The 279061-nt window shown below is 34.8% G+C and overlaps 35 protein-coding genes, 4 long non-coding RNA genes and 13 pseudogenes across 47 annotated transcripts; 30 read left to right on the top strand and 22 right to left on the bottom strand.

Annotated features, from left to right (window-relative positions):
• Window positions 1-10244: 10244 nt before the first annotated feature.
• On the top strand, window positions 10245-11215 carry LOC120131964 (auxin-responsive protein IAA2-like). The gene is made up of 4 exons (XM_039148822.1): window positions 10245-10520; window positions 10643-10793; window positions 10925-10989; window positions 11106-11215. The coding sequence occupies exons 1-3, from the start codon at window positions 10418-10420 to the stop codon at window positions 10986-10988; spliced, it is 318 nt and encodes a 105-aa protein (XP_039004753.1). The 5' UTR covers window positions 10245-10417; the 3' UTR covers window position 10989; window positions 11106-11215.
• A 1379-nt stretch (window positions 11216-12594) lies between these two features.
• On the top strand, window positions 12595-14046 carry LOC120131963 (mitochondrial import inner membrane translocase subunit TIM17-2-like). The gene is made up of 2 exons (XM_039148821.1): window positions 12595-12714; window positions 13151-14046. The coding sequence occupies exon 2, from the start codon at window positions 13205-13207 to the stop codon at window positions 13904-13906; it is 702 nt and encodes a 233-aa protein (XP_039004752.1). The 5' UTR covers window positions 12595-12714; window positions 13151-13204; the 3' UTR covers window positions 13907-14046.
• A 2401-nt stretch (window positions 14047-16447) lies between these two features.
• LOC120131940 (serine/threonine-protein kinase Aurora-2-like) lies at window positions 16448-18697 on the bottom strand. The gene is made up of 10 exons (XM_039148798.1): window positions 18590-18697; window positions 18098-18214; window positions 17764-17910; window positions 17569-17664; window positions 17361-17456; window positions 17185-17281; window positions 16963-17080; window positions 16801-16873; window positions 16595-16723; window positions 16448-16563 (listed from the first exon to the last, which is right to left on the bottom strand). Exons 1-9 carry the CDS (start codon window positions 18626-18628, stop codon window positions 16622-16624), a joined length of 885 nt encoding a protein of 294 aa, XP_039004729.1. The 5' UTR covers window positions 18629-18697; the 3' UTR covers window positions 16448-16563; window positions 16595-16621.
• Window positions 18698-22166: 3469 nt separating this feature from the next.
• Window positions 22167-22692, top strand: LOC120132205 (oleosin G-like). Its single transcript, XM_039149016.1, has one exon. The coding sequence runs from the start codon at window positions 22167-22169 to the stop codon at window positions 22614-22616; it is 450 nt and encodes a 149-aa protein (XP_039004947.1). The 3' UTR covers window positions 22617-22692.
• A 2772-nt stretch (window positions 22693-25464) lies between these two features.
• LOC120132203 (zinc finger CCCH domain-containing protein 23-like) lies at window positions 25465-26883 on the top strand. The gene has a single exon (XM_039149014.1). It carries the CDS (start codon window positions 25499-25501, stop codon window positions 26546-26548), a length of 1050 nt encoding a protein of 349 aa, XP_039004945.1. The 5' UTR covers window positions 25465-25498; the 3' UTR covers window positions 26549-26883.
• A 6846-nt stretch (window positions 26884-33729) lies between these two features.
• Window positions 33730-37328, top strand: LOC120132107 (clathrin interactor EPSIN 1-like). Its single transcript, XM_039148935.1, has 10 exons — window positions 33730-33782; window positions 33905-33983; window positions 34095-34178; window positions 34287-34432; window positions 34515-34739; window positions 35183-35214; window positions 35265-35393; window positions 36150-36181; window positions 36558-36945; window positions 37039-37328. The coding sequence occupies exons 1-10, from the start codon at window positions 33730-33732 to the stop codon at window positions 37170-37172; spliced, it is 1302 nt and encodes a 433-aa protein (XP_039004866.1). The 3' UTR covers window positions 37173-37328.
• Window positions 37329-37806: 478 nt separating this feature from the next.
• Window positions 37807-41789, bottom strand: LOC120132204 (egalitarian protein homolog). Its single transcript, XM_039149015.1, has 10 exons — window positions 41658-41789; window positions 41148-41317; window positions 40848-40979; window positions 40709-40759; window positions 40292-40388; window positions 39229-39275; window positions 38722-38938; window positions 38263-38392; window positions 38084-38126; window positions 37807-38009 (listed from the first exon to the last, which is right to left on the bottom strand). Exons 1-10 carry the CDS (start codon window positions 41713-41715, stop codon window positions 37938-37940), a joined length of 1017 nt encoding a protein of 338 aa, XP_039004946.1. The 5' UTR covers window positions 41716-41789; the 3' UTR covers window positions 37807-37937.
• Window positions 41790-45614: 3825 nt separating this feature from the next.
• Window positions 45615-50566, top strand: LOC120132201 (protein EARLY FLOWERING 3-like). The gene is made up of 6 exons (XM_039149013.1): window positions 45615-45687; window positions 45931-46029; window positions 47096-47318; window positions 47562-48433; window positions 49201-49252; window positions 49358-50566. The coding sequence occupies exons 3-6, from the start codon at window positions 47106-47108 to the stop codon at window positions 50360-50362; spliced, it is 2142 nt and encodes a 713-aa protein (XP_039004944.1). The 5' UTR covers window positions 45615-45687; window positions 45931-46029; window positions 47096-47105; the 3' UTR covers window positions 50363-50566.
• Window positions 50567-50669: 103 nt separating this feature from the next.
• Window positions 50670-52906, top strand: LOC120132202 (annotated as a pseudogene).
• Window positions 52907-59133: 6227 nt separating this feature from the next.
• Window positions 59134-61339, top strand: LOC120132006. Its single transcript, XM_039148858.1, has 4 exons — window positions 59134-59507; window positions 59610-59715; window positions 60527-60670; window positions 61084-61339. Exons 1-4 carry the CDS (start codon window positions 59257-59259, stop codon window positions 61324-61326), a joined length of 744 nt encoding a protein of 247 aa, XP_039004789.1. The 5' UTR covers window positions 59134-59256; the 3' UTR covers window positions 61327-61339.
• Window positions 61340-62066: 727 nt separating this feature from the next.
• Window positions 62067-63667, bottom strand: LOC120132000 (annotated as a pseudogene).
• Window positions 63668-66315: 2648 nt separating this feature from the next.
• Window positions 66316-67989, bottom strand: LOC120131967. The gene is made up of 3 exons (XM_039148825.1): window positions 67643-67989; window positions 67346-67507; window positions 66316-66828 (listed from the first exon to the last, which is right to left on the bottom strand). The coding sequence occupies exons 1-3, from the start codon at window positions 67943-67945 to the stop codon at window positions 66475-66477; spliced, it is 819 nt and encodes a 272-aa protein (XP_039004756.1). The 5' UTR covers window positions 67946-67989; the 3' UTR covers window positions 66316-66474.
• A 714-nt stretch (window positions 67990-68703) lies between these two features.
• On the top strand, window positions 68704-70358 carry LOC120131981 (annotated as a pseudogene).
• A 149-nt stretch (window positions 70359-70507) lies between these two features.
• LOC120132112 lies at window positions 70508-71885 on the bottom strand. The gene is made up of 3 exons (XM_039148937.1): window positions 71772-71885; window positions 71118-71308; window positions 70508-70744 (listed from the first exon to the last, which is right to left on the bottom strand). Exons 2-3 carry the CDS (start codon window positions 71303-71305, stop codon window positions 70558-70560), a joined length of 375 nt encoding a protein of 124 aa, XP_039004868.1. The 5' UTR covers window positions 71306-71308; window positions 71772-71885; the 3' UTR covers window positions 70508-70557.
• Window positions 71886-72038: 153 nt separating this feature from the next.
• Window positions 72039-76560, bottom strand: LOC120132106 (glutenin, high molecular weight subunit DX5-like). Its single transcript, XM_039148934.1, has 6 exons — window positions 76449-76560; window positions 76245-76339; window positions 76047-76136; window positions 75909-75980; window positions 75576-75692; window positions 72039-73172 (listed from the first exon to the last, which is right to left on the bottom strand). The coding sequence occupies exons 1-6, from the start codon at window positions 76558-76560 to the stop codon at window positions 72039-72041; spliced, it is 1620 nt and encodes a 539-aa protein (XP_039004865.1).
• Window positions 76561-77729: 1169 nt separating this feature from the next.
• Window positions 77730-81673, top strand: LOC120131936. Of its 3 annotated transcripts, XM_039148795.1 has the most exons (6): window positions 77731-78694; window positions 79415-79467; window positions 80185-80351; window positions 80443-80594; window positions 80871-81359; window positions 81492-81673. In XM_039148795.1, the coding sequence occupies exons 1-5, from the start codon at window positions 77734-77736 to the stop codon at window positions 81326-81328; spliced, it is 1791 nt and encodes a 596-aa protein (XP_039004726.1). In that variant the 5' UTR covers window positions 77731-77733; the 3' UTR covers window positions 81329-81359; window positions 81492-81673. The 3 variants fall into 3 exon arrangements, 2 of the variants coding, with proteins under 2 accessions (XP_039004726.1, XP_039004725.1); XR_005516965.1 differs by lacking the exon at window positions 81492-81673 and having other exon boundaries at window positions 77730-78694; window positions 80443-80796; window positions 80871-80998; XM_039148794.1 differs by lacking the exon at window positions 81492-81673 and having other exon boundaries at window positions 80871-81464.
• Window positions 81674-84827: 3154 nt separating this feature from the next.
• LOC120131935 (abscisic acid receptor PYL2-like) lies at window positions 84828-85451 on the bottom strand. The gene has a single exon (XM_039148793.1). It carries the CDS (start codon window positions 85421-85423, stop codon window positions 84857-84859), a length of 567 nt encoding a protein of 188 aa, XP_039004724.1. The 5' UTR covers window positions 85424-85451; the 3' UTR covers window positions 84828-84856.
• Window positions 85452-92086: 6635 nt separating this feature from the next.
• On the top strand, window positions 92087-94275 carry LOC120131931. Its single transcript, XM_039148791.1, has 7 exons — window positions 92087-92289; window positions 92711-92778; window positions 92864-92928; window positions 93008-93517; window positions 93590-93680; window positions 93962-94071; window positions 94108-94275. Exons 1-6 carry the CDS (start codon window positions 92148-92150, stop codon window positions 94046-94048), a joined length of 963 nt encoding a protein of 320 aa, XP_039004722.1. The 5' UTR covers window positions 92087-92147; the 3' UTR covers window positions 94049-94071; window positions 94108-94275.
• Window positions 94276-94848: 573 nt separating this feature from the next.
• Window positions 94849-95674, bottom strand: LOC120131951 (glycine dehydrogenase (decarboxylating), mitochondrial-like). The gene is made up of 4 exons (XM_039148810.1): window positions 95528-95674; window positions 95338-95436; window positions 95118-95235; window positions 94849-94963 (listed from the first exon to the last, which is right to left on the bottom strand). Exons 1-3 carry the CDS (start codon window positions 95609-95611, stop codon window positions 95128-95130), a joined length of 291 nt encoding a protein of 96 aa, XP_039004741.1. The 5' UTR covers window positions 95612-95674; the 3' UTR covers window positions 94849-94963; window positions 95118-95127.
• An 8756-nt stretch (window positions 95675-104430) lies between these two features.
• Window positions 104431-106204, bottom strand: LOC120132029 (acyl-lipid (9-3)-desaturase-like). The gene has a single exon (XM_039148881.1). It carries the CDS (start codon window positions 106036-106038, stop codon window positions 104695-104697), a length of 1344 nt encoding a protein of 447 aa, XP_039004812.1. The 5' UTR covers window positions 106039-106204; the 3' UTR covers window positions 104431-104694.
• Window positions 106205-107762: 1558 nt separating this feature from the next.
• On the top strand, window positions 107763-109474 carry LOC120131983 (annotated as a pseudogene).
• Window positions 109475-109501: 27 nt separating this feature from the next.
• Window positions 109502-110457, bottom strand: LOC120131985. Of its 2 annotated transcripts, none has more exons than XM_039148839.1 (3): window positions 110185-110457; window positions 109966-110054; window positions 109502-109755 (listed from the first exon to the last, which is right to left on the bottom strand). In XM_039148839.1, the coding sequence occupies exons 1-3, from the start codon at window positions 110377-110379 to the stop codon at window positions 109524-109526; spliced, it is 516 nt and encodes a 171-aa protein (XP_039004770.1). In that variant the 5' UTR covers window positions 110380-110457; the 3' UTR covers window positions 109502-109523. The 2 variants fall into 2 exon arrangements, 1 of the variants encoding a protein (XP_039004770.1); XR_005516968.1 differs by having other exon boundaries at window positions 109629-109755; window positions 109966-110059; window positions 110194-110437.
• Window positions 110458-111936: 1479 nt separating this feature from the next.
• Window positions 111937-114095, bottom strand: LOC120131977 (zinc finger protein GAI-ASSOCIATED FACTOR 1-like). The gene is made up of 3 exons (XM_039148835.1): window positions 113514-114095; window positions 113017-113416; window positions 111937-112922 (listed from the first exon to the last, which is right to left on the bottom strand). Exons 1-3 carry the CDS (start codon window positions 113593-113595, stop codon window positions 111992-111994), a joined length of 1413 nt encoding a protein of 470 aa, XP_039004766.1. The 5' UTR covers window positions 113596-114095; the 3' UTR covers window positions 111937-111991.
• An 8022-nt stretch (window positions 114096-122117) lies between these two features.
• LOC120132189 lies at window positions 122118-125489 on the top strand (annotated as a pseudogene).
• Window positions 125490-126874: 1385 nt separating this feature from the next.
• On the bottom strand, window positions 126875-127714 carry LOC120132190. The gene has a single exon (XM_039149006.1). The coding sequence runs from the start codon at window positions 127590-127592 to the stop codon at window positions 127113-127115; it is 480 nt and encodes a 159-aa protein (XP_039004937.1). The 5' UTR covers window positions 127593-127714; the 3' UTR covers window positions 126875-127112.
• Window positions 127715-133983: 6269 nt separating this feature from the next.
• On the bottom strand, window positions 133984-136251 carry LOC120132105 (annotated as a pseudogene).
• Window positions 136252-142207: 5956 nt separating this feature from the next.
• LOC120132188 (protein ALP1-like) lies at window positions 142208-143879 on the top strand. Its single transcript, XM_039149005.1, has one exon. The coding sequence runs from the start codon at window positions 142307-142309 to the stop codon at window positions 143759-143761; it is 1455 nt and encodes a 484-aa protein (XP_039004936.1). The 5' UTR covers window positions 142208-142306; the 3' UTR covers window positions 143762-143879.
• Window positions 143880-147412: 3533 nt separating this feature from the next.
• Window positions 147413-148066, top strand: LOC120131978. The gene is made up of 2 exons (XR_005516967.1): window positions 147413-147512; window positions 147648-148066. It is a non-coding gene; the product is annotated as an uncharacterized LOC120131978 (long non-coding RNA).
• A 1516-nt stretch (window positions 148067-149582) lies between these two features.
• On the top strand, window positions 149583-150864 carry LOC120132131. The gene is made up of 3 exons (XR_005516974.1): window positions 149583-149927; window positions 150029-150105; window positions 150560-150864. It is a non-coding gene; the product is annotated as an uncharacterized LOC120132131 (long non-coding RNA).
• Window positions 150865-150870: 6 nt separating this feature from the next.
• On the top strand, window positions 150871-153949 carry LOC120132130 (protein phosphatase 2C 77-like). The gene is made up of 4 exons (XM_039148954.1): window positions 150871-151845; window positions 151966-152271; window positions 152361-152466; window positions 153205-153949. Exons 1-4 carry the CDS (start codon window positions 150931-150933, stop codon window positions 153537-153539), a joined length of 1662 nt encoding a protein of 553 aa, XP_039004885.1. The 5' UTR covers window positions 150871-150930; the 3' UTR covers window positions 153540-153949.
• A 1132-nt stretch (window positions 153950-155081) lies between these two features.
• On the top strand, window positions 155082-158953 carry LOC120131938 (28S rRNA (cytosine-C(5))-methyltransferase-like). The gene is given in 14 exon segments (XM_039148796.1): window positions 155082-155404; window positions 155530-155588; window positions 155750-155800; window positions 156228-156272; window positions 156274-156364; window positions 156455-156540; window positions 156842-156940; window positions 157046-157099; window positions 157271-157415; window positions 157684-157745; window positions 158026-158113; window positions 158192-158275; window positions 158366-158527; window positions 158607-158953. Coding segments are annotated over 14 exon segments (1536 nt in total). The 5' UTR covers window positions 155082-155163; the 3' UTR covers window positions 158876-158953.
• A 115-nt stretch (window positions 158954-159068) lies between these two features.
• LOC120131939 (17.3 kDa class II heat shock protein-like) lies at window positions 159069-159823 on the bottom strand. Its single transcript, XM_039148797.1, has one exon. It carries the CDS (start codon window positions 159719-159721, stop codon window positions 159251-159253), a length of 471 nt encoding a protein of 156 aa, XP_039004728.1. The 5' UTR covers window positions 159722-159823; the 3' UTR covers window positions 159069-159250.
• Window positions 159824-160789: 966 nt separating this feature from the next.
• On the bottom strand, window positions 160790-161337 carry LOC120132043 (annotated as a pseudogene).
• A 1198-nt stretch (window positions 161338-162535) lies between these two features.
• LOC120131959 (solute carrier family 25 member 44-like) lies at window positions 162536-164244 on the top strand. The gene has a single exon (XM_039148817.1). The coding sequence runs from the start codon at window positions 163249-163251 to the stop codon at window positions 164224-164226; it is 978 nt and encodes a 325-aa protein (XP_039004748.1). The 5' UTR covers window positions 162536-163248; the 3' UTR covers window positions 164227-164244.
• An 892-nt stretch (window positions 164245-165136) lies between these two features.
• Window positions 165137-168161, bottom strand: LOC120132030 (PHD finger protein ALFIN-LIKE 4-like). The gene is made up of 5 exons (XM_039148882.1): window positions 167817-168161; window positions 167674-167706; window positions 166562-166790; window positions 165865-165997; window positions 165137-165641 (listed from the first exon to the last, which is right to left on the bottom strand). The coding sequence occupies exons 1-5, from the start codon at window positions 167911-167913 to the stop codon at window positions 165390-165392; spliced, it is 744 nt and encodes a 247-aa protein (XP_039004813.1). The 5' UTR covers window positions 167914-168161; the 3' UTR covers window positions 165137-165389.
• A 776-nt stretch (window positions 168162-168937) lies between these two features.
• On the top strand, window positions 168938-170973 carry LOC120131933 (annotated as a pseudogene).
• Window positions 170974-172284: 1311 nt separating this feature from the next.
• On the top strand, window positions 172285-172645 carry LOC120131934. The gene is made up of 2 exons (XR_005516964.1): window positions 172285-172373; window positions 172482-172645. It is a non-coding gene; the product is annotated as an uncharacterized LOC120131934 (long non-coding RNA).
• A 6580-nt stretch (window positions 172646-179225) lies between these two features.
• LOC120131998 (protein BIG GRAIN 1-like A) lies at window positions 179226-180688 on the top strand. Its single transcript, XM_039148852.1, has one exon. It carries the CDS (start codon window positions 179324-179326, stop codon window positions 180665-180667), a length of 1344 nt encoding a protein of 447 aa, XP_039004783.1. The 5' UTR covers window positions 179226-179323; the 3' UTR covers window positions 180668-180688.
• Window positions 180689-185910: 5222 nt separating this feature from the next.
• On the top strand, window positions 185911-189797 carry LOC120132171 (mechanosensitive ion channel protein 10-like). 5 transcript variants are annotated; one of them, XM_039148987.1, is made up of 6 exons: window positions 185911-186046; window positions 186556-187957; window positions 188056-188176; window positions 188521-188814; window positions 188895-189097; window positions 189203-189797. In XM_039148987.1, exons 2-6 carry the CDS (start codon window positions 186579-186581, stop codon window positions 189471-189473), a joined length of 2268 nt encoding a protein of 755 aa, XP_039004918.1. In that variant the 5' UTR covers window positions 185911-186046; window positions 186556-186578; the 3' UTR covers window positions 189474-189797. The 5 variants fall into 5 exon arrangements, with proteins under 5 accessions (XP_039004918.1, XP_039004919.1, XP_039004922.1 ...); XM_039148988.1 differs by having other exon boundaries at window positions 185911-186062; XM_039148991.1 differs by having other exon boundaries at window positions 188895-189101; window positions 189203-189296.
• A 51-nt stretch (window positions 189798-189848) lies between these two features.
• LOC120132173 lies at window positions 189849-192301 on the bottom strand (annotated as a pseudogene).
• Window positions 192302-194158: 1857 nt separating this feature from the next.
• Window positions 194159-195287, top strand: LOC120132132 (annotated as a pseudogene).
• Window positions 195288-201639: 6352 nt separating this feature from the next.
• On the top strand, window positions 201640-204141 carry LOC120131990 (cytokinin dehydrogenase 7-like). Its single transcript, XM_039148845.1, has 4 exons — window positions 201640-202395; window positions 202481-202756; window positions 202818-203083; window positions 203721-204141. Exons 1-4 carry the CDS (start codon window positions 201700-201702, stop codon window positions 204046-204048), a joined length of 1566 nt encoding a protein of 521 aa, XP_039004776.1. The 5' UTR covers window positions 201640-201699; the 3' UTR covers window positions 204049-204141.
• A 6005-nt stretch (window positions 204142-210146) lies between these two features.
• LOC120132239 lies at window positions 210147-211656 on the top strand. The gene is made up of 2 exons (XM_039149050.1): window positions 210147-210284; window positions 210813-211656. The coding sequence occupies exons 1-2, from the start codon at window positions 210218-210220 to the stop codon at window positions 211406-211408; spliced, it is 663 nt and encodes a 220-aa protein (XP_039004981.1). The 5' UTR covers window positions 210147-210217; the 3' UTR covers window positions 211409-211656.
• A 342-nt stretch (window positions 211657-211998) lies between these two features.
• LOC120132241 lies at window positions 211999-231858 on the top strand. The gene is made up of 3 exons (XR_005516985.1): window positions 211999-212010; window positions 224127-224132; window positions 231572-231858. It is a non-coding gene; the product is annotated as an uncharacterized LOC120132241 (long non-coding RNA).
• LOC120132240 lies at window positions 213406-217776 on the bottom strand (annotated as a pseudogene).
• Window positions 227080-231579, top strand: LOC120132236 (polyadenylate-binding protein-interacting protein 7-like). Its single transcript, XM_039149048.1, is given in 7 exon segments — window positions 227080-227218; window positions 227943-228734; window positions 228737-228828; window positions 229471-229915; window positions 230021-230091; window positions 230619-230743; window positions 231130-231579. Coding segments are annotated over 6 exon segments (1722 nt in total). The 5' UTR covers window positions 227080-227218; window positions 227943-228037; the 3' UTR covers window positions 231422-231579.
• A 1439-nt stretch (window positions 231859-233297) lies between the features above and the next one.
• On the bottom strand, window positions 233298-239567 carry LOC120132238. The gene is made up of 12 exons (XM_039149049.1): window positions 239562-239567; window positions 237972-237978; window positions 236087-236300; window positions 235835-235926; window positions 235536-235638; window positions 235021-235271; window positions 234707-234838; window positions 234443-234565; window positions 234176-234304; window positions 233873-234087; window positions 233629-233782; window positions 233298-233531 (listed from the first exon to the last, which is right to left on the bottom strand). The coding sequence occupies exons 3-12, from the start codon at window positions 236295-236297 to the stop codon at window positions 233331-233333; spliced, it is 1611 nt and encodes a 536-aa protein (XP_039004980.1). The 5' UTR covers window positions 236298-236300; window positions 237972-237978; window positions 239562-239567; the 3' UTR covers window positions 233298-233330.
• A 1538-nt stretch (window positions 239568-241105) lies between these two features.
• On the bottom strand, window positions 241106-243400 carry LOC120132003 (F-box only protein 13-like). The gene is made up of 2 exons (XM_039148855.1): window positions 243217-243400; window positions 241106-242542 (listed from the first exon to the last, which is right to left on the bottom strand). The coding sequence occupies exon 2, from the start codon at window positions 242516-242518 to the stop codon at window positions 241277-241279; it is 1242 nt and encodes a 413-aa protein (XP_039004786.1). The 5' UTR covers window positions 242519-242542; window positions 243217-243400; the 3' UTR covers window positions 241106-241276.
• Window positions 243401-246741: 3341 nt separating this feature from the next.
• On the bottom strand, window positions 246742-255953 carry LOC120132175 (protein TIFY 3B-like). Of its 2 annotated transcripts, XM_039148994.1 has the most exons (7): window positions 255774-255953; window positions 255170-255281; window positions 254875-255085; window positions 254696-254753; window positions 254288-254461; window positions 247280-247285; window positions 246742-246754 (listed from the first exon to the last, which is right to left on the bottom strand). In XM_039148994.1, exons 1-5 carry the CDS (start codon window positions 255920-255922, stop codon window positions 254299-254301), a joined length of 693 nt encoding a protein of 230 aa, XP_039004925.1. In that variant the 5' UTR covers window positions 255923-255953; the 3' UTR covers window positions 246742-246754; window positions 247280-247285; window positions 254288-254298. The 2 variants fall into 2 exon arrangements, with proteins under 2 accessions (XP_039004925.1, XP_039004924.1); XM_039148993.1 differs by lacking the exons at window positions 246742-246754; window positions 247280-247285 and having other exon boundaries at window positions 254044-254461.
• A 2747-nt stretch (window positions 255954-258700) lies between these two features.
• On the top strand, window positions 258701-260663 carry LOC120132174 (pectinesterase-like). The gene is made up of 2 exons (XM_039148992.1): window positions 258701-259752; window positions 259839-260663. Exons 1-2 carry the CDS (start codon window positions 258729-258731, stop codon window positions 260528-260530), a joined length of 1716 nt encoding a protein of 571 aa, XP_039004923.1. The 5' UTR covers window positions 258701-258728; the 3' UTR covers window positions 260531-260663.
• Window positions 260664-261068: 405 nt separating this feature from the next.
• Window positions 261069-263263, top strand: LOC120132104 (annotated as a pseudogene).
• A 2362-nt stretch (window positions 263264-265625) lies between these two features.
• On the bottom strand, window positions 265626-278498 carry LOC120132159 (annotated as a pseudogene).
• Between the last annotated feature and the right edge of the window lie 563 nt (window positions 278499-279061).

Below are 279061 nucleotides of genomic sequence, written 5' to 3'. Positions count from 1 at the left end.
AAAGGCAAATGTGGTAGCTGATGCCTTGAGTCGAAAGACGTTTGCAGCTTTGCGAGCTCTTGATGCTAGATTATCGTTAAGAGGAGATGGTGCAATTTGTGCAGAACTGACTGTCAAGCCAGTATGGCTAAATCGAATTAAAGAATTGCAAGTTAAAGATGAAAAATGTTTAAAGAGGATACAACAGATAAAGAATAGAGATAGTACGGATTATGAGATTAAGTCTGACGAGAACTTGTATTATCGAGAAAGATTAGTAATTCCAGATGATGATGAATTAAAGAATGATTTGTTAACGGAAGCTCATTGTAGCCCATTGACAATGCATCCAGGAGGGAACAAAATGTATATGGATCTCAAGAGTCGATATTGGTGGCCGGGAATGAAGAAAGACATTACGGAATTTGTATCAAAGTGTTTGACTTGTCAACAAGTCAAAGCTGAGCATCAAGTTCCGTCAGGATTATTACAACCAATTTCAATTCCTCAATGGAAATGGGAAAACATAACGATGGATTTTGTGACGGGTTTGCCTTTAACTCAGAACAAAAAGGATTCCATCTGGGTAATCGTGGATAGATTGACTAAGTCAGCCCATTTTATTCCAGTACGAACTGATTTCTCCATGGATAGGTATGCTGAATTGTATATAAGAGAGATTATACGTTTGCATGGTATACCTATTTCCATAGTTTCTGATCGGGATCCTAGATTCACATCACGGTTTTGGAAGTCATTACATAGAGCATTGAGAACTCGGTTAAACTTCAGTACATCGTTTCATCCTCAAACTGATGGTCAATCCGAGCGAACTATCCAAATTCTGGAGGATATGCTTAGAGCGAGTGTCATTGAATTCAAAGGATCATGGGAAAAATATTTACCACTTGCTGAATTTGCATACAACAATAGTTATCAGTCAAGCATCAAAATGGCTCCCTATGAAGCTCTTTACGGAAGAAAATGTCGTACGCCCTTGAACTGGTATGAACTTAAGGATCGAGAAGTTATTGGTCCTGAGTTGATTCAGAATACGGAAGAGAAAGTTCAAGTAATTCAGAATAATCTAAAAGCTGCAGCTGATAGACAGAAATCGTATGCCGATTTAAAAAGGAAAGAAATTGAATTTCAAGTCAGAGATAAAGTGTTCTTGAAAGTGTCTCCGTGGAAGAAAATATTGAGGTTTGGACGTAAAGGAAAGTTGAGTCCTCGGTTCATTGGACCTTATGAGATTACTAGGAGGGTAGGATCAGTAGCATATCAGCTGGTTTTGCCACCTGAAATGGAAAAAATACACAATGTTTTTCATGTCTCAATGCTTAGGAAATATAGATCTGATCCATCTCACGTTGTGACTACTGAAGAAATTGAGATTCGACCAGATTTAACTTATGAGGAAGAACCTGTTCAAATATTAGCTCATGAAGTCAAGCAATTAAGGAACAAGACTATTCCATTGGTTAAAGTCTTGTGGAGAAATCACAAAATAGAGGAAGCAACATGGGAACGTGAAGAGGACATGAGGATTAAGTATCCCTACCTCTTTACATAATGAAAATTCGAGGACGAATTTTCTTAAGGGGGAGAGAATTGTAACATCCTCAATACCGGGTTAGTGACTAAATTGAAAAGTTTCAAATTTTGGTGATTAAAATAGAATGAATGAATAGTAGAAAGATATATATGTAAATGATTGTGTAGGATTGAATTGAAAGGAAGTAGGAATGGAAGGGCAAAAGAGTTATTGCAAGGATCAATTAATTAAACAAGGGATAAGGATATATATGAATACAAGTGGGTTGAAAAGGAGAGAACTAAAGGCTTCCAGACTTATCTTCTTCTTCTTTCTTCCTTGTACGCGCGAACCAAAGCAAAGGTAAGATTTCTGATTATTGATTTTCTTGTTAAATTTAATATTGGGTTTTGATTCTTAGATGATAACTAAACTTAAGGAAAGCTTAAGTTATCTTAACATCAAAGGATGATTGAGTTAGAAGAGATTTAAGATTTGAAGTCCTTAAATGAAATCTTGGGATATAGTTCATAACTAGAATTGAAAGTTATATTTGACTTGTCATCAATCTAGTTAAGATATACGAAGTGTTAAAAACAGAATTCAAACATGTTGAATTATTAATGTAATTCTTGAATTACATATGAATGATAGGATTTGAAGGTTTAAGATGAAATAAATGAGTATAAATAGGTTTAAGGATGTGTACTAGAGTTAAGAATGAAAAAGGGGATTAAACATGAAGGATTTAATCCAAATGAATGAATTTTCGGGTTCAAAAAGAGGATTCTGGGCAGAGTGCACCGATGCACATTCATGGTGCATCGATGCATCAAGGTTAAAACCCAGAAATTATATGAATGTGCATCGATGCATTGGTAGTGCATCGATGCACTATTTTAAAATAAAGACATCGAATGCAATTCGTGCATCGATGCATAAGTAGTGCATCGATGCATCCCATTAATAGTGAAACATCGAATGCAATCGGTGCATCGATGCATAAGGAGTGCATCGATGCATCCCAACAATAATACTACATCGAATACCTTTGATGCATTGATGCATCAGTAGTGCATCGATACATACTTTCATTAAAAGATGAAGTTGACTTTTCTCTTAGTCTAAAGAGTGAACCATTAGAGTATATTAGTTATAATACTGATATACATCCATGTGTGATTATGTAGATACTAAAAGTAAGCTTATTCCGGAACGATCAAAGGATTAGAATCGAAACAAAGCAAAGCTAAGGTAAGTGCATACTATATGTATATTATAATGGAATAAGACTTGTGATAAGTCTAATCCCGATGTTGATTTTTATAATACAGTAGTTATGAACATGCATACATGATAATTATTGTGATACATGCATAAGATATATATATGTTCATGTGATATGTTATGTGATATGATATGTGATATGACCTGTGATATGAGAACATGATATGAAGTGACATGAGCTACATGATCACAAGAGAAATGACATGAGCTACATGATCACAAGAGAAATGACATGAGTACATGAACATATGAAATATAAGAATAATGCCCATAGTATACGATATGAGAATTATAGGTGTAATTGGCATGCCAAGAGTCGAGGGTATAATAGTCCTTCGGGACGTAGTCCTTCGGGATGTAGTCCTTCGGGACGTAGTCCTTCGGGATGTAGGAGTCCTACGGGACGAATACTGAACTAAGGTTCGGTGCCCCATGAGGGAATAGATATGAGCTGTGGTGACAGCATTAGTGCACAACCTCAATGCACTCACATACCTCTAATCTCAATAAGATACATGGGTTATGCAATTGAAATACCGATTTACAGTGAAAGTGATATAAGAAGGTAAGTTTCGTATGTGCATTATATGGTTATATATGTTATCATGTGATAAATAAATGCACATTGAAATGTCATGATCCAATTGTAAGTATGAACATTCATAAGTTTATCATTGCATATTCATTTATTGCCTCACTAAGTCTATGACTTAGCGTGTAAGTGATTTATACGTAGGTACCAAGAATAAGGAAGAGTGGAAATAGAAGTAGCACAGGCAGCAATACTACTAAGAGATCAGATCAGAAGTAAATTGACAAAGTATGTACTTGATTATGTATAGAGTGTTGGTATGTAATAAGGGTAAATTACGAATACTCTGATCGATTTTGTATTTTATGGTCTTATGTAAATTAATGTATTTCGTTTTAATGAAAGTTTTAAAAATTCCCGGGATTTTCTGTAAGAGTCAAAGATTTGAAAAGTCAATGTGACACGTCGGACTCGTATCCGGGTCGGGTACGGGTTGGGGGTGTTACATATATTCCCTGCGAATCTTTTGGAGTTACCGTTTGATGAGTTTGAGATTATATTGGGCATGGATTGGTTATCTCAGCATTATGGTTGGGTAGATTGTCGCATGAAGCGATTATTTATAAAGGATGCAGAGGGTACCGAGATAATAGTAATTGGAGAAAAAGTGGGGTCTTTACCTAATGTAATATCAACCTTTACGGCAATGAAAATGATGGAAAAAGGTTGCACAACTTTCTTAGCAAATGTGCTCGATACCCGGACATCTGAAATTCGATTAGAGAATATTCCGACAGTTCGAGAATTTTCAGATGTATTTCCTGATAATTTACCCGGATTACCTCCTGATCGAGAAGTGGAGTTAAAAATTGAAGTTTTCCCGGGTACATCTCCTATTTCAATGGCTCCATATAGGATGGCTCCAACGGAACTCAGAGAACTAAAGGCGCAATTACAGGAGCTATTAGATCGAGGTTTTATTAGACCGAGTGTATCTCCTTGGGGTGCACCAGTACTTTTTGTTAAAAAGAAAGATGGCTCAATGCGATTATGTATAGATTATCGTAAACTGAATAAGGTGACGGTGAAGAATAAATACCCTCTTCCGAGGATCGATGATCTGTTTGATCAGCTCAAGGGTGCTTCAGTATTTTCGAAAATTGATCTTCGATTAGGGTATCATCAGCTAAAGATAAAAGAGGAAGATATTCCAAAGACGGCTTTCAGAACTCGATATGGTTATTATGAGTTTGTTGTGATGCCGTTTGGACTAACCAATGCTCCAGCAGTATTTATGGATTTGATGAATCGAGTCTTTCAGTTGTATTTGGATCAATTTGTGGTTGTGTTTATTGATGATATTTTGGTGTATTCTAAAACTATGGAAGAGCACGACACACATCTCCGTATCGTACTACATACGTTGCGAGATAAAAAGTTATTTGCTAAATTATCAAAATGTGAATTTTGGCTGTCAGAGGTTGCCTTTCTGGGTCATGTGATTTCAGCAGAAGGAATTAGAGTAGATCCCAAGAAGGTACAAGCTATAGTGGAGTGGAAACCTCCGAAAAATGTTTCGGAAGTCTGAAGTTTCTTGGGGTTAGCTGGATATTATCGGAGATTTGTGAAGAATTTTTCAATAATTGCATCTCCCCTTACCAAACTACTTCGAAAGGATGTACCATTCGTCTGGAATGAAAAGTGTCAAGAAAGTTTTGAGAAGCTTAAAGAGATTCTGACTAAGGCACCGGTACTAGTACAGCCAGAGTCAGGAAAAAATTATATAATATACAGTGATGCGTCCCATAATGGTTTGGGATGTGTTTTAATGCAAGAAGGTAAAGTCGTAGCCTATGCTTCAAGGCAGTTAAAGACGCACGAACGAAATTATCCGACATATGATTTGGAACTAGCAGCTGTAGTGTTTGCTCTGAAGATATGGCGCCACTATTTATATGGTGAGCGATGCTATATTTATACAGATCATAAGAGTTTAAAATATTTACTCACTCAGAAAGAGTTAAATCTAAGACAAAGGAGATGGGTTGAGCTTCTCAAAGACTATGATGTGATTATTGATTATCATCCTGGGAAGGCTAATGTGGTAGCTGACGCACTTAGCCGAAAAACCTTTGCTGCTATGAGAGCGTTAGATGCACGACTATCAATGGAAGATGATGGTGCATTAATTGCAGAATTGAGATTGAGACCTGCCCTATTGGATCGTATCAAGGATCTTCAGAATAAAGATAAGAAGTGTTTAGATAGAATGGAGGAAGCAAAGAAAGGGGAACTGATAGATTTTGAAATTAAGCCTGATGGATGTTTGTATTATCAGAATCGAATTTGCATACCTGATGACGAAGAACTGAAGAAAGATCTTCTTTCTGAAGCTCATTATAGTCCTTTGACTATGCATCCAGGAGGAAACAAAATGTATCAAGATTTAAAGAGTCGGTATTGGTGGGCAGGTATGAAAAGAGCTATCACTGAGTTTGTTTCTAAATGTCTAACCTATCAACAGGTAAAAGTAGAACACCAAGTACCTTCGGGGTTGTTACAACCTATCTCAATTCCTCAATGGAAATGGGAACAAGTTACCATGGATTTTGTGACAGGTTTACCTTTGACACCTAGTAAGAAAGATTCGATCTGGGTGATAGTGGATAGATTGACAAAGACATCACACTTTATCCCGGTTCGAGAATATTATTCTATGAACAAGTATGCTGAGTTATATATCAGAGAAATAGTACGACTTCATGGAGTACCCATTTCGATAGTTTCCGATAGAGATCCGAGATTCACTTCGAGATTTTGGAAGTCCTTGCATGAGACATTGGGAACCAGACTAAATTTCAGCACATCTTATCATCCGCAGACATATGGTCAATCTGAAAGAACTATTCAGATACTTGAAGATATGCTAAGGGCGTGTGTTATTGATTTTAAAGGATCGTGGGAAAAGTATTTACCTTTAGCAGAGTTTGCTTATAATAACAGTTATCAATCAAGTATCAAAATGGCTCCTTTTGAAGCGTTGTATGGAAGAAAATGTCGAACACCACTGAATTGGTACGAATTAAAAGATCGAGATGTAATTGGTCCATATCTAATTAAGGAGGTGGAAGACAAAGTGAAAGTAATCCAAGATAATCTCAAAATAGCAGCAGATAGACAGAAATCTTATGCTGATTTAAAAAGAAAAGAGATTAAATATCAAGTGGGTGATAAGGTATTTCTTAAGGTGTCACCTTGGAAAAAGATTCTAAGATTTGGACGAAAAGGGAAATTGAGTCCAAGATTTATCGGACCATACGAGATTGTAAAGAGAGTTGGACCAGTAGCTTATCAGTTGGCGTTACCTCCAGAGATGGACAAGATTCATAATGTATTTCATGTATCAATGCTTCGAAGATATCGATCAGATCCTTCACATGTAGTTACACGGGAAGAAATTGAGATTCAGCCAGATTTATCATACGAAGAGGAGCCAGTAAAGATTTTAGCACATGAAGTCAAAGAACTAAGAAATAAGACGATTCCATTAGTAAAAGTACTTTGGCGAAACCATAAAGTTGAGGAATCAACTTGGGAACGAGAAGAAGACATGAAGAAAACGTTTCCTCATCTATTTAATTCAGGTATGTAAATACATATGGAAAATTCGAGGACGAATTTTATTTAAGGGAGGAGGAATTGTAATACCCCAAAATTTGACCAGTGACTAAAATGTAAGTTTTGAAAGTTTAGTGGCTAAAGTATAAACTTTGAAAAGTGTAGGGACTGAAGGTTGTAATTTAAAAGTTATATATTTTATGCATGTAAATGAAAAGTTTGGATTAAAACAGAGATTTTAGTGGGGATCATATTTTTGGTACGAGAATTTTGATAAAAGATATAAAGCAGTAAATTTCAGTATTGAAATCAGATATTCGGATCGAGCTGAAATTTTACAAAAATTTGAAGGATGTTAGAAAATGGTTGGAAATATTATTTTCATATTTTCGATCAGAGAAATTTGGCTCAGAACAGTGCAAATTTTCAGATTTGACCAAACAAATGGAATTTTAGTGACTAAAATGCAATTTTTAAAAATTGCATGGTCAATTTCGAAAGTCAAAGTCAAGTTGTATCATCTTTGACCAAGGAATATTTTAATAGAAGATAATACAATGGCATTTGGTAATTTTCAAGATTTATTAAGGGTAATTTTGGTATTTGGTCCAAAAAGGAATAAAAAATTCATTTAATTAGTTTTAAAGGTTAATAATTAGAGATATTTTTGGAGAACCATCGTGAAACTCTTCTCTCTTCTCCAGCTAGCTGCTGAAACCCATAGACAAGGTGAGTCAATTTGTTTTCTTCTATTTTTGATCAAATTTGGTGAGTTTTGGGATTAAATTGTGAAATAGGAAATTGTTCTATCCTATTTTCTCTACAAGATGGTATAATTATTTCTTGGTTTCATGCTTAAATGTGAAAATGGGTATTTATGGTGGATGAAGAGGAAGTGTGATTTTTATGATTAAAGATCAATTCTTGATATTAGAAGTGTTGTAAGAATTGAAGAAGAACCAAGGATGCAAATTAATGAAAACAGTTTAGATTTTGGAATCTGGCAGTAAGTTTGAAAATTCACCAGAAATTCTATAAAAATTATTTGGAGATTATTTTTATATATTATGTTCATATATCAATCTAGTTTTGTTTAAAACAAACGGGGATCAATTTCAATGTGTATACAGAAAGATATGAACTTTTAACTGAGGAAAGGTCAGAAAAACGGACAGTATATTCTGCACAAAACAGATTCTGTTGATCAACTTTGAAAATTCACTATAAATTGTACATAATGAATTAGAAGGAGTTCTTTATATGGATAGATTCGTATTCGAGTCTAGTTTTCAATGGAAGAAACGGAATTAAATTCCAGTGTGTATATCAACACAGAATACTGATTCTTTAAAGATAGTGCAAGTTGTCTGAATATGGAAATTTTAGAATTTAAGTTGAAATGGATTAGAAGATGAAGAGTAATTTTTAAATGTAAAAGTATCATTTGGGTGAGTTAGAATAATTCTGGAAATTCTGGAAAGTGTGCTGATTTTGGAGTTTAAGTATTAAGTTGGGATTGAATTTCAAGTTTATCAAGTTGTAAGGTTGAAATTGAAAAGCCTAAGAAAGTTTAGGATGAAATTGTAAGCATTTGAGTGTTGAATTATTGATTTGAACTTTTATTTTAGTTGCTGGAAATTTTATATATTTGATGGGAAATAATCATAATAGTGAAGAGCTATTATGAAATTAAAGGAAAAGTTAAGTTGAATTCTAGAAAGAATTTAAAATATGTGGTTAGATTTTATAATTCGTAAAAGTTGAAGAATCATGCTGAAAATAATTATTTATGGAATTGAATAAGTGTTTCGATAAGTTTGAAGTTATAATGGAGTTATGAGTATGGTTGTTATCGATTTAGTTATCGATTTTACTATATAGATTTTCAAATGTTAAAACGAGCTTATATTAGTACGATACTAATATGTAGTTCGAACAATTTTTGTTTTATAATTTGGTATTGTCAGACTACGTTAAATCTAGCAATCCGAACGATTCGAAAGGAAAGGACAAAGCTCGTGACTAGGATTATTATATACAAGTTCTGTAGTGAGGCAAAGGTGAGTGCAGTTATTTATTTAATTATTTTGATCGAGGACGACTTGCGATAAGTCAACCTCATTCCAATTTATAGTATGATTTATAAAGATTATTTTCATAATATTTTATATCAGTTTTATGAATGATTTAGGGTATGAACTGCCCAAGCATGATATTTTGATTATGGATTTAATTATGACACATGAGCCCATTGTATGTATAATGAGAATTATGGGTACACTTGGCATGCCATTAGTTGAGTATTATCAGCTTTGGTACATTCGTGTATCAATGTTATCATATCAGCTTTGGTACATTCGTGTATCAATGTTATCCTATCAGCTTTGGTACATTCGTGTATCAATGTCCAGCACCGTTGGTGCTTATTCAGGTTATGATGGCACTGAAGTGCATCATATCTCAATATCAGTTACGATTTGCACCGTGTTGTGCATAGTGCGCACCTTACTCACGTATCTTATGTTCTTATAAATATGCATTGGGCTATGAAAATGAATATGCAAGTTGTGAATGATTTTCAGTTAACAGAAAGCATGATGTGCTTATTTTATTAGATATGATTTATCAGAATTTTCATGAGTTCATGATTTAAAAAGAAATTTCAGGTCTTAGTGAAGAAATCGACTTGGATAAGTTGGTTTGCCAGTTTAATGTTTTAAGTTGAATTATTTTATTTACGTCTATGATAAATTTCAGATTTTACTCACCCTAGATTATTATTGCCTCACTAAGTTATACTTAGCGCGTGATGATTTTCATGCGTAAGTTCTAATAAGGATAAGTACGATCTGTAAGGAGCTATCGGAGCATCTTTCTGGAAAGACATACATATCATCAGTATCAGTAAGATGTCTATGACGTTTCTTTTGACTTATAGTGGCATGTATAATTATGTCAGTAATTTCTAATTATCGTATTTATTTTAAATAATTTGTAATAATAAACTAGAATTATTTTAGTTTATTTTACTTAATTTAGTTTTATCGGTATCTATGTATGACAAGAATTTACTACATTATTATGTTTTTAAAAGATTTTACGAAAAGATATGGTTTAGTAAAATTACTGAATAAATAATGAATTTATTTTCCTGTAATAAAGAAATAAATTATAAGCTAAAATATACTTTAAAATATATTTTTAAAGTTAGAACCAGAGTGTTTTCAAAAGAAACAAATTTTTACGAAAATTTTAGTTCAGAAAATGTTTTCAAGTTGATGTGACATCTTTGACTAGTATATTGAGACATATACGGGTTAAGGGTATTACATCGATCGTCCCGGAAAAATCTTGCTAGCAACAGCTTGTCCAACAGCTTGTCCAAACCAGCTTCTGAATCATCAAACAAGGAGGACACTGGAGTAAAACCAGAAAAACCTAAAACTCAGTTATTTGTAAAGATCAACATGGAAGGAATCCCTATTGGAAGGAAAGTAAATCTCAGCGCCTATAATAGCTATGAGGAACTCTCACTTGCTATAGATGAACTGTTCAGTGGTTTGCTTGCAGGTTGGTCCATAAACCAGATAATACTAAATATCCATTCCACCATTGTTATTTGCTCACTTTTTCTCAACACCTTGCTTTATGTCAGATTAAGTTGACTGGTTTGTTTTACAATTATATCTTAGCTCAAAAAGATCCATCTTCCACCCAAAACGAAAGCTCGATCGAGGAAGCAGCCAAAGCAGATGCGGGTTCCTTAGCTGCAAGTGGGGAATATACTCTAATTTATGAAGATGATGAAGGAGACAGGGTCCTTGTTGGAGATGTACCATGGCAGTAAACATTTTTCAGTTATATTATGCCTTAGATAAACTTAAAAAACATGAAAAGCCTTGCATAAACTTGAACCAAACTATATATATACACACATAATTACCATTTGATCCTGGAATTCATATTCTTGACAGCATGTTTTTTTCTACTGCAAAGAGGTTACATGTACTAAAGAGTTCTGAAATTTCAACTCCATAAAGTAAGTTGTATGCATCCTTTTATTTTAATTTCATTAAAAAAAAACTATAGATTTGAGAGGTGTCAATTCCTGTTGATCAACTCTCTAACAAGTCTAGGAAATTTGGCTGCTTTCAGTTTGCAGCAATGAGAAAGAAAAGACCCCATTTGATCCTGCAGTTCATATTTCAAGGTAACTTTGTAGAAGATGGTGAATTTTCCTGTATCTTTTCCAAGTGGAGGAGTTCAAATCTATCATCTGCAATCATTTTTCATTGAAGTTGGCATATGAGTTATTATGATATGCTCATAGAATAAGTTTGAGAATAAATTTTGATGGATTGCCTGAGATGTATTTCAATTTTGATGTTGCTCTTCCCTTTTTTGTACTTTTACAGGTCAACTAGGTGTTTGGAAATGGAAAGTTTGATGGACTTGATTGTCTCTAGCTTGTAATTTGACTTTAGATTTTGTTCTAAATGATGTTAGAAACTTAGGATGATTTAGAAAAAGGTCAATTACGCATTTAGTATTTAAATTATCAATTTTTGTCTGTTTTAGTATTTAAACTTTTAATTTTTTTAAAATTATATCTAACTTTTTAGTTTTCATTTCATTTTAGTACTCCGCTATTAAAAAATTAACGTTAGATTTGAACGGATACTAAAATGAAATAAAAACTAAATTTTAGGCATGATCTTAAAAAATCGAAAGTTTAGGTACTAAAACAGACCAAAATTAATCGTTTAAGTACTAAACGTGTAGTTTATCTTTTAGAAAAATATTAAATTTCACTAGTAAAAAACGTTGTTTTTTTATTAATTTAAAGTAAATACAAGACATTATTATTCAAAGATAGTTCTAAATAATTTGACATTGAACCGCGCACCCTTAATATTTCTGGTTCTAAAACCCAAAATATCAAGAAATAAAAACAATTTATTTATCACCGAGGTCACTTGTTTCGTGCACTCATAAACGATATTAAATATTTAAATATATTAGTTTCAAAAAATATATATTATTCGATTTCATATGTTTTTGTGTAATGTATCAACAATAATATTAATCGAGTTAAATCCAATCGATCTATTTTAAGGTATTTAAATTTATAATTTTTTTTAAATATTACAGACAAATGCACATTGAATTAAGATTATAGAAATTTTTTATAAATATCTTTTAAAAATAAAAATAATTTACTAAAAAATCAGGAAGGATAATTTTGTTCCATAAAATTTATAATAAAAAATCTGGAATCAGACCGAGGTTTTTTTCCATTAAAGATTTCGGGTTTTTTATTTAGCTAATTAGGACACTATTTTTATTTTGGATAATACGGTAAATGTAAAAGTGAAGTTAGAACTCGTCACATCAAAGTGATGAATTATAATAAAATATATATTTTTTATTAAAATTTATCACATCAAGATTAAAATTTGAATAAAACATATTTTTTATTCGAACTCATCATCTCCAAATGACGAGTTTCATGCACTATAGAAAATGTCGTAGATGCCAAAATAAAAGTGTATGTAATCTATTTTGCAATTTTTTTCTGGGCTGTTATATTGGGCCAGAAAACCAGCAGACCGACCAGAAAGAAAGTTCAAAGTTCCTTTGCCCGCCTGGTTTGGCCTTTTAGGGTTTATGGTGTACTCGGTGTTTTCATTTCCTCTTTGCTTCATAAATTAAAATCCAAATCTTTTTTGGCGTTTGAAATCCTTGCTTTTCACTGAAGATCGAGGTAAAGAAAAAATCTGTAGTTTCATTCATGCAGTATAATAGAGTTATTTGCTTTTATTTTTCCAAATAGTTTCTGGGTTACGTTGAGGCTGATTCTTCATTATTTGAAAAGTAATGTTTTTATAGGGTTTTACTCTGTTCTTGTTTTGATCCTTGGGTTTTTTACCTGGATTGCGTTTATGATCTTTTTCGTTGAGAAGATTTCATCTTTTATGTTACTTGATATTATTCCTGGGAATTTTTGCTGTTTTATGTGTTCTATCATGCCTTTGTTTATTTTGTTTGGTTTTATAGGTCATTGAAATTGATAATCACCATTAGTTCGTTGAAATCAATTGCTGAATCGTTCTAAACATATTGAAGCTTGTAATTTGTTTTTGCTATATTTCTTGGTTGTCTGGAAATTTGAGCTATATTTTTACAGTTGAATTTTGTAGGGAAGTTTGGAAATTAGGGTTTGTTAATAGAAAAGAAACCGTCTTTTGCAAACCATGGGGACCCCAGAAACATCTAGAGAGCCATGCCCTGATCGAATTCTCGATGATATTGGTGGCGCTTTTGGTATGGGTGCGGTTGGGGGTGCAGCCTTCCACTTCATAAAAGGCACATATAACTCCCCAAGCGGTGCTCGGTTGATCGGAGGAACTCAAGCGGTGCGCATGAATGCCCCTCGTGTAGGTGGTAGCTTTGCTGTTTGGGGTGGCCTTTTCTCCACCTTTGATTGCACCATGGTTTACCTTCGACAAAAAGAAGATCCATGGAACTCGATTATAGCCGGTGCTGCCACTGGAGGGTTCCTTTCGATGCGTCAAGGACTTGGTGCTGCTTCGAGATCAGCAGTGTTTGGTGGGGTTTTGCTTGCTTTGATTGAAGGAGCTGGGATCATGTTGAATAAGTTCCTCAGTCAGCCACAGATGCCTATTATGTTCGAAGAGCCAGCACCCAATGTAGCCGGCATGCCTGGATATCCAATGGGACAATTGACAAATCAAACCTCTGCCCCTGCATCAGTTGACAGCTCGAGACAGGGTTCATCTTCGTCTTCATCCCGGTCATCAAATTCTTCGTCTTCATGGTTTGGAGGTCTTTTTGGTGGTGGAAAGCAGCAGGAATCAGCAACAGGTAGTGGAAGTAAAACTGAGGTTTTGGAGAGCTTTGATGCTCCTCCGGTGCCATCGTTTGAGTACAAATGAAATGGTGGCTAGCCATTTTGGTCGCTCTTAGCTTCTGAGCCTAACCCTAAGTACTTGTAAGCATGCCCTGTTTTACATGGCTTAGAAGTGTTTGAACTTAATTTCAGTATATTGAACCAGTAGTTGAAGTAAATATTCCTCGCTCTCTGGAGTTTTTGCTATCGATGTCAATCAACTTCTATCAAGTGGTTGGAGGCGCGACTTCTACTGTGGTTGCATCCTCGTCTCAAGGTCACGTCGATTCGTCGAACAGCTAACAAGGCAGCGCATACACTGGCAACCTGGGCTCTCACCTCTCGTTCTCATTTGTATTTTGATTCTGAGTGCCCAGCTTTTCTTTGGCAAACTGTTATTGATGATTCTATCTATGGTTAATGCTAAAAGTAATCTTTCTTTCAAAAAAATGTATCAAAAGCTTCTACCCAGCTTAAGCTTAAGCCAATCCAGAGCTCTTCAAGTTCATCACCAAAAGGACGTAAGTGATGACGAAGGATGTTACATGCATCACGGACAGATGCATTAAGTTCTTCGTATTTCGTAAACAAGTGTATCTTCATTATTTTAAAAAAATTATAAAATTTAATTTAATATACTAAGAAGTGAAGAAATAAATTTTATATATTAATATTTTAAAAATATATATATTAAAATTTTAGATTTTAATTTTGAATTTCTAGATTCACCACTAATATCATCATAAATTTAATTAAATCGATCCAAAATAGAATTTGATTATAATTTTTCATAACTTTAAGTATGTTCTTACTCGTATTGAACAGCTCTGCTCTAGATTCTTTTGGAAGAATGGTGATGTTGAAGCGAGAGGGGCTCGGGTGGGTTGGAGGACTATTTATAGTCCCAAGTCGGAGGGGGTGTTGGGGATTAGGTATATGAAGAGCTGGAATAATGCGTGTTTGGTGTTTCTCATTAAGGCTATCATACAGAGGGAGGGGTCGATTTGGGTGGCCTGGATTCATGAGTATATTCTACGGGGAGATGATTTTTGGCAGGTGCAGGCTAGATTCAATCATAGGTATCTTTGGAGGAAGCTATTCAAGCTTAGATAGGAAGTCTCGATGGGCCTTGTGATAGATTATGGGGTTACTCTGATGAAGGTCTGGGGGACTGTTAGGCCCAGAAGGGAGAATGTGCATTGGCATCGTTTGGTGTGACATGTTTTTCACATTCCTGGGTACTCTATAGTTGCATGGATGGTTGTCCTCTATAGATTACCTACTAGGGACAGATTGCGGGCTTTTGGAATGAAGGTGGAGGCATCTTGTGGCCTATGTGGTAGGGAGCTTGAGTCTAGAGACCATGTTTTCTTTGGCTGTCCCTTTTCCAATGAGGTTTGGCTCGTCATGTTGAGATTTGTAGAATCTGAAATCAGAACAGTCAGAGGATAAGAAATGAACAAAACACATTATCAAAATCTACACGAAAATGAAACTCCATTTGTACTCTCTGGGCAACCATACACAAGATAACCAAAGAAAAACGCAATTTACCAGACATTAAAATGAATTAAATAATAAAAAATTGCGTGGATTAACAGCGATAAATTCTTAGAAATCATGCAGGAAATAACAACGATGTTGATGATGAAGGTTCGAATATTGTGAAATTGTAACATAAAATATATAGCAACAAAATGAAAGGGACAACAAGGGAGGAAAGACTCAGAACCTTACTCTCCTGTAGACGACATTTTATCAAATCATAGCTTTGATTCAATGATCCTCTCTAAAATTATCTCATTTGAGCACTTCTTAATCATGAAAGATTAAGAAACGTGAGAGTCGGGGATACAGTGACATTGACATCGCTAACTTCCATCACGGACAAATCATGTAGGCGTTGTCTATTCGTGGGGACACGCCATCTGTCATCTTTCCGTGTTTCTATTGGTCCGTCATTGAAATAAAGTTATGGATATTTGTCCTGGTTGAAACGAGAAGTACTTGCCATTTTGCTTGAGGAAAAGATTCAGTGTCGTCTTCTCAAATGGGTTCATAGACGTGGCGTGTGGGTGATAAAAGGTGACAACGCATGAATCCAATGAGAAGGCGCCAAATCATACTCTAGATTCTCCCAATGCCAACGTGTCATGGAAAATTTATATATGAATTTATTTAAATTTTTTACAAAATACAAATATTGTTATAATATTATTAAAAAAAATCAAACTTTTCATAACTTGCGAAGAAATTGGAAAGAAGATAGCCCAAGACGATATCTTTAAATATATAGGTTAGTGTTTCACTTACTTTTTGTTTACATTTTTTTTATTAATATGAGATAAGTACAAAATCATATTTATTCAAAGATAACACTTAATTATTTGACATTAAACGCTCGTACTTCTAGAATTTATGGTGCTCGAACCTGAGACTTCAAGAAATAACAATAATTTCTTTACCACTGAAGTCTTTCGGTCCGTGCTTGTTAAAAGACAAAAGCTGAATAAAAGAGAAAAAAGGAAGAGATATTGCTGAAGCTAAGAAAGAGGTGTTGGATGGAGAAAATTGTATAGTAAAAAGGGAAAATAGAAAAGGTGTTGAATATCTCATAGTAATTTTAGCATACAAATGAATTGTATTGTTATTCGTACAAAGCTTGGATGCAGATGCATGGTCGCAAAAACCAGAAGCATATTTGAAACCATCATTGCACAGTAATCCTCGCAAAAGAAGAATTTAGAGGAATGTATGTGCACTAAGCTCTATAGATGCCGGATGGATCAGCATTCTCAACAATCCAAGGGTGCTCGAGAAGCTTATGTAGTGGTAGGCGTTGTGAAGAATCCTTGACAAGCATCTGTAAGTAGAGCTAAAAGCTTAGGGTATGTATTAAAAATGTTGTTTACTGCAAGGTACAACGGCAACAAACGATACCCGACTAATGAGGTCCTTAGCTGTAGATGAAACTATTGGTTTAGGAGGGAATTTCAGATCCACTTGCACAATCCTGTGGACAAGGTAAAGTAAGGCACACCATTCATATGCATATAACCAAGAGAAGTCATTATTTTCTCTTTGTTTTGTGCTGGAATATACCTTCGGTAAGTGTCGGAGTGTTCCTTGGCCTCAAAAGGAGGAACCCCGTAAAGGAATTCATAGCACAATACACCAAGGCTCCAGATATCTACGCTGGCATCGTGCTCTACACTTTCAACTGTTGAGAACATAAAAGATATGGTGAAAATTAGTTTTTGCCTTGCTCTAATTGTTTACATTTTTTACACAAAATGGGTTTCTAATGGTTTACTACATGCATACCCATTTCAGGAGGGAGATAATCAAGCGTGCCACACATGGTCTGCCTACGGTTAAATGTGTGTACTGACCATCCAAAATCAGCAATCTTAAGTTCACCCTGGCAAGGAATCCCAATTGACAAGATGAGCACTAAAGACTTAAAAAAACATAAGTACAACACAGAGAGTAGGAATCACCTTTGCACCAATCAGCAAGTTCTCAGGTTTGATGTCTCGGTGTATTACATGCTTTCCATGACAATAAATGAGTGCCCGAGCTAAAGATGCAACATACTAGAACAAACAACATAAGCATACAAACCAAATATCAAATGAGTCTTCTTTTTAACAAATCGTTAAGCATTACAAATTATCCGGTAAAACCGAAAAACCAAAGAAAACTCACAGTAGCCGTGCGTCTTTCACTCAAGTATTTACATTTTTGCAGTTCCTTGTAAAGTTCACCCTTGGCTGCATACTCCAGTATCAGGTAAACCCGTTTCTGTAAAAATTGGTATTCAGGAAAAACAAATGTTAATGCATTTTAATAAACTTATTTATACACAAGGAATCGTCAATATAATTATATAGGCCACTATACCTGATCATAGAAATAACCATAAAGCCTCAATATATTCGGATGACGCAAGTGGCTTTGTATTTCCACTTCGCGACGTAGCTGATGTTCAACTTGAGACTGTTGCAGTTGGCTTTTAAATAGGACCTTGAGTGCCACAATATGATTGCTCTGTACCAGAAGTACATATGGGTCAGCCTAATACAAGATTTACAAATAATAATATTATAAATGTCCATGTTATAACTTTGGAATTTCCTAATTATGACCAGATAACAATAACAAACAAGAACCTTCAATTTTCCTCGCATTTCTTAGCAGATAAAAGGATCCATGAGGAAAAGTGAAAGAAACAAACCCTCTTTTCTCTAGCTAAATAAACGTGACCAAACTTTCCTCGTCCAAGGGGCTTTCCAATGTCAAAATCGCTAAGCGTCCATCTTTTCTTTTCGCCAACGGGAGCCTCTGAAGAAACCTGTCAAGATTTTAATATGAACAAATAAAAATAAAAATATCAAATTCCCAACATTGTCTCAAAACAAGATAAAAAAATCAATAATGTTCCGTTCACAAATTTTCAAAACCCGCTAATCCTAGATACCAAAGGGAACGGAATCCAGACATGAGACTTAATAAAATTCCCAAATCTTCCATTAGAACCCTAGAAATCAACCCTATTTGGGAATTGAAAAAAAATACGGCGAAACCCTTCTCAAAACTTTCTTCTAGAAAAGAAAAAGACTAAACAAATCGACCTTTGTTTGGTTCTTTAAGGACGAAAATAGAAAAAAGAAACAATTTCTCAAGAAAAAGAAACAATAAAAACAAAGATGGGAAAGAAAATCTTAACCTTCTCTTGCTGTTGAGAGTTTGTCTCATCGATCGCCATTTCTATAGAAAGAGAGAGAAAGAGAGCAAAACAAAATTTTGAAGGGAAGGAAAGGGAAAGGGCGGTGAGAAAAAGACCGATGGGAAATTTATTATTTGATGGAGAAAACAAAAGAGAAAAATGACAAAAATAAAAGACCTGTTACGAATATGAACCACGGGTTTTGATTTGAAGTGGGATCGGACAAGACCCCATCCCCAACGGTCGAATTACTCAACTGTGCCACGTGGAATGTATATTTAAAAAAAAACCTTCTTGACATCCGAGGATTCGAGGAGCGTATCTTAATTAGCCAAATAATAGCCCAAATGGTAGAAGGATAACTTAAAACATAAGGATTTAGGGTAAAAAAATTTCGATTATAAGATATTATTTTATTAAATCTATTGATTATTAAAAATTATAAAATAGTCCTCCGACTATATAGTGTTGTTGTGTTAAGTCCATCGACTATTAAAAGTTACAAAATAATCATCTGACTATTCATTATGTTTCAAACTCTTCTTTTTCATTAGAAAATGGACGATATTCTGAATTGAATGTTAATATGTTGACTACGATATAAAAATTGATCACATAATCTTAAACAACTATTACATCCTAGTCATCATATTAACGTCTAGCTCAAACAACCGTTAATTTTTAACGGAAAAGTATGACTTTGGAACATAATGAATAGTCAAGTGACCATTTTGTAACTTTTTATATTCAAGGGACTTAACCTCTATTAAATGATCATTTTATAATTTTTAATAGTCAAGGAACTTAATAAAACAATATCCTGTAATCCGAGATTATTTGTGTACTTTACCCATATATTTAATGTGATTTAAATGAAGAATAATAATTAAATCTATAACTTAAACATAATATAAGATTTAATAATAAAATTTTGTTTAATACATTAAACAACTACCACGTAGGTTAGGGTGAAATTAAAAAAAAAGTTGATGGAGAAATTTTTAAAAATTTAAAAATACTAACTAAAAATACTAAATTAAAGTAGAAAGAGATCAAAATTTAATATGAACCATAGTGTGAATCTATATGGCTGAACTAATGCGAAGAACTATTTCAACAGTCAGTGCATCGAAACGCACATCCTCATCAACTAAAATCCATGCAGAGCTGCGCCACAATACTACAGACCAAACCACAACATTACACTACGCGCCTATGATAAAGGTGTATTAAATACTACACTTGGGAAACGGTTAAGTTCTAGACTACAGTGTGGGAAGATGTGTGCAATGGCATTGTTTGAAATGGGCAAACGATTAAGTTCTGGACTGATGCATGGTTGGGTGATGCAGGTCCCCTTGCAAAGTATCTGTCGGTCACTTTACACCTGAAAAAGAATATTAAAGTCTCTGATTTAATTGATTTGCATGGGGAGTGAAAGTGGGATGTTGAAATTAAATCCACTGCTAGCTGGAGTTTAAGGCGTATCCTAAAAATGAGGCCCGAGGCTTATCATGTTCTGTCTTCTGGTGCAAATAAAGTGAGTGATATATGGGATACTATTCGAGTGAAAAGACCTAAGGTATCTTTGGTTCCCATTACATATTCCTAAACACTGTTTGATAGTTTGGATGGTTTTGCTTGACAAACTTCTTACAAAGGAAAGATTACAACGCATGGGGCTTATAAATGAATGTCAATGTGTTTTTTATAATGCAGCACTGGAAACAAGAGACCATATGTTCCTTAAGTGTCCTATGGCTGATTATCTATGGAATGCAGTATTCTCCCTTACTAGTTTGCAGTATAAAGCTTTATCATGGGAAGCTCTATTAGTCTATTTGCTTGGACTAGTTCAACTTGGAAAGGTAAATTCCTGCTCACTACGATCATGAAGATAGCTTTGAATGCACTTATTTACATATTTTGGGAAGAAAGAAACAAAATGTTATTCCAAGGTCGATCAAGAAATATTGAAGAAATGTTCTATGCCATCAAGGATATTGTTAGTTTACAACTAAAGGGTAGAAATATAAATAAAATCGATAGTGTTAATATTATTCTCTATAATTATTGGGGTATAGTTGATCGTTGATTCTTTTTATAAGTAAGATGATATAATGTAATCAGAATTCTGATTGTTTTTGTATCAGTTTCTGCTCTTTGGATAATAAAATTGAATTATAAAAAAAAAGGAAAGAAAGAAAGTGGGATTGGTTGAGAGCAACGCTTCCTCCTTCTTTACTTATTAATGTTGCGGCTATCAAACCGCCGTTGCCGAATGGGGGTGGATATTCCCGGTTGGAAATGGGATAGCAAAAGACGGTTTACAACGAATAGCCCTTATTTAAAGAATTTACCAGTTGGTGTTCACGATGAACGGTCAATATGGAGTCTTATTGCAAAGTACACAGATTTACCTAGAGTTAAATCACTGCTTTGGACCATTTTTAAAAATTGGCTTCTATCGAATGAAGAAAGAGTGCGCAGGTGTATGGCATCGGACCCGAGTTGTGCAATCTGTGGGGCGGCGGTGGAGTCTGCTTCTCATATCATTAGGCAGTGTGTGGTTGCTTGTGGATCGTGGAATTCTGTCATTAAACCGGAGCCAATGGGGGAGTTTCTGTAGCTTAACATGGTTGACTGCGTTGCGGAGAATTTAGGAGGTAATCCTCGTTTTCTATTGGTTGAAGTGGATTGGGAACTTTTATTTGGGAATATTGTTTGGTGCCTTTGGAAGAGAAGGAATGCTTTGATCTTTGATTTAGGTTGTTCTTTTTCTGAAAGTGACCTCCATGAAAGTTGGTGTTTGACTACCGGGGCTTAGCGTTCAAGGGAGAAAAGAAAGAAGGTTACAGCCGTAAGGGGTTTACCCATGGACAGGTCTAGACATTGGGAATGTCCTCCGGATGGGTGGTTTAAACTTAATATGGATGGGTCTCGTAGGTCGGATTCAGGAATGGCTACGTGCGGCGGGTTAATTCGAGACCATTTGGGTAATTGAGTTTCGGGGTTCATGAAGTTGATTGGGTATTGCACAGACTTAGATGGGGAGTTATGGGGTTTATTCGAAGGTTTACAGATAGCATGGGGCTTGAGAGCTTGGAGGATTAAAGTTGAGACAGACTGTAAGGAGGCCGTTGATTTACTGAAGAACGCCTCTAGAGCAAGAGGTGTTTCCTCCTTAGTGCCACATCTATTTAATCTCTGTCAGTGAAATTGGAAAATTGGTGTCGATCATGTGCGTCATGAGTGTAATTCAATTGCGGATCAACTCGCAAAATTGGCGTGGAGTCACCAATTTGGTTTGGTGCTGCTGCAAGTTCCACCAGATGAATGCAATGATATTCTTATCGAATCGACTACTGAAGTTTTTGCTTTGATCAACAGGCTGTGGTTGATTTAGCTTATATTTCTTTCATTGTATTAAGAAAAAAAAATACTACACTTCACCTTCCTCCTTATAACGCCACCCTCACAGCTCTTCTTCACCTCCACATCCCTCTTTCATCTTCTCACACTCCGTTTTGTCCTTCTTTTGTTGATATCTCTCAGTGTACGATTGGGGTTTTCCATAATGTCGAATGATCAAAAGAAATCCATGACTCAGAAGCTGTACGAGTCAGCTCCATCATCTCGGCAGGCGGCCAAGTTTTTAACGGCGACCACGTTCAGTGCAACGTTGCTTTTCTTGTCGGGGTTAACCTTGACCGGGACTGTGGTTGCCCTGGTTTTGGCGACTCCGGTTATGGTCCCGTTCAGTCCGATCCTGGTCCCGTCTGGGATAGCCATCTTCCTGGTGATCGCTGGGTTCTTGTTCTCTGGTGGGTGTGGCGCGGCAGCAGTAACGGCGTTATTGTGGATATACAAGTACGTGCAAGGGAAGCACCCACTGGGAGCGGATAAGCTTGATTATGTAAGGAATATGATGGCAAGTATGGCGAGCGGTGTGACGGGGAATGCCAAGGAGAGTGGACACTATGTGCAGCTTAAGGCTCGGGAGGTTGCTCGAGGCCAAGGATCTTGAACTAATTAAAGTGTTTACTGTCAACTGTTTACTTTAAGGCCTGGTTCATTGTTTTTGCTTGATCAAATTTGCATGCATGCATTTTAACCATTTTGTTTTCCTGGGCTTTGTTGCTGTGTTACGATTGAAGAGTTCCATTGTAGCTCAGAATCTCGTTTCTCTGTTAATAAATTTAAGGGTTATTCTTTGTGCCAAAGGAGTTATTATGATTCAAAAACGGCATTGTTTTATTAGATCGTAAGAAATAAACTTGAATAACGATCGACCAGGCAGCAAGTGATACATGTGGACCTCGCAAAGGCTCAACAAAAGGAAGGTCCTGGGTAAATCTGAAAGCGTCATCAACACATCCTCACGTGCCAAGAGATCAACTTTACAGGCATAATGTCAAATAAGCAACTTAATATTTTGCCATCGGTATCTGCCAAACCATCGACAAAAGTTAGATATTCAACCTGAAAGCCTTAAAGTTTAAACCCATCTTGTTCCATGATACTAATAAACGACTAAGCCCCGCTATTCAGCTAAAGCTTGAACGTAATATATTCAAGGTTCAGCTTCAGCACACTACTTGTGAGTTTATTTGAAGAAATCACAGAACTGGGTTGGGCATGACATGAACGTAATTCATGCGTATTCGGGGAATCGAACTCCGACAAGTACCGTGGGAGGGAACTATGATACCGCTGTACTAAATGCGCTCGACTGGCGATAGCGATTATAGTTTGTAATAATTTATAATAACATTTTTAGTTGCTTTTTAATAGAGAAGGTAACCGTCCTAGTGTACAAAACAGAGGACGTTATGTTCCATAAAGCATAGAAACGTGCAAGACATACAGAACGCCTTGGTCCTCGACTGAATCAAGCATTTATGCCAACAGGAAAAGAGTAAAGTAAGCCAAGAGGCACTATGCACAATACCAGAAAGACGTCCACCAATACATGACCGCCATTGTCCGTAATCATAATACTCACCATCACCGTAATAACATCCGTTACGTTCCCGTTCACAATCAACGCAACATAATCAAAAATATGATTACAACCCTAATTTAAATCCCATATTAGATATGTGTCTTCTCTTCAAGCATTTGTAAGCTGTTAGTATACCTATAAGCTCTCCGTAACTCTTCTCTTTTGCGAAACCGCTTTGGCAATCTAGGGTTAAAAGCGCTTCTCTTAGATAGCCATATTGATTTTGTATGTATGTGGTCGTCAAGCTGAAGCCAGTGGGAAAACAATAACAAGGTTAAATTTCAGATAATTAGGTAGGAATCAAATGATTCATCCATCATATGTGCACTTGCACGCAGACATTTATGTAAGAATTTGAATTTATTTCCACCACATATTACAAACATAAGCTACCAACTTTAGTTCCCTGTGCTTTTGTCCAGGATTCCTTACAGGTCATCCTACCCAGTGCCCAAATATAATTTCAATTTATTCACCTCTCTCTGCTAAAAATATGCCAGACTTTCTTACAAGCAACATGAAATAATTTGCGAACATAATTATATCGTGGAATAACAACGTGTTCCAAAAAAAAAATCCTAGGGTTTTAATTTGCTACTTTACCGCCCATAATTCATAGCCCAAAAACCAATAATTTGCGATAGTTTTGGCCAATATCATAGGCAGGCTAATTTTTGTCCCAATACATCAGATATTTTATTTTGAGAACTACGGAATTTACTATAACGACATGGAACTCGTCAAGTTGATATGACGAACTCTAATAGAATATATATTTTTTATTGTAACATATCACTCCGACGCGACACAGATCTAATAAAAAATTATATTTTATTGAAACTCGTCAATTCGATGTGATGAATTTGAATAAAAAATATTATTTAGGCAACCTCGTCATGTGGACGTGACGAGTTTGCCCCGTAGTATAACATTTATCGTAAATCTCAAACTAATTTTGGAAATAACTTAGTGAGTTAATTTTTTTCACCCGAGTTACCTATTAGATCAATTTTGCCAATAATTTGCTCTGCGCTTTCAATTAGCACCTAATCTTTCCAATGAACCCAAAACAGGAACGAAACAAATTATTTTATAAACTAAATAGTATTCGGTGAAGTGGTAAACAACAATAGAACATACATATCAGTTCTTCCATTGTATATTTGATCAATAGATATTATTTTCTGATAATTTTAAAAATAATTGTCTAAAAAATGTTTGGGGTCATTTTGCGAGACAAAATTGCGGAAAACACGGCCAAAGTAGATAATTAAACTAAAGTTAAGAATTAAAGTTACATTAAATTAAATTAAAAATAGGACCTAATTAAAAATTAAGAATTAAAGTTAATATTGGTGATCAAATCGATTAATTCTAAAATCTAAGGGATTTAATCTATAAATTTAATACATGACTATAATAAAAGATTTTAAAGTTAATGCTCAAATTAATACATTAGACAAATTAAAAACAAAATCAATATCAAATTAGATTAAATAAAAATTCAATGAAACAAATCATATACAAATAGTAACCAAAATAAAAAAACCAAGAAAGTATCAGCACCACAAATACGTAACTTTGTAATGGCTTACGCTATAATTACACTAATTTTTTAACTATCACATGTGATAATTTTAAACTCATTTAAATAATTGAATGATATATTTATTATAATTTTAAAAATAATAATTGTTTGGCGATATGACCTATAGTTATACGATCATTTATTGAGTTTACCCTTTAAAATATTCCCTCGAAAGGAATAATATTTTCATATCTTGGAGTCAGGTGATAATTATTTTAATTCAACCATGATTAACTAGAACAACTACGGGTTGAGGAACCACTTTATAATCAAGTGAGCCGGTGCTCTTCTCAGGAATAGAGAACGATGACAAAAAATGATCGGAGAAACAATCCGACTAAATCCTACTGCCAGAATCCCGTCGGGGGTCGTATTGGGCTATCCGACGGCTAGCTTTCCATCCGGTAATTTCAACTGCAGCAATGGACCCAATAGTCCCTGTCCCGCCGATTATCTCGTGTCTCTCCACCGTTGCCTACCGTCAAATGCTTACGAGTCAGACTCGCTGAGTGAGGATTTGGACTTTTCCGTCGATTCATTTTCAGGCGACCACTTCCGGATGTACGAGTTTAAGGTGAGGAGGTGCGCTCGTGGAAGGTCACATGACTGGACCGAGTGCCCGTACGCCCACCCGGGTGAGAAGGCCCGAAGAAGGGACCCCAGGAAGTTCCATTACTCTGGAACTGCTTGCCTCGACTTTCGCAGTGGAAACTGTAAAAGGGGCGATTCCTGTGAGTTTGCTCACGGCGTTTTCGAGTGTTGGCTCCACCCTGCTCGTTATCGTACTCAGCCTTGCAAGGATGGTACCGGCTGTAAAAGACGGGTTTGCTTTTTCGCTCACACGCGGGAGCAGCTTCGGGTGTTTCCACAGCAGAGTACGACAGAGAATGGATCCGGTTCAGGTGATTTGGATCATTTTGGTTCTCCCATTGGTCTACGTCTGGAGTTTGGTTCTTCACCAACTTCCATTCTGGCTTCGCCTCCTTTATCACCACCTTCTGAATCACCTATTATGTCACCCAGTGGCTCATTTAACTTGGTGAGTGAACTTTCTGCTTCTATGCGAAGTCTGCAACTCGGTAAGGCCAAAATGAGTGGTGCTTGTTCCCGGGGACTGCAAATGGGATCGGGATTTGGTTCTCCTCGTGGCTCCACATGCCGACCTGGTTTTCCCAGCTCTCCTTCAACGCCAACTCGCTCTAGCCTTGGTATGTTCGGTATCTGGGAATGCAACGCCGGCGAAGAGGAGTCTGCAACGGAGAGAGTGGAGTCCGGGAGAAACTTAAGGGCAAGGATGTATGCAAAACTGAGCAAGGAAAATTCTCTAGACCGTCTTGAACCCACTGGATCGGGTCCTGATGTTTGATGGGTATCCGAGTTGGTTAAGTGAAACTGGGCATCTATTTTGATTTATTTTTGGAAATCTAAACCAAAACCGGTTGCCTTTGAATCTTCCGACTTATTTTGTGAATATTTACGACACCCCTGATTTGGATATTTGGCATTTGGCAATGTAAATAGACGACGGGACAAAAGTATTACATGTTTTGTATATACACGGAGGACAGGACTTATTACGGCTGCCCGTTTGTCTTGTATTTTGTGACAATTATGAAACGCCATTTTCTTTTTTTTTCCCCTCTTCCGGATATAATCTCTGTAATTTTTCCTATGCCAATCAATGTAATATATCCCTTATTTTTATTCTCCTGTATTTCCCACAATTAAATTTGGGAGCATAGCGAGTTTTCTGCCCTTCAGATCCAACGACCCTCGAACTGAAATAGGGGAAGGTTGAGTGTTATTAGAGTGCCATTCTGGTTCACAATAATTAGAATATATATTAAAGAAGGTTAATAGTAGTCTTTTCATTTCATTTCAAAGTGGGGCTTTTGGGATAACACTTATCTTCGAGTGTAAGCTATCGTATGTCTTTTCTGTCATGAGCAATCGACCGCAACACAACAACTTGAAGGTTATCGATTCGTTGATGCTTTCAGAGTTTTAGGAAATTTTATTTTATTTAACGATAACAACTGCATTTCAATTATTCTAAAAAGAACCTAAATTTTAAAGATAATAAATTTTAAAATATTCATATAAAAAATATTAAATTTAAATACATGAAAAAAATATTTTATTGAGAACAAAGACTGATATCAAAACCTTATAATCTTCATAAAAAAATTGTCTCTTGCGAATGAGACGTTTTACAAAGTGATAAAGAAATGATATTTAACCAAATAATCTGACAGGTTGTTTTACTACACAATTTTGGTTACATCGACAAATAAACTTTTATCGAAAGAGATGATCTGACTATAAGTGATCACAGAGAAACCAATTATAAAATAAATGTCGAAATGATTTTTATGCGAGTACAAAAAACGACCACAAAAATGTGGAATAATATAACAAAAATCATAAGATCGTGTCAGAATAGTAGAGAAAACACGTGCCACAAAAGTAGAAGAAAACGTGTCATAATTACACATTCTTATTCAAAATTATAAAGATTCAAGAAAAAAAATAAAAGACATAATAAAAAAATAAAAAAAAATTGATAGTCACCGACAGTCGGTAACCAATATTAATATCACCGTCGACTAAATAAAAATTAAAGAGAAAAAAATACAAAAATATTGAAAGAAAATTCTGTTAAAAGAAAAAAAAAGACGACTAGCAAGAAATTTTAATTAGCTATACATTTGTTTTTTTGTTTACCATATTCTTAATTCACGCACTTGTGTGTTTTCCGATGGTTCGAGATGGTTTCATCGATCACGTTCATAGGCCTGGTGTTCTTCATTTAAGTTATATCAATCAGGTCTTCCATTTTTAATACGCTACTGAACCATTCTCATCGTTCAATCTCTTTAAAATTTCAATCTTTTAATGGATGTCCTTGTTCCGTATCTAATGGGGTAGGGGAGGTAAGATAGTAGGCTGTCCCTAACATTAAGTTGATAGCAACTTCCGTAAGAGACCTCCAAATTATGAAATGCCCATCATGAGACTCGATCCTATGACCTCAAGATTAAGAACATTGTGCTCTACCAACTGAGTTGGATGATCATTTCAAAATTTCAATCTTTTAATATATTATTGTCTAAACAATCTTCAATCCTTTAATATTTATTATTTTTAGTTAATTGATATAATTTACTACAAAACTTTTTAAAAAATAAACTAAAATTATATTTTTAATTAAAAATTGTTATTGCGCCTAAAATTTTTTGTCGTGTATTTGAACTAGTAATTAGATTGCCACGTGCACTATTTTGAACTGAAAAAATAAAACAAGTCCTTATCTTCTGATAATATTTTAATTTATCCACTTAAGTTAAGAGCCACTTGTATTAGTGATTAAATTTATTATGATGTGACGTGGAAGTTCTTCGGTCGAAGAGAGAGCGAGCACTATCTGTCTTGGTAGGGTCCCATTTTTTTATTTCCACGACTGTTTATTTATCATTTCGTGTGTTTGGTTGGGAAATATAAGATTACCATGGGAATTAATCTATATTCTTTCATTTGGTTGGTCGGGAATGTCATTCTCAATAATCTTATATTATCAGTAGTAAATTTTTTGGGTATATTATCGGGAATGTCATTACCTCCATTTCCTTAGGTATTGTTGGATTACCAGTGTTTTGGACTAAAATACCCTTAAATTTTTTTCTTTTCAAAAATATTCTTATTCTGTCATTGAATAATAAAAATTTTACGAATGATAAATTACAATTTTATCTTTAAACTATTTTAAATTTACAAAAAAAAATCTATAATTAAAATTTTATATGAAGTTCAGGGGTTAAAATAAAATTTTACCCTTTCATTAAACTTTTTTATATTTTTAATTTTGTAAAAAAAATTATATAAATTTTATGAATTTAAAATTTTTAAAGAAAATATATAAATATTTTCAAATTTGTTAAAAACAAATATATAATAAGGACAATTTGGTCAAATATACATTCCAATAATCTTTTATTCCTTTAACCAAACACGGTAATCTTACATTCCTGTTAAACTAACCAAACACAAAATACAACATTCCCAGTAATCCTATTCTCTGGTAATTTTTTATTCTCACTGGTAATATTACACTCCGTGAACTAAACGCTAAGGTTTCTTGTCTTTTTTCGTAGTTCGTATTAACTATATAATTTGTAATTTTATATAAAATTTTAGGATAAAGTAGATAAATATTCTATTATTATAAAATATTATTTTATTAAATTTATTGATTATTACAAATTATAAAATGATTCCTCTAAGAAGTTGCTTTATTTAATTATTCTATTATTAAAAGTTATAAAATGATCATTAAATTATTTATTATATTTTAAACTAATAAATTTCATTAAAATTTTAACGGTCATATAAATTGTATGTTAACATATTGACTGAGATATGATAGTCGTTGGATATTATGAGATCATGTTTTAATTAATAGGTTAACGTATAACTTAGACTACCGTCAATTTTTTAATAAAAATGATGTGTTTATAATATAATAAATAATCAAATAATAATTTTGTAATTTTTAATAATCAAGACACTCAGTAAAATAATTTCTATACTCAAAAGAATATTTTATAACGTTTAATAATTAAAATTTTTAGTAAAATAATATTCTATAATCAAGTAATATTTATGTATTTTATCCAAAATTTTAATTATGAAATATCTCGTAAAGCTAAAATTATCTGATCTGAATTAGTGGACGCTATGGATATTTAGGAGTAGACTCTGTGCTGGCGTGTTCTCCGAAACTAGCGTGTTACTGTTCTTATGTCCGTACGATAATCAAAACCATCACGTTCATGGCCAGCGAAATCTTCCTGCAACTACAAATTGAAGTTGCAATTCTACTATGTAGATTAGTACCTGGGTACAAGGGATGAATAGAGATAGACACTAAGTAGAGTTGTAAATGAGATGAGTCAGATAATGAATTATTCAATATTGATTTGGTCAATTATTAATAAATACTCAGATCGAGTAGATTTAACTCGAGTTTTTAATGAGCTGAAACGAATTATTTAATACTCAATTCGAAAAGTTTGTTAGCAACTTAAAAATATAATATATTAATATTTTATTTTTTAAAAATATTAATAATATTAACATTTATGTGTTGATTTAAAAAAAATACGCATGTATTTAATGTTCAGATTTAAGTTTGAGTTTGAGGCTTCAATCAAGTTAAGTTTAAGATTTTCTTTTTCATTTCGAGCCTTTTCGAGCTAGTCACGAGTTTCAGTTTAGGATTTTAAGTTCAAGTCGAGTTTGAAAATTTTAAACTCGCGAATTTTCGAGTTGATTTGAGCTTCATTTCAGAGTTTTCGAGTCGAGTCGAGCTCAGCAATACTCGAGCTTGACCCAGTTCGTTTACACCCCTAAGCAAGGCTGTCGTGCACTTAAAAGTTTTAATTTTTTATAGCTTTTAGAGTAAACTAAACTGTCAGTATTGATCTATGTTAGTACTTAAACTTTCAATTCTTTCAAAATCATACTTAACATTTAATTTTTGTTTCATTTTATTACTCCGCCGTTAAAATTTTAACGGATGAAATCACTGGCCAACGCGTCTACAGTCGTTGTCGTCGCATTTGTCGATCGATAAAGCCCAAACTTTTCAGCCAACATCTCTTTGACCCCTAAACGTGATGTTAGCATCCGTTTCATTGAAAAATGTTTTAATTTCCCTAATTTGACAATGGGTCTGAAATTGGAGCATGTTGATCAATTCGTCATTCTCTTATAGTCCATGTTTAAATTGGTTGTCCGTCTCCCGGAGCTATGCGTCGTCAACCCGTCTATTAAGTTTTTAATGGTGTGATACTAAAATGAAACGTTAGATATATTTTTTTAAAAATGAAAAGTTTATAACTTAATTTACCCTATTAATAATTTATTAGGTAACTGGTTCCCAGTGCCCCGTTATAATATCCCCGAACTTTTATCCAAAAGCTCGATCCCCTCTTGTTTGGACAATGGATCTTAGTTATTGTAGCAAAATAAGAGTTTCAACCAACGGTTCAAGCAAGCCTCATGGGGGAACCAAGCAGCCTAATACCATATGTAGGGATGGCAACTCAACCCGAATCCGACGGGTTCCGACCCGACCCGACCCGATCGGGTCAGATTTTTTTAAAAAAATATCGGGTTCAGGTCGGGTCGGGTTTTTTTTAAATGCACTGTTCGGGTCGGGTCGGGTTTAGGGTAAAAAAATCCGACCCGACCCGACCCGAAAAATATATATAATTTTATCTTATATATTTAGGGATAATTACAATAAAATCCCTCCATATATAATTTTTTTCAATTAAGTCACTGTTTTCATTGAATTAATTTTTTTTTATTATTTCGGGTCGGGTCGGGTTTCTAAGTCATATATTTCGTCGGGTCGGGTCGGGTGAAACATTAATTCTGTCGGGTCGGGTCGGGTCACGGGTGGAGAACCCTTTCTTCTCGGGTCGGGTCGGGTGGCCCAAAAACCCGACCCGACCCATTGCCATCCCTAACCATATGTGAGCTAATTATTTAACCCGAAACGACATTATATATTTTTTATTTTAGAAAATACGACATTTACTACAATGACTTAAAATTCATTATGTTTAGGTAATTAATTCTAATAAAATATATTTTCTTATTAGAATTTGCAATCCAACATGAGGAAATCTAATAAAAAATATATTTTATTATAACTCATTACTTCGACGTGATGAGTTTAAAAAAAATATTATTTTGATAAACCCTTCATATCAGAGTAACGAGTTAATCCTGTACTGTAATACTTGTTGTAGATCCTAAAATAATTTTGAAAATAACTTAGTAGACTAATTTTTTCATCCTCAAGACTTAGGGGCTGTTTGTTTGCCTCTTAATGGAATCATTCAGCGCTGAATGCTGAATGGTTCATCATTCAGCGCGTTTGTTTCGCACCTCTGAATGATTTAGTGCTGACTGATTCAGCAAAATATTGCTGAATGATTCAGCACAGAAGTACATTCTAAATGATTCAGAGCCATTATCAAACAACATGCCACATTCAGAGCTAATTCGTACAGAGCCAATTCAGAGCTAATTCATATAGAATCTCTGAATCATTCAACATTTGAATCATTAAGTGCTTAATCATTTTAAGCCTTATTGAGCCAATTTTAGGACTATAAACCCGTCCGTGTCCTGGTTCCCAGCCTCAGTCACATCATACATTATCAATTCTATGTATGTTTGTATAATTTCTATGGTATTATAGATACCATTTTAATTGAATTCAATATCACAAGCGACATTCATCCATACGATGAGGTTGGGTCCATTATCAGTCAGATTTTCATGCTGATTTTAATCATGCTTATCAGTTGATTGTCATAGATTTTAATAATGTATATTAAATAATGATGAACATGAGATTCAAATTTAACGGGTCTAGATTTATTCTAATGTTATAGGATCAATTTTTCTTAAAAATATAAGTTCAGCTTGGTTAAACTAACTTTTTTGAAAATAAGATCAGATTTAATTTGATTTAAAGATTAAAAAATCGATTCAATTTTACCTGAGATAATAGTATAATTATCTTTTATATATTTAGATATATATAAATAGGTCGGGTCAGATTAATAAGTGAATTTTTTAATCTAAAAATTATGTTGGTGAAGTTATCCTAAACCTAAATAAAATCGGATAATAAATAGATATAAAAATAATTGAATCAGATTAAGTCGAGTAAAAATTCAATTCGATATAACTAATTCTACCATTGCAGTTATAAACTTAAAACATCCTTTTTTAAGAAATGACATCCATTTATTTATTTATTAAAAAAAGCTGTGATTTTATTAAGTTCAAGGATAAAGTATATAAGCGATTCTTGAACTTAATATTTCAAGATTTTAATTAAATAATAAAATAAAATAATATTTTAATGATGTCTAATGATATAATCGTTGCTTCCATTTGAAGTGTGTGTAAGGTTCTATATCGAGATTGATATGGTTACATATTTTATATGGAAAATGTATGCAAGTACTGGAAGCTACGGATAATGAACCATGGGGACAAGCCCGACCCAATATATGTGTCAGATGGGCCTTAGCCTAGGGCAACATGTTTGAGGGTGCATCAGTTTTCTAGTGCTTATAGTGTGTATATATACATATTTGACCCAAGAAAATTAGCCCAAAACACCTGATCGGTCGATGGAAGGCTTAGGGTAGGCGACGACGACTCAGGATAGATTGAGTGGATTAGCAATTCTAAGCATCGAAAGTCAATTTTTACAAAGTCTGAGTTATCGTAAAATAATAGAGATTTTTGCTTCAAAAAATACACGAAGGCATCATTTTAGGTGATATTTGTAGCCTTGTAGGTTTTGATTTGTATTAGTATTGATATTGTTTGACTATAATTTCTATTACATTTTTGTTTTAAAAAATTATTTATGTTTTGTCTATTATACGATACAAGTATAGGGGCATAAAATTATTATCTCGCCCAGGGCATTAAAACTCATCGGACCGGCCCTGCATGAGACCTCATGGCACTGTATTGGCTGAAATAGCACAGGCCACAAAGAAATTGTAATCATCAACTTTTGCAAACACTGTCTTTTAACATTCTGTTCTGCGTTTCTTTTGTAGGATTGATGTTTGAAAGACATCTAACACTTTATGCTAATTGGATCTGCTACCATATATTGTAGCTCTGAATTCCAGATGGTTATGAATGTGCTTTGGACAAGATTGGGCGAGACTGGAAAGGACTGGCGCTATATTTACAAGGTATGCATATTCTGGCTAACCATGTGATACAAGTAGTATTGACAAGTACTTTCAAACCTTGTTGGCTTATGCTTGCCATGCCTTGAACATTTGAAACTATTTCTCTACCAGGCATTGACTGTTATTGAGTATTTGATTTCTCATGGATCTGAACGTGCGGTTGATGACATAATAGAGCATACCTTCCAGATCTCTGTAAGGCCTGAACCGCTTTGTTTTTCTGTGAGTTTGTTTTACACTTTATAAAGAGGAAACTTGAATTTATCTGATATTCTACTTCCTCTATTTGTTTTACGTATGCAGTCCCTCACAAGTTTCGAATATGTTGAGGCAAGTGGGAAAGATATGGGAATCAATGTCCGAAAGAAAGCGGAAACTATAGTGGGCCTTTTGAGTAATAAAGAAAAGATACAAGAAGCTAGGAACAAAGCTGCTGAAAACCGTGACAAGTAAGTTTACTTTCAGGAAGTGAAATTCTATGCTTTCTTGTGTCATTTTCATTGACTAAACTGTACCTGTTCCTACTTCTAGGTACATTGGGCTGTTATCTCGTGGCATAACTTATAAGTCCGGTGGATCCTCATACGATAGTGGTGGCCTCCATGGTGATGGGGATAGTTATGGAGGCCTAAGTAGCAGAAGAGAAAGTGACAGCTATACTGGCAGTTATAAAGAAAGCAACCGATATGGAGAAGAAAAGTCTAATACAGATGCCTATGTGAAGTCGCATCGAGGGACTTCAAGTGAGAAACACAGGTATTCCTCTAACGAATCTAGACTTCATTTCATTTTGTAATGAACTCCATAACATACATGCTGCACTGCCATATAATTGGTTATAGGAATCACGACTCCGCTGTTAATCCCTTTATTTTAGGTGATGGTTCCATTTTTCAAATTTTATAGTACTTTGATTATGGAAGCTCATAGCACTACTTTGAAAAATCTTATTTTGTAATGTTTGTATGCAGCAAGGACTCGATGAAAAATAATCTCTTCAAAGTTGGATAAACATAGTCAAAGGACAAGCACCCCTTCAAATAATTATGATGATTTTGATCCCTGGGGAACATCCAATTCTAGTAAGCAAAAATATTCCTTCCTTAACTTGATAATGCTTCTTCATAGGTTTTCTTTTTGTCATTCAAACTTAATTTTACATATTTTAAAATCCTGTCTGCTAGTTCATTTTGTTGAAGGTACGTTCCTTACTCTTCAGCAATGGGTCTATGTAGGATGTGTTTATAAATGCATTGTTGATTATTCTTTTGACACAACCAGCGGTTGGAAGTTCTAATCAAGTGGATCTCTTTGGACGTAGCTTGATTGATGACCTCTTTGACGGACCAGCATCAATCCTAGAAAAGTCTGCTATGAATACTGATTCAATGGATGTTGATCTATTTGCTGATGCAACTTTTGTTTCAGCAACAACCAAGTTAGTTCACGAATCAAGTCCTCAGGTACAGGCCAGACCTTTTTTCTTTTTCCTTTTTTTCAATCTCAATTTTTGGAAATGCAACAATGGATTATTGTATCTATGCCAATTGAATTGAGCTTCAAGAAAGCAGTTGTCTATTTACGTAAATAACTAGTTTATACTTTATAGTTTATCACGTAGCATAAAATTCAGTATAATATATTGTTCTCGTTGCCTTGAAATATTGTATGCCACAATAGGGTTAGATAAATGTTGAAGTGCAATGATCTCTTCTTGTGTGCTCTTCCTCCTCTATCCCTTGCTCTCTTTGACCCAAAAATATCTCCATTGATATTTGACGAAGACCACCATTGCAGTTTGCTTAAGAACCTTTGATATTAGAATGCTTTTATTTGAGCATTTAGGCTTTGCTTGGTTTTAAGGATGGAAAGGAGGGCGGATTTTTTTTAATCAAATGGTTAAGATGCTTCACAACTTTCCTTCTTTGCAGCTTATCCATTAGATCAACAAATCTTCCATTATCACCCATTTCCATTCTTCATACCAAGTAGAGCTTCAGAATATTAACACATATACTAATATTGATTGGATTTTCAGTGGATATCCGAGTTATTGGACTAGTTAATTGAGTCAGGGGCATATATTTTCATCACGAGGAGCTGACATCTGTTTCACTATTCTCATTGTGCAGCAACACATCTGTTTCATTACTCCTGCAGCCTCTCCCAGTGATCCAGTTGTGCAACCAGATACAAAGGTAGCAGAGTATGAACCCATGAGTACTAGCACTGTTAATCCTTTTGTGGCTGCTCCACTGGAAGTAATGGTATATCGTGTCATCTTTTAAACAGATAGAACTGCCCTCAATTAACTTCATGCGTACCTTCCACGTGTCCTCCACTCCTTTCTTTAATGCAAAAATAAAATAAAATCCTTACTGATAAAAACATCGGTTCGCTTCAGAACCTGTAATCTTAGAAAGACTTTTAATTGAACTTGCAGTGTGTATGTGTGTGTGTGTTAATTAATTTGTCGTATATCATACAGAGGTGTTTGACTAGCCAATGAAGGAGTTTGGTCATATCTTTTAATCAGGAGCTGCTGAAATCCACTTATTTTTCTCATTTGTGCATGGACAGGTTGATTTATTTGCTTCCCTGCCTGCGAGTACACCTGCAGCAGCATCTCCAACTGTCTACTTCTTTTCCAACGCTGATCCTGTTGTGCAACTAGCCATGGCAGCAAACATTGAGCCAGTAAATGCTGACATTGTTGATCCATTTGCTGCTGTTCCTCTGAAAATTTTTGATGGATCTGAAATTTTTGGTTCGTTAACGACTCATATTGATTCAGCTTCGAAAGCACTGAAACAAAGCCCCACTAATGATGGAAACCTAAATAACATTAGCAAAAAGTCATCACTGGACTCCAAAGCTCCTCAAAAGGATGGTTTTCAGGTTAAGTCTGGAATTTGGGCTGATTCACTGAGCCGTGGAATAATTGATCTCAGTATATCTGCTCGTAAGTTGTCTCACTCTAGTCTCTTCTCTTGCTTATAAATTTGTGTATTTTGAATCTTTTCGACTGTTGCACCGTCATTTGAAACCTTTGCAGCCAATAAGGTTTCACTGGCAGATGTAGGAACAGTCGGTGGATTGAGTGATGTAGATGAAAGAGAGAGAGGACCTCCCCCTTCATTCTCAAACCTTGGCAGCAGTCAACAGTATCAATTCGGTAGCTATAAGTAGTTTTGTTCATCTCCCCTTGGCATTCTCTATTTGAAACTTTATCCAACATGTCGTGCATCTTGGTGTGTTAGTTTTTTTTCTTTTTATCATTATTCTCCCCATGGAGTCTCTCCTAAATTAAAACGTTTGCACGTGAGACTTATTCAAACCGAAGTTGGCACCAAGTTCTTGTGGAGACATTTAGCGTTGCCTGAAACAAGTATAGTCTGTATCTGGGGATCATCCGAATATTAGAGCCAATCAGCAATTGAACTTGCGATTTATGAGACCGTTTCTCTTCTGTTCGTTATACTGTACTGCACTCGTGTTGATTTAAGTATTTTTTTTACTTCATTTCCCAAACTCCAAATACGTGTAAAACTATCAATCGTTCATGTGCATTTTCTTTTACAACTGAAAATAAACAAAACGCTTTAATTATCAACACGTCAACCTTGAATATTTATTTGTCTTATACCTTGTAGATGAACTATTTTTCCCCTATGGGATATAATGATGGATGTCAGGTGTTTATCATGAACATGGATGAAACATTGTTTCCGTTAAGAGTATTTTTTTCCATGTTATTTAAAAGCAGGCCACCTTTTCATAATTTTTTTCAGCAATCACATCAAAGCAGAGCACACTTATACGGTTAAAAACAGTGATCGCTGTACAAAATATAGGAAGGTCGGTCAAAACACAAGCTGTAGGGGCTTCTAAGATCATTTTCATAACAGTTCTCAGTTTTGGCTTTACGAAAAGAGCGCTAAAAGCAGCTCAAATTTAATCCATCATTCTTCCCCTCAGCATGGCTTCAGCTTTCCTCACCTCCCTCACAGGTCCCATGACGAATACCTGCATGCCAAAAATATAAAAGAAAGAACTCAAAACTATGGCAAGGAGATTCTTTATGGTATCAAAGACTTAACCTTGTCGGGTGGACCCTTGGAACCCCCAAAGTGAATTTCGGCACTGCAATAAAATGAAAACACACGTAAAGAAGGGTAAATTAAATTCATGGCTCTATACCCGAGATAGACATGCATGCAATGCAGTGTTTGGCTGGAGATGAAGAAATAGTCGTGTGGTCATGTATGTGTATACTTACTCGCAACACCTCTTGATTGCCAAAATGGAAACCCCTTTTCTTCCAATAACACGTCCCATCTTCCCTTGAGGAACATCGAGAATAGAAAGTATTTCTTCTTCGGGAGCATTCCCCTCCACTATTAAGCTATCTACAGAAATAAATATCGCCCTAAGTCCTATCTGATACAAGGGCAACATTTTTACTTGCATAGTGAAAACAATTTTCCATAGCACTAACAAATAATGTCAAGTTCAGGACAACTAGGAAAAATTCCACTGTCTTATTAAAGCATTACATTTATTTGATATGCCATATACCCTACTTGAAATTTAGAGAGTAGAATCCGCTTATCAGGAATTTATACAGAGATCTGTGGTATGTACCAAGCTATGCGGAGCTCGATCAGTTCATTCATATTTTTCTCAACGATTAAATAAACAAATAAGTATATAATACAGTGATTATAAATATAAGAACCTGGGATGGGAGGAATAGGTGGCCAATCTGCATAGTCATTGTCATTGATGCATAAACATCGGCAATATAATGCTCCACGAACTGCAAGGTACCATAAGGATCGTTCATTCAGTTTCTCCATCATCTTGTGGTAGATGTATAAAAGAAAGCGGACATCGTCTGCAGCAGCACGAACCATGAGCTCAGATAATGGTCTGTAAATCCAAAACTTGGGATCCTGCAGGTAGGCAAGACAAAAATATTAAGCATGGAGAAAGAATGTTGATACAAATGAAGCATCTCCATCTGAGACGCAGCAACAGACTTGCTATCCTTCCTTGCTTGCAAGATGTGATCAAATCTAGAAAGAGCAGTGAGTAGATTGTAAATAAAGCGGAAGAAGGGTTAAAAATGACGTAAAAAGTCACGCTGAACCCAGAAAAGACAACAGGGTATTATTTTTACTCCAAAAGCTCCAGTAGTCTATTTCAAACAATATTATGTTAGTGATGAGGTGTTTACACTAACCTTCCTAAGGAGGATACGAACTTCTTCCTTCTCCTGATAAGATATGCCTATATTTAAAGTATAAAGGCATAGACAAAAATCAAAACAATGCAATGAATGTCGCATGATGAGGAAGTCAAACTTTGCTCTTATAAAACAACCAGTTTCAAATAGCAGGATTACTATAAATAATATGCCATGCAAAATCGTCAAACCATCATTACTTGTGGCAATACCTAACTGCTTGGTCCAACAGTAATAGTACATGTTGCCTAAGTGTAATTAAAGGAAAGACCACCAAAGACGGGGGGTCCTTCAAGGCAATTAACAATACCTATTCCTAAAAGATGGCTAGAGACATCAAGCTAGCGTACACCAATACTCACAGGAAAATAACAACGGAGACAAAATGGATTTAATGGATAAAACCACCTGAAAGCCATTGGATTCTGAGTACAGATGAAGCCTGCAGGACGTCGAACATGGCTACTGCGGGGGGGACTCATTCGAGATGAGAATGGAAGATGGGTAGGAGGGTTCATGATGCGGATAGGACAAACTAACAGCAATACAGCAGAATTGTGGGGAGTTCGACAGGGCCTAAAGCTAGCTAAGTCCCTAGGGGTAAACAATCTTATCATTGAAACGGATGCCAAATGGATAGTCGACTGCTTAAATGATGGCTATGTTGAGGACCAGCAGAGTGATACTCTCACATGGGACTGCCAGAATCTGCTGGCAGAAGGATGGGTCAGCGAAGTCAGACACACTTTGCGAAAAGGAAATAAATGTGCAGACTGGTTAGCTAACATGGCTTTTGCACAAAAGGAAGAGTTCATCAATCTGCCCAGACCTCCTTGTGAGCTAGAGCACTTACTGAAAGCTGACGCTAATGATGTTAGTGTACTAAGGTATCTAGAGTGTGTGGGAATTATTCTTTTGTTCCAAAAAAAAAAGCACGTTAAGGTAACTAAGACCTCATGAGTGAAAAATATATATGTTCATTTAGTACAGTTAAGTGGCAGACAAAGTTCCATGAACAGAAGTACTTAAAATTCAAACAGATACCAGAGCATATAAATACCACAATAGCGTTGATCTGCAAGGAGGCCAACAAATGATATGTGTTCATCAGGCAATCTCTTCCGCCCTTCTTGTTCCTCTAGAAGATTGTAAGCAATCTGTAAGCCAAAAATGAAAAAGAAACCTCAAGATTCAAACCGCTTGCTCTCAAATGCTTAAATGTGCATGGAAGTAGTGGAATGTGGAATGCCATAAGTACTTCAAATCAAGAATTAAAGAAAAGAGAAGTGAAACGGGAAACATAAGGAAAACCTCGTTTAAAATGATCACTATATAGACTTAAATATGCCCGAGGACTCCGCAATTGAAGTACCAACAAACATTAAAATGAAAGAAACACAAAAAAGCATTACCAGTAATTTTACATGCTTTAACAGTTTGCCATGAATAGGTCCTCAAGCTCATAAAGGACGCTCACCTGAGTGTCCATAACATTGTGTAACTTGATGCCAAATTGGAAGTACAATGCCTGTAAAGTAAGAACAAAATTCTAATTGGCCATAAAGTATACTAAATGCACCAATGATTCAAAATTACAATGAAAAACAATTAGTTACCTCACTATCCCGTTTGCAATCGTGAATAACTTTTGTGATGTGAGCAGACTCAAGGGCAGGTTTACAGGCATTTATTAGCACCCCTCCACCCTCAATGGCGTCAACCAAATATATGGCATCCTGAAATGCAAGCTGCAAGAAAACAGTATTTCTTAAAAATCTTAGAAAATAAATAGCACAAGAAAGATAAAAGATGTCACCTCAAACTAACGAAACAAAAGTTTCACAAATAATATCATTCTTGAGTCGAGTTGAAGATTTAGTGACTAAAAAAAACAGAAGTCATTAACTGGAGGTAACCTGCATAACACAAAGAGTGCCATGGCGACAGAGGTTAACACCCTCACAATCAAAGCCTACGACCAACTGACTCTCCGGAGAAGGGTTCAGAAACTCCGCTGGAAGCTGAGAAGCATCGGTCACTATATGGATAGGAACCGGAGGAGCTTCCTCGTTAAACGGATTGCCACCTGCAACACATTCGTCGATTCATCAAAACTAATCCAAAACAAATTCATTAAATGCCTCAATTCAAGAAAAAAGAAAATTAAATTAAATTAAACAGTTAAAAATCAGTGATCTGGAGATTCTGAACCGACTTTACAGTTATTTTCTTCACCTAAACCCGCCGAACGAAACGAATTAGGGAAATAGAATAAAAATCAAATCTCAGGTAGTACACGAGTATAAAACTCAAGTGTAAGCCAAATAGCGAAAAAGATTGCGAAATCAAGAACATAAGACTTAACACGATAACAAATCTGGAAACAGATAATTAAAAGAAAGAAAAAAGATTGCGAAAGCAAGAACCTGAGTCAGATGGGAGAGGAACGTGAGTGAGATGAGGAGGACGGTTAGAGGAAGCCATCCGATCAGACCATCCAAGCAGAGCAACTTTTTTATTTTCTCCTTTTACTTCAATCCCAAGCTTTAACTCGATTTATACAAGACCTTGTCTTTTTTTCCCCTTCCCGCTAAATGATTTTTTCCGGCTAAAATAAAAGATAAGTTCCAGCCTTAATATACGGTTAATGATATATATTATTAGTTTTATTATTATTATTTTAATAAAATCGATAAAAATTAACTAAAATATTATTATTTAGATCGGTTTTGTTATTATTGGGTGCTTTATCGAGCTTGGTAATATATACAGTAAAATACTACCTAAAATATTATTTTTCTACCGGATATATTATCAAACCTGAAAAAATACACAATAATAATAAAACCGGTATGTTTTCGGTAATTTTTTACCAATTTTGTTAAAAAAATAATAACAAAATCGATAGCGTATTTTCTTAGCCGTATATTAGGTTGTCGCACGTAAAACTTTCCCAGAATAAAACGACCTACTTTGACCTTTCAACTTATAAAAAAAATTAATACGACACTTGATCAATGTTTTTTTATGTTGATCATTACGGTGCTAATATAATTATTTACAATGTCGATATAACGATTTATGATATTGAGGTGATAGTCCATAATAGTTGATAACGTGGTAGATAATATAATAAATGAATTAAATTGATAATCAAATATGACAGATAAAATATCATTAGTACTGTGAATCACCGTGTCAACACTATAAATCGTCACACCAGTATCATGTTAATCAAATAACAAAAAATATTAATCAAATGACCATATTAAATTTGTTTACAAAATTAAAATGTCACGTTAAGAGAAAAATAATATAAATACTATATTTATTTAAAAAAAATACAAGAACTTCTGATATTATTTTGTTTATTTTTTTCACCACGTCATCTAGTTTTCAGATTTTACAATAAGCCAGTTTAAATTGGTTTTAGTTTTGACTTTATTGTCCTTTGAATTATATTGTTTATACTAAGTTACTTCAAGTATTTTTTGAAACAATTTATCTCATTAACTATAAATTGTTATTTAATCTATTTCATTCCGTCAACTTTGTTAAAAATAAATTTGACTGATCAATCAAAATACGTCATGTAATTTATTAAAAATCTGAATAAATAAAAATATGTTAAATAAAATAAATCTTATACTATACCCAGAATGTTCCCACAACACATACCCCAACAAATAGGGATGACAACGGGCTGTTTCGGGTCGGGTATTGACCCTGTCCCTATCCTCGTTTAAAAAATTTGTACTCGTCACCGCTTAAAAAATCGCAGGGATTTAAATGGGGATCCCCATCGAGTAATCAGAGAAAACCGCAGGGAAACGAGTATCCCCGTTTAGCATAAACGATTATTTAAATGGATATCAGACCGGATATATATATTTAAATTAAATATATAAATATTATATATATATTTTAATTTAAATTAAATTTATTAATATTATATATATTTCTTAAAATCAACAAACAATAAAGTAATCAGAAAACTCACCTTTACTCCCTTGGTTTACGGTGGAGAAGAAAAAATAAGAAGAATAAGAGAGTTTTCCATATAACTCTCTCCCTACGTGTTTTTCTCTTATTAAAGGGGAAAAATATCTTTTATAACAAATGATCAATTTTCCATTTACTTCATTTAATAATTACTAACAATAATTAATAAATTATTTACAGATAAGTCATTGAACTATTCAACTATTCCACTTTAATCACTAAATTCTGAAGTTTTATAATTTAGTCACTAACTCATAGTTTGGGATGTTACACAGAGGACTTATCAAAACAATATTCTATAATCGGTAGACCATTTTATAACTTTTAATAATTAATGGACTTAATAAAGCGTTACCCTATAGTCGGGAACCATTTATATATTTTATCCTGGATATAATTATCTAGAAATATACTTCAAGATTAACAAAACAAAAGAATGACAAAAATATGGAAAAGTTTTAAATCATTAAAAAATCTCTTTTACCCGCTATGTATATACCCCTCCACTAAACAAACATTTCTAAACCATCTTTACTTTACTACATATTTTTAAAGTAAACCTAGCAGATCTTGGAAGATAAGCAAAGATATCCCACACACAAAATATTAGTATTAAACGGAAACTGTTTCATGAATATTTTGCGATTAGCGGATTAGTCTTGAATAGTAGGGTAAATTACTTATTCAGTACATAAACTATCAATTTTAGTATCTATAATTAAAAACTTGATACGTTTAATACATAAACTATTAGTTTTGGTCCGTTTTAATACTTAAATTTTAAAAAGAAATCCAAAATTTAACGTTAAATTTTGAACGATTTACTAAAATGAAACAAACACTAAACTTTAGATATGATTTTTTAAAAATTGAAAGTTTATGTATTAAAATAGACCAAATTTTATAATTTAGAATTTAGTTAATAAACGCATAATTTACCCTAAATAATAAACAAAAATTGTTTCATGAATAGTACATCCCGTGATACTTTTTAAATTGAGGTCTTTAAAATGTTTTATAAAAAAAATTAATTTATTAAAATTGAAATTATGAGATATTTGCGAATTTTTAATTAAAATTTATTATAGTAAACGATTAAAGATACTCACAAAATCTTCGTTTGCAATTTTATTTGTCAATTTCCCAATAACCAAACGGAAAGTTTGTTTTCATTTGAACGAAAAATGTCGTTAAAAGATTGTACATATAGGGACGGACTTAGAATTTTATGTTAGAGGATAAACCTCTAAAATTTTAGAAAGGGGTAAATTTATAAAATTTCAGGATGACGAAAACAAATTTTTCAATAAAAAATACACAGAAAGATCTAATATAGTGATTTTAAAATTTTCAATCCTTATATATTTAAATTCCTTTTAGTTTGGTCATAAAAAATATAAAAATACTACATATGGTAAAGATATGCCTTGTTAAACGTTAATTTTAAAAATATGGTTGATAGAATGTATATTTATCTTATGTAAGGTTGTAAATAAGACGAGATAGATTGCGAGTTACTCGATCAAAGTTCAGTCAATTTTTAAATCAAATAGATTTGATTCGAGTTTAAAATTAACTCGAATTCTTAACAAATCGAAACGAGTTACTTTATATCTGACTTAAAATGCTTGCAAGTAACTTAGAAAAAATAATATATTAACTTTTTAGATTTTTAAATTAAATTATTAATAATACTAACATTTGATATGTTGTTGTTTTCTTAAAATAAAATAAAAATAAAGTTTTCATGTATTTAAGATTTCAATTTGAGCTTCAATCACGCTAAGCATGATAATATTTTGAGTTCAAGTTTTTTCGAGCTTGAGTCGAGCTTCAATTTTTTATTTCGATTCAAACTTGAAAATTTTAAGCTCGTGAGCTTTCAAGTCAAGCCGAGATTCAATTTTTTATTTCTTATTTGAATCGAGCCTGACAAATCTAATCTCATGAATTTTTCAATCAATTTGAGATCATATTTTATATTTTTTCGAATAGGATCGAACACAGTAATATTCGAGCTCAACTCAGCTTGTTATGCTACACCCTATGATAGAAAATAGATACTATTTTTGTAATTAATTTAGATTAGATACATTTTCCTTAAATAATTTAAATAATATTATTTTTGTAGATTTGGCCTTATTACCAATGTCGTTATTTTCCCTTTATCCCTATACAATTCCCCGTCTTACTATTGCAAAACAAAAACAATAGTTTGACTTTTAAAAAAAAAACTTGGCTTTTAATAAATGTTTCTTTAAAATGGATAAGAATGGATAGGCGAAGTTTAAAATAATAAAAACCATAATTATATACCTTGTGGGCCCACATCCATACGCTTTTTTCTCTCTCTCTCTCTCTCTCTGTGTTTCTCATTCATCCACTTCTCCTCCACTCCTAGGGATGACAACAAAATCAGAAGCCGACCGATTTCGATTCGACTCAATTCGATAGGTAAGAACAGCTGAAATTTTAAATTTTGATCGGAATCGAGCCCGAAGTGTATTCGGAGAAAATCCGTCGTTCAATAGAATTACGAAAATGCCCTTACCATATACAATATTATCTTGCTTGTTGTTTTACGTTTTAACCTACCTTCCTTCCCGTGTCATTCCACTTCGCTTCCCCCAAATTCCACAAAAGTTTCACCTCTTCTTATGTTCCCTAAAATTTACCTAACACTTTATGCTATTTTAGGTTCAATTAAGTGGATTTCTACAAGCCCTCGCTGCCTCTCTGCTTCAACTTTCACTTTACATCTTCGTTGGTTCCTTCTTTGACGAGCTCCGTTTCTGGGTAGAGAAAATCTTACCACTTTGATTTTCCCCATTTTCAGTTATCTGATTATGATTCTGTCATGTATTATTTCTCTTTGTTTTTTATTTTATTGATTCAGTCTTTTTATACATAACTAATCGATCTTTTGAATTGGGTTATTTGATCTGCTTATGTAGATTAGAATTTTCACTTTTTGTTGTTGAATGATTGTTACGGAAAGATATAGATTATGTTAATAATTAGAACATCTTAGAATTAAAGGGTTGGAGATTATAAAGGTTTAATTAAGAATCTGAAGAATATTGAAACATTTTAAGTTATTAAATTGGAATGGATTTTCTTATATTTGAAGAATTTGAATGGCTTTCTTTTATTTTGTTACAAATATTGGTTCTTAGTAGCTTCATTTTTGCTCCTTCGTTTCCCCCTGCACCATGGACTGATTTGCAGCATTTTTCTCTGATTATGTGAAAAATAGACTTGTGGCAAATCTTGTCGGGTTGGGGTCTGTTTTACCTTTAATTTTTGGAATCATGTTCGAAGCAGGTAAATTAATATTAATTCGGATTCAAATAGTGATAGGGAAAGTTGGGAGTATTGGATCAGGTTGGGAGAACAAAATCCACCCAAACCGGTTGCCATCTGCCCATCTCTATCAACTTTGCTTTTACACGCTTTCTGAGTTTCAGTTTCAAATGATAATTTTCCGAACTTGGTAGTGGCGGAGACAAAATTGATCTGCAAGCCGAAGCTGTTGGAAGGAGTTTAACATTGCCTACTTAAAAATTATTGTTCAAATAGGGCAGGCTGTTGGGAATAGTGAATGTCATGTCCATAATATTGAAGAGAAAATATTTTTTTATAGGGTCATATAATAGAACACTGATTTTGAGTGTGGTTTAAGTGTCAAAGCCCTTATTTTTGTGGAAATTTGCTTTTTTTCCTTCAGTCTAATCCTACAGTTTTGCTTTATGGGTTTGTCGAAACTTGATTTTTTAGAGGCAGGTTTTAGTTTTGTGATATTTGCGTGAATTTTGTGCAAAAGTGAATTTTGTGAATTTTTTGGGTTCAAATTTTGTTTCAGAAAAATAGTAATGAAGAGACATAAAGATGATGACATGATCATGGGGCCTATGTTCCCTAGGCTTCATGTTAATGATACAGAGAAAGGAGGGCCAAGAGCTCCTCCAAGGAATAAGATGGCCCTTTATGAGCAGCTTAGTATTCCTTCTCAGAGGTTTAACCCTGGAGTCTTGCTTCATAACCCTAACAATTCAAGCAGCTGGGTTCCTACTGGTTCAAACCAGGTATTTTACTGCAGTTTTTATGTCTCTGTTGTTCTTATTGGTTAAAGGTGTATTATTTTTCTATTTATGTTGATTTTTACATTATCTGTTGGGATTTCGGTGAGGGTTATCTGTGGCATCTGGTTTTTTTCCTCATAGAATCATCTCTTACAATTTTTTTTATCAGATTGAAGAATTATTGCCGTTTCATAGGCATGGTGGTTTATACTATATCTGATTGCTATATCTGATCAATTTTTATAGGGGGGTGGTCTTGAAAAGAATATGGTTGTCCCATCTCGTGCATCTCCTTTGACATCCACTAATCTGGCTGAGAAATTTAGTAATCGCCAGCTTGGGGGAGTAAGTGTAAATACTCCTTCGACCCACATCGAACAGAGGAAGGAGGTCAGGGATGATGATAATTTCACGGTTCCTGTGTTTGTTGAGTCTAAGACAGATCAACAGTATGATAAAACTAAGAATGGCTTTGATAGGGAAAAAATCACTCCCTTGACTACAACTTCTGGCCATCAAATAAAACCCCGAAATATTGGTGATAAGGATCCAAGTCGGAGCAGCTCTTCTGGTGTCAATTTAAGAAATGATGTTAGAAACCAGAATGAAAAGAGCTTAAAAGTGTGCTCAAAGAGGGAGCCATCGGTAAAACTAAAAACTGCTGCGGCTTTATCAACTAGAGAAAAGATAGATGGAGATGTTGAAGAAGCCAATGTCTCTTTTGATGAAGATTGTGGAGATCGTCCTGCAATTATCAGATTGCATGAAAATGATGCTTGTTCAGTGCAAGAGTTCAGAGCTGGCAGAGAACCAACTGATAACAGATGCATTAATGGTGCTGACCTGATGAGAGGTATTGGTGAGGAAATTCTTCCCTGGCAGAGAAGCATGACTTATTCAGAGGGGAATCAGAGTGTTCCTGACGCAACTGATTATGATAGTCAGTGCCGTGGGGGCCAGGCATTTGGCTCTCTACAGTGCATGAATGGAGATAAAAGTGATGATGCCTCTGAGACCTCCATGGTGGATTCTGTTTCAGGCATGGATATTTCTCCTGATGATGTGGTGGGGATAATAGGTCAAAAGTGTTTTTGGAAAGCGAGAAGAGAGATTTCCAAGTAAGTCTTTCTTGTTAAGTATGATGTCTTAATTTATCTACTTGTATGTGTAATAGCAAAACTGTGCAAGCTTTCTGCATTTGTGAATGGCGAAAGTTATGCATGCACGTATAAGAGAAACTTTCTATGACCCTTAGGAGGAGAGGTGGAACAAGAAATCTAGTCTATATTAGATGATTTAGTGTTATGTATTTGGACACATTGCCTTGTCCCATGGTGAAATTCTTGTCCCGATATTTGACATGCATACCTCAATACAAGAAAATATATGCCTCCCTGCATGCTTAAAGTTGAGAACGTTCTATTTGCAACAAATGCGTCTCTTAAGCTGGGATTTTATTTCACCAAAATGAAATATTCTGCATTGAGCTTGCTTCAATGATGACATTCAAAGAATTTCTTAATTCCCATTATTGCATTGTTATTGTTCTATGTGATGTAATGCTACAATATTATTTTCGTGATATTGCATTTGTCATATGCCATTTTAGAGTTAGGAAGATGTTTCACCCCTCAATGAAACTGACAAAGGTGTATGCCATTGTCACAACAATCCCTCATCAGAGCAGAGAACTACACACTCCACCTGTAAAACCACTTTAGTCATATTTCCCTGAAACGAAGAAATTCTTGTTTCTATGAATTGCTTTAAATGATGCCGTCCAGGTGGATATTCCACATACGCCTGCCAGCAATTATGTTTGTTAAAACTGTAATATTATGACCTATGCAGTTTTTTCTTGATCAATTTCTGTTACTCTCTACAGTCAACAAAGAGTATTTGCCTTGCAAGTGTTTGAGTTGCATAGACTGATTAAGGTAAGGTGGTCCTTGATCTTGTGTAGTAGTTTCTGGCGGTTCACATATGGATACACACACACATGTTATATACAGCCAAAAGTGCTGAATGCTTGGTTGAAACAGGTTCAGAGACTTATTGCTGGTTCACCGCATTTCTTGCTTGAGGATGCAACATATCTGAGTAAAACCTCTTTTGAAGGCTCTCCTGCAAAGAAGCTTCCATCAGAGTTTATTATAAAGCCACTACCACACTCTAAACACAAAGATGACTCTGAGAAGCCAAGCCATAAAATGGAGTGCTCAGCTGAAAATGCGGTTGGTAGGACATCCCTCTCTTCAGTGAAAAATTGTAGGCAGCCTTCTAATTGTGGGCCTTTCATTGGAAATCCACCACCTGCCCTTGTTAATGGTGATAACAAAATCAATCCTTGGTGTTTCCCTCAGTCTGGGCACCAGTGGCTGGTTCCTGTCATGTCCCCTTCTGAAGGACTGATATACAAGCCCTATCCTGGACCTGGATTCATGGGATCTGCTTGTGGAGGATGTGGACCTTTCGGACAAGCTCCAATGGCGGCCAGCTTTATGACCTCACCTTTTGGAGTTCCTGCTCCTCATCAAGGAATTGGGGTTCTACCAGGAGCTCCTCCAGTTGGTCACTCTTATTTTCTTCATAATGGGATGCCAATCATGAACCCATCAGTCTCAGGCTCTGCTGTGGAATTCATGAACCAGTTTCCCGGTCCTGATTCCCATGCTCACAGTGGCCAGGTATCTGGTGGTGGAGCCAACTCTAACCTGCAGCGTCAAAGTTCATGTAATTTGCCTAAGAACAAGGATGGTGCTGTTTCTCGTGTCACAAAGTTCCAGACATCTAAAGACACTGTGCTACAAGGGAGTACAGCAAGCGATCCTGGTGAAAACGCACAAAGAGACGGGACCAATAGAGCCGTCGAAGGACAAAATGAACTTCCATCAAGCATTCCAGAGCGAGCCTCTCAGCTTCGTGAGGCAAACCAGACAACAAGAGCAATAAAAGTTGTGCCTCATAATCCAAGATCAGCCACAGAATCAGCTGCTCGTATTTTCCTATCCATACAGACAGAAAGAAAAAAACATCATGCAGGTTAGCTTGTTCAGGTATTACTGGTAAATGATCGGAGACTTATATAGCTAGGTAATTTTCATGTACTGTTTGGTACAGTAATGTAACCTTGTATTATTAATTTTCTATTTTATGAGCCTGGTGTAGTCTACATGTAAGATTACAAGCCAATGTAGGATTTGTTTTGTACTCATTTAAATTTTGGGCAAATGCGAAGACCCTTTCCTAAAGGGGAATAAGATATATCGTATGATACAATACAATTGTACTTGGGCACCATCTTCTTTTAGTGATTCGAGTGATTCGCTGTCTCATTTTGAAGGATAAACATGCATTGTAAGCTAACTGATAGAAAACAAGCTGGTTGCAATAGAAAGCTCATGGACTTAAAATACAATTTAAGACCCCCCCTCTTTCATACGTTCACATGGTATATTCGCTATCTTTCACTACGGTTTCTGTTTCACTTTCATTAAATTAGTTCCCTGCCTTGATCTTGGCTTAGGTTCTTATAAGAACGCTGTTTAGCCTATACCCTTTTGCTCTAAACTCTTGATTTCCACGCTACGATTGTTTTGAGTATTCATCTTTTTGGTCAGGTAGTACAAGTTTCATCTCTAGATCTGTAATTCTATTAGACACTAAAAACCCTGAAGATTTGAGTTTTTGACTTAATTATTCGTTTTTTTTTGGTTGGGGGGGGGGAGGCCTAAGATGCAAGAGCTTTTATTTTTGCTGCATTTGACCGGGAAACAGAGGAATGGGTTTCTGGGTCTGTCCCCAGTCGCTGAATTCGGGTGTTTCAGAGTTGTTTTGAAAGATGCAAACAAGAACTGGGTCGGTTGGGTCATTAGAGGAAGGCAAGGATCCGGTGCTTACAACCAGGACAAGCCAATATAAGGCTTTGCTATGGAGTGCACTTCAGTTATTTGGGTTCTTTAATTCTCTCTGTATTGCTTTTTCGATCCTCACAATATATACGATCCGGCGCTCCGGGATTTATAACGCGGTAACTACTGTGAAGTCTAATTTTGCATTGTGATGAACAGCCAAATAGTTTAGAAAACTGGAGATAACCCCCTACGAGTTTGCTTCATGCAATGAACGATAGAGTTATTACGGAGGGCATCTTTCGTGCCGCGAATAGAGAAGTGTCCATTTAATAGACTCCCGAAGATTGCTTTTATGTTCTTGACCAAGGGGCCCTTGCCACTTGCTCCTCTTTGGGAGAGGTTTTCAAGGGCCATGAAGGGCTTTATTCTGTCTATATCCATTCACTGACGTCCTTCAAGGCTGAGTTCTCTCCTTCAGTATTCTACCGGAGACAAATCTCAAGTCAAGTATGCCACTTAAACTCCCATTCCTTATTTAATATTTGTTCCTCTGTGGCATGGTTTGTGTATTTTTGCTTGATTATGTAAGTAGTGATGAGTTGGTTTCCTTGATTGGTTCTTATTCTACCTAGAAATTCTTCCTGTTTAGCTCTTTGGAATCTGATCATTTTAAGATGGGATTGTGATGACTCCCAGATAAGACCTATAATTACTATGTAAAATGTTGGCTGTTGTATTAGAGGGTTAAGAATATGGGGAAATTTTCTTCTGCCATAGGAACTGTCATCTTCGTTTTGTCTCTTGTTTTGTTGTATTATGCATCTCTCTTTCAGTTACACCTGAGCAATTCCCATCCGTCATTAAATGATCATTTGGCAGTTGTTCTTCAACAGTTAAAATATAGTTTTTCTTTTACACATTTTGTACCCTTTTTCCCCCTTCTTTTGGGTGTGGAGGAGTTCCTGATTTCTTTATTTTCTTCCTCCGCAGGCCGCTGAATGGGGAAGAATGAGCGTGTGTGATGCCGAAAGGAGGCTCCTTGCCAATGCCCTGCTCGACGTATCCAATGAATGGTTTATCCTACTCTCCGAATCTTGCATACCATTATTCAATTCCAGTGTCATCTACCTGTACATAATGACCCCGGGCTGTTCGGTAGAGGACATTACAATTCTAACATGGCTCCCGAGGTGAAATCAGCAAGTGGCGTATGGGGTCGCAGTGGTTTGAAGTTAACCGAAAGCTTGCAATGAGCATAGTGGAAGATGTTACGTTTTATCCCAAGTTTGAACAGTTCTGCCGACCATCATGTTACGTTGACGAGCATTACTTCCCCACCATGTTAACAATCCAGACGCCAAATCTCTTGGCAAATAGAAGCATCACATGGGTTGATTGGTCAAGGGGTGGGCCTCATCCTGCTACATTTGGTTGATCAGACATTACAGAAGAGTTTCTCAGGAGAATCAACAAAGGTCCCCAATGTAGGTATAAGGATCAGCCGAGTTCGACCTGTTTTCTTTTCGCCAGAAAATTCGCACCGAGCGCCATGGAACCTTTATTACGGATAGCACCAAAGGTTTTGGGCTTCTAATGACTGAAACATAGGACCTGCCACTGCCAGATTGGAGGTCGGATCCATGGGATTATGGGTGGTATATCAGGTCCTTTCTTTGATCTCATTTCATACTAGGATGAAATTTAATCCTCTCCAGTGATGCATGATGTGTTTTTTACACTTTGTACATTGCCCTAATTCTTTGGAAATCTCAATCTATTTGTACAGGTAAGTTATAAAAGAAAAAAAAATCAATGTGACTTGGCTTAAATAAAGATTAAATTTTAGTTTTGCAAATTATGTAATTATTTGTATTTGATGAAAAGAATTAGAAAAGATTCTTATAGCAAGGCCAGGTTAAAAAAAAAAAAGGTATAGTGTATACGCCTTTAAAGGTTGGAATTTTGTTTTAAAAAAGGGTAAATTATATCAATGACCACCCAACTACAGCCCGTTTTCATTTTGACCATTATTTTTTAATTCTTGTCAATAAGATCACCTAACTATTTAAATGCATTTAATCAAGCCACTTGCCGTTAAAATTTAACGGAAGTGTTGATGTGACAGTTAATAAAATTGATATAATTACATATTTGGTTATTGTTATTTATATATTCTCTCAATTTGATTCTAATTTTAATAAATAAAAATAAAATTAATCTTTCAATTGGATGTTTGAGCTTGGTCTAGTGGTTGAGTTTAATCCCAAATCACTTGGGTTCGATTCCAAGCATTCCCCTCTTTGGTTCTTTAATTTTCTTTCCACCATAGGATGACATATGTCACTCTCTGATTGATAAAAAATAAATATATTAAATTAAAATAAATTTAATCATTAAATTCAATGTTGACACATGGAACCATCTAATTAGAAAATTAATTTTATTTTAATTTATCAAAATTATGACCATATTGAGAGAATATATAACTAACAATGATTAAATATGTAATTATATCAATTTTATTAATTTTCACATCAGTAATTCCGTTAAATGTTAACAGCAGGTGACCTGATTGAATGCATTTAAATAGTTGTGTAGCTTGATTGACAAGAATTTAAAAATAGTGGTCAAAATGAAAAGAGACTATAGTTGGTGGTCACTGGTATAGTTTGCCCTAAAAAATGTATGCTGGGCCCTCCACGTGTTCTCCCTTAGTTGGCTCAACCTCCGCTTCAAACATGTGATGCTTTGAGGCCCCGCGATGAAAATTCAGCTTTCCGAAAAATTATAAGAGGAATCCGCTTCGACACGTCATTCCTAGTCTGTATCAAGAAAATCCGTTCATTTCATTTTTTTCAAAGTGAATTTCATATTTTCTTTTTAGGTTTAATAAAAAATAATTACTTGAATTTTATCTCAACAAATATTTTAGTGTTTTAAAAAATTTTCGTAAAAAATGTGTGACTGATTTTTTAAAGTTATACATTTAGGTGCCCATCGTTAAAAATTGATATTAAATAACACATGTCAAATTATAATATTTTTTGAGAATTTAGTTAAAAATAAAAAAAAATATATATTTTTTTCAAAAAAAGCACCCAACAGAACCTTCCCCCAACCTTCACCCCCACTCCGTGACGTCTCCCCTCCTCCATTTCCTCCTTTTATGTCTGTCGGCCAACTAACAGTGATTATTATTGTCACCATCATCGTCATCGATTAAACCCCCGATGACCTTTCATTAATAAATTGTGTTGTTTGTCGTGAATAAACATTTGAAGTTTCATCGAATTTTAAACTACCGTCGCTATTTTTTATTGATCCCTACATCCATATGTCACGCCGTCACCACCATTTGAACCACCGTCTAATTCTGCTCAAAATGCATCCTCGTCGTCATTCCTCCTGTGTTCCACCATGGTAACAAGGATGAAATGAGATGTTTTAGTTTTTTTTTAGATTTTTAATAATTTCATTAAAAGTTTGGTGTCTTTTTTTTAAAAAAATAAATTAAGTTTTTAAAAAATTTTATTTAAAAAATTCAAAAATATAACGATAGAAATTTAAAAGTATATATGAAAAAATATTAGACATTAATTTTTAACGAAAATTTCTTTAGATACTAAATTATTTTTCGAGATAAAATTTAAACACTTAATTTTGTATTAAACATTTTTTAATGTAAAAGAAAGCTGTGAATTTTCATTTCTTTCGTGTATATATAAATAAAGAATAAATAATTATTTGAAATTTTATTAAAATAAATAAATTTTATTGGTTGTGATTATGAATAATGTAATGAACGGTCCATCAAATAATTTCTTCTTCTTTTCAATTGTTTTGCGACTGAGTCCATCAATTGCGGCCGTCAATCACGACTTCGCTACCGTAGGTTGTACCTCCTCCGAAATGTCTAAGAAGTAATCAAGTACTGTTCCTATTGACCCAAAAACGACGACGTTTCAGACGTGAATCGTGCCTTGTCATCACCCCAAAAATTAAAAAAATTAGCGCGACTAATGGAAGATGAGTAAAGGATGCTAGTCCCAGATGGAACAGTGTTACGATATCAATCTCCAGGCAGGAAATCTGGGCAGCTGCCCGCCTTTCCCTCTCTCTCTTTCTCCCTCTATATATATTAGACCCCACCCCTCCTATCGCACTCACATTTTCTCCCATCTTTCAAAAAAAAAAACATCCTTTTCTTCCTTCAGACAACGCTCAAGAATTGCAGCAATGGGTCTCTCCAAGGCTTCTCTGATGCTCGTGCTTGTCGCTGTTTGTGTTGTCATGGGTTCAGCCATCGCAGCTGATTCCCCAGCTCCGAGTCCCACCTCGGGAACCCTCTCCATCTCCCCCTCATTCGTTTCCATTTTCTTTGCCGCCGTCATGGCTCTTCTTTTCGGCTCTACTCTCAGGATCTGAACATGTTTAATCCGGCTATAGATGGTGTAGAGACTGTCCTTGATTTTTCATTTGTATAGATCCCATCTTTTCTGGATTTCGAATTTATGTGGAATTTCAGTTCGTGTGTGTGTGTGTGTGTATATATATAAGAGTCGAGATAGATGGGTTGCGATGTGATTTGCTGCACGGAGTATCATGGTGGACGATGATGATGTTTGGACTTATTTCTTTCAGTATTACCATTACGGATTGATATCAATTACATTATTTCATTTGTTTGGTTGTTCCATGCACTTCTTGTGGGTGCTTGTTTGCGTCGATGATTAATAATTAAATTTCATTGCATTTGTTGCATATGTAAACATTTTTCTTATTCTCCATCGACAACGAAGGGAAACCCATTCTTCATTCTTTTCTTTCAGTCAGTTTCTTAACCCATAGATTATTATTCTTATTTTGATATCTAAGGTGGACCATTTCTTCTATCCACAATTTCATTCAGACGACGACATAAATACGAAGTTAATTTGGAGATAAACTCCCCATGTCAATCTCTAGTTTGATCACCGTAGAATTGTTTTGTCCTGTTTAAATCTGTAAGGTCTAAGCTGTTTGTTTCAACAATATTGTTATTGTACTTGTTGAAGAACATGGATTATATACAAGAATAGCCATGCAATTGAAATTTACGAATTTTGATTTGATCTAGTTTTATAAGGTTCATTTTTTAGGGGAAAAATAGATCAATTTTTTTAAAAGATAAGATTTAATTAGATTAAACTCGAGTTTAATGTGTTTTTTTTATTCCGACTCGATCCGGCCAATCCCTAAATGTATAAGATATATTTATTTTATTTTAGGTGAGCTTCCCTGAAGAAATTGTTCAAAGAATTAGGCAACATGTTGGTACAGAGAAGTTCAATGTGTTAAGAAATTGACCCATAATAATGACAACTGACAAGGATGTTATATTCAGGGGGTCTTTATATGGTCAATTTTCAAAACTGCATATTTTAAAATTTATCTATTAAATATAGGATTGTAAACGAATCGAACGTTCAGTGAACCATTCGACGGGAAGTTCATTTATCTATTAAACGAACAAGAATGAACAAGATTTTACGTTCGTTTAATTAAATGAATGAACACGAACAAATGACTCATTCGTTCATTTACGCTAGTGAGCGTTCGATAATTCGTCCGTTTATGTTTATTTGTCTTTGTTTGTTGTTTATATTCAACCCTATCTCCAGACTTCTTTAAAATATTATGACCTAATAAATTTTGACCTTAAACTCATTAATATTTTAAAACCCAATTAATTTTAAACGTAAATAAATAATACAAAAAATTCAAATAAATAAAAATAAATACTAACGTTATTTGGAAAGAAAATTCTCTTCTCAAATATAAATCCAATTAATTTTATGTTTATTCTTTTACGTTCATTCATTTATCATTTTAAAAAATGAACACGAACAAGCTACGTTTCTTAAAGAACGAACACGAACAAGAAATTCCGTCCTCTTAGTTGTTTGTGTTTGTTTGATTCCTGTGCCATGTTATAATGCCATTAAAAAGTTAACAACAGAGTGAGTAAAATAATTCAATCTGTAAAGTTCAGCGAGCAAATTAGAAAAATTAAAAGTTTAGCGAGCAAAATAGGAGAGAGAGTAAAGTAGAGTGAGGAACCGTGTAATTTACCCTAAATATTATAGTTTTGGAAAGCGTTGATGAAAACTCCGTAAGGCAAAATGAAATGATATTAATGATAGCTTGAAGACTGATATAAATGTCTGGAAAGTTTAAAGATAAACTTAAAATAAATCATAGTTTAAAAATAATATAAAATGTTTTGAATTTAAAAAATTAGTTTAGAATAAGGTCAAAGTCTGAAGACTGACATAAACCATTTTAAAATTTTAAAACCGATTAAAAAGAGAGTAGTAGTTTGGACCTCAAACTACAGATGGCAACGAGTCAGTTTAGGACGGGATTTTCGGTTAACCCGATCTAATTCGAGAATTTTGTAACATCGGTTTGATCAGACTTGAAAATATATATACCCCATCCGTTTTTTATTTGATTTGTCCTGATAAAAAATAAAGATTTAATTAAAATAATAATAATTTTTTTTAAAAAATATATTATTATCCTCAGGTTGGGTCTGGTCGAAGTTTTTCACCCTTCTTCCGAACCCGACCTCCTCATTAAAAAAGTTTGACATAAACTTTATTTTTTTTAAATAATCTGATCCTATCGAGTCGAATCAGATCAAAACCCTTCAAATTCAAGTTAAATTATCCTCACTATCTCAAACTTAAAATATGTGTTTATTAGTATATTGGATAATTTCGAAGATCGAATGTAAACCCATAATCTTTAAGCCCATTAACATGCTAATGCCCAATTCATATTCCATATGCACAGCTGAGGTGTCCGTTTCTTCTTGAGCTCTCTCAAGTCTCACACCCCACCCTAGGGGTGTTCATTTGGTTAAAACGGTGGTCGATCGAACCGAATTAACCATAACCAAATTAATCAAATTTTTTTTCTTTAACCGTTAATCGAACCGAATTTTTTTTCGAACATATTAACCGAACCGAATAAATTTCGGTTAATTCGGTTAATTTTGAATTAACCGATTTTTTAAAAAAATTTCTAATTTATATAAAAATTAAATATTTTTTAATTCAAAAAAAGTTTATAATTAATTTAAATAATATATAATTATATAATAAAAATTTTAGATACATTTTTTAATTAATTAATATTGATTTAAGTTTAAAAGTTATTAGATCTTAAATTATTAATTGGGTTTTAAATGGTTTGGGCTTAGCCCATATGTTATATATAATATATATAATATTTTTTAATTAAAAAATAGTTTACAAATAATTTAAATAATATATAATTATAAAATAAAAAATTTATATAATTTTTTAATTAATTAATATTGATTTAAGTTTAAAAGTTATTGGATCTTAAATTATTAATTGGGTTTTAAATGATTTGGGTTGAGCTCATATGTTATATATAATATATTTAAAATTTAAAATTTAATTTCGGTTAATTCGGTTAATTAATCGAATTCGAACCGAATTAACCGTTAACCAAATTCTAAAATTTTTTTAACCGTTAACCGACCGAACTAATTCGGTAACCGAACCGAACTAACCGAATTAATTCAGTTCGGTCGGTTAACTAAATTAGTTCGGTTATTTGAACACCCCTACCCCACCTCGACATAAACTCCAACTTCATAGTTTTTCACCCTTCTTCCGAACCCAACCTCCTCATTAAAAAAGTTTGACATAAACTTTATTTTTTTAAAAATAATCTGACCCTATTAAGTCGAATCGAATCAAAACCCTTCAAATTCAAGTTAAATTATCCTCACTATCTCAAACTTAAAATATGTGTTTATTAGTATATTGGATAATTTCGAAGATCGAATGTAAACCCATAATCTTTACGCCCATTAACATGCTAATGCCCAATTCATATTCCATATGCACAGCTGAGGTGTCCGTTTCTTCTTGAGCTCTCTCAAGTCTCACACCCCACCCCCACATAAACTCCAACTTCATAGTTTTTATTTTTCATTTTCCGCCGACGAACTTCGTAGTTTTTCTATTCGAAAAAAGGCTTATAAAGCAGTTTTTTGGCTGAGATTTTTCATGGAGGAAGGAAAAAGCATATTGGAATCAATCTTCGAAGAGGTTGATTTGGGAGATGTTGAGATGCTTGATGTAGAAGAAGGAGAGCTCGTGGATAATGAACTGGTAGATGATCGAGAAAAAAGGGGCGTTGATGATTTTAATGGTGAAAATCAAGGTTCCCAGAGTAAAAACAAGAAGCGTAAAGGAAACAAGAAGAAGAACAAGAAAAAAAAGGGTGGTTCAGGACCTAAAGCTTTGGATATAAACAGGTTTTGTGCAATTATTCTTTGCATCAACCGAAGTTTTCTATGGGTGAAATTTGTTTTTTGAAACTTTGTTGAATTCGTTTTTTTTGTTCTTCTTGTTTGCAGGTTTGTGTTAGATACTTGTAGACGGTTAAAAGAGAAGAAGTCTTACTTGGTGTATACTGCTGTGGGATGTTTGGGGATTTCTGCATTGAGTGATCTTGTTAGAGAGGTATTTCTAAATTCATATATTTCGAGATTTATATTATATACTTCTAATTATCTGTGTGCAAGATATGAAATCCAATGTTGAATTTACCGTAAATAAGTTGTTTCACAAAGCTAATTATCCGAAACAATGAATGAGCATGTTTGAGATTTATAAGATATGGTTCTCCTAGATGATAGGATAATGGCAAAAGGTTGAAGCCTCTTTCTGAATCAATTCGATTGAGTTCACTTGTATCGATGCGTGATATACGGAACGATGATTAGTATCCAATTGGAGCTGATAAGTAAGGCAAACTTTGTCATGACATAATGCTTGACTTCTTGGCTTAAACATTTTGCTGTTCATATTATGTAAGAATTGCATAGAATAGGTAAGACTTATACATTGGACTTTTTGTTTGATTTTGAGATGATTTTTTGTTCTTTTTGTTAGTATTTTGGCCAATCGAGTAGTTCATTTTCCATGCCTCGTAAAATGATAACGTGTTGAAGTTTTCATCATGGCTGCTGTTGCTTGAGATGTTTATTGAAATAATTGGTAGAAATTCATTGTTTTTCTTCTTTTGTTGTGTAATATCTGTTGCAACTTTCTAGTTTTATTATATGTTTGTAATTGCTTGAAGTTGTAATTTTTGTAGTTTAATCTTTGATCAAACAATATTCTCATCTGTGGTACTGTACTATATCACTCCCTCAGTCCCTCCCTTTGCTCTCATCCCTTTGATGTTTTTCTGTCCACACCCTAGAGCTTTTGCATTCCTTTTCCCTTCCATTTTTCCTCTTGGATGTACGATGAAATCTAGACTTCTCAGGTGGATGCAATTCAATCTTGTGGAGGACAGATGACTGCAGATGGCAGGCGTTACAGGAATGGTGGTGGCATTTTATGGAATATCATAAAAGCGCGAGAACCAGTTGCCTATCGAGAAATAATGAAAAAAGCCAAGGACTTTGAGGTGTGTACTTATTGGCACTTTAATTGCTATTCTTTTTATTTTTGTGAATTCAATATAGACAGTGTGTGGATCAGAACTTTCAAATTTATCCGTCACTTGTCTGTGCAAGTAACGAGGTTAGGAATCAGTCGTCCGGCTGTTTGTATGATTTGCTTATTTTCTTGGATTAACTTACTACATTCTGTGTCACTATTTATATAGGTTCTGATATTATGACTTTGCAATCTAATTGCAGCTGTGATAGGTTATGTTAAAATATTCAAGATGCTTTTGATTTTCATATGATAGCGGCACGAGATGGAATCACGATGTGATTCATAGGCTTTTTTTTTCATGTACCATGTGGTGGTATATTTTTTGTTCTTAAAATACTAATCTGGATAGACGCCTAATTGGTACGTATAATTTTGCAGAAGCAATTCAAGCAACAAAATATCAGACAAGCACCACCACAGAGCAAACAGAGCTCTTCTCAAGAAACTGCCTCTACGCTCGCGAATGAAACTGCAACGAGTGTTCCAGAAGATTCTGGAACAACTACTCATAACCCGGCGGAAGAGTTCAGTGCCGAAGGAGCACGCAAATCTGTTCATGATAGAATTAGGGTCCCTGTTTCATACGAAGACCTTCCAGGAGAGGATATGAAAGACATTTAACGTGATTGTTTTCGGAACATCGAAACATTGCTTGGCATCGATTTTTCATTTATAGATTTTTAGATGCAATGTTTTTTTATATAATTTGGAAAGCTACAGATGAGATCATTGCCATTAATGAAAGAATTATTAGCTGTTGAAACAAAATATCCGTGACCCTTTTTCCTTGGTCTAAGACTCTTCCCAAGGATAAGAAAACAAAGCACCGGTCCATGTTAATCTATGCTTTTTGGAGAATTTCATGTTTTCTGGTTTCTGCCAACACATTTGTGAAAATGGACCACGATGGTTTTGGAGTTTCTATTTCAGATTTTTCTATTTGTAAGCTATTCAAGATCAATCAATTACATGACTCATCATCGAAGGCTGGAAGCTAGCTGTTCCAAATTTGTTTTTTGGGTAAATTACAAGTTTAGTACTTAAACTATCAATTTTAGTATGTTTTAATATCTAAACTTTCATTTTTTTCAAAACTATATCTAAAATTTAGTTTTTGTTTTATTTTAACATCTCGCCATTAAAAAATATAATCTTTTAAAAATTTAACATTAAGTTTTGAAAGACTTGCTAAAACAGGTCAAAACTGATAATTTAGGTACGAAACATATCAAGTATTTTACGACGGGATACTAAAAATGAAATGAAAATTAAAAGTTAGGTATGATTTTGAAAAAATTCAAAGTTTAAGTATTAAAACGAATCAAAACTGATAGTTTAAATACTAAATGCGTAGTTTACCCTTTTTTGTCTACGTAGTGGATACAACATTGCTACAATCCATTGGACCAAAGAGCAACTCAAGCTTTAGAATAGTTAACGCTCGTTAACACTGTGGGAGCTTTGCTTTTGGTTCTTTTGGAGGAAGAGGCAAACCACGGTGCCGCCTCAACCACCGCCCTTGCCGCCGCCTGCTCGTTTTCCACCTCCATCACTATTGTGGCAACTTGTTGAGAACATCCCATACCTAAAAATAAACAGGCCAATAAAATGAAAATCTAAGATTCATTCTTATATTGGAAAAAGGCATTGTTATTTCATTGAAATGGGGTTGGCCTACCCTACCCCGTCTGTTGCGAGGACAATGAACTGATCATTTGGGGTTAAGTGATGATGGAAGACGTCGGGAACTGCAATTATTCCATGGTTCTTGAGTAGGAAATCTCCGAAAGCTTGGGACATGGCTAAGCCTGGAGAATCTTCATGGGGCAGCCATACACGCTGAATATGTGGCTCTTCCTTTAAAGCAAGGAGCCAAGGACCCTTCCTTTGCAATATCTTATTCTCTCTGCTTCACCTGCATCAATCAACGTTATTTCATCAGCCACTCCATCAGCCAAAAGAAAAGAGGTAAACTACACATTTAGTACCTAAACTATCAATTTTAGTATGTTTTAATATCTAAATATTTAATTTTTTCAAAACCATACCTAATGTTTACCATACCTAATGTTTAGTATCCCGTTGTTAACGCATTTAGTATCTAAACTATTAATTTTGATCTATTTTAATACCTAAACTTTCAAAATTTTCAAAGATTAACATTAAATTTTGAACGATGTATTAAAATGAAACAAAAATTAAACTTTAGGTATGATTTTGAAAAAAATCAAAAATTTAAATACAAAAACGGACTAAAATTGATAATTTAAGTACTAAACACGAATTTACCCAAAGAAAAGAAATCATATACTAGTAAAGAATGCTTTTTTTTACCTGTCTGACAACAACAACTGCAGTGGTACCACTGGTGGAACAATCCAAATTCTCTTGAAGCATGATCTCCTTATCCATCACCTTGAAGGCACTGATGCAAGCCTCTTGCCAATTAACAAAACCCTCGCTTTGTATTGATTTGGTGTCTGTTTTTTAACCCCGAGCTTCACAATTCTTCTCATCTGCATCCGATTTAACCTTAATCTTCTCCAGAGCGTTCTTTTGGCTTAACAACAGTGATGGCAACCTATTTCACACCATATTGCTCACCACATGACCATAAAAACCCCACAAAATGCAACACCTTCCATTCCATAATCCTTGAAGAACCAACAAAAACAAAACAAACAAAGACCCAGACCTTTAATCAACAACAAAAAGAAAACCCAGAATTCGTTTACATATAACTATAAACCAGAGAGTTGCAGTGGCTAACCTGAAAAAGGATGGCGGCATCCTGGTTAAGCCCTTTGCTTCCTTGCTTAGTATAGAGAGAGCCAAGCCTTTGAATTCCAAGAGAAGCGTTTTCAGCCAAGAAAACATGGTTGTTCTGATGACAGTCATCGTCCCCATGAATCTCTGAAGATGCAACGGATATGCAGATTCCCATCTCGCCTCCAACAAATAATTTACTTAAATTTAAAGACTCCATCATGCGCATGTTAGCCGGATATTAAATCAATATTGATAAATTATTAAAATAATACCCCATAAACATGTGGCTCCCAATGAGCTGAAGGCACAGAATCTCCAATTCCATTAATAAATTCACTCTTCTTCGAAAAATTAATAAATAAATTGTTGAGTATTATTATAGGCCACCCCAAGATTCACCTAAAAAGGAATATGTGAGGTGTACTTTTTTTTTTGCAAAGATTAATCATATAACAAAATAAATAAATTCAATCAATTATTAATATTAGTATTTATTAATTAATCTTAAAAGGCATAAAAAATGATACTATTAGCAAAATCAATCATTTAGGATCAAAATATCATCTTATCGGTTTAATTATTATTTTACATATCACCTGATTTATAAATTAGTATTTTACAAGTGTTGGTCAAATATGACCAAGAGAAAACAAATAATTATTATAGCTATTAAGAAGGTTTAATCCTACCCTTTGGAGTGTTAAGACAGCGGAACCATGGTTAATCAGAGTATACTAAGCATGCACAAGTGGACAAATGGCTTGGTTTGAGTATGTCAGCCCCTGCTATTGGCTAAATCTTATTATAATGTTAAATAAAGGTTGCTGATTGATGCTCGGATGTAATACTAATACTAATACTAATACTACTACTAATAATAAATAATAATCGGTGGTGAGAAAGGACTGAAATTGATCCACAACATGAATATTCATCATTTAATCAATCAAATTATCATACTATAAGTTGTTTTTGTTTCCAACATTTTGTGCGATGTATTAAAGTGATGATATTTGATATTTCGCGATTGGGAAAATATCTATATGAATCAAATTTAATAAAATAAATTACATTTCATTCATTTGAGGGAAAAAATAACTTCTCATATTTGGAAAGTTAATGTCCACTTTGAACTAGCTCTCGTACTAATTTGGTTCTTTTAAATATGTTTTCTGTTGTTGTGATCAGTGCCAAAGGATCTTTGAATTCTTATAGAATAGATATTAAACGTAAGAAAATTCAAAATCCAAGCCCCTTTCATTCTCCTTCTCTTTATTTTATTTTTATAATTTGTGTCAATTTTATTGATAAATTCAACTTTTTATTATTTAATTTTATTTAACCGGCAGTGACACTGATTTTAATACTGGTTGTCGCTAGTCGGTGTCTTTTTTTTTAATTTTTTTTAATAAGAATATTTATATCTTTGTAACATGTTCTTTATTTTTATGACACATTTTTATCTATCTTTTTGGTAGCTTACGATTTTTGTCCTTTTTTTCGTTTATCCTTTTTCTCATGATTGAATTTGATATCGCCACAACTGATAAGATGACGCTTATTTGTTACCATTATGATCTTCCCTGTTTTGGACCCTCTGATTGATTTGGATATACGTTTTATATTCGTAGATAGTTTTTTCACGTCTGTTGACTCTGATTTGCAATTTTTCGATTACCCTTCAGTAACTTCGTCCCTTTTTATGGTTTGTTTGCCGATATAGTCAGATTTGTTCGTATTTTTTTTCGAGCATTGGTTAGATTTTTTAATCTTTTCTTTTTTGGTTAATCTAGGTGGCTAGATTTTGTGTCGATGGTTATAGGAAAATGTCTTAATTATAATTTATCTTATGTTTACAGTTATACTTGTAGATCTTCATTGTAATTTTAGATATTTTCTATTTTAATAAAATTAGTGGTTTTCTATATAAAAGAAAATCTTTGAATTCTACTAATTATATCATGTTTTTAATTGTTTCACAGATATTAAAGTCCATTTAAATAGAGGAGACAGATAATCTTGCCAACTTGTCATCCCAGAGCCATTGACTTCATTTTAACAATTATACCCACTGTTTTTTCCTTTTTTAAAATACATAACGGAGAGTTGAATCTATCAGATTCTAATTGTTTACAATCAATAATTGATTCCACCAAACCAATATAAAAATTAAATACCAAAAAGAAAAACATAAGATTTGTACTTTTTTGAGTGTTTCTTGAATGGCAGATGTGCTAATGTGCTATCTTTACCAGACTAGAAGAAGACTATAAAGTATGAACACGCGTCAAGGATGAACATTAACCCGACATTTTGATCCCTGCAAGTGCCACGCACTTTTTTATAAGCACGCTTGATTGTTTCTTCAGTCAAATAACAAGTCAGACTTCATTAGTTTGGATAAATCCCATACATCTTATCAGATGAACAAAGACCATAACTTCTATGACCTACTCTTTAGTCTTTAATGGATATCTAATTCTAATCCAATATTGCAATGCGTATGAATATTGAGCCTCTCGAGATAAGACTCTCTAATGGTAGAACTATGGAGAACACCATCATCCATGAACTCGGTGCACATTGAAACCGATGGGATATAAAAGCTTAAATACGCACCTCTCAAGTGGAATGTTCGCTTGGACCCATGGTTTCTGCATTTGGTGCACTGCATGCCTTGTCTGGTATGCATGTCCATGTAAAAGGATAAAGGACAGTTCATGATTAAATTGGTGCTAAATGGGATGCTACTGCAGTTGCTTTCGACACGTTGAGACAGTCCCATAAAAGCTCAAGCTAATGATGAAAATATTGCATCTCATATGAAATCGAGCAGTTTGACAAACGCACTGAAAAGGGTTCCACCATATTTACAGGAAGTTTGCGGAAGATTAAATAGGTTATTGTTCATGGATCGTGATTTCAGCACACATGCAGAGATCATACTGATAAAATTACCCAAGGACTGGAAGCCGCATGAATATCCGGTTGTTGATGCTCTCACCGACTGATGGATGCATGAACATTATCTTCACCATTTGCAGGTTCAGCCGCCTTCTTCACAAGAGGCTTGGGAATATCACAGTCATCTTGAGGGCAACGTTGCTGAGGGTGACACAACAACATGGACATGAAACGGAAGAGGGTACGTGGTAGCCCATGTCCACTCTCGTGGATGTATCCTTCGTACTCACTAACATGTTCAAGTGCATCAACAAGTGCATCGTAGACTGCCTGGGGACAATTATCCGGTCCAGGCTTGTCATGGAGGTACATCACATCCAAAGTGAAGAGCTTCTGGTTTACGGACCATTGATGATGGGGTCGTATTGATGATCTGCAGTAAATAAGAATCTAAAAAGCGGAGACGTGTATCAAAATTTTGAGGAACATCGTGAAAATAGAAACATTAATATGTAAACCACAAATACATATCCAGTCTCGAGGCCAACTTCTGGATTTATCTAACAGTTCATTACTTTATAACAAACCGAAGAGATTTAGCCATTCCTATGAATTCATTCAACAAATGATGACATGAAACTATAAACAAAATCATCTAAACGACTAAGCCAGTTTAAAAGAAAAGCTAATCTGTAACGGAACTTAGGGCGTGTTTAGGATTGGTGTTTAGCCATCCTTGGGTATTTATTGACAGCAAATGCAATACTAAACAAAAGGTTTTTGCCATCCAATCCAAAACACTCTAGAAATACTTTAGGAACCGAATTAAAAAAAACTGGTTGCTAAACGCTACTTTTAAACCGCAACAGTAAACTGACCTAGAAAAGGGGGTGTCGAGTTTAAATCATTTCCCTTACTTGACTAGTGATAAGAATTGATAAGAAAAAGAAAAGAAATGGGTACTGACCACTCTCAAAATGCGGTTCTGGGCACGAGACTTCTTGGCTTCATGTGCTGCTAAGCGGAACAAATTGGTGAGATCTGCTTGACTAGAAGAGACGGTGGTAGCCGAGAGAGCTCGAACCGCAGCAATGGTAGACTCAACATCACTGCTGAACTCTTTTCTAAGCTATGAAAATACAATATACGGAAATTAAATAAAAAATCTAGGTGAAAAATTAAAAAAACCCTAATTTTCAAATCAATGAAGGCCAAGATTATAATCAAAGCTGAAAAAATAGAAAAGAAAAAGATAGGAAAATACCCAAGAGGCGGATTTGGAGAGGGTGGCGAAAGCGAAGCGGTGATCGGGGTTGATGGAGAGCTTGGAGTTGACAAAGACGAGGATGGCTTGCTTTATGGAATCCAATCTGGTGACTCCCGCTGTTTTCATTTCAAGAAGCGACTCTGCGTCCACATCCACGCAAAACAGTATGTCCTCGCTGCTTATCCGCGTCGGATTCAAGGTGTAACGCACTGCTCCGCCCGCCGATGCGTCTCCTTCTACTCCTTCCATTTTCATTTTCCCTCGATTTCCTTCCTTCGGGCGAGAAGAAGACATTCGCATCCAACTAAAGGGAAAAGACGGTGGAAATGAAATTGCCAAACAGACGAGTATCTTGGTTAAATTATTTATTTATTTTATTTAAAAATTAGCTAACCCTAATATCATATATAATAGAGTAAGGATAAAGTAGTAGGCTGTCCCTAACCGGTTAAGAGTAACTTCCGTAAAAGACCTCCGTTATGAATTGACCTCAGCAGGACTCGATCCTACGACCACAAAATTAAGAGTTTGTGTTCTACCAACTGAACTAGACGGGCAAGACATTATTTATTTTATTTAGTATACTAAAATATATTTGTTTCCTTCCCTTGTTGTCGTTTTATTCTTAAAAAAATAATGTCGATTGCATTATATTTTTTTGAGTATATGAATATAAAAAATCAAAATTAATCATTAAAACAATACTCATTTTACGATTACATCAATCCTGATGGGATCGCTTCTAAAATAATAATTCTACTGTCGAGTGTTTACTTAATGGCTTTTCCCAGGTATTGTTATTCATGTTATTAGATTTTTATTGAATTCTACTATCTGGTTTCTACTATCCTATTCATGTTATTAGATTTAGTTAATTCATAATTTGAGGTAAAGTTAAGAGTGCCAGCTTTTCTTTGATCTCCTGCTACAGCTTCACTTTCTCAAAGCAAAATTCCATTTTTCTTAAGGAAAAAAATGATGTTGAAATGAAAATTTCATTTTAATACTCTGTTGTTCCCTTGTGAATTCGTAGGAAATTTGAGAGGAATATACTATTGTAAAGCCAGAATGCAGTGTGGTGGAGCTGCAATGATGGGTTCTTTGAAACAGCCCGTTAGGGTTAATAAACCAGTATTTCCTTTAAAAGGGTCTCGTATTACTGGATTCCCACATCAGATTCAGCTTAACTCGGTGAAACCCTGTAGAGCTCAACTTGAAGGCAGCTTAGTTACTTGGAGGCCTAGCTCCCCGGTCTCTGCCCCTGTGCTTGAAAACAACTTTGTGGACCATGGCCTCAGTGAAGCTGATCCTGAGGTATGCTCAATTATTAGCAAGGAGAAGGAGAGACAATTCAAAAATCCTTGAGCTTATTGCCTCTGAGAACTTTACATCCCGTGCAGTGATGGAGGCAGTCGGGTCATGTCTCACAAACAAGAATTCCGAAGGACTACCTGGTAAAAGGTATATCTAATCGAGCAAGGTATATAGAGATTTAATTCTTTATTTGGTTTTGATTTAATTGGCTTTTGTTTATCGGAGGTACTATGGTGGCAATGAGTACATTGATGAACTTGAAATACTTTGCCAGAAGAGGGCCTTGGCAACATTTAACTTGGATGAAAAGAAGTGGGGCGTTAAAGTTCAACCATTGTCAGGTTCTCCTGCTAATTTTGTGGTTTATAGAGCTATTCTTAATCCGCATGATCGAATAATGGTAAGATTTTTCTCCCTGTTTTAGCTGCTATAATTTATTTTTCCTGCTGGACAGTACCCAAACCAAAGATATCTTATATATGACTGGTATAGGGTCAGGACTTACCTCACGGTGGACATTTGTCACATGGATTTATGACCCCTAAAAGACGGGTATCTGGCACATCAATCTATTTTGAGTCAATGCCTTATCGTCTTGATGAATCCACAGGATATTCCTCATTGTGTGACTTACTGAGTTTTAGTGGTTGGTATGCTCGTCTGGTGGTTGATATCTATTTATTTCGAATCTGAAACAGTTCTTGTTGATTATGACATGCTTGAAAAAACAGATACCCTGTTTCGACCAAAACTCATAATTGCTGGTGCCAGTGCATATCCTAGTGATTTTGACTTTACTCGCATGAGGAAAGTAAGTAGCATGCTTTGATGATTGTGCTATACCATGCCTACCATTGTTTAGCTCTAATTTAAGGAAAACATAATTGTTATATATGTATTGTGTATATTCCTTCTTTTAGCATGTAACTTATCGGAGTTGATATCTGTTGGAAGATTGCAGATGCTGTTGGTGCATTTCTCATGATGGATATGGCTCATATAAGTGGACTTGTTGCTGGACCATATGTGTCTAGTTGGTCCATGGCAACGGCTGAAGCCTTACACAGATGAAGTTCTTGTTGAGCTTGGCCGGAATGGTCTGAAGAGTCTTCTAGTTGTTCCGATAAGGTAAATGGTTCATATCCTTAAAGTAGCTTTGAAATGCTAGATTTTGTGGTGGTAAACCAATTCAGCTCCCATCACAAATCCCAGCTTTGTGAGTGAGCACATAGAGACTGGAAGAGATTGACATTGGATATAAGCACTTGGCTCTCGGATCCGGCATCGAGAACTGGGGTCGGGTGCCCGCTCTAGGTTGCACCTCTTCATCATTGATCTAGCTGATGCTGTAGTTGAAGCTCTACCGTATGCAAAAGCTACTTTTCAAGACTAAGCATGACGATAGTGGAAGGGCATATTCAAGATTTTTATTCACTTTTATTTTCCATTTTCCAGGAGGTAAAAGAATTGTTGAAACAGATGGGTTATTGCAATCTCATTCTGATTTTTCTAACAGAACAGCAAAACCATATGTTTTGTCAAAAACATGGAAGAAACCAAACATACCAAAAAGCTTGCTCTGATTCTTGGGGACTCAATTAAACATAGTAGCCGGTGAAGGTGAACCCTCGACCGACAATCTCCCCAGCACAATACCAAGCAAAGCATTCTAACCCAAATAGAGTAGCAATACCTGCATCCTCGATCTTCAATTCGTTCAAGTTCTTCCAGATATGCTTCACATAATCCATCTCCTTATGGAATGCCTCATAACGACCAGGAATACTGCATTGAATTCAGAACATGTACATATCATTACAAGCGCACAAAACCACAATCAAACAAATCTAACCAGTGGATATGTACGGTGAACTAGTTTATAAAAAAGAGTAGCATATTAGCGGATCAGCATGAACGTTTGATCAATGCAGGGAAACATAGGGCAAACGATCGATGTTCAAGGCATTTAACAACCCATTGACATGCTTAAGAGCCTAACATTGACACAATTATAGGTTACCTGCAAAACCTTTACCTTTTTTACATTTTCAGCCATCATAACCATGTAAATATCATTCCAAACAACGCAAAGATTCCAACAAAAAGGAAAGTAATCACCCAAAATTACAATGTAATAGTTGAATCAAACGGGAATAACCTGGCTAGACGAGTGTAAAACAATTGTTTTGACAAAAGGTTACATGTCTCGACAGTGGGTGGGTCCAGAATGTAGTGCTTATTCTGCTCAAGTAGCCGCTTGTAGTACAGAGGAGCATGCTTTGATACCAATTGGGATGCCTGGGTAGCCTTGGACTGCAACTGAGCTAACTTCAATGTCAAAGCCATTGGCTTCCGGAAAACAAAAACCAAAACATAATGATTCAGTTGTAACATTTTACGATAAAGCATGAACCCTATTAGAAAATATTCGACAACGTTCTAGTGATTTTCTGTCCAGAACCATTGATTGTAAAATTTGGGGATCCTTCGTCATATCATTCCGAAATTACGTGTCTTAAACGCATAATGCCAGGACGTGATGCCCCTGCTAAATATCCAAATTCTAAGAAAATAAATCAATCGATTTCAAAGACGAGAGGAGACGTAATTTCCTAAGCGCCATTAAATCAATTAAAACTGCAATGTGAGTAAAACGAGTAAATATAAAATCTCCATGAAAGATTTAATTAGTAGACCCAATCGTTATATCTATATTGGAAGCAACGATGAATAAGTTACGATAAAAAAATAGTCTACAAAGTCAGAAAAGAAACTTCCATTAGTTGCAGAGGTGAGAAGAAAATAATAGAACCTGTGAAAAGGAAATAGAGGAATGCTTCAGCGAGAGAGAGATCAAAAAGAAAAATGAGTAGTAGGATTTTATAACTTTTTTTTTAAATAATTTATTTATATAAATTCATGGCGAGTTTTTTTTTTTTTTTTTTAATACCATATGTGAAAGACTCAGTCTTCCCAAAGCCGAAGGAAATGATACAACTTTTTACTATTTTAAGTATACGACGGGGATTTAATTCTCGAAAATAATTTAATATACAACTTTTTACCATATGTGAAAGACTCAGTCTCCCCAAAGCCGAAGGAAATGATACACCAGTTTGAGAAGCTGGTGCTGCCTCATAAGTTCCATGAGTGCTCCCAATTCCATTGCCTTCAACAGGATATGTTGGAGGCTGCGAGTAACCGCCACCATAAGAGGGGTTATATGGTGCTCCAAAGGGTGCGGCAGCATATCCTGGCTGAGCCGATGCAGTGCCATAAGGAGATGATTGGGTGCGTTGTGAGCCTGATTCCGGTTGACCTGATGATGGTGGCTGCGAATGATATCCTGGCTGGCCATAGCTTCCTGGGTGGGAGGCAACTGCTGTGCCTGTCCATAGGCAGGATGATTCTTCCTGGGTGGGAGGCAACTGCTGTGCCTATCCATAGGCAGGATGATTAACCAATAACCACTGGTTTCTGCCCCTGTGGTGGTCCATAGAGCTGGTGGTTGACTCCCATAACCAGCCTGGAAAGTTGGGGGCACCCCGTAACCAGCTTGAGTACTTCCTTGAGGGGGATAACTGCCAGGATTTGGGCTAGGCATCTGACTTATATTGTACCCTTGTTGGCCCATTGCAGATGGTTGGGAAGTAGGTGCTTGGCCAGAATCCCCTTGACCGCCGTAGGAAGGAGTTTGACCCTCTTGACTTGGGTTTGGCGTAGTATCATAGCTCCATGCAGAGACATAACCTTGTTGTTCATATGATGATGGCTGCCCATAACCTGATTGTGGAGGTGCATGGAATCCCCCATAGCCATCCTGAGCATAACCTTGTCCAGGTTGACTGTAATGGTAACCACTGCCATCGGCAGGAGCTGCTGAACCACCAGGTGCTTGCTGCTGCTGTGAAGAAGGCTGTTGATAATAGTAATCATAACCACCTGCAGAAGAACTGTGTGTGCTCGGTGGCATAGCTGACTGGTCCCAGCCACCAGAGCCATATCCACCAGACGATGGTTGGGAAGGATATCCCCCATAGGGTGGCTGAGACATGTTATACTGTGGTGATGGGTCAGGATATCCACCAGATTGCATATAACCATAGCCAGGTTGCTGCATTGGAGGATCCCCTTGGCCCCAGCTTGCAGGTGGTCGTGCTTGATAACCTTGCTGTTGATAGCCTCCTGCCATTCCCGGATTTCTCATACGATTCTGCATGAAATTGTTTCCTCAAATAACTTGAGTTCACTTTAAGATGATGCTGGCACGTAAACACATACACCAAAACAGAATATGCACATGTGTACATATGGGATGTACAAAAAAGTAAATAGCAAGTATCAAAATCAGCATAAAACTGCAAAAATAAGCAAAATATGACTACAGTGGATTTAATGGAGTTTGTACAATAGTTTGAAGGGTTTAAATGCCTACATACCATATGGCCGGAGACAATATTGAGTTCTACTCCAGCAGAAGCCCATCCTCTCCCTAATCGAAGTGAATGGAAGCAAAAAGAAAAAAGAGAAGCCCAGAAATACTAACAGAATCTTTCAATATTAAGTAAATGGTATCCCCTATAACAGAGCCTAAAACTTTCCATACCACAAACAAGAAAATGCATTACGGATCAAACATTTATAAGACAAGTATAAGCATTTAGATTGTATAACCTGTATAATTAAAACAGTGGAGTTTACGAATAATGGGACCATACATTGTACAATTCTTACATGATACTAGAGCAGGGTTAATTGGTTTCTGGAAAAATGTAATAAAAATTACAAGTTCTTTTAACCAAACTACTTCAATACAGGAATAAACCAGATAAACAATAAGCCAGAAAGAACAAAATTCCATCAAATACAACACCTCAAAGTTGAGTTTTTCGGGTTTAAAAAACCCAACTTAATAATGAACAAGGTCTAATCCAAAGTGAATAAAATGATCATTAGGATTAAAAGAAAATCTAGCAACAAGCTATGAAACAAATGATATTTACAAATACAGGAAAGTCCCAATACTATCACAGAAGAAAGGAATCTTTAAGCAGTTAGAGAAAGTGTAATTTATAAGTTGAAGAGTTAAGAGAAGAAAATTCAAAAAGTAAAACAAGATGTAAAAGATTGAAGATCCAAACAATAAGATAAGAACCTAGAACTATAGCATCCCTTGTTTACTATTGAAGAAGTGGGAAGATCGACAGAAATAGGAACACATGTGAATAAATACTAAATTAACTTATCATGAAGTGTCATCATGAGAAAAGAATCCAGTATCTAGCAACCTTTATATCAAACAACTTCAAGCCCCTCTTAGTATAAGATCAGCAAATATTAGCGATAGGATACTGCACAATGCAAAGGAAACACCAACAAATATCAATAAATGCTGGTGTTTTTTATTCTCATAAATTGGCTTCATAAAACATAAAACATAGCAAGTAATCAAAGAAACACTAAACAAGGTATCAAAACTTGTTTCTGCAAAAATCCAGGACACTTGTAAACGAAGTTAGTTTTAATAAATGCTGGTGTTACCAACTGAACATAAAATACCGGCAAGAAAAGAAAAACCGGAGAATATAACCATCTAAGCTTGACTGCCGTTTGAGTCCTAATCACAATTTACCTTGATATTAAGTAACCAACAGCAGATGAGACCTTGACAATTTGAACTTGGCACGTAAAACTATAACTCTACCCATAAAATTTAAGAGGGATACCAATCAGTGCAAATCACCATGTTATCCAGAACCTAACATCCCTAGAAACCATAAAATTGTAATACAGAAGTCTTTGAATTTCTTACAAAGTAGAGGATCAGCTCATCTTCCACTAGTCATCTTGACACTTACAAATATTTCTCAATCAACTGTCGTAGAAACAACAAATATCGCCAGCAAAGCTGAATGCAGCTCCCAAGATTTAATAAGTGGAGCAAAGGGAAGAGAAGAATCTAATGTTAAAGTAAAATCCAACCAATATATCAAAGTGGCTGAATAAGTACATCAATGAATGGGGATGCAGAATCACCTAGAATTATGCAGCATAGTACTTGGAAGAAATGTTATAAACTGTAGGGAGAATCGTCTACTTCCAGATAGGTACATAAAAGTATAAGAAAAATGTCAAAATTTGTTACAAGGGGTGAGTTCCAGAACATTTACCAGAGGTGATGACTGCCTACAGCAAAAAAAATAAACAAAATACAGAATATCAATTTAATCCCTACTTTACTCAAACGTACAACGATGATTTTTCCCTGCAATTAACAATATAAGGAATACCACTAAAACATCTGTAAAACCAAGTTCCTTATGCAATATTTATGAGGAAGTTTCAGTAAAAGTGAAATTTCAATGGATCCTATTGGTTCTAATGAAGTACAGACTAGCATGACGATTCCAAAGGTCGCACACAAAAAAAGATCAATACTCAAAAGTAATATTAAATTGTAAGAACAGTTAAATGGATAGAACTAAAGGACTGGCATGCATACATACATGATAAAGGTTAAAAAAAAGCACAAATGATTCAGTTCAGGTAAAATAAGAAGGGCAGAATAATTTAAATTGAGGAAACCATTTCCTCCCAACACCACGTCCAAACATACCTCACTTATGACCTCATCAACCAATTCTCTTGCATTTTTAATCTGTTCGGAAGTCCCATCTATATGTAATGTCCTTTCCGTTGATGGATCACCGGGTGGTAAGTACAGCGGGATCACCTGCACAATAATAACAGATGAAGTGTTGTTATAAACTGTATTTGCAGGTACAGTTACAACAAGGTTCAGAAGGCATAGTGAAGAAACTGCTTAAAAATTACATCAAAGATGGTCCAAAACTATCTGAATATAATTCAGACAAATACATATCAGAAAATATTAAGCGCAAAAAACAATAGACAACTTCCAAGTACTGATGATAATTGTGATTCAAACCTGAATCCGAGCTCCAGTCCTAGCTTGCATATTTTTAATTGTTTCACCACCTTTACCAATCACCAGACCAACCTGATATCATGCAAACATTAGATATCATCAATGAACAAAGTCAAGTTATGCTTTTCACTGGTGTACCTTGTTATTCGGTATCTTCATTTCAAAATGTTCACTCCCAGCATCTCCTGTCAATCTTCGAGAAACTATGACAGAACCTCCTGCTTCAGCCTGGACAAAGCATTAAAGGTTATATTTATTCTCCTTTTATTCTGCATCAGGGAAATATATCAATTTCACATAGATAAAAAATGTAAGATGAATATCCTCAGCAAGGACATCATTTATCAACTGCTCACCTTTGGCTATTTCTTCTGCATTACCCATGAGCTCCACAGGCCTAGTCCCGCAATTAGGATCTGCATTACCTTTGGCTATTTATCATAATTAAAATTTTATTAACTTTAACAATAAAAAAAATATTATAATTGCATGGCATAAGAGATTCTAATTTCTTCTCCATGTCCCTAAACATATTATCACCGGATGAATGATCAATTTTGGGAGGCTTCCCACGAAAGATAAGTTGTTGTAAATGAAGCTTGTTGTTGATGGAAAGTGCGTGTTTTGTGATAGTCTTAAAACCGTGAACCATCTCTTTTTTTAGTGTCGTTTTTTCTGAGAGCATTTAAGAGACTATTTTAGCTATATGCAATCTCCAAATGTCTGCGATGAATTGGAAGAAAAATTTTGAATGAGTTACATTCTATTTTAAAGGTAAGTCTTTGATATTCTTTATCCTTATTGCTCGTAATACATTAATTTATTGCGTTTGGAAAGAGAGAAATGCGAGGTAATTTAAAGGTATAATTAGAGATCAACAAGTAATTTTTAAGTTTTTTTTTGTAGATTATAAACGAATTGTCTGTCCAGCTCAGTTGGTAGAGCACAAAGCTCTTAACCTTTGGGTCGTAAGATCGAGTCTCACGGTGGACAGTTCATAATTCGGAGGTCTTTCACGGAAATTGCTCTCAACCTGGTGTTGGGGACAGTCTATTATCTTCCCTCCCTCTTACCTCATTACATATGGGAATAAGGGTCAACTAATTTTTTTTAGATTATAAAAATCAAACTTGCATATAGGAGTGTAGAGGAGATGGATGATGTAAATAAGACTCTTTACGATGGATGACGTAAATAGGACTCTTTACGATGGGTGAAGTATATTGTGGTAGGGTGTCCTATTTTTTTCTTCTTCTTCTATATATCAGTTGATTGTATCAGTTTTACTGTTTACTTTTATGATACGTACATACTTATAAAAAATATTATTTTTTAAAAAATCTTAAATTTAAGTAGTTATGTCTATAAAATATTATAATCAACTTATATTAATAGAAATTAAAATAATAATAAAGTAAAGCACATTTAACTAGGGATAGACCTAGGCGGAGGCGATGAAGGAGGTCAACCCTTAAAAAGTTAAAATTATCGTATAATTTATATTTTATCTATATATTTTTATTGAAAATTTATTTTTTACCTTTTAGAATTTTATAAGTTCAAGTTCACATCCTTAAAATTTTATAAGTTTAAGTTCATTACCGACATAAAATTTTCCGTTCGTCCCTGCATTTAACGTCAACTAAATTTTTTTTTTCAAGATGTCTGATCTTTCTAAGTAGGTTGAAATACTTCAGAAATATAGTAATTCAAAAAAAAAATCAAACACTGTATTATCTGAATTATCATAATAATCCAAAAAAAATATCCATTCCATATTTCTAGTTAGCCAAGCATTTTCTTTTTTTCTCTTTTCTTTTTTGAAATGCGGTTGGCTCCAATTCAAACGGATAATTTTACCAAAATACCCCCGACCTCCCTCTCCTTTTTCCACTGCCAACGCCATTCGTTCCCCCGAATAACTAGGGTTTCACTCTCACCCCTGCTGCAATTTCACGATTTCCTTACTCCCTTCGTTTTCCCTTCACAATTCTCTCGGCCTCGACACTCCAAGAATATGGTGCAATTTGATTTGAATTCAAATTCTGTCACCGCCATCCACCACTCTAAACCACCGGACTCATTTCAGCTCATGCTATCAGAATCTATACACCGGTTTTTCACCCAACACCATAGCGGTTCGACCGATTTTTCCAATTTCACCTCCATTTTCTCTCGCTTGCTACAGAATCTACCCGATCCGCCGCTCGAATTTGTCTGGTTTTACTCCGCTGTAACTTTCCATTCCACTAACAAATGTAACTCCCCGAGTTCAATCTCCAGCTCCAAAGACCTTTTCCAGCTTCTAGTTTCCTGCTCCACTTCTTGCGGTGCTGTTAAAAGAATCTCCGTGCTCGCTCCCGTTATCTACCAGCTCTACCATTTAGTTTCCGGTCAAAAAGAGTTTAAAAGGGAAGTGGAGAGTTTGTTAGAAGGGATTGTGAGTTACATTAGCATATGTTGCGGTATGGAAGATGATGGCAACGACAATTTGAGTTCGCGTTTTGGTGATTTGTTGCGTGTTTGGATGGTAGATAGAGTTGGGAAGGAAGGTGAGAAGAGAGATGACTTGAAGGTGTTTTTTCCACTCGCCAGTGAAGAAACTCGCAAGGCGATCGGTGCAGGATGCGGGATTCGGTATTTGGCTGGTGCTGTAATGTGTCAGGCTTTTCTGCTGAGATTGTGTTTGAAATTTGGATATGGGATTCCAAAATTGGAGTTGGAGAAGGACGTGCATGATTGCGCCGTTCAAATGATAACTGGGTTTCGAATTTTTCACTTTCTGGGTATTTTTCCTAATGTTCTTCGTTTTTATTTTATTTTCATTTTAAGTGGATGAGTTAAATTTCAAAAATTGTATAATTGAAGCTTTGTCTTCGTAATTATTCTGAAATAGTTTGAATTTCATTTAATTAAATTGGTGCTAAATTTGCCAGTTTGATAGAGATTAATTAGGTTATTTTTCTTAAATCATTTGTTGAGTCACCAATTTTGACTTCTATATCTACTTGTATCATTATGACATTATCGCGATACTACTTACTTTTTCTCTTCCCTTCTTTCTTTATAAAGCAAATATCAAAATCTCATTTTCATTTAGTTAAACGTATGAGTAATTAAGTAGATAGACAACATTGACCCAAACATGGTGGATTTTTGCACGTTTAAGTTACCTAATTTCATTCCTTTTTAGCTGCCAATGCATGTTTGTACGTGAATGTCAGCATGTGCATGCATGTGTTGGAATGCAACGAGCAACAGTAGAACTTTGCAATCAAGAATGAGTGCCAATCATTTTTTTCTGTTCCCTTGTGGAAAAACATTTGATTGACACGTTTGTAAAGCCACTATTGGGAATCTGATGTCTTCTTATGTTTGTCGTGGATTTTTATTCCAAGTCTAGTGATAGCAATGACATGGTATTCCTTTTTGTGACAAGGTTTTCTTTTTATCCTTCCACTGTTTGATGCTGATGTTAGTAGTTCTAATTCATTGTTTTGAAACAGATATCTTTCTCAGGATGCTGTTGGAACCGGTTTTACCTGTCACTTCTTTAGTGGTCAGCTTATTCACTACTTTTCTTTTTTCTTCGATTTTCATTGCATCTTTTCTTGCTGTTCAAAATTAAGCTTTGGACAAAGCCTGTTTCTATTCAACAAAGCAACTTCTTGGTTTCAAATTGAAGAACTAGGCAATTTTCTCCTGTACAATCTTTGAATGAAGATTGAACAGTAGATGATTAACTATGGAGAGTGCAATGGCAATGTGTTGAATAAAACTGGAAAGATCTATAGCTATTTGTATATGCTAGTTACCAATTGTAAGAGGCTCAAACCAAAGTTATGTGCCTAGTAAGTTTTCATCTTTCATGACCAGAACCATCCGACCACCAATATACATTCCCCATTGGCAAGCAACTGCTTTAAACTGACAGTCGTTTCTGGACAATTATCTATTATTTGATTATTGACATCATCACCTAGAATTATTTGTGTCTGAGTGGTTGTTTAGAACAGTATTTTATCTAACAGCGAAAGTAGGTTGTTTTCCATGAACATAATTTCCTTTTTAAAAAAGTTCCCTCAAGATTAGTTTTAAGACCAGGCAAAACCTTCTGAGCAAGTTATCTTTCTGTTTTTTTTTTTTAAATCCTTGGACATTTGAAATGTTAAAACTCTGTTTGCTCTTCGAGCTTCTCTGTTATTTAGCAAGTTTGAAAAATGTTTGATTGTGCTAGCCACTTAGATACTTGAATTAACTTCCATTTTATTATCAGGGCCATGGAAATGAAGTTATTTTAAGAGAGACTTTGTATGATGCTGTTATAAAGATGGACCATACGTTTCTCAGTCCACAAGGAGGAAATCTACTATCTGGCAAACAACTAAAAGATCTTGCTTTGACATGGTCCTTTGTTGTTGACGATGCCATTCGGTCGCTGAGGTATGATTATGAATGTCATGGCTCGGTGCAATTGCTTTTTATTAGAATATTGAATCCAACAAATCTCACGAGCCATGATCTAATGCCACAGGGAGAATGGTAACCAGACCAAATCTATCTCTTACATGAATGCTTTCTCTGAATCTTGGCTACCCCCTCAGTTGATCAAGTGGGTTACCAGTCAGACTGGGATGGGGGACAAAGCAAGGAGCCTGAATTTTTCCACTCCTGTAGCTCTTCTCAGTGAGTTGCTTGCTATCTCTATGCTCTTGTCTTTGTTCTCACTTGTCGGAACTTCAGCACTTGTTTCATTGGATGGTCCAGTTAAGAATGTCAACATGCTATGTGATGATATGAAGATGTTTTGTTCTTACCATTATCCAAAGTGAAGCTTATTTAATCACTAGACCAGCAACCCCTGCATTGGCTGTGTCACTCATGATTTGTAATTCTTCCCTCTTTCTTATACTCTTTTGACTTCGGTTCCTTAAATGTCTAATGAAGTGTTCTCATTTTCAGAGTGGCTACTCATCATTGAGGATCAAGGGGTGAAAATATTTGAATGCGACATTTCCAAGGTTTATGCCAAGGCTGTGCTTTGCAAGTCGAGAGTTGAATATGAGATCCCAGTTGACAAGATAAGTGGCCAATATTTGGGTGAGGATCTTGCCGGTATGTTTCATGAGATGAAAGAAGACAAGAAAGCTGATAGTGATCTAGAGATGATTGATTCAACGGATACGGTTCCCTCGCCTGCTCCTTGCTTGATGAAATCAACTACAGCCGATGGTGTAAGAAAACGCAAAGAAGGGAGCACTGTTGAATGGGAAATACCTGTTAAGTTTATCAAGTATCAATTATGTGAAAACTTGGGAAGGGAGAAGCTTTTGCCTTTGGCTAATGGCGATGGCTTGAGTTGTGGGAGTGAGGTCGACAGTCCGAGTTTGGATGAGTATACGAGAGATATGGAACAATAATTTCTTTTATTAAGCAAGCAACTTGACCACGGTAAGTTTATGCTGACCGGAGCAGACGCGAACACTATTTAACCGCATTTCACAAATACATAACATATTTTGAAGTCGCTTGCATGCCGATCGTCGCATGGAAGCTGCTTGTGACCTCTCTTTCAATTTGCAGATGCAGTTTACTATTCCAGCCTTGTTAATCACATTGGAACCTGGAAGGCTTTTGTGGCTGAAGAATTCGGCATTTTAACCTTGGATGGTGACTTCTGACATTAGCTTGTATTGGCTCCTAATTTCGCACTTGAATTCTTCATATCATGTGGCATTGTAGAAGAGTTATCTGAGTTCATTGTATTATGATAAAGTAATCGTGTAGTAACTGAAATGGAAACAAGTGCCGACCATATGCGGTGTTTTTCAACTTTTGTTTCAAACACTAAGCTGGGCCTGCCAATAGCTTAATCTTGGACTATTTGGTAACTGAACTGAAAAGACATATGAGCTCCAAAGCCTAGCCACCGACACTGAAATATTCGTAGATCTGCCAAGTTAACGAGAGGGATGGATTGTTTTTGCTTTAACATGGCGGGATGGGCCATAAACGAACACTTAATTCGGCACGTGTAATTTATGTCGTCAAAAACTAACACGTGGTTTCTCGTCCAGCGAAGGATCCGTTTTGAAAGGCGAAAAAAATAACACGAAAAGCCAACAACTCTTCCTTTTCGTCAGGAAGTGCCACGTAGTGAAATAAATAATTATATTATTTGTTAATTTAATTGTTTTGAGTTGTTCGAATTTAATTAATATCTTCTATTTGAAATACATCGACAATTTAGAAATCCTGCTATTAATACTGGCTTTAGAGATCCGTGTTGATGAATTGTTTTTATTATTAACCTCATTATGACTAGGATGCATCCCATGTGAATAGAAGTAGACTTGATAATTTATAGGTGAGTTTCTCTTATTTCGTACAAACAACCATGAATATACTAAATACTAAACAGTATTGGTATAATGAGGTATATCTAAATTTGAAACATTACTTTTTAAAAAAATACTAATAAATAAAATATCTTTAGCAAATTTGAATGCGAAAGTTTGGAGAAACTGTCGGCCTCTTAACTGGGGTTAAAGAAACCCGAGTCTAAGGTCAAGGCCCTTGCGAGTTGTGAGTTTTTCAATCGTCGGTGACTCGGTTCGGATTGAAACTTGCAGTTTAAAAATACATTTTCCAATATTTGATACTTAAGTTTAAATTTTATTATATATAAAATTAGCAAACTAATTTAAAGTAATTAAAATAATACTGTTAAAGTTAATTTTTTATTAAACATATGTAATTATAAAGTAATATATATTTTATTTATTTTTAATTATTTGATAATAAACGCTACTAATACTCAAAACTAAGACCTCAAGGATTGACGATTATTCCTTTAATCATTAAGATAAGTTAGTTCATGCGTTGTTAAGTCAAAATCATGTGATTTATTTATTATAAATTTTATATTATGTTCATCAATTCTTGATTGAATTTTATTTTATTTGATCTTTTTATATTATGTATCTTTTTAAATGAATTATAGTTATTTAAATCATGATTATTATAATTATATTTATGATTATTTATATTATATTAGAAAACTCGATAAATAATAATATTCAAAAAAAATTCTTTTATCACATTATTTATTTAAATAAATTTATCAATTATTTAAAAATAATAATTTTACTATTTTTCCCTTTTATATAACTTGACATGTAATTAAATCAATTTTCAAAATTGTGTTCAATCATCTATTGCCAAAAATAAGGATTGAGTTACTATTTGTCCTTGATAAAAAAAGATTGAGTTAGTATAAATTTTATTGAGTGATTCTAGGGTGAGGCAGCCTAACATAAAATTAAGAAAATGTGAAATTTAAAATATATACAAGGTGATTTGTAATGTATTTAAGGTGAGGCAGTCTGATATAAGATTAAGGAAACGGTAAGGTCAACATTTTGTAATCTATACAAGGTGATTTGTACATCTTTTGACATGTGGAAGGAACAAGTGGAAGCATTACTTATACTAGTGTTGTAGATAGAGAAGCAATAGAGAGAGAGAGAGAAAAGATGATGATGTCAATTATTTTATTTAGAACCATAAGGTTTATAGCTAAGGAAATGATCATCCAGCTCAGTTAGTAGAGCACAAGGTTCTTAACCTTGAGGTCGTGGGATTGAGTCCCACGGAGGGCATTTCATAATTCGGAGGTCTCTTACGGAAGCTGCTCTCAACCTGGTGTTGGGGGTAGCCTACTATCTTACCTCCCCCTTACCCCAAACATATGAGAAAAAGGGACATCCATTTTTCATAAGGTTTATAGCTAAGGTGAACTCATCTCATCTGTAAATCATTTGGAATAATTATTTACTAGAGAAACCGATAACAATAATAATGATAATAATAACAATACACAAGGGGTGGGTAGTGAATTTAAGCTTTCCATTTCCTATTTGGTCCTACTTGGACTTGCTTCTTTTATAGTATTTATTATTGCTCGAGAACATAGCAGCAGGCCTCTTGATATTTAAATAACAAGACCAACACATGCAACTCTTTTCTTGACTTCCCTTTTCAAAAGTGAAAGAGAAGTATAGGGATGATTAAATTCAGAATAAAATAAATTTATTATAAATTTGATCGAATTAAATTTTAAAGTTAATTACATGATTGATCACTTATGTTTGTGTTTTGGTCATTTTTCCTCATTGATTTCAAAAAACATAATATATGGTTAAATTTTTATTTAATTAAGATATGATCACTTCTATTTTTATTTAATCAATATGTAGTCACTATGGGTCACCAAAATAATTAAGATATTTTGGTATAATCACATATTTGGTTTCTATTGTTTATATATTTTTCTCAATTTTGTCTTATTTTTAATAAATTTAATCCTCTAATCGAATAATGTCATGTGTCGTGCCATGCATCACCATCGAATGGTGGGTTTAGGTTTATTTTTTTAATTTAATGTATTTATTTTAATTTATTGATATTTATATTGAGATTTAATTAGGAATAAGTTAATGGCTATGGCCTTATTTACAAGCACAATATTAAGAGTTTGTTTGAGTACCAATTAAATTTGAAGACTTATTTTGTTTTTATTTTTATAAATTTAGGATGAATAAAAGGTAGAATTTGTTCAAAGATAATTCTCAATTATTTGATAATGAATGTTCATACGTCTGGCATACGTGATGATCGGACCCAAAATCTCAATAGATAACAACAATTCTACTAACAACTGAAGTTGCTTGATTTGCACGATATTTTTAGATAAAATATAATATTTTTCTATTTATAATACCTTATGATAAATTAAATGTTTAGCAAATTATTGTAAAATTTTAAATTCAAGATGAATGATTAATATTAATTGAAATTATCATAAAATTATAAACATTTTGACATAAGATCAAAACAATGTAACTGAACTTATCACCCAGCAAAAACTAAATTATACAATCTTGCTGTCAGTGGTGAAGAGAACCCATTGCTAGAATCCCAAGCTTCTGCAGATTCAACTTGACGACTGTATCCACAAATATCTTTGTATCTTCCCCGGTGTTACCTTGTGGTATATCCACTATATAAGACTCCAAAACAATGGCGTAAGCCTTCCCTTCCTTTTCAAACTCATTCACTGATGTCACCGACTTGTAGTTTCTCAGCCTGTGTTCGCCTCCGACGACGCTAAAGCTCAACACGTGCTTTTCGTCATCCAAAAGCTCCAGTCTTTCCGTACTCGTCGATGCCGGCGGACCCGAAACCACCGTGACTTCCCTGACGCTTCCGACGCCGCCGTCGCCGCTCCTCATGTTACAACTCTTGATGAAGTGTTTGTATTTCTGGGGGTTCTCGAAGTTCCGGACGAAAGGCCAGACGACATCGGCAGGCGCGTCGATGCGCTGCGTTATAAGCGATGTGCATGTGTTTGGCGTCGGCTCGAGCTTGTGGTATTCTTCAATGAGCGGTGCCAGCGCCGCGTACTCTTCGACGGTTAGACCCGAATACGGCGGTTGGCCGCCTGAGCGATCCATCGGCGGCAGCACCGGTCACGAACTAATGAAGGAAAGTTAAAGGCTTTTTAAGTTCATTAAAGGCAAAGATGCCTGAGAAGGGGTTAATACTTTATAGATTTATTGTTGTCGTTGTTGTTAGACATAAATGCCCTTCCGCAGTGTACTTTAAGACCAAACTTGTCAGTAGCTTGTCGTTTCCTTAAAAGTGTGTTTGCTTCTAAATCAAGAGATCTATTGATTGGATTAGGACCACCTTAGAATGGCTATTTTAGGAAAGGACTTTGCTTTACTAATAAATTAATATCGCGTGGGTTTATATTATGAAATGCGTTAATTGTGCGTGCTAGTCTACATTAGTTAGCTAAACTTAATTTGGCAATGATACATAAGCATCAACATTCTTTTGCTTTGAAGCAAAGTCTAAATTGATAAACAACACAATTTTCTATTGGACAGTCCAAGTACATAACACTGACGTTCTTATTAACATAAGAAATACGAAAGGATCGTTTTCTCTTGTCGGTGTGATGCTTTTATCTTATTCTTTTTTCATCTTTGTTGATCAACGGTAACATCAACTTTAATGTTGGTTGTTAACCATCGATTTTTTATTATCTTTTTCTTTTCTAAATCATATCTCTATTTTTCTTTTATATTTTTAACAAGTTTGTATGTATGACATATTTTTATCTGTCTTTATGACACGTTTTCTTATATTTTTTGTATATTTTTTTTATTGTTTAATCATTTTTTTAATTTATCTTTTTTAATATAACGCTGATTTGATATCTTGTTAATATTTCATGTTTTGGATCTTCAGATTAAATTTGGATATTCGATTTGTGTTCGTTAATAGCTTTTCACGTCGTTCGAGTTTGATTTTTGATTTGTCAGCAGTCTTTCAATAGCTTGATTCTCTTTTGTGATTCGTTTGTCGATGCTATTAGATCTGTTTGTTTTTGTTCGAGTTTCTTGGTTAGATATTTAATCTTTCCTTATATGTTTCTTATGTGATCTTCAATTGTTAGTGTTGTTTCAATAATTATAATTTTTTTTCTAATTATATGCTTAATTTACGATTGTGATTGTAAATCTTTATTGTAATTTGAGATATTTATTATTTTGAATAAAATTTGTTGCTTCTATAAAAAAATATGGATGGATCGAGGAAGTTGATGGGACAATCATTCATCTAAAAATTTAAAATTTTTGTATAATATAAATATTTTCTATTTTCTATTGATAATTTATTTTCACTCTCTTAAAAATTAATAGATTTATTTCTCTAAAATTTATAGATTTATTTATCTGATATAAAATCATACATCAAGTATATGTTAATCAATAATATAACTAATGGAGGTTGGTTCAAGTAGTAACCAACTTGATATCGTTTAAGTAAGGTCTTGAGCACGAGTCTTTGTGTATACAGAAAATCTTCACTGGGAAACTCACCTACTAAAACTAGATGTGCAACGTGGTAGGTCTAGATTAGTCAAGATGAAGCTTTGGGTTAATAATGCTGGCCTCACTAGGGTTTCTCAAATGATGCAGATGGATTTATATTTTCACATGGTTATATACCATTGGTCAATCATATAATAATATATCATTAAAAATAATTTATTTATTTCTTTAAAAATAGTATTTTTTATTATTTAATTCGCTGAATGCAGCAAATACAATTGCATGCATGGCTGTATCCAGAAGTCTGGTATATGACTTTGAAATCAATAATCTACTCCTAACCTATGAAACGAATTAATTAAACATGTTCATTGTTTTAGGACTAGTATCAAGTCTTTATGATGAAACTGTAGGGTCCTTCTTTGGGAAAATGGAAAATTTAAGCAACGACCGTCTAATTTAAAATTAAGGAACAACGGGAGAATGAGCGTAAGTGCGTAACCGAAAGTGTAATAAAAAATTAATATTTTCGGATGAACGTAATCAAAGCTGTTAAATTTTCTAACATTTTCGGTTGAACCGAAAATATTAGGAAAAAATAGCATTTTATATTATGTTCACAAAAAATATTTATGTTTTTATCTTATTTTCGGTTATGTCATTTTTTGCCGTTACTTAACCTTAAATTAGACGATTGTGCAACGTAACTTTTCCAATTTTGACATTGTTTGATAATGGTAATGGATTATAAATTGTTTTTTTATTAGGTATTTCTTATTAATTTTAAATTAGTCTCAAATATATTTTACTGCTAATATTCATGGCCAAAAGTTGTTACTTGTTTATTCGTGAAATTATAAATTTAATTATAAAAATAATTAATTCTACAGCTAAAATAGTTCACAACTAATGTTTTTATATGTAATGATATATTTTTAGACACTGTTTAAATATGCAGTTATGAGAGACAAATTACACTAATAAGAATGATAGTAGTGTGACAAGTGCATATACTATAAACCGTTTCAAAATTATGATTCAGAATTGATTTTAACTTATTTAATTTTTAGGATAAATTATGCTTAGTACTTAAACTATCAGTTTTAGTTTGTTTTAACATTTAAACTTTCATTTTTTTTCAAAATCATACTTAACGTTTAGTTTTCATTTAATTTTAGTACCACACTTTTAAAAATTTAACACGTTTAGTACCTAAACTATCAGTTTTTATCTGTTTTAGTATCTAAACTTAAAAAAACAAAATTTAACTTTAAATTTTGAACGAGTATATTAAAATGAAACAAAAACTAAAGTTTTTAAATGTGGGTACTAAAATGAAATAAAAACTAAACTTTAAGTATGATTTTGGAAAAAAAAACTAAAAGTTTAAATACTAAAACGGATCAAAACTGATAATTTAAATATTAAACACATAATTTACCTTAATTTTTATTGTTTAATCTTACAATAAGTTAGGCTTCGAAGATGAACGTTTCCTTTTTCATATTTCATACCAAAGGAGCCAAGCTCAAGCATTTACTAGGAGGGATGGATCTAGGCGGAAGCGGGTAGGGACAGTCGTCTCCCTTAAAAGATTTAAATTTATGTTTATATATATATATTCTCTGTATTTTTTATTTAAAATCTGTTTTTATCTCCTAAAATTTTATAAAATTATTTTCTTTTTAAATTTTATAAATTCACACTCTAATATAAAATATGCGTCTGTTCTTGTTTACTCGCCCACATGACAAATCAATTATTGATGAAATTGTCTGTTCTTGTTTACTCGCCCACATGACAAATCAATTATTGATGAAATTGTATAGTGATAAAACATAAAAAGATTTGTATTCTATTTTGTGTTCTTAGTTATTTGATCAGTTGTTGACTAATCTGCATGTGAACATGTGAGTATGTGACCTTTGTGTTCTTCTTCTTGTACCCCTTTTGCCAGGGAATTTTCGGAACATGCATACTTCAAGTTTTTGTCGTTTTGGAACAGTCAAATGAAGAAAAATATGATCAACACAATGCAAGATAAAATACTAATAGATTTGAAACTAAGGGGATGCTTGTTTACTTCAGAATAATTAAGTGTTGAATGATTTAAATGCTGAATGATTCAGATGCTCTGGATGAATTAGCTCTGAATGTGACATGTTGTTTGTTTACTGGCTCTGAATCATTCATAATGTACTTCTGTGCTGAATCATTTAGCACTGTTTTGCTGAATCAGTCAGCACTGAATCATTCAGAGGTACGAAACAAACGCGCTGAATGGTTCCATTAAGAGGTAAACAAACAACCCCTAACTCTTTGATGTTTACTTTAAGGCTTAATTATAAAATACATTTCTAAACTATACTTTTTTTAAACAAGTATCCAAACTTTTTTTTTAAATGATTCATGTACTTAATGTTACAGGCGTTATCACTTTAGGTGTTTTGGCCGTAACTGCTATTCATTTTTTACTTTAAGTGACATGTGTCACATTCTAATAATTTTTGATTTTTAAAAAAAAAGATTAAAAAGATTATTATACTTATAGAAGACCCCAATTATTTTAAACTATAAAAAACTCAAATCCCTAAAAATCCCAAATTCATAACCCTAACCCATCAACATCATCCTTGCCAGCTACCACCGCTGATGCAGTCCCTGCGATCTTCATAGTCATACCCCAGCATAATTATCGCCGATTGTCCGTTGAAATCGCGTGGGGCTCGATTTTCGCTTATGATTCTCGGGATACAAAATGTAGATTGGTCGCGATTTCATAGGATTTTTTTATCATCGAGGAGGTGAGGTTGAGTGGAGATTCGTTGACGGCAAAGGTCAGTGTCTGACGTGTGTTTAGGGGTTGAAATGAGGGTTTTTAAAGTTTTGGGGCTATTTCAATTTTTTGTGTTTTTAAATATACTTTTAACTTTCTGATCTTAAATAAAAATTTTAAAATTACCAGAATGTAACATATGTCAATGGAAAATTTTAACGACAGTTATGACCTAAGTACCTACAGTGGTAACATTTGTAATGTTAGGTACTTTGATGATTACAAAAACAAATGGGCACATATTTGAAAGAAAGATATAGTTTGAGCACTTGTTTATAATTAAACCTTTTATCGTGTTTTTGATAATTGAATGTGCTTATTGATGTATCAAATCAATATGATTTAGTATAAATTATCTAGCATATTAATGTATTATGAATAATTTCGTAATAAATTTATTTTAAATTGTATCAATATAAATTACTTATAAAACAATAATTTACTATATTATTTACTTAAAATAATTATAATATTTTTAAATTTCAATGATCAAATACATTTTAAAATTTAGTCAACATCAGTAAAATTTGTTCTAATATTAATCATGTGGATACTAAATGGTTAAAAAATACCACCACACACGTGCTCGGTTATCACGGATCACGAAATTAAATAATTAATTCTCCTATTCTTACTTTAATCGATCTGATTATTTTTTAATTAATTATTGTTATATTATCTAATGATCGATTAATTATGATTGAGTATTATAGACGTTTAAGGTGACACTTTAAATCCAATTTATTTCATTCATAAATGTTCGATTTAAACATTGACTTTATTTAAAGAATCTGAATATGAAATAATTGCATTATTGACAGTAAGATATTTATTTAGACTACCTACACGAAAGATTTGTTTATATTTTATTCCAATAGTATAATGATTGGTCTATAGCCATTTTCTTTTGATAGCAGGTTTTATAATCTATTATATTAATCCTTAAATGTTAAAATACAGAGCAATGAAATTAATTAAGTGGTCTCCATAGTTAAAATCTTAAAAAGGGTAATATATATTTCTTGGAATTTTGAGTTGGAATAACCTTGTTTATAAGGTAATTATATATTGCCAATAATTAAAAAAATGCTATAAAAATAGTCTCCGAACTTTTAAGGTGCTTGCATTTTGATCACCCATCTTTTAAAACTTATAATGCAGTCATTGAACTTTTAGTTCATTTTCAGCAAGGTCTCTGCTGTTACCTTCCATTAATTAGGGCTGACTTGGTCCCGTTAACTTTTTTTTGGTCCTTAGGCTATCTTTTCGAACTTTCGTCTCTCTCGATGTCTTATCTTCAGTTGCATTACTACCTTCTTTCCTTTGTTTACAACACCGGAGTTGAAGATTGGTAGCACAAAGTGAGGTTAGGCGGGCCAAAATGCTACAACGAGTCGATGCGATTCCTATTGATGTTGTGGATCATCATCATCCTGGTCTCGAGAAGCTTTGGTTCATCCGTCATTGTATCCGATCTTTATGCAAGAACTGCCCGAAAGTGACAGTAACCAAATCATTTTGGTCAAGATCTCTGACTTTCTATGCGATTCAGTGGATCATATATTGGTCCAAAAGCCCCAAGTGCATAGGCTATGCTCACAATGTTGTAGGGTACAAAGATTTGTAATTGAGTACATCTGTTTTTTGAAGGTAAACTTTACATTTAATACTTAAATTATTAGTTTTAGATTATTTTAGTACTTAAACTATCAATTTTTTTAAAACCATACCTAACATTTAATTTATGTTTCATTTTAGTACCATGTTGTTAAAAACTTAGCGTGTTTAGTATCTAAACTATTATTTTTGATCAATTTTAGTATCTAAGCTTTCAACTTTTTCCTAAACTTAATGTTAAATTTGAATATGATATTAAAATGAAACAAAAATTAAATTTTAGGTATTGTTTTGAACAGTTTGAAAGTTTAGATACTAAAATGGATACTTTTTTTTGATAATTTAGGTACTAAACATGTAATTTACCCCTTTTTTCTTCTTCAATGAGCTTGTTCTGTCTAAAGATTGTCCCCCCAACTAGGGTTAACTTGTGCAAGTAATTTCTCTTTGTTTAATGAATTTGTTAGCAAGTGTTGCATCTGGAAATCATATGTAAATCCTATGAATTTCGTGTACGACAATTTTTTTAATAAATTGATTATATTAATACAAACGGATTTATATTATGTATACATTTGGTACGATTAGAAGAGTATAATTAGTGAGAATATTTTTTTTCCAGAATCATATACTCATGGAGCATCGATAATGAATAATATTTTATAATAATTTGGTTAATAAAATAATCTTTTTAGAATTGTAATAGTTTAAAAATTATTTTAATATAAATATTTAATTTAAAGTGGTATCAAGTCCAAGCTTCCTTCCAATGCGATTCCACAGGTATATATGCCCTTAGGAAGAGCATTCTCCATCTCTCCTTCCATTAATCTTTCTGAGTTTCTTCTTCAAACTTATTCTCGGAGCATTTGAGTAGCAGCAATGGCGGACAAGCCAAGCCGAGGGTTGATAATATATGGGGACGGGTTGGCTCGCTTAATTCAACCATCACATACCCATCTCCACTCTCTCGCATCTATAGCCAACTGTGGTTTCTTGAGCCTCCCCAATTCTCCACCTTCAGGTTCCCCATTCCTTTTCACTTTTTTTTTCTTTCAATTTTCATTTTCAATTCCCTCTTTGGATAATGGATGATGGAGAGATAATCTCTTCAAGATAAACCCAACACTGAAATGATAGTTTCCTTTGCATTTTTTTAATTTTAATTTTTTTTTTGTTTTTGTTTTTAGATTGCTAGGAAAAATACCAGCTTTTTCTAATGGGTTTTTCTGTACATAATGAAATTGAATATAATTGTTTGGAAATGGATTAGTTATTGAAATTACAAGGGGTTTTCTTAGTTTCTGGTTCTTTTATCTGTTCAAAGACCCATTTTGAAACTGCTCACCTTTCCTTTATTAGTAGTTGAAATTCATGCTTCTTTTCACATTTTGATTGTTGTTGTTCATCCACCATATGGGAATTTACTTGGATTTAGACTGCAGAAAGCGAGGATGATAGGATCGTTAGAGAGTTTGCGGTACTGGTGGATGCCTTTGAGGCATTGAACAAGGTGAGATGCCTATTATTCTAGGTTATTGGAAATTGTTTTTTCATGATAAATTCTTCAATGCTCGGTGGTGTCGTTACTTTCTCAGAACGGGCAATTTGCTAGTGAATCGAAGTCTCAAGAATCATCCTTGATTCCAAGCATATCAGAGAGGTATGATCATGTACTTGCCGGGTTTTAATTTTTGGCGATTCGAATATGCCACTCAACATGCTTCTTTTTCTCGGTTCAGGTTTATGGGAATGAAAGCTGCTGTATTGAGTAACAATTCTAGTTTGAAGTCTTTTGGAGAAAAATTCGGATTCGATGTATTGAACGTGAATGGACTATTAGGAAATAGCAATACTCCCCCCGGATCATCGGTTGATAGTTTGACGTCTGAATTGCTGTCCTTGCTTGGATTCCAAGAAGGGAAGATAATGGAATCCAACCAGTTTGATTTAGTGATTTTTCATGTTGGGTCTGGGGAGAACTTGAATGTCGAAAGCAGCGACGCTGCAGCTAGTGATGTGGAATTCATGAATGCTTTGCTTGGTGCTATCATGAGTATAGCTACGCCTGGAACTGAAGTTGGTTCTCGTCTACTCTTGTCCCTCGTAATGAGCTATGGATACGTGTCAAATGCTGATGATCCCGGTTTGTCAATTTTGAGCACTAAAGATGAGAAGAATCCTCATCTTTCAGTACTTTTCCCTAAACAGAGTTATACCATGAGAGGAGAAAATCCGAGAAATGATGTTCGGTAAGAATAAACTTTGTGAACTCTCATTTTGCGCATTTTGTGTGGATTATTTAACCAATTTATGATCAACAGGCACCACAGTCCCATGCTATTTGCTCAATATCAGTATGCTGTAACCCGCAAGGACATGGTAGAGACTTTTTCTTTTGAAGATTTTAAAGAGGTACAAATTGGCACTGAATTTTTTAAACCTATTCGTTGTTCGTTTGTTCGATTAGGTTATAAATTAATGTTGGCTTTGGCATGTCTCGAAACATGCATCTATCCAATCTTTGTAGGCAAAGTGAAATTGTGCTTAGAAAACATGAAAATAACTTAGGTATAATATGTTATTGATTAGGATTTTCTTATGCATAAGTAATACAAAAAATTATATATATACGGTTTCTCCAATTGAAAATACTTGCTTAGCATTTGGTTCTTATTGCCTATTTCTCGTTGCAGCGTTCCGGAAATCTTTCCATACCGGCCGACAGGATGCTGCATGAGGTAGCATTTAAGCTTTGGAAGGCGCCCAAGTATGGTGCATAAGAGGAACCTGTTCCTGCCGGTCCGTTTACCTTATTTATATCGTAACCTTTCAAAATAAGCTCAAAATAAGAGAAACGTGATAAGCTTATGGTGCATCCTGTACTCTTGAAATCCTTGTTTTCTCTAGTGATCTTATTCTTTGATCTACTCTCAACTTTAGCTAACCACGCCTGTGTTATGATACACATTCTCTCTATTGATCAAAGTCAGTTGATTATCGCATATTTCCATATTTGATGTGGTTCTTATATTAGTGTAAAGCACACTAGAGGTCACTGAACTACACTAAAGTGATTGTTTTGGTCATTTAACTTTTAAAATTACAAAATAGTCATTAAAGTTACTATTACAAAATAATGTATATATTAAAAGATTATTTTATTTATTTTTAAACATTCATTATATACTAAAACGAAAAAAATATAATATTTGTTAATTGTGGGAGTCATGTCTCTTTTATGAATGATCTGTAAATATTACTTTCAGTATTTCATAACATAAGAAATCTAAAGTTGGTTTATAAGAACACAAGTGCCTGTGTACAACAGGGTAACGATAATTACAGAATTTGAATTGCAACGAGCAGGCAAATTTTTGTTATTAAAGCAGTTGATCAAGTATATCAACCAAATGAAAAAAGGTCACAGCTGTAGCTGAGAACATATATGCAAATGGTGGATACATTATGTACATGAGCCAGAAAGAAACAATCGGAATTGTCATGTTCTTTCTCTTCTTTTGATGGACGAGATGTTTTCAACTTGTATTTTTGTGATCATGCATATCAGATCAACAGCACAAAGACACACAGATTCGCCAATTTCGCATTCGCTGCCGCCTCTTCTTCAACCATCTGTGAAACTGGGAGCAGGGTGCAGATGAGGTTGCGATCACCGTATACATTGTCAACACATCCTGGTAAACCAACGGAAAGTGTCGAAAATTTTCAGTATACGTCAGAACTGGTCTATATTTTGGAACTCAATGTCACAGTTCTCTCAAGGGACATGGATGGTTATGAAAATATTGAGGAAAGCAACAACACGGTACAAGATGTTCTCATACAAACCTGTAGTAGATCAGAACTTAGCAGTGCGAAGCCAGGAAGCGGGGAAGGCTGCATATTCCCATGAATATGGCTTCGTCCATGCATCTCCCATGAGCAGAGATGGTGGATGAGGAGCTCCCTGCATGTGCATATTTTAGACATAATGCTTCAATATATGCTGATCATATCTTATTGTTATCTAAGAAAAGAGGGAAGTATGGTGTAAAGAAGAGCCATTGACCTTCAGAACATTGTTGTGGATATCAGCCTTTCCATTCTCAATCTGAGCAATTTCTTCCCTGATGGAGATAAGGGCATCACAGAACCTGTCGAGCTCCGCCTGCACGAGATAGTGAACATGTACGTGAGAGCAAGAGACGGATGAGGAATATTGGATGGTGGTATGCACAAATATACTTGATAAATTATACCTTGCTTTCACTTTCAGTGGGTTCAATCATGAGTGTGCCTGGAACAGGCCATGACATTGTAGGAGCATGGAATCCATAATCCATAAGACGTTTAGCAACATCTTCAGGCTCTATTCCAGCAGGGTTCTGGCAGCAATGGAGGCTTTCAATCAGTCATGCAAACAAACAGAATGCTAAAGAGAGTAAAGATGGAAAAACTATTCTACTTTAACTACCTTAAAGCCTCTCAATTCCGCAATGAAAGTGTTTAAATGATTAGTTCAACCACCTAACGAATTAAATTACCGTTAACCGAGTAAACCGAAGGGTAAACTACAAAATTTCGTCACTCAATTTTGACTGCCATAATGTTCTGATCACTAATTTCTTTTTTAAAAAATAATAATAATTTAATCATCATAAAGATGAAATCAAAATTGAAGGATGAAATTTGTTATTTAATCTAAAAAGAAAATGGTATAATAAAGTTTAGGTTTGAGCTCTTTAAGAAGAGAGGACAGTGAACGTGTGAAGCAGTTGACTCATATTATTTTTTTATTATTAATATGAGATAAATATAAGGTAATATAATCATTTAACATTAAACGTTAATACCTCTAATATTTTTATTATTTAAATTCGAAATCTTAAAAAATAATAATAATTCTTTTATTATTGAAATTCCCTTATTTTCACTGAATCATATATTAGTGTTTCTTTAATAGGGCGTTAAATTTGATGATTTTAGAACGCGTGTAAAAAAGATGCTGAAATCAAAGGTTTAATCGTGAGCTTCCATCGTGTTTCCGTAATCCAATGTTTTTCAGTTTGAATAAGCATTTGTCGGTGGGACTTAACCATGGTTTACAATTTCTACATTAATTAATGTTAACTCTCATCCTCGGTTGTTTTTACAGTCCGTTGCGATAACGACAAACACAAAATCTTATAGGATAAATTACATATTTAGTACTTAAATTGTAAGTTTTGATATGTTTTAATATTTAAATTTTTAGTTTTTTTCAAAATCATATCTAATTGGTTGTTAAAATGAAACAAAAAATAAAGCTTTCAATGGCGGATACTAAAATGAAACAAAAAATAAAATTTTTAATGGCGTATACTAAAATAAAACAAAACCTAAACTTGAGGTATGATTTTGATTTTTTTAAATTTAGGTACTAAAACGAATTAAAACTTGTAGTTTAAGTATTAAAACATAATTTACTCAGTTTTATATTAGAAATGTATTTATAAAATTTTATGGTAAATTAAAAAGTTGTTTGTTAAATTTTATTCTCTCTCTTATTTCGCTCACCGAACTTTTAATTTTTCTATTTTGCTTACTGAACTTTGACATTGCTTTTGTTTCGGTCACCCTTTCATTAAATAATTAACGACGTAATGACATGACACATGTCATCAAAATGACGTCGTTTTAAAAAATTAAATTTATACCAAAACGACATTATTTTGCATCTATATAAAAATATAAATTTTCCCTCTCCTTAAGTTTTTCTTCTTCTTCTTTTTTTTATCTCTTCTATTTTTTCTTAATAGGGTATAACTCCGGCCACCGTTCGTTTGCGTTGACAATGGCCAATAAACCCCAAAATTTTCCACCAAACTCGTTTCTTTTTCTCTTTGACGCAAATCTAGTGTCCATTTAACCTAAATACCACTTAAATTTTATGGATATAACGTTGAATCTTTCGACTTTTTGTTCTTTGGTCTTTACCGTTCGTCGTTGAACCCCTGTTTTCACTCCTTTTGCATCCCCTATTCTTCTATATTCTCAGTTTTCCCCTTGTTTTTCTTTTACTGCATTTTTGCTTTCTCATCAATGAGTTTTTGCTTTAATAGTGCAATGTTTTATTGTAAATTGTCATGAACCATGAGGCAGAAATATAGAGAGATGAGAAGGAATTGGGGAAAATGAAAGAATTAGGGATTTTGGGAAAAAAGGGATTTAATTTGATGGATCAAGTGGGAGCAGGAAACATACCTGAAGAGAAGAATGGGTTGCCTGGATCAGATGAGAGTGGACCAGAGAAAAACGAGCTCAAAGTGAAAAAAATGAGCCCAACAGCCTGCCATGGAATTTTAAAGATAAAATCAGTTAAAGGAATCTAGTTGTTATACAAGGACAATACAACTGACACTAAATCCTTAACAAATTCCTATATACTGGTTGTAAAAACAAAAGAAATTATGAATGCAAATATTATGAAGTTCTTCATTTCATCTTATTCTTCTTTGTTCTCTTAAATCCTTTATGTCTTCCATTCGAAATCATTGCAAATTGGTATCAGAGCAAGGTTATTTTTTATCCGAAAGTATCCAATTTTTTTTCAAACTGGGTAAAACAAAGAAAAATCAACAAATGACTCACAATGATCCACCACCAGTTATTCCTCCTGATACAGCAGAGTCTTCTGATGTCGAAGCAATTCCAACTTGGTGGCTTCATTAGCAAAATGCTTTGGAGCAGATGATGCATGCTTTGGAGATAACAACATCTGAGACTAAAAGCTTGCTCCAGCAACTTTTGGGATTAATGCAGAAGGCTAGAACAGAGTCTGACCATTCTTCTCATGCTCAACAACAACCATTACCAGTAGTTCAGACTAGAACAACAAGTAAGTTGCCCTTGCAAGTTACAGTAATTGATGATCGTGAAAAATACTCCTTTCAACCAGGACAACAAGAGATTTTAGCCCCAAAACCTACTTTTCACCAAGATCTTACTGAAACAAATGATGCTTTTAAGATGAAAGTAGGAGTAAACACAACTGATTCTGCGGAACAATCGACAATGAAAGGCCATCAATTTCTGGAAAAACAGCCAAACAACACTACTACTGGCATGTTTTTTCCAAAGCCCAAAATAGAGCTTCAGTTCTTTGATGGTAGTAATCCTAGAAGTTGGGTCAGGAAATGTGAAAAATATTTTTCTATTTTTGTTGTTCCTGAATTTCAAAAGTTAGAGGTTACTGCGATGTACTTCACTGGTAAGGCAGAAGTATGGTTTGATGCATATGTTATGAAGAAGAGTCGAGTCACCTGGCATGAATTTGTGTCTGATTTATGTCATCGATTATCTGCTAAAGGATATACTGATGTGATAGATGAGTTTAATAAATTAACTCAAATATCTTCTGTAGAAGAATATGAAACTCAAATTGAAGAACTTCAACCCTTCCATATTCAGCTTAACCCTGAATTAGGTGATGAGTATTTTGTTTCAAGTTTTTTGAGTGGACTTAAGGAGGAATTGAAATATAAGGTAAAGGTTTTAGAGCCTAAAACTGTGGCTGAGGCTGCTAGGAAAGCTAAACTTTATGAACTATCCTTGGAAGTGGAAAACAAGAAATTAAAAAGTGTTTCCAGGCCAGTAGTGCAAGGGTATAACACTGCTTACAGAACATCTAATTCATCCCTGAATTCAACATTAAAAGCAAACCAAGGGTTGGCCCAAAACAAACAGTCGTTGTTGGAATACAGAAGAGCTAATAATCTGTGTTACAGGCGTGGGGATAAATTCACTCCAGGTCATCAATGCAAATTGAAACAGTTAAATTCAATGGAAGAGATGGATGAGCAAGAAGAATCAAAAGAATTACAGAAAATACATAATATTTGTGAGAAATTGACAACAGAGGAAAATGATCCTGAGATTTCTATGAATACAATAACTGGTAATTATGGCAGTAGCACATTAAGGATCCAAGGATTCATTAAAGGGAACCCACTCAGTATATTGATTGACAGTGGCAGTACTCATAGTTTTGTCACTAATAGGTGGGCAAAGGAAGGATTGTAAGTGGAAGAAACTAATCCATTGGTAATTACAGTTGCTAATGGTGATAAACTTTACAGTACAACAAAAAGTAAACAACTCAGTTGGGAAATGCAAGACTTCACTTTTATCCATGATTTCAGAGTATTACCTCTTGGAGGTAGTGATATGGTGATTGGAGTTGACTGGATGAAGAAATACTGTCCAATATATGACTCTTAGTTTTAAAATGGGTGATCAAGATATTGTGTTAAAAGGAGGAGTGAACAGTGCTACAATGAAGGTAATTTCAGGCACCAGAATGCAGAAACTAATGAAAAACAATCCATAATTAGTGGGGGAAATTTATATGTTAAATGCAAAGGTTAGTAACACTGATATACCTCCTGAAATTCAAGCAGTATTAGCTGACTTTAAAGATGTGTTTGAAGAACCTACTAGACTGCCTCTAAGAAGGAAGTATGATAATTCTATTACCTTAAAAATAGGAACTGAAGCAGTTAATGTAAGACCTTACAGAATGCCTTACCATCAGAAAACTGAGGTTGAAAAACAAGTTGCTGACATGTTAGTTGCATCAATCATTCAAACCAGTAAAAGCCCTTTTGCCTCACCATGTTTATTAGTCAAAAAGAAAGATGGTAGCTGGAGAATGTGCATTGATTATAGACAGTTAAATGCCCTAACTGTGAAGAACAAGTTTCCTATTCCTGTTGTGGATGATCTCTTGGATGAATTAGCGGGAGCTAAACTTTTTTCTAAGCCGGATTTAAGATCTGGTTACTGACAGATTAGAATTACACATGAGGATATTCCTAAAACAACTTTTAGAACACATCATGGTCATTTTGAGTTTAAGGTGATGCACTTTGGGCTAACTAATGCACCAGCTACCTTCCAAGCTCTTATGAATGATCTATTTGGTGCCTACCTTAGAAAATTTGTTCTAGTTTTTTTTTTATGACATTTTAATTTACAGTTCTGATTTGCTTAGTCATGTGCAGCAATTGAGAACTGTTTTACAGATTCTAAGGACAAATCAGCTTTTTGCTAAGCAGAGTAAATATTTTTTCGAGCAAACAGAAGTGGAATATCTTGGACATACTATTTCTCAACATGGAGTAGCTACAGATTCTTCCAAGATTCAAGCTATTCAAGAGTGGCCTATTCCAAAGAATTTGAACTCTTTGCGTGGTTTTTTGGGTCTCACAGGCTATTATCAAAAGTTTATTAAAGCTTATGGGGATATTAGTAAGCTTATTACTACAATGCTAAAGAAAGATCAGTTTGTGTGGACTGAAGAAGCTAAGCAGGCATTTCTCATCCTTAAGAAGGCTATGTGTTGTGCTCCAGTGTTAGCCTTACCTGATTTCAACAAAAGTTTTTGCTTGGAAACTGATGCTAGTTCCAAAGGTATAGGGGCAGTTCTAACTCAGGAGGGTAGGTCAATTGCTTATCTTAGTAAAGCTTTGGGACCAAAGAAGGTTGACTTTTCCATCTATGAGAAGGAATATTTAGTCATTCTAATGGCTATCTCTAACTGGAGATACTATCTAGAAGGAGGTCCATTTACAATCAAAACATATCATGAGTCTTTGAAGCATTTGCTAGAGCAAAAACTCACTACTACTATTCAAAAGAAGAGTCTTACTAAACTGTTGGGATTAGACTACTCCATACAATTTCGCAAATGGAAACACAATAAAGCTGCTGATGCTTTATCAAGGAGGTTTGAGGAAACTTCTGAATTACATCAGTTATCTACAACAGTAATAATTCCTGCTTAGGTAAATGAAGTTGAAAAAAGTTATGAAGGAGATTCTTTTGCTATGGATTTAATTCCTAAGTTGCTATTTGGTAATATGTCCCTTTGGTCTTACACTAAAGGTGTCTTACGATATAAAGGCAGAGTATATATTGGTGAGACAGGTGGTTTAAGGAATCTATTGAACTATGTTTCGATATAACAATTTAAGGCAAAATGGTTTTTGGACTTGAATTGAATTTACAAAATGTATTTGGACTTAATTGAATTTATTCAAAATTTACAAAAATAATTCAAAGTTCTTTTAATTTAAAATTGAGCACAAAAATGTTTTTATGAAGAGTAATTTACTATTACTATTTGAACAGTAAATCACTGTTTGAACAGTACCCCGAGGCTCAAAAATTCCAGTATGTAAAAGGGGAACCGATTCCCCCCAAGGGGGTACCGATTCCCTCACTGTTCATCAGCCCAACGGTCATAATATTTGAATATTATGAAGGGGTATCGATTCCCTATGAAGGAGTACCGATTCCCCCCATTATGGGCAGCCTATTTTTGTAGAAAAATCATTCCCAAGCGGCTCCAAAACATCCCCAACGGCTAGATATGACTTCAAACACATTCCAAGCTATAAATACAAGCTAAGGACACTTGAAGAAGTAAGAGAACAACTATCCAATTAATCAAACACAAGAGAAGAGTTTTTCATTCTTATTTCATATTTCTCTTGTAAATATTTTGTTCTTGTGAGCTCAATCTTGTAAACACCTACCTTAGAGAGGTTTTCTTGTTTACATTTCTTATCCTTTTGTAAAGGGGAAATGTTCTAGCTAATCCCGTGTAAAAGCTAGGGAAAGGTTATAGTTTAGCCCGAAAAAACTAGGGAGTTTGTAAGGTTACTCTTTATCCTCAAAAGAAAGAACAAATTAGTGAATTTGTTGGAAAATCCTTGGTGAGGAGCTAAGGCAGTGGACGTAGACTTTGATTGAGAAAGTCGAACCATTATAAATCGCTGTGCAATTCTCTATCTTTCAATCTCCTTACTCCCTAAACACAAAACCGTTCCGACCCCTCTTTGCAAATCGTTCCGGTTGTCGTTTCGAGATTCCAAAAATCCTAACAGAATCAACTCCTTGCTATACTTTATGATTCACCACAAGGGGGACACTCTGGGATACAAGCTACTTTCCATCGAATGAAGCTATATTTTTATTGGAAGGGCATGAAAATATTGGTTAAACAATATGTTCAACAATGTGATGTTTGCCAAAGAATTAAAACTGAACATGTCCTACATCCAGGGCTACTACAACCTTTACCTATTCACAACAAGCTTGGGAGTTTATCACTATGGATTTTATAGAAGGTTTGCCTATTTCTAATAAATACAATTCTATTTTGGTGATCATTGATAAATTCACCAAATATGGGCACTTTTTACCCTTGGTTCATCCCTTCACAACTCATGAAGTTGCTAAAGTTTACCTCGATCAGGTCTACAAACTTCATGGTCAACCTAAAGCTGTTCTTTCTGATCGAGACAAAATTTTCACTAGTATATTTTGGAAGGAGCTACTGAAGTTGTTAGGGACTACACCTCTGTTTACAACTGCTTATCATCCTCAAACGAATGGTCAGACAGAGAGGCTTAATCAATGCCTGGAGCAGTACTTACGAGGCCTTTGTTTTTAAAGCCAAATTCTTGGGCTAAGTGGATTTCTCATGTCGAATGATGGTACAACACTAGTTTTCATTCAATTTTGGGTACTACTCCCTTTACTGCTCTATATGGTTATACACCACCTACAATGACTTGGGTGACTGAATCACAAGTGGCTGATGTGCACCAATTTATGCAAGAAAGGGAGAATGTAAACAATATACTACTCGATCAACTTACCAAGGCACAGAATCGAATGAAGCATTATGCAGATAAAAAATACAGTGATTTAGAGTTTAAAGAAGGAGATGAAGTGTACCTTAAACTCCAACCTTATAAACAGACTTCTTTAGCCTTGCGCAAGAATCTGAATTTATCTACTCGTTATTATAGTCCCTACGAAATCACAAAGAGAATTGGGTCAGTCGCTTATCAACTGCAATTACCAACTCATTCTAGGCTACATCCAGTATTTCACGTTAGCCTTTTGAAGAAAAAAATTGGAAACAAGGATGTTGTTTCTACAGACCCACCTGAACTTACATCTGATGGCCAACTGCGGGTTTATCCTGTGATTGTTTTAGATAAGCGTGTTATCAAATGAAACAACAAGGCAGTAACTCAACTGCTCATCCAGTGGTTGAATATAGGGGTGGAAAACGCTACCTGGGAAGATTTCATGGTGCTTCTCTCTCAATTTCCTGATTTCGATCCTTGGGGACAAGCATCGATTGCAGCTGAGGGTATTGTCATGAACCATGAGGCAGAAATGGAGAGGGATGAGAAGGAATTGGGGAAAATGAAATAATTAGGGATTTTGGGGAAAAAGGGATTTAATTTGATGGATCAAGTGGGAGCAAGAAACATACCTGAAGAGAAGAACGAGTTGCCTGGATCAGATGAGAGTGGACCAGAGAAGAACGAGCCCAAAGTGAAGAAAATGAGCCCAACAACCTGCCATGGAATTTTAAAGATAAAATCAATTAAAGGAATCTAGTTGTTATACAAGGACAGTACATCTGTCACTAAATCCTTGACAAATTCCTATATACTGGTTTTAAAAACAAAGGAAATTATGAATGAAAATATTATGAAGTTCTTCCTTTCATCTTATTCTTCTATGTTCTCTTAAATCCTTTTTGTCTTCCATTCGAAATCATTACATAGATATTATGATTATAAATAGAATTTAGCAGGTAAAAATGATGTTTATAGATGGTGTTTTTTTATGGCAAGAAATAATGACAGTGGAGGCTTCGGTTGAAGTAGACAATGGCAGCGGGAGATGGGTGGGGTTGTAATTTGGGATTAGGGTTTAAGAATAAATTTTAAGAATTTTTGTTTTTATTTTATTTTAAATATTACGTATCATAATTAAATATAAATAAAAAAATATAAATCATCATTATATATTAATAAAAAAGTCATGTTATCCGGCTATTACAAGACTAACGGTCGAGTAGGCAAAATAAAAAAAATAAAAGTTAGGCGAGCAAAATAGGAGAGAGAATAAAATTTAGTGATGAATTATATAATTTACACAAAAGTTTTATAAACGCATTTCTAATATAAAATTTTGAGAGACAATAATTACGTCGACCTTTTCGGGCCATCTCTGATTTCAACTGGATCTGCAATCGAAAGCAACAACACTCCTAAGGGATTAATGCATCATGAAATCCAATCAATGAGAAGCCTTGAAAAAGAAACACATCAACAAATTCCAACCTCTGCAAATGTTACATCCATGGGAGACTCTCAAAGAATCATAGAAAGAGGACAACAACACACTACCAAATGAAAACCACTGAATTAAATGCAGTATTTTACATCCAGCCGATGCCCTACCTGCACAAAATGCACGATTGCAGGAAATTTTATTAGTCCTATAGGAATCGGTACACATCGAGCTGATTCATTAGCATGCAAAAACCTCCAAGGATGATCCAAACTTATAGTGCTTAACCATGAGTGTTAACTGCTTCCCATACTAAGTTCCTTGGGACTGAGTTGCTCACTTCCCTTGCCTGCAATGCTGCTGATCGAAGAGTCCCGATAGTCATCGTGTTAGCCTTCCAAAACGATGCCGTACTGTATTGCAACTCGTGTTTCTTGCATAGCCCCTTAACGAATGGCGAGATTTTCCTGAGATGGCACCTAGGTAACCTTGGGAATAAATGGTGCTCGATCTGGAACTGCAGACCACCATGGAACCAGTCCATCCACGGTGAACAAACTATATTGAGTGATCCTTCAGTTTGCTTCTCGAACCAACTGTTTCCGCTCGGTGGTCCGACATAGACATTCGATGAGAAATGGTTTAAACAGAACTGAACATGTTGGATCCCGGTTACAGCAAAACTGGCAGCCACAAACATCAATCTCTCACCCCAATTAGGCAAACAAGAAACAAGTAAGGGAAACCAAGTCCAATAAACAAGGATCCCCAAAATCTCTTGACCCCTATGTGGCACCTGCCTCTTAGACAACAAAAAAATGAAAGATTGTGCAAATAGATTGATCCTAGCAAGACACATTACAGGATAAAATGTCCAGTGCTGGTAGCTAATCAAGATCCTAGAAACAGAATCAAAGTTCATCTTCCTTTCGTAGAAACAAGATGTAAGCGAGTGAAAAAGCTTGGAAGATACCGCAAAGAAGGGCATGTGTTGAAGATCTGGATCGAAATCTAGACTGTTACAAGCAATGTGATGAGCATTGTGGTTCCATTTCCACCAACCAATACTTATCCCTGCAAGACAGTTTCCAGTGATGATCTGAGCAACTCTGTTGAATTTTCTGTTGGACATAACTTGGTAATGCCCAGAATCATGTCCAATCCACCCACTTTGAATCCATGAGAATCCCAATAACAATCCGGAACAGAGATGCACCATGGTGCTTTTACAACATAAAACACCACCAACGCTGGTACAAAACAGCAATGCTATGATGCAAAGCAAAATGCCAGTCCCATGTTTTTTCTTTTCAAAAAGACCCATTTTTGAAAACTCGGCAGCAAGGTTTCTGAAATCTTTGGAAACTTCAGAGACAGAGTAGTCTTTGAGATGGTACCCAGTGAAGAAGTTGTCGAGATATTGCCAAGCTAAGCCAGGATGATAGGCTACAAAGGCATCAGTGGCATCTTGGCCAGCCAGATTCAGCAAGGGAAGTGCTCCCCCAGGGTGGTTTTGACTCCATTCAGTCACATCATAGATCTTTCCCTGTATGGATATCCATAGATCTCCTGTTTTTGTGTGGCTTTCAAGCTCTGCTTGGGAAATATACCTCCTTGAATCGGCCATTGAAGCGAGAAAACAGCAACAAATGAAAGAATCTGACTTCTTAGTGCTTCTATTCCTTCCTAGGATGTCAAAGGGAGAGTCTTTGTAGTTGTGCAATGATTACGGCGTGATAAAGACTAAAGAGAAATGGGGGCTTCTTCTTTCAATGTGAAAAAGCAATCGGCTTTACTTCAGAAACAAAAATATCTTGGGTATAGGATGAAATACGGATTTGAAGGAAATTTTCATACTTTAGTTTAACCAATGGCTCATGCTTAATCGCTGTAATTTTGAATTTTGAATATTAGCTGTAAATTGTAATGTCTCTCGCAAGTGGCATTCATTTACAGACGAAAAAAATTGGGTTTTGGCTCATAAGCCCATAGATGGTAAGGTGGGGTTCCGTTTCTGGATCCAAGTACCAAAAGGCAGGAAAAAAATCGTTTAACACTAGAATAGTTTCAGTAGATAAGAATATCCCATACTAGGAGTTATTAACGAGTTGAGCATTCGTGAACCGTTCGAATTTGATTCGGTTAAAATTTTGTAAATGTTTAATTTAAATTGGTTTGATTCGAACTCGAATTTGACTCGAAACCTTAATAAGCTGAGCTGAGCAAAATTTAACTCGACTCGATAAGTTCACGAGTAGCTGGTTAATTTTTTTAAAATATATTTTTAGTAATTATTTCAAAATTATTTCATTCAAAAATTAAATCCAAATAATAATTATTAATTTATTAATAAATAATAAAAATAATAAATTAACTAATATATTATTTTTAATAAATAATAAAATATTATTAATTAATAATATTATTTTAATATAAAAAACAAACACAACCTTAATTCCTATAGTCTTAGTAAATTTTATTTTTAGTTAAAAAAATAAGGTAAATTTTTTATTGAGTTTAACGAATAACGAGTCGAGCTTAATAAATAACGAGTTAAGCAGTAAATTTTTTTAATGAACACGAATAGAGCACAATTTTAACGAGTAACGAATGGAGTAACAAATTTTTTTAATAAACCCGAGTCAAACACTACCCAACTCGAGATCGATTTGCCCCTATCCCTTTCCTGTCTCTTTTGATTCGTCTCGAACATGGGTTTATAACGAAGCAAAAGTCCCTTTTTTTGTTGGCTTGAACCCGAGACAGAAGCTCCTCTGCTCAACCCATCTCCAGTTTACAGTTTCTATCAAACTTTCTTCTTAACTTCGTTTCCAAGCGTTATCTCTTTCAAGGTAAATATGTTTTTTCTTTTTTATTTTTTCTTTAATATGTTTATTATTCCATTATTGGGTGCTCCAAAATGGGTTGTTGTTCTTAAATGAGAAAGGTCACTACTTTTATACTGTTCGGACTTCAAGATGAATGGTTTTATTGAAGTTGGTTGCTTGAAGGATCCAGCTATGCTGCTAAAATGCTTGATTTTTTGCCCCTTGTAGGAATTAGTGTGGAACACAGATTTTTGAACGAGTTTATAGCTATTGTGGTTTCTAGAATTCCGATTCGAACAGAATAGTAGAACGTTGAATTTCGATTTTTTGCCCCTTGTGGGAATTACTGTTGAACACAGGATTGAAGCAGATTGCCTTTTAGCCTGAAGCAGATTGCCTTTTAGCCTGAAGCACATTGCCTTTTAGCCTGAAGCACATTGCCTTTGGTTCTAGAACTAATTTTGGACCATATTGGTATTTGGCAGGTGCATTTGCATAATTTTTGTTATAATCAAACAGTAAAATGGCACGTATGCTTCCGTCTTCGTAATCAGTAAATATCTCTAGCGGCAACAGACCTTGTGGTCAACCTCTGAATCAAGTTCGAACCGCACTTACCAGTTCTTTTACCATTAAGACTTCCAAGTCGCCTTTCAAAAGGCTTGTTTCAAAAGGTCGAACAAGAAAGAGTTGTGTGGTACTTGCAACCGCTGCACCCGTAAGCAAAGAAGTTTCAGCTAATCCCAGGTCTGGTTCTGATGAGTCCCAGAGTGATGCTTCAAAGCCTCAGCGGGTCATGGTTATCGGCGGAGATGGCTACTGTGGTTGGGCTACTGCCATTCACCTGTCCAACAAAGGTTACGAGGTTGCAATTGTTTATAGCCTTGTCCGACATCTCTTTGACCCCAGCTTGTCCTTGACTCCTTAACTCTCATTTCCTCCATCCATAACTGACTCCGTTGTTGGAAAGCTATCACTGGAAAGACAATTGAACTTTATATCAGTGATATTTGTGACTTTGAGTTCTTTTCTGAAACCTTTAACTCATTTGAACCTGATGCTGTTGTCCATTTTGGAGAGCAGCGGTCTGCCCCTTATTCGATGATCGATCGATCAAGAGCGGTGTTCACTCAGAAGAATAATGTCATTGGAACGCTTAATGTTCTTTGTGCAATAAAGTAATTTAGAGAAGAGTGCCATCTTGTGAAGCTTGGGACAATGGGAGAGTATGGAACTCCAAACATAGATATTGAAGAGGGTTATATCACAATTACTCACAACGGAAGGACTGATACTTTGCCTTACCCGAAGCAAAAGCGAGCTCCTTTTATCATCTCAGTAAGGTACATGATTCAAATAATATAGCCTTCACTTGCAAGGCTCGGGGGATCAGAGCCACTGATCTGAATCAAGGAGTGGTTTATGGGGTAAAGACCGATGAGACTTCAATGCACGAACAGCTGTGTAACAGGCTTGATTATGATGGAGTATTCGGAATTGCATTGAATCGGTTTTGTGTCCAGGCTGCTGTTGGTTACCCTCTTACAGTTTACGGAAAAGGAGGCCAGGTGAGCGTGTCTTTCAAATCTTTACTAAAGCATCGATGGCTGGCACATTCCATTTATTATCTAGTTTTCCTGCTTTCATATACAACCCTTCCTCTCAATGTTTTATTTGTAAATTCAGACTAGGGGTTACCTTGACATACGAGACATGGTCCAATGTGTGGAACTTGCCATTGCAAATCCAGCGAAACCTGGTGAATTTCAGGTCTTCAATCAGTTCACAGAGCAGTTTTCTGTCAATGAGCTGGCTGCCCTTGTAACAAAAGCAGGAAAGAAGCTTGAACTTGATGTGCAAACCATATCTGTGCCGAACCCAAGAGTTGAGGCAGAGGAACATTATTACAACGCAAAGCATACTAAACTCATTGAGCTTGGGCTCAAACCACATCCCCTCTCGGACTCTCTTCTTGACTCGTTGCTCAACTTTGCTATTGAGTTCAAGGATCGAGTCGACACAAAACAGATCATGCCTAGTGTTTCTTGGGGAAAAATTGGGGTGAAGCCACAGACTGTGCCAGCTAATTAGGTGGTTGATGATAAGAGGAAGTTCTTGTTTATCTTGTTGTATCTTTCCACCCTTAGTAGATGGTGCTGCAGCCCTTTCAACTTTTCATGAGAGAGTAATATGTTAAGTCTTACCATGCAAGTTCCCCTAAATGTTCGGGCTCTATTTTCATGTACCAGAGGAACATTGGACATCTTTGTAACCCGACAGTTTATCAGATCCGAGCTTTGATGAAATCAGCTCTTTCTTCATATGATTGTAAATTTCGGGGCATATTTGCCTTTATAAAGTCAAGCACAACTGTAGCTAACTCATCTTGGTGCGAGGTATACTCATGATCAGCTCCTTCAATAATGTGCAGCTTATGATTTCGAATAAACCTGGCAAATTCCAGGGCATCTTTGGCTGGTACAATTTTGTCCATGGATCCATGAATTGTCAGTACCCTGAAAATAATGGCAACCATGGTTAAAAGTTAAAACACAAGTGAGAAATCTATACCGATAATCACATCTTCAGTGGAAATGCAAACTGTTGAACCTGATATAGAGGATGGAGGATCACGATTAAAAGTATATGTATATCCATAACATTGCACTTGATCCAATTGTATCATGAACATCAGAAAGGCAATCAATGCTAGCATTTTTTCTAACCTGCAATTTTGATCGATCCAAAGACATGCTGCATGAGTATCGGTGGTTAACCGGTTCATCAAACTTTTTAGAATTACACGATACTCAAACTGTCCTACAAATTAATGAACAAATGTTTGGTTACAGAAAAACAGTTAACTGGTTTATCACTAAATTGTTGCTTGGAGGATTGATAACAGAACTTCACATTAAAACGTTGGGGAACATGAATCAGAACACAGTAGCTACCTTTTCATTCTTAACATCAATAAACCCATTTTGCTTGATTCTTGGTAAAAAATCTTTACCCAATCGACCCTCCATGCCTTTCTCTAGATGGAACGGGCCGGAAATGTCGATGACGGTGGGCACATCATTGTACTTTGAAGCACAGAGAAGCACCACATTTCCCCCTGCAAGGAACCTTTTCAGCATTATAGAACTTAAAAAACAATTGATAGATGAATCATAACATCAAATTCTCTATTAAAACATAAGAGGACATATGCGAAAGCAACAAAAGTCATCATCCGGCTTTAGAAACCTTTTCCGGCCACAACAGCCGTCATCTACGTAGCCCTAGCCATATGTCGCCGTAGTTGCCGTCGGAATCGCGTGAGATCGCAATTTTCAACCTAGGGTTCGCAAAGAATAAAACGTCGATTGGTCACAATTTTATAGGGATTTTGGTCACCGGGGGAGGGGAGGTCGAGTGGAGCTTCATCAACGGCAAAAGCTGGCAGCCGACGTAGGTTTAGGAGTTTAAATGAAGGTTTTCAAAGTTTTGAATTTATTTCACAATTTGTGTGTTTTTTAATATAGTTTTAATTTTTAATTTATCATAGTGTGACACATATCATTTAACGGAGAAATTAACATCGTTTACGGCCCGAACACCTAAATAGGTAACATTTGTAACGTTAGGCACCTGGATGACTAAAAAAATAGTTTAGGCACTTATTTTGATATATATATATATAAAATTTATTTTCAAAATGAAACATTAAAAATATTAAATCAATCGTGATTTTTTCTTTTGAATCCCATATTGACAAATTAATAAAAACTTTTTTGAAAAGTTCAAAACTTAAAAGTACATATTACAAACCCAAGAAAAATTTAGGAATCTAAATTTATTTTTAAGATGAAAATATTAAGGAAGATAAAATAAAAATATAATTTAAACTAAACATATATATATATATATATATATATATATATATATATATATATATATATATATTAAAATTACCGGGTCGGGTCAGTACTCGATTATAAAAAATATCGGCTCAGACCCGGCCCAACTACCCAAAAATATCACGGTTCGAATAATTTTTTTTTAGAGAATTATCCGATTTTTTAAGTTTGGGCCAACGGGTTGATGGGTCAAGTCAACCGGATCGAATATTTTTGAACACCCTAAGAGTTACAGAGACAAAAGCAACCCTTCCAATCTAGTGACCCATGTTACTAAATTATTAGTGCAGTACAATTCATCTTTATTATTGCTATTAGATTTTTTGCTGACAATATCCAAACTATTGGTTGCATTTGGATCATTTATAAGTCTTGATATAGACAACAATACATGTACGTAAATGTAATGATATAATCTACGTGCATACATAGTCTTAATTTAGTCAAATCCAAAATATGTATTCATCAACGAATATAATTCATATACTTACTAAAATATGTTTTAAAAATATGTAATATGATACATTATCTTTTAGTTTCATGTAATTGTATATATAAATTTTAATTTAATTCAATTTTCAGAAATTTCAAAAATCAACGTATATATCAATCATCTTATATTACATAAAGATCAGACATTTGAACCATAATCAAACTGATAAAAAAATGAAAGAAACTAAAAGAGAACATAAAACAATGAAGGTAACACGGGGGTGAATTATATATATATATATATATATATGCGATGCATTATTTAAGATTATTTATCAAAGGAAATGGTAATGCTGCAGTGATACATGTCTCCAAATTTCTGATCTTTTGATGGTAAACTTAATTAAGAAAACACAACCTAAGCTTGCCATGGCGTTTGACCGTGGTGACTGTGTTGCCCGTATGTTGAAGAAGAATTTATAGGTGCTAAGTTCTGAGGGAAAGCTTTAAGACCCAAGAAATCTCTTGTCAACCCATCGTTCCCTCCTATACTGCTACCACTTGCTTTAACTTCATGATCGGCCGTTCTGACTTGGTATTCTTTTGTTTTTGAGAAATTAGGATCGATGGTTTCTTGGAAACCAATGTCGTTTCGTTTGGCGTTCCATATTGTCCCATTGAGAGACTGTTCAAAAGATGAAGATCCCTCAAGCTCACTTGTAGAACATAAAGAGCTCACCATATCATGGAATTGAGAACTAGGAGCTGCTTTATTCCCAAAATATGTCCATCCACCACTGGTGAACTCACTTCCAATCTCTTCACGTGGGGACAAACCCAGGCCAAAACTGGGCGTAGACGTGGCAAAAGTTGTGGTTCCATACATGTGAACCTGGTGGTAGTGGTGGTCGTGATAAGGTACAGATGATTGTAAGGGTTTGCTCATAGCTACACCCATTTGAGCTGCTTTTTGCAGGAGTGCAGTTGCAGACATGTGTGGAGAAGCTGGTTGAGTCCGGAATGAAGGGAGTGCGATAGAAGAACTAGGGTTTTCGCTAGGGTTTTCGTTCTGTGGCAATGGGTGGCCTAAAAGAAATGGTGATGATGAATGGGAAACAGTCCCAGATGCTACTCTTGCATTGAAAATATGGTCTTGCTCTCTTTTCACATGGAAGGTACAGCTATGGAGTTGAGCTGGTTGGTGTTGCAGATCCATCTCATTTATATTCGAAACAGAAGAGCCAGGCTGCTGTGAGGGGACAAGTACTGGGTTTGCACCTGTAATTACCCTTGCACTCTCCTCAGCCAAAGCATCGCAAAACGCCCTGTGTGTGATGAAACTGTCCCTCCTGTATCCACAAATACAAGCACAACAAACCAAAAAGAGCAATCAAGAAATGAATCTGATACATGTGGTGGTCAGTTAATTAAGCTATGGGATACCTGGAGAAGAGGGTTCCACAGTCACATCTATACTCTCTGGTGCCACAAATTTTGGAATGAGCTTTCCAGTCGGATTGAACAGCGTAACGCTTCGAACACTTTTCACATTTCCATTTCTTCTCGCCATGTTTTCTGCAAAAGTACTTCTTGATCCCCGTGAGGTCCCCAAGAGCCCTAGATGGGTCATGGTGCACACAGGTTGTCTCTGGACACACGTATACCTTCTTCCTCACCACCTCCTTGTTGGTCCTTTGCTTTAGTTTCCATGGCAAGTTATGTCCTCTCCTATGCAGCTGAAGATTCTGGTCTCTTCGAAACCCTTTGTTACAGATATCACACATAAACCTGTTGGTTGCGAGCAGTGACTGGGGAGACAAAGCTATCACTTCTGCATCTGGGTCTGATAATTAACACAAATCCTTTCAAAAAAAAGGGAAATTAAAGAACCAAAAGAAAGTAGTAAATCTGCTGAATTTATTTTGAAAATCTTAATCAACCTGGGTTCCCTGCAAGATTCCTCTTCTTCTTTGGTAAAGGTTCTTGATTTGTTGAAGTCCGATTGGGAATATTCACATCCATCACAAAACCTTTCACCTCTCCCCTTATATGTATCTCTTCACATGTACATCAACTTCATAATAGATGACAGAAAATCCTGAGATCTATATATATTTTGAACCCTACTTTGCTTGAACTTGGAAGATGAATGAAAATGACAGGGGGTACAAAGAAAGAGAGGCAGGTTTCAAAATGGATTAGCTACCAGAACCTTAAAATGAACTAATATGGCTACTCTCCAAATTCAAGTTGCAAAAACCGATATCTTTGCTTGCTTATTGATGCTAACAAAGAGAAGATCAGTGATCAAACGCCACACAAAAACTTACAGACTGAATAAAGAAATTAAAAAGAAAAAACGTGAGATAGAGAGAAAAAGATTCCTGAGAAGCACTCCACTCATCCAAAACCAGAACCCAAAGCCAGCAGGCTTTGTCACTGATGTTGCACTTTCTGTCTTTTGTTTTGTTTTCACCTGTTTTATAAACATGTTATTTACTTGTACATCTATCTGCCTTTTTCACATTCAAAAGTAGACATAAAGTAACCCAAATGGGAAAAAAAAGACAGATTGAGATTGAGACAGATGGATATAAGCAAAGTTGATTACAGGCTTTTTAACATGAAAATGGGTAAAAGAAGTTAGAAATTAAAACCACTTTCTCCCATGAAAAACTTGCATAAACATGATTGAATTCCATTTCCAGTACATAAATTTATAAGCAGCTGCAAAACCGTATTGCTGGTGTGAGAGACAGATACAGCATGAAGAGGATGAAGAGTAATCCCCACGACCGGAAAAAAGTTAAGAAATGTCCAAAGTTCTTAATAAACAGTTCCTTTTCATATATCAATCAAACTTCATTTCAACAAAAAAGAAAAGTTACTGCATCAAATGATTGGCGATAAATAATCCGCAACTAAACTCTAACAAAGCTGGATGAAGCAATCCTGTTACGGATCAACGGCGACCACCGTTGACATCGACGGCCGGCACAGCGCATTACAACTAATCGAGAAATCAAAAGTCTTAGAACGTCGAGCATCAATCAGCAATTCGGAGTATCCTTTTTTGGTGCACCAAATCTCGACAGTAAAAGTGTCCAAACTAATTTTTGTATTTCATTTACTAATTTGATATAAAAAATCATATGTTAACATATTATTAATTATTATATAATTAAAAAGTAATATTAAATATAATAATTAAATAAAATCATATCAATAATAAATATATTTTATATTGTTATTAAATCTTTTTTATAATATTAAGGTGGTGTTAATATGTTTAAAAATTTATATAAAATTATACTTTATTATTTTAGATTGAATATCACTTGATTAAAGATAAAATGTTATATATCAATTTTAAGGCTATACCCTAGCCGCTTCTCTTTCTATTTACTAGTGTCGTTCTTCTCTTATTTTTATATTTGTAGATAAATAATATATTTTATGACATGAAATAAGTATATAATGAATTTTTAAAAATAATTAAACGCATAAATATATATAACGCACGTGAAAGAAAGAAATTAATATATTTTAAAAATATTAATAGTAATATAAATGTGAACATATTTATTAATTATGCCATAAATTAGCTGCTTGAGACGTGATGATCATGGAGGCAGCAAAAGCAAAAATGAGAAAATGTCGACCCACCCCACCCAATAATATTGATATACGTATACATTAATATATATTACAAGACAGAAAATAATGTGACATGTTTTGGAGATACATTGTCTGTATGTGTATGTTCATGTTTCTCCACAGTGGCATTTTGTCTTCACACAAAAAGAAAATAAACAGGGTCCATGCATAAAGTTGTGTTTAATCTGATTTCATTTGTCATTTTCAGCTTTTGCATTGTCTATTTATTAATTTCAACCTGTTTACATGCTTCCAGCTCATTAACAATCTTAAAAAGCATGCTTTTAAGTTTAAGCACAATTAACTAAATATTTAAATTTAGTACAAATATGATATTAAAAGTAATGTAGAATATACTTTACCTCAGGGTTTTCACTTTTTCTCTGTCTCTCTTGGTTTTTCTTTCTTTAGTTTTGTTGGTTTACGGCAATACCAATTTTAATGTTAGTGGTAGAGCATAAGGTTCTTAATCTTGAGGTCGTGAGATCAGTCCACGGAGGACATTTCATAATTCAGAGGTCTTCTACGGAAGCTGCTCTCAATCTGATGTTGGGAACAACATATTATCTTACCTCCCCTTATCCCATTACATATGAGAACAAGGGACATCCATTTTATCGAATGATGGTATTCTTTATTTTTCATCTATTTTTTATGTTGCATCTTTATTTTTCTTTTGTTTTTTAAATTTTTCATAGAACGATTTTCTCTGCCTTTGTGGTACGATTTCTTCTATCTTTTGGTATGTTTTCAATCTTCTCTATCGATCATTTAGTTGTTCTTTTTTATTTTTTATTTTCAGGGTTTGATTTGACATCATCTTAATTGATCAAAATAGCGTTTATTTATTATCATGTTTATTTGTCTTACTTTAGACCATCGAATGAATTTGGATATACAATTTATGTTCAAAGGTATTTTTTTCACGATACTCGGATTTTTATTTGCGTAAAAAAAACTAAATATTTAATACATTCCATTATCATATAATATAACATATTTGGATCAACAACAATGCAATTTATTGGTGAAACAGTGAAGTCTTAATCAAAAAATTATACTTTATGAAATTGTAACTTGTTTTCTTTTCATTGACCTATATGGGCCAATAATGAAGAAGAATAAGAAAGTAGTGTTGAAATAAAGAAGAGAGAAGAAACCAGAGTCAAACCCCAGTGCCATCATTTACCTATATGGGGTACGGTCACAGTGAAAAGTAAGATGTAAGGCTGTGTTGTTTGGCACATTTTCAAGGCCAGGAACAAAAATTCCCATAAGAAAATACGGCCTTTCCCTTTATAAATTTTCTTCTCCTTAATCAGTATATATGTAAGGAGGGTCTGGTGCACTGCTTTTGAGGTAGGGTGTTTGCAATAATGCAAGGGGATATTGACAGAAATTGACCTCTGAGGATATGGGAATCTTTTAAAATGGGACTTGGATTGTTATGGATAGGGTTCAAATCAACCAAGAGCCTCGAGGAAAAAAAACAGTTCCCAGGGGATTACTGAAACTGTAGATGGTGTTCTTGGATCCACAAACCCTGAAATAAATCTCATGGGGTTCTACTAAGGCTTAATCTCAGAATATTGAAATGACTATCCGACAGACAGGATAAATGGATCATGTTCATCTTAACTGATATAAACACTACCGAACAAAACTTGGCTGGGATCCTATGCCGATGTTCATGAGCTAGCTGCAACACCAAGCTGTGGTAGGTTCAGGTAGTGGACCAAGTTAACCACGTGGTTCAAGGCCCACTTATCTCGAGTCTGATCATATGACTCGTCGCTTGTTTGAATGTCTTGAATTCGAGGAAATAATGAGTTGGGGTTAGAAAAATAAATGCGATGGAAACCGAGAAACGAAATGATTACTCCCCGTTTGTTGTCTTGGTCACAGATTTAAATAGCAATTGATTAATGGAATAACAATTATTCTATACCGATAATGACGAATTCCGAAATTGTTATTGCTCTATGGTAATAGTTGCAATGACCGCAGTAACATTCATAATATCAGTTGGAGCAAGCTTCTTCGGCCATGCTAGCTCGCTATGGATTAGAGCTTTCGGTGACATAGACCCTCTTTACGAGAAGAATAAATAACTAGATACAATTGGTAAATTCAAACCTTAAACACTAAAAAAATACTAGCAGAAGAATTTTATCTTGGTTTAATTATCTTGGAGAATGTGACAATTTATACGGAGGTCTTTCATTGGATCCAGGTAGGATGAATGCAACAGGGAAACTTGTACCAAATCTTTACCTGCTTATAGAAATTCTGATAAATTTAAAGGAAATCGTTATAATACAGCAGCCAAACTAGCAGTGTTGGGCTTTAGGTATCAACATATGCTAGGATTCTTGTGTGAATTCTATTATCACCCAAGTTTATGCACCCTCAAGAACCATTTCAAGCATCTAGCTCCCTTTTGTGTATCGTAAAATCTCTGGGATTTTGCAGAAACTGGATTGAATTCGATGGTTCTGCAGAGTATTAGGAAAAATGAAAAATCTTGTTAGATATAATCTGCATTTATAGTTGGTAGAGGCTATGGAGGATTTATCTTCAGGTTCATGGCTGATGAAGAGGCCATTAACCAGCAAGTTTATTGCAGAGATAATGTCTTGCTGCCTCTCTACATAGGATGAATGTTCATCAGGGTCTATATTTTTGGAGGTTTTGATACAATGAAGGAAATTTTGTCTGATAAATCCGAAAGTAAATAAGTCAAGAGCTAAGTACTTCAACAGTAAAATAACTCAGTAGTATTTATCTCTGTCTCTTCTTTTGCTTCCCAAAGTGATGTATGCTTGACTCTAAGCAACAATGAAGGGCAAATAGCTTATTGGTCAAGGTATGATCTGGGGGAGGTCTTTAACTGGAGAGTATTGTGTGCCATTAACAATGGGTCTAAAACCAAAGTATTGGTAACAATGAGGTACGCAAAAAAAAAAATATGAACTGTTAACTTCTTAAATAGGCTATTTTAAGGTCTTTTTCACTTAAGTTATTGTTTGTTTAAAAGCTCATTTTAAGCATTTTAGGATCATGTAGTTGCATATAGTGCATTTGTGGTGGTTGTGCTATTTTATTTCTTAATGGTGCTGTTTGAGGGAAATGTGCAGTTTGTTTGTGGTGTGCAGGGAATAACAAATAAAACGATTCTTTGGGAAGTAATGTCGTAGCATCACACGTTGCTAAAGTAGATTGAAATGCCTTGGCATTTCCGGCGTAGAAAAAGACAAAAAAATATTTCTGCATAAGGACAGCTGTCTCTGCACGTGAAGGACTACTGTAACCGCATGCCAGAGCTGCCAAAGGACCACTGCCACTTTGAGGATAAGGTTCACACCCAACATGTGATTCTAGGGGTATGAGGGGTATTTTGCACCCAACAACCTCATCATTACCCCTAAATATTTTTTATTATATATGACACCTCATGGGGGAAAAAGAGGAGGAGGACACATACAGTAGCAAAAATCACATTTTTAGTTATATAGGTAGTCACTAAGTATTGATAAATTTTTTTGCTGAAGTTTTAAGAGTAACAATATAGTCACTCATTCGTTATTTTTCATAATGATTAACGACAATATAATTGTGACAGATAATATGATATTTTTTAACGAATTCATTTTCATCAATAAGATGGTGTTATCATCATCTTTGTTCAAGCCATGCCCGGCCCTGAGGGTAGGCGAGAGCGGCGACCTCCTAGGACCCACGTTTAAAGGGGTCCATTCTTAAAAATAATTTTAAATTTAATAATTAAAAAAATTAATTTTTTAGACTAAATCTCAAATCCCAAATTTTTTGAGGGGCCTAAGTTTAATATAACACTATTTTTTTTATTGAGCACTACTAAAACTACCTGATATTACTAAATCTACTAGATGTGAGGCCTCACTTATCTTTATAATATAATATCGTTGGTTTATATTATGTGGGTTTGGTAATATGTTTGCATATTATATTATAAATACTTGGGCCCCTAAAAAAATACACTTTTTATAATATAATACCGTTTTTATCCCTAAAGTCATGTATATTATAAAGAGAAAATAATCTCAGTGACCAAAAATGTCTTATAATATACGATTTTAACCAACTTTTTTTGGATTTGCCAAAATGACCAACTAAATCGCAATGCGATCGATAATTCGCAACGCGATCTCCGGTATCGCAAATCAGTTTGGAAAATCGCAACGCGAACTTCGACTATCGCAACGCGAACTTGGACTATCGCAATGATTTACATATTCGCATTGCGATAGTTCAAGTTCGCGTTGCGATAGTCGAAGTTCGCGTTGCGATTTTGCATTGCGATAGTCGAAGTTTGCATTGCGATTTTCCAAATTCGTTGCGATAGTCGAAGTTCGCGTTGTGATTTATTCCAAATTCGTTGCGATAGTCGAAGTTCACGTTGCGATTTTCCAAATTCGTTGCGATTGATTCCAAATTCGTTGCGATAGTTGAAGTTCGCGTTACGATTTATTCCAAATTCGTTGCGACAGTCCAAGTTCGCGTTGCGAATCTGGAAACTGATTTGCGATATCGGAGATCGCGTTGCGAATTATCGATCGCATTGCGATTTAGTTGGTTATTTTGGCAAATCCAAAAAAAATTGATTAAAATCGTATATTATAAGATATTTTTTGTCACTGAAGTTATTTTCTCTATTATAAATACTTGCCCCCACTTGTCTTTATAATATAATACCGTTGGTTTATGTAATGTGGGTTTAGTAATATGCATGCATATTATAAAAAAGTGTCTAAATATATCAATAAATCTATTAAACACACCATCTTTTTATTTTTTTAATAAAGTTTTCTTTCTTTAATAGTTAGTGAGTTTTTATTTAATGGGTAGCGGATTTTTAGTGAATGATTATTTAATAGGTAATGAGTTTAGGTTAATAATAATAATAAGAAATATTAATATAAATTAATAAAAAATACTAATAATAATATTTAAAATATTTTTTTCGGCCCGGACAAAAACGAGTGTCTACAATTTCCCCTCTTTACACATTCTTATGTTAGCAAGGATAAGACAAAGAAGAAAAAGACAACCAATTTTTGTCCGATAAATGAAACATGTGACATAAACAAACATTCTTGTGTTAATAAAGATATGAAAAAGACGAAAAAGACAAATAATTTTTGTCCGATAAATGAAACATGTGATATAAACAAAAATATATCTGATAAAAAAATATATCCGCTAAATTTTACTTTTTAATAAATAAATTAGAATGAAAGTTATTTCGATAATTAATGTTTTTGAATAAATTAGGTAAATAAAAAGGAATTAGTGTTGGGATAGTGTTGAAGAAGATGACAAGAAGATAAGTAAGGCTTGATTCCCTTCCAAATCAATTCCCTTCACAATCATCGAAAATGGGGCCCACACATGATATGTTTAATAATACTCCCCCACACTTGGTATGTTTAGGCCATCTCCAGTCCTAATCCCTACTCTAACGCATCTCTATCTCTACTCTAGACATGAAACAATAATTCATCTCCAGCGCTATCTCTACATTACCACTCACTTTACTTTATTCACAATATTTAACTATTATAATATTAATTTTACAAATATAAAAAAATCAGAAAAATTCAAAAAATCCGAAAATTACAAAAATTAATATGATTATTTATCTAATTTAAATATATTTTATCTATCTTATAATTTAATATATTTTAACTAAAAAAACAAAATCTAACGCGAGCTACAATACCGCGCTAGATGTGGCGCGGTACTGTAGCAAATATGCACAATGGCGATAGAACTGGCGCAGGGCTGGAGCACGCTACAGTGAAAGCGTTGGAGATGTCCTTAGTAATATGCGGTAGCTTTAGTAGTGCCCATTATAAATACTTGAGCATATATCCATGCTCCATTATACACTAGGGGCCTAAGTTATTTTTTTAGGGGTCCTTATCTTTTATTTTGCCCAGGACCCCTAAAATGTAAGGACCGGCCCTGGTTCAAGCATTCATCAAATTCATAATCCTCACCTTATTGTTCAAGTGATACAAGTCAATAGCTTTAAAGCCTTGTTAGTGAAAGCAACAACATAGCCCTTTGCTCCATAATCCTCAGCTTATTGTTCAAGCTCGCCGGCTTGCATTTACGAATAAAATCCTGTTTTGACTTTGAGAAAACAAACACTGGTTTGCAAGTGAACTTTGTACAATTATCATTAGTCTAATTACATATTAATAAATTTCATAATAAGAGATTGAAGCCGACAAAGAGACGTTGGATTAGGAAGGCCTTGGAAGCATGTGGGCTTCCTCATGTTATCCTCTCTAATATAAAACGCTCTGCCTCTGCTTCGATTTCCTTTTATTTTTTAATCTGCTTTTTTCTTATTAATTTACCAATTCAAGATCAACCCAGATTGCTTTGTTTTCAAAAGAAATGATTTTTGGTGTTTCTTATTAGCTTTTGCACACACATATATATATGATTGCTTCTTTTGTTTCTTTTTCAGAAAGTTTTCATTGTCAAGAGAACATTTTGTTAGGTATGGCTCATAAATATACCAGTAAAGAGGACAGGAGATGGAGCGGAGTGAGCGAAGCGAACATCAACTGTCCTTACAAAGAAAGTCTCGTTGTGGGGTTACAAATTATGTGGGTTGGGGGTGCGGGGGCGTAGCCCCGCGGTACGGTACAGGGTTGATTTTGTAATTATGTACCAGGGTTTTCTATTATAAATAGAGATGTAACCTAGACCTAAAATATCATTGAATAAAATTCTAGCGCCGCCTAGGCACCGAGGACGTAAGCACATTGCCGAACCTCGTAAAATTCTCGTGTTCTTTCGTTTTCTTTACCCGTTTTCGTCAACACATTTTTATCTCTCATGGGGAAAAGGCTATTGCCTTTTGTTTTCTATAGTTAAACACAATGATTTGAGACTGGAATAAAAACAAAAGTGATATATAGATTGTTAGAGAGATATATTGTTAATGGAACAAGAGAAAGCCACAAGCAAGTTCAAAAGTATATGTGTTTTCTGTGGAAGTAACTCTGGCCATAGAAAAATCTTCAGCGAGTTCTGCTCTTGAATTGAGCAATGAACTTTTTAGTCTTTAAAAATTTAGTAGTACTTATCTTGAAGTTATGGCAAGTGGTGTTTGTCGATTTTTGGAAATTGTGTTACTTTCTAGTGAGAAAGATGAGATTTTCCCCCTGATTTTTTATTACTTTTTTGTGATTCTTTGATGGTGGAGTTGATGGTGTTTCATGTACTGAATTGGAGTTGTTTCTGTTTGGTGTATCAGTCATAATAATAACTCTGTTGACCATTAGTTATTGCTCTTTATTTTATTTTATTTTTGCTACCCTTGAAATATTAGGTGCTTGTTGCAAGTGAGGTGTTTGAAAAACTGGGTCTCCTCTAGTTTTCATTACCTTGACATCTAAGTCTGCCATGTCCAAATTGTTTACCCTTTTTAGTAATGTGCGGACTTGTGTTTTTTGCTTATGGTTGGTGTTGATTTGCAGGTAAAGAAGAAGATAGACTTGGTGTATGGTGGGGGAAGTGTTGGATTGATGGGTTTGATATCCCAGACTGTATGATGGAGGGTGCCATGTTCTGGGGTAAGTGAGCAACAACTTGCCTGGTTTTGAATTCTTGAAGAGCCTATTTTTCACTGATTTTCTCTGCAGAAACTGTTACAAGTTCCAAGCACAAGCAGCTTTCTTCTTGTTTGCAATCTGTTTATTACTAAGTAATGATTGTTCTTTACAAGTAGGATAATTCCAAAAGCTCTCATGCCTCTTGAGGTATCTTTACTTGCAAGTTGCAACCTTATTTTAATGTTCAAATCATTTTAATTGGTTTTCCTTTGAAGTTTTTAGGGTTTGTTTGTTTGGGGAAAACCAATTACAGAATTGGTTTTCTCCGAAATCCAATTATGGAATTAGTTTTCTCTGAAATCCCGTGTTTGTTTCACGTAATCGTTTTTGAAAAATGTTTTCCCGTATTTGTTTCACGAATTCGTTTTTCGGAAAATATTTTCCAGTGTTTGGTTAGAAGAAAACTGGTTGGTCAACGTAAAACATTTTCCTAGTCAACAGAATTTCTTTTGTGTTTTCTGGAAAATGACTTACGGTTTGATTTTCCATAAGTCATTTTCCGAATTTTTCACTTTAAAGAATAAATACTCAAATAATTTTATTTTATGAATTTAATATTAATAAAAATATTTTAATATCCTTTTAATCAAAATATTAATTATTAAAATATTTAAAATATATTTATTAATATTTCTAATAATATAATATTATATTTTAATACTATAATAAAATAATCAATTATATTATCTAATATAAATATTATATTTTATTTTAATAATATATAATAAATTATTAATAAATTTATATTATTATTAATTCATAGAAATAATATTATTAAATTATTAATAATGAATAATATTATTTATATTTAATATTAATATAATAATCTAATAATATTTTAATAAAGATATTTAAAATATACTAATTAATATTTTTAAAATATAATATAACACTATTACTTTACTAAATAATTATATAATTTAATATTTTATTTCAATAAAATATACCAATATTAATATTTTATTAATAAATTATAAAAATAATATTAATGATAAATAAATTATTTTAATATTTTAAAAATAATAATATTAAGTTTTATGATAAATAATATTATTTATTGTATTTAATATTTGTAATAAATAATTTTTTAAAAACTCATCAACTAGTGAAAAAAAGATTTAAATAACATCTTCCAAACATCGTAAAACGTTTTCCAGTTGTTAATTTTTCAGGTGAAGGTTTCATCTAGGTTTATTATTCAACTTACTGTATTTGGTAAAAGAATTTGCTGGAAAATCCTGGACAACATCGGTCATCAGTGCATAATCCTTGATAGTATTAGGCCTGATGATCATTAGTGCGTAATTGTGGATGGTGTTTGACAGATATCAGGAGAAACAGTTGGAGAAGTTATTATTCAAGTTACTGTATTTGGTAAAAGAATTTGCTGGAAAATCCTGGACAAAATCGGTCATCAGTGCATAATCCTTGATAGTATTAGGCCTGATGATCATTAGTGCGTAATTGTGGATGGTGTTTGACAGATATCAGGAGAAACAGTTGGAGAAGTAAGAACTGTTTTAGACATGCAGGAACGAAAGGCTGAAATGGCCCGAGAAGCCGATGCCTTCATCGCTCTTCCTGGTAAACGAAAATACCTTCACCTTTTTCGTTGATGCTAAAGAACAAAAGGGGGGAAATTTTGGTGAAAGGGTCTTGCTATTTAAATAGAAAAAGGACTTCTAACCTTCACATTTGATGCTATAGGTGGATATGGAACAATGGAAGAGTTGCTGGAGATGATAACATGGTCTCAACTTGGAATACATAAGAAAACAGTAAGCACATTCATCAAGCTTGAAGAATTACGCTAGACACGTGAATGGTTATTACACTGATTGCAGGTCGGTTTGCTAAATGTCGATGTTTACTAGAATAATTTGCTCGCTTTATTTGAGTGTTGAAGAGGGCTTCATCAATCCGAGTGCTAGGCATATAATTGTCTCTGCTCCAACAGCCAAAGAACTTTTAGAGAAGATGGAGGTACGAACTTCAATAATTCACTCTATGAAAGAAACTAAAAGAGATCATTAATAGAAATTACTAGTTTTCCACTTAAAGCAATTCGATAATTTCCAAGAAATACACGGTCGAACTTGAAAGTGTGAATGTAGCATGAGTGTTCTACTTTGTTGTCGATTATCGTCCTTTTCTTTTCGTGTTCTGTATGTGCTTTCCCTGTACAGTAACATAGGGTTTTACAGTTAGGAGATTTGATTATTCCTTGGATTACAGTTATCTAAAACTTCATGGTGATTTTGGCAGCAATATACTCCTTCCCATGAGCATGTGGATCCTCATGAAAGCTGGCAGATGGAGCAACTTGGTGATTATCCCGAGCAAAAACATGCATAATGAAGCATTGATGATATGCTTCCCACTGTTAGTTGCTGGTGTGATTTGTCATCATTGAGCTGTGTACGACAATCTATTTGGATGGGCCAATAATTTATCGTTTACCGTGTTCTTTTTATCACCCTAAGAAAGGGATTTGAACCAATTAAAAACCATCTTAGCTGTTTTACAGACATTCACTGATTTATGGCCAACTAAACTGCTATAGATCTTTAGTCATATGAAGTTGCTAGCACAACTACTTTCATATTGAAGACAGAAATGCAAAAAGTTCATTGCAGAATCTTCTGATGTGTGCTGAGATGGTCCTACCATGCAAATGGATAAGGTGCATGAGTTGGGGGACAGATTCTGGTTTAACCATAAAAACTGATTTTAAGGGATATTTTGCCAAGGGTTCATTCCCTCTGTGCTCTGCGGCTTAATCAAATGGCAAGAATGGTTAATTGTGCCATCAAATGGCAACCTTTGGCTTTGAAGATGGCAAATACATCTCACATGGACATCTCAAAGGGATAAGCTATCAAAGGGAGGATCCTAATGCCTATCGGCAGCTGGCATCTTTATAATTCAATCTTCTGCATCATTTCTTTTAGTAGTATTATACTACACTGCAACACTGTTTTCAAAAAATAGGGGGGAAAAAGAACAGGACAGGCCTTTGTCCATGGATATTCATGCCACTTCATGGACGAGAGTGGTATCCCCACCATTATTTCTGCCAAATAAGGACGTTGGGGTCCCCTTACCTTTGGTCCTCACTGTTCATTCTCAAAATGACTATGGGGACCGGTCCATTTATCCAACTGGAAAAACAGGCTTTATTTTCATTATAAGACAACATCCTCTTCATTATTGTCCACTCATTCTGACTTCTGAGTTGATTGTTTCATAAATATATTCCTTTATTTAAAAGAAAGGAAAGAACTTTGGTATTTTAAGTTAGCAAAATGACACTAGAACTTGAATCCTTACTAGTAGCACATAAGAGAAAGGATTGCAGGTTATTAGTTTCGAATTTTTGAAGGTTATATTTTTATATTGGTTTAAGGATCACTTTTACCCCTGTAGTAAATCCAATCTATCAATATTGCCCTATCGTTTTTTTGCATGAATGTAGCCGTCGAAGTTGTTTAGAAGAGGTAATGACAAAAGACAACACACTATATCAGTACTTCAATGTAAGTCCAAAACTAGAACTGCTTGAGTTCTAGAGAGGTAATGACAGTTACAAAATTAAGTAATAATGCAGATGGCAGAAGGAAGCAGATAAAGCAGAAGAGGACCACAAAATTTAGAAAGATATGTCAGAAACCAAGCTGTATAAACAAAGTAGTTTCTGGTACCTTCAATTTAACAAGAAACTGTGATGCATGAGAGAAATCTTAGGCTTTCATGGAAAAATTTCCAGATTATAAAAATTGCGGGAAAATAAACTAAATTGGGAACAAATAAGGTAAGCCACCTTTTCAGCACTTCCTAGATGCAAAAGCTTACAATCGGTTATACCTGGAAAATGGTTATGGTGATCAAGTTAGACTCCTCAATGCTAAAAGCTAATCAAAATCTTCTCTCCAATTGAACCAATTTCCTTTTCAGATTAGTGAAATAATTATTGAATATATAGAACTATATTACTCCTAGAAAAGAATTTCCAGGTAACAGAAAAGAAGAAACTGAATTTACAATCGTGCTAGTAAGATGTGGCCAATGGCATCAACAGCTTTAAATAAAATCTTCCTTTTAAACAAAAAAATTGAAACTTTTTTTCTTTTCTTTCAGAAATAGCTTGAATACAAGCAAGATAAAGGAAAAAAGAGCAATTAAGGAACAAGAGCCCATCTGCCAGAATCATCACCATCCATAGACAACCCGTGTGTACTTATCTTTGAGCCACCTAAAGCTCCTCCTCAAGGACCCTTTGACCTTACCTTCCACACTATACATCTTGTAGCTAGCAACCCTTTTCTTCCTCTGGAATTCAGGGTCACCAAAGTTCCATCCATTCGAAGAAGATGATGCAGAAGCAGTCCTCCCTTTCTTCAACTTGTAGTCCCTCTTGTTCCCCGAGTTATCGTAGTTGTTAGCCATCTGGGACTGTGATTGGGCAGCACTATAGCACCTTAGATCGTAAGAAGCTGAAGGCCTAGGTAGTCCACTGTGGGTGTCCACCTCCATCATCTCATTACCATATGACCTTGATCTGCTGTAATCTTCCATCGAATATCTGGAAGAGATATATTCCTGAAGGAGGAGGTGGCCTAGTGGATTGATGGATCGGTTTGTTTTGGTTGTTGAGCTTCTTTTGATCTTGACAGGTAAGGGAAGAAACATAATACTAATAAAGAAAGCTATGGAGGTTTTAAAATACTTATGCTTTGGCTTAATTTAAGGGATGCATTTGCTACTGTGACTGATTTTGGGAGACATGGGGATTGATTCTATATTTGCCGTGTTTAACGGGGAATCAATATCATGTTGTCCGATGCCTACTGCAATCATTTTATATTCTCCTCGTTCTTGGTACAATACATCTGTATTGACCAGTCATACCCTCAAACAGATCCTATGAATATTTAATTTAGATTCCACTTTTTGAGGGCTAAAATGGAAAAACTCTTTGTCATTGCTTAAAGAGCTTTGCCAATGTCTTTATCTCTTTTAAAGTTTTAAACGGTGCCTTCCATTCAACTCTTTTTTAGGTTTCTCTGTTCCATCAGCAAACCATGATGAACCCAAAAGCCAACCTGTGTTTATTTTATGATGCTTGGTTCAAGAACCAGCTCACCAATCCAACTCACACCCTTTGAAGCAGTCCAAGAGCTCAACTAAATGCATTTCTATTGCTTTTTTCCCTTCATGATAAGTTTATGCAATCATTTGAACCACAAAATCTATAATACGCGTCCTGCCCTGCAGATGGTGGTGAGCTGCATCAGGGACCACGCTCCACAAAAGTTACTATACAAACCTAATTGTGGGACTAGAGCCAGAACAATTTGGAAGCAAAGTGACAACCGAACGGCTCAAAAGTCGAAACCATCGACTTTTGCTTTTATCGAAGTTTCTGAATGCATGAACAAGATATAGTCTTGCTTTTATCGAAGTTTCTGAATGCATGAACAAGATATAGTCCAGGTTGGTTCAAGTAGTAAGCATCTTGATATCGTTTAACTAAGGTCTCATGTTTGAGTCCTTGTTAATCCAAAAAATTCCAGCGGGATATTCACCCATCAAAGTTTGTGTGTGACTCGGATCGATTCAGATTAGTCCTTGGAACTGGAGGACAACCAAAAAAAAATATAGTACACCCGATATCTTATACAAATTGAAATAAAAAGACAAGGTACATAAAAAACTTACCAAAAGGCAAATCCAAATCTTCCGCTAGGACCAATTCGCTGATCTGGTTGTGTTGGGAGATCGTAATTGATCACAAGCGAGACTTGTAGGAACATCGATTCCACTAGCCAAGAGATCGGTGGTGATAAGCACACGAGAGGACCCAGATCGAAATTCCCGCATGATAATGTCCCTTGTATTTTGGTCCAGATCTCCATGGGTAGCAGACACTGTATGGTCACAACAAACCATGACTGCAAATAATCGAACAAACCATGAACATAAAAACTTAATTAAACACCAATGACTCTGAAAGCTAATGCCAAGAAACAGAGCAAAAAAAAAAGCGAACTTATTCATTTTAGCATCATACTGGTGACTGGCGAGCATCAAATTGAGATCCTTCTGCAGCTGCAGCTGCCATGACTGCAAATAGCAACGCATGTTTAAACAACTCATACAAATTTCATGCCTGATTTAAAGTGGCAGTCTTGCTACCAAAAGCTAGACCATAAAAAAGAAGACAGTTTGAGTTTAGTCTTGATCGGAAAAAAAATTAACCAAGGCACCACATGAAGTTTATATCTGTACATTGTGATATATACCAACAAGGTCTCTGATGAATAAGCTTAGATAATATGTGTTAGGACAAAAAGGGTTAATAACAAAATACACAAGAAACATAACCAATACAGATGTTTGAAGCCATTTCCAAACAATGTGCCACGTGAGCAGACAAGGTTGGTTCCATGGCCAACAACCTAGTGGAAACAGTACTGATGCATTACAGATTGCAAAAATGGACATTGTACTGATTCATTGGTCTTGATCCGACGAGATCAAGGGATTAATATATATATACCAACAACCAGTTGGTCTAGTAGGATGAGACACTAGGTCTCTTAAGCAAGGTCAGGTGTTCAAATCCTGTCGTTTACGAATGGAGCAAACTGGATTGGGAGGGTCGCCCTCGCCTCTGCAGTTTCCGATCTAGATTAATCGGTCAATAGATCGGATAACAATTCAATATAATATATATATATATATATATGAATGATCCCCACTCACGTGAAGGTGTTAGACATCTCTAAATCTAGGTAATTAGGTATAAAGACTATATATATATATATATATTTTGTTCCTCTCCTTCATCTTTGCCATTAGTCCCAAAATATCATGTCATTTTCATCATTGTTTATGGTTTCTTACGCATGCATGCATGGGAAGGGTGTTGTTTGCCGACCCTGTGGATCCAATGGCATGCCAAGACTGATGTTGCAAAGTTAAAGAAGCATGCATGTGGGCGAAGCATGTGCATCTGATCCCCATCACATTCTTACCATTAACCGACCTTTCTTCATTCCTTCATGTGTTCTAATGCCATGGGACCGTTCATGGTCCTCCATGGACCACACCTCTCCTTTTGTTTTTTAATTAACATATATACACACTTTCTCAGAGAATAAGATAATTTAAGATATTCATTTTCCTGATTGGCCTAGAAGGGAACAGATTGTGCCAGGAGATGCAAAGGTAAAAGAATCTCGTGGTTACATATTTCGTAGCGATTGACATAAAATTTTATACCTTAGATAAGCTTATAAAATTTTTAAAGACTAAAATAATTTTTTTTATAAAAATACTTAAATTATATATAAATTTAATTTTTAAGAAATATAACTATTACTCGATTGATCCATCCTCTGTCTCAGCCCACAGGTTCGAGCATCCCTATTCCATTTGTAATCCACCAACTTGCCGAAAGTGGTATAACAGATCGGAGAACCCTATCACTTTCTCTTCATCCCATACACGTTAAAAGTTATAAGACTGAGGAGTTAACGTTCGCTCTAATTGAGTCGAATTAAAAAAATTAAGTTATTTTATTTATTGAGTCTTATTTTATAACTCAAAGTTAATTTAAACTTTTTTTAGTCGAGTCGAGTTATAAAATTAGAGTTGAGTCGAATTTCCGAGTTCATGTTTAAATTTAATTATAAATAGTTATAATATTGAGATATTATTTTATTTCAATTTAAATGATCTTTTGTAACCAGATTCATTTCATATATATTTTTTCATATGTGATAGACACATATCATACAAATTCGATGGACTTAATTTAAACTTTAAAACAACCCACTAATTATTAAAAAAAATTGAGTTATTTAAATTGTATTTTACAACTCGATTTGAACTTGAGATTTTTTCAAGTCAAGTTTATGAAACTATAACTCGAAGTCAATTCGAGTCAAGTTTTCTTGAGTCGAATTGAGTCAAAAAATCGATTTTTCGAGTCAAGACTAATTTTGTTCATCCTTATTATAACTTATAAGATATTGCCCTAACGTAATCTTGAAATCGCAAAGGGAAAGTTTAGGGTTTACAAAACATTCCCACTTCCATAATGGGAAATCTTTTTATACATCTTTCTGTGTTTGTACCCACCATCTTAGTATATTAGAGTATTAAAATAATGGATTAAATAATTGTTAAGTCCTGAATAAACAATGATCAAGAAGGACCGGAGGTGTTGGGTATAGTCGTACCCCTAAAAATTTAAAATTTCTTTACATTTTACATTTTTTTGTATTTTATTAATTATTTAATTTTGTACCTCATGAGATTTATAATTTCGCACCCCCAAGATTTTAATATAATTTTTTATATTCACGCCCTCTGACACAGATTCATGCTTCTGTCTCTGACAATGATTGTGTATTTCATATAGCTAAATGATCTGATTATGATCTTGATTAAGATTAATTATTGAACCAATGCGGATTGCATCAGTAAGGATAAAATTTTAGGTCTATTAAATTTTAAAACATTTTTAATTTAAGCATTGAAAATTAATTTTGAATTCAATTAAAGTACTAAGTTATTAAATCATTAACAGTTGACGAGGATGGACCAAGGGGTGGGCCAGTCGACCCCTGAAAATTTAAAATAATCATATATTTTCAAATTTTCTATGTATTTTCTATTGAATATATGTTTTTGCCCCTCGTAGGTAGAATTTTAGTTCGACGCTCTAATTTTAAGCTCACCCCTAACATGAAATATTGCGTTCCTCCACGCACTTGACAATTTTGTGATAATGTAACAGTTAAGTTTTATTTAATTTTTTATTTCACCATATTATATTCTTCATCAAATTTAGAAATTTTTTAATCATTTTTTAACTATCGTCAGAAAATCACTATTCTTCGATCACTTTTGAAGCCATTATATACATGAACTCATGAACTCGTCTCATTATTCTTTATCATTTTATTGATCCAGATTTTCTCAAAAACTCTTTAGAGTTCACAAAATTAAACACAAGAAATCTATAATTTTTTTTAATTTTAAGGACTTTCTCAAATTTTACAAAAATTCAAACGGTGAAAATGTTCTTTCGAGAAGTCAAACAACATATCTTGAAATCAAGGAGATTAATGCTTTAGAATGTTAAACCTTTAGATAATTTTTTTTGTTTTTGAATTAATTTTTGTGAAAAACTATATCAAAAAAGAAAAAAAAGTAGTAAAATATGAACGTTTTAGTACTACTCTTGTTGTTAATGGTGACCGGCGACGAACAAAGACAATCGAAGAAGTTGATTTTATATAGAGTCCAAATCGATACATTGTTAATATTAATATTACAACTTTCATTTTTTTTGTAACACCAATTATTGTAATTGAACTAATACTTATCAATAACTAAACTTTATTCAATTTCTGGAAGATGGTATTAAAATATAAGTGGGGCTGACCAAAGAAGCGACGTTTATTCCAAACGTGATGCAACCACCTTCTTTCCCATTCTATATAAAGCCCCACCAAACGCCATAGTTTCCCACACCAAAGCAAAGCAAAACAAACCAAAGAGACGTTTCAGATGCCGAGTATTGGAACATTTCTGGGTATATATATAATATATAGGGGTCATATGTATAGCTCAAGCTCCAGAGCATGGGGTTTGATCTGCTGAAAAAAAGGGGGATTTAGAGTAAGGGAGGTGACAGAAGAGAGTGAGCACTGAGCACCCAGGGTACTTTCTTGCATGCTTGAGCCTTTCATGCTTGAAGCTCTGCGTGCTCACTCTCTATCTGTCATCCACTTCTCTCTCTCTCTCTCTCTCTCTCTGTTCTTCAATTTTATTAATTATCTGTTTAAAGACTTGCTGATTTGTAGGGATTTCTGTTTATTTTCCATGGGAGGTTTATGTTCTGTTTAATTAGGGTTTCAAGACTCCCTGACCGGATATAAGTTATACATATCTGAGTAAAGAGTTTTTTTATCTGTTCTATAATTATGGATATATACACGGCTATATATATATATATATATAAGAAAACATGTTTTGTGTTCTAAGATGTAGCATTTACTAATTCTTGTCGTTATCTGGTGAAACAAATCTAGTGAAGTTTAATTAACAAAGTAAGCAGATCTGAGTGTGATAATGCATGCAAATGTTATGGTTTGTCTCATGAAAGGGTAAATCATTTTTACTAGGGTTTTTTCATAGCAACCATAATATATATAAACGTCGTAAATCAAAAGAATATATATAAACGTCAAACCCTTCAACACTGAAACAAAACAACAGTACGGGTAACAAGGATGCTTTAAAAGAAAGAGGGGGAGGTCATTGACGGATAGTAGCAGTAAGGGTAGGGATACTCCTGCGGTCCTACTCCTGTAGGTTGCCCTTCACCTTGACCTGCAGGTGCATCGAACAAGTACACACTTGCCTTTGAGGAATATGATGATGGTGGGGATGGGGGTGGCCGCGCTGGAGATGGAAGTGATTCCAATTCTAACAGTGGTGCTCAGTGAGTAGCGAAAATGACTTCAACAACGGTGGAGATGGAAGTGAACAAATGACCGGACATGTTCCACAATCACTGATGCATAGTAACCCGGCTGATGGTGTCCCCCATTTCATGATCTGATGCTGAATTAGCCAGCATGGTGATGCCCATGATCACCAATTTCAGCCATTTGCTTCCCTGCAAAAGTATTAAGTTTTGTGACTCGAATTCCGTTTTACTAAATAAAAAGTAGTGCACAGAGTGTGAGGAAACGAAATTTTTATCTGCTTGGGCTTGGAAATACCAATCTTACTTGTTTTTATACCTTTCTCTTAACATAAGCAAGTTTCTAGGGAATTCTTTGCTCTTAGAAGCAATTTGAATAACTTGGAGAGCTTACAGTTTGATTAGGTAAGGTCATCGCTAATATATCAAATTTAAATACATTATACATCTAACAATAATACATGAAGTAAATTTTCAATTCTTACAAATAATTAGAAGAAACAAAAGGGACTGCTAATTGTTCTGCAATCACAAACATGAAGTAGTTTAGCAAGGCTTGTTTTTCTTTTTGTTTTATGGATAAAAAATAAGGCTTGTATTTTGCGAACACTAAAAAGATACCGTAAATGTACATATTCCCTATGTTATATTGTATAATCCAACATCTTTCCCTCTCCATCTTGTTTTATTTCCTTCAATCCAGCAATCTAGTCTGGAACTTCATTCGGAACTTGAAGTCATACTCGATGATTCCTAGCCAATGATCAACAAAACTATGTAAGAAAATCAGGTTCCAAGAATATTTTTTTTGTAACGTATCTAATTAATATATATGATAGATAAGTCTCAAACCTGATCTTCTGATGGTATCCTCCTCGACCGGGAAAGTGGACTGCGACTGTCACTGCGATCGTGATGGTTGGACCTCATTCCGAAATCTCTTAATCGGTTAAGTTCCGGCACTATAACAGTGCCAAGATCGGGTCTGTCATTCTTCCTCAGCTCTACACACTTGAGTGATAATTGAGCAAATGATAAAGCCTCTTCAAGTGGCCAATTTCTCACAGCTGGATCAAGTACATCGGCTAAAATTCCTTTTTCAATGGCCTTTGCAACATGGTGAGCAATACCCATTGGGGGATTGGCTGTAATAATCTGGAGAAGCATTATTCCAAATGAATATATGTCTGATTTAGTTGTTAGCATGCCTGTTTGTTGATATTCAGGATCTATGTGACAGAATGTCCCTGCAGCTGAAGTCATGTAATATTGTGTCACACTGTCAGCTACAGAAGGTGGAACTAGCCGTGCTAGGCCGACATCAGCGATTTTGCTCATGTAATTGCGGTCTAGGAGAATGTTGCCGGCTTAAGGTCCCTATGCACAAGTGGTTCTAGCTTTGCTTGGTGAAGGAATAGAAGGGCAGTCGCGATTTCAGCAGCTATATTAAATCGTTTCCTCCATGAAAGTGGAGGAGTATTTCCAACTTCGAAATAGCCTATCCTCTAAGCTGCCATTCATCATGTATTCATATACCAAGCATCCATATTCGGGACATGCACCAAGAAGAAGGACCATGTTTGGATGTCTCATGGAAAAGAACCTCAACCTGTATAGGTTTGTTGCATAACAAAATATTAGCTTAGGACAACCATGCCAACAACATCTTTGGTCTTTCACAAATACAAAATTCTAACATGACACTTACCTCTTGCTGGAACTGTTTCTTTTTCTTGAGCAGATCTTAAAACTTTGATGGGAACGGGAGTGTGATCGAGTTTGCCTTTAAAAATAGGCCCATAACCTCCTTCTCCAATCTTATTTGATGCTGCAAAATTTTCAGTAGCTTCTTCAATTTCTTCTATGGTATATTTTCGGTACCGGACATCAGTTTTTGCCAAAACGTTCAAAGCCCGAGTCTTCTCGTCAGCCTCCTTCTTGGCTTTAAGCTTTGCTTGTCTTCTTCTATGTGCTTCTATCTCCGCCAATCTCCGCGATGCCTTGGCTGCTTCCATGGCAGGTTTGCATTTAGCCTTCTCCTTCTCTGCCATAGCAAGAGCTGCCTCTCCAGCTAGCCTCGCTTCCTCAAACTCGCGAGCCTCCTCCATCTTCCACTGATGTTCATCAGCCTGGACTAACAAAATCAATCATGTTCTCAAATTGATGTTCTTATAATATATTGATTATATCGGTAAAAGATTACCTTTCTTTTGGCTGTAAGAGCTTCTTTGCTAGCTGTGCTGTACAAATCCATGGTTTGCTTAAGTTCAAGCTTCAACCTTCTCGTTTCAGCTTCCATGTCTCGCTGCAATTCATAACCGTGAACGTTAGCAGTTCTGCTATTAAATAGGAAAAGCTGTACCGTTAAAAAAAATCCAACTGCATGTGAGCTATTCTTACTGTGCTTTGAGGAACCTGTCCCGTAGGGGTGGCGGAAACCACAGAAAAAATCTAAATTTTGATCAGTCGTATCTACAGATCAAAAATGACTGTCCCTTTTTTCTATATGTATGGGGTAAGGGGAGGTAAGATAGTAGGCTACCTCAACACCAGGTTGAGAGCAGCTTCCGTAAGAGACCTCCGAATTATGAAATGCCTCCGTGGGACTCGATCCCACGACCTCAAGGTTAAGAACCTTGTACTCTACCAACTGAGCTTCCGTAAGAGACCTCCGAATTATGAAATACCCTTCATATCTACCGATCCTCGGGAAAATAAGTTTGAAAAATCCTTATCGATCCATAAAGTATCTTGGATAGATGAAGGCTGTCCCACCCGCATTGCTGCATCGAGGTCAAATGACAGATTTGCAAGCGAGCTTCTTTGTCTGTCACGGTCACGCATAGGTAATTTCTGGGGACAATCCACCGATACTCTATCTGCTCCTCCATTTCTCGACTCTGCCTTACCAAATTGTCGAATGTTTAAAAGACACAATGTCAATAACAAAGACACTCACCAATTCAATCAACAGTAAGAATTTAAACCGATTCCCCCCTTGCACCTGATTCCATCTTCATCAAGTTGATTCGAAGGAATATGCAGTGGCAATCCAGACAGCACCTTCGGTGGGGTAGCAGTGTTCGAAACAGGACGCTGTGCGGCTCGCATGGTCAATACCTTACCTTTGGAAATCAAATACACAGAACAAAACTCCGGTGAACTTTTGATAATGTTTGCGGGTACGTCATGCTTGGATTTCCTATAGTTTAAATAACTGAAAACTTCGATAGTTAGAAGATGACAGAGAGATATATCAATTTACTAAACTTGTTTTTGAATCAACGAGGAAGATTGTGTTACTAAACCTTGATAAACTATTCCTTGTTGTTGCATCAATAACCAGGTTGTTAATCGAGTTTCTGCTGACATATTCCACAAGGGCTCTGCAGACTTCAACATCTTCCTGGATAACCTCCTTCAATTGAATCTGAAATTGACAGTGATTTTGAATCCATTTAATCAGTTTTTCAATTAAATGATTTATTCGATTCTACAAATATAATCATTCGTATCTAATTAGTTAATTCGAAGATGACAGAGAATGAACCAAACAATATAAGATTAAGTGTTCACCGATATAACTGCTTACCCCTTTGCGTGCACAGTAGCCGCGAAAAGGAAAGAAAAGCTGGTTTATGTCATAATCAGATTCGTTTTCATCCTCTGCGTGTTGATTTAAGAAGAAAATAAATTCAGGAAGAAAAAAAAAACAATGTGTTTCGTAAACATTAATCAGGTACATACGATAATTCTTTTAAATCGGCTCATCAAATAATATGAGATGAGAGAATACCGACGGTTTTTATGCTCAACATGGATCAAGATGATGAATGGATTGGTGATGACAAGGTGATCGATGGCCCAACGTACAGCAAACGGGCTGTTTTTATCTTTGTCGATGGCAATCGCCGTGGTGTGGCCCAGTACGTTGTCGTCATAAGAGAAAAGAGGAGCCATATCGGGAAACGAATAAAAAATATTAAGTTGGCACGACCGTCACAACCACCAGGCCAAAGCGTCCTCCACCTCCGGCTATTTAACTTCTCTTTTAACGAAATAAAATGGGAATGTGCGAGGGAGAAGAAGCCTTGTTCAGGGTCTTTCCCCCTCCTGGTGTTTCGGGGTGTAATGTAATGCAATATTTCGTCAGGTAATTAACTTGTGAGAATCTATTTCCACCATTGCCGTGTTCTAGGCAATTCAACCTGGCCCGTTCCTTCCAAAACTGTATTGTAAAACTGCAACTACAATAATAGGGTAAATTACAAATTTGATAATTAAACTTTACTCTCCCCCTATTTCACTCACTATACTTTAAATCTTTTCAAATTTTTTACTGAATTTGATAAATCGAGTTTTTTTGTCATTCAATCGTTTCCTCGCTAACAACGTTATAAATGAATTTTTATATAGATGCAAAATGACGTCGTTTTGATGAAAATTCTATTTTTTTAAAATGACATCGTTTTAACACTGTTAACTGTTTAACGACGGAATGAAAAAAAATCTAATGTGTTTAGTTCAACAAGAAAATTGAAAACTTTTAAAGTTCAGTGAATAAAATAAGAGAAAGAGTAAAATTTAGTGATGAAATTTGTAATGTACCCATAATAATAAGGATAAACTAAATAAATGGTCACTAAAGTATGATTATTTTTTGTTTACAACATTGAAGTTTCAAAATTAACAAAATAATAACTAACATTATTGTTCCGAAACGAATCGATCACTCAATTATTAGTCGTTAACACAATCACAAAAATAAACCAGTTTAATAGGTTAAAGTTCCATGGATCATCCAACTGCAAAGGAGACAAGGATGGACTGAAGGTGGGCGGATGGGGCAGTACTCCTAAAATTTTAAAATTATTATATATTTTAGATTTTTTTAAAAATCGTTTTCACGCTAATTCGTCTTATTTTTAGAATTTTAAAAAGTCATCCTCCTAACATTAAATTTTGTGCAGGAAAAAAAAAGCAGCAGAAAATGTTGAAAATGTTACCTTTGGGTACCCACTTGAGCCCTGTTGTTGACAAAATGAAGTAACATTCTTTTTTGAAGTTAAAATGGACGTAACATTCAGCGCAACGGTGATCAAGCAATTAAGCTCCCATAGGCTTAATTTTTGAGATTTTGAAATCCATATCGTGTTAACACCGTGTTTCGGATAAATATTGTCGAATGATTATGAAATAGTTAATTATATCACTATGAATGGTCAATGTCAGTGTGAAAGTCATCAAGCAGGCCAAGCATTAGTTTAATATAGCATGATATTTAAATAGTGAAGATGATCATTGCCGACGCCATGACTCAAGACTCAGACTCAAGACTCAAGCCACCGATTTGTGGACCTCACATTTCAAAACCATTTCCATACCTTTCCGGAAATTATTAATTTTATTCATATTTTCCTTTTAAAAAAAGAAAAAATAAGATCGAAAATATTTTATAATATACGATTTTAACCAATTTTTTTTATTTACAAAAATGACCAACAAATTCATAACGCGAACTCTAATTTCGCAACCCAGTTTCTATTTTCGCAACTCGAATATATAAATCGCATTGCGATTTTCTAAATTTGAATGTGAATTTGTAAATCGCAACACAGAAGTCAAATTCGCAACGCAATAGTCAAATTTGCAACACAAAAGTCAAATTCGTAACGCGATAGTCAAATTCACAACGTGAATAGTAAAATCGCAACGTGAATAGTAAAATCGCAACGTGAATAGTAAAAATCGCAACGTGAATAGTAAAAATCGCAACTTGAATAGTAAAATCGCAACGTAAATAATAAAATCACAACGAATCTATATGTAAATTATCTCTTATCATCCATATATAATAATTTGTTGGGAAAATACATAAATAATTTTTATAAAAAATATTCGTACACGTGAAAAAATTATATGTAAATGAACAACAAATCTATTTCATTTGTCAATCTTCATTACAAATTATTTAATTAAAGTTTGAAGTTTGAAAGAATCCTTAACTCAGACTAATGAAATACATTTAAAAAATTAAATTTTGGATTATATTAAGAAAAAGTTGATTCTTATACACATGTAGATAAGTTTTATTTTCCACTTAAAATCCAGTCTAGAAGCAGAGAGTTACCATTTGAAATTCATAATGTGATTTTGCGATTTTCTAAATTCGCGTCGTGATTTTATTATTCACGTTGCAATTGTACTATTCACGTTGCGATTTAACTATTCAAGCTGCGCTTTTGGAAACTAAGTTACGAAATTGGAGTTTGCGTTGCGAATTCGAGATCGTGTTGCGTTTTTGTTGGTCATTTTGGCAAATCAAAAAAAAAATTGGTTAAAATATATTATAAGACATTTTCGATCACTGAGGTTATTTTTTCTTAAAAAAATCATGTTAGCTCAAGTTGAAAATATGAATTTAAAGTGTCCAAATATCGTCAAAAAAAATTAAGGATAAAGTGTATCGATGGTCCATGTCTATATAATATTATTTTATTAAGTCATCCGATTATTACAAGTTATAAAATAATTCTTTAACTATAGAATGTTGTTTTATTGAGTCCCTCGACTATTCGTTATGTTAAAAACTCACCCTTTTCTGTTAAAAAATTAATGGTATTCCAAGTTTAACGTTAATCTGCTGACTGTGATATGATAAAATCTGATCTCAGAATCTCAAACGAATATCATATCCCATTCATCATGTTAACGTGCAGTTTAGACTCGTCATTTTTTAACAGTAAAAGACAAGTTTAGAACATAATAAATAGTCGAGCGACTGTTTTGTAACTTTTAATAGTCGAATGACTCAACAAAACAACAATATATAGTTGGATGACTATTTTTTAACTTTTAAAAATTGAGGAGCTTATTAAAATAACACCTATAGTCTGACTAGGAAACATTTGTGTACTATAACCAATAATTAAATATTAAAATAATATCTATTTTTAATTGAGAAAAAATAATACTTTTAGTTTCAGATATGATTAAGATTTATTCAGTTGATTATACTTTTAAAAAATTACAAATGATATGTATTGTATTAGACGACGTGAAATGTACCATTGATCAAGTATGTCTTTACTAACTTAAAGTTATTTTAAATAAAATTTTAATTGTGAAGGATTAAAATGAATAGAAAAATGTGTTTAGGAAAAATATACGAATTTTATCCTAAAAATAAATATGCATAATCCACAATAAAGGCATATGTTAGCACAAACATAAATCAAACAACAACACGTATATAAAGTTTGTCTTCAATCATTTAATAAATTTATATTTAAAATTTATATGTAAAAACTTGAAAAAAAAACAATATTTAATTAATGTAATATTGTATTAAACATTAATTTCTTTTAAATGTTCAAACATAGCCACATGTTCGCTAAGTGAATGAAGACAAGATTTGCATATACTCGTCACCGCACGACTTATATTTGGGGATGTTTAATCGATCGATTCGATTAATCGATCAGATCGAACTTTTAAAATTGTATTAATAGATTTTTTTTCTTTTAATCATTAATCGAATTAAATTTTTCAAAAATAAATAATCACCGACCAAAGTTTAGTTATTCGGTTGGTTAATTGAATTAACCAAAACTTATAAATAATTATAATATATTAAATATTTTATATTTTTGATTAATTTAACCGTTTTAATTCATTTGAAACTGAAGTTTAAACACTGTAATATATAAATAATATGTAATATATAAATAATATAAATAATTTTAGTTAATAATATATTAATCGAAGTTTGAACTCCCCTACTTATATTCTTTATTTACACTAATCTTCAATATGTATCTCTCTCTCACACACATATATATATATATATATAAGGTGACTACAAAGTAGTATATGTTCTAAATATTCTTAATCAATTAATAATGAACGTTTTGACTGCCGGAGGTCTTCCACGGAAGCTACTCTCAACCTGGCGTTGGGGGCAGTCTACTACCCTACCTCTCCCTTACTCCATTGCATATGGAAATTGTGTTTTGTTGTTGTTGTTGTAATTGATAATGAACGTTTAATCACCCTGTTGCAGCTGGCTGATGTTTGAACTCGTGATTTCTAAGAACAACAATTATTCTTTTAACCAGTGAGATTGATTCGTAGTATAATATAAAATTTTAAATAGATTACTTTTTTTAGTTTTTGATATACATTTTCAATTATTAACAAATATTATTTTTATATTTAGTTATTTCTATGACGATATTGGAGTACTTTAGTCCGCGGAAATTACCATACTAGACAAACAGAAAAGAAAATTGGAAAATCCACGTAATTTCATTTCCACCGCCCCACACCGACCGCCTGCCACCTTCCTATCTAAAAAAAGTCAAAGGTTTGACTTAATATTTATTTTTAGTCTAAAATTATGAAATTGAAATGGTAATTATTAATAATTATAAGCATGTATTAAAGTTTATTTTGTAGTTTTACTGACAAATATATTTATAATTACTATTATTCCATCAAAGATAAATATTAAAAAAATATTCTCTTTTTTAACAGCCGAAGCATTTATTTTTTATTATTTGTTTTCTATAACATTATTGTATTTAACACCTGTATCGTATTTGACTACTTTTTATATTAAATTATTAAAAAAAATCACGTACACGCAATTTGAAATTAAATAATTGAATCTCTTTGCGTTCACACTTACTCCAATCTTTTCACACCTTTCTCCCCAACGGAAAAAAGAGGAGGAAAACATAAAATAAAAACCATATTTTTATTAATTAATATTCAAATTTGGCCTCTTTAATTTTGCTCTTAATTTCGTTTTCCTTTCATATATAAAACGCTCAGCTCTGCTATCCCGAAAGAACGCTTTTTTAATTTTGTTTTCTTTTTTCTTCACTTTTTGCTTGAAATGAATAACGGTGACAATTACAAGCGGCGCCGGAAGGATACATTTCCCGACGATGCAGATAGCTGTTCCACCGGCCACGAACCCAAGAAGAAAGATTTGAATGGTATCATCACTTCGCTGCTGTTGCTTGAAGAGCAAGAAAAGCGAGATCACGAAGAGCAAAATGAGGCATCCAACGAAGAGAAATCGATTTTGGAGTCCAATCACAAGAGAAAAACTCGGACCATGCTCGAATTTTATGCCAATATCCAAGATTACTACTCCGAAATCGACGAGAACGACCGTGTGAAGCGGAAAAAGTCCCGGGCCATGGCGGCATCCGTCGCCGCCGCCGTTAGCCAAACGGAGAACCAATCACCCAACCAACAAAGCAACCAATCCGGGACGGGTCAGCAGAGGCGATTATGGGTGAAAGACAGATCCAAGGCTTGGTGGGACGAGTGCAACCGACCCGATTACCCGGAAGAAGAGTTCAAGAAGGCGTTTAGGATGAGCAAGTCAACGTTCGATCTCGTCTGCGAAGAGCTCAACTCCGTTATCGCCAAAGAAGACACGACGCTACGGACCGCCATCCCCGTTAAGCAGAGAGTGGCGGTTTGCATTTGGCGGTTAGCAACGGGCGAACCGTTACGGCTCGTCTCGAAACGGTTCGGTTTGGGCATCTCAACGTGTCACAAGTTGATCCTTGAAGTCTGCTCTGCGATACGCAGCGTTTTGATGCCCAAGTATTTACACTGGCCGGACGACGATTCATTACGGGAAATAAAGGAAGAGTTCGAGAACATGTCGGGGGTACCAAATGTCGTCGGATCAATGTACACGACGCACATCCCGATCATAGCACCCAAGATAAGCGTGGCGGCGTATTTCAACAAGAGACACACGGAGCGGAACCAGAAAACCTCGTACTCGATCACCGTACAAGGCGTCGTCGATCCCAGGGGAGTTTTCACTGATGTTTGTATAGGGTGGCCAGGTTCGATGAACGACGACCAAGTGCTTGAAAAATCAGCTCTTTATCAAAGGGCAAACGGGGGGTTACTGAAAGGAGTTTGGATCGCTGGGGGTTCAGGGTATCCCTTAATGGATTGGGTTATGGTTCCTTACACGCAACAACATTTGACGTGGACGCAACACGCTTTCAATGAAAAGATTGGGGATATTCAAAAGGTGGCAAAGGAAGCGTTTGGGAGATTGAAGGGGCGGTGGTGCTGTTTGCAGAAAAGGACAGAGGTTAAGCTGCAGGATTTGCCTGTCGTACTCGGAGCTTGCTGCGTTTTGCATAATATATGCGAAATCAGGGACGAAGGGATTGACCCGGTCTTGAAATTCGAGCTTGTTGATGATGAAATGGTCCCTGAAGTTGCTTTGAAATCGGCGAGTTCCATGAAAGCTAGAGATGCCATTGCTCATAATCTTTTACATCATGGCCTTGCTGGGACTGCTTTTCTGTAACCACTATTCTTTCTTCTTTTGAAGGGTTAAGGATTCATCTTTTTGCAATGTAGGATAACACTGTTGTGGGGATTAATTGTAAATTTGTTTGTAGGGGATGTGTAAAATTATTACTATATCTTTCCCTCTTGCAAGTGAAACATTTAGTTTTAGCTCAACATTTACATTATGATATGTGCGTATTTCCAGGATTTGTTGAATAAAAATGTGAATGAAACGGCGAATTTCAACCATAACATCTTAATCTCTGTCTTTGTCAAAACATTCTGTAACAAACAAAGCAGTGGTAAAAACGATTCTTTTCACACTCAGTCTGCGACTCTTGTTGTGCGTGATGCCAGAAAACGTGAGATATCGGCTTTAGCTAGCAGTCAACCCCACGTTCATAATGAAATTTTTTAAGTAAAGCATTTGTTTTAAGAAAAGCCCAAATGTGTTGCATTTAACCAACAATTAGGTGATCTACCGGGATGAATTATTAGATCTAAGTAAAATTAAATGTTAGAATCTTAACAGTTACGAATGGAGCAAATTGGTTTAGGAGGGTCATTATTACCTCTGTAATATCCGATCCGTATTAGTCGATCACTAGATCGGATACCGGTAGTTATGCTAAAAAATGCCTCCAGTTGTCAAATTCAGACAATCCGAATTCATAAAAACCATGAAAATAACTAAAAAATGCTTATATCATGACGTAACACGAACCGAACAACCTCAACGGTTAAGAGATTTATTATTCGATTATGAATTTAAGATTTAGGATTTAGTGTCTACAATATTTATTATTCAGTTTTGAATTTAAGGTTTAGGATCTATATGTGATATTATTTATGTTGAGATCGTTTTAGTTATTTTTCCATTTACGGATCCCCTTTGCTTATCAAGCTATTGCCATCGACGGTTTGGGTGATAGTGAGAGGGGGTTTGAGGGCGAAGGCCTGTAAATGAACTGAACGTTCAGCGAACCGTTCATGAACCGTGCTGAGGGAAGTTCGTTTAAGTGTGTTTATTTATTAAATGAACGAACATGAACAAGATTTTGTATTCGTTTAATTAAATGAACGAACATAAACATAGGTCTCGTTCGTTCATTTACGTTCGTGAACGTTCAATTATGTTCGTTTATATTCGTTCGGTTATGTTTGTTTATGTTCGTTCGGTTATGTTCGTTTATGTTCATTCATTTATGTTTAACCCAATCTTCTTAAATCAATTTTGGTGACCAATTTGTAAGTATCTTAAAAATAGTAATTAATCTGATATTCTGATGACCAACTCCATAATTAACCTAATTTTATTTGGAGATTAAATCCAATATGTTAACCCGTGAGGCACCTCGTACCTATATTCATTTTCCATTTTTTTCTCAAACCCTAGTGTTCACTAGAGAGTGGAGACGATCGCCGAAAACTTCAAAACAAGTTATATTATAGTGCAATCTGAATTTTTACAGGTCTGTTTTCATCTCTTTATTTGTTTTATATGACTTAATAGTTTATATGTAAAGTTATTGCGGGTATCTTCACATCTAAAACTCAAGAAAATATCATACTTCTTTCTAGAAATAGATGGGAAGATAAAGGTAACAATCGGAAGAATATGAATATCAGTAAAAAGAAAAATATATAGAATTTGCAGAAAACAGAACAAAGGTTTCTATGCAATTTCTGAAAAAGAGTGTAATAACGAAAGTAATGGGTTTTCCAAGAAGAACCCATTAATAAGTAGACAATACACTTGGACAATGAACTTTTATTTTCATAGTTCTTGTGTGACCTTTAGTTGTGGAGTAGACTTTAGGTACGTTAAAATTTTGAATGGTGGTTTAGCAATAATATCAGTTATGATATGTAGCATCGAAGGGATTTCAGATATATGTTATTGCCTTGTAGTCCAATTTGTACCGTTCGAAATCTTCATGCTGTTAAATTTTCTACTCTGTCAACGGAAATGACCATTATTAACAAACCTCACTAAAGTCTGACATTGATGTCACAAAACTTTTAGCCGACGAATTTATTAGAATAACGTAGTGGAAAATGATTGTTCATATGTAATCATGGACCACTAAGATAAATGTTATAGCGTTAAATTAAAGTCGTGTGAATAATTTAATATCTTTAAAAGATCGATCGAAATATTTGATATCTTCAAACATTTCATCACTGCTAATAAGCTCTTACGCTATTTATCACTGTAGATTTGGTTGATTTGCATTGTCGACTATTTTTCATGAAAGAACAATGGAAGGTAGGGTCTCCAACGTTTTATGTTCGTTTATGTTCATTTATGTTCGTGTTCGTTTATTAAATGAACGAACATGAACAAGTTATATTCCTTAATAAACGAACATGAAAAAAAAAATTGTTCGTTTATGTTCGTATTCGTTTATGTTCGTTTATTTATTAAATGAACGAACATGAACATACCTCCGTTCGTGTGCGTTCGGTTCGTTTACAGGCCTAGGCGAAAGAAATGTAAGTGGGCTCTGTCTTGTTCAAACTTTAAAAAGTTATAAGGAGCCCAAAATTGAAACCCCAACCTTTAGGCTTAAATCAAATGGTCTGAATGTGGTTTAGGTTTCGTTCAAGTCCTGATTGTTTGATTGTTGTCCTTTAGATATGTTGTTTCAAGTGGACAGACGTAATCCCTACGTGAAAGGACGCAAGGGATTATAAATTTTATAATCACCAAATAGTATCAGTAATCGTTTTCTTAGTGAGTAAAGATCAGTTTATATGACATAAACTTCATAACTAAAACCAGCATTAGTTCTCAAGATATTGCTCTGTAATTGTATGTTGACACTTTAATTCATTAAAAGCTTCAACGTGGATTAAAGTGTAGTCTAAGCAATCTTCATAAACCCAAATCTGGGGAAAGTATTAGATTGAAACAACACAGAAGTGACCCATTAATGGGATATCATCACGTGACCAAGCACTGCAAGCGTCTAATAGTAGGCGGACACGTTGATAGGGGGTTCTACTACTAGACCCAGGTGATCTGGAACTTTTTTGCACCGGGAAAGTATTAGCCTCGATTTCTTTGCAACTTCACCTTTTCTTCTGGCAGGTTGGTATGCCAATAGTTTTAGGTAGTCAAGTTGCAACTCATTTGAATCTGTTTACAGAACAACAGAAAAAACACGGATTTATAATTTGTATAGAAGAGGAGTTAGATTTAGACCAGTGGATGACAATGAGAAAGGAGCTAGGATGAAGGACCAATCAATGAATGTTCATCATGGTAACATGCAAACATGGTGCTACTACAAAAGATCATTTCGATGTGCTTAATCCGCACCTCATATTATCTGTCTCTAGTTCATAAACATTGGCAAAATGGTGTAAATTTCCAGCAGAACCTGAGTGAAATAACTGGTTATTGAACTATGTTGGCCTCTAGACCTGCAAGATAAAGTTGTCCCAAAGACTTGAAAACCACTCTCCAAATAAGATCACCTTAAAATGATAGATTTGTCGACATCATTCAATTCACGGAACTTGTAAGGGAAGAAAGTTACTCATATGTTGATATTTTGTGTAATCTCTCTATAAGCAAGCATATAAAATAGATGCAAAATGTACCAGTGCTTTGGAAATATAATATTTAATTTTCTGACCTTCCAGTATCCAGTTTTTCTTTTAACTAGTGAAGAGATTTGATATCACTTCACTAAACTATTTTACTTGTTTAGATTTCAAGAATCCATCGATGGAACAACAATCCCATGACTCTATATATGGTAATGAATCTTTCTCCTTGATGTATCTCTCTCTCTCTCTCTGTCTTATTCTTCTTTTCATTTCAACTTTCTACCATTATGGTAATGTTATGATTTGTCCTTCACTATAAAACTCGTATAAGTGAACATCTGCAGGTGATTCAGGGGTAGGTTATTCTACTATGCGATCAGCCGAGGAAACAGAGATGCAAATGCTTGCATCAGCAGGTGATCCCATGATGCCATAAAGTAACTAAAGGGACAACCTCTTACATTGAAATATGGAACCACTTTGTTAAGTGTACAGAAGTATGTAAAGAGAAATTTTAAAACCCAGTTCTTGGTTGACTGGTAGAATAAGCAAGGACCCCTTTTTTCAGCCAAAAAGGCGCTATGTATTAGAATTTAGATGAGGGTTCAGAAACTTGATGCACTGGCACTGGCTGCCCAGGTTGGCTTTGGTTAAATTTGCCTTCTCTAGTGGCAGTTTCTGGTCAAAATTTTTAAGTGATAGCAAACTCCTGAGAAACTCTATTAAACCATTTTGAGAGCAATGATTCCCCTTTTGTTGTGTGATTAGCAAAAACTAGAGATTAGCTTTGAGGAAATACATTTTGCTGATAAACTTTCATCTCAGTAAAATTGTCCACTGAAGCACTCCCTACGATTTTTTTTCAAGTTTGTCCACTTCTGGAAATGATATATCATTGACCAGTTTTAAGCAGTTCTTCCCTTTTCTTTCTTTGGCCATTGATGCAATTATTAAGTGCTACTCCCTCAGGGAAAACACCACTTGAAAATTGCTGCAGTGGACCATTACCACAATTCTCTATTCCATTTTTCCTAGTGTTAGTTGGGTTGACAGCATGTCTATATCATGATGCATCCATTGACCGAAAATGATTACTGTATGAAACACTAATTATTAACATGTTAAAATTTATATGATATACAAATATGATTATAACATGTAAAAATATACTACTTTGAATGAATTGTTAGTCTATTGAGAGGCATTTGAAACCATCTGTGATTGAATATTGTATGATCAACCAACCTGAACATTAAAATCTGGCAAGATTCTGACATTCTTATTTTTCTGTTAGGTGACAACATGAGACTAAAAGATTATTTTCTTTGCCTGCAACTGAGAATTTAGGATGCTCTGACCGGTCCTTGAGGATTGACACATGTGGTTTGCTCAGAGGAAATGATATTAGCTTAGATTATTTCACTTTTGAATCCATGGAAAAGCAAGAGGTTTCGTGCCTTAAAGAAAGTGTCCATTTCCCACTGACTTAAAAAGGTGGTGGTAGTAGTAGTTGTCGTCCTAACAAGGAAACTAAAAAACGAAATTTGTAGATTTTTTTTAGTGATAAACAGGAGGTTAAAGCTGGCCTTTACCTAAAATGCAACCAAATACTTACTGTGGCTTAAAGGTCAAGCTTTAGCCAATAGATTAACTATACACTTGACGTATAAATCAATTGTTTAGGTGAGATTTGCCACATGAAAGACATGCTGTAATCGTTTGAGAGATTGCCAGATTGGTGGGATTATACTTTTCAATCGAGGCAGGTAAAAAATTTGGTTGATTTTGACTTACTATCATACTCATTCACCAAACTTAAAACTAATCATATACAAATCGAGGAACGAAAAAACAGTAAGTCTTTCTTTTTCTGTTTAATTTTTTCCATTGCTTTTGGATGATAACTGATAAGATAATTACTGAAGTCATAAACAAGATAAAGTCATAAACAAGATAAACCACCAATAATCCTAGTGATTATTGTAGGGAATTATTTATTTATTTATATACGTATTTGCATCTTATCTTTATTTTTAATTTTCTAACTGCCGGAGGTCTTCCACGGAAGCTGCTCTCAACCTGGCGTTGGGATCAGCCTACTACCCTACCTCCCCCTTACCCCATTGCATATGGGAATAAGGGTTTTGTTGTTGTTGTCGTAAAAAACCCGAGATACCAAATAATTTACCATAGAAAGATATAATTTAGAAAAAAAGGAACTTGTATGATTGGAGAATGAATAATAATATATATATATATATATATATATATATATATTAGGACAAAAGAAAGAGAGCATGAGCCACGGGATGGTGGAGATGCTTTAGTATGCTTTTCAAGATTCGTAATTTGTCATCTCTTCCCTTCATTTTTTCCTCTCTGTCCTTTTCATTTTATCTATGTATTTCATTTTACATGAAGTTTTCTCCCCACTTTTTCTCCTCCAGCGCCTTTTCTTTTGTTCCTTCAACTCTCTAAACACCCAGGATATTATTGTTGTAAGTATGAATCAAATATAAAATAATATAAAAAAGTTTTTCTTTTGGTGCAGAAAAAAGCAGTCTTTTGAATCCTAAACGACCACTTGAGCTGCCTACTACATAACCTTTAATTTCATTTTAATGGTAAGCAAAGTCCATATCTTTATTTTTTTTTCTTTCGAAGTCTGCATCTTTAAATTTCCTACTCATTTGATTTGTTTCCTTTCCCATGTCTCATCTCCCAGATGTTAAATGGTCCTTGCTTGGAACAACTATAAAGAGAGGGGGAAGTAGAAGACTTTACTACGGTTGACAAAATTAGGTAGTTGTCATTCTTTCCATTTTAGTTAAAGTTTCTAAATTTATATTCATTTTTTAAATTTATAATTTATAGCCAATTATTTGAGAGAGAGAGAGGAGGGACTGGGTGGTGGCTGATGGGGAGAGCCAAAATTACAAGAGGATGAGAAAGTTTCCTTAGATCCATGGAACTCTTTAATTTATATATGAAAGGAAAAAGTACTATCTTTTGTATGGTTTTCCTGTGATTCTTGGGAGAGATCGCCTTTCTTTGAGTTCTTTCTCATGAACCTTTCTTTTTTCCCTCTATCCAAGTCTTTTTCTTTTTGTGTTTTGAGGATAAAAGGTTTGGTTTTCAATTTGACGTAATTGTGGTTGTCTTTATATATATATATATATATATATTTGATTTACGTGAACTGTGGATGTTAAGTTGTTTTCTTTGGTTCTTTCTGTCTTAAATTTAGTTGATGAAGGTAGATAAAGAAGACTCCAGAGAAGAAGAAGAAAAAAGCATAACCAAAATCTAAAGTTACAGTTTTTGGTTAATAATTTCCACAAATAGGAAGTTTGGATCCACTTGTAGTGGACCAGATCTGACTAACCTATTTCCTTTCAATGACGTTTTTACTCGCAAACAGTTTGCAACACCTGAACTTGCATCCTTTTTTTGGACACCTTTTAGTTTGATTGAGGCATGGGAAATGGTCTCCTAAAATCCACCATTCACGTTCCATCGTTGTTCTTTATATCAGAAGAAGCTCATAGTTTTGTTGAACAATGACAGGTTGTGTGATTTTTGAGGGGTTGGACGGTAACCTTTTGTACTGCCAAGATAAGGATTTCGATGGAGGAGATGTCTCTTACGGTCGCGGTGCCATTTAGATTACGTAACTCGGTGTGTGAAAACTCAAACTTTGCTCCCCGTATGGACATGACAAAACTTAAGGTTATGGCTAACCCTGCTGATGTTTTAATCGACTCCGAAACCAAGGGTACTAACAATTTAGGTTCTGCTGAAGATGTGGATTGTAACTGTGTCGATATGGAGATAGAAGAAAGTAGCACAGAGGTGCCACTGACAGAAGAGGTCAAGGGAGAAAGAGCAATCTCCTTGGATATGATGTCTGATAGTAAAGATAGTTGGATTGGTAATAATGATGTTATAGCCCGTGATAGCGAGGAGGAAGATTCTTTGTCTCTGGAAGGTGATCGCGTTTTCGATCTTGACAGCTCTTGTTCACTATCGGTTGCAAGTGAGACCAGTAGCCTTTGCGGAGAGGATTTCATTAGTTTTGATGCTACATCTGATGTAGGAACACCAAGTAGTGTGGACAAGGAGAAGGGCACTTGCAGTGTAGATATAATTGCAAAAGGCACCAACTTTGTGGAGTCAAACGTTGAAAAAGAGTTTGCTAGTGATCCTCTTTCTGTGGCAGTAAACCTTGAAGAAGAGATTGGAGATGGGTCTGAACAGAAGCCATCTGCAGCTATTCTTCAATTGGCTCTCGAAAAGCAACGGAGTATATCAGCTCCAGTTGGGCGCAGTGTGTTTGAGGTGGAATATGTGCCTCTCTGGGGATTTACCTCTATATGCGGAAGAAGACCCGAGATGGAAGATGCAGTTGCGGCTGTGCCTCGGTTTTTAAAGGTTCCAATTCAATTGCTAATTGGTGATCAGATACTTGATGGCCTTAGTGGGGACTTTGCTCATCAGACTGCTCACTTCTTTGGGGTCTATGATGGTCATGGAGGTTCACAGGTTAGTTTGGCAATTTCATCTATATCTATCATGTTAACCTTCTTGTCTTTCCAATATATCATGCACTAACTAGATGTCCTGGAAGTGAATTTCTTTCTTGGTCGCTGCCATTGTACACAGGTTGCAAACTACTGTCGAGAGCGTCTTCATTTTGCCTTGGCTCAGGAAATAGAGTCTGTTAGTAATGCAAGCATAACCTATGGTTGCCAAGAGCTGTGGAAAAAGGCATTCACAAATTGTTTTCTTAAGGTTGATGCTGAGATTGGAGGAAAAGCCGATCAAGAACCTGTTGCCCCTGAAACAGTTGGTTCCACTGCAGTTGTTGCCCTTATTTGTTCTTCACATATAATTGTAGCAAACTGTGGAGATTCGAGAGCTGTTCTATGTCGTGGGAAAGAGCCCATGGCTTTATCTGTGGACCATAAAGTACAGACTAAATTGTGCCTTTATATCTTGTATTTCTTATTGTTGGTAACTTACACCCTTTTAACTTCTATTCTCTTCACATTTCTCAGCCAAATCGAGAAGATGAATATGAAAGGATTGAAGCAGCTGGAGGCAAAGTTATCCAGTGGAATGGTCATAGAGTTTTTGGTGTTCTTGCAATGTCGAGGTCCATTGGTATGTGTTCATTCATATTGAACCTTCTTTTAATTTTCAATAGGATTGAACTCTTCTTTTTTACCATTATATACAATGATGCTTCAGAATTGGATGAATTCGTCACAGTTTTTTCTATCTGCCCGCTGAAGTGTGTTAATGGGGTGACAGGGTAGTAGACCAAAAACTGTTACTGTATTGCTTGAACTTTTACTCTAGCTTCCGGTGTATTTCCTATGGCTTTGCCTAGTATCAAAGTCTTCACTTCTTTACGGCGGTGATGCATGCAGTAACTTTGTGTTGTTGAATTCTATGTAGAACATTTCTTCACTTTCTGTGTATAAACTGCTAAAGTGGTAGAGCTGTTTTATAATAAAATAAAATGCCTTCAGCTTGGCCTGAGGAAATTATGATTCTCGCAACAAGTTTAATGAATGTTAGAGGAGTAGATTGTAAATATTTGTGCAATTTGGTTCTGTCGATCAATGTTGTCAATTTTCTTTTCTAACAAGGATGTCTCCCAAGAATCATGTCGTCTTCTGATAGTATTTAAAGTATTCCTCCTACTGTTTCAGTATCAAACTCGGGGTGGTATCTTCTAGATTAAAATTTGGGCATTGATCTTATATGGTTTTTGAGGATAGTTGCTTAGGTGTTTCTTTCATTAAGTCATGTAGGATAACAGAATCTAAGCTTATCTTGTCGAGTGAAAAACACATAATTAAAAGGTAACGAGAATGACCATTCTTTTTGTTTCAGGTGATAGATATTTCAAGCCATGGATCATTCCGGATCCGGAAGTAATGTTCGTTCCGAGAGTGAAAGAAGACGAATGCCTCATCTTAGCCAGTGATGGTCTATGGGATGTAATGACAAATGAAGAAGCATGTGACCTAGCTCGGAGACGAATACTTCAATGGCACAAAAAGAATGGTGCTACACTGGCATCAGAAAGGGGCGAGACAATCGATCCCGCTGCTCAATCTGCAGCAGAATACCTTTCAAACCGAGCTCTTCAAAAAGGAAGCAAGGACAACATCACAGTACTTGTGGTTGATCTGAAAGCTCAAAGGAAGTTCAAGAGTAAGATATGATGATCTCTCGACCATCCTTCGATCTTCAGTCTTGCTATATGACAAATTTTTATACGCTTCGATATAGTTTTTCCCATTTGTTTTCCAAAGGGGAGGAGACTTTATGAGGGTATCAGTCTCTCATGTACTATATATAGAACATGCACCGTTCCAGCACCTCTCCATTGTTTCAAGAATCTTGATGTAAACCATATGAGGTTCTAGCTATTGTAAATCTTAGCTGTGCTGTAGGAAATAGGAGGTTATGTCGATTCCAAGCTATTGTCGCTGTGTGAAATTGTATTCATCGAACCTCCGAGTTAAAAAAATTCACTCCGAGAGGTACTTGTTTCGTGTTATTTCAACCCATTGTGCTTATATAAAAAGTTGGGAAATTTGGAAGATAATAGTAGTGCAGTTCTTCATGTTTCCATTGGTTAAATCCATTGATTGATTCGGACGAGATGATTCTGGTTTTTGTAGCACAATAAGCCGGCCAATGCATATGGTTTTGGAAGTGATCCATTCTTGGCCTTGTATGGTGCTTTCTTTCTTCTCATAGTGCATGATACATGTGGAAATATGTGTGTTAATGTTTATCTCTTGTACTTGATTTACTTTTGCCATATCGTCCATTATTGATTGATATGTCTAGTGGAGACAAGGTCATGAGAACTTGAAATCACACTGCCATCCATTTTTCTCCGTTATTGTATCCCAAGAGTTCCGCAACATCGATAAAAAAAACGTTCACCAATAAGCCGTCCATTTCACGGCCTGATCCTTGCCGTAGGTTGAATCCATTAATGGTAGCCAATGATTGACAACAGAAGCATCATCCTGCACACAAAGGATGGACAAAAAGGCACAAATATGCATATTCCTGGGTTAGGTAACAGGCCATAGCATCATGGCTTGTTTTCTTTCATACATAAGGCAAAAGGCAGTATGGCATCAAAATCTATGGCTATTGAATTTCAGTTTTCAGGACTCATAGCATAAACGATATGTAAATAAGGGCGTCAATGCTAAGTACAACTCTTACCTGGAAATAAAAGAAGCAGATAGCCGGAGGCATTGTACCTCAAAGTGATAACCCCTTCATTTTAATAGATATAAAATAGGGTAAACTACACGTTTAGTATCCCAACTACCACTTTGATTCCATTTTGGTCGCCCGACTATTTTTTCTTCAAAATTATATGTAACATTACGTTTTGATTTTATTTTGGTCACCCATCGTTAAAAAATTAACGGAACTATTAGCATGTCATTTTCTATTTTTTCAGTGATGATGTTGTAGTGGCACGTCAACATCACAGTTAATTTTTTAACAATGGATGATCACAATGAAACCAAAACTAAATGATAGGTTTGATTTTGAAAAAGTAAATAGTTAGGTCACTCAAACAGAACAAAAGTGATAGTTGGGTGCTAAACTTGTAGTTTACCCTATAAAACAATACTCTGGGTCAAATTTGGGACTTGAAACTTACTTCCCAGCCTAAAGAAATGGGCCTTTGCTTGGAAAGACCTAGCTGCCCAAACAGGAAACTATGCGTTTGGATTGAGTTGAGCTGCGCGTAGAATTTTCAGAGTTCTCTTTGCTCCCTCCCTCCCAGGTTCCCCCACTCGCTTGCAAACAATGGCCCGTTTCAAGTCGAAGCAGTCATCGTCGGCGGCCTCCGAGAAACCGAAGAAGCCTCGAATGAGCAACGCCGAGAGGTCCTCTTACTTCGCAAGGAGGGAGGCGGCGAAGGTACTACGATCAGTTCTCCAAGGAGACGCTCACCGACGGGCCGTTGGCTCCATAAAGTCCCTCGTTTATAGCCCTTCTGTTAAGAACAAGAAGGCTACTTTCGCTCTCGTTTGTCAAACCCTCAAACGTAACTTATGTTTATTCTTCACTTTCTCTCTTTCAGTATTTCTGTTTGTTCATAGGAGCAAAATATTTGGAAGCTTTAGCATAGCTGCTTCATCTTTTTACGCTTCCGGATTTGATTTTTTTCAGATCTTCCTATCATTAAGGACGTGTTAGAGGATGCTAAAATATTGAATAGTAGATGGAAGGTAAAAATTTCTGAGCTATTAGTAAAAAAAGAAAGCGATGATTTTTTTTAATTCGCTTTGCTTGCATTTTCTTTTCTTGCTGTAGTATTGTTTTACTGGAGATGTAAAATTGCAACTTGGCGAAGCTTCTGATAATTCTAATTATTGTTTTGATATTGCAGAGGCAAGTGGAGTTGGTTTATATAATCGCATATGATGTTCTTTTTGGTCAGGTTTGAATCTTCATTAGCTTCTCATTTCCATTTTACGTTTTTTACGTGTGTGAATTTCCTATGAATAACAAGCAAACTCTTGAATTTTACTGATACTCGAAGTCTCTTCGGAGTTGAGACATGATGCAGTTGGCCATAAGCTTTTCTCTGTTTAATGTCTCAAAGATTCTTATGCTTTGTAATTCATACTTTTAGTTCGAATGCGAACAAGTGAATATGATCGCTTACCTTCAATTCCTGAATTCCCATGTTTCTTGGGTTGTCTAACTAAGAAAGTGAGATATTTTCATAAGTTGTAGCATTATTTTATAGAATGGTTTTGCAGTTATTTGCTGAAGGGTTCATATTTCATGTACTATTTCCCCCCCAATGTCCCGTATCCTTGTTGTACGCGTTGTAATCTTGTGGCGTTAAATCTGATTTCTAGGAAATTTCATTTGTTGGTGATGCGGAGAAATTTCTGGTACAGAGAAAAAGTTCCTCTTCAGTCTGCTTTAGCTCGGCTTTTAGTGAGGAAAAAGATGAAGCGCATTGAAGACTTGATAGATCATTATCAAACACCTGGTATGTGTTAAGTAAGATGTTCTGTTGCAATCAAGTGCTTCTGTTGCTTGTTAATTCGTTACTTGATGTACGGCTTACTGTCTATTGCAGATGTTTCAAAACCCCGCTATGTTCGTGTGAACACCCTTAAATTGGATGTTGATTCTGCCTTAGTTGAATTCAGGAAACAGTACATGGTACTTTCTGTAGCTAAACCTTTTGGGGTATTGTGAACTATTTTGAATGTTCTAATTTCTATAGTAATATAGAGTAATACGAGTGATGTGAGTTCATTACCAGGGTTCATCAAGTAGCATGCACTCATTGCTGCTTGTTCTTATCTTAATTTTGTTGTTTCTACATTATATTTAGTAAAAAAGTTTGCAGCTTCTTATCCTTTCTTATGTTTTTTATTTACTGATATCTCTAGTCTTTTATCTTCTTTTGTGGCCAGTTTTCGATGTATTATTTTGTTAAAATCTTTCATTTTCTTAACAGGTGCAAAAAGATGACCTGGTTCCTGACTTATTAAAACTCCCACCAAAATGTGATCTTCATGATCATCCTTTGATCATGGATGGAAGCATATTTATGCAAGTACGAATAAGTGACTATCATATAGTTGTTTACTGTTGGAATATAAGAGCAGTTTCTCAGTTTCTTTTAGTTTATTTCTTTTGATGCTAATCGGCAACTATACAGGGGAAAGCTAGTTCTATGGTGGCAGCCGCTCTTGATCCTGAACCAGGATGGGAAGTAAGTGTTCTTGCTAGGGAAAATTATGAACTTATATATTGTTCTTTGTATTTAAATATTTTTATATCCGTAGTACAGATTCATTTTAGGTATATGGTAGAAGTCCAAATTCTGCTTTAGTTTGATGTTGGGATCTAGTCATGGCATGCTTACTTCCATATTTTTGTGAAGGTTCTTGATGCATGTGCAGCTCCAGGGAACAAAACTGTGCATCTCGCTGCTCTTATGAGAGGGAAAGGAAAGGTCATAGCCTGTGAACTGAATAAGGAAAGGATAAAACGTTTAACAGACACTGTCAGGCTATCCGGCGCACGTAGTATCCTTGCAAATATTATGTGATTATTTAGATTTTCTCTATTTGAGTAGTACTCTTTTTCTATATTGCCCAGGATGCTATCGTGGAAGGGCCTGTATAAGTTACCATGTTGCCTGTTTATAATGCATTAACTGACCTGTCATCCTTAAACAGGATTATATGTTTTCATTTCTGTTATCTACGTCTACTAGCATATGTTCTTGATCATTCTCCTGGTGTTTTTTATGAAAATCTTTCCAGTGACATGTTATTCTTAACTGGGTTATAGACATTGAAGTCTTTCATGGCGATTTTCTAGGCTTGGATCCTGAAGATTCTCTGTATTCCAAGGTAAGTATTCCCCGACTTGAGTCCCGAGTTAAATGGGTTAGGCACTTCTTTTTTTTTTTTGGAAAGAGTTTTTTACATTGGACTGTTATGAGTCTGAAAGTAGAATAGCAATTAGTGGCATGGCTCTTTTGTTAGTTGTGTTTTCAATTAAAGTGAAACAGCTCAACCCATCATGGTGTATAGTTCCGTGCTATTCTTCTTTTAACATCAAATTGTCTATCTTCTCTAGTCTTCTTTTAACGCCATGGTCTTATTCGAGTAAAGTGAATATACATTGCAGGTCCGTGCTATTCTTCTGGATCCTTCCTGCTCTGGATCTGGTACGATTGCTCAGAGATTGGATCATTTGCTTCCATCTTATGCTGCGGGTATATAATGCTCGTAGATTTTAGTTCTCTCCAAATTGTTCCGTGTTTTCTTGCAAATTATCATATCAAATTATGCAGGCCAATCTGCAAATATTGATGAAACAGAGAGAATAAACAAGCTGGCCTGCTTTCAAAAGAAAGCGCTTGAGCATGCACTGAGCTGTAAGTACTACCTTTTGCCCCCCTGTTAGGGTCGTGGAAATACTTGAAGAGCATAACTGAATGATTATGTTTCACGTTTTCTACCTACAGTTCCACAAGTTGAGAGAGTAGTTTACAGCACTTGTTCCATCCACCAAATTGAAAACGAAGATGTTGTCAAATCCGTTTTGCCCTTCGCCATATCCCATGGTTTTCGACTAGCAACTCCCTTTCCTCAGTGGCCTCGTCGTGGTCTCCCTGTTCTAGAAGGCTGTAAGCTGATGATTTCTTCCCCTGATATCATTCTCGAGTGTACCGAGTCTAAATGTCTTGATGCATTATTGTCTTGCAGCTGAACATTTGCTGCGGACAGACCCTGCTGAGGACAAAGAAGGCTTTTTCATTGCTTTGTTTATCAGGGAAGACGGATCCATGAGCCGCCCATCATTAAACCCTGATTCTGATACATCTCGTCCTCCTGTAAAGCGTGCTAGTAAAGGGAGAAACCCGAGCAAGAAAAAGATGAGAATTCTAACGCCAATCATATTTGGCGGAATGTGTAAAATGTTGTCACATTGTAAACCTAGTTCGAGGATTAACTTCACCAAACAGCGGCATTGAGGTTTTAATTTGAAGATATTTCTCTGTTCTAATCATTACGAAGAAAAACGAGCCTAGTATTGTATTTGCATTTTGATACCTTTTCGTCTGTTGTTATTTTCTTCCACCTTTCCCAGTTTCAGTAGAACTTGCTCTGCCCTTTGGCTATTTGATTCATGACAGCCATTCATGTTATTAAAACGAGAGTGAAACATACAGGAAAATACTAGTAGTATTTAATAACAACTGCATTTCATGATTTCAACAGCACAACAAAGAGAGCTCAGACAACAAATTCAAAAGCAAGCACGGCAAACAGTACAACTACTCACAGGGCAACAACCGCCTACTTATTTAAAGGCCTACACTAGCAACGACCGTAATTGTGAAACTGGCTCAAGCAATTTTGACCTCGATGGTCTTGGGTTTCTTAGGCTCAGGCGGTGGCAGTTTCTCCACGGTCACAGTTAGAACCCCATCTTGACAAACCGCAGAGATAGCGTCGGTATTGGCATTCTCAGGCAGTGTAAATTTGCGCATGAACTTGCCGATCCGCCTCTCCATCCTTATATACTTGGCTCCTTCTTTCTCCTCCTCTCGCTTCCTCTCTCCACTGATCAACAGCACATTGTCGCCCTCCACCTGCACCTTGATGTCCCCTGATTTCAGCCCCGGCATGTCGATGATGAAGGCGTAAGACTTGGGGTACTCTTTAATATCAGCTGGGGTTGCGGCCATGGCCTTGGCATCACGCACGTAAACCTTGGATGGTGCGTTGGGGATCTTGTCCGAGTCTTCGGAAAGATCCATCATTTGGTGGAGAGAGCTAAGAAACGGAGAGTCTAAACCCACAATTCTGAAATCCATTTTTCTCCTTTTCCTGTGGTGGATTATTGGCCGAGATTGTTTGGATCTTGCTTCGATTTTCGGATGCCGATTTACTTCGTTCCTTGGATGGTAATTCGTGAATGGTTTAGATCATTTATAAGGTTGGGCAGGAAGTTTCCGGAAGAAAACGTCCAGTGTTTTCCAGAAGTCTGCGTTTCCTTCTTTTCTTGAACAGTTCCACTTTCCAGAATGTTTTGGAAGGTCTAGAATTTCTTACCCTGTTGACTGACAGGGTAGTGGGCCGGTATTTTTGTTGGTAAAGTTTAACTTGGTGAAGATATTTTTTGATGTTTGTTTAACTGTCATGTTTTTATTTGAGCATTTAAATTATTATTATTATTTATTTAAAGTATTTAAGTATTTAAAATAATCAATTTAAAGTACTTAAATATTTAAAATAATCTATTTAAGCAAGATTAGGTGTTTAATAAAAAAAATAACTGTCTTAATTTTAGTACGGTGAATTAAAAAATTAGATTGAAAAATCATCCCAATAATAAATTTTTACTTTATTTAATTAATCAATAGATTTAAATTAAAAAAATGTTAGATTCACTTGAAAAGATTTTTGAATAAATACTTAAAATATTGTTTATGAAAATAATTATACAAAATATATCATATTTTCTTTAAAGATTCTAATTTGAACATATACTATTTCAAAAATATTTATATTGATAAAATATTATAATATAAATATTTAAATAACTAAAATAAAAAACATTAAGAATATTATAATTTAATTTAAACGTTTAAAATAATAAGTAGAGATTAAAAATATTAAGATGCCTTGGGCCGTGGAAGGATCGGTATGTTGGTTTTCGAAGAGATGAACTCAAGTTGTTAATTTAGCATCCGGTATGTTAAAAGCATTAGGTGTCTGTTGTCTATGCGCGGTCAGGTATAAACAGCATCAAATGCTTTCTTTCCCCAGTTTTTAATCCAACAAACACATTGATCTGTCATAGAATCCAGCTCATGGTGAAGAGAAGATGACATTAAGACCAATCACGGTTTCACACTGACATTAAAATCAAACAACGATTCTCATGCAACTTTGACCTCAATGGTCTTGGGCTTTTTGGGTTCGGGCGGAGGTATTTTCTCCACGGTGACTCTCAAGACTCCATCTTTACAGACTGCAGATATCTTATCCATGTCGGCGTTCTCCGGCAATTGAAACTTCCTCATGAACTTGCCCATCCTCCTTTCCATCCTCACGTACCTCACCCCTTCTTTCTCATCGTCTTTCTCTTTATCACGCTTCCGCTCACCGCTCACCACCAGCACGTTCTCGTCCTCCACCTGAACCTTGATCTCGCCGTTGCTCATTCCGGGCATGTCCACGACGAATACGTAAGACGTCGGGTACTCCATCACGTCAGCTGGAGTGGCCGCCATGGCCTTCCCATCTCGAACTTAGGCTCGAGACGGGTTGTTTCGGGTCTTCTCCTGCTCCTCTGGGATGTCCAGCATGTCTCCCAGGATTGTGAAGAAAGGAGACTCGAACCCCAAGCTCCTCAAATCCATGATTTCCCGAAGCTCTAGAAATAAACAGAAGAAAGGACGTAGATTATGTGATGCAAGGAGAGAGATTAAGCTGATTCAGATAGATTTGAAAGGAGGAGAACTGATTCATATATATATATATATATGAGGATAAGCAAGAGAGACGATTATTCTAGAGATTTATCAGTCTGTCTGTAATTGTGAAGAAGGTAGGCAAAAGTTCTGTAATTTTCTCTCCATAAATGAACAGTCTGTAATTAATAAGTATCGGGCCCGATTTGCCAGGCAAAGACATTAGGGTTGGATCAAATTCGAAATTGTAGGGTAGAAATCAACCCCCATTCCCCTGTTGAGCCAAGCTTGGCCAACTTAAAGTCATTTGCAGATAATCTCAGGCAAATTTGACCCAATATCGTATGTGGGCTAATTATTTAGCCTAATATGTAGCACCAGTTTTTTTTAGGAACTATGTGCTTGTTACAATTATTTGGAACTCGTCGCGTTTAAATGCAAATTTTAATAAAATATAATTTTTTTATTGGAACTCTACTCCTATGTGACAAAAATCTAATGAAAAATTATATTTTAGCGGAACTCGTTATCTCGACGTGATAAGTTTGAATAAAAAAAATATTATGTGGATAAACACATTATCTCGAAAGTGACGAGTTTTTCCTGTACTGTAATATTTTTCGTAGATTACAAAATAAAATATGAAGTGACGTATTAAACCAAATAAATTTGACGCCCTCGGTATTGGACAAAATAAACGGGAATCTCATGCATTCCCCTTTTTACTTCATCTCAAACGTCTCAAAAAAGAGCTTAAAGTTCCCCTTACCCGTAAATTATCTCGATTAAAAACGGTAGTTATCATTTTTAAAAGTTAACATAGTGTATATAAGGAGATTTTAAGCATTTATTATTTAATAATTGAGAGATTTTTTTAAATAAATATTATCTTCGAATCACGAGATTAATAAAATAATTTTTTTTATTTGTTTATAAAGATAAAGATATTCAATCGATTAATTTGATTGATAAACGATATGATATAACCCACGGTTTAGTTAGAAATCAGAGGCCAGCAACAATCAAGCTGCTTAAACCAAGTGAACCTTAAAATCAGCCTACAAAACCAACAGCTATCCAAGTAAATTACGGACACGTGTCTATTTTCCTCGACCCTCAAACACTATGCTAAAATCCATAACCGTGTCCTTTGCCCTGCCCCTCTCTTGTCTCTACCGTTTTAAGCTCTCTCTCAACTCTCTTTGCATTTCATTCGTATTAACACTATCCATTTAAGCATTTCGCTTTCTGTGAAATTTTGCCCATTCTTTCATATTCTTTGCTATCGAGATCTGTGCTTTTCCTCTCCTTCCGTGATTTCCCAGTTGCCTACTGATAAAAGATGAAGCCTTGAAGATGTTGCAAGGCTTGGAGTTTTTTTCTGGAAATAATCAACTAAAATCTGGGGTTGTGTATGGTGAGTAAATGTGCGATTTATTTCTGCTGATCCACGTTCGCTCAAGAATTTGGCTTCGCGAAAGGAAGAAGAGGAAACCAACAAAAACCCTTTCCTTTTTTGGTCTTTTACTCAATACTAACGGAAAAAATCTTCATTTTTCCTTCTTCGAATTTCAAACCCAAAATCCAATTACTTCAAAGAATAAAAACCCATATTTTTTAAGCCTTTTTTTATAGTTTGTTCCCACTTTTTTGATATTTTCTTCTCTCTTACTAACTTGCAGCTTTAGTTTCATAGAAAACCCAGGTAGCTGGAGTTATATTTGACTTGAGCTGGGTTGGTCTACATTGAGTTTTGAATTGGATTTTAAGGTGGTTTCTGATTAATTTTTGGTGAAAGGGTAACAAAAACATATTTTAGTTGTTTGTGTACTAAACAGTTTATCAAAAGTGGCGAAAATGAGTTTAAGTGCAGCCGAGATGATTCGGGGTCAGAGATTCATTTACCGGCAGATATAGATTGGCATATGCTTGATAAATCCAAGTTCTTTTTTCATGGTGCCGCTTTATTTTCAGGTGTGTCATTTGCTCTTTACCCTGTTGTGGTTTTGAAAACTAGGCAACAAGTGTCGTCCACGCATATTTCTTGCTCCAAGATGTCTCTCTCTATCATGAGATACGAAGGATTGAGAGGATTCTATAGGGGTTTTGGTACCTCCTTGATGGGCACAATCCCAGCTCGAGCACTTTACATGGGAGCCCTTGAGGTTACCAAGAGCAGTGTTGGCACTGCAACTGTTCGTCTAGGGTTTTCGGATACTACGGCAACTGCGATAGCTTGTGCTGCTGCCGGGTTAAACTCAGCTATGGCTGCTCAACTTGTTTGGACCCCGATCGATGTCGTGAGCCAAAGACTTATGGTTCAAGGTTACAACTCTAGCAACAGTTGCAGAAATGCATTTTCAAATTGTAGATATAAGAATGGTCTTGACGCGTTTAGGAAGATCCTGCATGCAGATGGTCCTAAAGGATTGTATAGGGGATTTGGGATCTCAATATTGACCTACGCACCGTCGAATGCGGTTTGGTGGACATCGTACTCTGTTGCTCAGAAGCTCGTTTCGGCTGGTCTTGGTTGCTCTATGGGTAAAAGAGATGAGAGTGGTGTGATTGGAGGATCTGGTTTTAAGCCTGATTCAAAGACCTTGGTGGCCGTCCAAGGGTTAAGTGCTGCCATGGCTAGTGGCGTTTCGGCTCTTATCACAATGCCACTTGACATCATCAAGACCAGACTACAGGTTCTGGATGGAGAAGAGAATGGGATGAGAAGACCTATGACAGTTTTGCAGACAGTAAGGAACTTGGTTAACGAAGGCGGATTGGCAGCTTGTTATAGGGGACTGGGACCAAGATGGGCGTCAATGTCTCTGTCTGCAACAACCATGATCACTACCTATGAGTTCTTGAAACGGTTATCAACCAAGAGCCAAGGGAGTTTGACATAACAGAGCGGCTGAAGGGAAAAAAATAAACATATAGATTCTCACACTTCAGATCTTTCAGGCTTGTTAAACAAACCTTGTTCCCCGTTTGCCTTGTAATGATAAAGGATCACTATCAATGTGCAAGAAATTTCTTTCTTTTTCATCTGTTGTCAATCTGTTATGATTCAACCTTTTTCTACCCCCAGTGAGTTCATGTAGTCATTCTATCATTGTAACTCAAATGATGATTCAGTTTAAAAATCATAACACTGTCTATTTCTTGCTTCAGCTTACTTAAATTCAATTTAAGATCATGGAGTTGCTTTTACTTTACAAACCATACTACCTTGGCTGTGCCCTTGAAAACCTTGAAAAGGCAAAACAATTCGGATACAAAAGGGTAATACTCAAAGCTTCCTACTTCGGGTCACATAACACATTGGTCTTCCCAAATCTCAGACCCAACTTTACCCATTCGTTAAATAACACACAAAAAAATGACAAAAGCAAATCATCCAAAGATTTAGCAGTCGATCGGCCTTTTTATATAAAAACAATAAATAATGTCTCATTCGTTTTAATTATATAGGTCACCTGCACGGTGCACATGTAAATAGAAAATTACTCCCCATGCATTCTTAAAATATAGCTGAGCTGCAGGAGCATCTTGAAAAGCAACAGGCAGATCTTACATGACATGATGCAAGTCACGTGCCATCCATGGTGGATGGATAAGGCGTCTCAACCGAGAACAAAGTATTATAGCACATGCTTAGCATATTTTAATAACATCAGCTTTGCCTTTAATCTAATCCCTTCTAAATAATCTCGGTTGAACAATGAAAAACGTGCAGTTTGGATGGACAAGAGCCATTATCAAACAGGCCGTTATGCTGGGCTGGACCGTGTCTTATACTGCCCCAAACAAAGAAAATGGAAATGAAGTTGCATGCACATAAACACAAGAAGAATCAAGTAAAGTCTCCCTTCCAATGGCAAAGAAAAATGATTCTCAGCCTTATTAATATCCTATTTCATAAACAACTTAAACAGCATTGCCACCTACATAGAAAATCCATGAAAGATTTGCCAAGACGAAGGAACATACTTGAGAGGATGAACTTCTAGACAGCTAGCAGATTCCGCAATGACAGAATTCACACACAAGCCATGACCGGCCATTGTCAAGGACGTGCTCTCTTGTTGTTGCACGATGGGCATTTGTACTGTTTAATGAACTCTGCCTTAGCCGGAGTAATCTTGACACACTTTCCGTGGAACCATTTCTCACATATATCACAGCAAATCCAGAATTCATCAGCTGCATCATTCTCTCCACAAGCCCCACATAATGTGTCTCCATGTTCCTCGTCTTCCTCGTCCTCATCCTTTTGCAGCACTGGCTTTGAATATTTGAGCTGAGATTCAGAACCCCGCTGCATTTTGTCAAACACAAAGGGAAAAGAAAATCTAATTTATAAGGTCCCCTTGAAAATTTAAAGTTATTTCCCTCTTTTCTATCAGCTATCACCACAAGGAGAATAAAATTTACAGAAAAAATGGCAACAAATCCAAAGAATTAAACTTTCACAATATCAGACGCCGTTGTCAAATAGTAACAATAATGAATGAGACAGTAAAGAAAAAGGTTTCAAGTACCTTAGAGTTTGATTTAGACTTGTTGTTGCTATGATTTGAAACAGAAGATTTCTCCTTTGTCTGTTTCTTAGCCGCCCCTGTCACAACTTCGAATATTGTTGGAAGATCATTTATCATATTGAAAAAGCGTTTCCTGCATCACATCAACCAGCATGGTATAAAGGAGGAAAAATAGTAGTACAACATAAGGGACAACTGTTATAGCCTCATGCAAATCAAGTACACAGCATCTCAGTTTAATCAAGCTCACTCATGCTATGCCTTTTATAATATCTACACATAATCTGTAACCGGTTCATGTTAAGGTTTAAATTTAAGGATCAGAGCAATCAAACATTGGCACTTAGAAGGACTTCAGAATTAAGTTAACACCTAGAGCCCTTTTTCAAATAAATTAAATTAGCAAATAGACAAATTTGTGTGGTGCACAAAAGTTCACCATAAAAGAGTTCCATTACAAAAAAGGTTGTCAATTAAGGGGAAAGACAACATGCAAAACTTTTTCATGATAAGACATACAATTAGTATAAAATCTTAATAAAAGCAAAATATCGAAACTACAAGAGAAACAAATAAATTATTTTGCTGAAGTAGCCGGGGTTGTATGTATACCAACCAAGTAAATTAGCTTATTTACACCTAGAATGTGTATATAAAGTCAAACTAGGAGACTACGCTTGGGTGGTATGAAAAATACCTATCAGCTTTATCAAATCCAAACCTAGCACCAAAATAGAAAGCCACGGCGAGTAACCACGCATCACTGTGTACAGCAACCAAAGATAACCAGTCCTTTTCTTGCATTCCATCTCTGGCAAAGTTAATACCCAGTGCAGGTTCGGGAATCTCCGGAGGCACCTCTTCTGCAGGTAAATTCACCTCCCACTGCTCATTAGGAAATCCATAAAGGCAAAGATTCTCCTTTTCTGCACTCAAAATTTTAACATTTGAATTGTCTCATTTCATTCTTTGCATCTAGAATCTAACAACGTAGAACGGACAAAAGACAAGGTAACCACACTGAGTTTAGCATTTGCATTGATCAATTTGCATCCAGCTTCAGATGGACATGTTTTTTAATCCAAGTCAAAAGAACCAATAAGAATCAAACACTGACAACAATCTTAAACTTGTTTGTCAATAAAAAAACAAATACAAAGAAATTTTCCTACCAACTTTTAGAAACGTATACTTTTCTAAAGAAAGAAAAATAATCTACATTCCTAAAACAACAAGTAAAGAACAACAACAGTGATTAAATCTACAACACCTAAACATGCCGATATGGTACTCAGGTCAGCTCAAAGTGTTCACTTTTTATTTTCAAAGGGGAAGTGGTTTAAGCAGAAAATGGTAACCCCATACTTGCGGTGTTTCTTCAGGCCATAAATTTAAAGAACAATAAAGATACAATCTTTTTTTTATTAGTTTGGGATGATTATAAGATAAATTTGTTCAGAATTTTCTTAGCCAATTAGCAATGAACGCACACACGCAATTGCTCGAACCCGGAACCTTTAGAGAAAACTAACATTCTATTTAACAAAAACCCAATGAACAATAAACCTACAATCTTAAATACTATGGGATGCACTAATAACTTCATTAAAATGTACTCAACTTTAAACAACTTGAATCACCGGGCTCGAATTTTTCTGTTTCGTTTATATATGAAAAAGAAAACTACCTTGAAAATAAAAACCATAACTTAAATTCCCAGCCCAGGTAAATCATTTCATCAACGAAGCAAAACAAAGCTGGGTATAAAAATCCAGAAATCAATTCTCCATAAAAGCAGAAACCCAGTACCTGGATCACACTGCTGGTAAAACTCCTCCACATCTGAAACGATCACAATACCCAAATAAAAAAATAAAAGATGGTTAACAAAATGGGAGTCAAGTAAGAGAAAAAGAGCAGTAAAATTTACAAGGAGAGTTGAGAAGTATGACCAGTAGTGAGGGCTTTAATCATGCCAGCTCGACGACCCTTAAAATCCCGGAAGACTTCCTCGACGGTACGAGGGTTGTACGGAATGCCGCCGTCCATAAGTCCGGAGTGGATTGTTTTGTTCCTTTTTGGCTTATCGTTTCAGAGAGAAGGGCTGTTTGTTTTTGGAGAGTGGGGATGGAGAAGCAGAGAAAACGGAAAGGAAAACGAACTGTGGGGGTGAGAGGAAAAGGAGGGAAAAGAAAGATTTGCAAATGAAGAAATTGTTTTAGCTTTAAAGCCCCTCTCTCTCTCTCTCTCTCTCTCTCTCTCTCTGACTAGGAAGGAGAAAGGAGGAAAGGCAGAAAATATGCGAGCCAATTCCTAAACAGAACGGAGCAGGATTGACCCATTTAATAATAATAATAAATCTTTTTTATATTTTTGAAACATAAAAATAAAATTATTTTTTATTAAATTAATATTATTACAAAATAGTATCGTTCTAAAATAACAATAACGATTAATTTATCTATTTAAATTAGTTCGTATAGAAAAATTAAATTAAATATAAGGCTCATCTCAAGAAATTAAATTCAAAATTTTGTAACAAATTTATTTTAGTTTCTCAATTGATATTTAATTTTTTTTTAAAATAAAACATTAGATGAATATCTATTTTGATTTATAAAATGAAAATGTACAGGTAATTTTAGCTAATTTTTCTTTGATAAATTTGAGATAAATATAAGATAATATTTTGTCAAAGACTCTTGATCAATTGATAATGAATGTTAATATCTCGGTGGATGCTTGAACTCGATATCGATAAAAAAAATAAGAAGTCTCTTCATCATTGAAATCGTTTGGTTCGTATTTAGATAATTATTTGATATACTTACAATATAAATTTTCAAATTCACCAAAATTAAAAAACCATCCTATTTTCAAATAATATTTTTTATTAAATTATTAAAAATAATAATTAATATAATAAAATAATTTTTTTAATTATCGTTCCGGTTCTAAAGTTTTACCCAACTAATCAGATAATTTATAAGATAACTATTCATATCCACGTATAAGTGTAGTGTATAAACGAAAAGTTGTTTGTACACACAAAAAATGCAAATGACCCAAGCAAATGAAGTCGGCAATTGTTAGCCACAGGAATCTAACCGCACTCTCACGCTCCCGCCTGCAATATTCCTCAAAACCCATTTCTCAAGCATCATTCTTCATTCCAACTATCCCCACAAACACCAAAAACCTTCACCAAAAGCTGCAATTCCAAATCCGATTCAACTCACATCCATGATGTCATCAGCATTCAAGCCTGAACAAGCGAGGGTACCACCTGCTCTTCCTCTTCCCACCCCTCTTCTCACCAAGGTTACCTCTTTTGCTTTGTTTACCCTGTATTCATTTATGTAATAAAGTTGGTGTTTTTAATTGCGTGTGTGTGTTAAAGTGATCTGTTTTATTTGGGTTGTTTTTGTTGTAGTTCAAAATTGGGCTTTGCCAGTTGTCTGACACCTGATAAAGAGAGGAACATAAAGAATGCTCGTAAGGCCATCGAGGAGGCTGCTCAAAAGGGTGCCTAGCTTGTTGTCTTGCCTGTGAGTTCTGTTCCTTTCCATGTCTCGAGGTTTCTCCTTTTCTGATGTTCGAATGAGGGTTTTCGTTAGGTTACAGTTTGTGGTGCATGATTAAGCTTGGTTGTATCAATTTGAGGCTTCAAAACTTTAGAAGCTTGATGGGTCTTAGAAAATTGCGTCATACGCAATTAAGCATACCAGATGGGTGCTTATGCTTCAATCTTGTGTTTCATACATAGCTAACCTTGAATGGTTCGTCATGCGTTTTAGCTAAAGTTTTTTTTTGAAGTATTTTTGGTCTAGCTTGACGAGCCAGATATATGGTGGAATATTAAACCACATTGGTGTTCCCAGAAATGGCTGTTTTGGTTTTCACCAATTAATTTACATGTGATGGATTTTGTGATTAACATCTCAAGGACCTCCATTCCCGTCTGTTTTTTTGTGTCAGGAAATATGGAACGGCCCATATTCTAATGACAGCTTTCCAGTTTATGCTGAAGATATAGATGCAGGGCATGATGCATCTCCTTCAACAGCTATGCTGGCTGAAGTTTCCTGTCTCCAGAGGATCACGATAGTTGGAGGCTCTATACCTGAACGCTGTGGGGATAAGTTGTATAATACTTGTTGTGTCTTCGGTACTGATGGAAAGCTGAAAGCCAAGCACCTCAAGGTAGAGGCACTTCCTAATCTCACATGGTAGTATATAGAAAATGTACTCCATTATGGAGCCACATGTTATTTATTGTCCAATAGGAAGAATTATTTGACTATGGTCCAACATCAGACAATTCATCACCTGTATATAAGTTCATATATCTACTGGTATTACTAGATGCCTGAACCATTTAATGCTCGGTTCTTGTTCTGTTCGTGACAATTTGTTGTTTGGTATCATTAAACCCTTGATTCCTGCTGCAAGAAAATGATCATGGTATTAAGCTTTATATTTACCTTTTACCTTACTGTGCAAGCCTCGGGGTTAGGATCCACTTACACAGATTATGGATCATTGGATGAATGTTGATCAATGGCTGAATTTTACAACTGTAAAGTCTTATAAGGTTAGCGTATGCATAGGAGTTCCACTTATCTAAACTAACTTAATGGGTATCTAACTTATCTCCTAAGCAGATAAACATAAAATACACGGCAGAACTTATCTAATACTCGGCTACATTCTACATGCATGATATTTTATGAATTTCTTTTGAACTACAGATCCACCTTTTTGATATTGATATTCCTGGGAAGATTACATTTATGGAATCCAAAACCCTTACTGCTGGGGAGACTCCTACTATTGTGGACACAGGTTGATGCTTCCTTAAGACTTTGCATCCATGAACATGATACCCTGTCATAATTTTTGTTAGAATCATTTTCTAGATCATATATTGTCAATCATCTCTTTCCCTGTCATGTAACATTCTATTCCTTACATCTGATACATTATTCGATGAAGTACTGTGTAAAATCTTCACCATTTAGATTTCACTGACAAGTAATTGTTTTCAGCAACTGAATATACTAGGTGAGTAATATTCTAAGTGGGAAGCTAATCATCAATAGTTTTTGCTAGCTGATGAATGTAATCATTGTGTCCTAATTTATTTTCTAGTTTTGAGAATTATTATCATAGCCTACTTCTCCTGTGTTGTGTTGTTGAAATTAGGTGCTCACTGCAGAGAGCAATATAAAAGTCAGGGTTTCAATTCTTTTGACCTTGCTTCCTTTCATGGATGGTTCCTTGTTTTAGTTTTACCGGGACATTATAGTGCCGTTAAAATGACAGAAGTATGCCGAAAGTTTGTTGCTTTGATTATAGCAGTATATAGCTGAATGCTGAATTACTGGTTCTTTACTAGTAGGGAACTCTGTGCATATCAGTTCTTTTACAGTTAAACATTACCTGCTAAATTTGCTTTGCCAAGACACCGACAAATTTACTTGATGAAGTGGAATTTATCATGTTTGATCATCTTCCAAAACCATCATTTAAATTAAAGGGTGAAAATTAAATTACTTTGGCAGCTGTGAATTAACACCTATGTCTAGCTGTACTAGTTTGTACTCCAAAATTTCTCTTATTTTCTTTGAACATCCAACTTTTGCCAATCAAGTTAAGTAACTGTTATTATCCTAAGGTAGTGCATCTACTAATGTGTTTCTTTCTGTTCTTTACGCAGGGCTGTGGATAATCAGGTATAGTCAAAATTTTCCTCTCTACAATTGATCAGTGTAAAGGCTTTCATAATCTCATAATTTGCATGCTTTACTGTTTGGTTTAATAAGACAGCCGGTATTAGTATGTATGAAAATTAATATAAATCAAGTCATTTTATAGTCGAAACTAGAATGCAGTCGGTGTTTGGTTAGTATAACATGTTGGTCTCTGATGCTGTTCTAGATGAGTAGCGGAGACAGGGTACTTTATTCCTCCTGCTTTATTAAGTTTTGAAAAATAATTGTTTATAGAAATTACTCCCCGATGTTACCATGGATACTGGATTGTGAAAGTGGAGTCTATTTATCAGAACCGGTGTCTTCAGATCATTAAGAGCTCTGTGCTGTCTGGAACATGGATATCTGATTGCGCATAAAAGATTTCTTGTGTGTCTGTGTTTCTTTCTTCTCTAACAAAATTCTAAATGAAAGTTATATGTTGCAACTTGTTCACCTGCTTGAGATGCTGGAGCCGGTTACGTGGCTTGGGGTCACTCAACCCTTGCAGGACCTGCGAGTAAAGATGCTTGTTTTCTTTAACTCTTTTGTGGATTTACACAATAAGGCTTTGCTTCTGTAATACATGTTGAATGACAGCCTTCCTGAATCTTTTATGGTTTGAAGTCTTTTGAGCGGACAAGTACGTAATTTAAGTTTTTGCATGTGACAGTTTGGAGAAGTCCTAGCCTCAACCGAACATGATGAGGACATAATTATAGCAGAGATTGATTATTCAATACTTGAGCAACGAAGGTGACTTGGCTTCTACATAATATATGTTCTATGCATTGTGTTATATGCTTATGGTTTTATTCAATCCTAATTTCTAACGAATTTTAATTGTGTTTATATGAAATTTAGGATGAATCTCCCTTTGGCAAAGCAACGGCGTGGTGATCTCTACCAGTTGGTAGATATTCAGCGACAAAATGCCGATTGATTCGAGAAGAGAACCATGTAAAGAGCTGTGGTTAATGGTGAGAATTTTCTTTAAGAAAGGTTGAGCTCTACTAAAAATCATGGGACCGATCTTTATTCAGTTGAAGAAAATTAGGGGTAGTTTGTTTTCACTGTGCAACCTCTTCAAACCTCTTATGTATGTGCCGCGTAGACCACGCGCAGACATTATGCTTCGCAGACCGTTTGTTTTTTTAGAAGACAGAAGCTCTTCAAACGTCTGTGCGAGCTCTTTTTGGTGCAGACATAGTTTTATGTCTTCAAAGGTCTTTAAAGGTCTGCGGGAAAATTAAAATCATTTAAATATATTTTAAAAATTATTTTAAAATATAGATTGATTTATTTTAAAATATGAATTGATTTATTTTGAAATATGAAAAAAAAATTTAAAATATGAAAAAATTTATTTTAAAATATGGATTGATTTATTTTAAAATATTGATTGATTTATTTTAAAATATGAAAAAAATTATTTTAAAATATGAATTGATTTATTTTAAAATATAGAAAAATTTATTTTAAAATATGGATTGATTTATTTTAAAATATAAATTGATTTATTTTAAAATATGGAAAAAAATTATTTTAAAATATGGATTGATTTATTTTAAAATATGAATTGATTTATTTAAAATATGAAAAAAATTATTTTAAATATGGATTGATTTATTTAAAATATGATGATTTATTTTAAAATATGAAAAAAAAATTTAAAATATGGATTGATTTATTTTAAAATATATATTGATTTATTTTAAAATATGAATTGATTTATTTTAAAAAATATATTATTGTAGTTGTATGGATTATTTAAATTTCAGTATTATAAAACTAAAATTATTTAAATTTCAGTATTGTAAAATTCTTTTAAGTTTAAAAAATCAGTTTATTTTAGCAGCCTGCAGATGTTAAAAAATAAACAGTCTTCTTCTTGTAGACTGCAGATTTTTGATCCACCTCTTCTGCTGCAGATGTGGTTCACAGACTGTAGATCTTTTACCTCTTCAAAAATAAAACACCACCTTAGTTGTTAGTGGTATGTTAATCGTTGGAATGATTGCTTTGAAACCCGTTTTTGAACAATAATCGGACGTGTTACTATTTCCTTGTGAATAAATGCTAATTTAGCATGGCTTTATAACATGGATGGTAGGGCTCAGTAGGTAGGACTATGCAAAACTCATCATCACGTAATTTTGCATTAATGACACTCGAAAAAGTAAGTGAAGAACAGTTCCAAAGTAGATGACACTGATTTGCAAAAGATTCCCTTTCGCTTTTCTACTCGAACAAGTACTGCCGTAAAGTCTGAAAACCCCACCGTCTACCATCAAATACGAATGTTGATCGAGTCTTCTCCTTGGTATTTATATTTTCAACTTGTTTTTATCTTGGTTGAATGGGGTAGTCAAACCCTGTGGATAGATACCAGAGAACGCGGGTCTAAGCTAATAAGTATCATTCATGCATATCCAGAAAACGGTAGACCTACTGAATCTGGAGACATGAATATCGAAGAGGACGACGACCTTAAGCGTTAATTCACTCCTCCGACCCCATAGGCCCCAGCTATATAGCCTGTATGATGTTATCCTGATCCTCATTTACATGGGAGACCCCCAAAAATGTGGCTTTGTCTCCTGGTTATGTTCGGTTTTGGCAATAGGGTCTCCCACCACAACCCGACCTTAGCAAAAACTCTCGCAGTCAAGAACAGAAGTAGGATTTTATGAATGAAAGAACAGAAAATTATTAAAAAATATTAAATTATACGAAAAAGTTGAAATTTATAGAAACGTAGTCGGTTCATCCTGATTGCAATGTTAGTACAGAAAGATAAGCCAAACTACAGTTTGAAAAACATGAAAGTTTCATGGCTTGCACCACTGCACGTGGATGCATGATGCTCGACTCCACTACAATTGGCAAACATAAGCAAAAAGCGAACTTCCCAAAATAAGAAAGACATCATGTCTCTCTGGTTTGGTTTGCTGAGCACATTTCAGATGTTGAGAGTACTCATGGATCGCTGTCTGATATTGCTTGCTAAGCGGTGGAAGCCACCCTCGCATTTGCATCATAATTAAAACCCTCCAACATTCAAAGCTGACTGTTTGAAACCATTCGAAGAGACCAAATCACTCACCTTTCCGCATCACTCTCCCATTTTTCCCATCCCGAAGGGCACACACAAGGGTCATGATAGTCGGGACAAACGCAAGATTACATATTTGGAGTGAACTTGAACTTATAAAATTTCAGGAGGGAACGAACTTGAACTTGTAAAATTCTTGGAGACGAAAACATACTTTCAATAGAAAATACGTAAAAGAATTTAAAATATGTGATATTTTTTAATTTTTAGTGGCGACGATCGCCTCCTGTCCCGTCTAGGTCCATCCCTGATGATAGGAAACCATAAACAGCACACCATGTGGTCTTGGCAAGGAATTTTGAGGCAGGCGGCCCTTTACCCCATTCAAACAGCGATCGTAACACGATACTATGTAGTCTGTACTTTATGGGTTTCTGCTCTCCATCCTTATCGAGGATTCTTAATGATGTTGCTGGTTGATATATGCCACTGGTTTTCTCAAGGTTTTTGTAGAAAGCAAGTGGCGGTTCATGTATTGATCGGGTTTGCTAATTAGGTTAAGTGAACCTGGCACTGTGTTTTAATTTGCTATTGCATGTATAGGGATGGCAACGTCTCGGGTCGAATTGGATTTTTGGTCTACCCGAATCCGATCCGAAAATTTAAGTTTTCTACATGTATCCAGCTCAAATCGAATTTAGGAATGTCTTATCAATATGAAATATGATATGATATTTTAGGTTAAAATCCGCATCCGACTTAATCCGATCTGACTTAATATGATCCGACCTAAATATATGTATATAAACCATTATTATTAGATAAAATAAGTACATAAGTGAGAAAAAAATTAAAACGAGATTATCATAATTATCCTTAAATATATAAAAATTATAATATTGTATCGGATCATATCGTATTTTTTTTATCCTAAATTCGAACTCGACACAATCTGTCTACATCCTAAAAATTTCGATCCAACCCAATTCATATATAAATTTTTAAAATAAATAATTAACCTAATAAAATCGAATCAAGTTAAATTTATCGGATTTTGCTGAAATACTAGTAAGCATGTTTGCTTTTGGGGAAGTGGGGTGCGCCATCTTCTTTGGACCGTATATTGGCTACACCCTTTTGGGTAGGGTAGAAAAGGGGCCAATAAGATAAAAGGCATAATGCTAAAATTAAATCCTAATGTTTATCAAAATAGTAATTTTATCATTTATTCTATTTTGTAGAGTATTTTATATCTCAACGTTTTATTTTAGGATAAACTGTCATAACATTTTACAAAATAATCATTTTGTCTTTTATTCTTTTTTAAGGGGCATTTTAGGCCTTAACATTTTATTTAGGGTTAAAAAAGCTTTAATTTTGAAGCGTTAACTAATGGTTTTCATCTATAAAGAGTTTTTTTTACCTCAAAATAAAATATTGGAGACTAAAATGCTTCAAAATAAAAAAATATGGGTCAAAATGAATATTTTAGTAAACATTGAGAGTTATTTTTAGTATTATGCCTACTATAGAAGCAAAACAAAGGGTAAAGTATATCATTATTCATTTATTTATGAAAAATCTTTAATTATATAGTGATTTTAGTATTAAACTTTTAAATGCTTTAATTTTAGTATTAAATTTTAATTTATGTGTTAATTAAGGTATTATGTTGTTACATTAACAATTGAATGGCGTGGTTGTTTAATGCTAATATGTTTAATGCTAATATGTTTAATGTGAAAGTAGATTTTAATTGTTTATTCCACTTCTTTATGAAAATTATAGTTTTTCGTTTATTTTTCAACTTTCGTAAAAAATAATTTTTTTGACATCTTTTAAAATCATCTTAGACGAAGATAAACTCGTCTCGTCGTTCTATACTGCTTTATTAATTATTTTTTGTAGTTTTTTTAATTCATGAAATTAAACTCGAGAAATCTTTCACTTTTAGGTTTGGAAGTTTTTTTTTATTTTGAGGGTTTGGATATTTATTTGAAAATTCAAATAGTAAGATTTTTTTTTTTTGAAAACACAAACAACATATCTAGAAACTAGTCTCATTAGACGAATATTAAAGGAGATCAGAGTATTAAAATATTGAACTTTTAGATGAAATTTTTCAATTTGATCGAGTTTTGTGTGAAACCAATTCGATGAGAATAAATATGAGCAAAATGTGTATGTTTTGATATTGATTTTATTGTGTGACAACCGGCGATGGAGGTTGATTAATCGACAATGATAGTAGAAGGAATCGAAGTTTTACTACAAAAAAGAAAAAGAAATAAATTACCACATCATCAGGTTATAAACGATTTAACGACCCAATTTCTTAATTGAAATGCAGTGCTATAATTAATACAAAACTTGAATTTTAATAACTAATGACGTAATTTAACTAAAAATAAAAGGGAAAAAAACTTTGTTTAATCTCCTCTTCGTTTTCAGTTTCAAATTTCAAAACCATCAAAATGATTAACAATAATAATAATAAGAAGAAGAAGGCTCTCAAGATGATTAAAGATCCAAAGTTACAGGCTCCCCATTCAATTTACCATAGTTAAGATGGTCTTTTATGTCATGATTAAAAGCAATCTTCCATGCATTGGGTTTATTACTAATTTTTTGACTGTCATTTATCTTTCACCTATTTAAATATAAATAAATATTTATATGTAATTCAAATATGCATGAAATCTAAATATTTTTTAATTGAAAAGAAAAAACAGAAATTTTAAAAAAAACTCAAATTTATGCAATATCAGGGTTTAATGTGTTAATTAAACGTTAAACAACAATTATTAATCATAACCCACGTACTCCTTACATTAAATTTTTATGGCTTCGTCGCAAGTGATGTATGGATTACGTCATTTTATAATACCATGGTACAATTCGTGTTGGTTTTTCTTTTTTTAGTAAACGTGGATTACTCCATTTTCTAAAAAAAAAAAGTGAAAAAATCATACGGATAATATTTATATTTTGGGTACATTGTCCTACCGATCAGAGAGTTGTCTCACAATCGTAAGACTTACTCCCTTATGAAGAAGATTCAATAATGTATTTAATAATAACAAAATTTACGTGATTAGAATCTAATCGGTTTTGATCTGTTTTATTATTTAAATTTTTAATTTTATAAAATCATATCTAACGTTTAATTTTCTATTTCATTTTAGTACACCGTTTAAAACTTAACGTTTAAGTGTTGATAAAAAAAGGGTGAAAGTTAGTTACCAAAATGAATTAAAACTGATAGTTTAAGTATTAAATATGTTAATTTTTTAACGATGATATATTAAAATGAAACCCTAACAACACTTAACCTTCCTTAATTGTTGAGAAACAAAATAATAATATAAATGAATAAAACTGAGCCTTCCTTCCTCATTTGATTCATTATTACATAGACAATTGGTGCTTTTCTCGTTAATAAAACCGCTGTTATTAAATCATTTATTAATTATGCTCTCCCACGTGAATAAAAATTTAGGTTTCATTTGGTTTTAAGAATAAATGTTAACTGATAATAAAAAAATGTTAAGCTCCGTTTCATTTACTAAAAATATATTTTGAAAATTAAAGTTTATAAAATGTTAGGTATTTTGTTTTACTGAAATTAGATTTTAGAAAATGAAGTTTGTAAAATAAATTATATTTCGTAAATGATACTATTAGGGTGTGTTTGTTTGGGGGAATGTGAGATTCTCATGGGAATGGAATCCACATTTCCCCGTTTGGTTGACCGGGAATGTCATTCTCGGTAATCTTACATTATCATCAACAGTGGATTTTTTTTGGGTATATTACCGAAAATGTCATTACCTCCATTTCCTTAGGTATTGTTGATTACCGACGTTTTGGACTAAAATACCTTTAATTTTTTTTCTTCAAAAATATATTTATTGAATAATAAAAATTATACGAATGTTAAATTATAAATTTATCCTTAAACTATTTTAGATTTACAAAAAAAAAAATCTATAATTAAAATTTTATATGAAGTTCATGAGTTAAAATAAAATAAAAATAAAATTTTACCCTTACATTAAACATTTTTATATTTTCAATTTTGTAAAAAATTATATATAAATTTTATGAATTCAATATTTTTAAAGAAAATATATAAATATTTTTCAACTTATTAAAAAAACAAATATATAATAAGGATAATTTGGTCAAATATATATTCTAATAATTTTTTATTCCTTTAACCAAATACGGTAATCTTACATTTCTGCTAAACCAACCAAACACAAAATACAACATTCCCAGTAATCCTATTTCCTGATAATCTTACACTCCCACTGATAATTTTATATTCTGTGAACCAAACGCACCCTTAGAGTATTACTTGAGGGATATCATTTTATATATATATATATATATATATATATACGCGCTTTAGAAAAAAAGAAGAAGAAAAAAAGCAGAAGACTGCCACGTAGACAGATGGCAATCTGTCATAGCCTTCCATTGTTGGTAAGATGTAGAACGGCTTTATATACAAGTAACAAGCTTCTGTCCCCCTTCACTCCCATCTTCAATTCAAAACCCTGCAATTTTGCTTTCACCACTCTCATTGTCTTCAAAAAAACAACAGCATCAGTTTCTCCTTTAGCCCATTTTTACGAAACGAGAAGCCATGTACAGATCGGAGAAAACGGTGTACAAGCAGGGGAGAGATAACCCATCTTTCTCTTCTACTCTGCTTGACAAAATCTACCGTTCCATCGATGACGGTGACTCCACAAAAGACGACTTCAAATTCTACAGGGATACAATGCAAAACAAGCAGCACAGAGGTAGCATTAAATGCAACAAAAGTAGAGGATACGGTGGAGAGGAAGAAGATGAAGAGATGTCGAGTCTCCGGCATGCATGTTTGATCGAGAAATGGATGGAAAACAAGGCTAATGAAAAGAAACATGTTTTCTCTGATTTCGTAAGGAAATCACGTCACGAATATGATCGTGATGATCATGGCCATGATGGGGTTTTCTTTAGCTCCACTTCCACTTCCACCTCGTCTGAATCCGGTTCCGGTCGTTTCTCTTCGTCCGACACCGAATCTATGCATGTTACGAAACCCAAATCATCGTGTTTTGTAACATCGAGGTTGAAACCTGTTAGGACCAGCGAATCCATTCGGTCGGAGAAACCAGTCAAAACAGAGAAAAAAACAGAACAGAGGAAGTCAAATATGCTCGACGATTATCATTATAGTTCAGCCCCTGACTATAAACCAAAGCTCCGCGAAAGTCTTTTCAGTTCAAAATCAAGAGCCACCAAAATTTACAGCGATTTAAAGAATGTGAAACATCCCATTTCACCAGGCGGCCGGCTCGCGAATTTCATCAATTCCCTGTTCACAACAAGAGCGAGGGGCACTCCATCTTCGATCGTGAGCTGTGATGATGAAAGGAAACTGAAACCCAAACAGGTTTCAACTTGTTCGTCAGCTTCCTCGTTTTCAAGATCATGTTTAAGCAAGAACTCGCCTTCCACAAGAGAAAGGCTGCGTAACGGAGTCAAAAGAAATGTCAGGTTTTGCCCGGTGAGTATAATAGTTGATGAAGACTGCAGACCATGTGGCCAAAAATGCTTATACGAAGAAGAAGACTCGTCGAGTTCAGTGCCGGTTGCCGTTTGGAAAATCCGGAAATCTCCGTCGAGAAAGGTCGAAGAGGAAATAAAGTTCCAAGTATCGGAAAAGGCTAGGCGAGTGGAAGAAATGGCAGCAAAGTTTTTGAAAGAATATCATCTAAACCAAAGGAAGGAGTATTTTTCAAGGGGGAGTCGCAGTAATTATATAAAAGAGGAGATGGATGAAGATGAAGATGATGCAGCGAGCTATTCGAGTTCTGATTTATTCGACCTAGATCATCTTGTTCTTATCGGTAACAAAAAGTATAGGGAAGAGCTTCCGGTGTATGAAACTACTCATGTAGAAACAAATCGAGCCATTGCTAATGGCTTGACAGCGTAGTTAATTTTCACCTTTTTTGTATCTGTTTTCTAGCCTTGTTTATGCACTGTTTTACGGCCATTTTTGGTGTAAATATCCAATGGATTTCACTTTCGTTTTGGGTTTTGTTGTTTTAAGTGAGATGGGAAACTAAAGCTAGCACGTAAGACATGAAAAATAAAGTCAAAGTGTAGCATGAACAATGAAAGGGGAGCATGCAATTTTTCCTGGAAAAAAAAAGCAAGAAATGGGGATTTGTTAAATTCTTTGATCATGATCTGGAACTGAAGAGATACTGACAGCAGCACGTGATTGAAAGATGAAAAAAGAGAAAGAGAAAAGAGTGGGAAAATGAAAGATTCGAATGAATTTAGGGTATAGCGAAAGTTAAGAGAATTGCTATTAGGAGCTTTCTTTCTTGAACATTGTGTATTCGATGTAAAACGTAAAACATGTCAGCCTCATCAACAGAAACAAGCAAGAAATGGAAAGAAGATGGTCCACAGAGTTTAATGGCGATTGAACCAATTTGAACAAGAAACAAAGTTTTGCTATGATCTGATGTCAATTATTACAATCGAATCTTTGGATTCATTCACCTGCTAAAAGGGTCCAGGCACTGTAAGTTTGCCCATGGATTTTCCTACACTTTCTAAAATACAGGTCAGGCCTTTCTCCAATAGACTAGCTGAGAGCCGAGTCACCTTAAAGTTTGCCATTTTTTCATTGTGTACTCACTCACTGGTTGCTCATTAAACACCATAATCGGACCAATTACAGCAGGAGGAAAAATGGGCACGAGCCACCCACCCTGCAGATGAAAAACCTCTTAAAGTCAAAAATGTAACATGATCAGATCAGATGATAATAAACTACTAGGTTAAGCTACATTAGTTTAAGGCGGCCGGCAGTGAATTTGTAACATTATTCAAGAATTGTAGGCGGTTTTATTTTATTTTAATGCCTTCACTTTAGAGTTTGAAAAACCTTGAAAGTAGTCACAACAAAAGCCTTCATTGATGAATATAATAAGATCTAATTAATTAACTACTAGTATTGGTTAAGAATCTAGCAGTTGTAAACCTAGGGGTGTTAGTATAATCTGGATCCTATGCAGAAAAAATTTAATAGTATACTCAACTACTAAAATTAGGTACACGACGCGAATCGATCTGAATTAATCAAAACAAAATTTTAAAACCTAGATAGCAACGAAAAAAAATACCCACAAAATTTGACCATTTCATCTCTTTTATTTAAGATATGAACGTGTTTCAAATGTTCGCAGGAAGGGTTCGGGGCCCAAGGTTATGTTAGTTTGAGAGGATCGAGTTATGGAGTTGGGAACATGAGATTAGCTTCAAGTTTCCAAGTTTCTTTGTATTGTCGTATAAGGCATGAAAACGACAAACCAACCAACCACCAATGAGTTCATAAAAATATAATATATAGGCGACGGTGGGGGTTAAGGTTCCCTTCCAAGTGTATTCCAATCCATCTTAAACCCTAATATATCGCTATGAACATAGATTGACGCATAATTTTATATTAAGAAATTCCTAAGAGATGAAAATGAATTATCAATAAAAAATATAAAAATTTTAAAATATATGATAACTTAAAATTTTTAAGGAGTCAACGGCCATTAACCATCCTCCTTCTACTCGTCCCTGTGTATGAATGTATTAAGAGGACTTAGGGTTATCTTTCATTGTTATGATGTTAACTTCTATCTTGAAATGCCGACGGGTCTAGCTAACCACCATGTTTTGGAACCATTTAACGTAGTTTGTAAACTTGCATCGTTCCAACGACCCCAATCATTTCCTTGAAGTTAAAAGCACAAACTGAATGAGGTTTTAGGGTCGAGCAAATGGCCTAACCTAGCTGGTATCCATTTAACTTGTTAAAAGCTTTGATTTCAATATTGCAGGAAGAAATGATGAATGCAATAATTGCATTAATTTTCACTATCCATGCACGCTTTCAAATCTCGCAGGGTATGGACCATGTTTCTGTGGCCCAGTTTTGTTTTGTGTGGATTTTTCTGAAAATGAGCAGAGCAGGACAGGGCAACCATATTGCATTGTCGACGCAACGGGTGTCGATTAAAAGGGTTATTGAGTGTTCGTTGTCAATGATTACAAGGGTAAACTATATATTTAGTCACTCACTTATTTCTGTCATTCTGTTTTGATCACTTAACTATTTATTCTTGAACAAGTACGTGACTAAATACGTAATGATTGTTTCGGAAAGGGTTTGGTCACCTCAACGAACACACAGTGACTGCAACGGGGAAAGCAACAACGTTCGAATCGGCCGACTCCAAATGAGAGCAGCGGGTACAGTAATAGCCTTTGGACCACATTTTCTTATTTGTTAGGTGAATCCTTTGTACCAAACGATTTTGATTAGGTTTTAGGTCCCGGTTTTACAGATTTTCAACCTTCCATAATTGAAAACGTACATAATAATACAAGGCCTCCTCTGAATAACGTGGTCCATTTCTTCAGTCTGGCAAACCACTGTTTCAACCATACATTAAAAACTGCATGATAAACACATAAACCAAATGGTCGGCATAGATTGTTTTTTGGATTGATTTCATTTACCCGTTTTATACTCCCTTCTATGGCACTGCTATAAATAGTAAGTGGGTATTGAATGACCAGGAAAAAATGGGCCTTTGAACTTCGAGTTATGTCTCTTTTGGGCTCAAGAAGTTGAAACATTATTGGAGCCGTTTTTTTATTGGGATGATCGTATTTTTAAAAAAAAAACTAATATAATTTTTAGGATTAACCACCGACTTTTATCATTTATTTAAAAAAATATAAGATATGTTCGATTTAGTTTTTAATTAAGATATGGTCGTCCCGAGTTAACTGCCCTTAACAACAATTAAATATTTTTATATAATCACACATTTGGTCAATATTATTTACACATTATCTCAATTTAGTTATACTTTTACCGAATTAAAATAAATTTAATCCTCCAATCGAATGATGCCACGTGTCACTATTCGTTTGGAGGACTAATTTTATTTTAAATTAATATATTTATTTTTACCAATCAGAGAGTGACATGTGTCACCCTCTAGTTGAAAGAAAGCAACGGAAAACAAACCGGGGCAAAAAAGATTCAAACCTTGGCCACTTAAGAAACTAAACATGTATCCAACCATTATGTCAAGACCATTGATTAGTCTAAAGTAGACAACATGATGTATATATTTTGTATTTTGGTGTATAAATACTTAAATTCATAATATTTTTTATATATTAACTTATTAAATATATTTTATTATTAACCTAATAATATTTTGGTGTATAAATACTTAAATTCATAATATTTTCATTTAAAAATATATTTTATGTTAAAACTTAATTAAAAATATGACTAAATTAAGAGAATATAAATAATAGAAATCAAATATTCGAATATACAATCCGGTCGTCCAATTTTTTACCAAACCAGTTATACAATCCGGTTTTAAAATATCCGATCCGGTTTAAAAAAAACTGATTTTCCTAAATTCAATTTCGGATATTTTTTTACACAAAATCGAATATTCGAATTTTTTTTTATGCAGCTCTAAATCCAAGCATAACACCGAAGGATCAGCTGCATGGGCCTGTAAACAACAGGCGAAAATATATATAACATCTTTTATATATATATATATATATAACAAAATTGACCTGATATATATTTTATATTTCAAGCCATCTTCAGGACTCTGCATATTTTTTATTTGTTAAACAAATTTGACTTTTCGTAAAGGATATTTAAGGATTAGGTGGATTCATATTTTATATTTAAAGGGTATATTCCAGGAGTCATTCATTATTTTTTTTCTTCAAAATTTCGGCCTTGATTTATTTTATAAATATTTTATTAATAGTATTGGGTATATTCCAGGCGTCACATCACATGCCACCAGATCGAAAAACACGTCATGCCTAGCGCACTAAAAATAAATAACGGACCGCGTTGCAGAGGAGCGAAGCCCTACCTCGTACTACGAGATCTTTAAATTCCATATATACCCTTTGTCTGTTCGTTCACTTCGAGTCCCGCCCCTGCATTAAGGGTGTATTTGGTTGGAGGAATGTGAAATTCACATAGGAATAAAATCTACATTCTCCCATTTGGTTAGCCGAAAATGTCATTTTCGGTAATCTTATATTACCAATAGTAAATTTTTTGGGGTATATTACCAGGAATGTCATTACCTCTCTTTCTTTAGGTATTGTTGGATTACCGGAGTTTTGGACTAAAATACCCTTAAAAAATTTCTTTAAAAAATGTCATTATTTTGTTATTGAATAATAAAAATTCTATGAATGTTAAATTATAAAATTATCTTTAAACTATTTTAGATTTACAAAAAAAATCTATAATTAAAATTTTATATAAAGTTCAGGGGTTAAAATAAAATTTTACCATTTCATTAAACCTTTTTATATTTTTAATTTTGTAAAAAAAATTATATAAATTTTATGAATTTAAATTATTTTAAAGAAAATATATAAATATTTTTCAACTTGTTAAAAAACAAATGTATAATAAGGACAATTTGGTTAAATATACATTCTAATAATCTTTTATTTCTTTAACCAAACACGGTAATCTTACATTCCTACTAAATCAACCAAAGACAAAATACAACATTTTCAATAATTATATTCCCTGATAATCTTTTATTATCACTGGTAATCTTATATTACGTAAACCAAACGCACCCTAAAAGGTAATGGAGTTGGGACGTATCAGGACTTCATATATATTTATATATATATAAATGAAAGTTATTATCAAAAATATAAAGTTTTTAATATTTTGATAAAATATTATCTAAAATATTATTATTTCTATCGAATATATTAATGTTGAGCTTTATGTAAAAAATTCAACATTTTCTGTAAAATATTATTTAAAATATTATATTTTTACAAAAAAAAATAATATTAGACGTTTTATCGGAAATATTAAAAATATTAATAAATACGGTAAAAGATAATATTTTAAATAATTTTTTACCGAAAATATTAAAAACATATTCATATTTCTAATAACATATTTATTTAATCGTATATTAAGACTGTCGTACGATAAAACTACCCGATTTGAATATCACAAATACTGAAAATACAAAAAAAAACCAGAAACTATGAATAAAAAAAAAATTTCTTTCCCCTAAGCATCACTTAAAATAACAGATATTTTTTTGACTCCATTGTTGACTTCCAAAAATCTATGTTTTCCCTTTCCCTGCTCTCTGCAGGCGTTCATTTTTATCGGGGCACTTCTCATACATTTCTTCCTCCATTTCTGGGTTTGATAACGTGCAATTAACCAGTGCAAGTGCTTGTCTTTCACTTTCTGAACCAGATATCTCTACATCTTGGTATTCTTCTAGTTTATTTCTTCCGTTTCAACTTCTTTCCCGCTCATCTTTTCTATCTTTGTGCTTGTTAGAGGTGTGAACTCGAGCTTCTTCTTTTTACACTTTCTGGGTGTTCTTTGGACGTTGTTTTTGGGAAACCTTTGGTTTTGTTTTTTTTTTCAGGTAAAGGTAAAGTGTGCACCCAGCTCTTTTGATGCTGAAGTTGAATGATAATCGTCTTATTTTTTCGTCAAAGAAAGTTGATTCTTTGTTTACTATGGGTTGCCATTGATTTAATAAGGTTTTCGGCGCTGCTTTAACGGTTGTTAAGATGTCGTGAAAGAAAGTTCGTATTTTTATATGTAAAGTTTGCCCCTTTGTTTCCCCCTTTAACAATCTGTATTTGATCTGTTGACAGGGGATAGTGTGACCCCCTCTTTTGTTGCTAAACCTCATTCTTTTTCTGTAAGAGGAACCCTACTTCTTTGCTTAATGTTCTTTCATCTCTTACCAGAGTTTTGACGGAAAACTAATGCAATGGCCGGGGAGGGAAACAATGAAGGAAGACAAGTGGTGATCAATGTTACCGGTGAAGAAAATTCGAAAGGGCCAAAAGGGTCTTATCCAAGAGAAGCAGAGGCATTGGACCCTAAGCTTAATTCTCAAGGTTCACCCAATGAAGCATTAACCCAATCTAGTGGTGTTACTGCTGATCCTACTCCAAATAAGCCGAATATAGCCCTAGTTGCAGGTAATGGGCCTCCTCTAAGACGAAGGTCATTCGCCAAATCCAACTCAAGATTTGGAGAACAATATTATGTCCCTGAATCTGATCGAATGGATGACAATAATTTAGCTAAGCAAGAACAAGCTGGTGGTAATTCACCTCATAGACTCTCCTCTATCATTAAGGCCTCCCCTAATAACAAGTCGTCTAGAAGTATTAGGACAGATTCTGCTGTGTCGAAGACGTATTCAACGGCCTCTAGAGGCCCCACCGGGGAAGATGAGAATGAGGAGATAATCAAGAAGGTTAAACTGAAAAAGGAGAATCTTAATGGAGTGAAACCCAAGGTTGTGATTGAGTGGCTTGTATGTGTGTTGCTATTGGGGTGTTTGATAACTAGCTTAACTTTAGGTAAAGAAAAGAACATCCTTTTGTGGGGTTTGGAAATTTGGAAATGGTGTGTACTTGTGGTGGTTATAATCTGTGGCTTCTTAGTTACTTCTTGGTTTATGCTTCTGGTTGTTTTCTTGATTGAGATTAACTTTCTGCTTCGGAAGAAAGTTCTGTATTTCGTTCATGGTTTGAAGAAGAGTGTTCAGGTGTTTATTTGGCTTAGCACAGTTCTTGTTACTTGGGTTATTCTGTTTCATGATGTGGAGAGATCGAAGACTGGCGCAAAAGTTATGGTTTATGTAACCTGGACTACTGTAAGCATAGTCATTGGGGCATTTCTGTGGTTGTTGAAGACTTTGTTGTTAAAGATATTGGCTTCGAATTTCCATAGGAACAAATTCTTTGATAGAGTACAAGAATCGATCTTCCATCACTATGTGCTTAAGACCCTTTCAGGACCACCATTTATGGAGAATGATGGGATTCAAAAACCGCCTTCTCAGCTGATTGTTAGCAATTCAAAAAAGGGTAAAGAACCTAAAACGAAAAGGTTGGTTGACATGGGAAAGGTCCATAGGTTGAAGCGAGAAAAAGTTTCAGCTTGGCATATGAAGGTGTTGGTGGACGCTATCACGAATTCAGGGTTTTCCACGGTCTCCAATACATTAAAGGAAATTACTTGCGATGAAGGTGGCGAACAAGAGGATAATGAAATTACCAATGAGGAGGAGGCACAATATGTTGCTCATCAAATTTTTGCACATGTAGCCAAACATGACAGTAATCACAATCGCACGTGAGAAAATCAGCCTTCCATGATGTTTATAGTGATTTTCCTGCCGATTATTTTTATTTTTAAATTTCGTGCTCTAAATATATGCTCTTTATGATCAGTTACATTGATGAGGATGACCTCTTAAGATTCATGATTCAGGAGGAGGTGGATCTTGTGTTTCCTTTGTTTGAAGGTTCAAACACCAGTAAAATTGACAGAAAAAGTTTCACACACTGGGTGGTAAGAACTCTATATGAATCCAATATCCCGAGTAACATTTAAACTTTTTTTTATATACTTTGTGTGTGTGTGTGTGTTTTACCTTGCAAATATCAAGTAGTGGCAAATTTTACTAGTTAGATCCAGGAAGAGATTTTAATGTTTTGACTGTGATGACTCAAAACTAAATTTTCAGTACTCAACAAGATGGAGCAATGATAATCTAACTTCTCTAATGCTTTTTGTGCTTCTTTCTAATGAAGCGCATACTATCCATGAAGATAAGGCTTTGTTCTGATTAAGGAAAGCCATCCATGAAGAAAAGGCTTCTTGATTTACATGCCTGCATTTGTTATTTCATGCAGATAAAGGTTTACCAGGATCGGAAAACACTAGTACATGCTTTGAGTGACACCAAAACAGCTGTGAAGCAGTTGAATACACTCGTGACGGTGATCCTGATGGTTGTTACTTTTATCATATGGCTTCTTTTGGTAGAAATTGCAACCACAAAACTGCTTTTGCTGCTTTCATCACAGCTTGTTGTGGCAGCTTTTATGTTTGGAAATACCTGCAAGACCATATTTGAAGCTATCATATTCGTGTTTGTGATGCACCCATTCGATGTTGGCGACCGTTGTGTGGTTGATGGTGTTCAGGTAACTACTGAAAAAAAGATATACTCCATACTGTCTTGGAAAACTTTACTAATTATGCTCATCGCTCGGTTAACTCACAGTTGCTGGTTGAGGAGATGAATATATTAACGACCGTCTTCCTGAAGCTAGATAATGAAAAGGTGTACTACCCGAATTCAGTTTTGGCTTCAAAACCCATCAGCAACTATTACAGAAGCCCAGATATGGGTGATACGATAGAGTTCTCGATCGATTTTATGACCCCAGCAAAGACAATAGGCAAGCTGAAAGAAGAGATAAATAAGTAAGTTGACTGTAGCTTTATACGACCTTTAATCCATATTCTTCGGCACTCCAAGTTCATTTTGGTGTGTAAATTCATTTTGTTTCTGCTGTCATGTCTAATCAGGCATCTGGAATCCAATACCCTGTGGCATCCTAACCACCTTGTGGTGGTGAAGGAGATTGAGAATGTCAACAAGTTAAAGATGGCGCTCTTTTGCAATCACACGATGAATTTCCAGGACTTTAGAGAGAAGAACAGGCGACGAACTGAACTGGTGCTCGAGTTGAAGAGGATCTTTGAGGAGCTTGGTATACGATACAATCTCCTCCCGCAACATGTGAATTTCAACCAAGTCAATCAAGACAGGCCCAATGCAACATATGCGACCTCTTGATCATTATTGCTCATCTGCTCGAGTGTTTTATATCATAGGTAAGCATTCGATCTTTGTACCAACTAGTGATGAAATGGGCGTACACTGTAACCAGAGCTTGGGACAAGACACAAGCTCTGTAATGTAGTGTTCTGTTTTGGTTTCTGTTTAATTTAACTTATCAAGTCTAATGTAGGACGAATGCTGATCGGCATGATTTTACACGCTGGTGCTCTATCATCAAATGTCACGCATAACCTCAAGTCATCATCAATTTGAATTTTGATGATTTGAATTTTGATGACGGATGATAATGCATTTTAACATCTTGGATGATTGAGACCATCTATTTACGATTTAATCCACTAGATCGTCAGGCCGTAAACACAGTTGAGCTTCATACACAATGTAGAGGCATGCAAAATTAAACTCATTTGGCAAAACAGAGTTCATACAGGCAAAACTCTAGTTATTGTCCTTTGATTAAAGAGATGGAAACTTTTGAGTGAAATACTACATTTAAACTTGTGGAGGGTCTAATCTAACTCTAAACTGCCATGGGAACCACGATATTGGTCGGGGGAACAACCGTTACTGTTTCTCTAAACTCTTCCTCTTCCTTGGGTGGGTGGATGGTAACAAGATCAGGCAATGGGGTCACGGGGCCCTGCTTGCCTTTGGGATCCCAATCCAGCATTATTTTAACTTTGATACCCAGCACGCCCTGTGAGCATTTCAAACAGAACTAGGAGTCTCAAATATGCAACAAAATTATCGTGGTACAGAATGAAAGGTGTAGAAAAATATACACGACCAAAAATGGATAAATCCAAAGTCAAAGATCTTAAAACCAAAACTCATAGCTGGGGTAGTATTACTATTATTGTAATATCAGTAAAAGCAACTTCAACTGACCTGCCTAAGGAGGACATGTCTAACAGCAGAATCAATATATTCCTTGACAGGATGACCAGCGGATATCATGTAGCCATCATTGAACTTCATGGACTTTGCTCGCTGAGCATGGAGCTTTCCACTCACTATAACCTAAGTGCACATTCAAAAACATAAAGACGTGTATATTTACGGGTCGAAGCAATCAGCAATGAGGAGGATTAGTGGATTAACCTCACATCCTTTGGTCCCACTCTCCATTACAAATCTGAGAACAAAGCCCTAGAACATGAAAAAGTATGAAGTTAGCCCCACATCGAGGAAGAACCAAAAACCCTACTTATCCATCTGTTTTAAGGGGTAGAAATGAATGCTGACATTTGATCAAGGAAACAATGACTTAAAATACCAAGTACAACAACATTCTCATGAGTTTGGTCAGCAAAAAAACCTAAAATTACCTTCTCTACATCAAGGTGGGGAAAAAGAAAAGAAAAAGTAGCTACAAAAGAGTCATCATACATTATTCAACCAACTGGAACTTTAGTGCATGTGGGAGAATATTCCAAACTCCAAGCACCTTAAATTGAGCACAAGAAACCTGACAAACTCCATCAAAATCTTTTATTTGGGCATTTGATTACACCCCCGAAGGCTTTCATGCAACAAATGGGGGCAAAACAGTAATACATCAATGCCTGTGCAAAAAGAGAGTTGCTACACGCACACATTTAATAAGAAATATATTCGATGAAATCTACCATCCAGATTGTCACTGCAAGACGTATATGTGTATACTCCTCGACCTAAGAAAGCTAGATGGCATAAAAATATTGTCATCCTCAGACACGAGAGAGGCACTACTCATGGCAACCAACTCGCTGTAAAGATGACTTAGACCAAGAAAACTTACACACCAAAGTAAATTGGAAAAATGTATTTTCAAATCCAAGCAGCAAAAGCACAAACTCAAGAAAAGCAAGTACTTTATGTTATATATTGCATAATACAGTCAAATATGTAATACCCCAATGCAGCATAACATTTAATTCATTTACCTCTGAGCAGCAAGGCCTCCAAGGAGCTTGTAAAGCAGGGACTCGGCCTGTGCAATGGCACAAAGACCCCTGTGGTTAACTTTCTCACTTCTCAGCATAGAGTTCTACACTGTTCTCTGGAAACTTGAATCTTTTCTGAACAACAGAAGTCAGCTCTCCAATCCTCCTGCCCTTCTCACCTGACATTGAATTATCAAATGAATTACACGACTGTGATTAACATTACCTATCACAGTAGGGGGGGGGGAAAGAACTGCCAACACATTGAAAAACTTTGGAAAATCGCCAAGAACATTTTGGGTACGAGTAGCTCTAATGATGATCTCAGTACGCGTAGGAGTAACTCTAACTTCAACTCCAGAGTATCCATCCTCAGCAAGCTCCCTTGTTAACACCTCATTTAGTTCTGCATAAAAACACTCCATCCGCTACGAACTGTTCATCCAATCAAATCGTAAATAAAAACTTCATGTAATATAAGTACTCACCTCAACTGAATTAAATTCCCCACCTTCGCGCAATTTTTTGTTCAAAAGATCATATCGATTAGGTTACCTTATTATATTAAACAGATATAAAATAGATCTCAGTTTCAAACCAATACAACACTTCCAAATAAAAGAAAAACTAACAACAATTTGAGTAATTACAAATACTTTATTGTGTATTTAGGGGGGGGGAAACAAGCCATTTTAATATAACATTTGCTACTATACAACGAAAAACTTCAAATCTAAATAAATTATGGGAAATAAAAGAGAGAAAACTAGAGTGGACGAACATTGCGCTTCTTGCTAATCTGGGTAGCCATGATTTTTGAGAGATTACAATAGAGAGACCGGTAAGTTGAAACGAATACTTGTTTCTTCGCCGCTTTGTTATCTAACTAGGGTTTTTTATGGAGCGAAAATATACGACGGGCGGTTAGGGTTAAGTACATAAAATTACCTTTCAACCCAAAATTCAAATGATCGCATAGTATTTTTTAAAAGGAAAATTAAGCTGAAAAAATTTATCACGTGGTGAGAGTAATATTTCTTTAAAAATTAATTTGTAATAAGAATAAGATCACATTTTATTAAAAATAATTTTAAATTATTTATATTAAACATTTACACCCTTAATATTTTTAGTATTCAAATTTGAGACTTTAAAAATAACATTAATTCATTTTTCACCAAAATCACTCGGTTCAAATAACAGTGTTGGCCGTAGGTCGCCATGCCTTCCGGACGACCTACTAGGTCGCCATGTATTCCCGGCGAGCACGGCGAGCTACGAGAAATTGCATGTTCCATGCACGTCCCAACACGCTGGGCATCCGAGGCCATCCGACCGAGCTATGCGAGGGCATTCGAGGCCATCCGTGCGAGGGAATCCGAGGGCAGCCGAGCGAGCTATGCGAGGGACTCCGAGCGAGCGAGCAAGGGTAGGTCGCCCGGAGTGCATGGCGACCTACAAGGTCACCCGGAGGGCATGTCGACCTATGTGTTGGGACGTGCATGTGTCATGCAACACGTTCATTCTCTCTGTGAGTTCGCCGGGAAGCTGGCCACGTAGTAGGTCGCCCGGAGGGCATGGCGACCTACGGCCAACACTGTGAATTTCACCCTATTTGAGCAATTAATCTGGAGAGTGCATTATCTCGTGAATTAATTTCTTCTAGAACATTATCTCGAAAGTTTTGTCATTTTTAGTATATATTATTTTTCGTGTTTTAATTTTGGATAACTTTGTTATTTCTTTTGCTTTCTGTCCATGGTTGATTTTTTTAGTCAATTTTTTTAGGTTGACTAATTATTATTTAAAATTTAATATTGATAAAAATATGTAAAATATATATTTTAAAAACTTTAAATCAAATAGTTTTAATATATATTTTATAAAATTTAATTGTTTAAAATAATCATGGTCAAAAGTTTAAAATTTTTGATTTTTTAAAAGTTAATAATTGATATTTTTTGTGGGACGGAGGGAGTAAAGAAATGAAAATAAATCTAAAATGAGTAGAATTATATTTAAAATAACTTGCAAATAAATAATTTTATAACAGATAAAAAAGTTAACTTTTACTTTTGTTACTTTTGTTTGGTCGACAGTAACATCAGCTTCAGTGTTGGTGGTCGACGGTCGATGCTTCTTCTTCATCAGCCTCAGTGTTCTTGTTTAATGATTATTGAAAATATTATAATTATATATGTTTAGTTTACAATTATAATTATAAATATTCATTGTAATTTTAGGTGTTTTTCTTTTAATCAAATTAGCAAATTTTATTCAAAAGTAATTATACTTTTACTAAAATTACATTTCTTTAATTTAAATTATTAATAATAATCTCAATTACAAAGCGAGCGTTAAACTTAATTTGTTATGAACTTATAATAATTTAAAGCAGAGTAAAAGTAAAACATTTAAAATATATGTATGTTGTTTTTGTAAGTCAATAATTCATTTAGATTTTAAAAATAATTTAAAAATAGAAATATAATCTACCCTCTTATTTTTTTCCGATTAAGCCTAATAAGAATAGAAATTAAGAAATAGAGTACTCATCTCTTGGTGTGTTTTCCCCCTAATACAGAGTAGGTTTTGTGGGCTGGACTGTCTCTCACCATTTATTAGGCAAAATCGAGTCAGCGGTCCTAAGAACCAGCCTCTTCCCCTCCATCAACCATTCATGTCGATTCCGTTTATATCTCCCTTTTGTCCTCTCATAGACTGCCCTCTTTTCACTTTCTAAACTTTTTTTTGCCAACGGAAATGAATCCAAACGAGTACCCAGGGTTTTTCTTGGGCACATTCAGTATCAAGAGGAACCAAATGAAGGTCATGGATGGTGTTCACGAGCAGGAACTTGAAGACATTGAGCTTTTCCAAAGGCATGTTTCCGATCGTTTCTCCGAGCTCCTAACACCACCCCATGGCGATGCCGTTCTCTCCATTTCCTGACTACGCAAACTTCTCGATGTTTTCCTTTGCTGCGAAGCCGAATTCGAGGCCATTGTCCTAGTGGATCGTGACCCTTCCCAGCTCTCCAAGCCTCCCTTCGATCGCTTGATCCCCGAATTACTCGAACGCGCCGTTAAGACCCTGGACATCTGTAATGCCGTCACCAATGGGGTTGAGTCCGTTCGGCATTGCCAAAAACTTGCCGAGATCGCTGTTCGGCTTTGGAAAAAACCCATCGGGGACGGCCAAGTAAAGCTTGCTAAAAGGGCATTGATCACGCTCATGTCGGCAATGAACCTTGACGATAAAGAAGGCACTCATACTAAAGCGACGGAAAGGAGTTGGTCCTTTGGTCGCCGAGCTGGCAGCAAAGATCGAGTCGCCGGTCATTTCAAGTCACTTTCCTGGCAGGTGGCGAAGAATTGGTTATTGGTCATCCGCGAAACAGATTCAGTCCATGATTTACAACCTCGTCGTGCCACTCGGAGCGGATGCTTCCGGTCTGCCATCTCCCATTTACACAATGAACGTGATCTTGATCTTCTTGATGTGGGCATTGGTAGCCGACATACCTTGTCAAGAGAGGAACGGTCTGCCCACGAATTTCCGAGTTCCCAAGCAATTCAACTGGGCGCACAGCTTGATCGGGTTGCATGAGAAGATCGCGGATGAGTGGAAGAAGAACGAGAAGAAAGGGATGGCCGGATTGCTCGACGAGATGCAGAAGATGGAGAGATCGGCTCATAGTCTGATAGACTTCACGGAATCATTCCATTTCCCCGTAGAGGCCGACAAATTAAAGGAAGCGGCAGAATAGAACAAGGATTGACGCCATTACAGATGCATATCAGGGAAGTGTTTCATAGGATTGTACGAAGCAGAACCGAGTTCCTCGATGTGTTGGAGAAAGGTTCTGCACCAGTCATATAACCGTGTTTAATGTTACTACAAAATTTACGAGGCCACTTTCATCTTCCCCCGGCGGCTTGTCTTTGGCCCATCAACACCCACACTATGAACCTGCAACATAACATGTATATTTACTTCTACTTTGTTAATTATATCACACATTTTTGAATTACTTCTAAATTGATTCACAGATTGTAATCACAGATTGTAATCACAGATTGTAAAGTACACAAATAAAATTGACGAGAGAATATTTAATATTTTATTTATGCAATCGTATAGAAATATATTTATATATGTTGGAACCGTCTTTCGGTTAGGCATCGAAATTGGGCTTTAACTTGGATAATTGGGTTAGAGTCGCCACCGACCACTTTAAAACGAATTTAGGTGGGTCGGACACCATCTTACCTGATCTGCGTTGTACCAGAAATATGTCGGGTTCGGGAGTCGATTACGGTTAAGGAAGGATTAGCACCCTTAAACCGCCCTTTCGGTGCCAATTAATTTGTCAGTTGTCTTTAATTGCGAAAATTAAAATTAAAATTTAACATATTCGATTTAAATTACTTATCTTTGATCGATTGAGATCTCTACTAAAAAAGGTCAGAAAACAATGTTAGATAGAAAAATAAATAAATAAAAATAAAAGGAAAACGATAAAGAAAAATTAAAACAAAATCTAAGGAAAAAAAATTAAAGGTAATAATATGGAAACAATATGAAGTAAAATAAATAATACTTAATATAATTAAAACATAATAATAATAATAATAAAATAAGAATTTAGGTGGTCAAATTGTAGAAAAATGTAAAATATGAAAAGGGATCGGGTTGAATAAATTGAAAATCCAGGGGCCAAATTGCATACAGTGACTGAAATGGATTGCGATTCAAACGTTGGGGGACCACGGAGAGAATTAAACTTTCTCCTAATTACCAAGAGACCCCTGGTATATAAATACCCAAAAACCCTCTTTTCCTCTTCATTCTCACCATTTCTCCAAGCCTTCATCTCTCTCAAACGAGAGAATACTCTCGACCAAGCTAACCGGCTGAACTCCGGCCACCGATTACCGCCGCCGAGCGGCGCCCGATAAACCAAAATTCACCTTGAAACACTCGTCTCAACGCCCCCAAGCCAAAACCGAAACCTAAACACTCAATAAATCCCCCCATCGGCGTAGATCTACGCTCAAAGCTTCGTCTTGTACCTTTTTCGATGAGTCTTCTCGGCTTCCCGACGTGCTCCTCTCTCGACGATATCCTCGTCTTTGTTTAGATTTTTACTTGCTTGGATTTACTGTTGTGGGGCTTTTGACCTTTGGTTTATATGTTTCTTGGCTTACTGATCTCTCTTTGTTTGTTGGTTTCGATGATATTTGGTGTAGATGGTTGTATACTGTTGATGGTTTGATCTCTCTGTTCATCTCCTATGATGTGTGTACTGTTGTGCCTCGATGTACTATGGTTTTGTGATGATGGTTGATGGTATGAGTTTGTGATCGTTTTGTCTAGATTTGGTTGTGTTTAGCTGTGTTGCCTGGTTTCGCTCGGTTTACTGTTGATCCTCCTCCCTTTTGCATAGCCTAACCGGGGGCTTTTTATAGCCCCGGTGTTGGCCGTTCAGGTTCCGAGATGAGCGGGATCGTGGTGGGTTGTTGTCGAGTGCCCCAGGATGGTTCAGTCCCGGGGATCTCGGCCGGACACTTCTGGCCGTTTGGCATGACTGGCCGTGTTGGTTTCCCATACGGCGCAGTGCTATGAGACATGTGGGAAACCCTAAGGGTCTTGGGCTGGTTCAGGCCCAACTACTTGACCTGTGCACTGGACTGGATTCTTGGACCTGTACAAACACCAAAAAAAAGGATAAAATAAATAATAAAAACAAAAACAAATAAAAAATAAAAAAGAATAAAATACTATATGATAAAAAATGTTTTAAAACTTTATATAATATGTATTTCAAAACCATATATTATATAATTTTAAAAAACGTTTTCAAACTATATGTTATAGTTTTCAAAAACGTTTTAAAACTATATTATATGTTTCAAAAATGTTTTTTTAAACTATATATTATATAAATTTCAAAATGATTTTAAAACTATATATTATATAAGTTTTCAAAAATGGTTTTAAAAACTATATAATATATATGGTTTCAAAAAAAATTTCAAAAATTATATAATATATATGTTTTCAAAAAATGTTTTCAAAAACCATATATTATATATTTTCAAAATGTTTTATTTTTAGAAACCCATATATTATATAGTTTTCAAAATGATTTCAAACTATAATATATATATATATATATATATATATATATAAATAATAAAAAAGATGGACGAAAATGAGTGTCTACAATATAATTACATGTTTATTATATTATCACAGTGTTATTCTATAATAAGTATTTATGAAATAGATTAGAGAGAAAATATATATATTGATTTATACATCTATATAATGTATAAAATATGTCAGGATAAATGTTCAATCAAGTCGAGGAAAAAAATTCAAGTTAATTAAGTGAAAAGTTCTCATTTAAAATAAAATATAAATTTAAGAAATCATGCAAAGTTAAGAAATTAAATTAAAATTTAAAAAATTATTTTCAAAATGAATAATTGAATATATACATGTACTGTACACTGATTTAAGAGCATATCATTCAAATTTAATTAAAATATACTTAAAATAAAAAAAAGAATTGAAAGAATAAGGAAATCATGACCAAATCATAAAATTGTCAAATTACTTTTTCAAATTTTTAGTTTTTTGCTTGATTAGAAATTTTCAAATTCAAACATGAACCGAGCTTGAAATTCTAACTCAAAATTCAAATTGAATCGAATAACTAAAAATTAAAGAAAATATTTTTTTCGAATCAAATTGAATTTTGTTGTCTCTAATTATTTGCACAATTGAAAAATAAAACAAAGCCTCTTTTAGCCTTAATTTTGAAAAAAAAATGATCTTTTAAAAGGATTTTAGTTCGTTAGCTTTATATTTTATTCAATTTAACATTTTAATTTTGAATTTTATTCGATTTATTCCTCCAGCGTCAACTCTTCGTAAATTTTCTCTTCCATCATGTTTTTGACTCTGCATTTCCATCAATATTTCATCTTCAAAACACATTCTCTTAAAAAATAATATTATAAATATATTATATAATTTCATAATGTACACATTTAGAAATATAAATAATATATTTGAGTCATTTAAATTGAAATAAATCAATCATTATAAATAATTACGTTTAAATTTAACAAAATTTCAAATAAATATATTTAATTTGATTTAAAAAATTAAAATAAAAATAAATGTAATAAATAATTGATTAACTTAATCTTGTTCACTCCTGTCCAACTACATTTTGATATCGTAGTTTAAAATTTTAAATTCTTTTATATTTTAGATATATTTTTATAATTTATATAAATTATATAACTTCACCTAATCTGAAATTTTATAATCTTATACCTCTTGAAATTCTGATAATATTTTATGTTCGTATTCTATGACATAAATTCTTACGTCGGTTCATACACCAACTGAGATTTTATAAGTAATATTATTAAAACGAAGCAATCATGTAGAGGGGGAAAGGTGCATGAAATCTGCTGTCCTTTCTATGGAACATTAAAAGAAGAAAAAATTGTAAATAACAGCTAAAACACGTCTCTGAACCAAATGCCATTGGATATGTAAAAGCGGAAAATGAGGACATTTAATCATTTGGATTCGGTCAATGCAGGCATCACCATGAATCATAAGAGCAGAGCTTCATCACCATATATTCTCTACTGCACAGTGAAATAAATAAACATAGCGACACTTAATCCTTCACAGCGACAAAAAAAGGAGATCTACCCAAGATCATGTGTTGGCTTATTGCTTTTGTTCTGTTATGCTCATCAACAAGACGAATAACAAACGAGAAAAGAATGGCAATGGGATGGTATCTTTTCAACCTTAAACTACGACGCGTGTTGTCTTATTATCTTACTTGGAAAATATGATATCCCGCACGAAACCCATCACCAAATTTTGGTCAAGATATTCAAAAGATTCAGCTAATCGCCAATTTGCATGCTTGCATGAGATGAGTAAAACTCCACAACTTGACTTTCTTTTCTTTTTTGTATGCCTGATTTTCAAAATGGATTATTTGGCCAAATCTTTGCACCACAATATCAGATCATGATCTTTGAAAATTGAAACGTATGAATCTTCAGAATACATATACCTAAACAATCTTTGTTTGCGTCATGAAATCAATATTAACCCAAGAAAGATGGAACAAAAAAGCATAGTTTATTGTAATAATGTGATGATACGAACAAAGTCCCAGCCAGAATGAAGTCTGATAAGCTGATTTAGATTAAAAAAAAAAGGCTGCCCAGAGCTGGTCTTAATCGGATTTGAATAAGTGTGGTGTTGGAATGCAAGTAACGATCGCTGTCAATCGAAACCATATCAAAGATGTCATTGGTAGGCGTTCAAAGCAAATATAAGAGTTTAGATTCCCACCTTTGAATTAAATTGTGGTTGTTTCAAGCATCCTTATCTACCTGTCAGGACGGATAAAATATTGAGAAGGACAAAATTTTTAATTTCAAAATAATAAGAATTTATTACATATTTAATCTAAAAACGGGGAAGGAAGACCAATTTTACTTAAATTTAAATTAATAAGGACCTAAAATGTTATCAAACCAAAAATTTTCGGAGGGCTACGAGCGTCCCGTCTTTAGGATGTTCATCCATTGTCAGTTATCAAAACAAAAATGTGATAGTGTTGCATTCCAGTTTTTCAAATATAGTTTCTGTACGATACGACTTTGGTGGTAAATAAATTGTTGTTATTCTTTGAGATTTTAGGTTTGAACATCATAAATGTTAGGATATGAGGTTCGATATCAAATGATTGATAATCATTTTATCAATAGATACTGTCTTATACTTATCCGAGATTAATAAAGAAAAAGCACAATTTCCAAAATGAAGCTGAAACCCTATTTTAAAAAACAAAAAAACAAGTGACCCTTGAGTTTAAATTTTAGCTAAATGGTTGGTTTTTTTATGCCTCAATCCTTGCACTTAATAAAAATTCAAGAACTACATTGATATCGTTAAAAAAAATACTCTCATTAGGAACGAAATTATGTATTCGGAATATAGTTTATAATGATTAATTCTTATTCTAATATATTTAAACATGTATTATTTATAAACATGATTTATAAAAAATCATCAAGCTATCTTAATGGTAAAAAGGAATGTTGTTCTCCATAATGATTTTATGGTACGAGCAGCTGCATTTGTATGCTGTGTTTACGTTATTAATTAATTAAGAATATTCTAAATATATACTGCTTTGTAATTACCTTGAATTGTTAAAATATATATATGTAAACAATACTTCTTTCAAAAGATGTGTTCATCAAATGAATAATAATTCATAATAATATTTGATTTTAGAAAATTTAGAATATATATTTTTTTTTGTGGGGGAAGATAGCGAAATGGGTTGGATTCTCTAATGACATTTTATTGTTTATCTTATAAGTTGATAATAGCCATACAAGTATTTCAAGTTGATGAACTTAGCCGCATGAGCTTCTATCACCATAAAATGAAAATGTGTGAGGTGAATTAAATTACAATATTTTTTTGGTTGTCTCCATTTGCAAAGTTTTGCATTGACTAATTTGAACCGACTCAGGTCGTATACCTAGTTTTGGTGGGTGAGTCTCTCAACAAGAATTTTCCGCATACACAGGGACTCGAATCTGAGACCTTACTTAAACGATATCAAACTGATTACCACTTGAACCAAACATTAGTTAAATGACAAGATTTTGCTTATTCCAATCCGTAATAATATCATGCGTGAGAGAGATAGCTAGCTACTTGGATTGACTCACCAGTCACCACAATAACAGGTTCCATTAACGTCTACTGGTAATTAACTGGTAATATTATTTCGATTTTTTTAATAAATTAAAAGTGTATTATTATAAAAAAAATTATATAAAAGTAAACTTAAAAGGCGTAAATATCATAGAGTTTCACCTTATTTGTTACGTCTTTGTATTAATTAGCAAGTTTTTATAGCAAGTAAACTTAATTAATGTAAATTTAAATTATTTAAAAAACATGTCTTTTTTTCACTCATATTACTTCTTGATCCTTGAAATTTGATATTTATTCTACTTTAATAAAATAATATCGTTGATATTTTTATTTTTATTTAAATTTCAAGAAAAATTCAATTTATCGTTTATTAATTTTTTTTCCATTTTAGGCTTTTAGCATTATTTAAACTCCTCTAATCAACTTCCAAATACGGCTCAGTTCTCTAGTGCTCCAAATCATCGAAACTGCCATTTCTTTACTTGTCTTTCTTTTTGCATACAAAGATGATAGCTTGCTTGGAACGAATCGTACACGAAAACGACGCCGAGTGCAAACTCGACGACGATGTTTCCACCGTATCTAAATCCCTAGAACTCCAAGGTAGCATCGAAAGCGGCGATGTTAGCTGCTCAGCCAGTAAGGATTTTGGTGGTCTTTATTCGATTAAGCCCTTGTTTTCAATTAAACCGTCCGGGGCGGAGGATATAAGTCGGGTCGTTAAGTTCGCGTCGAGGACCTCCAATCTGACTGTGGCCGCAAGGGGTAACGGCCACTCAATCAACGGTCAGGCCATGGCCGGCGGAGGTCTCGTGATTGACATGCGTTCGACGGAGGAAAACCATTTCGAATTCTTGACAATCAACGGCTCTCCTTATATCGATGTCTCCGGCGGGGCATTATGGGAAGACGTATTGACACACTGCGTGTCGAGGTTCGGTTTGGCTCCGAGGTCGTGGACCGATTACCTTGGTTTAACGGTGGGTGGGACTCTATCTAACGCCGGCGTTAGTGGACAAGCCTTCCGATACGGTCCGCAGACGTCTAACGTCACGGAATTGGAAGTTGTAACGGGAAAAGGAGAAATAACGGTTTGCTCCGAAACGTTAAACCCCGAACTCTTTTTCGGAGTCCTTGGTGGGCTTGGTCAGTTTGGTATCATTACCCGAGCAAGGGTTAAGCTTCAGCCAGCTCCCGACATGGTGGGCGTTCTATTTTAAGAAAAAAAATAATTAAATTTATCTTTGCTTTAAGTAATGCTATTAATTTATTTAATTGTGTGAATAGGTAAGATGGATAAGGGTAGTGTATTCCGAGTTTGAGGAGTTCACTCGGGATGCTGAGTTTCTGGTAAGTCAGAAAGAAGGCGAGTCGTTTGATTACGTGGAAGGGTTTGTATTCCCCAACGGGGATGATCCGTTCAATGGCTTGCCATCAGTGCCATTGGACCCAGCCCATGAGTTCAACCCGAGTCACATCCCTCAAACCGCCGGCCTAGTCCTCTACTGCCTCGAGCTGGCTTTCCATTACAGCGACAGTGACCACCTGTCAACCGTAGATACGGTAACAATTCCTCACCGATGACTGAGTTTTGAGTTTGGCTCTTAACCGATTCCTTGTGCAGGTCGTGAGCAGGCTTCTTGGACGGCTAGGATTCGTGGAAGGGTTGAAATCTGAGGTGGATGTCAGCTACACGGAGTTTTTATTGCGTGTAAAACGGGCGGAGGAACAAGCCAAAGCCAATGGGTGTTGGGATAGCAGCCCTCACCCTTGGTTAAACCTCTTCGTCTCCAAATCGGACATTGTCAATTTTGATCGAACGGTGTTTAAAACGATGTTGAACGACGGTGTCAACGGACCCATGCTGATCTACCCTCTTCTGCGAAGCAAGTGAGTAAAATTCCTCCGTTTGTTTTATCAAAACTGCATAAACATATTAAAGATCGATTGAACCTTGAGGTTGTTAAGATTTTTATTTTATTTTCCTTAATCTACCCGAAAGAGGGTCAAATGACCAAAAGAGTCAACCACGTGGGACCTCGCAATATCAATCACCAGCCAATCCGAGCTCCCTCTTAACATAGTGATGGCTGTAGGACCATCTTACTCTGGGCTTAACCGTAATGGATAACATCCCTGGATCTGTTTTAGGTCGTGTAACGTTCATTACCGCCTCAAAGTTGCCCACAAAAGGAAAAATAATTCCAGATAATGATACAAAGCATCACTGAGATTCCTTTGTCCCAATTTCCTCAATTATAGAGTAGGATAAGATGGGGACCTATGGCATGCACACCTACATGTGTCTTTTGCTACATTTGGTTTTATACCTTATAAAATTTGTGATATATCTTTTCCAAATAAATAAAATCAAATATTAAAAAAAAAAGCTAAAATTTCGAGTAAATACTTGATTTCTAGTTGGCGTGAAAATGATGGGACATAAAAATGGTTGGTGAATAAGATGGATAGGTACATGAGTATGTTTGAACATGTATGGTTGCTGTCAAATGTATGTGTTTTCCAGATGGGACGATCGATCGTCTGTGGTGGTACCTGAAGGCGAAATCTTCTACATCGTGGCGTTGCTACGGTTCGTTCCGAAGGGGCAATCGGTCGAGAAATTGGTTGCTCAAAACCAGGAGATCATCAAGTGGTGCATCGAAGAGGGTCTGGATTTCAAGCTATACCTCCCTCACTACCAATCAATAGAGGATTGGAAACGGCATTTTGGGAACCGATGGTCAAGATTTGTTGATAGGAAGGCTAGCTTTGATCCTATGGCCATCCTTGCCCCTGGTCAAAATATTTTCACGAGGGAGCCGTCGAATGCCATAATTAGTAGGGACTTGTGATTGTTTTGCAAATCATCACGTTTATCATCTTCAATGTCCCCCCCCCCAATTGATTTGTGGGTTAGATCAGTTCCATTTGCAATTGCTCGACAATAAATCTCTACCCTTAAAGTTTCATCTTCAAAATAATAAAACTCAACTTGGGGTTTGGCTAGTTTTTAATTACAAATTCATCCCTTCTTTCAGGAAATAATTTAAAAACATATGAACTTAATGTTACATTTTTTTACTGATATGCGCAAATTATTATATTATTATTACTCGTTCCTTTTAAAAAATTATTATATCACTATTTTTTATATCAACAATTTATCTGAAAAAATTAATAATATTATCCAATTAGATTAACTTCTTTAATAAAATATAGTTTAGATGTTTAAAACTATTTTCTTCTCATCTCAAAATAGGGCATGGTTGATGTAGACTCTATTTTGATTCATGTCTGTGTCGTTCATATAAACCAATCAATATGGACATTTTAATTCGAGTGAAATCGAAGGTAGTAATTAATAATATTACAAATTAGGAATTAGGGAAGATAATGATAGTTAATTAAGCGTTAATACAAAATTTACGAGAAACTTGGAAATTATAGAAGATAATAATCAGCATTTTTATAAATTTATATGAAGAATCCTCATCAAGAAAACTTTTTTTTATTAATCTGAGATAAGTATAAAACAATATTTGATCAAATATAACTTTCAAACATTTAATTTTTTTTTTATCGGTTCATGCACGAACCAAGCAACCTCAGTGGTAAAGAAATTATTGTCATTCCTTGAAGTCTCGGATTAGAGCACTAGGAATGCCAGGAGTGTGAGTATTCAATGTCAAATGGTTGAGAGTTATCTTTAAACATATATTGTCTGTACTTACCCAAGATTAATAAAAACATTAAACATTCACATCCATGACATTTTTAGTACTCGAACTTGGGACCTCAAGGAATGACAATACTGAAATCACTCGGTTCATCTCCTTGAAAGGAAATACTTAGGAGAAAATGAGAAATTGTTGAGAATTATCAATGTCAAATAATTGAGATTTATCTTTGAACATACATTGTATGTACTTACCTCATATTAATAAAAATACTAACACTCACATTCTGACATTTGTAGTGCTCGAACTTACAACTTAAAAAAAAGACAACACTAAAACCATTCGGTTCGTACCTCTTTGACGAGAAAAACGCAGGAGAAAAAAAGAGATGAAATTATGTTTTCAACTATTTGTTCCTTAACCATGAGGTTTTCTTTAGATTGTTTGAATGTCGAAGCAATGCAAGTCGAATCTACTCGGTGCCTTTCATGTCACCTTTATCTTCTTTTCCAAGTTCCACTCATTAAAAAAAATAAAGGAAAAGTTAAGATGGGAAGGGATCCAGAAGATCATGATTTTGCACCAACCAATCATTGATTACTTCCTCTCGTTTAGTCCCATCTCATGCCAAGTATCTTCTGCATTTGTAAGGATACATGTGTTTTTTTTTTGTTAGGTACACACATAAATATATGTTAGCTACGGATGCATAAATTTATATTAAGAAGATAAATTTTTATTTTATTTTTAAAACATATCAATTTATAAATTCTAAAAGTGAACGAAAGTAAATTTTCAATAAAAATATATAAAAAATTAAAATATACTATACTTTTAAATTTTTAAATGGTTTGATTGTCCTCGCCCGCTATCTCGGTCTATCTCTATGTCAACTGATTATGTACAGCTCGATCCAATTTCCATACCCAAAAGATGATAAAGACTTGTGGCAATGATCCACTCTCTACAATATGCCAAAACATACCAAAACTTCGACAAATAAAGGTGTTAAATTAAAGGAATCGAAAAGCTATATATGAAAATGGTCCTGGCCCTTGGCTGAGGCTGACGAGAATGGTATAGAGGCGGTCCATCTAAGAGAAATTAAAGCTACGTCACCTTTATTAAATATCAATGATAAGCTGGTAATGATTTCGAAATAGGAAGGCCAAATGAGCTGATTGTCGCACTCTCTAATCCTTGATTTCAAAGAAAACATTGCATTTGATGTTGATAGTATTGACAATGCTATAAAATGTGTTAATTTTATTTTTAATATTTTTATACTAAAATTTTAAAAGATTTTTTTTCTAATTTCTTTTTGTGGTGCCACGTACTCACGTGACATCCCTCGCCAAAGGCTGGCTATACCCATATATATTAAACTTTATAGCATTTCATTAAAATATAATGTGACACCTGACTAACAAACCTAGGATCACCCTTTTGAAACTACATTATTGAGAGTGGCGCTCAAAATACTTGAAAAAAAAACTTATCTGTCACATCCCTTAAATTGGGACTGAATTGTAAGGCATTTAAACAATCTGATCTTTCGTGAGCTTTCAAAAGTGCGAGGACTAATGTGATAGTTTACGGAAAAGTTTCGGTAAGCACCATCACGTTTCAACTTTCTTTTCTGTTTTCTGGCTTTTTCATTTTGAAACATTCCCGCTCACTCACTCACTCACTCACTCTCTCTCTCTCTCTCAACTTTATCTCTCAACTATCCATCATTTTAGTTTTTCTTTGATTCATCACCAACCGTGAGGTGGTGGACGTCACGTCCAACACTATTGTGTTCGTCTCGTCAACCCCGTTTGTTTGGTGTGTGTTTGGTGTGCTTGGATCATCATTCTCCGTCGTCGTTTGCAACCAATAGAGGTTTAAATATTCAAGTTTCACTAAAACCCCATCTCCGTCAATCTTTTCGATAAACCTATGTTTGTATGTGATTCTTCATGCTTTAAAATATTTTTATATGTTTTTTTGGGAATTTTTCGATGATTGGATGAGGGTTCACGTGCCCTCGTGCACGAGTGAGCTTCATCCTGGCTGTTCAAACAGTGAACCAATTAACCTGACTCGTTGACTTTTTTCGAAAACCTCTATCTTGATGGTTTTCGACGTCCTGAGTTTGTTTTCGCTTTTTTTTTTTGCCAAATTTGACTCAAAAGCCCTGTTTTGAGTCATTTATCTATTTAAGTCATAATTGTGCTAAGTAACTTGTGTGGTTTTGGACTCTCTTTCTACTTTTGTGTTTTTGGATTGCCCTCTAGTATGCCCTGAATACTCTCGTTCAGTTCAATTCAATTCTATCAGTTCATCTCGAGATACACATAAATCTGTTTATTGATTTTATAGTTTATTTCTGGTTAGTTGATAGAATTCATATTCATTTAGGTGTATCATTTTTAGGTCTCCACCTTGCAGGACCTAGTACGACTGATCGTAGAAAGCATAAGGTTTAGACGGTATCAATTAGCTACTATAGGTGTGTCCCCTTGACTTGTTTAACATATTTAGCATGTTATGTTATATGTTGTTATCCGTAAATATGTTCATGAATTAAGTATATATATTTATATATACGAGTGACATATTTGACTCTTGAATAATGTGACATCACTATTTATTTGCAAGTTGAGGCTTTTCTAATATATGCATGAGATTCTCTAAAGAAAGCAAAATCCACGTCCTGATGCTTTATGGGATTTGTTCCCCGATCTGTTGTGTACGAGATTATATTCTCGTTTTGTTTTTATTTGGGATCCTCTATAGAGGGTAATATCCCCATTTTGTTTTTGATTTTTGATGAATTCCTCCTTAGAGGTTAACTCGGGTTCCTCTTCGGAGGGTAACACTCCATCTTCGGAGGGTAACACTCCATTCTGATTTCTGTTTTCCGCTCTATATCCACTTTGGAGATCTCAGGTTTCCTTCAACAAGTAATATTTTTCGTTCTGTTCGTCTATAGAGATATGGTTGAGATGAATTCTATATGATTTTATGATAATAAATATTTGTTTTACTATTACTTTATCATTTATTATTCTTATATCATGCCTGAATTATTTTTGCATTTAGATGATACACTGAGCTTTGTAGCTAACTCTGTTGTTGTTTCTATTTTCATATTTTCTAGATGTACAACCAATTTAGCTATCGGATGAGTAGTCTCGATTTATACCGTGTGAGGTTAAAATTTTGCTTTCAACCTCCTTAAATTGTGGCATGTGTTTATTCTGATCTCGCATTTGGTAAATATTTTTTTCTAAATGGTTTGTTAAACGAATTTTCGTCTGTAAATATTTTCTGAGGTCAACGTAACCACTTTGATTTAGTTGTAACTCCTAGGTTGGGCCTATGGGGTTATTTGATCCATAGATTGTAAAATACAAAATAATTTATAAATAAATTTTAATAAATTGTTTTTGTAGTTTAATTTGTAATAATAAGGAATTAGGAGGATGTTTTTATTTTCGTATAAAAAATTAAAAGAAAGATTAATTATTAATAAAGTAGATATAAAAATACTTATTTAAAAAAGGTTTTAGAATAGACGAACAAAATTGACTCGTAATTGATAGTTTTAGCCTCACAATTTTAAAAGTGAGATACTAATAAATAGAATAAAGTATACAAATGATATCAATTATATGATAATATTTTGTTGAGTCAATTCACTATTAAAAATTATAAAATGGTCCCTCGACTGTAGGAGTTGTTTTGTTAAGTCTCTCGACTATTTTAAGTTACAAAATATTCACTTGGCTATTCTTTATGTTCCAAACTTGTCATTTTATGTTAAAAATTAAGATCATCTAAGTTAGACGTTCACATACTAACTGAGATATGATATTATTTTAAGATTATGAGATAAGATTTTATCATATCTCAGTAAGCAGGTTAACGTACAACTCAGACTACCACCAAACTCTTAACAGAAAATGACGATTTTGGAACATAATGAATAGGTTAGTGACATTTTGTAAATTTTAATAGTCAATGGACTTAACAAAGTAACTTCCTAAAGTCGGATGATCATTTTGTAACTTTTAATAGTCAGATGACTTAATAAAACAACATCCTATAGCCAGTGGACTATTTATATACTTTACCCAAAATTAATTTAAGTTTGCCAGTAAATTTATTTCTCCATCTTAAAAATAAAATTGTATATTTTTTTAATGGCGTTCTCACTTAATTTAAAAGATAATTTTTTAACAATATTTTATTATATTTATGATAAATAAGTAATATAAATGATTTACTTTTATATTATATTATTTAAATAAACATTTCCATTTACTTAAATTATTATTATTTAAATCCCCGGCGAAGCAGGGCAAAGATTCTAGTACAAATTAAGAAGAGCTGAGCTGAGAACGTTTGGAGGCCTGACGTCCCGCAACTGGCTATGTAAGGGCCAAGCCTAATTAAAAAGGCCCAATAATCCTCTCATAAACTGGTCCTTTTCACTTGAATAAAACAAGAAGAGATGGCTTTAGTATTCTATTTTGGCCCTTTTACCCTTTTTTTTATCAGCATGATTCTTTGACTTTTAATTTTTGAGATAAACCATGTATTTAGTCAACAGTCTATTTTTATGTGTGGATAAATCGATTTCAATATAAAGTGTAACTTGATGCATTTTTTTTCTTTGAAGTATATAAAATTTTTAATATCAATAGTTGTTTAATTTGGACCAACGGGGTTGATTCAAATGGTAAGTAGCTTGATATCGTTTAAGCAATGTCGCAGGTTTGAGTCATTGTGTATGCAGAAAATCCTCGCACCTCGTTGGGAGACTCACCCACCAAAACCAAATGTGCAATCTGGGTCGATTCAGATTAGTCAGGGTAAAACCTTGGAACTGTAGGACAAAAAAAAACAGTTCTTTAACTTGGTATATAACTTCAGTATCGATGACTGCAATATCTTGTAGGTTAGATGTTCCATTGACATTTATTCAGATTCACGTATATGGAAATTGATCATATTCTATTAATTTTATTCTCGTAAGATGGTGATACGTGGGTCAAATACAACATTTGAAAACTAGATATAATTTTAGAAAAATAATTATATTGTCAAAATAGAAAATTAAAGACATACGGGTGACTAAATATATAATTTATCCAAACATTTAAAACTAAAATAGGTAGATGCGGGGGCAATGTCGGAAAATAATGACCAAAAGAACAGATTAGCCGTAGTTGTAAAGCAACCGAAACGAAGTCTACATTTTACCGACTCTTCCCTCTATTTAAATCTCTCTTCTGTTTCTTTCTTTCTTCCATTCTCCTGTATCAGATCTACTTAGTTACTCTTCGCATCAACAATGGCGATGGCTTTGTGGCTTCTTTTTTCTCCTTTTCTTTTCCTCTCTGTTTGTGCCAACACTCAAAGTAAGTCTCCCTCATCCTTTCTCTTATCCAACCTTCATTAGCTACTGTCCAAAAAAATTGAAGTTTTTTTTTTAAAGCTTATTTTGTTTGATAATGAATGACTACGTTTGACCGGTCTTAGTAAGCGAACTAATCTGCTTCATGGCTATAGAAACTATATATTTTGTTTTCATGTTTTCCGAATGCAGCCGTTATTTCTAAGCTGGATAGACATGGTATTTATCTGAATCTCAGGCATTGAAGCTCTAAAGCTTTGTTTTCTAGTTGGTTGATTTATTTATTTAGTTGAAAAGGAAAGAAACTTTACTTTTGGATCTGAGATTTCCTTCTATTTTGGATCTTAGAAACTAATGGCTGCATTTAAAAAGTAGAGATTGATATATGGAAGCTTGAGATCGAATTAGAATTGATCCAATCCTTGCATTTTGCGGTGTCTATTGTGTTCACATCGGAGAATTTGTGTTTTCAGATTATGATCTAATTATATAGTTATTCTTGAGTCCTAATGATTGAACTGTTGGATTGTAGCCAAAGTAACCGATAACCCTGCGGATGAGTTGGTGGCTGTGCTTAATGCCAATAGGACAGCACACAAGTCGTCTTCTCTTGCTGACAACCAAGGCCTGGCCTGCGTTGCTTTGCAATATATAAAGGCATACCAAGGTGATTGTAAAGCTGTTGGAGAATCCAAGAAGCCTTCTGATTCTGAATTTGCCGAAACTTTTGCCCCCAACTGTGGTGTTGATGCCTCAACCCTCACTCCAATCACTGGCCGTTTACTTGGATGCCGATCCAAATATGTTGAGCCTTCCAAAGCGTTCTCGATGTTGATGGAAAGCCAGAAGAGTTTGGACATTCTTTACAATAAGAACCACACTGAAGTTGGGGCTGCTACAACGGGCACAGATGGTGGGGGTCCCTATTTCTGGTGTGTGCTGTTCAGCAGCGGTAAGCATAACAGTAGCTTTGTTCCACAGGGAGGTGTGGCTAAAATCTCGAGACCTGGATGCTTTAGTGGTGCCAACGATGAATGCAGCGGTGCTGATGATTTATCTCGACCAGGTCGTATGTGGTTGTATGCCGTCACAGCTTTAATCGTTGCGGAGTATGCTTTCAGATTATGATCATATCCCGTAGCATCTGTGCCATTCGCCACTTGATTTTTCATTCCGGGGCCTGCTTCGATCCATTGCCTTATATCGTTCAGCATCTCTCTTAGGTTTCCCGGGGCAGGGCTGGTTTTATAATTTTATTGATTTGTTTTTCCCACATTGAGCAAGTTCACACTTTATGCCATTGATTTCTCCGGTTGTATGTGTCGAATTTCAGATTGATTGAACATACTTGACATGACAATTACATCGTTTTCTCTTGAAATGGTATATGATGTTTTGGGACTGGATATTGGTAAGTTGCTGTTGTACTATTCCATTACAGTTGAAATTGAACGTTTTGCTCCGTGGTATCAGATGACTGAAAATGCTTATGGCACCGTTACATATTACTCGGATTCGAGGGTAAGTGTCGAATACGGGTTCGATACAGTTATAGTTAAACTTTTTTTTTCTAACTGAACAAGAGTTTGAATCTAACAAGGATTATGGAAAGCATACACAGCCGGGAAAACACCAGTTTAACTGTATGTTCCTCCTTCAAGGACATGGTATAATTACCTGAAATTATGAAACAGAGGATCTCAATCTCCAGGACATGACTGAAAACAGAAGTTTCATGATTTATGTTCTTTACTACAGCTCTTTCAATTGTTAGAAATTCAACTTTAACCCGCCTTGTCAGCTCATGCCAGAAGTCTTGCACTTCAAAACAACAGCAAGAACCAAAAGCAGCAGTAAGACCCCAGCAGAAGAACCACCAACTCTATGGATCCAATTAGGATCGATGCTCGTAAAGCTTCCATCACAGCAGAGCGAGAAAGCGATGGCCATGATTAATATCAATAGCAGAAGAGGCAACCAAGAACCGAAGTTGATGGACTGCTCATCAGGTTCGAGTTCACTCACGGTTCCCTTGTTCATATAAAGGGGTGAAAGAACACCCAAGACAATCAAGCCTATTGCCGCCAGTCTCTCATGTGAAGAATATCTGCTCGGCCTAGTCCAACGACGGTCGAAACTCGTAAAACTCCGGTCCAAGTAAAACCAGAAAGCAAGGGCCAACGCTAGTAGCAGGAGCAGTAGAAACAACCACGAGGTGAAGTCCATGGATTGATCTTCGAGCTCCGGTTCATAACTCGGCTTCTGGTTGACGTAAAGAGGCGAAACCACAGCAAGAACAGTCAACACAATGGCCACCCATTTCTCAAAAGGCCTTCTTGATCTGTATGTAGCTATGGAGTTCATTCATGAAAAAACAGAGAAACCCTTTTGTTCCCAGTTCGTGTAGTCTCTATATTTTACCTTGTTTAAAAAAGGGATGTGAACTTTCTATCTGGATCGTCCAATTGGAATATAGTTTCCGGTGAAGAAAAATTCTGATCCAAAGGCCAAGGAAAATGGTAGAAGTAAAAGAGCAACCTCTTTAAACCCATGTCCCCCATTGGAATCAGATTCTAGGGGAAGAATACATCTGCAAGATTCCAGTTATACTAAAGTTGATTACACAAAAGTCCAAATAGATGCCGTTTGAGATCAACACTGTTAAAAAGCCAGTAAAGTAGAAGGCAAACAGTGGAGAACTTTTGTTAGAAGTCTCAGATTTGAATTAATCCCAAAAGATAGTATTTTGTATGTTTAATTTACAGTTTCATAGCTAAAAAACTTCCGATTAAACATCTTGATTGTGATGGTTCACAAGGGAAAATTCCAGAAAACTTGAAGCTCAGCCAATTTGGAGCACCATCCAACGTGCACAATAAACGATTCCATGTCGTGCTGCTACAGGGGAAGATCATGGTGGTGAGATCGAGACACAATTGACTTGTCAATTGTCATTCATCTCAAAAATAAGGGTAAATTACGTAGTTAATCACTCAATTATCACTTTAGTTCTATTTTAGACATTCAACTATTTATTCTTAAAGTCGAAGGTAAGCAGGTTTTCGTTGGAACATGTTAAGCCAAAGTTTTCAGACAAGAATAATTATTACGAACATTATTTATAAACGACGTGTTGTATTACTAGAAAATAAAGAATATATTCTCATGTTCATTGTTCCTTCATGTCTGATCCAATATCCCCCCACCCAGAAGGAAAACCAAAAAAAAACAAACAAGGAAAAGAAATCCCTCTGGGGAATGTTTCACTGTGAACAAATCAGCCCCTAGAATTGTTGGAGATTTTAAAGAGGAAAAAATGATCAACGTTATGTGGGAATCAAAACTTTAGCCTGTGATGATAATATGATATTATATGCCACTGTTTTCTCCAACTTTAAAAGCATCCAAAATGGCGATCACGTTCTTCATTTTATGAACAGTCTCTGCAAATGAGTTTTGCTTTAGTTTGCTCATCATTCACAACAACCCAGCCTCGAACAGATTTCTCCGTCTCAAAGACTCGTCAACGAGCTTGAAAGTTTTCTTCACAAGCTTCTGGTCAAGGGCATTGGTTCTGTAGATCTTAAAGACTCTATCTACTCGATCAGGGGTGGTGCTTTGAAAATACAACTCCTCGAATATCTTCTTTACGAACCTGAAAGGAAAGAATCATAAACAGTCTTAGATGAAAATTCCTTTTCATAAGGATGGAAGATAATAAAAAGAAAATGCTTACTCATATGCATGCTCAATCTCTTGTTTTCCCGTTGAAACGGGCTGGTAATCTTTGAACCACTCGCATACGTTTAGTGGAACCTACATGTCGGTCGTCAAAGACCACACCGATGCTAAAACATAAGCATCTTAAAATTTCTACCATTCTAGTGGCTTTTACCTTTAGAACCTTCGTTTCAAATATGTCGAATTTGTTGAGAAACAGCATAAAGGATGTTTTCTGCAGAAAGGTTTTAGATTAAGCAAAATTCCAGCCGTGAGCAATCCTTAATTATTAGACACACAAAGAGCATATATAGCCTAATAAGAACCTCAAAGCACGGCTGCTTTAAGACCCAATCAAAGAGTTCTTTTGTCTCCACCATCTGGTTCTTTTGTTCATCCTCGAAAAGAGTTTGATCGTACCTACAACCACCACAATTTCCAGGTTAACGTTTCTGCATTTTAATAACAGGCTCTGATATCGTTCCGCATACAGACAACAGAATTTAGAGATGGCCAAAGTAAAAAGGATCTTACTCGCTAATAGCAGCGCAAAAGATCACAGCTGTAACATCTTCAAATAGATGGATCCATTTCCTTCTTTCATTTCTCTGGCCTCCCACGTCAAACAGCCTGTACACTTCACTTTTCTTATTCTCCCCCACAGGGCTGCAAAGCAGACGTCATAGACGACACGGATTATTAATCAATATATCCTGCCAAATGCAGACAGGAACCTATGTAGTATCTATGATGTAACCATTGATTTTAGTCACCTTACCAAACCTATAATCTGCAGAGATCATGACACCTAATTGAGTACCTATTTTATTTTATCTATATCAGCATATAAATCTGATCTCAATCAGATTTCGAGAAGGCAAAAACATGGGTGCATTTGTTAGGCTAAGCCTAATTCTCGCATCAATGAATTTGCATGTGGAGGAGAGACTAAATATAATTCACCTGAACTGGATTTCAACAACACCAGTTGTACGAACTCTTGCATATAGAACATCCTCCTGCAATATTAACCAGATTAGGAAGCTGATTTAGATAGAAAATAATTCAAATAGAAAAGGGATAGATCCAGATAGGACATAAAACTTTCATTTTCAAGGTCTTCTTTATCATGCATGCTCAACTTGAGGAGGGGATTAAATTATTAATCATACATGCATTGATTGTTTTCATGAGCAGGACGTATGCATGGCACTAAAACTCCTTTAAGAATTAAATATTGCAAATTCTAGATACCTTTGTTGGAATATAATTTGCATCAGACAATCTCTGCAAATTTTCCATGAAATAATGAGTACAATCCGGTACTTAGAGTTCATTACCACGAGCATAGGTTTCCTACAAGTACACAGGGTGATTAAGTACTAAAATGTACCATCGAAAGGACCTAATTTGGACAAAATCAATAAATTCTATACACACAGGGAAAAGAGCACTAAACACAAAACTAAGCGATGGAGTTACATAATCCGCTTATATCGTTTATGGATAAAGCATAGTTACCTGAAATGCAGAACCTTTCCAGAGTGTTTCTATCTCCTGTGCAAGTTCTCTATTTAGACATGGACAGTCCAACCTGCTTCCGATTTCCGATAGTTTCTCTCCAATAACCTGGTATAGAACAGAAAGTTTATGTGATACCTTGGCCACAGATACGATAACTGATTATTTCAATAAGATAGACAAAGAGAAACTAATTGGAATGCAACTACTAAACTTTAAAAATACAGAATGGCAGATAAAAATGACTTCAAACCTTGTTTTCAACGGATAGAACATATTTGGAAGAATCTAATTCATTTTGGGCAAATTCCTTTGATCCATCATACAGTATCTATACGCCATGTAAAGAACAATTTAAAACATAGATAAAGATCGTCTCGTAAGAGAAATAAAATTTGCATCATAGATAACTGACACCTGAAGGGAAATAAACCAACACACCCTTTTCAGGTTTTGCATACTTTATAGTCTGATAGATGTTTGCATGGATGACTGAGATGCAGCTCTTTAGCTCTTCCTCATCAAAACCAGTTTGAAACAGAAGTTTTATCTGCAGACAAGCCATGTGGAATAAAAATATGGTACACATATCAACATTGTCAACAAATACGAAATTAAGTTCAACAAAGGGTTGATCAATCGGTAGAACCTGCTTAAAAATTGTTGACTTCCCAGATTCACCAGTGCCTTAAAAACAATGAACATTTCGATTATCAATGAAAGAACATGAAATTAGGAAAAAAAAACTATTGCAGCAAATCAACATGATAAGGGATAGTGAGTATATTAAGAAGCTAATGGCCATCAACTTGCCAAAGTCTTGGATGAAACGAATGAAAATAGTGGAACGCAGCCATCAAAAGATTATGTGATAAGAGTACATATCAAATCCACACAGTCAAAATACGAGAGTACATAACTCGTTATTTGCAAACAAATAAGGCATCAAAGAACATAATCTAAGTTGTACGCACCAAGTAATAGAAGCTTTTGGATATGCTTTTCAGCCTTTCTCTCTTGTTCAATTCTTCTCTCAATTTCCGCAGCCTGAAAATGAACAAACTCGAAATTAAACTGAAACCTATATATCATGTAAATAAAACCATACCCAGAGAATTTGGCCAGTTGTAACCCGTAAAAGGATGATAAACCATGATTGCAAACTGTGTTTACCTGTGCATTCTCCTCGGTATCAGCTTCGGCGTAACGACTATTTCTGCTGCACAATAAACCCATGTTCTCTAGAACAGTGGTCAGAATAGAAGGTTGGCGTAAATTAAGCACCAGAAGGCATCTTATGTTTCCTTGCCTCCCAAGTATTTTCTGATTTGGTATTTTAATCCGGCAAGGATTACAGTTGCCTCCCCTGCAAGAGATTCTTAACTAAGAAACCATGAAAATGCTTAAATGAACTTCATAAGCTTTCTAGCAATGCAAAATTTTCTAGTCCTGGAAACATGTATTCAATGGCCTTAAATCAGGTTATGAACAAACTCATACGAAACATTCCAGAAAACGTAGAAACATAGCTTGATTAAATTCCCCCACTGAGATTTATTACTGCAAATTACTAACCATGTTCCATGTCATTTCACGTGAATCTACAAACATAATGAGACCATGGCACTGAAGCACATGGCCACGTGTTAGACAAAAATCAATACACTACACATGAACGTCCGTTTCTGTTTTCATCATAACCATAATCAATATACCCTCCATTAGACGTTTACTACCTTCCTACACAGCATAATTTTCATGCCTCCTCTACTTTTCCATAAAAGATTATATTAAGAGCTCAATTTTGTCAAACAAACTGAAATCATATTCTCACAGCATTTCACCAACCCACCGGATTAACAAGACTCGCAAATCATAGCTGTTCGCGGATCACTCACCACTCACCAGAAAGCTTTTAATTCAATGGAGTGGTAAGAAAACAGCACAATGAAGCCACAAACTAGTTCGACGAAAAGAGAATCAAAACACAAATGAGAATAGCTAGAATCCTCTTGATCTAATCACCACAAAACCAACAAAGAGATCTCCAAAATCAGGCCAAAAGAACCAAAAGATCTAAAGAAAAGAAAACACTGCAACTTCAAGAATATGCAATAAAAAAAGTAACTTACCCAATAACAAGGAGATGGGTCAAGTAAAAGTTAATGGAGTAAAAGGGTTGGCTCTGGATTTGGACAATTGGGGCAGACAAATAAAGAGTGATAAAGTTAAAAATAAGAACTTGTGTGTTCTTTTGGCTATGGATATGCTATTTTATTAGTAGAAATAAAAAAAATTGATTTTTTTTTGGTGTGGAAACTTTGAATATAATATATATATATATATATATATTGTAAAGATCAAAACAAGGAAGAAGAAAGATGTAGACGCGAGCAAGGCAAAGGAAGAAAGAGAGAGAGCTGTTGGCTTTGGCCTCTGTTTGGCCCTTATCTTTCTCTCGATCTTCAGTCAAAGTTAGAAAGATCTGTACTTCGATAGAATAGAAAGTTTTAAACCCCAACCCGAAGGAAAAAAGTACAAATTTAGAGGAATATGGTATTTTTATATTCCGAGAGAAATGGGTGTCTTGGAAAAATACATAGCCACCCGCTTAGACTGGAACTCTGTTCTGCTCTGTTGCTTCAGCTTCAGCGGCTGCTGCCATTGCCCATCTTTTTCCTTTACTTTTTCCCTCTGGCCCTCCCTGTTCACAATCTCTCGATTATCTTCATCATTTTCACCATATAAATTTTATGCAATTTTTTGCTTATTTTTCAAAATAAAAATCAGCACTTTATTTGAATTAAAGTAAAAAGCAGAATGCTTTCCTTAACAATTTTTTAATTTAACAGAACAATAAAACTTACCATTACTATCATTTTTGTAAATTGAAAATTAAAATACTTTTGACATAAGAAACTATAATAAAAGAAATCATTATAATAAACAAATCACCAGCTCCACTCCTCATTAGGGTGTTTAAATAACCGAATTAATTCGGTTAATCGATCGAATTGAATTAGTTTAATTAATTCGGTTCGGTTATCGAATTAGTTCGGTTGGTTAATGGTTAAGAAAATTTTTAGAATTTGATTAACGATTAATTCGGTTCGAATTCGGTTAATTAACCGAAATTAAATTTTAAATATATTATATATAACATATGAGTTCAACCCAAATCATTTGAAATCCAATTAATAATTTAAGATCTAATAACTTTTAAACCTAAATCAATATTAATTAATTAAAAAATTATATAAAATTTTTATTTTATAATATATATTATTTAAATTAATTGTAAACTGTTTTTTTAATTAAAAAATATTATAATATATATAACATATGGGCTAAGTCCAAACCATTTAAAACCCAATTAATAATTTAAGATCCAATAACTTTTAAACCTAAATCAATATTAATTAATTAAAAAAAATTATCTGAAATTTTTATTTTATAATTATATATTATTTAAATTAATTATAAACTTTTTTTAATTAAAAAACATTTAATTTTTATATAAATTAGAAAAAATTTTAAAAAAAGCGGTTAATTCGAGAATTAACCAAAATTTATTCGGTTCGGTTAATATGTTTGAAAAAAAGTTTGGTTCGATTAACGGTTAAAGAAAAAAAATTTGATTAATTCGATTATGGTTAATTCAGTTCGATTCAGTTCGATTTTAACCGAATGAACAGCCTTACTCCTCACTGTTTAATTAGCTTTGTTCCAAAATTAATAATACATTAGATATTTAAAATTGAGTAATAATTAGATGTGTTAAAATATATTTTAAATTGCCAATTGAAATTTAACTTGATTTATGTTATTACTATTCTAATATCTTAACATTTTTATAATTTACATTAAAAAAATGTTTTCCTCATGGTGAGTGTTAGTTGGTTGATTTTTTTTAATAAAAATTAGTTGACTAAATTAATTCAACCAACTTCATTAGATTAATTCAGTGGATTTAAATATTTATTAATGGAGTATGTTGAATAATTTTAATGACTTGAAATAATATTTAATTATTTATTCTGTCTACTGACTACTTATTATTTAATTGGGTAAATTACGCATTTAATACCTAAGTTATCCACTTTTGATCCATTTTAGTACCTAAATTTTTATTTTTTTTCAAAACCATCTCTAACGTTTAGTTTTCATTTCGTTTTAATACCTCATCGTTAAGAACTTGACGTTTTTAGTACCTAAAATATCAGTTTTGATACGTTCTAGTACCTAAACTTTCAATTTTTTTCAAAACTAAAATTTAAATTTTGAATGGTGGTACTAAAATGAAACAAAAACTAAAGTTTTTAATGATGGGATGTTAAAATGAAACAAAAACTAAACTTTATATATTGTTTTTTAAAAAATTAAAAGTTTAGCTACTAAAATTGATAGTATAAGTCCTAAATGTGTAATTTTCCCTATATAATTTTAGATTAAACTAATCAAATTTATCGAGTGTTCACTTATTATTAATATATTTAACATAAGGCAGGTGAAGAATACTGATTTATTTGTTTCGATGACATAATTAATTGGCAATCGCGCACAATTTTTTTCCCATTTTTTAATAATAATAATAATAATAATAATAAAGAGTTATAACATAAAGTGATAAGCATGGTCCGACCATGTAGGGCTTGGCAGGCGTTCATGGTCGTGTGTCTGGAAATTCAATGGCTTTGCAGGTACTATAGCAACCGGAGTTTTTGAACAGACACTTGATGCCGCATCCAAACGCTGGATTCGTTAAACAACTTGCAAGGCAACTGAAAATGTCGCATTTTAAGTAGCAGGTTACGTTCCCGTCGTCTTCGGGGAGGCAACGGCGGTTCGGTTCCGAGGCCAACACATTCTCGGAGGTCGCCGCCGCCACCACTCCGATCCCAATCCCTATGCAGATGTTCAACAAGAGCAGTAGTGCCAGTGCCGTACTCGCCGACTCGGATCTCGGTCGAACACCCATATTTGTTGCGAATTATCAAGGAGCGTGATTGTGAATAAGATGGTATTTATAAGGTACGTAAGAGCTTGTGTTTATATGGGAATGCAAAGAGCCGATTACGTGAATTTAAACACGCTTCTTGGTATGTATCACACAATAGCGATGATGATATTATATGGTGGGCTTATTGGCTTTAGCTGCACTACAATGCTATAACTGGAGTTGATGTATGTTACATGCATGCAGTGATGTATTCAAAAATTTAATAATATGAGTATAAAATTTTAATATTATTTTATTAAAAATAACGGATATGCAAAACTTTATATTTTTTTTATTTTTTCTTAACATATTAAATTAAATTTCATATTTTGTTTTCTAAATAATAAGAATACACTTGATCTCTTAGGGGGTGTTTGGTTCAAAGATTGTGAGATTCCTATGGGATGGGAATCCCACATTCCCATGTTTGGTTGACCGAGAATCTCATTCTCGGTAATATTTTATTACCAATAGTAGATTTTTTTGGTATATTACCGGGAATGTCATTACCTCCATTCCCTTATGTATTGTAACATTACCGGCGTTTTAGACTAAAATGCCCTTAAATTTTTATTTTTTTTCAAAAATATCATTCTTCTATCATTGAATAATAAAAATTCTACGAAGGTTAAATTACAAATTTATCCTTAAATTATTTTAGATTTACAAAAAAAATCTATAATTAAAATTTTATATGAAGTTCAGGGATTAAATTTTTTTTTACCCTTTCATTAAACATTTTTTATATTTTTAATTTTGTAAAAAAAAATTATATAAATATTATGAATTTAATTTTTTAAAGAAAATATATAAATATTTTACAATTTGTAATATTATACAAATATATAATAAGGATAATTTGGTCAAATATACATTTCAATAATCTTTTATTTCTTTAACCAAATACGCTGATCTTACATTCCTGCTAAACCAACTAAACACAAAATATAACATTCTCAGTAATCCTATTCTCTGATAATCTTTTATTCCTACTAATAATCTTACATTCCGTGAATCAAACGCACCATGAGATTAACACTTGATGTATATAGTAGCTCTGAATTACTTTTGTCGGGATTATTGGAATTATGATTTAATGGACCGGGTTGATGTTATATCATTTCGCTTATTTCTGTGTATATTTTTTTTCCAATTTGATATTTAAAGTATGTATTAACTATACAGATGATCATTTATGTTAATATTTTATCCACTTTTGATTATTGATTTTAAAATATATAAGATATAATCATATTCGTTTTTATTTAGCCAATATATAATCACTTTTGTTTTTATTTATTTAAGAATTGGTCACCACGAGTTATCTACCGTTAACAATTAACAGATTAAGTGACATGATATTTTGATATAATCACACATTTGATCTCTATTATGTACATATTATCTCAATTTAGTCATTATTTTAATAAATTAAAATAAATTTAATCCTCCAATCGAATGATGTCATGGGTCACTGGTGTCGTGCGTTGTGCCACATGTCACCATTCGGTTCGATGACTAATATTATTTTAATTTATTTTAATTTAATATATTTATTTTTCATCAATTTGCTTTGCTTTGTAAAAATAAAATAAAATAAAGTTAATCTTCCGATCAAATGGTGACACATGACACGACACATGGTATTAATGACAGTAGCATCATTCTATTTCTATTGGAGGACTAAATTTATTTTAATTTATTAAAAGTATGACTACATCGAGAGGATTTATAAATAATATGGACCAAATGAGGGATTATTCCAAAATATTTAACGACAATTAACTCGTTGTGATCACATCTTACTTAAATAAGAACGAAGTTACGAAGGTGGTAATATCTTATGTATTCCGAAATCAATGACTAAAAGTAGACAAAACACAAACATAAATAATAATCCCTCTAATTAGCCATTAAAATATTTTTGTTAGTCATTTTAATCAATAGGATAACACTCTATATTCAAATGATGAAAAATTTGACGATGGACTAACGTATGGTGAGAATGAGTATATATTTAATGTTAGAAATATAATATTCTAACAAATTTGAAATGCCATAGTAATCAGATAAAATTTCATGAGATATTTATTTTTCTATCTATTTTTATTAGTAATTTTGTATTGAATACTTAGTTAAATATTTATATATTTTTAAAGATTTTTTTGTTATTTTTTATAATAATTAATATTATTTTTAGAATTTAAAGTTATATGAATGTCTATTTATAATTTCACGTTATTTTGTTGAGTCTCTTGACTATTAAAAGTTACAAAATGATCTAACGAGTCTCTCGACTATTAACAAATATAAAATGGTCCATTACTATAGGGTATTGTTTTTTAAGTCCATTGGCTATTAAAAGTTGCAAAATAGTCACTCGACTATTTATATATTTCAAGCTCGTCATTTTCCGTTAAAATATTGACGATAATTTGAGTTGGACGTTAATATGTTGATTGGGATATAATACAATTTGATCTTGGAATCTCTAATGATTATCATATCACGGTTAGCATGTTAACATTCAGCTTAGATAATAGTTAAATTTTTAACGAAAAAATAACGAATTTGAAACATATAAATAATTGGATAATCATTTTATAATTTTTAATAGTTGAGGGACTCAACAGAGTAGCGTCCTCGAGGTTTATAATTTTATAATTTTACTAGATGGATTAAATCAATTCCTTTCGTTTAATTCAGATTGATTAGATAAATTTTAAGTATTAATTGTAACATCATCTTTTGTTTTGTAATAATAAACAAACAGCGTCCATATATATAAAAAATTAGTTGATTTTATTTCTATATATAATAGGATAAGAGGGAGGTACGATAGTAGGCTGCTCCTAATGCTAGGTTGAGAGCAGCTTTTGTGGGAGACCTCCGGCAGTCAGAATTATGAATTGTCCACCGTAAAACTCGATCTCACGACCACAAAATTAAGAACTTTGTGCTCTACCAACTGAGCTGGACGGGCAGGTGATGATGGACGTCAAATGCTATAAGGGGTGCAGCCAACCTGGCAGCTAACGTTGTCGAAATAGCATTTAGCGGAGCATGTGATCGAGGGATTTGTCAAACAGCTCACAAGGCAACCCAGAAGACCGCATTTAAAGGAGCAGGACATGGTCTTGTCGTTCTTCTCGCCGCAACGGGGCGCCAGTCTCGACGACGGCAATTCGTTTTGAGGATTCACTTGGGCAGATGCCACATCTACCAGCATCCCCATGCTCATGCTCACCAACAGCAGCCATGCCAGCGCCACGGACAGAGAGCTGCATTCCAGACCACGACCCATATTTAGTGTACCTCTACCGATCACTAAGAAATAGAGAGCTTGCAACGAGAATATGAGAACAAATATGTATATTGCTAGCTGCTTGTTTTTAAATGGGAAGGCGGAGTGGTGACCAGCGACACCAAACATGCACGTTTCTTAGTACTGCCATGCAATGGGGGTGATGATATTGGTGGGTTAACTTGCATTTTATTACAAAACACGCACTTATTTTCATCACCAGGACGAGAATTTAACCCAAAATCGACCGATTTCAATCCGATGCTATCCATAGAATCGGATTATTTTTAGAAAAAAATTAGATTCGAGTCGGATCGGGTTGAATTTGTTAAGGAAGTGAGGTCGGGTCAGGGTGAAAGGTGAAAGAATTCTGACCCGATACGGTGATAATAATGTAATTTCTTTAGAAAATTTATTATTATTTTTAATTAAATCTTTATTTTATATCGGATCGGATTTATATTCTAAAATTTGAGTCAGATTAGAGCCAGGTGGATGATATATATATTTTTTAGTTAGGATCGAGTCGGATGGATGATATATAATTTTTGGTTCGAGTTAGGTTCGAGTGAAGGATACATGTTTTTTGAATCCAATAGGATTGACAAAAAATGCGACCCAACTCGACTCGTTGCCATCCCTATTCATCACGTACAATATAATAATTTATCGTAATTATAATGTAATGAAGATGTAGTTAGTGCAGTGACAAATCCATTTATTAGTCAGATAATTGTATACTTTATTGATTATGTCTATCTTAAAATTTTATTTATACTCACATCATATAAAAATTTATATTATTTATTAACATATATATATTTACACAAAAAAATATTTTTAAATCCACAATTGCTTACAATGATATCCTAGTTTGACTTTTAAGTGTCAAAGGATTTTCTTAATAATTTGATACAACATTTATATTAAGTGTCAAAGGATTTATAATTTAAATTTAACAGCCATTTCCTTAATAATTTGATACAACATTCATATTATTCAAAATCCCATGAAGTATAATATATCAACCGTTTAAACATGTTCGATCTCATGTTAGTATATTAGAATTCTAGAATTCATTAAATATTCTCAATAATTGAAGGAAATGTTATTCTTTCAAGAGTTTCTGAGTCAAGTAGTTGTATTTACGAGGTATATATGCGTTTATTTTTAATTTATTGAGAGAATATTTAATATATATATATTCTTACAATCAACCTATTATTAGTAAAAATATTGTATAATATATTAACAAAAATATCAATCAAATTTATCGACGAGTATCGGTACAAGTGGTTGGGATTCAAGAATTTGTGTTTGTAAGGCCAAGTTTGAATCCTACCACTGTCACTTTTGATGAGCAATCTATAAATTTTTATAAAAATTCCAATTGAATTTTAAGTATACCCTGACCCTTAATTGGAGAGTTACTTTGACTTAAACTTTTATTTGTAAAAAAAAAGTATCAATCAAATTTAATTCAATTAATATTTTTTAATATTTAATCTTTCAACACCTCATTTTTAAATTTATCAAATAATATATTACTTTTAATATTTTCTATTTATATATATGTAAGATGCTATGAATTTCAACAATTTAAACGATAAGCATCTGGAAGTTAATCGAATTATAAATAGGGATGAGCTTGGAGTTATTTTTTTTCCGTCCGACACCGATATGAAAATATATATCTAAAACCCGATCTCATCCCGTCCCGATAATTTCAAGATTTTTCCCGTTCCGAATATGCCCTAATTTGTAGATTAAAATTTTGACCTGACTCGATCTAAATATATTAATATTTTAAAATAATATAATTATATTTTTTATTATATTTAAACAGTTAAATTAATATATTTTATAATACTTTTTATATTTTTAATAATTAGATAATATTATTTAATATATATATATATATATATTAATCGTGATTTTTCACCTTATACTCAATATCATCTCGCCCCGAAATTTAAAAAAAAAAATTGTTCTTATAAAGTCGGGTCAGATTGAGACCCATCGAATTTAAGTATTTTGACAGTCCTTAATTATAATAAATATTTTTATAATATGTATAAATAATTATTAGATTGTCCTTTTGTGCCTGAACTTATCAATCATGGCTTCAAAAACGACAAATGTTCAACCTCCGTTAAATCTGAATAAAAAAGTTGGTGATTTAATATGGAAGTAGGTCATTAAGACGATTTATTCCAGAAAGAAAAGAGAGGAAGAAAAATTAAAAATAAAACGTGAATATTGTTTAACTTCTATTAGGCACGAATCAACTAATTTCAGTAATTAAATAAATTATTAATATTTTTAAAGATTAGAGATTTGAGCACCAACAACTGTAGCAGGGTGATTGAGCGTCATTGTCAAATGGATGAGAGAATTAAAATAAATACTACTTTGTAATCACCGACTATAGTATGATAAAATATTTTATTTGTTACAAAAGAAATAGATTAATAATTTGATAATTGTTAGAAATTATATTTTATGAGCTAGTATTCAAAAGAGTTGGATCTCTATACCAATTTTAGAATGGATCAAGTGGTCATTTTTATAGACTATGATGCTATTTTTAAAATTTAATAGTTGAGTGACCAAAATAGAATAAAAATTATGGTTGGGATATTAAAGGTGTAATTTACCCTTTACCTATTATTTCTTAAGATTGATTGTGCATAAATATTTATGTTTTTGATTTCTTGAGGGCTAACTTGGAAGGTCAACTTAGAAAGAGGAGTTCTATAAAAAAAATAGAAGGCTACAGTTTAATTTTAAATTTCATCATTCTACTTTATAAAATTTGAAGAATTGATCTTTACAGTTTAATATGTTAGAATTTGATTCCCATAATTTGCGTAAACTGAGAACAAAATCCAATTATTGATAACACACCAGGTTGATCTATTAATAAAAAGGTTTGAGAATCAAGACAGATTAATATAGATGGACTAAATTTTCAATTTTAACAAACTAGAGGAGTAAAGTTCGGAATTAGACCAAAACATAAACAAGAATGAAAAAGGAAGGTCAAATCAAGTGGCGATCGGGTTTGGATTGGAATCAGCTGTGTTTGTTTTAATTTTTATATATTTTTGTGGTGGTGGGCTGCTAAAGCCATTTCCAAAAAAAAAAAAAAAAACCCTTGAAGAGAAGAGATAGAAACTAAACAAACTGAGAAGCCTGTGCCGTGAAACAAAAAGTCTGCAGCCGAAGAAAAACAATAGCCAAAGCTCAAATCCAATCATTCTGATTAAACAAGAATTATCCGGAAAGATCTACCTTGTTCATCCATTCCCTTCTCTTCCATCTCCTTTTTCGATTTCTCCCCCGTTTCATCTGACATCTTTAGACATGGAGCCTTTCTATTTGTTTCGCAAAGGTATAATTTCTTAGATCTCTTGGATTTTTAGTGTTTAATTACACTTTTTTCCTTGTTTTATATATGTTTTTTTTTGTGTTGGATTGAATTGAGATCTCTAAAACTTTGTTCCTAAGATAATGGAAGATTATAGATTCGACTTATACTGCCTTTTTTGTTTGAATTATTCCTTTGGCCAGGTACCTAGAAAGCTTGATTTTTTGTTAATTAGTTTTTTTTTAAATTAAATGTGCTTACTGATTATTTTTTACTTGAGGGTTTCGTGCTTTCCTCGAATCTTCTGGTTAAAGTGTTGTTGACTCGTGAATTTCGAGGTTTTGAACCGGATATTGGCATAATTTTGGTTTATTAAGTGAAAATCTTGCTTTTAACTTATAGCCTATAGGCTTAATATTTGAAGTCACTTTTATAGGAAATGGTTGACTGTGAGTTCCATTCAGTTGTTAATCAATTGTAGCTTATTTAAAGCTATGGATTTTGCACGCATAAGAGTCAAATATGGTTAATATTTCTTTTATTTTAGTCTGTCATGTTTCTTCATCATCATTATTTTCATGAAGTTTCTATAGCGAGTGACGTTTTTTTTTCGGTGTTGATTTCATTCTATATTTGGTTTTTGAGTTGCTTTCTGTGCAGGATTGATTTTATGCACGTGCATGTCTTCAATTTAAGATTCTCTTGTAGGGTTGAAATATTAATATTGAATTGATGGATGGTTTTGCAGGTTTTGGTTAGAGTTTAGCATAACCCAGGCATATAACTTCTGCATCAGTTTCCTTTATATACATAGAATTTGCTTTTTATTCATTTACGCGAAGAATGAGTTTGTCCAAGAAAGGGACCCAGAGTAGTGACACCAAACCAAATACTCCTAGCAAGGTAACAACTCTGAATCCCAATGCAGCCGAGTTTGTTCCCTTTGCTCTTAGGTCACCGTCTTCATCAGGAAGCACCCAAGCAGCTGCTGCAATAGCAACGTTCGCTACTTCTGGTACCGTAGGAAAAGCGGTGCTTGATCGGTCAGGGTCTTCTGTTTCAAATAATTCTGATGACGACGCTCATCAGTTCTGGCAACACCAACTTCCCGATGACATTACCCCAGACTTTAAGGTTATTAATGAAGATGAATCTCAAGGAATAGAATCTGGGGGCCTCTCCTTAGATGGTTTGTCCTTGCATGATGGTACCAAAGCCTCAAGGTTTCCTGCTGGCAGTGGATATGTATTTGATGATCATCAGGAATTACTGCATCACTACGGTAATGGTAGTAATTTATCTGAAAATTTGAGATATCCTGCTTCATCTTACGGAGGGGATCCTATTTCAGCTAGTTTTTTGAACCCATCACCCAAACCTTGGGACAAGAAACTTGTTAACAATGATCAGCCAATTGGTAACGGGAGGGAAGGAATACCGTATAATGGAAATTCTAGACATGCATTCGTCAGTGATATTTTGGGTGAGCAAGCAAACATGGATGATACTGAAATGAGTCATGTGGATTTTTTGGCTTCTCAGTTCCCGGATTTGCTGCTGAAAGCCTTGCTGAAGTTTATTTTGCCAATGGTTGTGACCTAAATCTGACTATAGAGATGCTCACACAACTTGAGGTGTGTGGTCCTCAACTTTGTTTTTTGGTCAAAGTGCTTGCATCCGCCATTTGTTCAAGTGGTGATGAAGCAGTTATTTACATCTTCAACTTATATATAGATATATTATTAAATGATTATCTTATTTTTTGATAATTGTATTATTTTCCCATTATCAATTGCTCGAAAGTTATAGAACCACTAAAGGGTTTATGGTCAAAATTTGAATGTGGAATTGTTTTAAAAAGTTTTTTGTATTCCTTTGTTTCATTGCAATTTCTTATAAAAAAAATTGCAATTTCTTATCACCTTTTTCTTATGTTGTACTTATGGGATCTTGCGGATCTGCTGTGGATGGTAATGGTTTGGATGCTAGCTGTAGTTTGACAGAGAAAAGTTGGTTCCTCAAAGTTTTTTAGGTGGCTTAAATCATCCCCAGCTTTGTGCGTTGCCTCTGGTTTATATATCCTGGTGGCATGGTACAGGGGGACATTTTTATTTAGAATTTTCTTCTTTTTTTGGCAATTAAATCTTCAACGATTTTTTTTTTGCGTACAATTTTCTAGCATCCTCATTTTTTTGGAGTTTTTGTTGTTTGTTTTGTCCCTTTTAATTGTATTAAATCTTTTAGCATTCCATTAGTTTTTACAAATCTTATTGCAGCTTCAAGTTGATGGTGGTTTCAACCAGAACCTCAATTCAAAGACATTGTCAGCTCCCAATCCAAGTACAACGGATTTTCCTGCACTAACCGTGTCAGATGGTCAGAGTGGTCCTTCAAAATACGCAGGAGACGATCTTCAATATAATGCCAGTCCCTATCGATCTTCTGACAAGGACAATCTGCTTATGTTCAAATCCAGTTCTTCCCTTCCATCTAGAGGTGCCATAGATTTTGCATCAGCTGTCAGGAAAATGGCATCTCAAGATTCTGGAATATGGAAGTATGAGAGAAATGGTTCTGATTCAACTGTTGGGTCAAGCAGAAGTCCTAATGGTTCTGCTAATTCCTACAGTGCATCTGGAAGGGGGGTGTATGCTAATAGGTTGCAAAGTCGTGGTTCAGCTCGTACGGCTCCTGTTTGGCTTGAAACTGGAGATGCAGTGGGTAATATTCTGCACTTATGAAATTCTTGCATTTATTGAGTTTTTTTTGTAGGAACAATATATCCTCGCTGCACATCTATTTGCTTTAACATTATTGAGCTGGCAGCAAATTTGTACTCTGAACTACGGGAGGAAGCTCGAGACCATGCACGTTTACGTAATGCTTATTTTGAACAGGTATTTCACTGGAAACTATTTTCACATATTGATACTGTCTTGTTTATAGGTTCTACAGTTTTGTTAGCAAGCAATGAAATTTTTTTGCATCTTTCAGCCTAATTGCTCAACCTCCCTTTCCTTCCCCCCCCTCCCCAATTTTATTTGTGGCCCATTTTTGCAACCAGAGAAATGAGTTTACTTCTTTAGTCCTTGTACAAATTTACACCAGTAGTATCCCCCCGCTCCCAACCCCGCCCCAACAGAAAAAGAAGCTGATTCAAAACAACCAACGGGCATGTGTTTGATGAGCAGTTCTCGCTTTCCAAAGTTGATGCAACTATACAAGTTCAGGGTGCATCAATTATTAGACTGATAGAAAACAAATTTCTAACGTTTGGCATGTGCCAGATGATCAGATCTTGTACATGAAATCTGCTCTTCATTGATGATCTCTCTCTCATTCTTTCTTTCTGCCCCACTGAACCAAGTCCACACACCTCGCTCATATTGTTAAGTGATAATACTTTCTTGTATATTTAACATAGGCACGTCAAGCATTTCTCATTGGCAACAAGGCTCTAGCAAAGGAGCTTAGTGTGAAAGGACAAATGCACAATATGCATATGAAGTCAGCACATGGAAAAGCTCAGGAATCTATATATCAACAGAGGTTTGTCATTTTTTGCATGTCGCAGTTGGTCCCTTGACAGTATGGTTTAACGGCTTCAAGCTGTTCTTCTCTTGCTGCTGCTGTTGCTACTACTACTACTATTACTATTGCTTTTAACATCTGTTGATCAGTTGTTTTTCTTGTGGAGAATAAAAACATTAGTTTTTGATATTTGTGAGGGGTGGTATTATTTATCCCGGGCCCTTCAACATTTAAGTGTAATTGGTTTGTTTGCCCCACTTCAACTACTCCTACCCTTTCTCCTTTCACTATCCATCAATCCTGGTTGTTGGTTCTTTCAGTAATTGCAATTCATGTTATACTATTTTGGTTGGCTTAATACTAATATGTTTTTGTTTGACTGTTTACAAACTATAATAATATAGGAACCCAGTTCCTCTAGAAAATTTCAGAGGACAGGAGCGGATGATAGACCTTCATGGATTGCATGTTACTGAAGCCATACATACACTGAAGCATGAACTATCAGTGCTGAGGATTACAGCACGGGCAGCAGATCAGCGCCTGCAGGTATACATATGTGTTGGAACTGGCCACCATACTAGGGGTTCTCGCACTCCAGCAAGACTTCCAGTTGCTGTACAACGGTATCTACTTGAAGAGGGCCTTGACTATACAGAACCGCAGCCTGGGCTGCTTCGAGTTGTGATATATTGAAGCCATGGACTTGACTGAGTTGAGGTATAAGAGTTTTTGACACTATATAAAAGAAAACCATCATCTCGTAGTCACCATAGTCGATTCTTGTATCTTTACATGGGAAGAAAATGGAAGAGAGAAGTTGAAGCTGAAAAATAAAATACAAAGAAAGGGTTCAAAAAACAGAAGTTAGGGGAAGAAAAAGGTTAAAGAAAACAGAAGTGTATCATTATTGTTTAGCCAGATGACCGCCACAATCACATTTGGTAGCATCAGAGGCAGGGGGTTGTGCTGGGGAGGACACTGCCAGCAACCATCTTTTCTCTGGTTTGTTAATTTTGTATACTTAGTTAAATTGTGGGTTCAATTCTCTGATGTAACTGATAGATTTGAATTACACGATAGTACGATTCATGAAGTAACTCATGTTGAAAATTCGATCTTTGTACTCTATACTTGTCTGGTCTGGGCACTTAATTAGGGAGATTTTTATTAGGGGGTGGATTCAGGATGGTTATAGATTTAATTTAGTTTGACCATGCTGCCACATAATTTCGGGTGCCAATTTCGATATAATTATTTCATTTTTAGGTTAGGCATTTTTGTAAAGAGATGGCGTTGACATCCCCTTGGGCATCTTATTGAGTGTGTTTGCATGCTAGAATAGTTTGTCATTAAATTCGAGGGAAACATCACTTGAGAAGCACACAAAACCAAGCTAATGGAACCCAATAATACAGGGAAGGCAATTTCTTAGCCAATGAAACATATCAATCTCAAACAAGAGGATGACAAGGATACGGATTCTAACCATTTTATATCATCCATTGTTAAAAGACACTGGTGCGGGTTTATTTATTTTGGCTCGATTCCTTCCCTTGTTTGCGGGCTTTTGAAGTTTAGCATCATGCTTCTGCCCCGACATGATTATCGTCTCTGTTCTCCGAGTTTTACAAAGCTGTCACAGGGGCTTTTGTTGTCGGTATGACCAATTTTGGATTTTGGTGTGCGTATTTTGTGTCACGGCCTGGGCTCATTGTGCCTTGACTACCACATTGTGGAGCACTGGGATAGTCTACCCCTGGTGGCGTGTCCAGTCTGGTGGGCTTATGTTCGAATGAATCGAGCGGGATGGTGGAGCCACCAGACCACGTGTGGCAATCCATTGAACTTTGTGACGCGCATGGCCTCATAAGGCCGAGCCATGATAGAGAACGGAGGTAGCCGACGGATAAATGGACGTGAGAGACGTTGACCGTGCCTAAGAGTAGTCATGGTGCTTCATGCATGGTTTGCCTTGTTTTGGGCTAAGAAAAAAGTGGTCCGGGACACTATGTCGGGCGTGTGTGCACGGGTTATTTCTCTCCCGTCTCTCTTGATGCGGCATTTTGTCCATCTTCATTCCCAGACCAATCTCTTTATTTAAATGAAGTTTCTCTTTGAAAAAAAAAGGAGTTTGCTAGCTAAAAAAGATCATTGTTAATTTTCTTATCAATGTTTCTGTTAACTTGAGGCTTCCGTTACTGAACTGCCATGACCTTTCAGTGTTTCTGCCCTCATTAACTTTTTAACACTGGTCCTGGTGAAACTGGCCAACATGCTGAGAGACATCAGGATCCCCTTCAGTTCTGTACGGTGATTCGGCATGCAGAGGAGAGCATGCAATGGCTGACAAAAAGCAAGTACGCATTAAGCTTTATGAGCCTGAACTGCAGGGGAATCTCATCATTGAGACCTACCATCTTTCTATTTCGAGATATAGAGAATGTTGTATTATCCAGCAGTTTACCATCTTCATTCTTTTACAGTGTTCATGAAGGAAGGAAGGTGATCTGCAATTTAGAAACCGCCGCCCTGATTCATTCACCACATGAAATATACAAGTCCATCTTCAGCATTGGTATATATGATGAAAGCAATGACATGTTTAAGCTCTGATGAAGAGCTCGTATGTATTACTGTTATTATCTCCACTAACACGCTTCAACATTTCAAAGCTTTTACGACTTCCTAAGAAATTGATTCGTTTGAACACCGTCTCACTGCTAGAGTATGCTGATCGAAGCCGGTCGGCATACTTCGAGTTTGTGTGAATGGCAGCCTCTATTTCATGAACCGACATGTCCTCCTACAAAAGAAACAGAAACGAAACAACATTGTAGCTGCATTTACATAGCCTAATTAACACAAATAATCTGTGGACAATAAACATATCCAAGTCATACCTGATAGAAGGCATATATATAATCCAAAATCTGCAGACATGTAAAGCCCTTATCGCTGAAATATGTCCGTGATGAAGGCCCCATCTCAGAAAATCGATCGACTGGAAACAGTATGGTGAGAAATTGGTTTTTGAATATCAACTTATTCTTCTCACTGCATGAGTCATTAAGTCAAAACCTGAGTAGGAAGGAACCCACAAACTCTGGGACAAATCACTAGTATATCAATAGTGTGATCCATCACCTTTCCGTAAGTGACCTGGTTAAGTTCGTAAAGGAGGCCTCGGAATCCTTTCCATCACCATTTGCATCAAAAAACACAGATTGATGCTCACTAACGTCTTCACCGCACAAAGAGTCAGTGAAAAGAGAAGCAGTTGAAGTTGGCTCAGATATCGACCAGCAAACCGGTTCCAGAAGATTGGTTCGGCTAATATGATTGTTTGGTCCTTGACAAGTCTGAAAGAAAACAGATGTTATAAGAAATACAAGACTACACATTAGCAAGAAACGATAGGACATACCAAACATGATCAAAACCACTTGCCTGCTTACGGCGACTGCGGGGATTTCTAACTCCGGTTTCAGCTAAATGCACAATCTGTTTCCTCTCTTCATGAGTCGCATTCCTTCTAATGCTCCGAGTAGATTGCATTGAATTGGCCACATTACTTTCCTATTAGAAGAGAGGTGAAACTTGACATCAACATATTGCAACACAATCAAAACTGTCTAAGTATTGGTGGAAGGAAAACAATGTGAAATATATTTCTCAATGAATTCAAGTACCCTTGTGGTAAGAATAAGATAGTACCTCTCCTACAATGGCGTTCCGAGCATTTTCGAGCACTGTCCCGATCTGCCTGGCTAAACCAGCAGACATGTGGACAAGTCTCTGCAAATTCCTATCCTTGGCTGTTTTCAGGACCCACAGTGGCTGAAACATTAAACATCAAAACAGTTGAATCATAACGAAGATTGGTTGTTTTTACAAGTGCTATGCATACTGCTCAACCAAGAACAGTATGATCATGCATAAAGAAACCCTGTTTCCATAATGCAACGCAGAAGTGCTCACCGTAACAATGTTGTTCGAGTGGCCGATATATCGATGGATAGAATGTCCTTCACACACTACATAAGTTGCACCACAACCAACAAACCATAGATCTATCACTGTGGCCCCTTTTTTTGAAGCTTCCTCAAGGACCTATCAACATGCTAAATGTCTCAACGAATTGATCGAGCGTAACTAAAACTGTGAGTTGTGTACATATCTTGCAGTGATATAGCGACCGACACACTAATCTAATGACCTAGGTTCATGACTTATACCATCCTGACGATGCAACGATTCTAAACACTGATTTCAGGCAGCAAACTGAATGTTACCTTATTCCGAAGTTCAACTGAAATATCAGAGTCGATGTACATGGTATGACCAGAAAACGCTGAGTTCATACTTCTATTAGGGACTCTTCTGGAAAATTGTGCATGTTGTTTTTCTCTCATGCTTGTTTTATTGGCTTCATCAAGACATGAACTTTCGGGAGTAGTAGACTCAGCAAGCAGATTCAACTCGTCTGCAGTTGTAACATGTTCTCCGATACCCTTCATGCTGTAGAACGATTCACTTAACCTTACTGCATGAGTGTAGGAAAATACAAATTTTATTAACAAACAGGAAACAGATTAGCCCGCGAAATGCCTCTACTTATTTCTGATCCCACTAACAAGGCAAGAAACAACAGGTAATATGAGGTATTCTTGTTTCGGATCGGATCCAAAAGAGGAGGGAGCAATGGCAGCAATAAGATAATTGAGTTCGAATTTTCATACTAAACAAACTCTCAAGTTCTAACAAAATGAAAAGAGCAAATCCTTCATCACACTGCAACAAAACTAACCATTCCTCTTGACACTATCCACGAACCATCCAAGTTTAACAAGTAATAGACCGTTTCTTGATCCATGTTTTAGAGCGTGCTCAAACTTGCGTCCACTAACGCTGTAACTAATATTAAGGCTCGCCATAACAGTTGCACTTGCAGCAGCAGAGACAATACAAAGACAAGACAATAGGAAACCTTATTATCATCACAGTACACATAATATCCATCTGTTTTCACTTTATCCCAAGCCAGCCAAGTCTCACATTAAGCTAAAATCTAAGTGATATAAAAGCAAACAATACGAGAAAGGATATCTGGACCACCAAATGGGTGCATTGAGGATGTAAACAAGTACTGTATTGACCACCTAATCTCTCCGTTGCCTCCATGACTTGTCTCCTTGCTTCTGCATGCAAAAGAGAAAAATCGACATGTAATGGCAAAACATGATGAGTTCATTCAAAATTCAAAGTACCCAGACTCGAAATCATACGAGTTTTTATCGAACTCAGACAGCAGTACACTGTAAGAAGTAGCCCAAAACAATCAAACCAGAAATAACCAACCTTTAGATAAGCCAGTGACGCAAATAACCAGACCAGAAAACGGACCGGGGGATCGAACCGTTAAAGGTTCAGAACCAAGAGATGTAGGGGCAGGGGACATAGGTTCAAAAGGTTGGAAACGTGTGTATGATGGCACTGAAGATGAGAAACCAACAAACAAACTTGAACAACCTTTGCTGTCTATCACCTCCACCTTGTTAAGACCACCCATGTTTTAAGCATGGAAAGAAAGCTAGAAATAAGCGAGTCAAAAGAATATAGAGAGGTAAAGAAGGAATCCTGAATGAGAATGAAGAGATTGAACACGAAACGAGGACTTTTCGTGTAGGTTAACTTGTATATGAAAGGCTATGGTGCTAAGTGCTAACCATTCAAAGTTTGATCCTTTTTTTCCATTTTCCACAAAATGGGCTTATGATTTCACTGAATTCACGAGCAAGCTAAGACTGCAGGGCTCCACCATTGTTGAGGGCCCCCTACCTTAAGTGCAAATGGCGGCAATGGTTTGAGTTTTTGAGATACATTATTATGTATGTAATCATTAAATCGAATGCTGGTGGTGACTTCGATGAAAGGGAGCTGTTTTCTTCAAAGGCATTTTGCCTGGTTTTTCCATTATTAATCATGGTGTTCCTCTCTGTCATTTGAACAAACAAAGCATATAGGGACTGAAACGGAAACAAGTTAAAAAAAATGCTGCTTTCTGGCTACTCTATAAAGGTCAAATTCTAGTTTTGGTCCCTTGGCTTATTTAGATCAGGGACTTGTCTTTACACTTCAATTTTAATATAGTTTGACCCCTCTACTCTCGTAATGTGTTAGTTAATCAAAATAAGTAATATAGGCTTTTGTTGAATGATCTTAATGGTCAACAAAAATGTTATTTTTCTTAAAAGACCTAAGTTCGAACAATTTCGTGTATGTGTACATTATCAATGACCAATAAATATTACATTTAAGATTTAAATTAACTAATGGAATTATTAAATTAAAAATTACTTTTTTTAAAATTAAAATGGCATAAACCTTTAATAATTGATTCTTTATTTGTGGAGGAGAAGTTGGATGAGATAAAACATGCAAAATTTTCCCTACAAATATTAATGAAAGTGACCCAATTTTCATTACGTAATTAAATTGTTTAGAAGATTAGAATTAAATTGTTTACTTTTTTTTTATAGGATTACAGTATAATTTTAGCATTACCCTAAATTATAATTTTATAACTGTTGAAGGGTCTGAAAAGAAATTGTACCTTTTTGGGGGTCAAGGCACCAGATCCCCTGAATGCGCTGCTGGCTTTTTCCGTATATTTGTTTTGGCTTTGCCTCCTAACCTTTGCTTTTGGGATTCAATTTTTGTCGTGTAATTTGAAAGGAATTTTATACATATCTATATTTAAAACCTGTAAATAATTTGAATGAAGAAACATGTTTCACCCAGTAAAAAAGAAAAATAATTACCATGTACTGTAGGTGAAATAAAGAGATGCAGTAAGGGGAGGAGATGCAAATCTAGTGAAATAATCATATAGGGAAAACTACGTATTAGTGCACAAACTATAAGTTTTGTTTAATATTTTTAAGATCATAGATAATTTGTAGTTTTCATATTTTTATTATCTCACATTTAGTACTTAAACTATTAAATTTAATACATTGTTTTGGAAAACAAGTATGTTGTCAGAGATGGTGCTCTGACATGTAGGTCCTCGCGTGATGTTCTGCTTGTGGGACATAAGGAGGTTGTCGGGTGTATGTAGTCCTATTTCGAGCTTCAATTTGTCCGGTCTTGCTCCCAGGTTTGCTTGGGGTTGGTTTTTAATGTTTGCCTTGTTTCTATACTGGTTTCGCTGGGGTTTGTCCCACGCTGTGCTGCTCATTTCTGTTTGTGTGTAATGGTCTATTCTTTGCTCTTTAAGGTATACTCTTTTTCCTCCAAGTAAGATTAGAGCGGTTTTTTTAATGAGGGTCTTGGGTTGTTTACTTTGTTAATCCCATAATACAAAGTAACCTTTTACAAAAAAAAACTTTAAGCATTTTTTAAAATTTAACGTTAAATTTTGAATGGAGTATTAAACTGAAATAAAAACTAAACTTTAAGTATATTTTTTTAAAAAAATTAAAAATTTAGATAGTAAGATGGATCAAAACCAATAGTTTAAGCACTAAATGTGTAGTTTACCCTATTAGATATTGTGTCAACTCTGAGCGAACAAATCCTCTTGGTTAGGTTGGATTGTGAGCGGTTACAGTTTGTGTACGAAAAGGCAGTGATTACTGTTTTTTTTTCAAATATAAAAAACGGATAATATATTTGAAAAAAGTAAAATAAATAGAAGTTTATTTACAGATATATAATATATTTTACAGTATTTATAGAATTCTTCACGTTGAGATAACGTGTTTTAATAAAATATATTTTTTATTAAAATTTATTATCAAGATAAAAAATTAAATAAAATATATTTTTTATAAAAATACCGTATATCTCAAAATAAAATTGTTTGTCCTATTTTATAATTTTTTTTGGCTGCCCCGTTGGAACAAAAAAAACCGTCATTACTGCTAATATGGAGCTATCCAATTAATGAAGAATCAGAAGCAAAGTCTGAAAATCGGGCCACAGTGATTAAACCATTTAATTATTTCATATATATGGCCATGCATGTCATGTACCATGACCCATCTCAACCATCTAGTGCCTACAAGATCCTTTATAGCTGCCCACTGTCTTCCTCGTGTCTTAAACTCAAAACAGTATGTAGCCACCAACATCCATTGATTGCAGAATCTACAAAAATGAAATCGAAATATAATATAAAATATGATTTTAAAATAAAAGAATAATCGGGTGACTAAAACCAAAAACAATAATAATTGGGTAATAAACATGTAGTTTTACGTTAGTTTAAATACTAGTAGATTGGATCAATAGTTATAGGACACCTAGCTCTCAAGGTTCAGAAGCCCATACTTGAAAATTGGGCCTGAAATGATCAAATTGATTGAGCCCTTGTTTTTGGATAAATTACATATTTACTCACTGAACTTTACTTCTCTCCTGTTTCACTCAACGTACTTTTAATTTTTTCAATTTTCTCACTGAATTTTAGTTATTGAACTTTTTTGGTCACTCGACAATTAAATTTCTAACGGCGTTTTGACGTTTCTATATTAATTGAAAAAAAATAAAAGTATAGTGAGTAAGATAGGAGAGAGTAAAGTTCAGTGAGTAAACGTGTAATTTATCTTTTTAATTATAAATCATATGTGACATGTTTTATTATTAAAATAAGCCACATGAGAACTCCGTTGCTGAGTAAACGGTCTAGTGAAAAAAAAGTTTAATGTCTAAAGTTTAGTGAGCAAATTGAAAAAATTAGAAGTACGGTGAGTGAAATAGAAGAGAGAGAAAAGTTCAGTAAGCGTATAATTTACCCCTTTTTTTCTTTTATGAAATTATAATGTTTCAGTTTTTCTTTCTCTCAAATAAGTCCTTTTGAAGGGTCAACTAACAATAAACTAATGGTCAATATTTTTGTCGACATGTCATAATAATATTGAAAGCATAACTCAATAATATAGAACTATTTAGTACTATAAATCTTGTTAATCAACATATTAACCGTAATAATTGATCGATTGAGCCTTAATTTGATTGATATAATTATTATTACAATATTTAAAGAAAAATAAATTGAAATGTATTTAATTGTATGTTATCTTTTAATTTTAGGGATATTAAGGGTATTAATAATACTGTATCAGCTACCTTTTTTCTCTCGGCCCTCAAATTTTTAGCCGATTGCTCCCTTTTCTTCTTTGACTTTGGCCTTAATGTTGGTCGCCACCCCTAGTATTCTTTTTATTATCTATTTTCCTATATTATATATTTTTCTTTTCTTTTGTTTATTTTTTAGTAATTATCTTTATGACATATTTTAGTATGCTTTTATAGCAGATTTTCCTCAACCGTTTTGGCATGTTTTCGATCGTTGTTTTCATTGATTTTTTTCTAATTTCATTGATTTTTTCTTAAGATTAGATTTGACACCGTCACGACTGATCAAGATAACGTCTGTTTGTTATCATGTTGATCTTCTCTGCTTTGGACCATCGGATTGATTTAGATACACGATTTGAGTTCGTGGATAGTTTTCTCACATCGCTCGACTTTGATATGCAGTTTGTCGGCAAAATATATATACGAACAAATCTAATTGAATCAACAAGCAAACCCTAAAATATTATTACAGTTTGTCGATTTGTTTGCCGATTCAGTCAGATTTGTTCGTATCTATATTTTGTTTGAGCTTTTTGGTTAGGCTTTAAACTTTTTTTATCTTTATGTAATCTAGATGGTTAATTTTTTGTGTCAACGATTATAAAAAAATATCTTAATTATGTTTTATGCTGAACTAAACAGTATACTAATAACGGGTTATGGTCACTCTATCCTGGTTCTAACTTTTTTGCCGTCGATCTTCAACGCAATCCACTGCAATAATATTTATTTGAATCTGCAATCAATGACTTAGATTTTATTCGGTTCACCATAACAGGTAAGAAAGTAGAATAATACATGGGATTAGGGAAACAGACAGAGAGATGGTCTTGGGAGTAATCATGCAGAAACGTGAAGACAATGCGAGGAACATCGTGATCATACCCAGTCTTTGCAAACAAGCGCTGGACCTTCAGACATGCCCATGCTTTTCAGCATGCTTCCTGGCCCACTAGCATAAAAAAAAAGAACACCAATGCCTATCTCTAGCTCCCAATGCGAACATAATTTAGATGTTTATACGCTGCCAACACGAGATTCGGGTTCGTTTTAATCAAACGTTGATATAAACAGCGACGAAAACGTGGTCTGAACGTCGGTAGAAACCAGAGGAACTTATGGTGGTGACGTTGCAGCACAAAAGGGTCAATATCGTGTCATCAAGAAACCAATAAAATTGGGAAGAAGAGAATTCTGTATATGGAAACCAAAAGGCTAATAACATTATCTCATTAATTAATACGTTCAGCAAAGGGGCTGATTTGCTTAAACAATTCAAATAAGAGGGGAGAAAAAAATCAATGCTCTAAACGAATACAATTACAAATAAATTAAGCAAAGCAAAAGGAACTACAGACTGCATTATCAAATCCTTGAAAACATTGCAGATTCCACAACAAGTGTTCATACAGAAGCTTCAATCCTTGGCTCGAATGAGAAAGCAGACATGAAGTCCATGGCTTCACCATTCATACAACACTTGGGAAGTTCAACCCATTCGTTAGCCACGATATCACAAAGAACGTAACTGCACAGCTCAGCAGAGCTTAAGCAGATAAATATCTGGTCACCAGCCCCGACACAGTTTACGTCGACTTTTTTGCCATAGAACTCGTGTGACATTGCAGGAGGCATGCTTGCAATCTGATTCCAAGTCTTTGTTTTCTCATCGAATCTCCACACCCTAAGGCTTGCACTTTCAAAGAATTCCGATAACATAACAACCAACATCTCTCCTTTACACTCCACCACATCGATGGAGTACTCGAAAGAGACAGGCAACAGTCTGGGATATTCAGAGAAATGCTTCTGGGTCAGATTGCAAGCTACAACTGTTCCAGTGGAGCTGAGGAAATAAACAATCTCCTCACCGTCTTTAAAAGTAATGACTGATGAATATTGCTTGGATGGGTTTCTCTGCATGTTAGTTGCCACCACGTTTCCAGCTTTGCTAAGGAAGTACACAGCATCGTTGTTGTCATCTGTTGAATTAAATTCCTTACAATCATCGGTTTTTCTCCTTAACAAAATCTCTTCTTCCCAGCAATCAGCACTAGAGTTATAAACTCTGAACGACAGCTTTGAAAGATCACCAGAGACTAAGACCAACTTGTAGTAGCCATGGTAATTGGAATATGAAGTCATTGCTATACCATGAAGGGGGCGATCATGAGAGTCCAGATTCACTGGAGGGAGTTCCCGACACAATCCTGTAACAGGATTGCATACAAAGTAATCACCGGACATATTGCGGAAACAAACAAGCCCACCAGCTGCTGCAACCGGGATGGAATCACAGTTACAGTTATTCGAGGGGAGGGGCCTATGATTTAGTTTTTTCCAACTTCTTTCAGCAGAGTCGAAGACAACAGATCGATCAAGATTGGGATCCACCATGAAAAACAAAGGTTCCCTTGAAGGAATCCTAGAGCAAGCCAGCTTAAAACTTTCAGAAGCAGCAACCGATTTCCATCTCTTGCACACTGAACCAAGGTGAAAGTACTTCGAGGTTGGTAACCACGAAAGGACCCTTTCGAGTAGGTCATCAGTGAGCTCATCCAAGGAGAAGTTCAACATATCATTGCCTTCTTGAGGCAACTTTCTCTTCCTAGATGTCCCTGAAATGCAGCCAACAGCCTTCTCCATTGGCCGACTATTTCAGAAAATAACCTGCAATGGTAAACAGAGGACAACAACATATTAATAAGAGACCACTATCAATGATCATTTATACCATTAAACAGATGAATCAAAACACAGATTCTTTTTTCAAAATTTATCCGCATCGTAGAGAATATAAGAAGCAAGGCAAATAAGGCTTGAATATCACTTCAATAAAAGATTAGGGGAAAAATGACAGCCTAACTAACAATAAGCATTAAAGGTCCACACATGACTAGAAAGCACTAAGAGGCTCTCCTTTTCTTAACCTCTCCATCATATTAACACCAAATAGTTTCTCGGGGAAAAAAGTAGGGTAAAGAAGTGCAAAGAATAGTACTACTATTAAAGAAGTGACAGCATCATAACATCTTGGTTAGAAGTTAGGACAAAAGAGGGTCCAACAAGAACACGAATCAGCTCCACCCAATTTTCACTTCAATGAATGCAGATAGTAAATTCTCAAAGGAGAGTTACAAAAAGAGCCACAATCACGGGATGGCATAGAGTAATATACTATTGAAAGGTGTAAAATTTGAGTTCAATACCATCGATTTGCATTCTGCAAAGAGACTAATTCTATTTTTTACCTTAGAGCTTGATAAAAAAAAACCAAACGAGGTTGAAATGGGAAGACGACGAGGACAGAAAGGTAAAAATATAAAAAGGAAAATCAAACGTACCTGATGATATGAAGCTGAAGGAGAAGCTTAGTGGGGGCTTTGGGGGATTATGCAAAGGGACAAAGTTGAAAACTGAAACAGTCCCAAGAACAAAACAAAACAAAAGATAGGAAAGTAAACGGGCTTTAGAGAAGGAAGAAGGGGAGGCAATAAACTTCACGGGTCTCCTCTTTTCGTAAGCGTTGACAATGGAGTTAATAGAGTAAAATAAATTATTAGAATTTGAATTATTAAAAAATTAATTAGTGAAATTTGAATTTAAAAAAATGAATTATTGAAATTTGAATTCTGGAAATAAATTATATTTTTTAAAAAATATTTTTTAGAAAATGTTTTCCGTAAAATGAATTATATTTTTCTGAAAAACATCTGAAAAATGTTTTATGATATTTGGAAGATATTATTTATTAAACTTTTTTTCAATAATTGATGAGTTTTTTTAAAATTATTTATTACAAATATTAAATACAATAAACAATATTTTTTTTATCATAAAACTTAATATTATTATTTTAAAAATATTAAAAATATTTATTTATTATTAAATATTATTTTTATAATTTTATTAATAAAAAATATTAATATTGGTATATTTTAGTGAAATAAAAATATTATAAATTATATTAATTATTTATTAAAGTAAAAGTGTTATATTATATTTTAAAAATATTAATTAGTATATTTTAAATATCTTTATTAAAATATTAATAGATTATTAGATTAATATTAAATATATAAATAATATATTCATTATTAAATATATAAAAAATTATTATATATTTATTAAAATATAATATCTTATATTATATATAATTGATTATTTATTATATATTATTATAATTATATATATATTAATATTAATATATTTTAAATATTTTAATAATTAATATTTTGATGAAAATGATATTAAAATATTTTATTAATATTAAATTCATAAAATAAAATTATTTTGAACATTTATTCTTTGAAGTGAAAAGTTCAGAAAATGACTTACAGAAAATCAGACCATAAGTCATTTTCCAGAAAACACAAAGGAAATTCTGTTAACCAGGAAAATGAATTACGTTGACCAACCAATTTTCCTCCAACCAAACACTGGAAAACATTCTCCGGAAAACGAATTACTTGAAACAAACACGGGAAAACATTTTCCGAAAAACGAATTACATGAAACAACACGGGATTTCAGGGAAAATCAATTCCGTAATTCATTTTACGACAAACAAAAATACCCTAAATGATTGAATATTTGATAGGGGTGTTCAAAATTTTGGTTAACCGATTAAATCGATCGAATAAAAAAATCGGTTAATGATTTTTTTCAAAAATTTGTTATCGGTTAATCGAAATCGATTAATTAACCAAAATTTTAAATATTTAATATATTATTTATATATTAATAGTTTTAGGAGTGTTTAAATTTCAGTTTTAACCCAATTAGCTGAAATATTAATTATTTAATATATATTATTTAAAATTTAGGTTAACCGATCGATTAATCAAATTTTATTTGGTTAAGTTAATTATTAAAAAAAATTAACTCGGTTAACTGTTAAAACGAGAAAAAAATCGATTACTGAAATTTTGAAAGTTCGATTCAGTCGATTACCTTAATCGACCGATGAACACCCTTATGTTATTTAAATCAAATGGTAGGATGGTGTATACGAATAAGTGATAAATCTTAACTTTAAAGCAACAATGTAAGTTTAAATTTATATAAAAAATACATATTCGTTTCTTCGTGAGAAATAAATTTACTTATTCGGATATGAAATATATAATTTAAATTATTTAAATAAAATTAATGATTTAAATAAATTACGAGTTATTTAAACTTTATAATTCAACTTTAAAATCTTATAATTTTTAATCAAACGACTTTAATGGTTAATACTTAAGAAATATATTGTTATCTTTTGAGGTCACGGGTTCAAGTACCGTATATGTTAAGAGTACAAATATTCAATATCAAGTAACTGAGAGTCTTTAAATAAATATATATTATCTCGAATTCATGTAATATTTATATATAAAAAACTGTCATTTTGTCAAAATAATTTTTTCGCTTAAAACTATGCATTTTGTGTTACACGTGATTTTATTTTTAGTCGACTTAATAAAATCAATTAAGATCTATGCTGATGTAACTAATAGTATACAATAGTTTTCTCTGAAAAAAACTTAGTTTTCTTTTATTTTAGTCGCAATAATTTTAATGTTAGTTATCGATCATAGCTATTTGTTATTGTTTTTTTCTTTTTTATATCTTATCTTATCTTTATTTTCTTTTATTTTTTTTATTTTCAATAAGTTTGCATGTACGTTTTCATTTGTCTTTATAGCATGTTTTTTAATTTTTTTTTTTGCTGTATTTTCATTTCTTTTTTATAGGATTGATTTGACATCGTCACGATTAATCAATAAAGCACTTATTTGATATCTTGTGATCTTCTCTTCTTTGGGTCTATAGATTAGGTTTGGATATCTGATTTGCGTTTGTGGATAACTTTTCACATCGTTGGAGTATGATTTGCGGTTTGGCGATGATCTCTCAATAGTTTGGTATATTTTTGTGGTTTGTTTGTCGATTCTATTAGATTTGTTTATATCAATCTTTGTTTGAGTTTTTTTTGTTAGATTTAATTTTTTCTTGTATGTTCCATATGTAATCTTAAGTTGCTAGTTTTGTTTCAATAATTATAGTAAATTTTCTTAATTATGTGCTTAATTTACGATTGTGATTTTAAATATTTATTGTAATTTAAAATATTTTTTTATTTTGAATAAATTAATTGCTTCTTTTTTAAAAAAATATATGCTGATGTATAGATTCAGTTATAATTAAAGGTTGATCAATTAAATTATATATATATATATATATGGAAATATTTAACATTATTTATTTTATTTTATTATGAATTTATGTATTTAAACTCGAATATTAAATTTAATTCATGAACTAATTTCGTTTTGATTTTAATTCAAGTACGAATTACGGAATTAGTATTTGAATTCCTTAATGAACTCAAGTTACTCATAAACAACATAGAATTCATATGTTGAAGATGAATACCCATTTATATATTTAAATTTGATCATTTTAAAAAATAATTTAATAAATTATAATAATTTTAAAAAATATATTTTATTATTAATTGTAATTATAGAAAATGAAATTAAAAATTCCATCTCTTTTTCCTCAATTATTTTTGCATGAATTCTCATAAACGAAAGAAAAAGGTATCTGAAGACAAATTTTAGTTCAACTGGTGGTTTATTTCGAGATCAAAATGACAGTTTTCTCTCTACTTATAATTTATGCGTTAGATAAAAAGGTATTTTAAAATACCTCTTTTGTTTATGTACTTATGAGGTTCAGTTTAGTTCACAGCTACCAAGTCTCGAACCTTGTCAAGGCTAAAACGACAACCACCTAACCATTGAGGACAAGACGAGATGGTAAGATGTTTCACATATTTTACTTCTTATCTACTTTTAACGCATTTAGTTTCATAATATATATATATATATAAAGCTTAAATGAATGATTGCTCTTTAAATTATACAATTTGTACCGATTTACCTCTTAAAGTATTTTTTGAGATATTTTATCCCTTTAACTTTAAATTGTTATTCTATTTGTCTCAAATCGTTAACACCATTAAAAAATTTTATGGGCCGATAAGAATATATCACGTCACCTCTTAAATTTTATTTTCTTTTATCTAAATAAATAAAAATCAATTAATAAAATAAAATAAATAAAATACCAAAATTGTCCTTTTTTCCATCAACACCACACCCTCCTCCAACCCAACTCCCCTGTAAATCGATAATAACAACTTTCTCAATTAATCAAAAGCAAATGAAGTCCTAATATTTCTACTAGTTTGAAGCGAAATGCAAACATGAATTAACCAATATTCTTAAGAAAAACATTGAAGATAGGAAGCCTGATTTGGCAGAAGATATGATTATTCCAAGTCCCAACAAGTTTTTTTATAAACTAATCAGAAGTAGAATTCTTCTAAGTTTCTTCAAATTTTCTCATCAAACAAACAATCATCTGGGAAAATTTGCCACCATCGTTATTGAAATTTTATTTTGCTTCAATCCATTTTGCTTTGAAAATCCATTAATTAGCCCACAAGAAAAAAGGGAGAGAAACTTACAAGCTTTGATGGCTCAAGAACGGAAGCCATTCTTATGGGCTCTTCAAGAAGTAGGTGATTTGAATTTTATTAATTATGATAGTCTTCTCTATGCTTATAACAATAAAATAAGCGTACAAAACTTTGAGGTGTATGTGAAGGACTCAAGCTTATTTGATCTTTTAGTTTTGAATGGGTTATAGTTAGGGATGGGCATAGGTCGGATTTGGGTCGGGTTTCGGCCAACCCGTTCCGACCTGAAAAATATATACTATCTACCTGATCTGAACCGATCTGCTTTTTTGAGATAAAATCCAAATTTGATATGACCCGACACAAAATAATAATAAATATTATTTTTATTCAATAATAAAAATAATGATTTAATTAATATATATATATATATAAGGGTATTATTATAATTATTCATAAATATAAGATAAAATTATATTTTGTTAAAAACATTTTGATGTTTTGATATAACAAATTAATTTAAATGAATTTTAAGATTTTACAAAAGATTTTCTAAGTATATTCGATGTAATTATTCGAATATCAAAATATTACTCCAAGTCTTTCAAAGTTCATTTTAATCCTTACTAAAGTGTAAAATTGTGTTTTATACTTAAACTATTTTTAAAACAATTTTACAAAGTATTTCGAACCATTTTAAAGCCAAGAAAAAATCAGATTGTCCAGCGGGTACAGATTCCCCCCAGGGGGTACCGATTCCCCCTGTCTAACAGTCACAAACATATTGCACTTAGGGAACCGATTCCCCCCACGCTCCAAGCTGTTTTATTAATTGTTTCTCATCTCCAAACGGCTCCAAAACATCCCCAACGACTATATACGACTTCAAACACATTCCAACCTATAAATACAACCTAAGGACACTTGAAGAAGCAAGAGAACAACTATCCAAGCAATCAAATACAAGAGAAGAGTTTTTTATTATTATTTCATCTTTCTCTTGTAAATATTTTGTTCTTGTGAGCTTAATTCTTGTAAACACCTACCTTAGAGAGGTTTTCTTGTTTACATTTCTTATCATTTTGTAAAGGGGAAAGGTTCTAGCTTAGCCCATGTAAAAGCTAGGGAAAAGTTCTAGTTTAGCCCAGAAAAAACTAGGGAGTTTGTAAGGTTACTCTTTATCCTCAAAAGAAAGAACAAATTAGTGAATTTGTTGGAAAATCCTTGGTGATGAGCTAAGGTAGTGGACGTAGACTTTGGTTGAGAAAGTCGAACCACTATAAATCGCTGTGCAATTCTCTATCTTTCAATCTCCTTACTCCTTAAACACAAAACCGTTCTGACCCCTCTTTGCAAACCATTCCGATTGTCAATTCGAGCTTCCGAAAATTCTAACAATTGGCATCAGAGCCTAACTCGTTAAGAAGGTTTAACCACCTTGAGACGATCCTCGAAGAAGATCTACCAATTCCCGACACAACCGAGAATATGGCTTCCACCTCCGGCTCGTTCCACATGGAAGACTCCCTACCAACCGACAAACCTCCATACTTCAATGGAGACAACCATCATTATTGGAAGAAATTAATGAAGGTATTCATCCAATCCAATGATCTTGATGCATGGGAGATAATCGAGAACGGCTACTCTTCTCCAAAGAAGAAGGAGAAGAAGAGGAGTGACAAAGAACGGAAGAAAACTCAACTTAATGTTAAGGCCATGCACATGCTATTTTGTGCATTTGGTCATGAAATCTATAAAGGGGTTTCTTCATGTTCAAGTGCCAAGGAGCTTTTGAATAAGCTCGAGGAAATCCATGGAAACAAGAAAGAAGAACCAACAAAGGTGGTGTCTCTAATGGCTTGTGAAGAACTCGAGGTATCTTCTAACTCAAATGAATTTAATTCATATACGTTTGATGAGTTACAAGATGCCTTTAATAGGTTATATTCGGAGTTTGAGGCTATGAACTCCAAATATAAGAAAATGATTTCAAAATTTAAAATCGAAAATGATTTTCTTTTGAAAACAAAAATAGATTTTGAAAGCCAAAATGAAATTTTGAAAAAGGATTTAGAGCTTTCAAAAATAAAAATTGAAAGTTTTGAAAAAGAAAATTTTGATTTAAAAGTTAAGCTTGAATGCTTAACAAAAGAAAAAGAAATCATTTTAAATAATTCATTTAGTTCAATAATGACAATATGTTCACATTGTCATTATCATGGTCGTAAGGAACATACTTGTCCTTTGAAGAAAGGAAAACGTTTTAAAATTAGACAAGTGTGGATTCCTAAAGGAACAAGGGGCATTGAAACTAACGTCCAAGGATCCAAAGCAATTTGTATACCAAAATCGAAATGAATGTCTCTTGTAGGTGTGTGGAAGCAATTGTGATGAAAATGATGATATTCAAGATGCTCTAGCCACACATGAAAAGGAATGAGTAACCTCTAAGTTTAATGTTTTTAATTTTAGTTATTTGGTTGCTCATTTGATTTTAAGCATGCAAGAGTTTTGTTTTTAAATAATTATACATTATTGTTTTAATCTCATGTATGTTAAAAAGGTTTTATGATGAACATTTTAAAGTTTTAATGATTTTTTTAGAATTTTTAGTTCATAATAAGGAATTTTGGTCAAAATTGGTTTTAAAGCAATTGATATCAATTTTTCAAATGTTTTGATTTTATAAATTTTTAAAATTTTTGACCTAAATTTAAATGTTTATGCATGTGGTTTAAATGAAAATGATATATCTCTAACAATTGATATCAAAATTTTCAAATGCTTAATATTTTTGGAAAACTTTATGCATATGCACTTAGTTTCAATAATTGATATTGCATAAAGTATTTTAGACTTGGAAGTATTGAATTTCATGTGCTACTAATATGTTTGTTATTCTTTGTTGAAATTCAATTTTGTTTAAGTGTCAAAATCCTAAAAGCATAATTTTATTTGGAATGCATTTATTGAGGGGAACTTTGATTTTTTCAAATGATTTTTAAAATGTCAAATTTACTATTTACTCTCAAAAGTTATTTTGAACTTCAAAGATTAGAGTCTTTTTGATTTAACAAAAAGGGGGAGAAGTGTTAAGGTGTTAAAGGGGAGAAGTGTTAAAGTAAGGGGGAGTAATTTCAAACTTGATTTCAAAATCTTAAAATTACTCAAATGTTTTGTTATATTAAAAAGGGGGAGATTGTTGAAAACATTTTGATGTTTCGATATAACAAACTAAGTTAAATGAATTTTTAGATTTTACAAAAGATTTTCTAAGTATACTCGATGTAATTATTCGAATATCAAAATATTACTCCAAGTCTTTCGAAGTTCATTTTAATCCTTACTAAAGTGTAAAATTGTGTTTTATACTTAAACTAATTTTAAAACAATTTTACAAAGTATTTTGAACCATTTCAAAGCCAAGAAAAATTCAGATTGTCCACGGGGTACAGATTCCCCCCAGGGGGTACCGATTCCCCCTGTCTAACGGTCAAAAACATATTGCACTTAGGGAACCGATTCCCCATTAGGGGGTACCGATTCCCCCAACGCTCCAAGCTATTTTATTAATTGTTTCTCATCTCCAAACGGCTCCAAAACATCCCCAACGGCTATATACGACTTCAAACACATTCCAAGCTATAAATACAACCTAAGGACACTTGAAAAAGCAAGAGAACAACTATCAAAGCAATCAAATACAAGAGAATAGTTTTTCATTTTTATTTAATCTTTCTCTTGTAAATATTTTGTTCTTGTGAGCTTAATTCTTGTAAATACCTACCTTAGAGAGGTTTTCTTGTTTACATTTATTATCCTTTTGTAAAGGGGAAAGGTTATAGCTTAGTCCGTGTAAAAGCTAGGGAAAGGTTATAATTTAACCCGAAAAAACTAGAGAGTTTGTAAGGTTACTCTTTATCCTCAAAAGAAAGAACAAATTAGTGAATTTGTTAGAAAATCCTTAGTGAGGAGCTAAGGTAGTGGACGTAGACTTTGGTTGAGAAAATCGAACCACTATAAATCATTGTGCAATTCTCTATCTTCCAATCTCCTTACTCCCTAAACACAAAACCGTTTTGATCCCTCTTTGCAAACCGTTTCGGTTGTCGATTCGAGCTTCCGAAAATCCTAACATATTTGTTCGGATCGAATTAGATATTTTTACCCTAAACCCGAATTCGACATAATCCAAACATCACCTTTAAAAATCCGACCCGACCTGAACCCGATTTAAAAAAAACTCTGATCCGATCGGGTCGGAACCCTTCGGATTCGGAACCAATACCCATCACTAGTTCAGTGTAGACTAATAATCCGATGACGTTAACTTGATTTTCCTTGTTTATTCAATAATTGATTTCTCAATTAAATCTTCGTCGATGTTAAATAATTCGTTCCAACTGTTTCAGTTTCAGTTTCCGTTAATTAATCTCTTACGATTTTTATCGAGATGTCTATAATCCACTTTATGACCGTGTAAAAGCTTAAATTTCCGACTTTGACCTCATTATGTTTTAAAAAAAGGTATTTTAAAATACCTCATTTGTTTATATGATATTGAGGTTCAATATAATTCAGATCTATCAAGACTCGAACCTCGTCAAGGATACATTGACGACCACGTAACCATGTAGGACAGAACAAGACATGGTACGATGTCTCACATATCCAATCTTTTTATCAAATTTTTATATTTCAATTATTTTTATTCAACTAATATGGGGTTTTATAAATATTTAATAATATAAGTCACAGGCTCGCATTACACACGAGCGGAGGGAGAATAAAAAGAAAAAGCCAAAGCAAAACAAAGAGAGAGAAGAAGGCGCGCTCGGTGAAAATATCTTTAGAAGAGAGAATATAATTATTAGATTTCTCTTTGAAGACGAATACCGGAAAGCTGTACCCGGTTTTATATTCTTGAAAGGTGTACTCTTGAAACGCACTTTTCCCCTTTTTATTTTTTTATTAATTAATTTTTTTATTCAATAATTTTTTATTATTTTTGTTTAATTAATTTTTGTATTCAATAATTTTTATTTTATTATTTAATTATAAATTTATTTAGTTTATATTATTATTTGCAATTAAAAATACAATAAAAATATGAATATATATATATATATTTTTTGATTTTTAAATATTAAGAAATCGTTCATATAAGTTGATGTACATGTACATACGTTTTTAATTATCTATATATAATTAAATAAAAATAATAAAAATCAATTAATAAAAAAAAATGGGTAATACACATTCTAGGGGATGCGTTTTCCAAGAAATCCAAAACCGGGTAAAGCTATTTCCAGGGATGCACTTTTACGGATAAATCTTCTATCTTTTAAAGGGTTGTTAGATCTAAAAATATTTTTTTAAAAAATTGAATGGTCGGGAAATATTTATCTCCTACAGGGAAGAGTAGTCTACAAGACGAGAGAGAGAGAGAGAAGGGTTAGGGTGCCTTGGATTCTGGGTCGGGCCGTCCGTGAACTAAAACAAAAGTTCAAAGCTCAAGGATTTTGTTTGTTGTTTGATGCACTTTAACCAAAAAAGAAAGTGAAATCACACGCAGCCCCTCCTGGTCGCGGAAAAGAAAAGAAGAGAAAAGAAGGGCACCCCGACGTCAAAGGAGGCTCTGTTGGGTTGCTGACCTGTTTAGTACAATAAAGCAAAAGCAACCGAAAGAAAGAAAGAGATAAACAGAGTTTCTTTTTTTCTTTCTGGTTGGGTATAATTCTCTTTCCTTTGTTTTCTTCCTCGTTGAGGAATATTTTCACCTCTTTTTTCTATCCTTTTGGCATTGGTCTCAGTCAGATTAATGTCTGATGTTTATTGAAAGTCAAAATGTCCGATAAGCAATAGCCCGATTCCTATTAAACCCCAAAAACCAAAAACGAAAAAAATTTAAAAACAAAATGGTACACGAAGTCCTATATATATATTTTTTAAAAAATTAATAATATTTTCTGCATTCAAACTAAAAAAAACCTAATATCATTTGACTAACTTTTTTGTCATTGATGAACGACTACGTTAATTCCAACTAACGTAGATGCTTCCTTAAATTCATTACGAAGTAAACACTACTTGTAACTGTTGGTAAATACATAAATAATCAATTTCAAGTTATATGAACAATTGTTGAAAGAGAAGAAAAATAATCCTAAAAGTGCTTTTTGAATACACTTATAATTAATTTAAAACATCATAATGACGAATGGCAAAAGACTTAATAGTTAGCCAATGACATAAAAACATTAATCAAAGAATCACATTATTATTTTTAATTAAAAGATTACAGTAAAAAAATTACGAAATTTACATTGAATTTTTCTAAAATACAAGAATTTCCCGTGCCTTTTGTCAAAAATTAAAAAATAATAAAACCATCATTCCAAACTGTAAGGACAAGAATGCCGTTTATTACGATTTCCTTTTTCCCTGACGGAGAGGCCCTGATCTCTACCGGACCCGCACTTCTCAACCATTACCGTGGGTTTTTCAATGTAGTCCATTTTTCATACCATAAACGAGAATGTTCAGGCCTGGTTGATGCGTATAAACGGAAATATTCTAAGCTCTGTAGACTTACATGATGCTAATTGCAAAACAATGCAACGTCAACAGTTCCATCAAGATCACACAAATGATGAGTCTTCACATTATCACATACGAAGAGAACAACCAAGTCAACTTTACATGCATACCATACCCTAGATAGCTTAGTTTGTCAATTGTGAGACATATTAGAGACAGGGTAACCGGGTTTTATGGACATCACAATTGTCCCCTAGAGGCAATAGAAAATAATAGCAAGACCTAGCACGAGACCTATTTTGAGTCGTACACTCGCAATACACATCAATTCCAAAGGCTTATCAAGGTCATTATTCTAGTGCACTTTGCATTTCAATAAGATAACACAGCTACAACATGACATATGTTTTGCTTAGACAGCATGGGCTGGAGCTTTTGGTTGGAATTCTTCTTGAGGAACAGGTGATTTACCAAAGCAACCTGATTCCGGTGAAGCTGCAACACCGGGGTTAGCTTTGGTGTCGTCAAATGATTTTGGTGTTGATGGATTAGGATATGGGTTCCTGTTCACCAGCCTGCAAAAAGAAACAAGCAAAATGAAACAGTTGCCACCTCAACTATATTCCCCAATCCCCAAGCTTGGCTGGCACAAATTCGAGATAGTTAATAGTTGGTTTTTATCCAAAGTATATCACATCAATAAGTAACAACGCTCATATAACATCATTTTACTACATTTATAAAGCGTGTCATGAATGCTTAGGATCATAACTCTAAACATGAAAATGGTTTCAGGATGAAAGGGGTACCTGTCCCGCCGCTTCTCCAAAAATCGCTGAAGGGAGTGTCTCCTTGCAATTGGTAATTCTGATCCAATAGATATTTACAAAAACATCAGGCTATTTTAGCTAACATGCACTGAAACGATTAATCATAGAATATTTGCATTTGAAATTCATCCATCTTCTATATAAGTTAGTCGAGTTACCAGCTTGCAGTTTGTAGAAGGTGGGCCTGTTAATAGAATACACTTGTGCCTGTGGTGAAGCCAAAGCAGTTGCTGTTGCAGTACTCTGAAGTGAAGGAGACCTCGTAAGAACAGGTGAAGTGGTGGCACAATCAATTGCGACATTCTTCACGTCAGCAGATTTAGCAGCACCAGCAGCAGCTGTTGCAGCAATAAGCATAATCTCCCGCACCTGATGGACATGAATCAATGGTGAATTTTGGAATGATACCTCCAGTTAAAACTTAGTAGCATCTTCAAGTAAAAAAAAATCAACCTTTTCCGATGGAATTGCATCAAACACACAAATAATTCCATCATAGAAGATGGTGAGTTGGGATGTAGCTGGGCTTGCGGTATTTAGTCCAGATGCCGGCATTGCTACAGAACTTATTCACCAAAAAAAATTGATAAGTGATAACACAATGGAAGCTTGTCATAGGAACACAATATACAAGTACAAGCACTTCAAAAACATTTAATTTTCACCAATCTATGACTTTGTGCAAACCAGTTCTGTGCCCTGGTGTAAATTGTACAGTTAGAGACATTGTCATGCGATCTTTATAACAACGACAATTGATCGATTGCTCCATTTTCTTTTGTTTAAGTTTGTTGCTATAAATATCTGTTGAATAAATAAAGAATCGAACATCTTCATGTGCACTGGAAAATGCTAACTCAAAGAACATAACGAGAATTAGAAGCCCTAAAAAAAACTCAACAAAAACTAACAGTACTAATACTATGTTCTATATGCAGCACTCATAAAATAGCCCAACAGGAAAAAGGCAGATCACTGTCGAATAATTATCCTCAACAAAACAGACTAGGGTACTTAATTAAGCATTAAATTGCACATGATTAAGAAAAACCCTAACCAGGTTGGGAATTTTTTCTCGGAAAGAAAATCAGGGGTTTCAACGGATCCCAGATTCCCAACATCATTATCACCTACAACATCGCCATTACTTTGTTTAACGACGACGTTCGGCTTCATTTCCCCGTACGAACCAGCTTCCCCTTCCATGGAAACCTTAATTTGCCTTTACCTTTCGTTGCTATTTCTTTGATCTGTTTTGCTTTGTTTATCGTTTGTTATCACACGTGTGTATTATACAAGAAACCAAGCGGCTGAGGAAATGATATTTAATTGTTTAGGAGAATTGCGTGGTTTCCAAAGGCTGCTTGGGGGACCACTCTACGAGTCGAGAGCAAACATGAAGCAGCAAATTGTCGTCTGATTCTCGTTAGATCATCCAATAAAAAATCTTGAAAATTAAAGGGTAAAATACACAATGGTTCTCCGGTTATATGATAATGCTTTATCGGGCTTCTTGACTAATAAAAGTTACAAAGCGATTCTTTGACAGTAGGGAGTTACTTTGTTGAGTTTCTCGACTATTAAAAGTTACAATATGGTCACTGGACTATTTTTTTTTTGGATATATCCAAAGGTATCCCCAAGCTTTGCCTGAGACTAATCCCTTGAGGTACTGTCGGGCACGAAGTTGGGGACCTCTCCCAAGAAAGTTTGCTACATCTACAAGGGTTCGAACCAGGGACCACTTGCTTAAGCGACCAAAGCCCCTTCCACTCAGGCCAACCTTCGTTGATGGTCACTTGACTATTTATTATATTTCAAACTTATCATTTTCCGTTAAAAATTTAACAGTCGTCTGAGTTGGACATTAATATGTCGACTGAGATATGATAATCATTTGAGATTGTTAGACCATATTTTATCATATATCAGTCAGTAAGTTAACGTACAACTTAGATTGCCGTCAAAATTTTAACGGAAAATGACGAGTTTAGAACATAATTAATAGTCGGGTGATCATTTTGTAACTTTTAATAATTGAGGGACTCAACAAAGTAATTTTCTATAGTTAGGGGACCAATTTGTAACTTTTAATAATTAAGAGACTCAATAAAATGTTATCCTATAAAATAAAGGGACTATTTATATACTTTGTCCAAAATTGAATTATTAATTTAATTTTAATTAATTAAAATTATTTCAAAGATTAAAATAAAAAATCAATAATAGTTTAATAACTGAACAAGGGTTAATAACATGTCAGATACCGGGCCCATTTTTAGGGGCATTTATAGGGATGGATATGGCTAATTTAAAGGCCTGGGCCACTCTGACCTGACCACCGCTTCTACTAAATAATCCCGTCCACTTGCTTGAATGGGATTTTTTTTTACTTGAATAAATAAATGTTTATAATTTTTGTATATTTTTAAATGGAATAAACACAAATAATTTTTTTTATTTAAATATAATTTTTAGGGTGAGCATCCATACGTTAATAACACAATTTTTTTTAATGGGATAGACAAATAATATTTCAGAGCAGTCACCATTAGTAAAATAAACAAATAATCATAGAAGATTCGGTAAACACATGTTTATCCTTAATACTATATGGTTCCACCACTAGACGAAGATGATATCGACTTATCATTTCTCATATGAAGATATTACGACTGGGGTAGTGAATGAGTTGTCTGTTATTTAATTTCTACCCTTATGGATCTAAAAATACTTTTAAAAGTAGATGTATATATTAATAATATAAATTTTTTATATGAGATTGATATAAGGATTGATACTTATCTACCCTCACGTCATCTGTCACTGGGCCTGAAAGGGCTTACAAATTTTACAATTTAATGGAAACTAGTACGACTAAAACCACAGGGTTGAAACTCTTGGTGCATCGAATTGGCTTGGATGCGTCTTCACAGTCTTATCCCGCCTCCGTTGTTGTATGGATCCGTCTTTCTGATTTACCAGAATTTGCAGCTCAACTACTTACCCTGATGCCGCCTTTAGTCACGCGAGACACATGATTGTTGGTAACAACAAAGAGGCTATCATCGTAGGAGAACTAGATATGGCAAATGGGCGGGGTTAGGGGCGTCAACGATAGCTCGACTCGAAAACTCTGAAATAGAGCTCGACTCAACTCGAAAACTCGCGAGCTTAAAATTTTCAAACTCGACTCGAACTCGAAATCCTGAACTGAAGCTCGTGAGCAGTTCGAAAAGGCTCGAAATGAAAAAAATCTTAAACTTAACTCGATTGAAGCCTCAAACTCAAACTCGAACTTGAACATTAAATACATTAAATCTCAAACGACTATCATATCTCAGTCAACATGTTAACATTCAACTTATATAATGGTTAATTTTTAATGAAAAATGATGGTTTGAAACATAATAAATAGTCGAGTGGTTATTTTGTAATTTTTAATAATCGAAAAACTCAACAAAATAATTCTTAATAATTAGAAGACCGTTATAAAATTTTAATAATCAATAAATTTAATAAAACAATAACATATAATCAATGGACCATTTGTATATTTTACACTAAATTTTAAATACTCCTCTTTCCCTCTAAGTAAAATTTTCCAATAAAGAGACAAGTTATTTAATGCAAACACTAACCTATTATTACAAATTTATCACTGGATTTTAATAAAATCCAACCTATTAAGTTTAGTGAAGAAATTAAAAAGATTTAAAGTAAAGTGAGTAAAATAAGAGAGAGTAAAATTTAGTTACCAAATTTGTAATTTACCCCATATATATATATATATATATATACACATCGCAGTCTCATTATCTCTGCCACTGTTTTTACTGTGACATCACCATAAAAGTTGTCGCCAATTTTAATTGTACTACAGCCACTAGGTGATTAATTATTCAACCAACCCCCTCTCCTAGTTTTTAAGAGCACCGAATATTATCTATCATTTCTCTTCATTTCCCTTAAGACTTAGCCTTCCGACTCTAGTCATTGGCTGCCATCGGAAATGTCTATCTCCGGTGGTGCAGGATTTGTCACATTCCGGCCTAAGAAAAAGCTTTTCTTGGCTCTCTTTGTTTCGATCCTTGTCGTTACTGCTATAGTCACCATTGCCACAGCCGTTTCCAAAAAGAAATCCAGCAATGATAATGCAGCTCACTCCATCGTCAAATCCTCATGCAGCGCCACATTGTACCCAGACTTATGCTTCGCAACGATCTCCTCGGCTCCGGATGCTAAGACCAAGATCAAGAACCCCAAGGACGTGATAGAATTGGTGTTGAATTTGACGATAAGTGCTGTGCAGAGCAACTATTTATCCATCAAGAAGCTCATCAGTACCCGCGGGAAGAGCCTCACGAAGCGTGAAGTGACCGCGCTTTACGACTGTCTCGAACTGGAGGATGAAACTTTGGACGAGCTATTCGAAACTGAACGAGATCTCGTAGATTATCCAAGCTTTAAAAAGTCGATTTCCCAACACGCTGATGATCTCAAGAGCCTTATCAGTGCTGCAATGACCAACCAAGAAACTTGCCTCGATGGCTTTTCTCACGACCGTGCTGATAAAAAGGCGAGACAAGCGATTATCGACGGGCAGATGCATGTTTTCCACATGTGTAGCAATGCCCTGGCAATGATCAAGAACTTAACCGACACGGACATGGCGAGCCAGGGTCACCCATCATCAGGGAGACGACTTAAGGAGCAAGAGGAAACAGAATGGCCTGAATGGTTGTCGGCGGGAGATAGGAGACTTCTACAGGGGACGACAGTGACCCCTAATGTAACCGTGGCGGCTGATGGCAGTGGCGACTTCCTCACGGTGTCGGAGGCGGTGGCAGCTGCGCCGGAGAGAAGCAGTACAAGGTACATCATAAAGATTAAAGCCGGAGTGTATAGGGAAAACGTGGATGTTCCGAGGAGGAAACCCAATCTCATGTTTGTGGGAGATGGGAGGGTCAACACCATCATCACTGCTAGCAGAAACGTCGTTGATGGCAGCACCACTTTCAACTCTGCCACTGTCGGTGAGTAACTAAAAACATCTAATTTCCCCTTTAGATCTTGAAACATTTAACAGTTTCTAATCTATTATCTTAAAACATTACTGCAGCTGCTGTAGGGGACGGGTTCTTGGCCAGGGACATAACATTTCAGAACACGGCGGGGCCATCGAAGCACCAAGCAGTGGCACTGCGTGTGGGATCAGATTTATCAGCATTCTACAGGTGTGACATGTTGGCATACCAGGACACACTATATGTCCACAGCCTTCGCCAGTTCTATTCAGGATGCCTTATAGCAGGCACCGTCGACTTCATATTCGGAAATGCGGCAGCAGTGTTCCAAGACTGTGACATCCACGCTCGTCGTCCCGATCCGAACCAAAGGAACATGGTCACCGCACAAGGCCGCGACGACCCGAACCAGAACACCGGGATCGTGATCCAGAAATGCAGGATCGGTGCAACACGGGATTTAGAAGCCGTGAAGGCCAATTTTCCAACTTACTTAGGGAGACCATGGAAGCAATATTCGAGAACCGTTATCTTGCAATCCGTCATAAGCGACGTCATTAATCCCGCCGGTTGGTTCCCGTGGAATGGTGAATTCGCACTAAACACTTTGACGTATCGAGAGTATCAAAACACCGGTCCCGGTGCTAACACTTCAAGCAGGGTTACATGGAGAGGATATAGTTTGATCCCCATTGCATCGGAGGCGCAAAGCTATACTGCTCGGAATTTCATCTCCGGTGCTAACTGGTTAAACGCCACCGGTTTTCCTTTCTCTCTTGATCTTTGAGTAATTGCTGAAGTTCAGACAAATTCTTGTAGTTCAGAATAAGGGTATTGTCCCCAAGGCAATGTAATGTAATCATGATCCTAAAAGCCAGAGCCAACAGTCAACAGGCATCAAGTTAGTTTATAAGCTTTAATGATCGACCAGAACCACAAAGAAAAGCAATGTGTGTTTTTTTCCATGTTTAGCAAGGTAATTGATTAACCTTCCAAAACTGGACCAAATTTAACACGGCAGCCATTTTTAGCATGCGGTTGAAAGCAATTCAAGTCCAATGTCGATGGTAGAAATGGAGGAAAATGCGGTCTGCAAGTAATAACAAACGTTTAAATATAATGGCCCTGAAACCTCTCCATTTGTATCATTCACGGTATTATGGTTGAACCTCAAAATCCGAACAAGTACAAGGCCAGCGTTGGAAGGTACATAGGGATATTTGTACATTCTCTGTGTTTGTTGATTCCCCTCTCTGCCTTTGCTTCAACCTAAGGCAGAGATCTCTCTCCCTCTCTCTCACTGACTCAACCAAAGATTGATAAAAATGGTGTTTCAAGATTTTGATTTTATACAAGAACGCCGGAGACAGGAGATACAACGGGCACTCAAGAAGAAGATAATCATTGCCGTAGCTATCTTGGTCATTGGTGGTTTTGCGGCGGCGGCGGCCGTTGCTTTTGTTTCTATGAAAAACAGCACCAACCATAGAAAATAAAAAACCAAAACAAAGGCGATAATAATAACAGCGGCGATAGTAAACCGAAAGAACAACCTCGTCCATCGACGCCGTCAACTCCGCAAACCCCGCCGGAAAACTCAGAACCGACTGCAAAACCATCTGGCAAAGGCAAAGGTGGAGCTCGAAAACCATCACATGCCCCGGCTCCATCTCCGAAACCATTATCTGTACCACTTCCAGCTCTGCCTGTGGCTCCATTAGCAGCACCCCAGGGATTAGAGACATCTTTTTGCGAGGGTTCAACTTACAAAACCTTATGCGCGGAAACCCTTACGAAGACATTAGCAAAGAATCCAAAGTCGGCGACCGAGCCCAGAGAACTTGTCAAATCTTTCATCACATCAACGACCGTTGAGCTTAACAAAGCCTTAGCCAAAGCCAGCACGATCAAGTTGAATACCGAGGCGGAGAGAAAAGCGTTCGATGTTTGCAAAGAAGTGATGGACAATGCCAAGGAAGAATTGCAGAGTTCTGTTGATAATGTAGAAACTATTGTCCCAGGGAAGCCAGAAACCGATGGTGACTTGAACAGTTGGCTAAGCGCTGTGATGGCGTACCAGGAAACGTGCATTGATGGCTTCCCTGAGGGACCATTGAAGAACCAGTTCAGGACTACCCTCAACTCTAGCGAGGTTTCTACTAGCAATTCCCTCGCCATGGTTGGTGCAGGGTTGACGAATGTCACGAATCCACAACAGCAGAAACCAGCCCCCTCGAATCCACAACAGCAGAAGCCAGCCCCTAAACGCCACCTCTTACAAACCAGATTTTTGTTTTTGGCCGAGAATGGGCTTCCCAACCGGATGAACCATGAAGAACGCGGGCTGTTGAAGGACGAGGAAGATAACTTGCCACCACCAACCATAACCGTGGCACAAGACGGTACTGGAAAGTTCATAACAATTAACGAAGCACTCGCTGCCATGACACCAAAATACCCTGGAAGGTGTGGTATATATAATAAATATGACCCATCATTGAATTCACCAGATCATTTCCATTATGTTTATCTACTTTCAACATGCATGCAGGTATGTGATATTCGTCAAGAAAGGAACTTACGCCGAGACTGTAACCGTTGCAAAACGCATGGTGAACCTTACCGTTTATGGTGAAGGATCACAAAGACCATTATCACAGGGGCAAAAAATTTTGTCGATGGAATCCCCACTTACCATACAGCAACTTTTGGTATGTTGACGATGACTTTAACCTTTGGAATTATACAAAGCTTCCTTGATTTCCCGAAGTTGTTCATTTTCATTCCGAGTTTGAAATTTTAAACAAATGACATATTGTTGTTCAGTGGCTTCTGCTCCTGGATTTATGGCAAGAAGCATAGGGTTCAGAAACACCGCCGGGCCAGTCGAACATCAGGCAGTGGAAGCGAGAATCTCCGCCGATAAGGCGATCTTCCTGAACTGTCACTTCGAGGGGTTCCAAGACACCTTATACGCACACAGTCACCGCCAATTCTATAGAAGTTGTGTGATTACCGGCACCGTAGATTTCACCTTCGGCGACGCGGCTGCCGTGTTCCAGAACTGCATGATTTACGTAAGGAAACCCAACGCCAACCAAAAGAACATCATCACCGCCCAAGGGAGGAAAGACAAGCTCGAAACCGCGGGAATTGTGCTACAAAACTGTAAGATATTACCAGACGAACCATTTAAACCCTTCACGAAACAGATCAAGAGCTACGTCTGGGCAGGCCATGGAAGCAATACTCGAGGACCATCATAATGGAATCACAAATCGAGGATTTCATCGACCCCGCTGGATGGCTCGAATGGGAAGGTGACTTTGCACTCGACACCCTTTTCTGTGGAGAGTTCAAGAACACGGGGCCTGGCGCAATAACAAAGGGTAGAATGAAATGGACAGGAAGAAGAGATATTAACAAGGAAGAAGCCATGAAATACACAGTAGAAGCATTCTTGCAAGGGGCATGGGTAAAGGAAGTAGACGCCAATGCTCGTATGGGTCTGGGGATTTAAAAAGGTTCATTTTCTTCGTATTTAATTATCTCAAGCAATGAGAATAGTAGTAAGCAGAGATCATTTCATGCCATGAATGTAGAGCTTCCCTCTCATCTCTAACCCCCAAGTGTTTCCTCGAGTTGGAAAAGATTTGAGTGTACACTTTATTTAATTTATGTTTGAAATAAATAAATAATCTAACATTATGATATTGTCTATCAGAGGGCTTAGTATCAGAAAGGAAGAAGAAAAGCTATACAATGAATTCTAGAGACTTCAACGAAGAAAAATTTCCGATCAACAATGTATGTTGGAGGACTTTTGGCTAGTGAATGTATTATTAAAAGTTTATGAGATTTGTTTGCTTTATATGATTTGGACGTAATATTATTATGTTTGGTTGATTAGATATAAATAATATTTTAAAAATATAACATAAGAATTATAATAAAACTAATATTATTTAATTTTTATTTTTTTAATAATATAAATTGATTATAAGAAAATATTAAAAAAAAAGTTCTTAATAATTGACATTCCACGTTCCACATGCTCTCCCTCTCTCTCTCTATATATAATTATTTGAATTAAAAACGAAAATTATATTTTTTCAACTACAGTCGCTCCATGAATTCAAATTCCACTAATATTCTTAAACAGTAATTACAACATTAATTTCTCATCATTTCATCTTCTAATCCGGAACTCGTCCTTCTTGAAAACGACGTTGAAGAATTGAATCGAACATCGCAGTATAAAGGGCACGCAAGCAGCCGCCGTGACGTACCGAAACCTGACGGATTCATCGGGAGTGACGGCGAAAATCGCAAACATTCCATAAGTGACGATCATGGAAATCGTGGAGATTACGATTTCCAGATGGAAAGGGAATCTGTGCGTGCGTGAGAGAGATGATTACGAGTATAGTGACGGATTTGAATATACTTAAAATTAAAAAGAAAAAGTTAATTGAAAAAAAATATAGATAGATATATTCTTTCCATTGCCCCTAAATATTTAAAAGTCAATTATTTTGTTATTTCATTGTAGAACCAAACATATTTTACCCTAAATCAAGCTCGATCTTATACTTTAAAAAATTTAACTTAATCCGATTCACTTAAAAAAATTAAATCAAATCAGATCAAATTCGAATAAAATACTCATCTCTAACTTCTCAAATCACTAGACGATTTTTAATTACAATTACCATTAATATCAATACTATGATAATCATTATAATATACACATAACAAATAAATAACTGAAATATAAACATTTAGTAAGACACTCAAATTCCAAAACCTCATTCTACCACACAACGATGACTTCATCGACAAGAATCTATTGCACTTTAATATTTAATTTGAATTCATCGTATTCGTATCTAGGAGTGTTTATCGTAAGCTGATTACTGCCCAATTTATGTTCGGTAAAAGATTTTGGTGCTCGACTCAACTCGATTCATTGCTCGTTAAACTTTTTAAAATTTTATTCAACTCATGCTCAATAAGAAAATTTGTTGCTCGACTCGTTACTCGTTAAAGTTTTATTCGACTTGTGCTCGATAAGGAAATTTATTGCTCGAATCGTTGCTCATTAAGGTCGTTAAAATTTTACTCGACTGATGCTCGTTGAGAAAATTTATTACTCGACTCGTTGCTTTTTTAGCTCAACGAAAATTTTATTTTATTTTATATAAATAAAATCTACTAATACTATATAAAATTTAATATAAACATAAATTAATAAATTTAATCAAAAAATTATCAAATGAGTGTATAGAGCAAATTCCAAGTTATGAAAAATTAACAAGTTACTTGCGAACTTATCAAGTCAAGTTAAACTCTACTCAACTCAGCTTGTTAAGATCTCAAGTCTAACTCGAGTCGAGTCAACCAAAATTGAGCTTTTTCCGAATTTAACCGAGTCGAATTCGAACTGCTCAACTCATTAAGCACCCCTAATCGTATCTAACTCTTATAAACTCTTAATTATTTCAACATGCAAGGGGAACTAAAATGGACAGTTCTAGGGAGTGAGAAACCTTAATTTAAAGTTAAAAAAATGATAAGTTACCTAAACTGTTACTAAAGATATATAAAATACTACATAATTATAATACTTTGAATATATACATAAAATATTACCAATTTTGAATACTTATACATAAAATGTTGCAAACTTTAATACCATGGTACAGATATATTACCAGTGGTGAGCTTTTACACCATTTAAGCTATAATATTGATGATGTGGTGTATAAAAAGAATCTCTGGTCACTTCCAAATTCCAACTAGTATTTACTTTTTCTTCACAAAAGGACACACCAAATTCCAACAGAAATTGAAGAAAAGAAATTGTACACGTATGGGACAGTAAAAGGAAGAAATAAAAGAGAGAGAGAGAGAGGTACATATACCGAAGATGATATATAAAATGTGGTAGCCATTTAACAATTACAATTGGACCGAGTACAAAAGAAAAAAACAGCAAGCAAAAATGAAGGTAATAAGTATATATATGAAGAGAGGGAGGCGGTGTATTGAACTTACATCTTGACATGTAGAGACAAAAGGATTCACGTTATCATTCAACAGAGTTACCACCTCGTGTGTTTTCTTCACAAAGGTCTGTCTGCGACCCAATAGGAACGACCGACGGCGGAGACCACTGATCTGGAACCATGAGAAAATAAGCAGTCATGGCTTTCCTGAACCGTTTCTTGTACTGTTGAGGCGAGATCACCGTCGGAGGTGCATTTTTAGGCCCACCAAGGATGCCTGAGGTCTTCACCCAAGTTTCAAGGTGCTTGTCCCATGTGTATTGCCTCATGAAATCAATTATTCCAAGAACAAGCTCATGTTTTTCCTCGTCCACACCGACTAGTAACGAATAGTCCATCACATCGACTAACTGTTCCAAGACGTAAATATAATTATTGGAAAAAATATTAAGTAGCAAATCAGATGGTCGGATCAATTCATTAGCTTATATGCCTAGCAGAAATATGAAGCGCCCATCACCATGTAATATACAGCATGAAGAATGCTAATGAGGAAAAACGGATCCTACGCTGTGCCATTCAGCCCAAACCTGACTACATTACCCACCATTCTTTCTTTCATTTCATTATGATAATTACCGAAATATCATTTATAAAATATAAAGAAAATATACGAAACTGTATGTGTAGCCCAGTGACATTCAACTGAGAAGTTAAAATCCAACTTACAGCAAGAAAGGAAGTGTCATTCCAGACAGCCCTCTCCAACAACCGCTTCGCTTTGCTTCCAACAAAAATTGGAGAAGTCGGCATTGCTTCAATCAGATTTTGATCCAGAAGAACTTTGTTGCTGCCACTTGTATCAGGATTATACCTTGATCGTGAAGATCCTTTAAGGTCATAAAGTCTTGTAATCTTGCGCCTGAAGAGAAGATTTTCCATCACCAAAACATCCATTTTTGATTCCTTCCCTCCTTGGTGCTTTGATGAAACCTTCAAGACCACATCAGAAGAAAAATTAAACCAAAAGTCAAGGTATAATTATAAAATTAAGCAAAGACTAATTTTGGCTTAGGAAACTACAGCATAATAAAGCAGATAAAACTTCTGAGGGCACTTAGGCTCCTCATATCTAAGGCTTTATGACATCAGAATATCAGGTGTTACCACAGCATATTTGGACACATCTAAAGATTTCATAAACAATCACTAAGGATAGGCGCAAACACAAACACTTCCCTAAGAAATCATATTGTACACATTTTTAGAAGAACAAGAAAAAAAAAGGAACAGCCACATGATTTAACCGAAGTGGTTCAAGAATTGGAAAGCATAATTTACAAGATTACCTATGCTTAGTGGTGTCAAAACAAATTTTTGTGCCCATAATTACTGCCAAAAATTCACTTGTAAAGTTTAACTACTATAAAGAATACCTGATATATGCCCAAAATCTTTGCCAGACAAGTTGGGCTACTAGTATTGATCGAATCTGACAAATACTTGAAATAAGCTGGTCCAAACTTTACAAATGATTCTAGTTCTGTTTTTGTGACTTGTTTGATGATAAATCGATCATCTAAAGTTTTTGCAAAGAAGACTTTGCTCTTACCGCCTTGGGCATCCCACTTCTTACAGCGACTGAGAGAGCGTATAAAATCCATCTCAGAAGGGCAGCAAGTCCTCCTCAAACTCTCAAACCGCTTTGCATAATAACAAGTTACCGAATACTTCACCTTCCCAAAGGGACCATCATCGGTAAAAGAAACCCTGGCATGCAAATTTTCTGTGTACGAGAGGGGGTCAGAAGCCAGGTAGCCATGTGACCCAGACAAAGACAAGATACTATCATCACCAGATCCAAAACTTCTGTAAGTACCAGATGATATGTCACTAAAAGAATGTGAAAGCAGATTCATTGAATCAAAAAGTGATGATGAAACTGCAGAATCTGCACCATCTTTTCGTCTCTCCAGCTCAGACATCTGTGAATGGTAATCTGACGAGACAAGAGCATAAGCTATAATACTAGTGGGCTCATCATCATAAACAGGCACTACTGTGTCATTAACACCAATAAGAAGCAGCAACCTGGCACCACTTTGCTTTTCCAACTCCCTAAATGATGAGACATAGACTGGATTATACTCACAGATATTGAGCCCTTGAGAATTGAATGAAGAATTCTTATTAAATAAGTTGTAAAAATTTCGAATTGGCATGCTTTCCCAGCTCATGGACTTCTCCATAGTTTCAAGTCCCTTAGTAGGCAGAGCAGACTGAGGAGAACGTGCCACAACCACTTCACCACGATCTCCCAAATCCAAATTTACTGCAATTGACATATCTACCACGGCCGAATCAGGATCAGTGTAACCATTCTCCCCAGGAAGTACGCTAACTGGGTGATTTTCACCAGTCCACGCTACCTCAAGGGTGTCAGATAAATCTTCCATATTTGGAAATTGCCCATCTGACAGGGAGCTTCTTACAGCTCTTTCAGATTCCAGATCATCAGGTTTCTCGCTGTTATTTAAACTAGAAGAAAGAAAGAGAAGATTTAGCCTCCTTCCTGTTGTTAAAGTCCTGGTCCGTGTCTTTTTCTTTGTGGTCTCCACCTGACTTGCTAATTTCACCAGTGTTACCTCCTTGATTCATGTTTACATCAGGCTTGTTCTTGACTGAGGCAGAATCGCAAAAGACTTTAGTTGACTTGGGACTAACATTCATCTCAAAAAGCTTCTCCACAGAACTTATAGGCTTCAGTCCAAACTTTGGGATGGAATTGCTTATAATTTCCTGGGTGTTATTGTTGATCGAACCATAAGCATGAATCAGGCGTTGGTCCCAAATGTAGGAAAGAAACAGTATTTGCCTGCGCAACTTATTGATCTCAAGAACGTCAATAACAGGTTGGCCGACTTTCACCTCCTTGCAAAGAACCTCCTTTAAAGATTCCTAAGGAAAAAGTAAACATACAAGAAACAATACAGTATATCAAGCTGGTTTTATCCATAAAAGAAAAACAAAATCTAAAATGGGGTAAAAGTTAAAACTTCTGGACAGCTTAGCTCATGTATTAATTAAAACCATCAGATAGCAGTTGTTGCTCAAAGGGTCAAGGAGAGGGTGCAGACAGGGGCGGATGTAGAATGAAATTTCTCAGAAATATTCTTCTTCTATTTCACGTTACAATCAGTGTTTTACAGGGGAGTTTTTATACAAGTATTTGTAAAGAGTTTAAGATGAACTAGGGATTGTATTATCTACAAATTAGGATTCTAGAGTTAGTGTTAAAGTAGAAAACTAATATTTATATCTAACCATAACTCACACTCCCCCTCAAGCTGGGGAATAAATGTTGTAAAGACCCAGCTTGGATGTAATCTCGTCGAAATTGATTCTTGGAAGTATTGGTCAAAATATCGTCTAGTTGTTGATCTTTTGAAGAGACATAGTTGAATCTTTTGGTTCCACCATTCACCTTTTCTGCAATGAAGCGTTTGTCGATCTCCACATGCTTAGTTTTGTCATGTTGTACCGGATTTTTAGCAATGCTTATAACCGACTTGCTTCACTTTAAAGTTCAAAGTGGGTTTTGTAGCTAACTCCTAACTCAGTTAAGAGTCGTTGTAACCAAATGCCTTCACAAATTCCAAGTGCAATTGTCTGATATTCTGCTTCTACACTACTTCTGGAAACTACGGTTTGTTTCTTGCTTCTCCAAGTCACTAAATTTCCCCAAACAAACGAACAATAACCGGTTGTTGATATCCTATTTGTTAACTCTCCAGCCCAACTTGAATTTGAGAAGATCTTGATTGTTCTATCTTCATGTTTTTTGAAAATTAACCCATGACCCGGTGTCATCTTCAAATACCTTAAAATACAATATACTGCTTCCAAATGTTCTTCTTTAGGATTATTCATATACTGACTCACAATACTCACAGAGAAGGCTATGTTTGGTCTAGTAAGTGACAATTTGATGAGCTTGCCCACTAACCTTTGATATTGTTCTTTGTTTACTGGACTTCCATTTTCCTTTAACTTCAGATTTGCTTCCATGGGAGTTTTCGAAGGCTTGCAATCTGTAAATCCAGTTTCAGAGAGTAAGTCCATAGTATACATTCTCTGATTTATGACAAACCATTCTTTTAATCTTGCCACTTTCGTGCCCAAAAAAATACCTCAAGGCCCCTAAGTCTTTGGTTTCAAATTTTCTTGCTAGCAATGTCTTTAAATTTTCGATTTCTCTAAAGTCATCACCAGTGATGATGTCATCAACGTAGACAATTAAGATTTTCTTTTATTGTTTGAACCGGTCTTCTCAAACAAAGTATGATCAGATTGGCATTGCTTATAATTGTCTTGTAAGAGTACATTCGTCAATTTATCAAACCAGGCACGAGGGGATTGTTTCAGTTCATATAATGACTTCAACAACTTGCATACCTGCTGATTTTTCGATTTCATCTGCACACCCGGTGGAATTTGCATATAAACTTCCTCTTCAAGATTGTCATTGAAGAATGCATTTTCGACATCAAGTTGATGGAGTGTCTAATCCTTATTAACTGCTAAGGATAGAAGTACTCTTACATTGTTTTGTTTTGCAACTGGAGCAAAAGTTTCTTGACAATCTACTCCCTAATACCATGTAGAATCGGCCGGCTGTAATTTTAACAAACGACGGTCGGATCGACGTCGGCGACTAATACCGTGTAGAATGAAATTTCTCAGAAAAATTCTTCTTCTATTTCACGTTACAATCAGAGTTTTACAGAGGAGTTTTTATACGAGTTTAAGATGGACTAGGGATTGTATTATCTACAAATAAGGATTCTAGAGTTAGTGTTAAAGTAGAAAACTAATATTTACATCTAACCATAACTAACAGCGGATGTATGTGGCTCCCTAGGGGAGTCATTGCACACCCATTATTTTGAGAAAATTTAGTTTAATTTGTTAATGAAAATAGAAAAAAAAAATAAGAAAATTTGCATACCCAAATTTTTTAGAATAGAGCATTAAAATTTTGGACCCCTTTTTTTAGTTTCTAGAGCCGCCACTGGGTGTAGACGGTGAGTTTCAAATAAACTACCTGAAATTCTTTTCTATCCTTTTGGAGCATTGCTTCCATATCTTCTATACAGATTTTTCTTTCAGGTGCCCTTATGCCACAATTATTGGATCCTGAACCAAATAATTTCTCTGAAAACTTTTGAAGAGCATTGTAAACTTCAGTAAAAAGGAATTTTGCCCGGTTACTCACCTGCAAAACAGTTTCAGTGATCTTGTAGGCATTATTTGATTCAAGAATAGCTTTATGAACTGGAACAAGGTTTTAGGATAGCCAAACCTCATTTGCTTCACTTTGTATCCATTCCTGGTTATCATAATTAAATTCCAGTTTTGATGGTGGAAGATAAACAGAATGGACATCAATGGAAGCATATCGAAAACAAGCAACCATTCTCCCGAAACTGCATGTGGTAAAACAGTGCAATCAGAGGATACCAACGTAACTGATATGCTTCATTTGATTATTTCTTACACCTTTTTGCTCTTATAATATACATATCATTTCACTATTTAACCCTACCCTTTCCATCCCCTTCATGGACAATAACCCTCCTTACCCAGAAGGGAGTAGCTGGCTTGGGGAGTCCTAGGATTTTAAGGCAATTAGGCACACTTTATCTTGGAGTAATAACCACTTGGCCAAGTTCAGGTGTTCCCTAACCATGGAAACCTAATACATATGTGTAGAAAGGTAAATCCCTCATTACTTGCTCAACTAAGACCCAGGCAATCCATAAGTCAGGATTAAACACCAGATAAAATATATGAAGAGATGACTGTTAATAATCAGTATGCTATGGATAAACACCAAAATGACACGTATGAATACCACTCAATCAATGGTTCATGGAGAAAAGCAAATCCATTGCTTATAAACTAGAGAGCAATCACATAAACAAAATAAAAAGACCAACCCTCCACAAGTGATAACTCCATTTAAAATGATTATCTTTATGATCTATTTAACATAATACTTTGTATTTCTTAAGTAAAGCCTTACCCATAAAATCGAAGACAATCTCTGTGAAGGGAATGACCGCAGTTTGCAACTCTGCTAGCAGCTGCATGGTTAGAAAAGCTGAGCTCCAAAAATTTCCCAAAGGACAAACCCCAAGCAGCATCAGACATTACAACTCTTTTTGTGGATGGAGGGAATCCACTGATCTGAGGGCACCGCAAGCACCTATGCCACATCCAAATCTTGCCTTCCCGCTCTCCTGGTAAGGGAGGATCTGGTAGTTTCTTAACAGATATTGTCAGGCTACCTTGCCGATGAGTATAACAATGAACATGTGCTTCAGATGGCGTCTCACATGAACGACAATGGAAGTTCTGATCAAAAGAATCTTAAGTTTTAGAAATGACAAACAAAGAAGAAGATCAAGTTTTCTACATGAAACAACAAAAATAAAAATACCTGATCAAACAGATAATCTCGTAAAAATCGCCCCAACGGCTTATCAAAGCTCCCATAGTATTTTATTCGAAAAAGATGAGACCGTTCACACACAGTGCCCTTCCACACACAACGTGATGATAATGACACCAAAATGCTCTGGTGGTCTGATGATGATGGAGTGAACTCTTCCTTCGGGGATCCTGCTTCTTCATTATTGTTAACAGGCTCTCGTTTTGAGGATGCCAACACTGGGCCATCCAGATGATTTGCAGCCAACATACTCTGATCAGCATGATTACTGCCATGACCTTGCAGTGGTGCTTCTGATAATCTTTGAGAAAGAGAAATAATCTGGTTATGCATTAAATCTTCTCCACTGCTAGTTGTTTTGATCTGTACAGATTCTTTAGGATCAATCTCATCAGTCTTTCTATATGCATAATTGAAGGAGGGTACATAGTAATAAGAAGATGTATCCATCCTTGAAGCTGACTGTGAGTTCAAGGAAGAATTAGCTTGAACAGTGACAATGGCAGATTCCTCGGAGTTCGACAGACTCTGAGGACTTTTTGACCAGCAAGATAAACTGGCCTCTGTAGATTTGCTGGCGAGCTTATTGTTGGCAGATGATGGTCTATCCGAATTAACATCCATGTTTGATTTCTGCAATTCATTAATAGACTGAGAAGCCATGGGCTTCCTGGAGGATGGGATGGTAAAGCCAGGTACAATGGAAATAGACCTGTCAATACTCGATGGTTTATTGGGTAAGGCGACATTTATAGGAGACTTTAAAGGGAGCTCTGGAAGTGTGGCACCTTCATCAGCAAGAAATGATGTCTCAAGGGCCAAGTGATAAGCTGCAAAAACTCCATATTGGACAACGTGTTTCACTTTTTTCAGTTCATCTCCATTTGCACCCTTGAGTAAAATCTGAAAAAAGTTAACCATTGGACCATCTTAGCACCAAATATTTTTTACTTGGAAAAATATTTTAGAATGATTACGATGTAACTGGCTGACATGAGCATTCTATGCATCAGACCATCCTAAAAGTAGCAGACAACCTGACTGCAAACAGCCACAATAGTTTATTCTGCATTAAATCCAAAAATTATGCATGACAAAGACAACCTAAGAGGACTATTGCTGCGACGAGGTGCTCTAATTGATGTTGTTGTATAATATGATTTGGAGAATATGACAAGTTATAGGCTGACCAAAAGAAGCTAGATGGCCGAAATTTCCCTTTTTCATATTAACAAAGGAAGTCATGTTGTCACCTGATAATAAAGGTAAATGCTCAATCAGAAGAACCTGAAAATGGTTACAGTAAAAACAAATTGTTCCAGGTACAAGTTATGGTCAGATGAAGCTCAGTAAACCGCCCATTTATCTGATGATGTTTATGTCACAACTGTGAGTTTGGAATTGAGCCATGGGTGATGGGCGGTAAAATCACTCAAACTCATCAAAGGGGGGCTGAAGTCTTGGGACTCATTACAGAGAGACACAAATCTCTTTTAGGATTTTGATAAACACTCGACTTTGTTTTATTTTTTGAAAAGAAAATGGGGCCTCGTTAAAAACCCTTCATAACTCGATTAAACTGAAGTTCATTTGAGATAGCGGAAGGGGAAAAGAGTGCCATTGTTTTATTAAGGAACCAGGAAGTACAAAGCAGTAACAAAATAAAGTCCTTTTAAATAAACACTACAATAACAAAGAAAATATAGTAAACAAAATAAAGTCCTTTTAAACAAACACTACAATAATAAAGAAAACATAGCAAACAAAATAAAGTACTACCACACACAACTATTTTAAGAGTCCTAAAACAACTTTTATTCTAAGCATCCTACATGACAACTTCTCCTAAGAGTCGTACCTTACAACTACTAAGAGTTCACAACAGTGCTACTCTGGATAGATTTGGCTAGCAGATGGTAGCTGTTCCACATGTGCTTTAGAGATGGGATTAAACTACTGGACTCAGGTCAAAGATTATAAATGAATGTTGAATGGACTCCATAATTGCTCATTAATTTCATATAGCATGATCTATTTACCCCATTTTTAGGCTTAGCAAGAGCTTGTTTTAGACTTCTTTCAGTCTCTTCAGGCATTTATGTTGCTGAGCATGTGGTGGGTTTAAAACTGTTTATACTTTCTCATCTTTGTGAAAAAAAATGCATCTTCGGTTACTGTGAAAAGTATCAACAAAATAAAAGATTGCCCAAGTAAAACGTATAAATAATAACCATACTTGTGCAAAAAATTGATAACAAAACGTTGTTAAAAACAGCAACATACACTGGAAAGATTTTCCAGTTTATAAACAGATTTTATTTGTCAGCAGTAGCGAATGGGTATGCGTACGATGTATACTGAACGTACTTACAGTATAACCCAGAGGCTTTGGGCAACCCTCGAAAAACATTAGTGTCTTTGTCAATTTTTTCCCACCTTGCCCAGCACTTCCATGCTCCTCAAAAAATTTCTCCACGTGGAACACATCACAATAACCCAACTTTGGTGATGTCAGATGATCAATGGATGGAACAATTTGAGCGCCAGTGCAGCGGGCTATACGCTCTAAGAGTGGCCTCTTAACATTCAGAACAAGTGATAGGTCTTTGGCGAGAAGGTACTCTTGAGCATACCGGGACACAGATTTCTCCACTAAAAGAACATTAGGATGATGTGCACCGACTTTAGCAACTGCCATCTTCAAATGGTCCATTTCCTGGAAAGGAGGGTAAGCTAACAAATATTAGCCTTAACTGCTTCATGATCTAGAAGGTAGGAAGCGAAGGAAATGTTCCTTATTTAACCCTTATTACGAAACTAGGTTAATTAACCAAACAAAATATAAGGGAATAGTTAGAAATACAAACCTGCTGCAACAACGTATCAAAACTTGACAAGTGATTAGAAATACGCTGATATTCCAAAGCTCCTCCAAGAATTAGAAAACGAGGTTTGTCTATTTTTGAAGTCATTCGTCTATGAGCTACATTTTTCTTGCAAACAACTCCTTTAACCACAGCACTAGAGAAAATATTAAAAAGGGAAATCACAATCCCATCACAAAATAAATGGTGAATAGAATGAACTACTACATAACATACAAAGCATTCTTTTAGTGACACATTTGATTTTATTGTTAATTGTAAGTTTGTGAATGCTCGTTACATATATGAGGGATATTCACAAATGATAGCTAATGAGATATGTGAGGGGTGTGATTGAAGAAATAACTTTAGGGTATGTTCATTCAAATTAAAATCAAAGAACTACAATCAGTACCCATCAACCCAAGGAAAAAGAATATGAACCATTTGATGCAATGGGAATTATCAACTTTTAACATGGATATTATATAGATACCAGAAGTATCAAAGTAATGCAACAACTACATATTTTCAAGATCTAACAAGTCCAATACTCGGCCATGAAACACAATTAACCATCTTGGAATCAATAATAAAGTTGATTACTAAGAACAAAAATTATTTGTATGTTTGGGTTGTTAGCAACCACCTGCTAAGGATATGAAGGTGAAGTTGCATTCTTGTTGTGTGATGATTAAGAAATTTTCAAATTGAGTTCATTGAGATTACCAGTCACTGCGCGACACCCGGAGGCTATGCATTTAACTTTCACATATCCTCCAGGATCCATTCCTCCCCCCTTACTTGTATCTGGCTTCAAAAGTGTTGCAGCTTCCCATGACAGAGATGTGATTATATCCAACCAATTCTCTTTCCCATCATCATCCCCTATAGGAAGGTTTTCGACCAGCAAAAGCTGAGATACCAAAGCTCTAAAATGCCCTTCCACCACATTTTTCATGGCCCGCCTATGCTCCTCAACAGACTTATCCCTGCTACGTTCCCCAGTGCCAAAACTATTAGAGCGTAAATATCCCCACTCTCCTGTAGCACCCTCGTCATCGTCATCATCAAATAGAGCAGCTTCTTTCTCATCCTCTTCATCTGCAGGCTCTGGAGGGAGCCACAGTAGTCGATTGCTCTCAAAATCCACAGGCACAGAGCCTGTACCATCCACGACATAAGCAGGAGCTTCACCCTCATCAGCATTTTCTTGCTCATTTTTTTCTTCAAATTTCTTGATTCCATCCACACTTGGTGTATCAAAATTCTTAGAAAATGATGAACCACTCAAAGATTTCACATCAGTGTTCTCAGCTTGAGGACGAACTTTATCTGACCCATATACACGTTCAAATTCATCATTATTGGTTGCACCATAATAATCTTCGGATTGAGCATAATGCTTTGATTCTGAGTCTGAACGATATGCAACATAATCATCATCTTCATCGTCACTCCTGGAACCAACAGTTAAGAAAGTAGAAAGTATAGATCACAAACTTTTAATCATAAAATAAAAGCACAAGAACTTATGGATTCCAGCCAAGGCATGCTGCGTAATTTGAATATGAATTTACAAACACAAAAGCATTGAGCAAAGAAGTAAAGGCTCATCACAACACAATTGATATCATGAAGGATACATTGCTAAGCCATTAATGCTACCCCCTCTCAACAAGCACTGAATATATATATATATATATGAAAAGGCATGTAAAATTCTAGAGTCAGATATGTTAGCAATGGGGAAGGTACCTGTTACCACAAAAGCCAAAATGGTTTGAAGAAGAATCTACTAAGGCTGAACTTTGATCTGTGCTCATCCCAGATGTCTCACTGTTTTGTTCAGCACCATTCATATGGGCAGATTCATGATGTCTAAGACCAGAATTATAATTCACAGAGTAGTAAAGTTCAGTTGCATATGGAGTAGAACCAACAATGCTGCTGCTGCTATTACAGGTGCAGCTGGACTTGGTACTGGCCAAGCTTGCTGCAGAAGGAGATGGACTGAGACCAGGACTAGATGTTTTGGTCCCATCATCGACTGCTGCTATCCCCTGCTCCCATTGCTTGAAGCAGTAATTACATACCCTAATCCTTTCTGAATCTTCAAGACCAGCTCTTGGTTCATCAGATGGGACAAAAATCGAGTTTGTTGTACACTTGGCACAAAAAACACGGCCACAAAGTCGACAATGATGCCTACGATTAAATACTGTAAATTGGGAGTCACACTCGTAGCATACCCTACAACTCTGATCAGGCATCCAAAAATCCCTCGACACGTTCAGAAGCTCAATCCTAGGGATCCGCAACTTTTTGTCAACATGGTCTGATTGTTTGTTATCAGGGGTGCCCATCTACAACTATCCCAAGTGATCCCAGTCATCATGATTCGTATATTTATCACTATCACAATCACAGCCACAATCACAAAATCGCTACCCCTAATACCTTAGCTATTATTAAAACCAAAACAAACAAAATACACTTATAAAATTATGCTCCAGCAAAACTACTACTATAAAACTTATGAACCCAAACAAAAAACTCGTAATTGAAAGTGGAGGGAAAACTTAGATGGCAACAAAAATTCGACAAGTTCGAGCAACTAATTTAAATTACGTGAAAAGCACAAGATTGATTAATACTTTCAAAAGAAAATAATAAGAAAACTAAAATTACCCGGAATACTAGTACCTCAAGTTCCACTCTCCAGAAGCCCTAAACTCCAATATCTTCTTCTTTTGCTTCTTCTTCTTCTTCAGTTAAAAATGAAACTTCTGGTCACTGTTCGATACAATAAACCCACGAAATTAAATATATATATATATATATACTGAACTCGTACAGATAAAAACCCTAAAATTAAATTAATCAGCTAATTCTTATTGAGACTGATTAACAAAACAAAGAAAACAATAATAAGATTAAAAGTTCTTTGGATCTTCTAGCAATGTAAAATCTCGTCAAGAAAACTGAGTTGCTCTTTAATTGATTAAAACTAAATCAGCACGCTAAATCTCTCCTTGTACAACAATAAGAATTACATTGAAACTCCCCAACAGAGAATAATCAAAGGTAAAAGCCGTTATCCTCCAGCGTTAATTTCGTGGCAAGCTTGAGGTCAATGATGCAATTAAATGAACAGAAAACACACGATTTAATCTTCAGAAATAAATAATTAATAACAATAATGCGAGAATCATTTACAACAATTTTTTGTAGAAGAAAGAATGCTACCTTCTTATTTTCTTTGATTAACTTTGTTCTTTTTCTCCCACGGTTTCCCGTTTCGCTTTATTTATGTGTTTGTTTGGTTTTCCTGTGAAGACAGCTTTTTGTTGTGTCGTTCTCGACTTCTCTTTCGATTGTTTGCTTTGTTTTTTCCTCTCTCCTTTTTGCACATAACAACGGTCCTTTTCTTTAATTAACCCGCTTCCAGTTTGTTTTATTTGTGATCGTAATTTTTATTTTTCTTCTTTTATTTAATTTTTTTTTCATTCAACAACAAAATTCTCATCTTTTTCAAAAGGCTTAATATAAAAAAAAATTAAATTATATTTTTTACGCATAAATTTTCGGGTCAATTTAAGTTTTGATATTTTTAATATTATCATTTATAATTTTTTAAATTTTTTCAATCACTTAAAATGTGACATATGACACATTTATAATTTTTTATTTTTTTATTTTTTAAAAATTAAATTAATTTTAATTTAAAAAAACACAAATAAATTTAAAAATTTAAGAAAAAAAATCTCAAAATCCTTAATTCAAAGCATCCATCCCACCCGCATACCCATTCTCAAAATCCGTGTTTTCGGTGATGGGAACGTGGGGAATCAGCGTGGAAGCTTTAAAACCGTTGGATATGGATAAAAACACAGCGTGGGTAAACTATGTATTTAGTACTTAAATTATCA

The sequence above is a fragment of the Hibiscus syriacus genome, unplaced genomic scaffold, assembly GCF_006381635.1.
Source record: "Hibiscus syriacus cultivar Baekdansim isolate YM2019G1 unplaced genomic scaffold, ASM638163v2 tig00110557_pilon, whole genome shotgun sequence".
NCBI classification, from domain to species: domain Eukaryota; kingdom Viridiplantae; phylum Streptophyta; class Magnoliopsida; order Malvales; family Malvaceae; genus Hibiscus; species Hibiscus syriacus.
Note: the sequence above shows the minus strand (reverse complement) of the source record. Positions and strands in the feature narration are given on the sequence as shown.

Excerpts from the sequence above, each read along its gene's own strand:
- LOC120131964 (XM_039148822.1), top strand. The coding sequence starts at position 10,418 with ATGGAAGGAATCCCTATTGGAAGGAAAGTAAATCTCAGCGCCTATAAT. Across the intron at positions 10,521-10,642 it reads GTTCAGTGGTTTGCTTGCAG|CTCAAAAAGATCCATCTTCC; the intron begins GTTGGTCCATAA and ends ATTATATCTTAG. Across the intron at positions 10,794-10,924 it reads GTTGGAGATGTACCATGGCA|CATGTTTTTTTCTACTGCAA; the intron begins GTAAACATTTTT and ends TATTCTTGACAG.
- LOC120131963 (XM_039148821.1), top strand. The coding sequence starts at position 13,205 with ATGGGGACCCCAGAAACATCTAGAGAGCCATGCCCTGATCGAATTCTC.
- LOC120131940 (XM_039148798.1), bottom strand. The coding sequence starts at position 18,628 with ATGGCGATCGATGAGACAAACTCTCAACAGCAAGAGAAG. Across the intron at positions 17,911-18,097 it reads ATTTAGCTAGAGAAAAGAGG|AGCAATCATATTGTGGCACT; the intron begins GTTTGTTTCTTT and ends CTTCTGGTACAG. Across the intron at positions 17,665-17,763 it reads ATGGTTATTTCTATGATCAG|AAACGGGTTTACCTGATACT; the intron begins GTATAGTGGCCT and ends CAATTTTTACAG.
- LOC120132205 (XM_039149016.1), top strand. The coding sequence starts at position 22,167 with ATGTCGAATGATCAAAAGAAATCCATGACTCAGAAGCTGTACGAGTCA.
- LOC120132203 (XM_039149014.1), top strand. The coding sequence starts at position 25,499 with ATGATCGGAGAAACAATCCGACTAAATCCTACTGCCAGAATCCCGTCG.
- LOC120132107 (XM_039148935.1), top strand. The coding sequence starts at position 33,730 with ATGAGACCTCATGGCACTGTATTGGCTGAAATAGCACAGGCCACAAAG. Across the intron at positions 35,215-35,264 it reads CTCTTCAGCAATGGGTCTAT|CGGTTGGAAGTTCTAATCAA; the intron begins GTAGGATGTGTT and ends TGACACAACCAG. Across the intron at positions 36,946-37,038 it reads TGATCTCAGTATATCTGCTC|CCAATAAGGTTTCACTGGCA; the intron begins GTAAGTTGTCTC and ends AAACCTTTGCAG.
- LOC120132204 (XM_039149015.1), bottom strand. The coding sequence starts at position 41,715 with ATGGCTTCCTCTAACCGTCCTCCTCATCTCACTCACGTTCCTCTCCCA. Across the intron at positions 39,276-40,291 it reads TGCAGATCAACGCTATTGTG|GCATATCTTATCAGGAGAAG; the intron begins GTATTTATATGC and ends CTTTAAATATAG. Across the intron at positions 38,939-39,228 it reads TTCGTATCCTCCTTAGGAAG|GATCCCAAGTTTTGGATTTA; the intron begins GTTAGTGTAAAC and ends GCCTACCTGCAG.
- LOC120132201 (XM_039149013.1), top strand. The coding sequence starts at position 47,106 with ATGAAGAGACATAAAGATGATGACATGATCATGGGGCCTATGTTCCCT. Across the intron at positions 48,434-49,200 it reads GCGAGAAGAGAGATTTCCAA|TCAACAAAGAGTATTTGCCT; the intron begins GTAAGTCTTTCT and ends TACTCTCTACAG. Across the intron at positions 49,253-49,357 it reads AGTTGCATAGACTGATTAAG|GTTCAGAGACTTATTGCTGG; the intron begins GTAAGGTGGTCC and ends TGGTTGAAACAG.
- LOC120132006 (XM_039148858.1), top strand. The coding sequence starts at position 59,257 with ATGGAGGAAGGAAAAAGCATATTGGAATCAATCTTCGAAGAGGTTGAT. Across the intron at positions 59,716-60,526 it reads TGAGTGATCTTGTTAGAGAG|GTGGATGCAATTCAATCTTG; the intron begins GTATTTCTAAAT and ends TAGACTTCTCAG. Across the intron at positions 60,671-61,083 it reads AAAAAGCCAAGGACTTTGAG|AAGCAATTCAAGCAACAAAA; the intron begins GTGTGTACTTAT and ends ATAATTTTGCAG.
- LOC120131967 (XM_039148825.1), bottom strand. The coding sequence starts at position 67,945 with ATGCGAATGTCTTCTTCTCGCCCGAAGGAAGGAAATCGAGGGAAAATG. Across the intron at positions 67,508-67,642 it reads TCTCCAAATCCGCCTCTTGG|CTTAGAAAAGAGTTCAGCAG; the intron begins GTATTTTCCTAT and ends GTATTTTCATAG. Across the intron at positions 66,829-67,345 it reads AGAACCGCATTTTGAGAGTG|ATTCTTATTTACTGCAGATC; the intron begins GTCAGTACCCAT and ends TCCGCTTTTTAG.
- LOC120132112 (XM_039148937.1), bottom strand. The coding sequence starts at position 71,305 with ATGGCTTTGACATTGAAGTTAGCTCAGTTGCAGTCCAAGGCTACCCAG. Across the intron at positions 70,745-71,117 it reads TTTTACACTCGTCTAGCCAG|TATTCCTGGTCGTTATGAGG; the intron begins GTTATTCCCGTT and ends AATTCAATGCAG.
- LOC120132106 (XM_039148934.1), bottom strand. The coding sequence starts at position 76,560 with ATGGTTCACGGTTTTAAGACTATCACAAAACACGCACTTTCCATCAAC. Across the intron at positions 76,340-76,448 it reads CAAAATTGATCATTCATCCG|CCAAAGGTAATGCAGATCCT; the intron begins GTGATAATATGT and ends TATGATAAATAG. Across the intron at positions 75,981-76,046 it reads TGAAGATACCGAATAACAAG|GTTGGTCTGGTGATTGGTAA; the intron begins GTACACCAGTGA and ends GCATGATATCAG.
- LOC120131936 (XM_039148795.1), top strand. The coding sequence starts at position 77,734 with ATGCGGTTGGCTCCAATTCAAACGGATAATTTTACCAAAATACCCCCG. Across the intron at positions 79,468-80,184 it reads TACCTGTCACTTCTTTAGTG|GGCCATGGAAATGAAGTTAT; the intron begins GTCAGCTTATTC and ends TTTTATTATCAG. Across the intron at positions 80,595-80,870 it reads CACTCCTGTAGCTCTTCTCA|AGTGGCTACTCATCATTGAG; the intron begins GTGAGTTGCTTG and ends TCTCATTTTCAG.
- LOC120131935 (XM_039148793.1), bottom strand. The coding sequence starts at position 85,423 with ATGGATCGCTCAGGCGGCCAACCGCCGTATTCGGGTCTAACCGTCGAA.
- LOC120131931 (XM_039148791.1), top strand. The coding sequence starts at position 92,148 with ATGGCGGACAAGCCAAGCCGAGGGTTGATAATATATGGGGACGGGTTG. Across the intron at positions 92,779-92,863 it reads CCTTTGAGGCATTGAACAAG|AACGGGCAATTTGCTAGTGA; the intron begins GTGAGATGCCTA and ends TTACTTTCTCAG. Across the intron at positions 93,518-93,589 it reads AATCCGAGAAATGATGTTCG|GCACCACAGTCCCATGCTAT; the intron begins GTAAGAATAAAC and ends TATGATCAACAG.
- LOC120131951 (XM_039148810.1), bottom strand. The coding sequence starts at position 95,611 with ATGGATTATGGATTCCATGCTCCTACAATGTCATGGCCTGTTCCAGGC. Across the intron at positions 95,437-95,527 it reads CCACTGAAAGTGAAAGCAAG|GCGGAGCTCGACAGGTTCTG; the intron begins GTATAATTTATC and ends TATCTCGTGCAG. Across the intron at positions 95,236-95,337 it reads TCCACAACAATGTTCTGAAG|GGAGCTCCTCATCCACCATC; the intron begins GTCAATGGCTCT and ends ATGCACATGCAG.
- LOC120132029 (XM_039148881.1), bottom strand. The coding sequence starts at position 106,038 with ATGGCCGATTCAAGGAGGTATATTTCCCAAGCAGAGCTTGAAAGCCAC.
- LOC120131985 (XM_039148839.1), bottom strand. The coding sequence starts at position 110,379 with ATGCTGAAAAGGTTCCTTGCAGGGGGAAATGTGGTGCTTCTCTGTGCT. Across the intron at positions 110,055-110,184 it reads AGAATGAAAAGGTAGCTACT|TTTGAGTATCGTGTAATTCT; the intron begins GTGTTCTGATTC and ends TTTGTAGGACAG. Across the intron at positions 109,756-109,965 it reads TGGATCGATCAAAATTGCAG|GGTACTGACAATTCATGGAT; the intron begins GTTAGAAAAAAT and ends CATTATTTTCAG.
- LOC120131977 (XM_039148835.1), bottom strand. The coding sequence starts at position 113,595 with ATGGATGTGAATATTCCCAATCGGACTTCAACAAATCAAGAACCTTTA. Across the intron at positions 113,417-113,513 it reads GAATCTTGCAGGGAACCCAG|ACCCAGATGCAGAAGTGATA; the intron begins GTTGATTAAGAT and ends GTTAATTATCAG. Across the intron at positions 112,923-113,016 it reads TGTGGAACCCTCTTCTCCAG|GAGGGACAGTTTCATCACAC; the intron begins GTATCCCATAGC and ends TTGTGGATACAG.
- LOC120132190 (XM_039149006.1), bottom strand. The coding sequence starts at position 127,592 with ATGTTTCTTCCCTTACCTGTCAAGATCAAAAGAAGCTCAACAACCAAA.
- LOC120132188 (XM_039149005.1), top strand. The coding sequence starts at position 142,307 with ATGAATAACGGTGACAATTACAAGCGGCGCCGGAAGGATACATTTCCC.
- LOC120132130 (XM_039148954.1), top strand. The coding sequence starts at position 150,931 with ATGGAGGAGATGTCTCTTACGGTCGCGGTGCCATTTAGATTACGTAAC. Across the intron at positions 152,272-152,360 it reads CTTTATCTGTGGACCATAAA|CCAAATCGAGAAGATGAATA; the intron begins GTACAGACTAAA and ends CACATTTCTCAG. Across the intron at positions 152,467-153,204 it reads TGCAATGTCGAGGTCCATTG|GTGATAGATATTTCAAGCCA; the intron begins GTATGTGTTCAT and ends TTTTTGTTTCAG.
- LOC120131939 (XM_039148797.1), bottom strand. The coding sequence starts at position 159,721 with ATGGATTTCAGAATTGTGGGTTTAGACTCTCCGTTTCTTAGCTCTCTC.
- LOC120131959 (XM_039148817.1), top strand. The coding sequence starts at position 163,249 with ATGCTTGATAAATCCAAGTTCTTTTTTCATGGTGCCGCTTTATTTTCA.
- LOC120132030 (XM_039148882.1), bottom strand. The coding sequence starts at position 167,913 with ATGGACGGCGGCATTCCGTACAACCCTCGTACCGTCGAGGAAGTCTTC. Across the intron at positions 166,791-167,673 it reads TTACCAGCAGTGTGATCCAG|AAAAGGAGAATCTTTGCCTT; the intron begins GTACTGGGTTTC and ends TTTTGAGTGCAG. Across the intron at positions 165,642-165,864 it reads AGTCTAAATCAAACTCTAAG|CGGGGTTCTGAATCTCAGCT; the intron begins GTACTTGAAACC and ends GACAAAATGCAG.
- LOC120131998 (XM_039148852.1), top strand. The coding sequence starts at position 179,324 with ATGTACAGATCGGAGAAAACGGTGTACAAGCAGGGGAGAGATAACCCA.
- LOC120132171 (XM_039148987.1), top strand. The coding sequence starts at position 186,579 with ATGGCCGGGGAGGGAAACAATGAAGGAAGACAAGTGGTGATCAATGTT. Across the intron at positions 188,815-188,894 it reads GTGTGGTTGATGGTGTTCAG|TTGCTGGTTGAGGAGATGAA; the intron begins GTAACTACTGAA and ends GTTAACTCACAG. Across the intron at positions 189,098-189,202 it reads CTGAAAGAAGAGATAAATAA|GCATCTGGAATCCAATACCC; the intron begins GTAAGTTGACTG and ends ATGTCTAATCAG.
- LOC120131990 (XM_039148845.1), top strand. The coding sequence starts at position 201,700 with ATGATAGCTTGCTTGGAACGAATCGTACACGAAAACGACGCCGAGTGC. Across the intron at positions 202,757-202,817 it reads ACCTGTCAACCGTAGATACG|GTCGTGAGCAGGCTTCTTGG; the intron begins GTAACAATTCCT and ends TTCCTTGTGCAG. Across the intron at positions 203,084-203,720 it reads TACCCTCTTCTGCGAAGCAA|ATGGGACGATCGATCGTCTG; the intron begins GTGAGTAAAATT and ends TGTGTTTTCCAG.
- LOC120132239 (XM_039149050.1), top strand. The coding sequence starts at position 210,218 with ATGGCGATGGCTTTGTGGCTTCTTTTTTCTCCTTTTCTTTTCCTCTCT. Across the intron at positions 210,285-210,812 it reads TGTTTGTGCCAACACTCAAA|CCAAAGTAACCGATAACCCT; the intron begins GTAAGTCTCCCT and ends GTTGGATTGTAG.
- LOC120132238 (XM_039149049.1), bottom strand. The coding sequence starts at position 236,297 with ATGGGTGGTCTTAACAAGGTGGAGGTGATAGACAGCAAAGGTTGTTCA. Across the intron at positions 235,927-236,086 it reads CGTCACTGGCTTATCTAAAG|AAGCAAGGAGACAAGTCATG; the intron begins GTTGGTTATTTC and ends TTTTGCATGCAG. Across the intron at positions 234,839-235,020 it reads CAGTTGAACTTCGGAATAAG|GTCCTTGAGGAAGCTTCAAA; the intron begins GTAACATTCAGT and ends GCATGTTGATAG.
- LOC120132003 (XM_039148855.1), bottom strand. The coding sequence starts at position 242,518 with ATGGAGAAGGCTGTTGGCTGCATTTCAGGGACATCTAGGAAGAGAAAG.
- LOC120132175 (XM_039148994.1), bottom strand. The coding sequence starts at position 255,922 with ATGGAAGGGGAAGCTGGTTCGTACGGGGAAATGAAGCCGAACGTCGTC. Across the intron at positions 255,086-255,169 it reads ATGCAATTCCATCGGAAAAG|GTGCGGGAGATTATGCTTAT; the intron begins GTTGATTTTTTT and ends CATGTCCATCAG. Across the intron at positions 254,754-254,874 it reads CTTCTACAAACTGCAAGCTG|AATTACCAATTGCAAGGAGA; the intron begins GTAACTCGACTA and ends CTATTGGATCAG.
- LOC120132174 (XM_039148992.1), top strand. The coding sequence starts at position 258,729 with ATGTCTATCTCCGGTGGTGCAGGATTTGTCACATTCCGGCCTAAGAAA. Across the intron at positions 259,753-259,838 it reads TTTCAACTCTGCCACTGTCG|CTGCTGTAGGGGACGGGTTC; the intron begins GTGAGTAACTAA and ends ACATTACTGCAG.